The following is a 285,043-nucleotide window of genomic DNA, read 5'->3' on the forward strand; positions in this document are numbered from 1 at the left end:
TCCTTTCAGGGAGCTGTAGAGAGCAATGAGGTCTCCCCTCAGCCTCCTTTTCTTCAAGCTGAATAACCCCAGTTCCCTCAGCTGTTCCTCACCAGCCCTGTTCTCCAGACCCTTCAGCAGCTTTGCTGAAGTCTGTCATGCTGCAATGTAACCATGAGCACTTCAGCCCATTGCTTACTCAGCATCCTTCAGGTCAGGAAGGCTGCAGCCACATGAGCTGTCTGCTGCTGAAGGGATTTAATTATTATGGTGTTTCTTGAGTGCACTCATTGAGCTTTGATCTAAATCTCACCCTTTGCATAGCAGCTTTTGTGACTTTGCCTTAGATGGCTCTTTTAGAAGCCCACATCTCACCTGAGCTGCAGGTTTGGTTTTCCATTTGCTATGGGAGCTAGTCTGGGAGTCAGAGGGCTTCAGAGAGAGAGAAATCAGGTGGTAGTGTATGATGCTCCTTCACCAGAAGCCTTACAGGTGAACCCTGCACAAATCTGAACACCTTTAGGATGGGGAGATGCCATAAGGAAGACTGAGAGTAGCACTTCTTTTGCCCATGTAAAAAAAAAAACAAGGTAAAAGGACTTTCATGTATGTCAAACATATCTTTCTAGTCCTAGTTTGTTCCCTTCTTGGGAACATGGAAGCATGTCCTTGGTGAAGAAATCTATTGAGGCCTAAGTACTAAATAGTTAAATTTTTCCTTCTGTTCTCATGTGGGTTCCAGAGGGACCTGGACAGGCTAAAGAAGTGGGCTCAGCTGAACCTCGTGAGGCTCAATAAGGCAAAGTGCTAAGTCCTGCACCTGTGTCAGGGCAATCCTTGATATAAATCCATGATGAGATTGAGAGCAGCCCTGCAGAGAAGGACTTGAGGGTGCTGGTTTGTGAGAAGCTGGACAAGAGCTAGCAATGGGCACTTGCAGCCCAGAAGGCAAACAGCAGCCTGGTCTGCAGCCAGAGAAGTGTGGCCAGCAGATGGAGAGAGGGGATTCTGCCACTCTGCTCTGCTGAGACCTCACCTGGAGTGCTGTGTCCAGCTCTGGGGCTCCCAACACAAGAGGGACATGGACCTCATTTCCTGGATGGACATTGGTCCTGTGTTATCAGTAGCCTGTCTCTAGCCCTGGATCTCCTGGATTTACCTTGGACCTGTGTTGTAGGTAGCTTGTCTCTAATCTCTGCTCTGTTTCCCACAGCTCCTAGCTGGATCCCCCTGGATGGATCTTGGCCCCGGTTCCTGGGGCAATGGTTTGAAACTGGAGCAGGGGAGATTTAGGTTGGACATTAGGAGGAAGTTCTGCACGGTGAGGGTGGTGAGATACTGGAACTGGTTGCCCAGAGAGGTGGTGGAGGCCCCATCCCTGGAGACATTCAAGGTCACACTTGATGTGGCCCTGAGCAACCTGCTCTAGTTGGAGGTGTCCCTGCTGACTGCAGGGGGGGTTGAACAAGATGACCTATTGGGCTTCCTTCCAACCTGATGCTTTCTGTGAATCCCTAAGGCGTGAACATCTTTCAGTAATATCTCAGTGCAGTAACTGTGGAATGGCAAAGGCAGCAGAGATGAGTTCAGAATTAAAGGGCTGATCACAGATGGCAAGGTGTGTGTGGAGCCCTGTCCCTTCATCCCAGGTGATTCATGACAGGGAATGCCTTTCTGTTCTGGCTGTGTTTATCCACCACTGTCTCTGTTGCTGTTGGGGTGATGTGGAAAGTTGGCAGCACTGTTCAAAGGCACATGAAAGCCTCCTGCTGCCAAGCTTGGTTGGAGAGAACAGACTCAGAGGTAAGATTTAACAAATGATCTGAATGTGGACTGGGATATAAATTAATCTGGATCAGTTTATGAGTCCTCAAGAAATGGTTTCAGTTCCATCAGAAACCACAACAACTGTGCCTCCAAATTCACTGTAAGGCTCTCAGTGAGAGGCTGGGAGAAGAGTACCTGGAGAGTAACAGGGAGCTTTGAAATGGGAAGGTTGGACTGGATGACCTTTGGAGGTCCCTTCTGGCCTGGCCCACTCTATGATTCTATAAATCAAGCTAGCAATCTTGTGTTAATACAGGAGAGAGCTGTGTGCTGTATCTAAGCTCACCCCACAAGCTCACACTGGGAAACCTGATGAATACAGTCAGAGCTGGGGTTGTGTTCTTGAAGCAGCCTTCCTTTGATCTATCTTCTTTCTGCTCAGCACTTAAGTGGAAAACCCTGCTGCTGTCTTGAGAACATTTGGAGGAGAGATAAATCTGGTGGTTTGACATCATCTTGGTGATGTTTTCTTTCAAGACTCTCAGAGGACCTAGGTCAGGAGGACTGGAGGGTGTGACAGGTGCTGTCATGCGAGGAGAACTACCCTCCAAGAGGCCTACCCTTCATGCCAATGACCAGATTCAGTTAGGAAAAAAAACCCAAACAAACCAAGGCTGCTGCTGACTTCATTTTGTATAAATATCTTATGGTGACCCACAGCATCCTTTGCACTCTGATTTTACCTCTTCAGTCTTGTTTCTTCTTTTGAATCTTACACTAATTTTAAAGTTTCTACAGCTGGTTGGAGTGTTGAGATGCATTTCTTCATCTGAGTTCTCTTTGCTGCATGATATCACCAAAAAAAAAAAACAACCAAACAAACCAAACCACAAATATTTGGCATCTTGTTCACATTCTTTTCACTTTGGGTTTGTTTGACTCTTCTCCCGCCCCCCCCTTGAATCCTCTCTTGATTCACTGTTTGAAATATCCCAGTTGGATACAGGGACCCAGGCAGGCTGGAGAAGTGGGCTCAGGAGAACATCAGGAGGCTCAGTAAGGCAAAATTCAAGCTCCTGCACCTGGGTTAGGGAAATCCTCATTTTCAGTCCAGGCTGGGGGATGATGAGATTGAGAGCAGCCCTGCAGAGAAGGATTTGGGGGTGCTGGTGGATGAGAAACTGGACATGAGCCAGCAATGGGCACTTGCAGCCCAGGAGGCCAATGGCTTCCTGGGCTGCATCAAAAGAAGTGTGGCCAGCAGATGGAGAGAGAGGATTCTGCAGCTCTGCTCTGCTCTGCTGAGACCTCAGCTGAAGGGCTGTGACCATCTAGGGGACCCCCAGCACAAGAAGGATATGGACCTGGTGAAGTGAGTCCAGAGGAGGGCCACAGAGATGATTCAGCCTCTAGGCTGAATAACTCTAGTTCCCTCAACTGCTCCTTACCAGACCCTTCACCAGCTTCATTACTCTTCTCTGGACATTCTCCAGCACTACTTCTTGTAGTGAGGGCCCCAAAACTGAACCCAGGATTTGATGTGTGGCCTTCCTAACCAAGCAATTTGATCAATGAGATGACAGTTCCTTCTCTGTCCAGAAACATCAGGAAGAATGAAATGAGTTTTGGTTTCATACCAATATTCTTTCCTTCTCTTCCAGCAAAGTCTTTTTGACTCATGGCAGTATACTAAGTGGTTGGTTTAGACAACACACAGAATCACAGGATGTTAGGGGTTGGAAGGGACCTCCAGAGATCATTGGGTCCAACTCCCCTGCCAAAGCAGGATCACCTAGGGCAGGCCACACAGGAACACATCCAGGTTGGCTTTGAAAGTCTCCAGGGAAGGAGACTCCACAGCCTCTCTGGGCAGCCTGTTCCAGTGCTCCCTCAGAGTAAAGAAGTTTCTCCTTATGTTGAAGTGGAACCTCCTGTGCTCTAGCTTATAGCCATTATTCCTTGTCCTTTTACTGGGTGCCACTGAAAAGAGCCTGGCCCCTTCCTCTTCACACCCACCCCTCCAATATTTATAGACATTAACAAGATTCCCTCTCATCATTCTCTTCTCCAGACTAAACAGCCCCAGGTCTCTCAGTCTTTCTTCATAGAAGGGATGTTCAGGTTCCTTCATCATCCTCATTTCTCTTCGATGGACCCTCTCTAGCAGATCTCTCTCTCTCTTGAACTGGGCATCCCAAAACTGGTCACCATATTCCATATCACCAGGGCAGAAGAAAGGAGGAGAAGGACCTCCCTAGACCTGCTGGACACACTTTTACTAATGCACCCCAGGATACCATTGAGTTTGTGATGCTACTTACCCTGTATTAACCTGTCAGCATCAAAAAATAAACATGAAAATAAGACACTGGAGATGATGTACTCATGACATTTCAACTGCATTGCCTCTAAGTATAGCATTTGTCATGACTTAATATTTTCTATTAATACTTTAAGAAAGAGGATAAGCAGCACCGAAGTAAAAAGTTCTTCTTGGGCTGTGTTTTATCCTTTCTTAAAACTTTCTGTGGTACTTCCATTAAAAATAAAAATGTTTTCAAATATTTGTGTATATATATATATACACAAAAATTAATACTTTTAGAAATAGTGATTCTAGCATTTCTGATTCCAGAGAACAGGAGCAAAGAAAGTTGTTTTTATCAGTTTGTTGGTTTGGGGTTTTTTTACTTTTTTATTTCCAGTTGGTTAATTATTCAGCTGTTAATGAACTTGGAAGCCATGCAACATTAGATCCTGACTTGCCTCCTGTGTTTTGGCTTGGAAGGGACCTCCAGAGGTCATCCAGCCCAGCCCCCTGTGCAGTCAGCAGGGACATCCCCAACTAGATCAGGCTGCCCAGAGCCCTGTCCAGCCTCACCTTGAATATCTCCAGGAATGGGACCTCAACCACCTCTTTGGGCAACCTGTTCCAGTGTTCCACCACCCTCATGGTGCAGAACTTGTTCCTAACATCTCATCTAAATCTGCTGTTCTCTCATTTCAAACCCTTGCCCCTCATCCTATCACTGCAGGCCTTTGTAAACAGTCCCTCTGCAGGCTCCCCTCAGGTACTTGTAGGCCGCTATTGGGTCTCCCCTCAGCCTCCTCTTCTCCAGGCTGAACACCCCCAGCTCCCTCAGCCTGTCCTTGTAGCAGAGGTGCTCCAACTCCCTGATCATCTTTGTGGCCCTTCTCTGGACCCTCTCCATCAGGTCCATGTCCTTTCCGTGCTGAGGGCTGCAGAGCTGGAGGCAGAGCTGTGGGTGAGGTCTCACCAGCACAGAGCACAGCAGCAGAATTGCCTCTCTGGATCTGCTGGCCACTTGTACTGAATGATAATTAGTAAGGAGAAAACAAGGCACATGCTGGAAAATAAAGATATTTTGGCCTAGTAGAGCTTCCTTTGCTTGTACTCTTCAGACCAGGCCTTAGTCACTGTGCTGTCACATTGCAGGGATGTCTGGCACGTGTTCAAAGTGCTGGTGCTTCTCTGCTCTGCCAGCTTAAGGGGCATACAGATTCCATACTGACTTCTGACAGTGCTTCCGTCAGCTGCTCCTAACACTGCAGCAAGTCAAAGCACATGGACCTGATGGAGTGGGTCCAGAGGAAGCCATGAAAATGATCAGAGGGCTTGGAGCACCTCTCCTACTAGGACAGGCTGAAAGAATTTGGGCTCTTCAGCCTGGAGAAGAGAAGGCTCCAGCGAGACATTATTGATGCATTTCACTATCTGAAGGGGACTTATATTGCTTGAACACCTCCAGGGAATGGTGATTCCACCATCTCCCTGGGCAACCTGTTCCAATGCCTGACCACTTTTATTGTTCCTCATGTCCAAACTAACCCTCCCCTGGCACAACTCGAGGCCATTTCCTCTCACCCTATCACCTGACACTAGGGAGCAGACACCAGTCCCCACCTGGCTCCAATCTGCTTTCAGGCAGCTGTAGAGAGCAAAGAGGTCTCCCCTCATTGGTCTCCTCTTCTCCAGACTAGACAACCCCAATTCCCTCAGCTGCTCCTCATCAGCCCTGTTCTCCACACCCTTCACCAGTTCTGTTGCCTTTCTCTGGGCATGCTGCAGGGGAGATCACAGCCTAAAGGAAAAATTTGGACAGATGATTAGCTTAGGTAAGCACTTTCTAAATGCTCAAGTACCAGAGTGGTGTTTTTTAGGGTTTTGTTGTTTTGTTTTCCAGCTTTGTGCAAAATATGGTAGGCAGAAAGGAATGGCACAAAATGGAGGAAGTAACTTCATAACATTAGTTTAAAAATAATCAGAGTGAACCAAATATGTGTTAAAATATAGCCTTTTTCAGTGACACAGTGCTTGCTCATTCGGGGTGGCCTCCTGATGACCTCAGGAGGTTAAATTTAGTCCCTGTGATGTCAGCCAGTTTATCTACACAAAGGGCAAGACACAGAGAAGCCACTGGGATCTCTGGCACAAGGTTAGGAAGGACCTGGTGGAGAGAGTCCAGAGGAGGGCCACAAAAATGATCAGGGGGTTGGAGCAGCTCTGCTATGAGGACAGGCTGAGGGAGCTGGGGGTGTTCAGACTGGAGAAGAGGAGGCTCCAGGGAGACCTAATAGCAGCCTGGCAGTCCTGAGGGGGGCTACAGGAAGGATGCAGAGAGACTGCTTGCAAGGGCCTGCAGTGACAGGATGAGGGGCAATGGCTTCAGACTAGAGAAGAGCAGATTTAGATTGGATGTTAGGAAGAAGTTCTTCTCTGTGAGGGTGGTAGAACACTGGAACAGGTTGCCCAGGGAGGTGGTTGAGGCTCCCTCCCTGGGGATATTAAGGTGAGGCTCGACGAGGCCCTGGGCAGCCTGATCTAGTTGGGGATGTCCCTGCTGACTGTGGGGAGGTCAGACTGGGTGACCTTTGGAGGTCCCTTCTGGCCTGGACCATTCTATAATTTCCTGTGTAGCTCTCAGTCAGGTGCAAGGATAGGTAGAAAGCCTCTTGAGTCTTCAAGAGGCAATTGCAGGCCTGCAGTTCAAAGATACAAACTGTTTGGTGTTTGTGGTGTGGGATCTGGCCTCGGCTTGTTAACGTCTGCACTGAGATCCAGAGAGAGAGGCATTACAACAGAAACTCAAAGGGATGAATGATCAAGACAATGCCCAGATGTCAGTAACCAGCAGGAAGGTTGTAGAAAACTGGCAGTTCTGTAGCAGGTCTGTCTTTTAGGGGTGAGGAGGCTCTGTGGCCTTTACAGACAGATCCTCTCTATTGATTGCTCCTGCCCTGTACTCAGCACTGCTGAGGCACCACCTCAGACAGTGGGTTCAGTCTGGGGCCCCTCACTACAAGAAGGACATTGAGGTGCTGGAGTGGGTCCAGAGAAGGGCAATGAAGATGGTGAAGGGTCTGGTGAGGAGCAGCTGAGGGACCTGGGATTGTTCAATCTGGACAAAAGGAGGCTGAGGAGAGACCTTCTGGCTCTCTACAAATCACCTGAAGGGAAGCTGGAGCCAGGTAGGGGTCAGTCTCTTTTCCCAAGAAGCAAGCAACAGAATGAGGGGAAATGGCCTCAAGTTCTATGGGAGGTTTAGTTCGGGCATGAGGAACAATTTCTTTTGCAAAAGGGTTGTCAAGCCCTGTCCCAGCTTGCCCAGAGCAGTGGTGGAATCCCCATCCCTGGAGGGATTGAAAAGCTGAACAGATGTGGTGCTGAGGGACGTGGTTTTGCAACAGATTGATAGTGCTAGGTTAAGGACTGGTCTTGATCTTAATCTTCTCCAGCCTAAATGAGTGTATGAAGCTGATGTCCTAGTATCCTAGGAGTTGCAGAGTTTATCCTTAAGGGACAGATTGCTTGCAAGAGCTTGCAAGAGAACTGCACAGCAAATCACATCCTGTTTGGAAGCGCTTGCTGATTTTTGTCAGTGTAGCCATCAGGACAGAGGAAGGCAAGCTTCTGTTGAGCTAGGAAAGCTGATTTTAAAGCAGGTGATTGGAATGAGGTGTGGTAATATGCAATATTGTATCAGTGACTAGGAGGGAATGTCTCTTGGAAGAAGAGCAATGTAAAGTATAACTGCTAACCAGACCATGAACCTGGACTTGTTGAAAAGAACCATGAAGGGGGATGGTGAGTCACCAGCCACGGTGCTAATTATGGCATCAATGGAGATTTGAGCTGGAAACAATAATGAATTACATGTTTAATTAAAAAAAAAAATTGGCTCTTCACTACATAAAAGCTTGTCATCACTTCTGTAGATGACACGTTATGCATCCAATCAGTGCTTCGGAGAAAAGTGACTCTGAGTTATTTCTGGAATGCACACAGAGGGGATCTGGATGGGAGGGCAGAAGGTTAAGCTGACATTGCTCTCGTGAGACTCCATCAACATGCTATAGTCATTTTTAGACGTCTTCAAAAGATGTTAAGAAAACTGAAGGGCTTTTAAATCAACAGAAATCAGGTTAAAAGGGGAAGGATTGCCTAGTAAAGCAAAATGCTAAGTAATTGACAGCTTATAGCTTGCCTAAAGGAGGAAGGGAGGGATCTGCAGCTCTCTGCAGAATATAAAATGCTTGGCAGCAATAAATGAGATATGATATTTCACATGGATATAAATATTAACCTCTGGAAAGAGTTAAGGGACAAGATGATGTCTCTCAAGGGCTCCTGACAATCATTTGTTGAATTCTGTCATATAGTATATGAGAGGAGATCACTGCTGGTATTGGTTTTTAAATGTACCTCCCTGAAGAACTAAAGCCAATCCTATAATGTGAATCAACTAGATGTCACTTCTGTTACCACCACCATGATTCTGCTGCATACATCATATAAAATGTGACTACCTAAAATATTTTGTGCATTAGAATTGCTCCTCTGTCACTCAATCTGTTTATTATGTGTTCTTAGGCCTTCTTCACCAGGCATGTTGGTTGTTAATCATGTTCCTTTTGAGTTTTTTTTTCCCTGCAAGTGCCAATTTTCACATGTTCCTGGGTCCGTGTGTTCAGCTCTGCACTGTAGGAAGTGATGGAACTATTGACCCATGATTTGTATCATGTTAAGTTGATAAAGAACTTCAAGTGGACTTGAGGGACGTACTAAAAATTTACTTGTACTAAAAATTTAATTCACGTTCTAGACTATTCTTTCTCCTGAAATTCAGAGATTCTTAAATTGGGGTAGTTTTGATTCAGGCACAACAGAGGAATTCAGTTTTCTCTCATTTCAAATTAATTGTTATTATAAGTTCAAGGCCTGCCTGGATGTGTTTCTATGTGGTCTGCTTTAGGTGTTCATGCTCTGGCAAGGGGGTTGGACTTGATGATCTTCAGAGGTCCCTTCCAACCCCTACCATTCTGTGATTCCCACCTGTGAATGAAGAAAATGTCCCTTGTTTTCCATTCTGGGGCTCCCTCTGATTTGCCTAGGGATCCATTTCAGCTGGGACCTGGTGGAGTTCAGTCAAGCTCTGCTGTGTTTTGGCTTTCCTTGGGAGCACAGAAGCACCCAGCTCCCTTCTCCTTCATGTTGCTGAGAACAGGTGGCCTCCTGTGGGGTCACCAAGTATATTTTGGGCTGAAACTCGAGCAGGCTGGAGCCAGATTGGCTGTGCTAGCCACATGAGTAATTAGGAGCTGATACACCAAGCTTGTTCTCGCCTGGTGCTGCTCAGGAGGGAAGGCTGGAGAGGCTTTGCTCCTAAGGATATTTACTGGATGTTGCTGGTAAGAACATTTACATCCCATTTCACTTCTTTTCCTTAGAATGGGGTCTTGAGCTGTTTCCTGATCCTGTAGGATTTAGGGAGTAGAAGTCAGGTTTTTCTGTCAGGATGACCGGTTGCAAATTCCAGTAAAAGAACCTGGAATTCACTTTTGGGAGCATAATTGAAAGTTATAATAGGGGCAGCTGGTAGAGATTGTATCCTTGTATTCAATCTCTGCTTCTTGATTTTTATTCATAACCTTTGGCCTACTTTTTCCACACAAGATGCTGCTTATTAATGGGAGTTATTGTAGTGATTAACATTCTGGGTTAACCAATTGATTAATTTTTTTTTTGGGGGGGGAGGGGGTAATTTCTCTCAACACATTGGAACTAAGAAGGGACAGTATTCCATGTCCCTATATTTAACCTGCAGTACTAGACTCCACTTGCCTCAGAAGGAATTGCAGCTTAGCCAGCTAAACAAAACCACCCCTGTCATTTGATAGTATTGGTTTTCATGGCAAATATCTTTGGACTCAGGAACAGCTGTTCCAAAGCCTCATCCCCTACCAACATTAGAAACAGGGCTGCAGTCTCTGGTGGAAAATTGTACCTTTGCCTCACAGCAAAATCATTGCATTAATTAATTTGTTTAAAGGTTTTGATAGCAATTTGTACTTTGTAAGTCAGCCAGCTGTATGGATTTTCATCTTTTTTTAGGTCTGAAGAAATAGGAAGCCATAAGAGCTAAAAAAAAAACCAAAACCAAACCCTCACAGAACATCTGTATAAGCTAATGCTGGGAAAACACAAATTGCTTCATTAACCTAAGGTCACTGAAACCCAAACACTTGCAATCTTTTCCTGCATATGTCTTTATCTATAAATGAACATAGAAGACAGAGAGAAAGCTCCCATTCAAACAGGAGCTTAAGTAATGTAAGGAAATAATGGAGAAAAGTTGCAAACAAATGAAAATATTCTTCCTGTCATCTTATTGTGATGAAAAAGAAATAATAATCAGACTTCAAGAAATCTCTTCCTCTGGTTTTGGAGTTGTTTGGCTTCTTTTGTTTGTTTTTAATTCCAGTATTGATGTCACAACTATTAGAATATTGTCCTAGATTGTGGTTCATATCAGCATGTTTGAAACTTAACCCAATGCTTTCCCATAATGGTCAAAATAATGCCAGACCCAAACAACTTTCTGGGGTTCAAGTTCTTTCCCTAATTAGCCAACAAGGTTGGAATAATCTGATTAGTTGCTAACCATGGCCCCAGGTGCTTTATGAACCTGAATAATAGCTTTTCACAGTCCTTTCATTCTTGGGCTAATATTGTCTTATTCATTTGCTGCTTGACCAGTGAGTAGGGGAGAGACAGAAGAATACCCTCAAAATGGAGGAAGAAGAATATGAGGAGGTTGTGGAGGTAAGAAGAAAGTCTGAGTGTAGAAATATGTTTCCTGCCTTGTGGATGAAATTTATTAATTGCTTTAATGAGATGTTGCTCATCAGCACTGATGGTTGCTTGCTGTTTGCTCTCTGAAAATCAGGGTGCTGTTAGATGCCTGTTAAATGGTTTAATCAATAAAAAACAGCAACAACAACAAAATTGCTCTCAGTGGAGCAAAGTCTCTCTGGTTCCTGTCATAGTTTCTCTGCTTAAATAAGGATTGTTACCATTCCACACTCCTGTTGCAAGGCTTTCTGATTACTCTTCTGCATAATTATAGATGCAGAGGGCCATCTCTTTTCCCTCCTGGCTTGCCCTCTGTCATCCAATCCATGCTAGAGAGGATGACTTTGGAAGCCACTTTCTAGCCTCCCCTCTGTGCCCACTGCAGTGCAGAAATGCAGCAGTTTGGTGGCACCCAGTTATCACTAACCAATTTAACCTTGAAAGTTGCAGAGATGAAGCTAGATTTAAAACTGTAGATATCCATGGAGCTGCATCAGGGATTGATCTGTTGATGGGGCATTTAAATTCACAGTTCTATGCCTCACAGTTTAGTCCTAGCAATCTGTTTTAAAAAAATCTCTGGGAACTGGAGAACCTACAACTTGATGTTATGAGTGAGTTCTATTGGAATGAGTTTGTTACTGGAACAGGTAAGAGTAATAGTGTTGTCTTACCTGTTGCTTTATTTCTATTCTGAAATGAAATTGTGTTATGAAACACATAAATGATTATAACCAATTGCTCAGTGTTTTCACAGAATCACAGAATGGTAGGGGTTGGAAGGGACCACCAGAGATCATCCAGTCCAACCCCTCCTGCCACAGCAGGACCACCTAGGGCAGGTCACACAGGAACGCACCCAGACAGATCTCGAAAGTTTCCAGAAAAGGAGACTCTACCACCTCTCTGGGCAGCATGTTCTAGGGCTCCAGCACCCTCACAGTGAAGAAGATTCCCCTCATGCTGAGGTGGAATCTTGTGTTTCAGCTAGTACCTGTTGTTCCTTGTCTTGTTACCACCAAAAAGAGCCTGGACCCTTCATTTTGATACCTACCCCTCAGATATTGATAGATATTAATAAGATTTCCCCCTTACCCTTCTCTTCTCCAGACTAAACAGCCCCAGGTCCTCAATCTTTCTTCATAGGAAAGATGTTCAAGTCCTCCCATCATCCTTGTAGCTCTCTTTTGGACTCTCTCCTGCAGATCTCTGTCTCTCTCAAACTGAGGAGCCCAAAGCTGGACACAGTATTCCAGGTGTGGTCTCACCAGGGCAGTGTGGAGGGGGAGGAGAACTTCCCTAGACTTGCTGTTTGAGGAAAAGGAGAATCTAGTACAAATGTGGACATCTCCCAGCTCTTTATCTCTGCACTACATTCAATGGACTGTTGATTTCAGACAGTGTGACAGCACTGAGCCTTGACTGGCTTCATAAATTTCAAATAGTGAATGAGAGAACATCTTGCCAGTTGAATGAGTTAAAGGTGGTTTGGGAGATAAGTGTTACTGTTCAGAAAGTCCTTTACACACCAGTTACAAACACAGCAGGCCTTCATTGCATTCCCTATTGCCATGCAATTGTGCTTCCTGAGCTTTGTGTGCTCTCTGTAACAAAATGTACCTTTATTTTTTGGTCAATGTTTGTTTGTTGCTGCTGGAATGGTTCATAGATTCACAGAATGGTTTGGGTGGAAAGGGAGCTCAAAGATCATTCACTTCCAAACCCCTGCCATGGGCAGGGACACCTTCCACTAAGTTCAGGTTGCTCAAAGCCTCATCCAACCTTGAACAGCTCCAGGGAGGAGGCATCCACAACCTCCCTGGACAACCTGTGGTATGTTGGGGTTTTGTCTAAACAGCTTTTTATGAGCTGACTGCTGCTATGGACAAAGGGAGGCCAGTCAATGTTGCAGATGGTACCAGTGAATGTTGGAGACCTTGGCTACTTTAGGATGACTTCTGAAGTAGTCTCCCACAGTCTTCTTATCACCAAAGTTATGAGATGTGGGATGGAAAAGTGGACAAAAAACATGGGTGGCAAATTGACTAGGCTGCTGAGCTTGGAGTGGTGCTCAGTAGTACACAGTCTAGCTGGCAGCAAGTAATGATTGGTGTCCTTCAAGGATCTGTAGCTAGGAAGAACTCTAAGTGCAGCCTTAGAGAGAGGAACTTACTGCAGTGCTCTCACTGTGCCAAACACTTGGAAAATGCTGGGGTTTGGAATGCTTCTTCTTTCTTTTAGAGTGGGCATCATTGTCTTTACTCTTGTGGGTAAAACTTGATAATGATCCTGCATTAATTACTTGGGGGTGTGATTATTTGAGGAATATATGGCAAAAATCCAATCATTAATGCAAAAACTGAGCAGGTGCTCAGAATTACTGAGGATGCCAATGTGGCTATGTAGGAGCTGATGAACTACAGCCCTGTTTCTCCAAGGCTTACCAGAAGATACAATTTGCTCTTCTCCATGATCTGAGCTAACAATGATTTTTTTTTTTTAATAGTACTACATTGAAGAGACAGTTATTGAAGAAGGTGAACCCCATGAGGTAAAAGTCCCTGTCATGTTGCATGTGGTGTGTGCCTGCATGTAATTGATGCATAATGCTCAATCAGTGACCTTTTGTGTTCTGAGGTCTAGTTTTTCATATAAAACACACAAACATCAACCAACACTTGATTCTTAATGCTGTATTTCCTCTTGCAAGATCCTGTTACGGAATGATCTGGAGGAATCCTGGCTTTTTCTTGAGTATCCTGTCTGCCACTCTTTGATTTCCATTGGATGGAGCCATGGATGTGTCCATCATAGAATCATAGAATCAGTCAGGGTTGGAAGGGACCACAAGGATCATCCAGTTCCAACCCCCCTGCGATGGGCAGGGACACCTCACACTAGAGCAGGCTGGCCAGAGCCTCATCCAGCCTGGCCTTAAACACCTCCAGGGATGGGGCCTCAACCACCTCCCTGGACAACCCATTCCAGGCTCTCACCACTCTCATGGGGAAGAACTTCTTCCTCATGTCCAGTCTGAATCTCCCCACTTCCAGCTTTGTTCCATTCACCCCAGCCCTATTACTACCTGACAGCCTAAAAAGTCCCTCCCCAGCTTTCTTGTTAGTCCCCCTTCAGATATTGGAAGGCCACAAGAAGGTCTCCTCAGAGCCTTCTCTTCTCCAGACTGAACAGCCCCAACTCTCTCAGTCTGTCCTCATAGGAGAGCAGCTCCAGCCCTCTGCTCATCCTCATGGCCCTTCTCTGGACACCTTCCAGCACCTCCAGATCCCTCTTGTAATAGGGGCTGGACACAGTACTCCAGGTGGGGTCTCACCAGAGCGGAGTAGAGGGCGAGAATCACCTCCCTTGACCTGCTGGCCACACTCAGAAGAGCACTGTACTAATTTCTGTCCTGCCCTGTGCCATGCTGCCAGTCTTCATGCCTGGCCAGCAGCTATGTGCACAGGAGCTGACAGAAAGAGGTTACATGAATAAAAAGAAACACAGGCAGGAAGATTACTGAAGTAACACATTGTCAGCAATCCAATTCTTAGTACAAAAGCAGATTAGAGCACAAAGGTCAGGGCTGGGCTGGCTGCCAGAGGAGTGCCAGAGGCTCTCCAGGAAGCTCTCTGCCTTCCCAAAGGGAAGAAGGGAGAGAGGCTGATGGGCTGGGAAAGAAACTCAACCAGCTGGGATGGAAAGAAGAACAATGCCATGGAAGAGAGACAAAGAGACACAAACCAACATGGAACCCAACCCCTGATGGCAATGCTGGCACCATTGGCACCACTGATGCTGGGGGCAGGCACTGGGCAAGTCCCAGCCTGGACCCAGCAGCAGATGGGAAATGGATTCAGGAGCTGGATTCTGGAACTGCATTCAGGAACACAGGGATGGGGATGGAAGGCAGAAGGGACAGAGTCCTGCTGGGACACCAGCCAGGCAAGAAGAGGCTTGGCCCTGGGCATCCCTCAGCTTGCTCCAGAAGATGCCCTCCATGGGCTGCAATCCCTTGTTGGGCACTTGAGGCTCCCCTGTCCTGGCTGCTTCTCCCCACAGCTGCCACCTCTGCCTTGCTGCCCCCCAAGCTGTGGCACAAGCTGTGGCAGTGCCCTTGGTGTGCAGAGGAGCAAGGCTCAGGCAGAGCCTTTCTGCAGCCAGCCCTTGGCAGGACCTCTCCCCATCAGCTTCTCCCTGCTAGAAGCAGCCCCTGGCTGTGCCACCCTGCCCTGAACTTCAGCAAGTGCCTCACTGAGCAGAGCCTGAGCTGGGAAGTCACAGTCTTGACCAGAATTGGTTCTGCTCTGGCTCAGACTATCAGTATATGTTGATAAACAAGTAGGTAAATGATTTAATGGATGCTTGAATGACTGATTATTGAAGCATCACAGCTATGTCTCTGCCATGACTGTGGTCTGGTCATAAGAAAATGCAGTTCAGTAGAAAAGGTGATTTTTAGGTATTTGTTCATTTGTGCATTGTGTGTCTGGGCTGTCTCTTGTGTCCAGGCCTTTTCTTTTGCAAGAGAAAAATAATCTTTTTGTATAACAGTAACCACCTTTGACCTGCCTTCACAACTTTCAGTGGCATCTTTAGAAGCCCTGGTTCTGTGTCTTCAACACAAATTGGGCACTGAGAACATTTCTATACTTGGTTGTAGTTGCCAGTGGTCCCACCTGAGAACTCCCCAGTTTCCAGTGAGAAAAGAGGCCACAGGAGCCTTCTGAATAATTATCACAGAATCACAGAATGGTCTGGGTTGGAAGGGACCTCCAAAGGTCATCCAGTCCAAACCCCTCTGCAGGAAGCAGGGATATCCTCAACTAGATCAGGCTGCCCAGAGCCCTGTTGAGCCCCCCTTTGAGTATCTCCAAGGATAGGGCCCCAACCACCTCCCTGGGCAACCTGTTCCAGTGTTCCACCACCCTCATGGTGCAGAACTTGTTCCTAACACCCAATCTAAATCTGCTCTTCTCTAATTTGAAGCCATTGCCGCTCATCCTATCACTGCAGGCCTTTGTAAACAGTTTGATATCAGCCATTCACTTCATTCCTTGGGGGAGGGTTTTAGGTTGGGTGATCCCAATAGGAAAATTGTCACTGATTTTTGGTCTGGCAGGTGGTTCCTGGATAAGCCCTGAGCATCCTTTGACTAGATAGGGGAGGTGAAAATTGCTCACTGGATGATTTATATTTATAAACCAAGTAATTCTTTTCTTCTTTATTCCCAGGTGGTCACTGAGATCACTGAGACTATTAGCACAGACTTCACAGGTCCCAAAACAACCACCTACACAGCTGAGCCTGAAAAACCTGCTGCTGCTGCTGAAGATACAGCAGCTCCAGTCAGAAAGAAGACAATACGGACAAAAGTGGACGTGTCCAAGTTTTTGACCCCTTACCTGGAACACAGCAAGAAAATGAAGGACCTGTTCAGTGAGGTAAAGTCCTTCTTGAGGAACACCAACTTTACAAGTATTTAATGGGTACCTTCATGCTGCTGTTTCATCTCCTATATTTAATTTTGTCTTGTGCATTATTATTATTACTTGCCTGAAGTAAGGAAGTTTCCTTCTTTTAATTAGCCCCTTGCTTGCCTGTTTCCTGCTGAAGTGCATGAGGCACAAAAAGTGCTTTGAGGCAGATGGCTGAGTGCTGTCAGAGATGTCAGGTAATAGGACTCCTGCACTGCCTTCAATATTAGAGTGAAGGATCATAGAATCAGAGAATTGTTTGGATTGGAAAAGACCTCCAAGATCATCAGCCACTAACCCAACATCACCATGGCCTTTAAACCATGTCCCAAAGTGCCGTGCACACGCATTTCTTGAACACCTCCAGGAATGGTGACTCCACCTCCCTGGGCAGCCTGTTCCAATGCCTGACAACTCCTGCAGCAGCAAAATTGATCCTAATCTCCAACCTAAACCTCCCCTGGCACAATTTCAGGCCATTTCCTCTCCTTCTGTCACCTGATACTAGGGAGAAGAGACCAAGCCCCCAACCTGGCTCCAACCTCCTTTCAGGGAGTTGTAGAGAGCAATGAGATCTCCTCTCAGTCTCCTCTTCTCGACATTAAACACCCCCAGTTCCCTCAGCTGCTCCTCACCAGTCCTGTTCTCCAGACCCTTCCCCAGCTTTGTTGCCCTTCTCTGGACATGCTCCAGCTCCTTAATGTCCTTCTTGTAATGAGGGGCCCAAAGCTGAACCCAGGATGATAACATAGACTAATATTTCTTAAACAGCAAACCTCAGTATTATTTCTGATAGTGTATTTCTCCATCCCTCCATGCATACTCAAGAACAATCCTTGTGTACAGTATAGAGGAACAAGCACCCACCTAAATTCCTGACATTGGATAGCAAAGTCCAGTGAACCAATACTATAGGATGTTGTGGAAAGAGGAAACCCACTCTGCTCAGAGGCTCTTTCCTACATTCTAATGTTTGTTACCCACTAGCATTCACTTTTTAAGGTTAATGTGAGATCATAGGTCTAAGAGTGCTACCCTCACCCATGTTTTCCTTATCTTTGGTCATTAAACCAAATAAGTGTGAGTTTATCAATATCAAGCTCCTAAGGAGAATATAATCAGTTGGAAGTGACCTAAAGCAGGCTAAAGGTTCATAGATTCGTTGCTAGAATGGTTTGGGTTGGAAGGGATCCTAAAGGCCATCCACTTCCAACCCCCTTGCCATGGGCAGGGACTCCTTCCACTAGACCAGGTTGCTCAGGGCATTAAACACCTCCAGGGAGGGGGCATCCACAACCTCCCTGTGCAACCTGTTCCAATGTCTCACTGCAAAGAATTTCTCCCTAGTATCTAGTCTACAACTGCACTCTTTGAGCTTCAGTCCGTTCTCTCTCCCCTATCAGCACAAGCCCTTGCAAAAAATGGATGTTTTCTACTCTGTCAGATGGAAGAAAATCAGTTGGTTGAAATAAGCAGAACCCTGTAAATACAATATAGTGATGCCAATTTCTATTATTCCAGTATCTGCCCCAAACTCCTCTACTATCCAGATAAATAAGTCAACAATTGCTACATTCATTTCTGTGGATACATTTTAATTATCTCTGTCACTGTTTTCTTCCAGAACAAGTACAAAGAAAAGTTCATAAAAGAAAAAGGCAAACCATATGCTTCCACAATTGATACCCCAGAAATCCGGAGAATCAAGAAAGTGCAAGAGCAGCTCAGTGAGGTAGGCAACAAGGGTCAGAAGGCAAAAAAAAAAAAACAACCAAATCTTTGCTGAGTGGTAAAGCAGCAAATTGAGTCACAGTTTGAAATGTTAGAGGTGAAGTGCTCATTTTGGGGTGATGTGTATGGTGCTAAGGCAATCAGGAAGTTTGGCAGGAACAAGAGTGAGGGACACAGAGCATGACTTTTGAGTTCTGTCTTGTCAGCTGGAATTGAGACCTCTCAGGAAGGTAGATGTGATGGGGTCCTTTCTAGCTGACTCACAGCACTGCTTCATTATGCCTAAAGAGGCTTGACAGTTCCTGATCAGGAGTTACAGGCACGGGAGATGATTCAGAGATTGCATTGGGTTGGAAGGGACCCTCAAAGATTACCGTGTCCAACCTCCCTGCAGTCAGCAGGGACACCTCCAACTAATTCAGGTTGCCCAGGGCCCTGTCAAGTTTGACCTTGAATGTCTCCAGGGATGGGGCCTCCATCACATCTCTGGGCAACCTGTTCTGGTATTTCACCACTCTCATCATGAAGAACTTCCTCCTAATGTCCACCCTAAATCTCCCCTGCTCCAATGTCAAACCATTGCCCTTCATTCTATCACCACAGACCTTCTGAACAGTCCTTCCTCAGCCTTCTTGCAGGGCCCTTTCAGATACTGAGATGCAGCTATAAGGTCACCCCAGAGCCTTCTCTTCTCCAGGCTGAACAGCCCAAATTCTTTCAACCTGTCCTTATAGGAGAGGTGCTTTAGCCCTCTGAACACCTTTGTAGCCCTCCGCTGGACCCACTCCAGCAGATCCATGTTGGAGCTAACCAGTGTTCAGAAGAATGTGTGTTAAATTCTGCTGCACTCCTGACTTAAGATACTTTGAGGAACATGATGCAGCAATCCATGTGCTAATGCTGCCTGAACCTGCTGTCAAGCTGGGAGTGGTATCACTGCATCAGGGTGATTTTGTGCCCAAGCTGCTGGGCACAATGGGGTAGAATAGAATCATACTGGGTGTAAAAGACCTTTAAGATCATAAAGTCCAACTGTTATCTAACTCTACCAAGTCTGGTGCTAAGGCATCACATCTCTGCATCTTTTAAACACCTCCAGGGATTCAACCACCTCCCTGAGAAGCCTGTTCCAGTGTTTGAGAGCCTTTTCAAGGAAGAAGTTTCCTCTAACATCCAACCCAAACCTCCTCCAGCGATACCTGAGGCCATTCCCTGTCAGTCTGTCACTTGTTACGAGCCAGAGGATACCGACCCCATGTCACTCCAAATTCCTTTCAGGGAGTTACAGAGATCAGGGCCTTCCTCAGCCTCCTTTTCTCCAGGCTGAACAACCCCAGGTCCCTCAGTTACTCCTCACCAGACCTGTTTTGCAGACTGTGGTGGTCATGGTTTGACACTACAGCTGGTGTTTATATGGTAATGGGCTGTGCAGTGCAGATGTACCACACAGCATGGGGATCTCTCCATCTCCTTATACAGCGTGGAAGTACTCTGCGGAAGAATTGTGATTACAGAAGGACACTACCTCCACCTTGGACTCACAGCTCTTGAATCTGTCTCCAAGCTGCATTTCTTTCTCATTTCTTTCACAAAAAGTTGGTTTCCATAGGATCCATCTCTGAGGAACAACTAGTCCTAAATACTTTATTGAATTCAGGTTCTGGGTGTTTGCTGTGTCAAGAAGTTGCTATTCTGCTTTTAAATGCCAAACTGTCAGGTTTTGCTGTAAAAATGAATGTACTTTTTGGGTGCCTGGTGTAGGTTAAATACCGCATGGCTGGGGAAGCTGCCAGAACTATCTGCCACGTTGATGAGAAGGCCAAGGACATAGAACATGCAAAGAAGGTGTCACAGCAAGTGAGCAAGGTGAGAGAGAGCTCTGACTTTCTGGCAGGGTTGGGAATGTTAGTGGATTATGATGTTGCTGGTATGAATAAAGGTTTGAGCTCAGCAAACTAAAGCTGTGTCTGTAGAATAGTTTAGAAGCACAGGGAGAGAGAGCAGAGGAGTTAGTAAGGTGAGTATAAATATAGAATGGTTTAGGATGGAAGGGACCTTCAAGATCATCTAGTTCCAATCCTGTGCCATGGGCAGGGACACCTCCTACTAGACCAGCTTGCTCAAGGCCCTGGCTTTGAACACTTCCAGGACTGGAGAACTTCCACAACTTCCCTGGGCAACCTGTTCCAGTGCCTCACCACCCTCAAGGGGAAGAATTTCTTCCTAACATCTAATCAAAATCCAGCTTCTTCCAGTTTGAAGCCTCATCATGTCACTACAGGCCTCTGTAAAAAGTCCCTCTCCAGCTCTCCTGTAGCCCCTTCGAATCCTGGAAGGCTTCTCTAAGGTCTCCCTAAAGCTTTTTCTCCTCCAGACTGAACAACCCCAGCTCTCTGAGTTTGTCCCCACAGCAGAGGTGCTCTAGCCCTTGGCTCATCTTCATGACCTCCTCTGGACCTGTTCTAACAGTTCAGTGTCCTTGTGTTGGGGGCTCTATTGCTGGACCCAGCACTGTAGGTGGGGTCTTATGAGAGTGAGGTAGAGGAGGACAATCACCTCCCATATTAAATGCTTTCAGTTGATGTTAAATGTTACTGGTTTATGGAGTTTTCCCTTGGGAGAAAAATCTTTGTAGCAGGGAGTTAGTTCACAGAAGTCAATATTTTCTAGTGATGGAGTAACAAATGTGCTGCTCTTTCTTTCCAGGTATTATATAAACAGAACTGGGAAGAGAATAAGGACAAGTACCTGCTTCCCCCTGATGCTCCGGAGCTTGTAAATGCAATAAAAAACACAGCAATGTTCAGCAAGGTAAGAGGGGGAAAAAAAATAACAGGCCTGGGCAGCTGAAGTGCAAGAGTCATCCCACATCAGAGATGAATTCATAACGAGCATTCTGGCATTTCCCTATCGTTTAGAAACTCTATACTGAAGAATGGGAAGGAGACAAAACATTGTTCTATCCCTACAACGACAGTCCAGAGCTCAGAAGGGTGGCAGAGGCTCAAAAGTCTCTGAGTGATGTAAGTATCAAAGCTGGGTTGACAGTTGGGTGGCTGTACAGTGTAACTTGGTGGTCTTCTTGGTGGACTTTGTGTAGGTAGAAAAGCTTCACAATGCAACAGAAGGTCAAAAGACAGCAATGGGCTCTGATAGTAAGAAGACCTCCAGTAGCTCTCCAAATGCCTGGAGAAACTCTCAGGCTTGGCCCTAAGCCCAGTTTTTACTGTTGTGACTCTGCAAATCTGTCTCTCTAGAGTCAAATAGAATCACAGAATATTCTGGGTTGGAAAGGACATCCAAGGCTCATCTAGCCCAAACCCCTCTGCAGTAAGTGGGGACATTCTCACCTAGATCAGGTTGCCCAAAACCTTGTTGAGCCTCACCTTGAATATCTCCAGGGATGGGGTCTCAACTATCTCCCTAGGCAACCTGTTCCAGTGTTCCACTACCCTCATGGTGCAGAACTTGTTCCTAATATCCAATCTATATCTGCTCTTCTCATTTACCCTCGTCCTATCAGTATAGGCTTGTGTAGAAGTGAGAAGAGAAGGCAGGCATTCATGAAGCTGTGTGATTTACTGATATTTAGATAGACAGTAGTTTCCTAGATGTCCAGAAGTTCACTAGACCATGTTTATCAGGAGCAGCAGAGTACTATCCATGAAAACTTTTCCAAGGAACTGAATCTTTTCCTCTGTCTCCTACCAAGAGACTTCTCAGTAGTCCTCCAGCATACATGGATTGAAAGAGCTCACACTGCAGTAGCTGTGGAAAGAACTACTTTTATTCATGGTAGTGTTAGCAGAGTTCTGTGCTCTGGTGCTTCAGTTGGGGATTCCTCTAAGTGTTGACTTCTTTGCTGTTTTCAGATTGTCTACAAAAAAGGGCACGATGAACGGAAATTGAAATTTACTTCTCTGCCAGATCCACCTGATGTGGAACAAGCCAAGAAAGTGACAAAGCAGCTGAGTGATGTGAGTAGAGTGCAGAGCTCTTCTTTCTGCAGAAATAGCACTTTTGGAGTTAGTGAGGCAAAAAGGAAGGGAAAATAAAAGAAAAGACCAGAGCTCATATGAAGAACCCTCTGGCTTTCAGTGCTGGAAGCCAGTTCCCTTCTTCCTGAAGTGGCTCAGAGAAAATACTGGCAAGACTTAGGGGAAAGGTGAAACTTTGTTCTTGCCATTGGATTCAGTTTTCACAAAACATATCTTAATTTATTGCTCAGCATGGTGAAGACTCCCTTATCAGTCTTCTCTGGGCTAAACAGCCTCTCCTCATCAAAGGACTACTCCAGAACTCTCAGAATCTTTGTAGCCTCTGCTGGACTCTCTCTGGGCACCGCTAACAAGAGCCTGGCACTATTTTCTTCTCCCCTGCCCTTTAGTTCTTGCTGAGCATTGAGAAGATCCCCTCTCATTCTGCTCTCTAGACCAAACTAGAGGATGGATTTGGCCAATGGGCACTCTTGTCAACAGCCTGCTTTAGCCTATAGAAAGCGTGAAGCTAGAATTATGCCTTTGCTTGGAAGGAGCAGGAGCATCCCATGCAGTGGGTGCATGTGTTTGTTTACCCCTTAAAAGGCAGGTTGGGGTTGTTTTGCCCTCTGGCTGGCACCTGGGCCTTTGTCCCCCACTCTGGAGAGGATGGTGGAAGAGGGAACTTGTCCACACATGTTGGGACAAGTTTTACAGTATTTGGGGGCATAATTCTGAGCATATGGTGCCTTCACCACATACCCCTCATCCTGTCACTACCTGCCTCTGTAAAACGTGTAGCAACTTAAAGATCTTTGAAACCAAATCCGTGGACTTATGTCTTAGGGACTGAATTTTATTCTTTGATTTTGTTCTAGGTTATTTACCACAAGGACTATAAAACCAATGTCAGAGGCAAGTGGAGCCAAACTCCATGCTATGATGTTGCAGTTGCAAAAATGAATGCAGAAAATCTAAGTATGGTAAGCAAATTCTTCAGAAAATCTCTAACATCTTCATCCTGTGTTTGTGTTAATGTGGAAAGTGCTGCCTGATTTTGCCTGTTTCATAGAATCCTAGAACTGCTTGGGTTGGAGAAGCCCTCTAAGATCACTGAGTCCAACCATCAACCCAGCGCCGCCATTAAACCATGTCCCAGAGTGCCATGGCCACAGGTTTCTTGAACACCTCCAGGGATTGGTGACTTCACCACCTCCCTGGGCAGCCTCTTCCAGTGGCTGACCACTCTTGCAGGAAAAAAATTGTTCCTCATGTCCAACCTAAATCTCCCCTGGCACAATTTCAGGCCATTTCCTCTCATTCTATCACCTGATACTAGGGAGAAGAGCCAAACCTCCACCTAGCTCCAACCTCTTTTCAGGGAGTTGTAGAGGGCAATGAGGTCTCTGGCCAGTCTCTTCTTCTCCAGGCTGAACAACCCCAGGTCCCTCAGCTGCTCCTCACCAGACTGTTTTCCAGATCCTTCAGCAGCTTTGTTGCCCTTCTCTGGACCTGCCTCAGTCACTCAGTGTCCTTCTTGGAGTGAGGGGCCCAAAACTGAACCCTGAATCTGAGGTGCAAGCTGACCAGTGCTGAGTACAGGGGAATAATTTACTAAATAAGCTGCTTGGTGGATGTCTGATTTATGATGCAATTGCATTTGATAGGCTGTTATCTGTTTGTCTGTCTTCCTCACAGAGAAAATACCAGGAAGACTTTGAAAACATGAAAGACCAAATCTACTTTATGCAGACTGAGACTCCAGAATATGAAGCTAGTAAGCGAGCTTCAGAGAACATCAGTAAGGTGTGTCCAGTGTGCTGCCTGTTGGCTACCTTCAGGAGAGTTCTGCCCTCACACAATTGCCTAGATTGGAAAACACCTTTAAGTTCATCCAGTCCAATCATTCCCTAACACTGACAAGTCCTCAGCTGAGCCATATCACTAAGCAAGACATCTACATGAGTCTTAGTTACCTCTAAGGTTGGGGACTCCACCACTTCCCTGGGCAAGTTTGTACTGAAACTGTTTTATCAAGTATCTAATCTGTTTTCTTACGCACAAAAGATCTATCCCAGAATCACAGAATGACTCCAAGGATCATCTGGTCCAACCTTTCTAGGTGATAGTGTAGTTGAAATGAAATGGCCCAGCACCCTGTCAAGCTGAGTCCTAAAACTGCCCAGTGTAGGAGAATCCACTGTTTCCCTTGGAGGATGAATACAATGTCCTTTTTTTCTCATGGAGAAACATTTTCTTCTGGATTCCAATGGGAATCTCCCCAGCAGTAACTTGTGCCCCTTGCCCCTTGCCTTTTCCATGGGACTCCTTGTAAAAAGGGAGCCTCCATCCTCCTGGGAGCCCTTTATGTACTGGTCTGTGGTAATAAGGTCTTCCCTAAGCTTTCTCTTCTCATGGCTGAACAAACCCAGCTCCCTCAGTCTTTCCTCTCCTCTAGGAAGCTTCTAACAACTCCTAGCCATGCTTATCACAGAATGCACTGGGTTGGAAGGGACCCTCAAAGATTATCTTGTCCAACCTTCCTGCAGTGAGCAGAGACATCTCCAACTAGATCAGGTTGCTCAGGGTCCCAGCAAATTTGACCTTGAATGTCACCTTATGACCTTCCACAATCGTACCCATCAAGTGATTTTTCTTTCAGTGAAGTAGAATTTGCTTTGTTGTTTGTTTTTGATGGTGTGTGGTTGATTTTTTTTCAGTTGGAACAAATCAATATTCTTAACCAAACAGATTTTAGCTGCTTGAATGTGGAAGAGCTTTCATATTTTTATCTCAGTAACGTTGTGCTGGACTATCTTTTGTCCAAAGTACAGAATTTCTGTACTAGTACCTGCATCAACAAAGGCAATCTTAGGTCATTAATTTTAAGAATGTGACTATTCAGGGATGTCAGCTAATATCTGACAAATCACTATGTCTGGAGAGGGACCTAGAAGTGGGGACATAACTAACTAGCTCTTGCTTATCTTGTGTCTCTGCTTCTCATCTCCTCCCCCACTCACATTTCCAATCTGAGTGCCACCATGAATCCTAAATTAAAACCCAGGAAATCTTCCTGAGAAGCTCATGATGATAAAGGTTAGGGAGCATTTGGCTTTTAATACTGATCTTTAAATCCTCACCCTTTTTATTTTCATTCTTTTAAAGAAAAAATACAAAGCAGACTATGAGAAGAACAAAGCTATTGCAGGATATAATGTGCTTCCTGCTACAGACAACCCCATGCTGAGGCAATTTAAAGCTGCAGGAAACATACTGAGTGATGTAAGTATTATCAAAGTATTATAGAATGGGTTGGGTTGGAAGGAACCCTCAAGATCATCTAGTTCCAACCCCCCCACAATGGGCAGGGACACCTCCAACTAGACCAGGTTGCTCAAGGCCTCATCCAGCCTGGTCTTGAAGTACAGCAGGATGGTTTTCAGCCAAACTCAGTTCTTCACAAGGCTTCTCCTTTAGATCTCTTGAGTTTCACAGATCAATATCTGTCATGAGATGCCACCACCCAGAACTGTGTAGATGAAGAGAGATTTCTCCACGCAGAATGCGGCAGTAGCTGTGGCACGCTTGGGGGTAGCTAATTATTGTGTAGTTCCTGTGGAAAATGGATCACAAGGTGGCAGTTCTTCCCATCCTGCTTTAAGGAAGTTCAGCTGGTGTCAATAAGGATAAGAGATGTGGCACTTTCACACACTCATGTAGTGCTCTGGTTAGTCATTGTCATGGCTCTACTTGCTGTTTTCATCTGTCTGGAAAGAGGCTGCATATTTCTCAGTTCCAAACCCATTAGTCAGATCTTCCTTTACAAACCCAAGGATCACTGCAAAGGGTTTAAATAATCACTGGAACAAAAATGCCCTCTGATTTTCAGTCTTCTGGGAAAGCGTTTCTTTGAATCACTTCAGTTTTACTCTAGTTGGATTGAAGGTGTTGTGAGTTGCAGTGAATTCTGCCTGACCTGAAGTGATTTTTCTTTTACAGAAATTGTACAAAGAAGCCTATGAGCAATCCAGAGGAAACAGAATGAATTACTGTGACACCCCAAAGTTCCAGATTGACAATGCCATGAAGAACTTCAGTGATGTGTGTATTTGAATCATGTGGTACTGTTCAGTGCTGACCTCCCTGATTTACTTGGGTTTATCAACTTGTCTTTATTTTTTTTTCCAGGTTAAATATAAAGATTCCTACCAAAAGAATATTTTGGGACACTATTTGGGCAGCTTTGAGGACCCACATCACACACACTGCATGCAAGTGGAAGCTATGAAGAGTGATGTAAGTGTGGCAAACGTTGTTTACACCATCATGCTTCCATTTCAGAGAAAGCTCAGTTGGGGCTTCTCACTGACTGATGCTCTTATTCCTAGAAAAATTACAAAGCAGATTATGAGGAGGAAAAGACAAAATGCTACTTCCCTCAGACCATAACTCAAGAGTATGAAGCCATTAAGAAGTTGGAGCAATGTAAAGATGTAAGTACAAGACACTGGTTGTTCTACATGCAGAGTATCTCCTTCTGAGGCAGGTAGACATTTACACCGTGGTTCCAGTTCACAGATTCACAGACTGCATCAGGTTGGAAGGAACCCTCAAAGGTCATCTTGTTCAACCCTCATGCAGTCAGCAGGGACTTCTCCAACTACATTCAGCTGTCCAAGGCCACATAAAGTCTGATTTTGAATGTCTTTAGGAACAGGGCTTCAAGCACATGTCTTGGCAACCTGTACCAGAGTTTTACTGCTCATTGTGAAGAACTTCCTCCTACTGTCCAGCCTAAATCTCCCCTGCTCCAGTTCCAAACCATTGTCCCTCATCCTATCCCCACAGGCTTTTCTAAACAGTCACTCCCAGCCTTCCTGTAGGTCTCCTTCAGATATCGAAATGCAGCTCTAAGGTCTCCCTGCAACCTTCTCTTCTCCAGCCTGAACAGCTCCAATTCTTTCAATCTGTCCTCATAGCAGAGGTGCTCCAGCCCTCTGATTATCTTTGTTGCCCTCCTCTGGTCCCACTCAAGCAGGTCCATGTCCTTCCTGTGTTGAGGGCCCCATAGCTGGACACAGTCCTCCAGGTGAGGTCTCACCAAAGCAGAAGGGCAAAATCCCCTTTTTCCATCTGCTGGCCACACTTCTTTGGATGCAGCCCAGGATGCCGTTGGCCTTATGGGCTGCAAGTGCCCACTGCTGGCTCATGTCCAGCTTCTCATCCACCAAGTCCTTCAAGTTAACTTCTAGGAGTTTACGTTTGGCCTTCTTAACAAACGGAACTTCAAAGCACCACATTCATCTGTACTTTAGAGCCTTTTGTGACATCTAGTGATCAATTCAGATATAGCACCATCTGGTTTTTAACTAGTAAAAGCCATACAATTAGAGGAAGAGTACCAAAATGAAGAGTGAACCTCAGACATTTACTTGCTTAAGCCAACCTATTTTTATAGTCATAGAATTACAGAATGGTAGGGGTTGGAAGGGACTCTGAAGGTCATCAAGTCCAAACCCTCTGCTAAAAGAGGATCACCTAGATCAGGTCACAGTGGAACACATCCAGATGGATTTCTGTATTTCAACAGTATTTTAGTTGCTTTATTAATAATAATTTTATTTATCTATCAATAGTTGGAGAGTACTTGAAATAAATATCTGTATATAACATACTAACATTTATGTAGTCTCAGGTATAGGTTTCAATGTATCCCATGCTTTAAAATATTGGTATCCAAAATGTTACATTAATGGTTTAAAAATACTTCTAAAATTTTTCTTTTCTCTCTGATGATGTTAAAAAAGGACTTACCTTCACACATGGCATAACTGCTGACGAGCATAGGATGATCTGGGTTGGAAGGGACCTCCAAAGCTTATCTAGTCCAAACCCCTCTGCAGGAAGCAGGGAATCCTCCACTAGATGAGGTTGCCCAGAGCCCTGTTGAGCTTCACCTTGAATATCCTCAGATGTGGGGCCTCAACCACCTCCTTGGGCAACCTGTTCCAGCATTCCACTACCCTCATGGTGCAGAACTTGTTCCTAACATCCAGTCTAAATCTACTCTTCTCTAGTTTGAAACTGTTGCGCCTCATTTTATCACTGCAAGTCTTTGTAATCCCAGTTGTTTGCCTTATGAAATGCTCACAGGAATTTTCTGTAAAGATATTTATTCTCTTCCTTCAGCACACCTACAAAAAGCACCCTGATCAAACCAAATTTACTCAAGTGACCGACTCTCCAGTACAGAAACAAGCAGAGATCAACACCAAACAGCTGAGTGATGTAAGTAAACTTGTTGCTACACTCTGACCTGATCAAGTTCTGCCCTGTGGCCAACTGCTTCATCATCCAGGTTTGAGAGAGCTTACACACGCAAGCACAAAAAGCATATGTGGGTATTCAAAGGCTTCCTTGCCTCTGCTAGTCAGGGGGATTCCATCCCCTCCCTAACAGGTTGGTAGTCATCAAAAAATGTCCCATTGTCAAAAAATCCCAAACTCTTGCAATGGCAACAGCAAAGTAGCAAGAAGCTGAATCATAGAATCATAGGTTGGAAAAGACCTTTAAAGTCATCAACCATTAATCCAGCACTGCCAGGTCACCATTAAACCATCACCCTCTGCACCGTATCTACATGGCTTTGAAACCTGTCTAGGGATGGGAACTCCACCCCTGCCCTTGGTGTCTGTTCAGAGTTTAGACCACCCACTGGGCAAGAACTTAGTCTCCTACTAGGTAACAGGAAAGCTTCAAGTTGTGTCACTCAGCACTATCAAGCATTTACAATCTGTAAACATCGGGCTGCTAAATTTCTTTCTTTTTTTTTCTTTTCTCTTTCTTTCCCCTTCTTTCTGTTCTCTTTCTTTTCCCTTCTTGCTCTGCTCTTTTACCTTCTTGCTCTTTTCCCTTTGTTTTCTGTTCTCTTTCTTTTCCCTTCTTTGTCTTTGCAGATACTGTATAAAGCCAAAGGTGAAGAAGTTATTCACAAGTATCACCTCCCTCCAGATGTGCCCCAGTTCATACAGGCTAAAGTCAATGCCTACAATATCAGTGATGTAAGTACAATTGGAGTCTTTACAACACAACGTTTTTGTTAGCTAGAAAATGTTTGCTCAGAATTCACCTTTTCTTCCAGAACTATTACAAGGCTGGATTGGAAGAATTAAAATCAAAAGGATATGATCTAAAAATTGATGCTATTCCCATCCAAGCTGCCAAGGCTGCTAGACAGGCTGCAAGTGATGTGAGTATCCTCTTCCTAAAGGAACTGCTTAATCTGAAAGAGTTCAGATTAAGTGCACATGTCTCTCCAGAGTCAGCATTATGAGAGATTAGAATCACAGAATGGTTTGGGTTGGAAGGGATCTCCACAGGTCATCTAATCCAACGCCCTCTGCAGTAAGCAGGGCCATCCTGAACTAGATCAGGTTGCCCAGAGCCTGGTTGGGCCTCACCTTGAATACCTCCAGGGATGGGGCCTCAACTACCTCCCTGGGCAATCTGTTCCAGTGTTCACTATGCTACAAGTGCAGAACTTGTTCCTGACATCCAATCTAAATCTGCTCTTCTGTAGTTTGAAGCCATTTGTCCTTGTCCTATCACTATAGGCCTTTGGAAACAGTCCCTCTCCATCCTTCTTGTAGATTCTTAGTCTTTCCTAGAGGCTTAGTTTGTGTGGAACTTACTTTGTGCACGTCTTAGAATCACAGAATCATTTTGTTTGGAGGAGACCTGTAAGATCATAAAGTCTAACCACTAACCCAGCACTGCTAGCTCAGCACTAAACCATGGCCCTAAGCACCACGTCTCCATGGCTTTGAAAACCCTCCAGGTTTCAAAGAGTTTGCTTTAGAGAGGCCAATGCTTCCACACTGTGATTTTTAACCCACTTTTCAGAGGAGAAATGACATCAGCAGTTCTTGCAATCATTCTGTGATACTTTCCTTTCTGTTTTTGTTCACTCTCCATCTGTGGTTGGGTTTTTTTTTGTTTTTGATGTTTCTTTATTTCTGGTTTTGTTTCTCTCTGTCTTCTCATCTTCTTTCTTATTTTTTTCCCTTCTCCCCCTCCTCCCTATTAGTGTGTCTTTCAATAGCCACAGCACACTTGATCTCTCTTCTCCCTTTGCAGTATAAATACAAACAAGCCTATGAAAAGGCTCGAGGGAAGCAGGTTGGGTTCAGAAGCCTGCAAGATGACCCTAAGCTTGTCCACTACATGAACGTAGCCAAGATTCAGTCTGATCGTGAGTACAAGAAAGACTATGAGAAGACCAAGACTAACTACCATACACCTCCAGACACATACAGTGTCCAGGCTGCTAAACATGCTCAGGATGTGGCTTCCAACACCCACTATAAAAACCTGATCCATCACTACACTTACCTGCCAGATGCCATGGCTGTGGAGCTTGCAAAGAAGACGATGGAACTTCAGAGTGATGTAAGTATTTCCACAATTCCAATTTCATGGAGGTTTTCCTGCATGCTGTGACAAATAAAAGACAGGTTTCTATGCAATGAAAATGGCCATCCCTGGCTGGGGGTGGTCTGAGTTTCTTATGTCTTAGAGAAGATCATTAGAAGTTTGTCAGCTGATATTTTGCTTTATTCTCTAAGGCTTCTTTTAAGTTGTCTTGGTTTATATTCATGTGAGATAGGTATGATGGTGTAGCTGGACTACTATTAACTACTTAGGACAAAGGAGTGAACAAAATCTAACTGTTGATATTATTAGTGATAGTTCTTGAGACCTCTGGCATAGGAGATCTCTCCTAGGACTTTCTAGATCCTTCTGCTGGATACAGAGTTTCAAATAGTTGTCAGGGCACACTGCACTCTTAGTGCAGATGGAATTCGACGCGGGACAGATCCCTGTGGAGGTCCACTCATTTCATAGATTCATAGAATGATATGAGTTGGAAGGGACCTTAAACCTGGCTTTGAATGTTTCCAGGGGAGGGGCATACACAACCTCCCTGGGCAGCCTATGCCAGGGTCTCACCACTCTCATACTGAAGAACTTCTTCCTCACATCCGCTCTAACCCTGCTCTCCCTCAGCTTCAAACCATTCCCCCTTGTCCTGTCTCTAGACATCCTTATGAAAAGTCCCTCTCCAGCCTTCCTGTAGGCTCCCTTCAGGTACTGGAAGGCAGCTCTCAGGTCCCCCTGGAGTCTTCTGCAGGCTGAACACCCCAGCCCCTTCAGCCTGTCCTCATAGCAGAAGGGCTGCAGCCCTTGGATCGTCTTTGTGGCCTTCCTGTGTATTGTCTGAGTCACTTGCTTTGTTGAACAGACTGGCTAGACTGTGATCATTCTTTTGAACAGAGTTATCAGAGCTCTGAAGGGAAAATTTTACTGCATGTTGGCTTTCTCTCCTCCAGAATGCCTACAAACAGGATTACAACGGTTGGTTAAAGGGTATTGGATGGAGTCCCCTGGGTTCTCTGGATGTTGAAAAAGCCAAAAAGGCTGGAGAAGCACTAAATGAAAAGAAATATCGACAGCACCCTGCCACCCTGAAATTTACAAGCTTATGTGATTCCATGGCAATGCTTCTAGCTCAGGACAACACCAAGAAACTGAACGATGTAAGATATCTCTTGTTACTCACTTATGCTTTATGTTACTGGCTGATATTCCAGCTAAGAACCCTTTAGATTTTGAAACCGTAAAAACAGAAAAACTGCAATTTGTTGGTAAGAATGAAGCAAAGTCAGAACGGTTTGGATTGGAAGGGACCTTAAGACCATCCAGTTCCAACCCCCCTGCCATGGGCAAGGAAGCTTCCTACGAGACTAGGTTGCTCAAGGCCCCATCCAAAATCTCGCTTTGAACACTTCCAGGCTTGGAGCCTCCATGGCTTCTCTGGGCAACATGTTTCAGCGCTTCAGCACTGGAAGAATTTCCTCCTAATGACTAATCTAAATTGAGCTTCTTCCAATTTGAAGCCATTACCCTTTGTCCTGTCACTCTATGTCTTTGTAAAAAGTCCCTCTCCAGCTCTGCCATAGCCACTTCAAATCCTGGAAGGCTGATGCAAGGTCTCCTTGAAGTCTTCTCTTCCCCAGGCTGAACAAGCCTCTCAGCCTGGCCTCATAAAAGAGGCCTTCCAGCCCTCCCAGTATTGCTGTGGCCTCTGGCCCTGCTCCAACAGGTCCCTGTCTGTGCTGTGCTGAGGACTCCAGAGCTGGCCCCAGCACTGCAGGTGGGGTCTCAGCAGAGGGGCAGAATCCCCTCCCTGCCCCTGCTGCCCACACTGCTGGGGACCAGCCCAAGACATGGCTGGGGCCGTGCTGGCAGCGCATGTTGATAGCTCGTGTTGGACTTCTCATCAACCAGCACCCTCAAGTATTTGTTGCAATGTCTCTATTTGTTGTTATTACCAACCCTGTGCTTGTCAACAAATATTTGTTTCTTTTCCCTTGCAGATAGCATATAAGAAAGAGGGTGAAAAATTAAAGCACAAATACACCCTGGATCCTGATGTTCCTCAGTTTATTCAAGCCAAAGTCAACGCCTTCAATCTGAGTGATGTGAGCACAGAATCAACAATTTGTTCAATAATATCTTTCTTTGTAACTTCCCTCACAGAAAAATTAACTTCTGTTTCTTCATGCTGTGGTACTGAATTTAGAAATGCACAAACTCTGAATTCAGCTAAATTTTTACTCCTAGTAGTCAGTGAGTTTGGTGTTTATTAAGCACCTTTTAATGCTCTCTGATCCTTCATGACCATGAAAATGAGAAACCAGTACACTTGTAAGTCAGATTCCTCTGTGTTTGGAGACTTACATCATCCAGAACACACTGCAGAGGCAGGCAGTTCAAGCTCTCTGTATGTTGCTTCCTGCTGCTGGGCTCTCAAAGGATATTAACTCACCCAGTGAAACTTTGATGCCTTTTCCTGCTATTCCACCACTACTCTGCTTCCTTTCCATCACTTCTTGCACCCATCCAACACCTTGAATATCTGCACTGATAGTATCAATTTTATTCCCTCTGTGATACTAATATTTTGGTGGCATTATCAGCCCTCCAGGAGCCAAATAAAAGATGCCACCTCCTTTAACAGCCTTGAAATGCTATCAGTCTGGCCAGACACTAACTGCTGATAAAAAAACCCCAACCACCAAACAAACAAAAAAACCCAACAACAACAAAAAACCCAAAAAACCCCAAACCAAACCAGTCAGACTAATTTATTCAGTCACTTCATAGAATCATAGCATTTTTTTTGGTTGGAAAAACCCTCTAAGATAGAGTCCAACCTTCAAGCTAACGCCTCCATGTCCATTAAACCATGTCCCAATGTGTCATGTCCACACATTTCTTGAATACCTCCAGGAATGCTGACTCCACTACCTCCCTGAGTGGCCTCAGACCACACAAGGCGTGATTTTGATGCCAACAGGCAAAAAGTTCTGAAAGTTCAGTCAAATGACAAAAGGTGGTTCAGGGAGGGGAAAAATGCCTCTGAGTGAGGTATTCCGCATAAAAATTGCAAAATGTGGATGGGGTGTTAATGGTTTAGCTAGATGAGTTGAACTGACTGTCTTGATGGACTTTCCTGCCTTGCTAGTAATTTTATTTATTGTAACATCACTGGTTTGTGTGCAGGTTAATATTTTTGCCTTGCATTTCCACAAGTCGAGTATTTTTATTCCTAAAACTATAATAAAAGGAATATCTTGAACCTGTTTGTTGAAGTTGCTGCTGGTAGCACTGCTAACTCAGACCTTTCTGCCTTTACAAGGCTAACTACAAAGCTGACTGGAAAAAAACCATTGCCAAAGGCTACAACCTGAAGCCGGATGCCATTCCCATTATTGCTGCAAAAGCTTCTCGAAATATAGCAAGTGATGTAAGTATGATTTCCATCAAGTGGGCTACACACATCTAACAGCTCTCTACATGCTCTGTATAGTTCCTCCTCATGTTTAGATGGAACTTCATATTTTCATTGCTTATAGTTAAAAACTTCTTATGTTAACTTCTTATATTCAAAAACTTCTTATGTTAACTTCTTATAGTCAAACCATTGAGCTTCAAAGGATTTAATTATCCCAAGTCTGCTTTCTTTCCTGTGGGTAAGACTTTCTTTTCTTTCTTTTTCTATGTCTCTAGTACAAGTACAAGGAATCTTATGAGAAAGATAAAGGCAAGCAGGTTGGGTACCGCAGCCTGCAGGATGATCCCAAACTTGTGCATTACATGCACGTGGCCAAGATGCAGTCAGATCGGGAGTACAAGAAGGGTTATGAAGTCAGCAAGACCAAATATCACACTCCTTTGGATATGATCAGCGTGACAGCTGCCAAGAAAGCCCAGGAAGCAGTGACCAACACTGGCTATAAGCAGCTAATTCACAACTACACACTCCTGCCTGATTCTGTGAACCTGGAGCTATCAAGAAATGTGATGCAGCTTCAGAGTGATGTATGTGATGAATGTCTGGGAGAAGGTTTAAGGCCTTACCTGGTTTTATGCATGCAGCCTTTCTAATTTTCCTCATGTTTTTCCTTCTTTATTTGTTCAAAGAATGTGTACAAAGCAGATTTCAATAACTGGTTGAAAGGAGTTGGCTGGATACCACTTCAGTCACTGGATGTAGAAAAGGTCAAGAAAGCCACACAGATCCTCAGTGAGAAGAATTATCGCCAGCACCCAGACCAGCTGAAGTTCTCTATCCCAACAGATGCAATGGAGCAAGTGCTGGCCAAGCAAAATGCCCAGACCATGAACAAGGTGAGAATCTGTGCAGATGATAGTAACTGGGACAGAGATTGGATCTTTGTCTGACAAAATCATAGAATCACAGAATGTTAAGGTCTTGGGAAGGACCTCCAGAGATCATCCAGGATCACCTAGGTCAGGTCACACAGGAACATGTCCAGACAGCTTTTGAAAGTCTCCAGAGAAGTAGACTCCACAACCTCTCTGGGCAGCCTGCCCCACAGCTCCAGCACCCTTATACTAAACAAGTTTCTCCTTATCTTTGGGTGGAAACTCCTGGGTTCCGCTTTGTGCCCATTGCCCCTTCTTCTATCACTGGGCACCACTGACAAGAGTCTGGCCCCAGCTTCTTGCCCCCCCCATGTCCTTATCTCTTGCTGAGCATTGAGAAGATCCTCTCTGGGACTGCTCTTCTCCAGGCACAATAGCCCCAGACTTTCCTCATCACAGAGATGCTCAGTCCCTTTTGGAGCTGCTTTGTAGCCTCCACTGCACTCCCTTCAATAGTTCCCTGTGTTCCCTGACTCTCTGGAATGGGGGAGCCCATTTAGTGCCTTGTCTATTTCTGCAGGAAGTACCTTTAATCAATAAACTGAAAACCCCCTGAAATTCTGCCAGTTTTGTAGAAGCTTCCTTGAAAAGAAAATTTAAATTAAGATTTCTTTGAAATTTGACTTTCCTTCCTTGAAAGGAAATCTTTCAGTTAGTCTGGAGATGTCTGGGACACCACTGATCCCTATTCCATATTTGCCACGGAAAGAGGGTGTGTGAGATAAAAAGAATTTCTGCTTCGCATTAAAGCAGAGAAGAAAGCAGACTGCAAATTCTCAGCTATCAAAATGTACTCTGCATATTCCTCAAAGCTGTAAAGAAAGAGAAGGAATTTAATACTGCCTCTCAGCAGTGATCTTTGTGAAGGTTATGCGAAGTCATCTTTTGTGAAGGTTATTTCTAGTGCTTATGGAATCATATTAAGATATGATTTACTACTAATGAACAAACCAAAATCAAGGTCTTCAGGGGAAGTTTAGGTTGGAGATGAGGAACAATTTCTTTGCTGCAAGAGTGGTCAGGCTTTGGATCAGGCTGCCCAGGGAGGTGATGTAATCACCATCCTTGGAGGTGTTCAAGAAAAGTGTGGACATGGCACTTCGGGACATGGTTTAATAGCTGTGGTGGTCTTGGATTGAAGGTCGGACTTGATGATCTCAGAGGTCTTTTCCAACCTTAAAGATTCTATGATTCTCTTCATTTCTGACTGCAAAGCCTTTTCAATGCTATTACTTTGTAACTGCAGAGACTCTACACTGATAAATGGGACAAGGAGAAGACCAAGATCCATGTTATGCCAGATACTCCAGAAATTCTGCAGTCTAGAGTGAACCAGATCACCATGAGTAACGTGAGTTACATTCAGTGGCTGCTGCACAAAAGAAAAATTTGTGTCATTTCTGTGTCTTTTTGGAAAGCATTTACATTTCAGCTGTAGAATAAATTTCAGCTGTTGTTCTTCTCTTTTACATTAGAAACTTTACAAAGCAGCATGGGAGGAAGACAAGAAGAAAGGTTATGACTTGAAGCCAGATGCTCTTCCAATAAAAGCAGCCAAAGCCTCCAGAGATATTGCAAGTGATGTAAGTTTGATTTGATGATTCCACTCAGAGTAGCCACAAAGGCAGTCAGGACGTTTTCAGGGTGCTTTTATGAACAAATGTGGTCTCAGTTTTATGTATGGTGGGACAAAACTTTGCTCTCCAGTGGAGTAATTCTCAGTTGTGCTGTTTTACTCTTGGCAAACTGCCAAGCTTTGTGTGCCTGCGTTCAACAGGCTAATTGGTGAGATTATTTATTCATAGAGTGGTTTTGGAAGGGACCTTAAAGATCATCTGGTTCCAATGCCCTTGTCATGGGTAGGGACAGCTTCCACTACAGCAGGTTACTCAAGGCCTCGTCCAACCTGGCCTTGAACATCTACAGGGAAGGGAAGCATCCGTGGCCTCCCTGGGCAACCTGTTCTAGTGTCTCACCACCCTCACTGCAAAGAATTTCTTCCTAATACCCAGTCGAAGTCTGGCCTCCTCAAGCTTAAATCCATTCCCTCCTGTGCTATTATATTTAACTACAGCTGAGCTCTTGTGATGAAACAGAACTGACATTTTCTGTGTTTTCAGAGGTGAAGTTGAGCTTCATAAGGCAGGGGGTTTTGACTGAAATTTTACTGTTGTTCTTCTTTCTTGACAGTATAAATACAAACTAGCTTACGAAAAAGCGAAAGGGAAGCACATTGGGTTCCGCAGCCTTGAAGATGACCCCAAGCTGGTGCACTTCATGCAGGTGGCTAAGATGCAATCTGATCGTGAATACAAAAAAGATTATGAGAAGGCAAAGACCAATTTCCACACTCCAGTGGACATGTTCAGTGTTGTGGCAGCCAAGAAAGCACAGGAAGTGGCTACGAATGCCAACTACAAGAATTTGATCCATACCTACAACGTTTTGCCAGATGCTATGAGTCTTGAGTTAGCCAAGAACATGATGCAGTTGCAAAGCGATGTAAGTGAGCTGCTCTCCAACCTTTGCTTTGTGAATACAGTGATGCTCAGCTTATGAAAGCATGCTGCAAGATACAGAGTTCCATTTTCTTAGTGAAATTAGTTCAGTTATGTACTAAAATGTAACAAATTAAAGGAGACCTTCAGCAGTGATAGCTGTTGTGTTCCACTAAGACTGAAATATTTGGGCTCAGAAAGGAGTAATTTATATGTGATGTAAAATGGATTATTTACACACCCCATCAGGCTCTTCAGGAGCAACAGTTGTTTGCAGGCCAAGAGAGGAAAGGCTTCACCTTTCACTAATAGCTTCATCTTGTACTTCCAAAAAGATCTTCTTTTGGAAGGGGAACCCATCTACATAGGGTTATTCACAGACTGTCTGAAAGGCTTTTTGTCTCAGTATAGTGATTCAAGATGATCCTCTTCTTCAGGAAGGCCTTGGTTTGTAATCTTACCTGTCAAACTATACCCATCATAAGGAGGATCTGAATATTGTGTGAAAGGTGGAGTAATAAAGGCCCCACTGTAATAAATATGTGTCCAAATAAACCTTGAATGCACCTTGATGCTGTTTGCTTCTTTTCAGAGCCAAATGCATTCCAAATCTAATATTAAACACAGTTGTCATGGGTTAGAGACTTTTTTTCATGCATCTGATTTTTTTTTTTTCTTTCTGCCTCCAGAATCAGTACAAAGCAGAATATGCTGAAACCATGAAAGGTGTTGGATGGATGCCACTGGGCTCCCTAGAAGCTGAGAAGAATAAAAAGGCAATGGAGATTGTTAGTGAGAAGAAGTATCGCCAGCATCCAGACAAGCTGAAGTTTTCTGTTCCTATGGATTCCATGAACATGGTCTTAGCTTTAAACAATGCTAAAATCATGGATGAGGTAAGGAAGTGATCACTAAAATTCATTCCAGCTTGCAGAAGTAAGACACAAATGACACCTGATGGTATAGTCGTTGCTCTTGTAGGCATAGCTTTGGAAATCATCCATTTTGGCAGCTCATGAACATGCCTGGCTAATTGTGGTTCACCTTAACAGACCTTCAATATAGCTGAATACCCTGATGTCTCCAAGAAAAAACAAAAAAAAAAAAAAACAAAAACAGACATAAAAAGACAAACCTAAAGGTTACATTTTATTAATAAAGTTGACCCAAGATAACTGATTTTAGACTTTAGCAGTTTAGGGGCTAAAAACACTGAAGTAATCCCTTTAGGAAGCAGAATTTCAGCTTTTGAAGCAATATCTGTTTTGTCTAATGCCTGTTGCAGTAATATTGCTACCTGATATGAAAGTTTTTATCATGAGGTGTTTATTTACTGATTCTCCTCCTGAACTGATGTAATCTACTGGTGTTCTTTGAAAATATCTAGGCCTCCTGTGCTTTGTAGTTCACAAGATGTTAAGGGTTGGAAGGGACCTCTGGAGATCTTTGGGTCCAACTCGCCTGCCAGAGCAGGATCATAGAATCCAGCACAGGTCACACAGAAACACATCCAGATGGGGCTTGAAAGTCTCCAGAGAAGGAGACTCCACAACCTCTCTGGGGAGCCTGTTCCAGTGCTCTGTGATCCTTACAGTAAAGTTCTTCCTCATGTTGAGGTGGAACTTCTTGTGCTGTAGTTTACATCCATTGCCCCTTGTCCTATCAGAGGGTGCAAGTGAGCAGAGGCTGTTCCTTTCTTCCTGAAACCCAGCCCTCAGATATTTATAGACATTTATTAGATCCCCTATCAAACTTTTCCTCTCCAGACTAAACAGCCCCATATCCCAGATCTCTCAGCCTCTCCTCATAAGGCAGTGCTCCAGTCCCTTAATCATCCTTGTAGCCCTCCACTGGATTCTCTCAAGTAGATCCCTGTCCCTCTTGAGGTGGGGAGTCCAGAACTGGATGCAATATTCTAGGGCAGAGTAGAGGGGGAGGAGAACCTCCCTTGCTGCTGGACACATTCCTCTTAATGCACCCAAGGATCCATTGGCCTTCTTGGCCAGAAGGGCATGTTGCTGTCTCATGGATAGCTTCTTGTCTACCAGGACTCCCAGGTCCTTCTCCATGGGGCTACTCTCTAGCAGATCACCTCCTAACCTGTGCTGGTGCAGTTTATTTTTCTTCCCCCGGTGGAGTTTCATGGACATCAGAATCTTGCACACACTTTCCTTAGTTCTGTTTCCTCTAAGCAAGGCTCTATTGCCTCTCTCAACTGATACATATTTCCCAGGAGATAAACCAATAATCTTCTACCTCTAACAATTATTTCTGGTTTGGTTTTTACTTGTGGGTTAATCTTGGTAAACAGCTAAGCACCACACAGCCACTCCCTCCTCTTCCCCACAGTGGGATGGGGGAAGAAAAGCAGATTAAAAGTAAAAAAGAACATGTGGGTCAAAATAAAAAATGTTTAATAAGCAAAGGAAAAGGAAAGAAAACAAAACAAGTGACACAAAAGCAATCACTTGCCACCTCCCATGCCCAGCCAGTTCCCAAACAAAAGATGTCTAACCTCTCTGAGCCTTGTCTTCTCCCTTTAATCTTGCTGATGTTGCATGACATAGAATATTTCTCTGATTATTTGGCTTCATCTGCCTGTTTATGTACCCTCCCAACTCCTTGCACACCCCCCTAAGTCTGTGGGAGCAGAGAGAAACAGAGAAGGGTTTGATACTGTGCAAACACTGTTCAGCAAGAGCTGAAAGATTTTAGTGTGCTAACAGCAGTGTTTTAGTCACAGCTGTAAACCACAGCACTGTTGGAGCTGCTCTGAACAGGATTAACTCCATCCCAGCCAGACATAGTACATTTTGAAACCTATTGTTCACTGCTGTTCAATGTGCTGCTGGGCAAGAGAGAAGCACTGAAATACTCCAGCCAGATTGGGATTTTTTCCACTTTTATTTCAGCCTCACAAAATTAACTTCCTAAGAGCTTTTCCTCATTCACATTGCTTTTAAGTGCCAAAATAAAATGGCAGATGCTCCTACCATGTTAGTAACTGCATCATTCTAGAGAAGATTTATATTTCAGATAGGAATTATTCTTAATTTCTTCGTTATGGTTATCCTGGTTTTACTGGGACAGAACCACAGGCCAGCCGTGGGCTGCAGGCTGTTAGCAATCTGGAGTCAGCCATGGCAGCTGATCTAAGTTGGCTACTGATGTATCCCAGACCATAAACTTCATTCTGAGGACAAAGGGGGAAGGTTGCTGAGTATGAGGGAGTCTCTTGCTCTTGCCTGCATTCCCATTTATTCTGACCATTGTGTGTTGACTGGGCTGAGTATAACTTTTTACCCTTGATATCAGTATTGGGATTATTTTGGCTGTTTTATTAAATCCATTTTCATTTCAACCCACTGGTTTTCTTTTCCTGATTCCCCTCCTCTAATGGGGAGGGCTAATCAAGTGCTGGAGTTTAACCTCAGACATGGGCACAGACAGTTGACATCTCTGTTTTTCTTTTATCCTTCCAGCACAAGTACAAACAAGCCTGGGAAGAAGACAAGAAGAAAGTTCACATCACCCCAGATATTCCACAGATTGTTTTAGCAAAAGCAAATGCATTTAATCTGAGTGATGTAAGTACTGTTTGTAAGGCTGGGATGTAGCTCTTAGGGTTTTTATTAGGGAAACAACAGATGATGAAACTCTCTAATTCTCAGTTTGTTACTTCACAAAAAGCTACAAATTTTCCTTTTCCCCACTTCCTTCCCCAAAATTGCATACAAAAAGCTGCCAAGAAAAAAAATTGACTGTAAATATATAGTCAGTTATGACATAGAATCAGAATTTGTGCATGTGGGAAAGAAATTATCATGCCCTTTTGTTTCAGGTTGTTATCATAGAATGGCTTAGGTTGGAAGGGACCTTAGAGATCACCTACTCCAACCTCCCTGCCGTGGGCAGGAACACCTCCCTGCTAGACTTGGCTGCTCAAGGCCTCATCCAACCTGACCTTGAACACCCCCAGGGAGGAGGCATCCACAACATCCCTGGGCAACCTGCTCCAGAGTCTCACCACCCTTGTACTGAAGAACTTCTCCCTAAGCTCCAGTTTAACCCTGCTCTCCCTCAGCTTGAAACCCTTCCCCCTTGTCCTGTCTCTAGATACCCTTATGAAAAGTCCTTCTGCAGCCTTTCTGCAGGATCTCTTGAGCTCTAAGGTCGCCCTAGAGCCTTCTCTTCTCCAGGCTGAACACCCCCAGCTCCCTCAGCCTATCCTCATAGAAGAGGTGTTCCAGCCCTTGGATCATCTTTGTGGCCCTCTTCTGGACTCGCAGTCCAGCTGCACTGGTGTCTGAATGCTAGAATTTGAGTTAAATTAAAGAATGCTTAGTTAAAAAAACAAACAATCAACTCTCTGTGTGCCTGAGTGCCTTAAACAACTGCTCAAGGACTATTAAACATACCTGATTCAAGTTATCATATAAAATTCATCAGATTTTCTTTAAGTGCCTGTAGTTTGCTTGGCTGCTTTTTTAAAAATTATTATTTTTAAGACGTTTCTTTTGTTTCTTTTCACAGAAAATGTACAGGCTGTCATTTGAAGAATCTAGGAAGAAAGGCTATGACCTCAGAGTTGATGCTATCCCTATTAAAGCTGCCAAAGCTTCTAGGGACATTGCTAGTGATGTAAGTGCTTGAAAGATGAAATGATCATCAGTTCAGATACTGAAACATGAATTTCTTGGCATGATTCAATTTTATCTACCAACTATATGAAGTCTCTTCGTTCTCTTGTTTGTAAATAATTCTGACATATTGATATATGTTCTAACTCATTTTCTAGCAGGTTTAAAGAGCAATTTCTCCTTTGGAAAGGTTAAGGAGATAGATGAGGGGCTCAGAAGAACCCAAAAGGCAGCTGATTCCGTGCTGTGATGGTGCTTGGGCACTGTATAAATGTATTTTGTGTCTTTCTAGTTTAGACAAAGTGGTCAGAGATCAGCCTCAGAAGTGTCTGAGAAGAACAGATAAGGACTTAACTGTACCACTGCAGTAAAAAGAATTTATTCCTTTGAGTTTCTTGATGCTGAGAGCCTCTGGAACCAGTACCATTCTGAACTCCTTTGTGTACCAGTGATGAGGGGTTTGCTGTGGTAGAGGCAAAGCCAGCCTGAGAGGGGGATGAAGTTAAGGCTCATCATTTATTAACAGAGGATGTTGCAGCCACTGCAAGGTCAGTTTGGTGTGTCAGTCTGAGGGGAGGATACTTCCATTGTCAGTTCCTTCCAAGCAGTGAAGGAAAAAGGAATTGATTCTTGGTATGTGAAGTTCATTGTCCAGGGAGGATAAGAAATTGAGGAAAGGGTTAAGAATTTGGATTATTTGCTTTATTAAATGAAAAAAGGCAAAAGGTCTTGGAATGTATCTTGAGTTTTTTAATCATCTGAGCAAGTGAACCTAAAGGAAATGTTGATTAGATCTTTATTTGATGATTAGTCTTTAGATACAGACTCAAGTGTTCTGAATATGATGCAGACTAACCCCAAAATAGTTATCTAAGCCAAATACTGGAAGGAGGACAGCAATAGCAAGAGAGAACTAACTGTGTGGGCTAATATACCTTGGTTCTAGTGGTTGTGATAGCTCACAGAATCACAGAATGGCTTAGGTTGGAAGGGACCTTAGAGATCATCTACTTCAACCTCCCTGTTATGGGCAGGGATGCCTCTCAGCTAGACTTGGTTGCTCAAGACCTCATCCAACCTGGCCTTGAAGACCCCCAGGGAGGAGGCAGCCACAACCTCCCTGAGCAGCCTATTCCAGAGTCTCACCACCCTTGTACTGAAGAACTTCTTCATTTTAGAGCTGAGTATCTCTAAACTACAGTGTCAAAAGAACTCCCTTCAGCAAATCAGATCTTGGGTGTTCCTTTGCCTTTTGTTTTCCATCAGTATGTCTCATGTTTTCATTGTGTCATTTATAACAAGATTAGAAAGTGATTGAACCTCAGGGTACGTTGAACCTTGTGCAGGAGCAGAATAAACTGTCATAAGGAAATTTCATTTATCAAGAAAGTGTTTAAATGTACTTTTAAAAGGGCCACGAGACATTAGTTTTGCTCTGGAGTGCACCCTAAGAGTACATGGACAAAGCCATCACTGTGATGTTTTCTTAAGAACGTAAAAATGTTATTTGAATCTAATTTTTTATGGGATTATTTTTTCCTTACAAGATAGATGCTGCTTATTAAAGTCTCTCTCTCTCTCTTCTCTTTGTAGTATAAATACAAATTAGGCTATGAACAAGACAAAGGGAAACTTGTAGGCTTCCGTAGCCTTCAGGATGACCCCAAACTTGTCCATTACATGCAAGTGGCCAAGATGCAGTCTGATAGGGAATACAAGAAAGCCTATGAGATGGGCAAGACACATTACCAAACGCCTTCCGACGCACTCAGCATCGTGGCAGCCAAGGAGGCACAAGACCGCGTAACCAATACCAACTACAAGAGGCTGATCCACCAATATATGCTGCTCCCAGATGCCATGAACTTAGAACTCTACAGAAACATGAATCAGATACAAAGTGATGTAAGTTGCTCTTTTCTTTCTGTCACATTCACAGCTGTGACTTTTTTCCCCCCTGTGTTTTTGTTATGGTTTTGTATTGGAAACAACGGAAATATATTATATTGTAGAATCATAGAATGGCTTGGGTTGGAAGGGACCTTAAAGATCATCTAGTTCCAACCCCCCTGCTGTGGGAAGGGACAATTTTCACTAGACCAACTTTCTCAAGGTCCTATCCAACTTGGCTTGAAACAATTCCAGGCTTGGAGCCTTCACAGCTTCTCTAGACAGCCTGTTTCAGTGCCTCACCACCCTCATGAAGAAGAATTTCTTCTTAATGTCTCGTCTAAATCCAGATTCTTTCAGTTTGAAGGTAACAAAGCTGGGGAAGTGTCTAGAGAACAAGTGTTATGAGGAGCAGCTGAGGTGATTGAGGTTGTTTAGTCTGGAGAAGTGAAGACCATTGAGGGTAGACCTCATTGCTCTCTACAGCTCCCTGAAAGGAGGTTGCAGTAAGGTGGGGGCTGGTCTCTTCTCCTTACTGTCAGGTGATAGAATGAGAGGAAATGGTCTGAAATTGTGCCAGGGGAGGTTTAGGTTGGAGATGAGGAACAATTTCTTTGCTGCAAGAGTGGTCAGGCATTGGAAAAGGTTGCCCAAGGAGATGAAGTCATCATCCCTGGAGGTGTTCAAGGAATGTGTGGCCATGGCACTTGGGGGCATGGTTCGGTGGACATGGTGGTGTTGGGTTGAGAGTTGGACTTGATCTTAGAAGTCTCTTCCTACTCAAACAGTTCTGTGATTCCCCCTCCTTCCCATTGCCTAAGCCATTAGTAACCTGCAAGCTTTCCTGTTGTGTTCTGGTTGGCAGAATGAGTACAAGCAGGATTACAACGAGTGGTTCAAGGGGATCGGTTGGAGTCCTATTGGGTCTCTGGAGGTGGAGAAATCCAAGAAAGCCACAGAGATAGCAAGTGACCGGAAGTACCGCCAGCATCCCAGCCTCTTCCCCTTCACCAAACAGACCGATGCCATGGACCTGGTCCTTGCCAAGCAGAATGCAAATATCATGAACAAAGTGAGTATTTGTGGGGGAGATGAGGCAAATCTTCACATGTAACCCATTTCAGTCAACAGCGTCTCAGCCTCTGTCACCACTTTTACCCTGGGTAAAACAACTTTCCCTTGCAGTTTCTTCTTTACCCCTTTTTTTTTCTTAATGAAACACTTGGTTACTGGTAAATACTTTTAGTTAAATAAATCTTTTCACATTCTTTTCATTGCTGCCTCTCCAACCTCTGTTCTTCCCATTCTTGTATAGAAATTACTGGCCCTGAAAGTCGTCATAGCAGGGTTTCATTAGAAGTAAGACTGGATCCTAATTCAACAGATTCTGGATTAAGGCATAGAATCACAGAATGGTTTGGGTTGGAAAGGATCTTCAAGATCATCCAGTTCCATCCACCCAAACATGGGCAGGGGCACCTCCTACTAGACCAGCTTGCTCAAGACACCATCCAACCTGGCTTTGAACACTTCCAGGCTTGGAGCCTCCACGACTTCTCTGGGCAGCCTGTGTCAGTGCCTCACCACCTTCATGTGGAAGAATTTCTTCTTAATGTCTAATCTAAATCCAGCTTCTTCCAGCCTGAAGCCATTACCCCCTGTCCTGTGACTCCATGCCTTTGTAAAAAATCCCTCTCCATCTCTCCTGGAAAGCTGCTCTAAAGTCTCCTTGGATCCTTCCCTTCTCCAGGTTAAACAACCCCAATTTTCTCAGCCTGTTTTCCTAGGAGAGGTGCTCCAGCCCTCTGATCATCTTTTTGGCCTTCTATGGACCCACTCTAACAGTAAACTACATTTAAATCTTTGTCTTTTCACCCTTCCTTATCCAAAGTGTGCAAATGCAGAGTTGAATACCTCTCAAGATCCATCCTTTGTCATTGATATTAACACATCTGGCGTTACTTTTCTCAACAGCACGCTTATACTCAAGCTTGGGAGAAGGATAAAACTCAGGTTCACGTAATGCCTGATACACCAGACATTCTACAGGCCAAACAGAACAAGACAAACTACAGTCAGGTAGAGTTTTTAATACTCCCTATGACAATTTGACTTTCTTCATGTATCTGCAATATCTATTTTCTTCAGATTCATTTCAAAACAATTAATTGGTGTAAGTTAGAAGGGATGGGATGGGGGATTTAGAACAGAGGTAAGAATTTGTGACTAATATTTTTTTCAGAGTAGCAGCAGTTATCATCTTTGGATTAACAAAGTAACAGTCAAAATGACATTATAATGTGTTTGAAATCTGAGTGCAGGTGCATAGTCCATACCCTTACCACAGAAATCAATCATGTTTAAAGATTCCTTGATGTAAAATCACCAGTTCATGCTGTATATTTTTAACTTAACATATGGGAAAAGAAACATGTGCAATGATTCTAATTTCTCTGCCAGCTTTCAGATCTGAGAAGGTGACAGTTGTGACAGTATAAAATACAGGTTTTGCTTTACATCATTCCTCAGAGGCCAATCTAGGACTCATTGCTTAAAATAGCTATTCAATGACTACATTACAGCCTTATTAATTCCATTTTTAACCCAGTTGGAAAGTTCTCAGTTCTCCCAGACAGATCTATTGCAAATTCCCCAGATAGGTTTGAAATCCCCAAGATATTTTATAATAGGATGCTGCTGTAAATTAAAACGCTTTAACCAGCAGCCTAAGGTTTGGAAAACCCATGTTCCATGCTTCCCAGGTTCCCATTCTAGTAGCTTTTCTCTTACAACTGAAGCCAGTTCTCCTGTAACTGTCCACTGAAGTGGCCAGAATTTGGTTAAATGGATCATTGACATATCTAAAGAGATGTATTAAGGCTTTAAAATTTATGCTGTCTTTTGTTTTAGAAACTATACAAGCTTGGCTGGGAAGAAATGATCAAGAAAGGCTATGACCTCACACCTGAAGCCATGTCAGTGAAAGCTGCCAAAGCTTCAAGGGACATTGCAAGTGATGTAAGCAACCTTTCTAGTTCATAACCTAGTTACCATAACCAGTAGTCCCACCAGATTGAGATGCACCTCTCTGCTAAGGTGTGGCTTGGAGTAAGGAACAAACCTGCTGACAGAATTCCTTCCTGTTCTCCCGTTCTGATCTCTTCTTGTCAGTGAGGACAATTTAAAAAGGGTTGCTCTGACATCTTGACAGCTCCAAAGATTATGTGTGGTTTATTGTTAGAAGTTGTCTTCTCTTTTGGGTGTTGCATTTCCAGAGCAGCAGTAAATTTGGTCTGATCAGCTGATGCCAGTGTCTGTACTGAGAAATCCTCTTTACAGCTCTGAAATAGCCACACTGCTGTTATCATCACTTGGCATGAATGCAACTCCTCCATTTATGGAAGAGATTTTATTCATCACAGCATCACAGAATGCATTGGATTAGAAGGGACCCTCAAAGGTCATCTTGTCCAACCCCACTGTAAGTCAGCAGGGAGACCTCAAACTAGAGCTCAAGGCCCTGTCAAGTCTGTCCTTGAATGTCTCCAGGGATGGGGCCTCCACCACATCCCTAAGCAACCTGTTCCAGGGATTCACCATTCTCCTGGTAAAGAACTTCCTCCTAACATCCAGCCTAAATCTACCCTGCTCCAGTTTCAAACCATTGCCCCTTGTCCTATTACCACAAGGCCTTCTAAACAGCTCCTCCCCAGTCTTCCTGTAGGTTCCCTGCAGATACTGAAATGCTGTTCTGAGGTCTCCCTGGAGCCTTCTCTTCTCTAGTCTGAACAAGCCCAACTCTCTCAGCCTGTCCTCACAGGAGAGGTGCTCCAGCCCTCTGATCATCTTCATGGCTTTAACATGGGGAAATATTTCCAGTGTTTAAGCATCTACATTTTTCATTGATGATTATTTTATTCATCAATGTGCCAAAATTTGGGAGCTCTAAAGATTCTGATTGTGTCAGTCAGATGTCAGAGGGACCCATCCTTAGACCTATGCACTCTTCCTCTCCAGGGACTCTTTTCATTCCCAGGGAGAATGTGATGCACATTAATCAAGGGGTTACTAAGACTTTACACAAGGTTCCAGAACAAGTTGCTGTCATTTAATGTGAAGAAACATGAAACTGAGAAATCATCTTGATTATTTTGCTTATCTATTTTACCACTGTCTGTTTCTTCCTCTAATTTCACCTTTGCAACCTTCATCCTTCCAGTACAAGTACAAAGAAGGTTACCGCAAGCAGCAGGGACACCACATTGGGTTCCGCAGCTTGCAGGATGACCCAAAGATGTTGTGGTCTATGCAAGTAGCGAAGATGCAGAGCGAGAGGGAGTACAAGAAAGACTTTGAGAAGTGGAAGACAAAGTTTAACATGCCTGTGGACATGTTGGGCTTCCTTCTGGCTAAGAAGTGCCAGGAACTGGTTAGTGATGTAGACTACAAACAGATACTCCACCGCTGGACTTGTCTGCCAGACCAGGTTGATATCACCGAGGCAAAGAGGGTCTACGACCAACAGAGTGATGTAAGCTTCCTCTGCATTTAATGAACTTCATTTTTGTCCTGCTCCTTGAAAAAGTGTCTTTAATTACTGTCCTGTGATGTTGGTACAGATCAGACTGAAGCCAGTTAGCCTTTTAATATGGTTTAATAAATGAACAGGGGAAATAATCTACTAATTTTGATAATTCTTTTTTTTTTCCTTCAACAGAATTTGTATAAGTCAGATCTACAATGGCTCAAAGGCATTGGATGGAGTCCTTTGGGATCTTTGGAATCTGAAAAGAACAAGAAAGCTTCTGAAATACTGAGTGAAAGGAAGTACAGGCAACACCCTGATACTATTAAGTTTACGAGTATTCCAGATGCCATGGATATTGTCTTGGCAAAATCTAATGCCAAAAACAGAAGTGATGTAAGTTGCCTCTAGCAACAGAACGTGTGATTCCAGAAATTAATCTATTTTTTAAGTCTCCATATCAGAATATATGCTTAAGATGCACAAACAGGTGTTTATAGTCAGTGCCTTAATGCTCAGCTGTCAAGATGTTATTCAGAAGATTCAGGTCTCCAGTGCTGTAGAACTTACTCAGTTATAACAGCAGATAAGACTTGTACTACTTAGGGTATAATAATTCTGTTTCCTTGACATTTCATGGATATAAAGAGGAAAAAAAAAGTGGTAATGCAATTTCCTTGACATTAGATGGATATGACGAAAACTAGGTAGTATGTCAGTAGAAAGTCATTGTATTATTTGGCTTTAATAGCTCATGTTGCTTACGTAGCTCATGCTTTCACAGTATGTCTTTTGCTTTGTTATCATAGAATAAAAGTAAGCTGAATTTACTGCTATGCAATGAGCCTTTCATCAGACAAAGGATTTTTGTGTCTCTTTGCAGATACTCTATAAAGAAGCTTGGAACAAGGACAAGACTAAGATTCATATCATGCCTGATACTCCTGAAATTTTGCTGGCTAAATCAAACTTGATTAACACAAGTGATGTAAGTGTGTCTCTAGGACCTTTCTTTGATGAAATTTGGATGACTCATTGTACCTTGAGTGTAAAAGCAGTGGAGTAGTTCTACAATTCTAACACCTCCAAGCACACTTGGGATCTTCGCCTGTGAAAATTGTGGTGCACTGGGAAGCCCAAATGGAATTGCTAAAACATGAAGTGGGATTTGCTAGGATATAAAAAAATGCCTAGAAAATATTCAGCAAAAGTTAGCAGTTTTCTCTTTCATCCATCCTGATCATATTGTTATTACCATGTGGTCAGTGCTTTTTAGTAAGCCTGTTGTTGCTAAAATGTCTCATTATATCCAATGAACTCTTTAGAATTACAAAGAATTATTTAATTTAGATCAAATTCCTGCTTATAGTGGAACAAGTATGGACTGCGTAGAAAGGTAAAGAAACGTTAGCAGCTCTATCATAAGAACTGAAGAAGACAAAAATGATGACAGTCAAAATTGAGGGTACAGAATCATGGGCCTGTATATTTTGTCTCTGTAGAGGACTCTCCGAATCATCCAGATTCTCAAATGAGTTAAACAGAAAACATAGAGGTTGTCACTTCTAAATAGTTTAGATTATCAGATACAAAATACACATTACAGAATCCTCACACCCCAGCATGTTGGAGGTTGGAACGGACCCCTGTAGATCACCCAGTCCAACGCCCCTGCTGAAGCAGGAGCACCCACAGCAGCTTGCCCAGGATCACAATGGCCAGCTGGGTTTGGAAGCTCTTCAGAGAAGTAAACTCCACAACCTCTTTGGGCAGCCTGCTCCAGGGCTTCAGCACCCTCACACCAAAAAATGTTCTCCTCATCTTCAGATGGAACTTCCTGGGTTCCAGTTTGTGCCTGTTGCTCCTTGCTGGGCACCACTGAGCAGAATCTGGCCCCATCCTCTTTCTCCCTCACCCTTTAGGTATTGATCAGCCTTGAAAAGATCCCAATAAAAAGCAAAGTATGAAGTTTAATTTGATGAATGAGACTGTTTGCAATCTTCTGATTTATTTTCAGTATTCAGGGGAAGAAAGCTGTAGTGTTGAAAACCTCTCTAATGACTTTTATTTGCAATGATTGCTTTGAATCCTTCTTCAACAGAAACGTTACAAGTTGGGCTATGAAGAACTAAAGAAGAAGGGCTATGATCTTCCTCCTGATGCTATACCCCTCCAGTCAGCAAAGGCATCCAGAGACATAGCTAGTGAAGTAAGTCTTGCAGGGTGAAGATAACACTGGGGAATAGAGCTGGTACACACTTGGGATAAAGGGGCTTTATTTAAAAGGAAGAGGAGAGGTCTAAACTTTCAGCAGTATGTTGCTGCTCTCTCCAGAGGTTGTTTAATTCTTAATGATGTAAATTTAATTAAATACAATAATTTCTAACAAGTTAGTATATTGCTACTAAAAATATATGTTGATGTATTCTGGACGTGGAAGAAAAACACTAAAAGTATTGGAGAAATGTAAAGGAAAAAAGATGTGATGGGAAAAACTGAAGAAAAAAATTGATAGGAGAATATGAATGGCCATATTAACAAAGAAATTAAAGTGAGAGCCTGAAAAGAGCTTGATAATTATTGTTTCTCTATTCAATTAGTACAAATACAAAACTGCATACAGAAAGCAGCTTGGCCACCACATTGGAGCCCGCAACATCGAGGACGATCCCAAGATGATGTGGTCAATGCACGTAGCCAAGATCCAGAGTGACAGGGAGTACAAGAAAGCCTTTGAGAAATCCAAGACCCACTTCAGTAGCCCAGTGGACATGCTGGGAATTGTGTTGGCCAAGAAATGTCAGGAGCTGGTCAGTGATGTTGATTACAAGCACCCTCTGCATCGCTGGACCTGCCTGCCGGACCAGAACGATGTTATCCACGCTAAGACAGCCTATGACCTCCAGAGTGATGTAAGTTGCTCTTTCTGGAAGAGTGAAAACCACAAGTGTTCTCTTGTGCCCTGTTGGTTTGTTGGGGAAGATCCATGTGTGGAGCTTAAATGTAGGCTGATTCTATGTGACTAAGACTGTGTTGTGGCCATTCTGTCCTGCTGAGAGTTGATGTGGCAAAGGGTCAGGGGTGACACTTGTGTAGGGTTCTGCTTTATGATGACAGAGTATTGTAGTCTTGCCTGGAGCATTTGGGAGGTAGAGTTGCACCAGGTGACTGGAGATTGCCAAATGGGGCCAGTGTTTCCTTGAGAGATGAAGAAGAGAGAAAGGGAAAGTCCCTAGGTTGCTTGGCACTGTCTTGTCCTGTTGTAGGCATGGAGAAGGAGGTTGTGAGAGCTGAGTCTAATGGGGGTTGCTTCATGGTGGCTGACGGATTGACCTAGGGGAATGTTTTCTGGTAGGTAAAGCTTCTGTAGGTAGGAGGAGTGGTTACTTGAAGTGAGGATATTGCTGAGCTGTTTTATGTTCTTGCCTGTCCTTTCAGAATGTCTACAAGTCTGACCTTATGTGGCTGAGGGGCATTGGCTGGTCCCCAATTGGTTCCCTGGATGCTGAGAAGAACAAGAGGGCGAGCGAGATCCTGAGTGACAAGAAGTACCGGCAGCACCCAGACACCATCCGATTCACCAGCCTGCCTGACTCCATGCCCATGGTTCTGGCAAAGCACAACTCTGCAATTATGGACCAGGTCAGATTTCTCCTGCTGTGTGCAACCAGCAGGAAGTAAGGACCTTCCTTTCCCAGGATGTCGGTGTCTCTCCTTCCAGGCGTGGGTTTTGCAAGGGGAAAACTGCATCCTCTTGCATCAGGGATTTGTGATCCTTGTTTTCATTCAAATTCTGTCTTGTGTGGTTGAAGCAGTGATATGGGTGGGGTGTGGGATGAAAAGAGAGAAGAGATGGAAGGATCTGAGACCAATAATGGTGTCCCCGAGTCAGTGAACAGCAGAGGCCCCCAGCTTCTCTTTGTTGATGTAATTTTCTCTCTGAGTTTGCTGCCCTGCTCTTGCGTGATCTCCTGTCCCCTCATGCTCTTCTGTGCAGCGTGCATACACCTCAGCCTGGGAGAAAGACAAGACCAAGGTCCACATCATGCCAGACACACCAGGGATTTTGCTAGCCCAGCAGAACAAAGTGAACTACAGTGAGGTAGGTGCTTGAGGTGGGGTTAAATGTGCATTCTTGTCCCTTGTTGTGTCCCAGGAAGGAGAGGTGTTTGAGGGGAATGTTTGTTTCTGTTTCAGAAACTGTACAAGCTTGCGATGGAGGAGGAGAAGAAAAAGGGCTACGACTTGCGGGCAGATGCCATTCCTATCAAGTCTGCTAAAGCCTCCAGAGACATTGCAAGTGATGTAAGTACCCAGCAGCCCTTGGCCACACACCCTACTAAGCATTTTAAAGGTCCTTCTATTGACACCTATGGTGTCTTAGTTAAAATGAGACCACATAGCTCTTAGCTGTAGTTACCATTCAGCTAATCTGGAAATGTGTTGTTTCTGGAGGGTCTACCTGTGACTGTCCCTGCATGTTATGGGTGGCCTGAGGGGTCTTTTTGATGTTATGGAGAGTGTAGTTGTGGAGCTGGCTGATGGACAGAATCCAAAGCATCATCCCTCCTGATCCTGTGGCAGCATTTCCTCATGCAAAAGTAGGGACTTTGGAGGTGATGTACAGCCCTTGGTACTGCCAATCTCCCCTCCCCTGATTCTTGCAGCTACACAATTGACCCAGTTATTAGGAACGAAACCCCAAATCAAGTTTTGCTTTCATCAGGGCACTTCCAGGTTCTCTCTGGACTGAGGGCAGGTCAACTAACTATAGCCCAGTCATTACTGTGTCCCAGAGCATCTTTTTCAGGCTCAGCACTGCAGGAGCTGAATTTTGTCTCCCAGAAGACATTCTGTCGTTCAGGGTTTTTATTCCTTACAGAGATGAGTTGAATCTTTCCTCACTCTCACACAACATTTCAATAAGAGACCCATCACTGTTGTAGTGTACTGCTCAGTAACTACCCTGAAGCTGAGGACACACGCTGGGACTCCTGAGCACTGTGCAGGAGATCCTGGTGCAGTGGAGTGTAACAGCTGCTGTGGGCTCTGTGGGTGAGTGCAGACAAGACTGCACAAGACAAAGCCCAGCTTTTCTGCTGGAGAAGTCTGGTGGGTTTCCCCCGATTTGGCATCCCAGCCAATGACCTGTCTTCTCAGTGGGGGTGCTCAGGATGTGTGGAGACCTCCTCTGCTTGCAGGAATTGCTCCTGGTTCCTGTGTTAGGTTGGTTAGAGGTGACCTCTGGGCCCCTGTGTGCCTCTCATTCATCCATGTGGCAGTGGGGTGGGATGCAAGTGTGTGGGGCACAGTTGGAATACACTGTGCTTAGAAAACCTCTTCATATGGTGACCTTGCCAAGCTCCACTAGCAAAGCATTTGCTGACAGAAGAGTGTCAGAAGGGACACCAAGTGGGCTGACACTGAGCTGCTTTACTCTCACAGTACAAGTACAAGGAAGGCTACCGCAAGCAGCTTGGCCACCACATCGGAGCCCGGAACATCGAGGACGATCCCAAGATGATGTGGTCAATGCACGTAGCCAAGATCCAGAGTGACAGGGAGTACAAGAAAGCTTTTGAGAAGACCAAGACTCACTTCAGTAGCCCAGTGGACATGCTGGGAATTGTGTTGGCCAAGAAATGTCAGGAGCTGGTCAGTGATATTGATTATAAGCACCCTCTACGTCGGTGGACCTGCCTGCCAGACCAGAATGACATAGTCCAAGCCAGGAAAGTGTATGACCTTCAGAGTGATGTAAGTTGTTCTTTCCTGATTGTGGGGAAACCAGAAGTGTCTCTTGTGTTCTGCTGCTTTGTTGGAGAAAGTCCATGTGGGAGGCATAAGCACAGGCTTGAATCTGTGTGACTGAGACTATTGTAGCTGTACTGTCCTGCTGAATCTTAGACTGGTTTGGGTTGGAAGGATCATTAACGGTCATCAAGTTCCAACCCCATTGCTCTAGGCAAGGATATATTCCTCTAGACCAGGTTGGTCCAAGCCTCATTCAACTGCCCTTAAACACTTTCTGAAATAGGTCATTCACAAGTTTCTTGGGCAATCTGTTCCATTGTCTCACCACCATCATAATAGAGAAAATCCTCCTAATACCTGATCTAAATCTACTCTTTTCCAGTTTAAAACAATTACTGCTGTGTTTCTGTATTTTCAGTTTCTACATTTCTTGTCCACATCTCTTTACTCTTTCAGTTTACATTTCCTGAGAAATCTCAGCTGTTCATTTTTCTACTTGCTGAGATTTTGTCAATAATGAGTAGGAGTGAACTTTGTGTAGGGCCATATTTTATGGTCAAATAGGAGCACTTTGTGGTGGGAAATTGTGGCAGGTGGCTTGAGTTCTCTACGACACCAGAAGGGCAGTAAACTCAGTTTCTTTTGGAGGGTGAAGAGTTGAGCAAAACCAAGTTGTGTACAGTGGCAAATGGTTTGAAGACCCTTAGGTGGTGACTTTTAAGACTCCTCCTATACAGCTAGAGATTGCCACATGGGACAGATCTTTTGACAGAGAGACTAAGGAGATGAAGAGGGAGCGTTTCTGAATTACTTGGTACCTGCTTGTACTGTTGCAGTTGTGGAGAGAGGTTGTGGGGACCTGAGCTTGATCAGGATCCCTTTGTGGTGGTTGGTGGTTGAATGAGGGAAGCGTGGTTTGGTAGTCTGAGTTTCCCAGGGTAGGAGGAGTGGTTACCTGGAGTGAGGATATTGCTGAGCTGTTTTATGTTCTTGCCTGTCCTTTCAGAATGTCTACAAGTCTGACCTTATGTGGCTGAGGGGCATTGGCTGGTCCCCAATTGGTTCCCTGGATGCTGAGAAGAACAAGAGGGCGAGCGAGATCCTGAGTGACAAGAAGTACCGGCAGCACCCAGACACCATCCGATTCACCAGCCTGCCTGACTCCATGCCCATGGTTCTGGCAAAGCACAACTCTGCAATTATGGACCAGGTCAGATTTCTCCTGCTGTGTGCAACCAGCAGGAAGTAAGGACCTTCCTTTCCCAGGATGTCGGTGTCTCTCCTTCCAGGCGTGGGTTTTGCAAGGGGAAAACTGCATCCTCTTGCATCAGGGATTTGTGATCCTTGTTTTCATTCAAATTCTGTCTTGTGTGGTTGAAGCAGTGATATGGGTGGGGTGTGGGATGAAAAGAGAGAAGAGATGGAAGGATCTGAGACCAATAATGGTGTCCCCGAGTCAGTGAACAGCAGAGGCCCCCAGCTTCTCTTTGTTGATGTAATTTTCTCTCTGAGTTTGCTGCCCTGCTCTTGCGTGATCTCCTGTCCCCTCATGCTCTTCTGTGCAGCGTGCATACACCTCAGCCTGGGAGAAAGACAAGACCAAGGTCCACATCATGCCAGACACACCAGGGATTTTGCTAGCCCAGCAGAACAAAGTGAACTACAGTGAGGTAGGTGCTTGAGGTGGGGTTAAATGTGCATTCTTGTCCCTTGTTGTGTCCCAGGAAGGAGAGGTGTTTGAGGGGAATGTTTGTTTCTGTTTCAGAAACTGTACAAGCTTGCGATGGAGGAGGAGAAGAAAAAGGGCTACGACTTGCGGGCAGATGCCATTCCTATCAAGTCTGCTAAAGCCTCCAGAGACATTGCAAGTGATGTAAGTACCCAGCAGCCCTTGGCCACACACCCTACTAAGCATTTTAAAGGTCCTTCTATTGACACCTATGGTGTCTTAGTTAAAATGAGACCACATAGCTCTTAGCTGTAGTTACCATTCAGCTAATCTGGAAATGTGTTGTTTCTGGAGGGTCTACCTGTGACTGTCCCTGCGTGTTGCGAGTGGGCTGACGGTCTGTGTATATGTTGTGGAGAGAGTAATTGTGGAGCTGGGTAATGGACAGAGTCCAAAGCAGTGTTCGTCATGGGCATGTGGTAGCATCTCCTTGTGCAAAAGTAGGGACTTTGGAGGTGATGTGCTACCCTCTGCACTGCCAGTCTCTACACCACTGATGTTCCAGCTACAAAACACAGCTGGACAATAACAAGGAGAACTCCAAACCAAATTTTTGTTTAAAAATAAAGGCAGTATAAAAGTAAATTAAAAAAATACTATTAAATATTAATGTAAAAATGTATTGCACATCTCTTTGGTGCCTTTGTTTAAAATTCTAGGTTGGTCACATTGTCCATTCAGTCTTTGTCTCCTTAAGAGATTGAAAAAGAGTTTACTTGAATCTTGTGCTTGAAAGTTGCTCACTGATTCTTCATGTAGGGTATGGACCTTTCATATTGCTGCCGTCATGTGGAGACCTTTCTTACTCTCAATTGCTCAGTGACTCTAAGAATGTAGACCAGGGAGTGTCTTCAAAAATGTGAAGTCCTATCAGACAGGAAGTGTTCCATGAATACTTTTGTAGCTGTACATTGCAGTTCATCAGCTGAATACTTTCTCACTCTGAAGTCTCTGTGTTTGCATATACTGAGCTGTCTGGAGGTTCTGCCACAGGGGAGGCTGCTGGGAATGTAAAGAAAACTAAATTAAAATTCACTAACAATTTTTTTGCCTGTAGTACAAGTACAAGGAAGGCTACCGCAAGCAGCTTGGCCACCACATTGGAGCCCGGAACATTGAGGACGATCCCAAGATGATGTGGTCAATGCACGTAGCCAAGATCCAGAGTGACAGGGAGTACAAGAAAGCTTTTGAGAAGACCAAGACTCACTTCAGTAGCCCAGTGGACATGCTGGGAATTGTGTTGGCCAAGAAATGTCAGGAGCTGGTCAGTGATGTTGATTACAAGCACCCTCTGCATCGCTGGACCTGCCTGCCAGACCAGAACGATGTTATCCATGCTAAGACAGCCTATGACCTCCAGAGTGATGTAAGTTGCTCTTCCTGGTAGTGTGAAAAACACAAGTGTCTCTTATGCTGAAGGGTCAGGGATGACATCTATGTGGGGTTCAACTTTATGATGACAGAATAATCCTGTCTTGTCTGGAGTGTTTTCTAGGGAGTGTTGCAGCAGGTGACTGGATATTGCCAAATGGGGCAGGTGTTTCCCAGGGAGAAAAAGAACAATGAGGGAGAGGGAAAGTTTGTGGATTTCCTCTAACATGCTTGTGCTGTTGTAGGCATGTAGAGTCAGATTGATGTACAAATTGCTTGATTAGGGACCTGAACTTGATCAGGGTCACTTCATGGAGGCTTGCACGTTGACCTGGAGGAACATATTTTTGTTGGCCAAGCTTCCCTAGGTAGGAGAAGTGGTTACCTGGAGTGAGGATATTGCTGAGCTGTTTTATGTTCTTGCCTGTCCTTTCAGAATGTCTACAAGTCTGACCTTATGTGGCTGAGGGGCATTGGCTGGTCCCCAATTGGTTCCCTGGATGCTGAGAAGAACAAGAGGGCGAGCGAGATCCTGAGTGACAAGAAGTACCGGCAGCACCCAGACACCATCCGATTCACCAGCCTGCCTGACTCCATGCCCATGGTTCTGGCAAAGCACAACTCTGCAATTATGGACCAGGTCAGATTTCTCCTGCTGTGTGCAACCAGCAGGAAGTAAGGACCTTCCTTTCCCAGGATGTCGGTGTCTCTCCTTCCAGGCGTGGGTTTTGCAAGGGGAAAACTGCATCCTCTTGCATCAGGGATTTGTGATCCTTGTTTTCATTCAAATTCTGTCTTGTGTGGTTGAAGCAGTGATATGGGTGGGGTGTGGGATGAAAAGAGAGAAGAGATGGAAGGATCTGAGACCAATAATGGTGTCCTCGAGTCAGTGAACAGCAGAGGCCCCCAGCTTCTCTTTGTTGATGTAATTTTCTCTCTGAGTTTGCTGCCCTGCTCTTGCGTGATCTCCTGTCCCCTCATGCTCTTCTGTGCAGCGTGCATACACCTCAGCCTGGGAGAAAGACAAGACCAAGGTCCACATCATGCCAGACACACCAGGGATTTTGCTAGCCCAGCAGAACAAAGTGAACTACAGTGAGGTAGGTGCTTGAGGTGGGGTTAAATGTGCATTCTTGTCCTTTGTTGTGTCCCAGGAAGGAGAGGTGTTTGAGGGGAATGTTTGTTTCTGTTTCAGAAACTGTACAAGCTTGCGATGGAGGAGGAGAAGAAAAAGGGCTACGACTTGCGGGCAGATGCCATTCCTATCAAGTCTGCTAAAGCCTCCAGAGACATTGCAAGTGATGTAAGTACCCAGCAGCCCTTGGCTACATGCCCCATCAGCTAGATTCCAGGAGCTTTTGTGTAGAAATGAAGACAGTTTAAAAGTAGGCATTAACATAAAAACATATTCCCTGCTTGTGTTTGATGTATCTGTTTAAAGTTTCACATCTGTCTCTGTGTTGTTCACATTTTTACTCCTGAATAGATTGAATAGGAGTGGTCTTGGTACTCACGCTTAAATGTCACTCCTTCTTTACTGGGTACTTAGTGAAATTTAGTTTTTTTAGTATTGCTGTGATAATTTTGGAGACCTTTTGTTCTCCCAGTTACTGAGAGTATGTTGTGGGACTTGGAATATCTTCATATATGGTCCAGAAGTGGTCCAGCTGCTCTAGAGTAATATTTATCAGCTGAATACTTTCTCACTCTGAATCTCTGTGGTTTCAGAAGCAAAGTTGTCTGAAGGTTGTGCCTCAGAGGCTTCTGAGGGCATAAATAAAACTAAGCTGAAACTCACTGAGCACCTTTCTTATTGCTATTTCAGTACAAGTACAAGGAAGGCTACCGCAAGCAGCTTGGCCACCACATTGGAGCCCGGAACATCGAGGACGATCCCAAGATGATGTGGTCAATGCACGTAGCCAAGATCCAGAGTGACAGGGAGTACAAGAAAGCTTTTGAGAAGACCAAGACTCACTTCAGTAGCCCAGTGGACATGCTGGGAATTGTGTTGGCCAAGAAATGTCAGGAGCTGGTCAGTGATGTTGATTACCGTCATTATCTGCACCAATGGACCTGCCTGCCAGACCAGAATGATGTTATCCATGCTAAGACAGCCTATGACCTGCAGAGTGACGTGAGTACTGGCTGATAAGTGTGGGAGCTTCAAAGTGTGTGTAATTTCCTTCCACTGTAAGCACTAGAAGCTGCACTCTCACAGAACTCTCTTATGCAGTGATTTTTCAATCTTGGTTTTCCTTACCTGTTCCAAGCAAGGTCATCAGATCTTTAAGAGTGAATGAATCTCGTCTAGGAAGGTTGAGTTCATATGCAGCTAATCAGTCAACCAAACAGTAGAATTAGCTGCATATCATCCTTGATAACAGAGAATTTAATAACTTTAACTTGATAGAAACAGAAAGTTGCTTATTTTGGCTTTTTGGTTGCAAGACTTTGGACAGGATTCCTTTCTCTTGTGTTGGGGAAAATGGTTTCAGTTAAGACCTGCTCTTCTTAATAAGTGACCATTTATTTGTTGTGAATAAAGGTCACAGGAAAAGTTTACATTTTCTTTCAAGACTATGTTTTAATCCTGTTGCTCTTGAACCATTTTCCAACATGCCTCTTAAAGACAGATAGAGGGTCAGAGCCTAGGTTGCTAACAGTTTCTTGCAGATTGCACTAGGAGGATGACAATTTGTGAAAGTAAGCATTGGTTGCCTGGTATATTTGAAACATTAATTTAATGTTAATGAGAGGTCAGTCTTAACAAGACTGCTGTCTTTTTATTTTATACTTAGAACTGCTACAAGTCTGACCTTGAATGGTTACGGGGCATTGGTTGGGTCCCAATTGGGTCCTTGGAAGTTGAAAAAGCCAAGAAAGCAGGAGAGATCCTGAGTGATAAAATATACCGTCAGCCTCCAGACACCATCAAATTCACCAGTGTCCCTGATTCTCTAGAGATGGTCTTGGCCAAGCAGAATGCACAGACCATGAATAAGGTGAGTCTAGATTTGGCTAGGGTAACGTGTCAGCAGTCTGCACCTCAGGCTTGGAGACAGGACTAGAGCTACAGATGTGTGGTTTGCTGTGTGAGATTTCAGTATGATGAGGCTTTCAAAGTGTGGGTTACCTTCTTGGTAATCAACAGGTGAAGTTATTTTCAGCAAGTGCTAATTTAATTATAATACCTCAAGGAGCATTCTGTCCCTTTTTTCTAAACATTACTTTTTGACAGAATTGTTTCTTGTTTACTAATTCCTAACTTGGACATGAAGAGGAGTGAAAATAAATTCTTATGGCTACATAAAGAATAAGGATATTTTAGATTTGCAGTACAGATCTGTAATTGTTCTTATCATAAAATGGCTTGAATTGGAAGGGACTTCAAAGAACATCTAGTTCCAACCCTTCTGCCATGAGCAGTGATACCTTCCACTAGACCAGGTTGCTCAAAGCCTCATCCAGCCTGGTCTTAAACACTTCCAGGGATGAGATGTCAACAACTTCTCTGGGCAACCCATTCCATTATCTTACCACTCTCACAGTGAAGAACTTAAGTTTTAGATGATCTCCAAGTAGTCACTGTTGTTTTTTTTCCACTTCTAACATTCATTATTTCTGCTGCAGCGTTTGTATACTGAGGCCTGGGATAAAGACAAGACCCAGATCCACGTAATGCCTGACACACCTGAAATCACTCTGGCCAAACAGAACAAGCAGAACTACAGTGTGGTGAGTGTGGTGGTTCTCCAAACGTAATTGCTCTGTTTCATGACTGCATCATCATCAGTCTCATAAATGTGGGTGATCATAACCTTGTACAATGCCTTAGATTGGAAGAAACCTTAGAGATCATCTACTACAACCTCCCTGTCACAGGCAGGGATGCCTCTGAACTAGACTTGGCTGCTTCAAGGCCCCATCCAACCTGGCCTTGAACACCCCCAGGGAGGAGGTATCTACAGCCTCCCTGAGCAGCCTATTACGGAGTCTCACCACCCTCGTACTGAAGAACTTCTTCCTAAGATCCAGTCTAATCCTATTCTCCCTCAGCTTCAAACCATTCCCTGTTGTCCTGTTGATAGACACCATGATGATAAGTCCCTCCCAGCCTTCCTGTAGGATCCTTTCAGGTATTGGAAGGCAGCTCTAAGGTCCCCCTGGAGTCTTCTCCAGACTGAACAACCGCAGCTCACTCAGCCTACCCTCAAAGCAGGTGTTCCAGCCCTCTTGTTTGTGTACAGCACTGCATAGATACAACAGTGAGAACTACTGAAAATAAATTACAGGAGAATTTGTGTCACATGAATTTTGGAAGTCCTTTCTGCCACTGTGCATATTGTTGGGTAGGGACAAAACTAATTCAAACACTGGAAATACCACAAAGTCAGTCTCTAGTGTTGGATGTTGGTTTAAGGGACCAATTTCACATGAGAAAGAGGTGGGTTTAAAAAATAAGTTTTACTCCACTTGTAAAGAAGAATGGCTTATCTCTAATAAATGTCAGTGCTGTTTATAGAATAGAAAGTAAAATAATTGTTAGCTGATGCATTTATGAAAGATCTTCTGTTGATATGAATTTGTATCAGCTGCTGATCTGGGGTTTTGAGTTAGACAAAGTTGGGTTGGAATAAATCTAAACACAGGGTTTTAAATCTACTCCAAAGCACTTTGTTTTGCATAAAATGGAATACATAGAACTTACTTATGAACCCTCTTGTTTAATTCCCCAACTAGAAACTCTACAAACAGGCAATGGAGGAAGACAAGAAGAAAGGCTATGATCTCAGAATTGATGCAATCCCCATCCAAGCTGCCAAAGCATCCAGGCAAATTGCCAGTGATGTAAGAAACTACTGCTTTTCTTCTTTGTGTGGTGATAAACTGACAGTTACCAACTGGATTCCATGAAAAGCATTTCAATTCAAGTGTGATCTTAAATAATAGATTTTTGGAAGCAAGTTATTAGATATGGTTAAAGACTTAGGTGTATAAATTAAATATTGAGAAGTATAAGGACAACATAATGTTAAATTTGTAGCTCATAAGCCTGTATCTTGAATTAAATCTTAACACTGTATAATTACATTCAATAAAGATGAAATATATTGAATAAGGAGAAGGATTACTTCTCACTAATATTAATGGAGATTGTTTTTTCAAAAAGCTTACTTCACAGGTACTTATTTGGGATTCTAACAGAAATCTCAAAAACTGAATATGAAAAGCCGTGTCATTAGCCCCTGAATGGCCTAGATAGTTTGGTTTCTTTCTACTCTAGGTTGTAGAGAAATTCAGAAACTTTGTTATTGAAACTGTTTAACCTGAATAACTGTTTTTTAAAGGTGATGTAGAACTCTAACACCTTGATTGTTATTTCAGTACAAGTACAAGGAAGGCTACCGCAAGCAGCTTGGCCACCACATTGGAGCCCGGAACATCGAGGACGATCCCAAGATGATGTGGTCAATGCACGTAGCCAAGATCCAGAGTGACAGGGAGTACAAGAAAGCTTTTGAGAAGACCAAGACTCACTTCAGTAGCCCAGTGGACATGCTGGGAATTGTGTTGGCCAAGAAATGTCAAAGCTTGGTCAGTGACGTCGATTATCGCCACTATCTGCACCAATGGATCTGCCTGCCAGACCAGAACGATGTTATCCATGCCAGGAAAGCCTATGACCTGCAGAGTGATGTAAGCTCTTTGTGATTTAGTGTTGGATGAGGAATGTATTTGATGTTTTACAGAAGTGGGTCAGGCCATCTCATACCAAAGTGATAAAACCAAATTTTCATAGCTTATTTATAGTTTTATGGCTAACAGTAATGCAGGTCTCTAACAGGACATGCTAATTAATTAGTATTTAAATTGATTTCTGTAATTTCAGAATTTAGGTTATTTATCATTTGCCTTTCTATGCCTAGTGATTCCACTCTCAGTGTTGGTGAAATGGAGTTATTTTTTCCTAAGACTTTCTCTAGGTTTCGTCTTCATTTGAATTTAATATTGATAGTCATTTTAATTAACTGTGAGAACTTCTCAGAACCATGTGAGCTTCGTTATTTTTATAACTAGAATAACTTCTGTCATGGTTTTGGTACTAGAATTAGGTGGAATTGAGTTATTTTTTTCTAAGACTTTCTCTGGGGTTTTGTATTAAATTAAATATTGATAATGAAAACTTCTCAGAACCATGTGAACTTAATTATTTTTATAACTAGAATAACCTTTGTCATGTTTTTTATACCAGAACTGCTACAAATCTGACCTTGAATGGTTGAGAGGTATTGGTTGGGTCCCAATTGGGTCCTTGGAAGTTGAAAAAGCCAAGAAGGCAGGAGAGATCCTGAGTGATAAAATATACCGTCAGCCTCCAGACACCATCAAATTCACCAGTGTCCCTGATTCTCTAGAGATGGTCTTGGCCAAGCAGAATGCAGAGACCATGAATAAGGTGAGGCTAGATTTGACTAGGTAACACGTCAGCAGTCTGCACCTCAGCCTTGGAGATAGGTTTAGAGCTACAGATGTGTGGTGGGACTTCATTACAACAAGGCTGTGTGAGATTTTAGCATGATGAGGCTCTAATAGTGTGAGTTACCTTCTTGGTAATCAACAGGGTAAATTACTTTCAGCAATTGCTAATTTTAATATCTTCCAAGTTGAATTTGGATTGTCAATGTGAAGATTAGAGTATTTCTGTATACTCTATCTAGTGATGTGTTTCCTAACTTTCATCTCATTTTTAATGTAGAAATTTTCTACAATTAAGCTTATCTCACAATCTGTTATTAAACTAAACAATTTTAGGGCACTTTTTGAATTATTCATACTTTCAATAGTTCAGCATGGTATTTAAAATGTGTTTTTCTCAATCTATGGCCATGATCTGAGTTTCATTTCTGTCACTAAACCCATGTCCTCTTTCAAACAGACCTTGTTGATGGAGCTTAGCTCTCTGTGTGTCTGTGTTGAGCATTCTGTGCATTTTTTCTAAACCTATCTTGTAACAGAATTCTTTGCAGGTCACTAATTCCTAAGCTGGACATGAAGTATCTAGGGGAGTGAATATAAAATCTCATTGCTCTGTAAGGAATAAAGATATTTCAGATTTGGAAGACAAATTTATAATTCTTGTGTTTTAGGAGGTCTCCAAGTAGTCCACTTTCTTTTCCACTTTAAACATTCATTATTTCTGCTGCAGCGTTTGTATACTGAGGCCTGGGATAAAGACAAGACCCAGATCCACGTAATGCCTGACACACCTGAAATCACTCTGGCCAAACAGAACAAGCAGAACTACAGTGTGGTGAGTGTGGTGGTTCTCCAAATGTAACTGCTCTGTCTCATGGCTAGATCATCAACAGTCTCATGAACCTTACCTAGATGATACCATCCTGTTCTTTAAGTAACCCCCAATATTTATCCTCAAAACTGTGGCTTTAAAACCATCTTTGCATATTGGTACAGTAGTACACAGATACAACAGTGAGAACAATTAAAAGGAAATTCCATGAGAGGGTGTGTGTTTATAGTGGATTGTTGAAGTCCTTTCTACCATTGAGCATTCTGTCGGGAATTGCAATACTGGAAATACCACAGACTTAATTTCCAGGACGTATCTGAAGACACTGACCCCAGTGTTGGATGTCGGTTTAGGGGAACAAATTCACCTCAGTAAGAGGTGAGTCTAAAAAGTAAGTTTTACTCCGCTTGTGTTGAAGAATAGTGTAGCTCCAAAACCAAACCAGCAGTCACTGTTATGCTAATTAAAGTCTTGAAAGAATCACAGAAAGAGAGAATGCCAGGTTGGAAGCACCCCAAGGATCATCTGGTCCAACTTTTCTAGGTGGTATGTAGTTGAAATGAAACGGCCCAGCACCCTGTCAAGCTGAGTCCTGAAACTGCCCACTGTTGCTGAATCCACTGCTTCCCTTGTGAGATTGTTCCAATGTCTTAACTGTTCATGTGGTAAAACATTTTCTTCTGGATCACAATCATTTTGGCTGGCAGAGACCTTTGAGGCCATCAATTCCAGCCATGAAGCCAGCACTGTGAGGTCACCAATAAAGCATGTCCCTCAGTACCACATCACATTTTGCTGATATGAATTTTATATTAACTGCTACTCTGGGGCTTTGAGTTCAGATTGTTAATTAGAATAACTCTTAAAGCAAATTTTTAAGTCTATGTAAAATGGCTTTGCTTGGCATGGAGTCTATTACATGTGACTTATGAATCCCCTTGTTCACCTTTTCCCCAACTAGAAACTCTACAAGCAGGCCATGGAGGAAGACAAGAAGAAAGGCTATGATCTCAGAATTGATGCAATCCCCATCCAAGCTGCCAAAGCATCAAGGCAAATTGCCAGTGATGTAAGAAACTTCTTAGTTTCTTTGTGTGGTGACTTCTGAACTGTGCAACCTGACAGTTATCAACAGGATTCCATAAAAAGCATTTCAATTAAAATGTGATCTCAAGTAATAGATTTTTGGAAGCAAGTTATCAGATGTTTAAACACTTACTCAGAAAATGAAATGTTGAGAAGTTATAAGGACAATATAATGCTGCTATCATGTTAATATTATAGCTTATAAACCTTTATCTTTAATTAAATCAGTATGTATATTATTATATTTGATAAGGATTCGGATTCAGTATATTGAATAGAATTATAGAATCATAGAATGGTCTGGGTTGGAAGGGACCTCCAAAGGCCATCTAGTCCAACCCCCTCTGCAGTAAGCAGGGACATCCTCAACTAGATCAGGTTGTCCAGAACCCTGTTGAGCCTCACCTTGAATATCTCCAGGGATGGGGCCCCAACTACCTCCTTGGGCAACCTGTTCCGGTGTTTCACCACACTTATAGTAAAGAACTTGTTTCCAACATGCAATCTAAATCTGCCCTTCTCTAGTTTGAAGCAATTGCCCCTTATCCTATCACCACAGGCCTTTGTAAACAGTCTCTCTCCATCCTTCTTTTAGGCCCCATTCAGGTACTGGAAGGCTGCTATTAGATCTCCCCAGAGCCTTGTGTTTTCCAGGCTGAACACCCCTAGCTCCCTCAGCCTGTCTTTGTAGTAGAGGTGCTCCAATAATAGAGGATTATTTATCACTAATATTTGTAGAGGTTGTTTTTTTTAGAAAGCTTACTTCAAAAATCTCTGTTTAAGATCAAAACACAAATCTCAAAAGTGAAATGTGAGGATCCATGTTGTTAGCCCCAGAGTGGCCTAGATAGTTTGGTTTCTTTCTATTCTAGGTTGTAGAGAAATTCAGAAACTTTGTTATTGAAACTATTTAACCTGAATAACTGTTTTTTAAAGGTGATGTAGAACTCTAACACCTTGATTGCTATTTCAGTACAAGTACAAGGAAGGCTACCGCAAGCAGCTTGGCCACCACATCGGAGCCCGCAACATCGAGGACGATCCCAAGATGATGTGGTCAATGCACGTAGCCAAGATCCAGAGTGACAGGGAGTACAAGAAAGCTTTTGAGAAGACCAAGACTCACTTCAGTAGCCCAGTGGACATGCTGGGAATTGTGTTGGCCAAGAAATGTCAAAGCTTGGTCAGTGACATCGATTATCGCCACTATCTGCACCAATGGATCTGCCTGCCAGACCAGAACGATGTTATCCATGCCAGGAAAGCCTATGACCTGCAGAGTGATGTAAGCTCTTTGTGATTTAGTGTTGGATGAGGAATGTATTTGATGTTTTACAGAAGTGGGTCAGGCCATCTCATACCAAAGTGCTAAAACCAAATTTTCATGGCTTATTTATAGTTTTATGGCTAACAGTAATGCAGGTCTCTAACAGGACATGTTAATTAATTAGTATTTAAACTGATTTCTTTAATTCCAGAATTTAGGTTATTTATCATTTGCCTTTCTATGCCTAGTGATTCCACTCTCAGTGTTGGTGAAATGGAGTTATTTTTTTCTAAGACTTTCTCTAGGTTTTGTCTTTATTTCAATTAAATATTGATAATCATTTTAGTTAACTGTGAGAACTTCTCAGAACCATGTGAACTTAATTATTTTTATAACTAGAATAACCTTTGTCATGTTTTTTATACCAGAACTGCTACAAATCTGACCTTGAATGGTTGAGAGGTATTGGTTGGGTCCCAATTGGGTCCTTGGAAGTTGAAAAAGCCAAGAAGGCAGGAGAGATCCTGAGTGATAAAATATACCGTCAGCCTCCAGACACCATCAAGTTCACCAGTGTCCCTGATTCTCTAGAGATGGTCTTGGCCAAGCAGAATGCAGAGACCATGAATAAGGTGAGTCTTGATTCCATTCCTTTCTGCCCTGTTTTGGGTGATTAATGAGAAATCAACTTGTTTTGGAGTCCAATATTTATCCCTTTCTGTGTCCTTTCCTAGCGATTATACACTGAAGCATGGAATAAAGATAAGACCACCATTCACGTCATGCCTGACACACCAGAAATCCTGCTAGCCAAACAAAACCAAGTAATCTACAGTCAGGTGGGTAAAACTGAAGAGTTGAGGAAATTAAAGTGCAAGTACAGTTTTGTCATCTCTGACTTTTAATTAGTGTGATAATATCATTGAGCTCTTTAGTGTCACAAATTGCCAGCTCCAGTGCTAAAAATCAGAGTTGTTATTTCACTACATTTTTCCTCCTGGGTATGAAATTGGGTTTTTAAATGGATTATCTCCCATAAATGAGCAATCATTTCTATATCAAGATAGAGAAAGAGATAATTTAACTTTTAGAACATACCTTTCCTTGTCTTCTCTAAATGATTTCCAGTTTCAAAATATCTACAATACAATAACAAGCCCCTTGAAACCTGCATTTTATTTCTCTTTTTCTAGAGAAGACAGAGCTGTGTTCAGTTACTTAAGTTGTCTGTGTATTAACAATATTATTTAGGTACTTATTTTTGTTACCCCGATGTACGTAACTGAAGTGCAATTCTATTTTTGAAATAAAAATTGTCTTTTTCTTACAGAAAATGTACAAACTAGCTTTGGAGGAATCGAAGAAGAAGGGTCATGATCTGCGTTTTGATGCCATTCCTATTCAATCTGCCAAAGCCTCCAGAGAGATTGCCAGTGATGTAAGTAGGAATTTTTATCATATTTGTGTGGATTTGGCAACAGAAGAGAGTCAGAATGTTATTTCTGTTGTTTGTGTCTTGGGTTTATAGGGAGCGAGACAGATGCTCTTTTACACATCCCAAAAAGGGTAAAAGAAAACGCTCCGTGCAGAATTGGAAAGAGTTGGAAATTTAAAAGGCAGTACTAGTCACAATTAGATATCACAGGACAAAGGCATAAACAATATACAAATCCATAGTCCACCTCATTAAGTCTAAAGCTTTCCACAACCTTCCTCCAAACCAGGTCAAAACCCAGGCCTCAGATGCCTGCCACCATACCTACCTATGCTTCCCTACCCAGGCTTGAATGATGCAGCTAAAAATTCAGCTTGCCAGGACCAGGGCCCGCTCCCCCAAAAACCTGAGATAAGGGAGCCTGCACCAGGAAGGGAGCAGGGAGAGAAGAAAGGGCAGACAGCTGGTGCTGTTCATTTATAAAGGGGAGATGCAGGCATTCTGGGAATGAAATAGCAAAAGATTACACTTTCTGGTCCACCCCTGGACCTAACTTCTGGAAGTCTGTACTTTATGGTTTAAGACATCCCAGTTTCTTAAACCCAGACCAATTTGTTAATGTAATACCCTATGTTTATAGAATAGGTAATACTGAAATCCAGAACATGAAAAGAACAAGGTTTGTGTGAGAGGAATAAATAAACCAAGAATGAATATTATTCCTATAGAATCATAGAATGCTAGGGGCTGGAAGGGGACCTTCAGAGATCAAGTCCAACCCCCCTACAAAGCAGGATCACCTATGTTGCCTGTAATAGTTCCATTGATGTCCATCAGTGTTCAAGTAGGATAATCAATAAGACAAATGAGTCTATGCTAGAGTTGGCCAAATGAATTTGATTCAAAATAAGAAACATTCTTAAATCTCTCCCCAAAATAGATTCATTGGTAACAAATAAATTCTAAACAGCTGTTTTCCTCAGGAAAAAAGGAAAAGTAGTTCTGTTTAATTACTGAAATTCCAGATGTCTGAATACAAAAACAGGGAAAAAATTCTGCAATGACTGTGACAGGTTTTGCCTTCTGTGGTGAGGAAACATCACTAACACACAGACGATATGAATCCTTTATGCTCCTTAGTATTTAAACTGTCTGTATTAAGACTGACTCAGACTATCTTCATCAAGGTGTTTTGCAATAAGCTTTTGAAATAAGTTGATCTTTACATTTTAATCTTAATAGGAAAAGAATGTGGAGTATCAAACTTGTTGGTAAGTAGGTGACACGAAGTGTTCAGTGATGATATAAAGTAAAATACAGAATGATGGAACAAAACCGATGGTAATAAAACAGGAAAAAGTCAGAAATTATCTAATCAGAATATTAATGATTTTGTAAAACTGTGTGAATTGTTTATTTAGTTATTATTTGAAGTGTTTATTGTATTTATTAATATACTATATGAATATGAATCTATTTTATTTCAGTACAAGTACAAGGAAGGCTACCGCAAGCAGCTTGGCCACCACATCGGAGCCCGCAACATCGAGGACGATCCCAAGATGATGTGGTCAATGCACGTAGCCAAGATCCAGAGTGACAGGGAGTACAAGAAAGCTTTTGAGAAGACCAAGACTCACTTCAGTAGCCCAGTGGACATGCTGGGAATTGTGCTGGCCAAGAAATGTCAGGAGCTGGTCAGTGACATCGATTATCGCCACTATCTGCACCAATGGATCTGCCTGCCAGACCAGAACGATGTTATCCATGCCAGGAAAGCCTATGACCTGCAGAGTGATGTGAGTAAATTGTTAAATTATAATAAGTAATTTAAAATACTGGGTCTTTCAGCCAAGGAATTATGGAATCATTTTGGTTGGAAAAGACCTTTAAGATCATCAAGTCCAACCATTAACCCAGCACTGCCAGATCACCAGTAAACCATGACCCTCAGCACCATATCATCTACACCTCTTTTAAATCCCTCCAGGGATATGCATTCCATCACTGCCCTGGGCAGCTGGTTACAGGTCTTGACAACCCTTTTGCAGAAGAAGTATTTCCCACCTAAACCTCCCCTGGCATAACATGCTTAGTTACTTGTGTCAGTCATGTTGCTAGAGGTGAAATATTTAGTAATCTATCATCAAATTTATGTTTAATTCTATTTTCTTCATCCTTAGCCTCAGGTATAAAATGTCTGTAAATTTATTTGTGGTGTTCTTTGGTAACTCTAGTCTGTTTATTATTTAATAATTCTTTTACTCTTCAAACATAGCAATTGTTTTCAAAACTATACCATCCCACTATGCAGAAAGATGTACAGTTGTCAGTGTAGCCTAAGATATGCTTGTTTAGAATTATAATTATCTTAATCTTTGATCACACTTGCACATGTACCTTTCATATTCTTTCAGGCTGTTTACAAAGCAGACCTGGAATGGCTGAAAGGTATTGGATGGGTTCCTATTGGCTCCATGGAAGTTGAGAAAGCCAAGAGAGCTGGAGAAATCCTGAGTGAAAGGAAGTATCGTCAACCAGCAGACCAAATTAAATTTACTAGTGTGACAGATTCTTTGGCCATGGTCTTAGCCAAGCAAAATGCTGAGACTATGAACAAGGTGAGAGTTTGTTTTGTCAGTATTATTGCTAGCTAATAAAACTTGTTCGTGGGGTGAAAAATACAAAATAAGAGTAAGACTAAGCCCTTTCAGTAAGACTAAACTCTTTAATTGTAGACTTAGAGAAAATGAAAGCCCAAATGCAGCCTTTGATCAGGAAGCTCTGTGTGATCTAAAGAAAAACACCAAGAAAAAATTTACCTGATTCACATGTTTTTTCAATAGTAATACTAAAAATTGTGATGATTTCCCCTCTTCCTCAAATCTCAGCTGAAATCCTATTTTAAAATGTTTGTTCAGTGTATTCTTCTGTTTTCTTAATGTTACTTCACTATATGAAGCTCATCTCTGCCAGAACAGGCTACGTATTTCTGTGGTCCTTAGACAATCCTGTGAAATCATCAGAAATGGTGTTCCAGAGAGGTGCTAAGGGTATCTCCAGAGGTGGTGGTGCCTTAAACATGTTACAGTGTAGGATGTAGCAGAACGTTGAGGCTTTTCCTGCAGCTGCTGCAATGCTGTACTCTTGACTGAATGTCATGCTACATGATGAACAAGTTATGAGGAAAGAGCTTATGCTCTCTTGAAGTGAAGCTTCTGCAATTTATCTCAGACATGGAGGATGAAAGTCACAAAGAACCTACTCCCTTAATAAGAAATATCAATGAAAGGTCTTGTAGAGACAGAACAGAATAATTACAGAAGCAGAATGACAGAATGTTGGGGGTTGGAAGGGACCTCTATGTATCATCCAGTCCAAACCCCCTGCAAAAGCAGGATCACCTAGGGCAGGCTGCAGAGGAACATGTCCAAGCAGGATTGAAAGCTTCTAGAGAGGGAGACTCCACAACCTCTCTGGGCAGCCTGCTCCACGGCTCCAGCACCCTTATACAAACAAGTTTCTTATCATGTTCAGGTGGAATGGAACCTCCTGTATTCCAGCTTGTACCCATTGTTCCTTGTCCTGTCACTGGGCACCACTGAAAAGAGACTGGCAGCTTCATCCTGACACCCACCTCTCATCTATTTTATAAGATCCCCTCTCAGCCTTCTCCTCTCAAGACTAAACACCCCCATTTGTCTCAGTCTTTCCTCGTAAGAGAGATGTTCAAGGCCCAAAATCATCCTTGTCACTCTCTGTTGAACTCTCTCTAGTAGATCCTTGTCTCTCTCCTATAGCAGCTTCCCAGCAGTCCTATACCAATGTATTGCTGTGCCAAGGTAGCCTGGTGATGAAGGACAAAATTTCCTTCTTGAGCTGTTCCATGAGAAGGTTTGTTCTGTCAGGGTGATTAAAGCTTGCTTGAACAACCCCTCACAGACCGTAAAATACTTTCTTTGGACAAATGCATTACAATATCACAGTACATTAGAGGTTGGAAGGGACCTCCAGAGATCATTGAGTCCAACCGCCCTGCCAGAGCAGCATCACCTAGGCTAGTACACACAGGAATGCATCCAGGTGGGTTTGGAAAGTCTCCAAAGAAGGAGACTCCACAACCCCCCTGGGCAGCCTGCTCCAGGGCTCTGTCACCCTCACTGTAAAGAAGTTTCTCCTCATGTTGAGCTGAAATCTTCTATGTTCAAGCTTGTACCTGTTGTTTCTTGTCTTATTGCACACCACCAAAAAGAGCTTGGCCCCCTCCACTGGCACCCCTCAGATATTTATAGACATTGATCAGATCCCCTCTCAATCTTCTAAAGACTAAACAGCCCTAGGGCTCTCAGTCTCTCTTCCCAGGGGAGATGCTCAAGTCCCCTAAGCATCCTCAGGGCTCTCTGTTGGATTCTCTCCAGCAGGTCTCTGTCTCTCTTGAACTGGGGAGCCCCAAACTGGACACAGGATTGCAGCTGTGGTCTCACCAGGGCAGAGTAGAGTGCTCTCCTTTTGAGGATATATTTTTGATAATTACTGCTTTCAGCTTTGAAGTCTTTCCATCATGAGGGCATTGAAGGACCTTGCTGAAGGAATTTGTTTTCCTCTCTCCTAGCGTTTGTACACCGAAGCCTGGGATGCAGACAAAACGTCGATCCACGTCATGCCTGACACGCCAGCCATCCTGTTAGCCAAGGCCAACGCAGCCAACATCAGCAACGTAAGGACACTGAAACAGAGGCTAAAGTCATGGCAACTCAGAAATGAAGTATCATTTCGTTAACCAAAATATAATCTTCCCAAATAATCATTCATGAAAGTTGTAAGAAAAAGAACCTCTGAGATTTAGAAATTCTTTCAGATTATTGAGAAGCTGTTTTCTGTCTCCTTTTGCATAGAAACTCTATGTACAAGCCTGGGAAGAGGCCAAGAAGAAGGGTTATGACATGAGAGCTGATGCAATTCCGATCCAAAGTGCAAAGGCATCAAGAGATATTGCAAGTGATGTATGTTCTTCCTTTACATTTCTTTTCAGTTAACTTGAGAATCAAGAATGAACTAATAAGCTAGGTACAACTTAACAAGTCATGATGTATCAGAATCACTTTGCAAGCCTACTAACAAAGGATTCACTGCAGAGAGAAAATGGGCAACAGGTTCCAAAAGGAATATTGAATTCCAAATCCTGACATTAAGCAAATACTAAAAAAAGCAACCTACAACAAGCTAGAATGAAAATGAACAAAAACAGGGGAACAAAAATGTGTTAAGCATTTCTAAACTCTAGATATTTCATAGCATATAAAACAAATTTGTGATCAGCAGCAATACGAAATTCTGGGAAATTCATCCCAGAGTCACATTTGTGATCAGTAGCAAGATGAAATGATGGAAAATTCATCCCTCAGTCACTACTTCTCCTAATATTTCTTTCTTTGTTTCTAGTACAAGTACAAACTGACCCACGAGAAGGAGAAAGGCCACTACGTTGGGTGCAAAACTGCCCAGGAGGACCCCAAGCTGGCACTGGCAGCACGTGCCATGATGCTGCAGAACGACCGACTCTACAAGAAGGCCTACAATGACTCCAAGACCCAGATCCACTTGCCAGTGGACATGCTGGCAGTGCAGGCAGCCAAGGAGTGCCAGACACTGGTCAGTGACATTGACTACCGCCAGTACCTTCACCAGTGGACCTGTCTGCCTGACCAGAACGATGTGATCCATGCGAGGCAGGCCTATGACCTACAGAGTGATGTGAGTGAGAGTAACTATTGGAAAGCTTTATGGCAGCTGTGTCACTGGCCAAAAATCCTTTCAAATGCACATTCCTGAGCCTGCAGCTAGTCTTGATGTGTTATTTTAATCCAAATTGGAAGAAGCTAGATTTAGACTAGACATTAAGAAGAAATTCTTCACCACAAGGGTAGTGAGGCACTGGAACAGGTTGCCCAGAGAAGTTATGGAGGCTCCAAGCCTGAAATGCTCAAAGCTGGTTGGATGAGGCCTTGAGCAACCTGGTCTAGTAGGAGGTGTCCCTGCCTATGGCAGGTGGATTGGAACAAGATGATCTTTAAATTCCCTTCCAACCCAAACCATTCTGTGATCTGTAATCCTTTCCAGATCTGTAATGTTTTCAGCTTAGGGGCCAGAAATATTCTGGGCAGTTCACATGGAAGGGAAGCATGTTTCCGACAGATTTTTGGTCTGCTGCAGAATGTTTGGTTGCAGATGGCACCACTGATACGCATGGAGCAAGTATCTTTAAAAGACAAATAATGCAAATAATGTCCTTGCTCTGCACATCAAGGGCTTAGCCGTGTGTGGGAAGGACCTGGTACAGCACAGACTCATTGACTGCTTGCTGTGTAGCTGTGGGAGAAGGAGCCTGGGGAAAGCCTTGTGTGAAACATCTCTGCACTCGGAGTTCTCCCTGCAGTGTCACTAACCCTTGGTTTATTTACAGAACGTGTACAAGGCAGACCTGGAATGGTTGCGAGGCATCGGCTGGTTGACAGAAGGTTCTGTTGACGTGGTCAAAGCAAAGAAAGCCCAGGAGCTCCTGAATGAGAGGCTGTACCGCACGCGGCCGGAGGAGCTGAAATTCACCAGCATCACCGACACGCCAGACGTTGTCCGGGCGAAGATCAACGCTGCACAGATCAGTGATGTGAGCTCAGCTTGCAGTTGCCTTTCACAGGATCACAGGATGTTGGAAGGGACCTCTGAAGATCAAGGCCGACCCCCCTGCCAGAGCAGGACCATAGAATCTAGCACAGGTCACACAGGAACACATCCAGATGGGGCTTGAAAGTCTCCAGAGAAGGAGACTCCACCCCTCTAGGGAGCCTGTTCCAGTGCTCTGTGACCCTCACACTGAAGAAGATCCTCCTCATGTTGAGGTGGAACCTCCTATGCTGTAGTCTGTATCCACTGCCTCTTGTCCTATCCCAGGGTGTAAGTGAGCAGAGCCTGTCCCCTCCCTCTTGATCCCCAGCCCTCAGATATTTAGATACATTGATTAAATCCCCTCTCTGTCTTCTCCTCTCCAAACTAAACAGCCTGAGGGCTCTCAGCCTCTCCTCACAGGGCAGTGCTCCAGTCCTTTAATCATCCTGGTAGCTCTCTTTTGGACTCTCTCCAGCAGATCCCTCTCCCTCTTGAACTGGGGAGCCCCCAACTGGTCACAATATTCCAGGTGTGGCCTCACCAGAGCAGAGGGGGAGGAGAACCTCCCTTGATCTGCTGGACACACTTCTCTTAATTCTCCCCAGGATCCCATTGACCTTCTTGGCCACAAGGGCACATTGCTGACCATAGATAACTTGTTATCCACCAGGACTCCCAGGTCCTTCTCCATGGGGCATTTATTTTTCTTTGTAGTGGAGAGTACAGCTTCTGCTTTGGAAATGACTAATTAGGAACTAACTCAAACCAGTATTAACAAATTATTCCTCTTGGTGGATTCTTTTCTTTGACCAAACCATAGTGAAATGTCATTGTGCTTCCTTTCTCCTCAGCGTCTGTATCGTGAAGCCTGGGATAAAGACAAGACACAGATTTCTGTGCCCTCTGATACCCCTGTAATGCTGCAGTCCAAAGTCAACGCTCTCAACATCAGCAATGTAAGAGAAAAAAATCTTTTTGTGTGTGAAGCATTATTAGATCAAGAGTAAGAAAAGTGCTCTTCCAGAGCAGGCTTTAAGAAAAGGTATTGGTACCAGTAAGTCTTGACTGCATCTAACGAGCATGATTGATTTTCTTTTCAGAAACATTATCAGAAGGCCTGGGATGAGGCCAAGGCCAAAAGCTATGACATCAGAGCTGATGCCATTCCCATCAAACATGCCAAGGCTTCCAGAGACATTTGTAGTGAGGTACAGTCTTCTCTTAATGTGCTTCCTGTGTCCAGCTGAAGATCAAAGAATTGACAGCTTAGTAAGCTGGAAGCCTTTTCTTAGTTGTATCCAGGTGAGCGATATGTGGCTGCTGACACTGTTTCTGTGTTTCTAGTACAAGTACAAACTGACCCACGAGAAGGAGAAAGGCCACTACGTTGGGTGCAAAACTGCCCAGGAGGATCCCAAACTGGCACTGGCAGCACGTGCCATGATGCTGCAGAACGACCGACTCTACAAGAAGGCCTACAATGACTCCAAGACCCAGATCCACTTGCCAGTGGACATGTTGGCAGTGCAGGCAGCCAAGGAGTGCCAGACACTGGTCAGTGACATTGACTACCGCCAGTACTTTCACCAGTGGACCTGTCTGCCTGACCAGAACGATGTGATCCATGCGAGGCAGGCCTATGACCTACAGAGTGATGTGAGTATGTGCAGGGATGTGGTGGTTGCTATTTGTGCTATTTCATAGAATCATAGAATCAACCAGGTTGGAAGAGACCTCCAAGCTCATCCAGTCCAACCTACCACCCAGCCCTAAGTAATCAACCAGACCATGGCACTAAGTGCCTCATCCAGCCTCCTCTTGAACGTCTCCAGCGATGGCGACTCCACCACCTCCCTGGGCAGCACATTCCAATGGGCAATCACCCTCTCTGTGAAGAACTTCCTCCTAATATCCAGCTTATATTTAATGTATGGCAGCCTGAGTTTGATGGTTTCATGAATTATAGAATGGTTTGGGTTGGAAGGAACCTTAAAGATCATCTAGCTCCAACCCCCTGCCATGGGCAGGGACAATTCCTACTAGACCAGGTTGCTCAAGGCCTTTTCAAGCCTAGTCTTAAACGCTTGCTTTTTTTTTTCTGCTTGAACTTGTAAACCGAAGTGACTAGAGGAATATATATTGTGAAGGGGGCAGGAAGACTCTTTTAAGATCTTAGCACTCATCATTAATGGCAATTTGGTTCACTTGTTTCCCCTCTATTTAACTTCACAAGGTTTAGAATCAGAGAATTATTTTGGTTGGAAAAGACCTCTAAGATCATCAAGTCCAACCATCAAGCTAACACCACCATGGCCTTTAAACTGTGTCCCAAAGTTCCATGTCCACACATTTCCAAATGTCTGTTGTTTGAGAAATCATAGAATCATAGAATTGTCAGGGTTGGAAGGGACCTCAAGGATCATCTAGTTCCAACCCCCCTGCCATGGGCAGGGACACCTCACACTACATCAGGTTGTTCAGAGCCACATCCAGCCTGGCCTTAAAAACCTTCAGGGATGAGGCTTCTACCACCTCTCTGGGCAATCTGTTCCAGTGTCTCACCACCCTCATGGTAGTAGAAACTTGTGAAGTCTGAGAAAATCTTGGTGGTGCATTAACGACTTAAAACCTAGTTCCCAGATTGTATTTTACTTATGACTCTGAACATCCTCTTGATTATGAAAAGGATTCATCTAAATGTGTACTGGATGACATTTTAATCAGACATTTCCTAAGACCCCTGCTGCTTTATATAGTTTCAAATAATGAAGGTGGTCATTTTAAACATCAAGTTTTCCTTTTCTTCTTTTCTGACTGTGTCTGTAGGCTGTCTACAAGTCAGACTTGGAATGGCTCCGTGGAATTGGCTGGCTGCCTAATGATTCCCCAGAGATTAAGAGAGTGAAGCAGGCCCAGGATCTCCTGAGTGACAATGTGTATCGCACGCCGATTGACAGCCTGAAGTACACCAGTGTGGTTGATTCTCCAGATGTTCTTCTAGCCAAAACCAACGCTGAGCAAGTCAGCATTGTACGTTGCACTCTTCTTCAAGTTGTTTTGAGGTTATAAACAGCATCCCAGAATATATCTGGTTGGAAGAGACCTCAAAGATCACCCAGTCCAACCTTCAACCCAGGACTGAAGGGTCAAGCTAAACCATGTCCCTAAGCACCAGGTCCGCATGCTGTGTGAATACCCCCAGGGATGGTGACTCCACCACGGCTAGAGAGATATTTCACTGTGAAAATATCAAATTGTTTGGTGGTATTTTAAGTCAAGTTCAACACTTTTCCAGTAATTTTATTTTTTAGAGATAATCTGGGAGAGATTTATGGGATTTTATGTTATTGACAAGTGAGATTCCATATAGAAAATATCATAAAATGCTCTGTTTTCACAGCAAAAATACAAAGAAGCCTGGGAGAAGGACAAGACTATGATCCATATTATGCCAGACACACCTGAAATCAACCTAGCCAGGAGTAATGCTGTTAACTGCAGCAAGGTATACTTATCATTTTTTTTTTCACATTTCTGTAAAACAATGTTGTGTATCCTGTAAACTGCATAGAATCACAGAATTCCAAGTTGGAAGTGGCCCCATGGATCATCTGGTCCAACCTCTCTAGGTGATGGTGTAGCTCACAGGATCACAGGATGTTAGGGTGTGGTAGGGACCTCCAAAGATCATTGAGTCCAACCCGCCTGCCAGAGCAGGACCATAGAATCCAGCACAGGTCACACAGGAACACATCCAGATGGGTCTGGAAAATCTCCAGAGAAGGAGACTCCACAACCCCTCTGGGCAGCCTGTTCCAGTGCTCTGTGAGCCTCCCAGTGAAGAAGTTCTTCCTCATGTTGAGGTGGAACCTCTTGTGTTGTAGTTTATACCCATTACCACTAGTCCTATAACAGGGTGCAGTGGAGAAGAGGCTGTCCTTTCCCTCTTGTCGTCCAGCCCTCAGATATTTATAGACATTTATTAAATCCCCTCTCAGTCTTCTCTTCTCCAGACTAAGAAGTCCCCTCACCTGTCAAACCAAGTTCTAAAACTGTCCAATGTAGGGGAAATCGCCGCTTCCCTTGGGAGATGTGAACATTCTAAGATCTTACAAAGCTGAAGATTAAGTCATGTGAATCTCACAGAATCATAGAATGGTTTGGGTTGGAAGGGACCTTAAAGACCATCAAATTCCAACTCCCATACCATGGGCAGGGATACTTTCTGCTCAATCAGGTTGCTCATGCAACTGGCCTCATGCAAACTGGCCTTGAACACCTCCAGGCAGGAAGTATCCATGCCCTCCCTGGGCAATCTGTTCCAGGGTCTCACCACTTTCACTATCCATATTTGAGAGGCAGGATGATTTTCAGCAGTATTTCTGGCTAGGAGCAGGAGTAATGCTCAAAAATTCTCACGGTATTTCAGCCAACATGGCTGTGAAATGTGTGTTTCCTGAATAGCAAGTTCCAGAGCATTTAGCATATGTGTGACATTCTGCTGTCTTTTCAGAAAATGTATATAAAAGATTGGGATGAGCTGAAGACCAGCTATGATTTGAGGGCAGATGCAATCCCCATCAAGACAGCCAAAGCATCTCGAGAAATCGCTAGTGACGTAAGTGCCAGGAGGTCCTTCTAGCTCCTCACAGGCTTTAGGAGCTGTTGCATGAGGACTGGGTAGTGATGGTGCTCTTTGCTCTTTCCCCAGTACAAATACAAACTGGATCACGAGAAGCAGAAAGGACATTACGTTGGAGTTCCAAACGCAAAGGAAGACGCCAAAATGCAGTTTGCCCTCGGCATAGGCAAAGTTCAGAGCGATCTGGAGTACAAGAAGCACTTTGCCAAATGGAAGACACAGTGTCACCTGCCAGTAGACATGCTGTCCATCGTTCAGGCCAAGCAGGGTCAGGCTTTGGTCAGTGACATCGACTACCGGCATTACTTGCGTCAGTGGATCTGCCTCCCGGATCAGAACGATGTCATACATGCTAGGAAAGCCTACGACCTCCAGAGCGATGTGAGTCGATGTGAAGGTTCACCTTAATGGCTACACTGGCTCTTCTTGGCATCACAGAAGTGTTTCAGTTGGAAAAGATCTTTAAGAGCATCAGCTCCCACCATTATCTAGCTACCAAATCTCAGTACCACATCTCTGTGTCTTTGAAACACCTGCAGAGATAAGGATTCAATCACTTCCCTGAGCCTTCTGTTCCAGTCTTTGAGAACCCTTTCAGTGAAGAAGTTTCTTCTAATATCCAACCTAAACCTCCCCTGATGCAACTTGAGGCCCTTTCCTCTTGTTCTGTCACTTAGAATCATAGAGTCATAGAACTGTCAAGGTTGCAAGAGGCCTTTTGAGATCATCAAGTCCAACTGCTTGCTTAGAGTTCAAAATCTCATGCTTACTGCTAAGCCACTACCACTAAACCATTTCCCTAAACACCACATCTGTGTGTCTTTTAAATACCTCCAGGGATGGTGACTCCACCAACTTCCTGGGCAGTCTGTCCAATGCCTGATAACCACTTTGGTGAAGAAATTTTTCCTAATATCCAACCTGAACCTCCCCTGGCACAACTTAAGTCCCTTTCTTCTTGTCCTTGTTACTAGGGAGCAGAGACCAATCCCAACCTGGCTCCAACCTCCTTTCAGGGAGTAGAGAGCAATGAGGTCTCCCCTTAGCCTTCTTTTCTCCGGGCTAAACACCCCCAGTTCCCTCAGCTGCTCCTCACCAGGCCTGTTCTTCAGAACCCTTCATCAGCTTTGTTGCTTTTAGTCAGCTCCAGCCCCAAGTAGTGGAATTCTGCTGAATCCAGTGCACTGGCTTTGCTGTTTATTAGGAATACAAAGTTATGTGCCACTGTTATCCATTGCCAGGCTTGAAGTGTGATCAATATAGAAGTAGAGCTCATGTTGGAATTCCTGCTCCTTTCTTAACCAGTGGAAGTAAATACCATTAGTTATGAATCTTACTGGGTTGTACAGGGAACTGTAGCTCACAGCATGGCCCCCATTTTGTTTTCCCAGGCTGTTTACAAATCTGATTTAGAATGGCTGCGGGGTATTGGATGGCTGCCCAATGATTCAGTTGGAATCAACCATGTCAAATATGCTGGAGATCTCTTGAATGAGGTAACAAAACGTTTTTCCAGACTCACATTTTCTTAAGACTATTTGCAATCTGAAGTATTTTTGGTGATTAAACACAGCTGCATTTTCCAAACAAGAAAATAGAACTGGACTATTTCCACAGCATTCATTCTGTGTATGGAGAGTTTTCTTTTCCATGTCATCTTTCTGGTCTGTGTTTTCAGGATTTCTGTGTTAGCTAGGGAATAGTCCAACATAATCTTGCCTGTTCTTTTCTCTTGTGTAGAGAAAGTATCGTACCAAAGCTGAAACCCTTCCGTTTACTCCAGTGGCAGACAGAGTTGATTATATCACAGCAAAGAATAGTGGTGAAATTCTTAGTCAGGTGAGTTTGCTGGGGCTTTTCTGGACTGTTAAACTGACCTGTAAATTTACATGATAGGATTTTAACTTTAAAAGGGTATTTGTTTGATTTTTTTTTCCATAAGTTACACACAAGAATTCTCAATCAGTCTCTGTGAATTCCATGAATCTATGGCATAAAGGTGGACAAGACTTAGCTCATCTCAATCACTTATAAGGCAATAAGTTCCTCAAGCAGAATCACTGTCAACATGAACATAAATAGCCACTTGCACTCTAGAAACCATAATGTTTAAACCTTCTCATTTACACCAGCATAATTTTACACTTTTTACCGTGTAACAATAAAGATGAGCAAAGTTGCTGTGCTGTCAGCTTGCTGTTCTTTACATTTTTCAAGACTGAGATCATGCTGAGCAAAGAGATTTTTTTCTTAAAAAGCCCAAAATCTTGTGCCCTTGTTCAAATGTTTTTGCCTGCAGTTTGCTGTACCTCCCTGCAGACCAAATGCTGACTTCTGAAGATTCTTCCCTGTCCACTTAGAACAAGTTTTTAAAATTGCCTCTGAGCAATGTTGTGATTTCTTGTCTTGTATAATTTTCTTTTTTTAAAAAAACCCACATATTTGGATGTGTATTTTGTGCATCACACCTAACAACCTTCCAAATTGAGGGTTATGCATTATTTCATGCATAAAATATGGGTCTTGATAGTCTGTCTTCCTAATTTTATGGTGGTGCTGCAAAGTAGTCATCTCTTTCTCTGTTCTAGATTAAATACCACAAAGCATGGAACGAGGCCAAGTCACATTATACTCTGACAGATACACCACAGCTGGATATGGCTCGAGAGGCAGCCAGAATTCTTAATCAGGTATGTGGCCTCTCCTTGACAGCAGAGATAATAACTCACATGAAAAACTCTTTGGAGGAGTGTAGAAAACTTGCCTTATTAAGAAGATCCTAAAGGAAGGATTTGTTATTCTTACACTTTCATATAGATCACTTCAGTATGATAATCATTATCATACTTCTCCTCTCTTTTGTTTTCCACAGAATTTATACAAGGAAAACTGGGAGAAAGAAAAAGCCACTGGTTACCTCTTACCTCCTGACAGTGTGCAGATCTCTCATGCCAAACGCTCAAATGAGGTCCAAAGTGAGGTAATAATTCTTCTCATTAGCAAAGCAAGTGCCTGGGAACCTGGAAATGTTAAAAGCCCTGCAAGTTCAACAACAGACAGAGAAAGCTTTCCATTAGGGGTAACACCCAGTAGTCTTTTCATGACCCATGAAGTCCACTGTCCTGCAAAAAATCCAGACATCTTTGTAATTGTGAGGCTTAACAGATCCAGATTCTCCTTTCTACCTTCATTTTCTCTAGAAACTGTCCTTTCAAAACCTTATTTTATAAATGTTAAATAACTGATGTTATGATAAAAGTATTTAGCTCTGATTTCACTTTCAGGCACATTATGTAGGCTTTCTCCTTGAGAAACTGTAAGCTAGCATGCACATTACATTTTAAACTTCTTCACATGAATGTTGAAATGATTCTAGTTTGAGTATACAATTTATCACACCAGTGTGATGTAAATACCTTAAGCAAACATCCACTCTTCAGACAGTCTCCATTTCTTACAACATTTGTTACAAAACTGAGGCTAAATGCACTAATTTCAGAATACTAGAATGGAAGGGGTTGGAAGGGACCTCTGGAATTCATTGAGTCCAACCCCCTGCCAAGGCAGAGAGAGCTAGAGAGGGTCACACAGGAACATATCTGGGTGGGTTTTGAATGTCTCCAGAGATGGAGACTCACTACCTCTCTGGGCAGCCTGCTTCAGGGCTCTGTCACCTTTAAATTCAAGAAGTTCCTCCTCATGTCTAGATGGAACTTGTTATGGTCAAGTTTGTGTCCATTACCTCTTGTCCTGTCACTGGGCACCACCGAGTAAAGACTGGTCCCATCCTCCTGACACCCTCCCTTTAAGTATTTATAAGTATTGATGAGATTGCCCCCTCAGTCTTCTCTTTTTCAGACTGAAAAGCCCCAATTCTCTCAGTCTTTCCTCATAAGAGAGATGTTGCAGTCCCCTCAACATCTTTGTAGCTCTTGAAGAAGCACTGGGAATCATAGAATGGCTTAGGTTGGAAGGGACCTTAGAGATCACCTACTCCAACTCCAACCATGAGCAGGAACACCTTTCAGCTAGACTCAGCTGCTCAAGGCCTCAAGGTGCTGCCTACAACCTCCAGCCAAACCTGGGCTCTGGGGACTAGTCACAGTCTCCTACCAAGCTTAAAATCAAGCTGGAAAACAGCTTTTGTTAAGAAGCATTTTCTAACAAGTCTTTCCTCTTGTGTGGAAAATAATATTTACTGGAAAATGGTAGCATATTAGTCTAGAAATTTGCCTTTTTTTTGGAGTGGGAGGACTATGCAAAGTAACACTGCTGTTTGTGTCATGCTTTTATCTTGTAGTGAAAACTTGAAGATGAGAGTTGAGCTCCCTCTAGCACCTTTTTTTTTTTTTTTTTTTTTTGTCTTAACAAAACCATAGCTCTTCACAGGCTAAACCCAGAGCAGATACAACCAGTGCTGATTTCATCCCTATTCCTTCCCTTTCCCACCAGCTTAAATACAAAGCTGAGTACGTCAAACAGAGAGGGCACTACGTCGGAGTTCCCAGTATGAGAGATGATCCCAAGCTGGTGTGGTTTGAGCACGCAGGCGAGATCCAGAATGACAGGTTGTACAAGGCAGACTATCAGAAAACAAAGTCCAAAATCCACATCCCAGCAGACATGGTGTCAGTTGTAGCAGCAAAGGAAGGTCAGAACCTGGTGAGCGACATTGAGTACCGCCAGTACCTGCGTGAATGGACTTGCCACCCTGACCAGAACGACTGCATCCAGGCGAGGAAGGCCTATGACCTGCAAAGTGATGTAAGTGCTGTTACAGACTTACTGTGTCATTTCCACTTAGAATCACAGAATAGTAGAATCGTTAAGGTTGGAAAGACTTTCAAGATCACCAAGTCCAACCGCAACCCAGCTACCATGACCACTAAACTATATCCTGAAGATATAGTGCTTCTTGAACACCTCCAGGGATGGTGACTCCACCACCTCCCTGAGCAGCCTGTTCTAACTCCTCACCACCCTTTCAAGTAATTTGTCCTAATATCCAGCCTAAACCTCCCCTGGCACAACTTAAGTCCATTTAGCTTGTTCCAAGTGTATTGTCAATATTAGGTAAGGCTGAAAAAATGTCATCCTGAATTGAAGAATTTATTTCCTTTTTGATTTGTCTTTTATGATTTAGAATGTTTATAAATCTGATTTGGAATGGCTTCGTGGCATTGGCTGGATTCCTCTGGATTCGGTGGAACATAAGAAAGTTAAGAATGCACAAGAGCTGATAAATAAGGTAAGAGAAAATATTCAAGCAGTTTTGCAATTAGTTTTTTTGTTTTATGCACAGTGTGTACAAAATATCTTTCATTTCTTTGCAGAGATCATACACAAAAGAAGCCCTTGAGAACTTCTCCAAATATACCAGTGTGGTTGACACTCCTGACATTGTTTTGGCAAAGATGAACTCTGTCAATCAAAGCGATGTATGTACTCCTTAAGCTATTCTATTGCTTGCTTAGAATCAGTAATGACTTAATTGCTTTTACTAAGCTCTGCTCTGCTTAACCTTCTTGGTTCTTCTTCTTAACCTTATGTGTGTGTGTCCATGTGCATGCTTCATAAGTAACAGACTTACTGGGCTAAATAAGGTTAGTAAAAAGTGATATAAATTAACAACACAATAATGTTCTTTTTTTTTTTTTTTTGATAGAATAAAGCATGTCCCTTACTTAGAGTTTCTCTAGATTTTTGCTCATAATACCTTCAAATTGAGTCCTGTTTGTGTTGAACCAGCAGTTAGTTGTATAGTGGTGGAGTTCCTGGTGTTGCTACTAACCTGTATTTGTTAATTAGTACATTTCATTTCACCAGAGTTCTCTGCAGATTTTGTGCTATGGTATTTGCCTGTGTGTTACAGTGGTTGGAATGTACTGCACAACATGATCAGAGAATCACAGAATGGGTAGGGGTTGGAAGGGACCTCCAGAGAACATCCAACACCCCTTGCCAAAGCAGGGTCACCTAGGGTATGCCATACAGAAACAAATCCAGGTGGATCTTGAAAGTCTCCAGAGAAGGAGACTCCACAACCACCCTGGGCAGCCTGCTCCAGGGCTCCACCACCCTCAAGAAGTGTTTCCTTGTGTTGAGGTGGAACATCCTGTGTTCTAGCTTGTACACATTGTCCCTTGTCCTGTCACTGAACAGCACTGAAAAGAGACTGGCACCTTCATCTTGACAACTACCCCTCAGATATTCATAGACATTCATAAAATCCCCCATCAGCCTTTTCTTCTCCAGGCTGAACAGCCCCAAACTCTTTCTTCATAGCAGTCCTCCAGTCACACTCATAGCCTCTGTTGGACTCTCTCCAGCAGGTCCCTGTTTCTCTTGAATTAGGCAGCCCAAAACTGAACACAGTATTCCAGGTGTGGTCTCACCAGGGCAGAGTAGAGGAGGAGAACTTCCCTAGACCTGCTGAACATATTTTTGATGCACACCCCAGGATGCCATTGGCTTTCTTGGCCACAAGGGTATATTGTTGTCCCATGGAGAACTTGCTGTCCTCTAAGACGCCAAGGTCTTTCTCCATGGAGCTTCTTTCCAGCAGGATGACCCCTACTCTGTACTGGTGCCTTGGATTACACCTGCCCAGGTGCAGGGCTCTGCACTTGTCCTTATTAACTTCATGAAGTTCACCTGCACCCAGCTCTTCACCCTGTCCAGATCTTACTGGATGGCAGCACAGCCTGGTAGGGTGTCAGCCACCTCCCCTAGTTTTGTATCAGTGAGCCTGCTGAGGGTACACTCAATCCACTCATCCAGGTCATTGATGAAGGTATTGAGCAAAACTGGACCTAGTACTGGGGAACACCACTGGCTACAGGCTTCCAAGTGGACTCTGCCTTTGGTCGTATCATGAAGATATAATAACAACAGCAAATTAATGTTTATTTCTAATGGATGGGGCTAGTTGGGATAATTAATTCCTCTTGAGGCTAGTTGGGATAATGGATTCCTCCTGTGGAATTAACATTGTGTGTGTTTTCTTTTGTAGCTAAAATACAAAGAGACATTTAACCTTGAGAAAGGTCAATATATTGGGTCTGATGATACTCCTGCACTGAACCATGCCAAGGACATGGCCTTACTCTACAGTGATGTAAGATTTCATCTAACTCAGCTTGAAGCTGTTTCTTTTGAAAGGAGCAGAATGTGGAGTGGACCTCAGGGAACTGTCCTATTTCTGTCATTAGTCTAGGAAAGTGATTTAATCTCTTTATTCTTCAGTCACTCTCAGTTTGGATCATTTAGATAATTTCTTTCCTTATTGAACTGATCTTAAAGCATTGCTGTGTGGTGTTTGGAAGTAGTGGTAGTAGTAGCAGTAAAGGAGGTAGTGGTAGTAGTAAAGTTTGTGTGACAAACTCTCTTTATAATTCCATGTAATGATATCTTCCAAGACTACTCATGACTTTTTAATTTATTTTTTAATAAGAGAGAAAAAATGTAGATTATTTACATTGTTAAGCAGTTACTTTTCAGTAGTTTTAATAATTATAATTGAAAACCTCTAATTTTGGAGAAAGTAACCCTCATTTATATGAGTAGCTGCTTCATGATTTAGTCTGAGGGGCAAGATATTTAATATTTAATAAAACACATATTAAAAAACTGCCCCTGACACAGTTAATGCTCTTATAAGAAACAATAATATTGGAGATTTTTCACAGTTTGAGCATGTAGCTATAAAATGATTGATGTCAGTTCTAGACTACACTTCTAAGCAATAGTTCATACCTATGTTTGGGAGATTTTTATTACTCTTCTGGATGAGAAATGTTCAATTCCAAATATAATTTAGCAAGCAGAGATCAGCTCAGGTTTTGTGCTCGGGTACTTTCCTGAACTGGAACACTTACTCTGTGTTATTCATTCTGCTTTACACACAATGAGTAAGTGCCCAGAATAAATATTCTTCATCTGCTTTACTGAGACAATTCATGGAATAAGGACTTACTCTATTAGTATGCTACTAATTTAGTATCACAAAATAATTTTTGGTTGGGAAAGACCTTTAAGATCATTGAGTCCAACCAGTATCTAAGTCTACCAAGCCTGGTGCTAAGCAGTGTCCCAATCTAGCATACTCCATGTGCATATAAATGGCAGAGTCAGTTTTCTTGAAAAGTATAATGGATTTTTTTTAATCAAAAGCTGTATGTGCTTTGTCTAGAAACTCTACAAAAAAGCTTGGGAAGTCAGCAAGCCCATTGGATATACCCTGGATGAGAAATACATTCCAGTGGTAGGAGCCAAGCATGCAAACTACATCAACAGTGAGGTCAGTGTTACTGTTCCATTCTGTCCCTTCTTTCCCCTCTGTGTTATTAGAATGAACTTTAACATTGCCTCATGAATACTTTTGCAGCGTCAGTATAAGGCCATATATGAGAAGCTGAAAGGCCATTACCTGGCTGGGAAGGAGATTGGTGATTTCCCCAGCGTGGTTCACTCCCTGGAATTCCAGAAAATAAGGAGCGCGGTAAGCAGAGACTTAGTTTTGTTGGAGCTTTTTCCTTCCTCTTTGTTTTTGTGTGGTATATTTAAATATAAATAATGCAGTGGTTAACAGAATCACTTAAAGTCTTGCTAATTTTCCCACCAGCTATTATTAGAAGGTCATTCTTGTCCTGCTGGAACCTCATCAGAGTAAATGATGGTTAATATCAAAGTTATGATTTCATCCTGTTGAATCCCATGGAAGTTTAACCACTAAATCATAGAATTGTTTTGGTTAAAAAAGACCTCTAAGATCATCAGGTCCATCAACCCAACACCACCATGGCCATTAAAATCTGTCCCAAAGTGCCATGCCCACAGGTTTCTTGAACACCTCCAGGCATGGTGATGCCATCACCTCCCTGGGCAGCCTGTTCCAAAGCCTGACCACTCTTTGTAAAGATTATTTTTTTTCCCTAATATCCATCCTAAAACTTCCTTGTCACAATTTCAGGCCCTTCCCTGGTAGCACTGAGCCAGGATTCCAAAAATGTGCCTCAGATGTTCCAAAACCACGCCTCGGATGTTCTAAATCTATGCCTTAGATGTTCCAAAAACACACCTCAGCTTGTGCTATAACCTGTAGCCTGTTTAGAGTCAAAATGACTCAGCCAACCACTATTCTGTCTTCTCTTTTCCCCAATCTTTCCATTTCAGTTGGCATACAGGAAGAATTATGAGGACACCAAGACAAATGTCCATATTCCAAGTGACATGATGAACCACGTGCTAGCCAAGAAGTGCCAGTACATCCTCAGTGACCTTGAATACCGACATTACTTCCATCAGTGGAGCTGTTCACCTGAAGAGAATGATGTTATCCAAGCCAGAAAAGCCCAGGAAATTTTGAGTGATGTATGTGTTTCATTTAGTTGTTTGACATTTTAGTTGCCTTCCATGTAATTGGTTGGGTTTGATTTTTTTTTTTTTTTAATATAAAACGCTTTCCTATGTTTTCCATAGTATTTAAATAGTAAATGAATAATCAAGTCTTTAAGCTTCCAAATAGTTTGGAGTTACTGAATGAGCCTGGTTCAGATTCAGGAGTAACCTTCTCCACTGAGTTTTGCACAAGTGGAAGATACTAAATGTAGAGAAGAAAGAAATACTGCTTTCTCCGAGCAGAAGGTAAATGCCTTCCTGACTTAATAGTCTGTTTTCTTCCATATAGGTGGTGTATAAAGATGATTTGAACTGGCTGAAAGGAATTGGATGTTATGTCTGGGATACTCCACAAATCGTGCAGGCAAAGAAATCCTATGATCTCCAGAGCCAAGTAAGCATGGATTCCCAGATTGCATCAGGTTGGAAGGGACCTTCAAAGGTCATCTTGTCCAACCCCACTGCAGTGAGCAGGAACACATCAAGTCTGATCTTGAATGTCTCCAGGGACGGGGCCTCTACCATATCCCTGGGCAACGTGTTCCAGTATTTCACCACCCTCACTGTGAAGAACTTCCTAAATCTCCCCTGCTCCAATTTCAAAGCATTGCCCCTCGTCCTATTACCACAGTCCCTCCACAGCCTTCCTGTAGGTCCCCTTCAGATACTGAAATGTAGCTCTAAGGTCTCCCTAGAGCCTTCTCTTCTCCAGTCAGTTCTTCCAGCCTGCCTTTGTAGGAGAAGTGCTCCAGCACTCTGATCATCTTTGAGGCCCTCCTCTGGACCTGCTTCAGCATCACAGATGAGGTCTCACCAAGGCAGAGTAGCAGAATCCCCTTTCTCCATCTGCTGGCCATACTTCTTTTGATATAGCCCAGGCTGCCGCTGGCCTTCTGGGCTGCAAGTGCCCATTGCTGGCCTCATGTCCATTCCCCCAAAAAGTACATATTTTCTATGTTAAAGACTTTTTTTCTTATATTTATGACTCTCTGGGACTGACCAAGCAGAACAAAGTCATTCCTATGACATCAGAAGTATTTTGTTCACTGTTCCACTTTTGCTTGTAGAGGCATGATTGCTTTTCTTATTGAAAGAGCAGAAAGCTTAGAGGTATGGACAGTGGAGCTGTGGCTTCTAACAGTGAGAAGAAGACTTTGCCTTCCTGTATGCCACCCTGTGCACAAGATAGCTCAGTGAGGAGGCATTTATGGAGGGGAAACAATGTCTCTTGCCTTGCTGCCTGTACTCCTGGCCTACTAGCTGCTCCAAAGTGATATGCAGTTTTCTTTATCCCTTAGTTCCTTGGCTATATATTAAGTATTTCTCTTCTATGTTCTGTCACTTTTATAGCTGATCTTAACAGGGCTGTAATCCTGGGCTTCAGCTATCCAGAGCTGATTCTAAGGGAAACTGGCAGGGAATTTCTAGCTCATTTTCACAGATTGATTTGGGTTGGAAGGGACCCTCAAAGGTCATCTTGTCCAACCCCCCCACTCTGCAGTCAGCAGGAACAACTTCAACTAGCTCAGGCTGTCCGGGACCACATCAAGTCTGATCTTAAATGTCTAATCTGATCTTCAATGTTTTTAATTTTCAGCATTAACCTTTTGGTTTTGTTTTGTGTCCTTAGATAAAATACACAGCTGCAGGAAAAGAGAATCTTCAGAACTTTGGTGTTGTTACTGACACCCCTGTCTATGTGACTGCAGTGCAGAGTGCTATCAATGCCAGTGATGTGAGTCTCCCCACTTCTTGCTTCCACTCAGGCTTTTGCTCCTGCTCCTCCTAAGAACTGAAGCAAGTTAACTAAATCTAATTTTTTCCTTTCCCAGGTGAAATACAAGGAGGATTATCACAAAAATAAAGACAAGTACACACCTGTGGCTGAAACAGTGGAGTCTGAAAGAGTTCAAAGTTTGAAACATCTTTTCAGCAGTGTAAGTGTTTCTATAATGATTTTTTTTTCCTTCCTTTCCAGGTGTTATGGTGTCAGTTTTTTGGTTGATTTTGTTTGATCACTGTTTGATGATAAACATCCAAATGTAGAACTTAACAAAGGCAGTGATATCCACCTTGATTATGGAGGAGATGCCTTGTCCAACTACATGCATTAATAAATGGATTCCTTGAAGAAAAATTGCACCTGAACAAAATTGGGACCTTGCATGAGAATGGACAGGAGGAGTTAGAAAGCATTTTTGTCACTCTTTGTGTGCACTGTAGTACAGGCTCTTGGTATTAGTAAAAGTTCCAGTGTATAATAGAATTATGGAAAGTTAGGGGTTAGAAGGGACATCCAGAGATCATTGAGTCCAACCCCACTGCCCAAGCAGGATCACCTAGGGCAGGTCCCACAGGAACACATCCAAATGGGTCTTGAAAGTACCCAAGGAGACTCCACAACCTGTCTGGACAGCCTGATCGAGGGCTCCAGAACCTTCACAACAAAGAATTTTCTCCATCTGTTGAAGCAGAAAATTTCTGTGTTCCACTTTGTATCCATTGCCCCTTGTCCTATCACAGGACACCATTGAAAAGAGCCTGGCCCCTTCTTCTTGACACCCACCCTTCACATATTTATAGACATTAATATGATCCCTTCTCAGTTTTCTCTTCTCCAGACTAAACAGCCCCAGGTCTCTCAGCCTTTCCTCATCAGACAGATGTTCCAGTCCCTTCATCATCCTCGCAGCCTCCATTGGACCCCCTAGTGTGTATCCCTGTCCCTTTTGAACTGGGGAGCACAGAACTGTCCACAGTTCTTCAGATGTGGTCTCACCATGCCAGAGTAAAGGAGGAGGAGAACCTCCCTTGAGCTGCTGGCCACTCTCTTCTGAATGCATCTCATATGTTTAAATACTTGTCTTCTCAGAGAAGCACTTCAAGGGGTCTGAGAGAAGAATTATTTTAAGTAAAGCAGAAATGATGCAGAGTTCACATCAAAAAATACTTTAATGTTGATGTTATGATTTCTTTTTTTCTACTCTGAAGATCTTATGGCACATCCTTAGTTTGGGGTAAGGGAATTAAGATAGGACAGTATCCACCCTGGGGTGGCCCCAAAGGTACATTGCTGGCTCATGGATAACTTGTATAAAACCAAAAGGGCTTTTGATTTCTGTTGATGTTTGGTCATGACCTGGGAGAAGAGTTTTCCCACTCACAGAGACTTTTTATTTCCCCACAGAACCTGTACAAAAAAGCCTGGGACAAAGTGAAAGCCACTGGCTATGTATTGCCCTCTGATGCTGTACCCCTGGCACGTGCAAAAGAACTGAAGCACAATGCTAGCATTGTAAGTGAATGAAATACTTTATTGGTTCTTTAAACCACATCATCAATTCTAGCAAGGGAATCCATCATGCCTTGCATATACTGTAGGAACAGTAAAGTTTTTTAAATCATCTTCTATTTTAACTTCGATTAAGTGTACATGTGGATGATCAGTATTCTGTGGTAATCTGTTGGATAACAGCCCCTTTGCTACTGCTTGTCATTAAAAAAAAAACATGTTTCATATTTGTAGAAACTGTCTTCAAAATGTCCATTTAGTGATTTTTTTTTTTTTTGAGTCTAATATGCATAAGTATCCAGGTCAGAAAAAACACTGAATGGCTTTAAATGATGTTTTACTGAGTACAGAAATACATGATCTTATGCTTGACTGAACTGAGGCTTGTGAGAGGTCACTCTCTTCATGGATAGCTTTAAATGGCTTTGCTGGTACAATAAATAACTTCTACGTCTATTTAATTCTGAAGCCTTTTGGTCAGCTGTTGTTATTTTGATAACATGATAGTTAAGATTTTCTTTACCATTTAAAATAAAATGGAAAACCAAGATACTGCTTCAAAGTCTTTCTCTGCTGTTTGACTCAACTAAATATTTTGCTTACTGATTAAGTTTTGATCCAAAATTTACAGTTGACTCATTGATGTCAGTTATTTCTTGATTTTCTTTGCACCTGCTTAGGTAAAATACAGAGAAGAATATGACAAGTTTAAAGCACTCTACACGCTGCCCAGAGGTGTTGAGGATGACCCCAACACAGCAAGGTGCCTTCAAGTTGGAAAGCTTAATATTGATGTAAGTGTTTTCTGATCTGTGTCTCCTGATAAAGCCAGGTCTCTTATCTCAGGAGAATCCACATCCTTCATCCAGATTCCACACTTCCACATCCATTCGATGGTGCTCAGCATTTTGCTGAATTCTATAGCACACTTACAAATGCTTTTTCAAGCTCAGCTGTTAAATCCCTGTGTGGCTAAAACCTTAGTGTCACATCTTTCTGTCTAAAATGGAGCACTACAGAGTCTACCTCTTTCTAACACAGCAGTGCAATGAAAATGTCACAAGTCAGACTTTATCACCCTAGGTAACCTAGGTAAGGTTCTGCAAATTGTTTTTAGAGCAGGCGAGATGTCAATTTTGACACATTCACAGATTGCATAGGGTTGGAAGGGACCCTCAAAGGTTATCTTGTTCAAACCCCTGCAGCCAGCGGGACACCTCCAGCTAGATCAGGCTGCCCACAGCCACATTGAGTCTGATCTTGAATGTCTCCAAGGATGGGGCCTCAACCACATCCCTGGGCAACCTGCTTCAGTGTCTCACCACCCTTATTGTGAAGAACTTCCTCCTGACATCCATCTTAAATCTACCTTGATCTAGTTTCAAACCACTGCCCCTTATCCTATCGCCACAGTCCCTTCTAAACAGTCCATCCCCAGCCCTCCTGTAGGTCCCTTCAGACACTGAAACATGTCCCTACAGCCTTCCCTCTTCCAGGCTGATCATAGCCAAAGTGATTGCTCTCCCACTACCACCCCATGAAAATAATCAATCCTTTTGCTTCCAATTGATCTGCTTCAGACTCTTTGTCAGCATTATTAACCTACTGCTTGAACTCTGCAGCGTCTCTACAAGGAAGCCTACGAAAAGAGCAAGGCCAAAGTCCACATCATTCCAGACATGGTGGACATCATATCTGCTAAGGATGCGCAGAAGAAGATCAGTGAAATTGACTACCGCACACATCTCCATGAGTGGATCTGTCTGCCAGATCTCCAGGTCAATGCCCATGTCAGGAAAGTGACGGATCAGCTCAGTGATGTAAGTGCCTAAATCCTGTGGCCTTGGCTCGCTTAGAAAGATCCTGGCTCCTATGACCTGTTAGAAGAAGTAGTTTAGCAAACACTTAGTTGGAGCTCTCTGAAGCTGCCACTTGGATCTGTTGCGTTACACACTGCTAAGCAGCCTCTGGAGCTTGTTTTCTTAACACTTGTGTGTGGAGATGTGGCTTGGTGTGAGGGCACTGGGTCACAATGTTACAGTTCTACCAGTTCAGCCACTCCCATCTGAAAGTTGTCCTTGTTTTGTTGACTAAGATGTAGAATCATAGAATTGTCAGGGCTGGAAGGGACCTCAAGGATCATCTAGTTCCAGCCCCCTTGCCATAGGCAGGGACACCTCACTCTAGAACCAGGTTGCTCAGAGCCACATCCAACCTGGCCTTAAAAACTTCCAGGGATGAGGCTTCTGCCACCTCCCTGGGCAACCTCTGCCAGTGTCTCACCACCCTCATGGTAGTAGAAACTTGTGAAGTCTGAGAAAATCCTGTTGGTGTAAAGGTTCTGCACACTTGCCCTGCATAAGTCATCCCAGGAGAATCATAGGATCACAGGATGTTAGGGGTTGGAAGGGACCCTCAAAGATCAAGTCCACCCCCTGCTAGAGCAGGACTATAGAATCTAGCACAGGTCACACAGAAGTCCATCAATAAATCATTGCCCAGCAGGATATGCAAAGAGTATTCTGACAAATCATGGCTTTATTGGGCACACTGAATACTTTTGATTTTCTTAAGGAAATAAAAAGTTAAAATACTGCTAACCTTGCTTGCCCTCACTTGACCATTGCATTTTAGACTGAATTTAGCAAGAAGAGATTACAGATTACTGTAGTTAGCAATAAGAGATTAGCAATAAATCTTACAGTTTGCTTCTTTGCTCTGATCCTTTAGGTGATATACAAGGATGATCTGAACTGGCTGAAAGGCATTGGCTGCTTTGTTTGGGACACTCCAGAGATTCTCCATGCCAAACAGGCCTACGATCTGCGCAGTGACGTGAGTGCATGCACTGGGTTCACTTCTTAGCTGTATTCACTCCACTGTAGGAAAAGGATGGAGGAGCTTTGTCCTAAACCAGGTGTAATCTGGGAAATGTTATGTATCCTGCTCTGCTGAAGTTTTCCTATATCAGTGTTTAAACATCCTTTTCTGGAAAGTATTAAGCATATCATAGAACAGTAGGGATTAGACTGGACCTCCAGAGATCATTGAGTCCAACCCCCTGCCCAAGCAGGATCACCTAGGGTGGGTCACACAGGAATACATCCAGATGAGTCTTGAAAATCTCAGGAGATGGAGACTCCACAGCCTGTCCAGGCAGCCTGCTCCAGGGCTCTAGCACCTTCACAGCAAAGAAGTTTTTCCTCATGTTGAGGTGGAACTTCCTGGGTTCCAGCTTGTGCCCGTTGCCCTTTGTCCTATCACAGGACACCATAAAAAAAAATCCTGGCCCCTCCTTCTTGACACCCACCCCTCAGATATTTATAAATATTTACAAGATCTCCTCTCAAGCTGCTCTTCTCCAGGTTAAAGAGCCCCAGATCTCTCAGCCTTTCCTCATCAGACAGCTATTCCAGTCCCTTCATCATCCTCACAGCCTCCTTTGGACACTCTAGTCTATTCTGGTCCCTCTTGAACCGAGAAGCCCAGAAGTGGCCACAATACACTTGATGTGATCTCTCCATGGCAGATTAGAGGGTTGTCCTCCCCTGAGCTGCTGGCCACACTCTTCTGAATGCATCTCATATGTTTAAATACTTGTCTTCTCAGAGAAGCACTTCAAGGGTCTGAGAGAAGAATTATTTTAAGTAAAGCAGAAATGATGCAGAGTTCACATCAAAAAATACTTTAATGTTGATGTTATGATTTCTTTTTTTCTACTCTGAAGATCTTATGGCACATCCTTAGTTTGGGGTTAGGGAATTAAGATAGGACAGTATCCACCCTGGGGGTTGAGAATGTGTGTTCCCTCATTGAACATTCATTCTGTGGTTGCTATGTCTGTTCTGTGAATGAGTGATGACATTTCCTAGCAGTCCTTGCTCAAACTTATCAGCTCTTCTTACCTAATAAGAGAGATAAGTAATAGCAGACAATAGGTAATAGATAGAAAGCAATGCCATGTGCATTTATCTAGCCAGAATTTCAACACATTTTCTGTTTAAATGCTGCTTCGCTAATAGAATGGTTCAGTAATAAAATAAACAGTAAATAGGTTAATTGAATGTATTATATTATTAATGACTGGCCTGACTAATTAAAACTCTTCAATTTCTCTCTACAGATTAAGTACAAATCCAAGGCAGAAAAAATGAAGAGTAAATTCACTGTGGTCGTGGACACTCCTGTCTATGTCCAGAATGTCCTCAGTGGCTTGAATTTAAGTGAAGTAAGTGTCTGTATCACCTTTCACCCTCAGTATTGCATGTGCCATTACTTCACAAGTTCTAGAAATATGACTTTTAAAAATAATTTCAATTTAGTAATTATATCTGGTTATCTGTAACACATTGCCTATGCCTTCGCTAAGATATCAGTGAAGTATATCTCTTTATATACGATCTATATCTTTACAGGCTTAGAGCTATCTAAAAAGATAAGTTTATACAGAATTACAGAATGTTAGGGTTTGGAATGGACCTCAAAAGATCATCCAGTCCAACCTCCTGCCAGAGCAGCATCACCTGGGGCAGGTCACACAGGAACACATCCAGGCAGGTTTTGAATGTCTCCAGTGAAGGAGGCTCCAAAACCTCTTTGGGCAGCCTGCTCCAGAGCTCTGTCACCCTCACAGTGACAAAGTTTTTCCTTATGTTCCCATGGAACCTCCTCTGCTCCAGCTTGCACCCATTGCCCCTTGTCCTATTATTGGACTGAGTGGAACCTGGCTCCGTCCTCCCACCACTGCCCTTCACATCTGTAAACATGAATGAGGTCACCCCTCAGGCTCCTCTGCTCCAAGCTAGAGTCCCAGCTCCCTCAGCCTTTCCTCACAGGGAGATGTTCCACTCCCTTCAACATCTTTGTGGCTCTGCACTGCACTCTTTCAAGCAGTTCCCTGAGGTCCTTCTTGAAGTGAGGGGCCCAGAACTGGACACAATATTCCAGATGCAGCCTCAGCAGGGCACAGTAGGAGGGGAGGAGAACCTTTCTTGACTTACCAACTACTCCCCTTCTGATACACTCCAGAATGCCATTAGCCTTCTTGGCCACAAGGGCACATTTCTGGCTCATGGTCATCCTGTTGTCCCCCAGGAGTCCCAAGTCCTTTTCCCTAGAGCTGCTCTCCAGCAGATCAGCGCCCAACCTATCATTAAAATCATTAATTGCCTGAATCAAAAAAAAATTTGATCCCCAGGAGAAATTCCTGTGTGTAAGCAAAGAATAGACCCTGTGAGAGAACAGCACAGCTGTGACTCTCCTCTCATGGCTCCTTCTTTTCCTCTCCTCAGGCTGTCTACCGTAGTGAATATCAGCACAACGTTAAAGGCAAAATGATTCCCACAGATAAAACAGTGGATTTGGAGCGGGCATATAATGCAAACAAAATACAGAGTGAGGTAAGTACAACACTTTTGGGGTCACAGAGGTTCTGATGGTCAAAGAACAGATGCACTTCAAGTTCATGTCTGTCTATAACTCTCCAGATAAAGAAGGTAGATGTCCCTGATCCAAAACAAAAGTGGGAAAAGTCCTCATTTCATCTACACTCTGCATTAAAATGCAGACAGGGGGAAATCTTTTGCCAGTTGCCATGAAGATGTTCCTGATGCAGCTAGTTAAAGCTCTCAAATGTCATCCCCGGTTGTCACATGCTCTCTCTTTCTCTCTTCTCTTGCAGAATTTGTATCGCTGGGCTGGTATAAATGCTCTCCCCACTGGATACAGCCTTCCCACAGACACCCCCAGCTTCCAGCATGCTAAACATGTCCAGTACATAGGCAGTGATGTGAGTAACGTGCTATGTCCTTCTACAACCTGAGCAGCAAAGAAATATTTGATGCCCATCCTGTATGAGCACACAAGTGTTTGATGTAGTTATTGCTCAGATGTGAGATCGCTTGTCAGAGAGCAACAAGCACTGAGATAGTTCCATGTGGATGCCTCAGCCAGGAGCTGAGGGTGACCACAACATAGGCAGTGACCTCATCATCATCCAGGGTGAAGTCCCACTCTACTTGAATGGGGATGGGCAGAGCAGGGTGCTGAGGACAGGTTGCATCAACAATTGTAGGCAAGGTGAAGAGTAACAGAATCACAGAATGCATGGGTTTGGAAGGGACCCTCAAAGGTCATCTTGTACAACCCCCTTACAGTGAGCAGGGACATCTCCAACTAGATCAGGTTGCTCAGGATCCCATCAAATTTACCATGCAGGTCTTCAGAAATGGGGCCTCCACCACCTCTCTGGGCAACCTGTTGTAGCATTTCACCACCCTCACTGTGAAGAACTTCCTCCTAATGTCCAACCTAAATCTACCCTGCTCTGGTTTAAAACCATTGACCCAGGAACTAGGGCCAAGATCCAGGGGGATCCAACTAAGAGCTGTGGAAAACAATAAAGATTAGAGACAAGCTACCTACACACAGGTCCAAGGTAAATCCAGGAGAACCAGAGCTAGAGACAAGCTACTGATAACACAGGACCAATGTCCATCCAGGTAATAAGGACAGAGACAGGGATGCAAGGACATTTGATTTCCTTGCCATACACTCCTCAGGTGTTGCACTGCTGCTATGCTGGGGACATCATCAGTGATGTAAGCATCTTCTGGTTTAGGTTGGGAGGGACCTTGAAGATCACCTAGTTCCAACCGCCCTGCCGTGGGCAAGGACACCTTCCACTAGCCCAGGTTGCTCTGCTTACTACATAGCTCAGGCAAGGCCTGATGTTCCATGGGTGTCTGGTCAGGGCAATTACGTCTCATTCCTGCACTCAAGCTCCTCCATTGATAATGTTTGCCTTTACAGAATTGAAATGTTACCAACCCCAAGAATTATCTGAATAAATTCCTATCAAAAAGCTAAATTTCCTCAGACAGTCTGAATATTTTATTAAATGCAAAAGGAATTTAAAGCATTGTTAATCTTGAGTTACTTTATAAAGGTAAAAATAACAATGATGGAATTACTTAACTCTTGATATAGCCACATCTTAGTCGTTTATCTCTAAAAACCTGTCTCTCTGTACAGCAGAAATTACTGTCAGACCTGCAAGGTAAATAGAGTCACAAACAAATTAAGTTTCTATATGGTTTTGTTCCTTTTATAGCTGAAGTATAAAGAAGCCTATGAACACATGAAAGCTAAAGGCTATACTCTGGGACCTAAAGATGTTGGGTTTGAAAATGTGAAGAAAGTGAATCAAGTCATTAATGAGGTACAGTAAAGAATTGTGTTTGCTTTCAGTTGTATTTGTAGTGTCCAAAATATGAGAGATGAGAGAAGGATCATCTGCTAAGGCTGTAGGATCTCTGTTCTTGGAGGCTTTGATGGGCAATTTAAACAAATATCCATCAAGAATGGCAAGGGATCATTGATCCCATCTTGGAGTTGAGCTGTTTAGTTGTTTAAGGTTTTTGACAGCTCTTAACTTTCTGTAATCCTGCAAAAATGTTACTGTAACAAGATAAATTGCAGCCAAATTTAATTACTGATCTGCTGCTATTTGATCAATGATGGACAGAAATTATCTTACCTGTGTAACATTGGGTCTAAATATTTTTAGGTTTCATGTTTATGTGCTCATTTCTTTGATGATAGAATCACAGAATGGCTTAGGTTGGAAGGGACCTCAGAGATCATCTAGTCCAACCTCCGTGCCAAGGGCAGGGATACCTCTCAACTAGACATGGCTGCTCAAGGCCTCATCCAACCTGGCCTTGAACACCCCCAGGGAGGAGGCATCCACAGCCTCTCTGGGCAACCTGTTCTGGAGTCTCACCACCCTCATATTGAAGAACTTCTTTCTGAGATCCAGTCTAAATCTACTTTCCCTTAGCTTCAGACCCTCCCCCCTTGTCCGGCCTCTATACATCCTCATGAAAAGTCCTCCTCCAGCCTTCCTGTAGGATCCCTTCAGGTACTGGAAGGCATTGTCTTTAACAGGACTAAAGCAAACACACACACTTACATGCTTGTAGAAGCAGCATCTCAGATTCTTCATCTATTAGAGGTGCTGCTGTCAAAACAATTGTGGAAGATCTTTAGCTGGTTAGACAACAGTATGTTTGTTCCCTTTTCCTGCTAGTTCTACAATACCTAGCATACAGCCTTCTCTTCAAGGAGAGAGAAGCTCTCACACTCTGCCAAACTGCTTCTTGTGTTGATTTTTTAACATGTGGAATGCTATCTCCTCTTCTCCTACAGAGGTTGTATCGGGCAACGTACCACAAGAACAAGGACAAGATCCACACCACGCCAGACACCCCAGAAATCCGTCAAGTCAGAGCAACCCAGGAAGCTGTCAGCGATGTATGTGTCTTTCTAACAGGCAAACCAGAAGAGACTTAGAACAATTCAGCATGAACAAACATGTGAAATGCTGCTTTTATTTTGTCTTCCAGCTGATCTACAAGTCAGACTTCTTTAGGATGCAAGGACATTTGATTTCCTTGCCATACACTCCTCAGGTGTTGCACTGCCGCTATGCTGGGGACATCATAAGTGATGTAAGCATCTTCTGGTTTAGGTTGGGAGGGACCTTGAAGATCACCTAGTTCCAACTGCCCTGCCATGGGCAAGGACACCTTCCACTAGCCCAGGTTGCTCGAGGCCCTGTCCAGCCTAGCCTTGAACACCTCCAGGGAAGGAGCATCCACAACCTCCCTGGGCAACCTGTTCCAATGTCTCACCACCCTCACTGGAAAGAATTTCTTCTTACTCTCCAGTCTCAATCTCCCCTCTTCCAGCTCAAAGCCATTGCCCCTCGTCCTATCACTACAAGCCCCTGTAAAAAGTCCCTCCCCAGCTCTCCTGTAGCCTCCTTCAGGTAATGGAAGGCTGCTCCATGGTCTCCCTGGGTTCTTCTCTTCTTCAGCCTGAACAGCCCCAACTTTCTAAGCCTTTCCCCATAGGGGAGGTTCTCCAGCCCTCTGAGTATCTTTGTGGCCTCTGGTCCTGCTCCAACATTTCCATGTCTTTCTTGTGCTGGGGAGTCACCAGAACTGAACACAGTGGTGCAAGTGGGGCCTCATAAGAGCAGAGTAGAGGAACAGAATCACCTCCCCAACCCTGCTGGTCACACTTCTTTTGATGCAGCTCAGAACATGGTTGGCTTCTGGGCTGTGAGCTACCATTGCTGGCTCATGTTGAGTTTCTCATCAGCTGGCACCCCCAAGTCCTTCTCCTCAAGACTTCTATCATTTGCTTTGTATTTTGAAATAGGTAAATGCTTTGGAACTGTGCTTAGGGACTGATAAATGAAATTATCCCCAAAGTTAACTGTTTCTAATTGTCTCATAGATTAAATACAAAGAGGACCTGACGTGGTTGAAGGGCTTGGGTTGCTTCCTGTATGATACTCCTGATATGGTTCGTGCTCGCCACCTGCGTAAGCTTTGGGTAAGATTTTTCTTCTAAGAACCACATTTAGCTACAATTGAGTTATTTATTTACACACTCTGGACTTAAAAGTACTTTACTTCTGCTCTTTATATACACACTACTTCCAGAAGTTAAATGCATGAAACAGTGAATCATTAAGGTTGGAAAAGACCTCTAAGTTCATCAAGTCCAACCTTCTACCCAGTGCCTCCATGAACACTAGGCCATGTCCTGAAGTGCAACATCTACTTGTCTCTTGAACATCTCCAGGGATAGTGACTCCATCACCTCCCTGAGCATCCTGTTCCAATGCTTGACCCAGAACTCGTGAAAATGAGTAAAAACTTCAGCCTGAATTTCTTGCCATGCAGCTAGTTAGTTGTTTCAAAGCACTGTTACATTTCACTCTAAAATCTTCTTTACTACCAAGAGTAAAAGCTCCCTAAGTAATCTGTTTTTTCCTTTTTCCAGTCTAATTACATATACACTGACACTGCCAAGAAGATGTGGCCTAAATACAAAGTGGTGTTGGATACTCCTGGATACAGAGCAGTTCAGGAACTAAAAACTCACTTGAGTGAAGTAAGTTCCATATTACCCTTGCACATCTTTGTTAGCTACAATTAAGCTCAGACCCTCCCAGTGTTTTGTGTTGTGGGTTTTTTTTCTGCAATACATGAGGTGTTCGAATAGCAAAGCTGTGATTGTTCAGCTGTTCAATGAATGTATGCAACAGAGGAAATAATTCATGGACTTGTCTTTTTCAGCTGGTTTACAGAGCTGCAGGCAACGAGGTGAAGACAAAGTACACTTCCATCCTTGATACACCTGACCTCTTAAGAGCCAAGGAAGGACAAAAGATACAGAGCCAGGTGAAAAACTTGTCCTGATAACAAGCCCATCCAAGGAATCCCTCTTAATGTACAGCAAAATCTTGGCAGGCCATTTCAAACCAGTGTCAAATTCCTAGAGAGGATGTTTAAGTGATTGCTGCTCGTTTTGAAGTGGCTTTAACCTTTCATGTTGGCCATGTCTGTGAAATGGACATGGTCAGCTTTGTCCATCTGAAACAGAGCATCAAACCCTGCTATGGTTCAGTTCAAATTCTCTGAAACTGCCATTATCAGAGGAATAAATATATAGATCCATCTACCTTTATTCACTGTCATTTCATTACACACATTGTAGTTCATTATCTGAGTTATTAGCTACACATTTTGTGGGTTTTTTACATTTGTAGAACAAAATGAAGATATTCACCAGAGAAAAACAGACCTTCAGGATGCCTTTATCTAAAGCTAGGCCTGGATGTAGGGCAGGCACATCATTAGTATCCCAAATATTTGACTTCTTGGTTTGTGAGGATGTTAGTGGCAGTTAGAGAATATCAAGAGTACAAAGTGACATGGTATGGAAGAGGAAAGGGCACTTTATTTTTTCCTTAGGGTAAAGTCTGTGGTTCTGTATAGCCTGGGAATTATTTACAGTCATTTTTAGGGAGACAAATTAAAACTTAAATGTATGGGGTTTTCTCTTTTTTTCTTCTTGCTGCAGTACTTGTATGTGGAACTTGCCACAAAAGAGAGACCCCACCACCATGCTGGTAATCAGACTCAAGCCTTAACACACGCCAGGCATGTCAAGGACATGATCAGTGAGGTAAGGTATTGGGGTTTTTGTTTGGTGCCACCATGCTGAGCAGTTTAGAAATGCTGCTGAGCAGTTTAGAAATCAAACTGTTTACAAGTTTGATTTCTAACTCTAGTGAGAGTTTCAAGGCTCAGATCTGTTCACCCTTCATTTAGCTTTGTATCTCTTATGCTCTTATCACATTTCCTGTAGAAGTTTTGGTAAAAGAGTACAGTTTATTAATACCTTGTAGCATTTTATAAGGTACCTATTTCTAAGTGCTTGTTTGCAGACTCCAAGCTATTGCTGGCTGCGAGACCAGGTCTCTCTAGGTCTGAAGAAACTGAACTTGCTTCTCAAAGTTTTGACAGAATCATAGAATGGCTTAGGTTGGAAGGGACCTTAGAGTTCATCTACTCCAATCTCCCCACCAAGGGCAGGGATGCCTCTCAACTAGACTCAGCTGTTCAAGGCCTCATCCAACTGCCAACAATCCCAGGGATGAAGCAAAACTGAGTCCAATGTATTCAAACTGCATGGAAAGCTAATTTCCATATACAAAATCTGAAAGAAACAGTAGCTAGAACAGATATCCAGTACCAAATAATATCACAGAAATCACAGAAACATTCAGGTTGGAAAAGACCCTCAGGATCACTAAGTCCAACCAATAACCCTACTCTACAAAGTTCACCCCCTAAACTATATCCCCAAGCACCACATCCATTCCAGTACCTCAAATTTCAAGGCAAACAAAGGCTGCACACTGACCACTTGATTATAGTAGGTATATTTTGGCAGAAGTCAGAAAGGGATGACCTGGACAGGCATGAAAGGTGGTCCCTAGCCAACCTCAGAAAGTTCAACAAAGAAGCTCTTTGCAGGAATGACTTTATTCACTGGGTGTAGCACCTCTGGGTGTTACCATAATACCAGATTAGGAAATGCTTCTAAGATTGGAAAGATAATTTCCCCCTTTCTCTCTCTCTCTCTCTTAGAAAAAGTACAAAATCCAGTATGAGAAGATGAAGGACAGATACACACCTGTCCCTGACACACCAGTCTTGATCAGAGCCAAGAGAGCCTACCTGAATGCCAGTGATGTATGTAGCCCATGAATGCTTTCACTGCTGCTTTTTCTTGCTTTCCTTATGAAAAGAGGAGGGAAAAGGACTCATGGGGAATATCCTGCTTCTCCAAGAGCCCATATCTCAGTGTGGGTCATCAACTGGGTCACCCCATTTCCATTTGATATTATGGAGATCATTAAGTTTTACTTGATGTCATTGCAATGCTTTTTCATTTATTGTAATTAATTTTTGTTTTTCATTCGTAGAATCATAGAATGGCTTAGGTTGGAAGGGACCTTACAGAGGTCATCTAGTCCAACCTCCCTGCCATGGACTGGAGGAAATGAACAACAAGATTTAAAGTCATTTGCTGACACATGAAATCTCCATTTAGTGGAGACTAGGGTGAAATGACTGATGCTGGAGCCAGGCTAGAATAAATTTTATCAAATGTTATCATCTTAGCTTTGTGTTAGAAGTAAACTTGCCTCTCACTGAGAATGGGCTCCTTGTTTCAGTTCACAGTAGCTCGGGGAGGAAAATTGTCTGAGCTGCTGCACATAAGGTTGCTAAAGTGAAATTTGTTTTTCCATCAAGCATTTAATAGTGATTTGTGACTTAAGGTAAAGGCTAAGAGTACTCTACCCACTCAGGAGGTCTTTGCTGAAAGGATATGTGCTGGGATGCTGTTTTCTTCTAGTCATTTACTGCTCTCTTAGTGACTTTTAAATACTCCAAAGCATCATCCCAGTTCTTTTGCAGAGCTGAATTTGTCCTCTTGGGAATATCTTTCTCCAAAGGCTGGAATGATCTTCCTGCTTTCTTGTAGATCAAGAAATTGAAGAAAGATAAATATTATTTTTTTTTATGCCCAAAGTGTAATTTTCAGTATTTTAGGGTAATCCTGTGATAGAGAGATGTTTTTCCCTCAGTCTTCAGTTTGAAAGTAAATAGGATGAAATAGCATTTTAAATGTACCAACTCCTTTTCTGTCCGTTTTTCCCCAGAAGCCTTGGTCAAGTTGCAGTTGGTTGCAGGCAATTGCAACTCCTTAAAATTTCTCAGGGCTTACATTCAGGTGTTGGGCAGCCACATATCCCTGGATGTCATTGCTAAGGGGTAGGAAATTTATTCTCCTGGCAGATCAATGTAAATATTGTTTTGTTTTCCTTACCAGCTGCGCTACAAAGAAACCTTTGAGAACACAAAGGGCAAATACCACACAGTGAAAGATGCTTTGGACATTGTCTACCATCGGAAGGTCACCGATGACATCAGCAGTGTATGTATACACCATTGGCATTCCTGAGGAGAGTTTCTCATTTACTCACAGAGCTATTGCTTTGCTTGGAAAAGACTTCTAAGATCATCAAGTCCAACCATCAACCCAACACCACCATGGCTATTAAACCATGTCCCACAGTGCCATGTCCACACCTTTCCTGAACACCTCCAGGGATAGTGACCCCACCACCTCCCTGGGCAGCCTGTTCCAATGCCTGACCACTCTTTCAGCAAATAAACTGTTCTTCATGTCCAGCCTAAACCTCCTTGGGCACAATTTCAGCCTGATAAAAGGGAGAAGAGACCAACCCCAACCTCACTCCAACTTTTCAGTGAGTTGTAGAGACCAGTGAGGTCTCCCCTCAGCCTCCTCTTCCCCAGACTAAACAATCCCAATTCCCTCAGCAGCTCCTTACCAGCCCTGTTCTCCAGACCCTTCATCAGCTTTGTTGCCCTTCTCTGGCTCTGCTCCAGCCCCTCAAAGTCCTTCTTGGAGTGAGGAGCCCAAAAGCATAAACGCCGGATTCAAGGTGCAGCCTCACCAGTGCCAAGTACAGGGGGGACGATCCCTGCCCTGATCCTGCTGGCCACACTCTTGCTGATCCAAGCCAGGATGCTGGTGGCCTTCTTGACCACCTGGGCACACTGCTCGCTCATGTTCAGCTGCTGTCAACCAGCACCCCCAGGTCCTTTTCTGCTGGGCAGTTTCCAGCCACTCCGGCCCAAGCCTGGAGCCTTCATGGGATTGTTGTGACCCAAGTGCTGGACCCAGCACTTGACCTTACTGACCCTCATAGAATTGACCTCAGCCCACTGATCCAGCCTGCATGACCTAGGACATGTCATTCCTGCTATTGTTCTATTTAAATGTGTCCTATAATTAGATCAATATTAACAGTGTTGATCATGTTAATTTCTTTCCTTCTCTGGAACATTGCACACTTGGTTGCCTTTGATGTTACAAAGGTGGAATGTAAATTAGTCTCATTTCCATTGTTTTGCCCTGATGTTCCAGAGAAAGGAATGTCTTGAAACTGAATGGTCTAGAGTGCTGTGTCCTTTGATTGCTTCAATTCATGCTTCCATTTTCTTTGTAGGTGAAATATAAAGAAAATTACATGAGCCAGTTAGGAATCTGGAGATCAATCCCAGACCGTCCGGAACATTTCCATCATCGCGCAGTCACAGATGCTATTAGTGATGTGAGTTCCAATAATTCCTGGATGTCAGATGTTGGGAGTTGGAATTAGGTTTCCAAAGTGGGAAAAGAAAAGAGGAAAAAAAAAAAAACAACCAAAAAAAACCCCAAAACACCAACCAAACAAAAAATCCACAAAACCCCAAAACCAAACCAAAACAAACCCAACCAAAACAAACCCAAGCTTTATTTCCTGAGAAATGGAAGGCAGCTGAAATTTTTAAGGTGATTCACCTGGCAGATCTGGGAAGTAACAGAGCAAAAATAGCTAAAATTGTTGCCCACCTCCTTTGGAAATTATCAGAGCAGTCTTAATACATTGCAGTTGCATTTACTTACGTTTCTTTGTTAACCCTGTAACAACCTTTAACTGTACATGTCTGTACATATACAGCCACCCATTTATTGTGCAAGAATCAGTGTTCTTAAAATTCATAGACTGATGGAATGGTTTGGATTGGAAGACAACTTAAAGATATCTAGTTCCAAATCCCCTGCCATAGGCAGGGACACCTTCTACAAGAGTAGGTTGCTCAAGGCCCCATCCAACCTGGCTTCGAACACAGGAACATTGCTTAATTCACACAGGAAGCACAGGAAATCCAGCAGCTAGGGATAGATTAGATATGAGAATAAACTGAATCCATCAGAAAGTATGTGTAGCTGTAACTTCTTTTATATGGGATGATAATGGATGCATCTCTGTCTGCTACACCTTGTGTGGAGGTCTCATTTCAGCACTGATCAGCTCCCACTTGTTGCTGCTTTAAAGTGAATCCTACTTCTTTTCTAAAGGTTAAATACAAAGAAGACTTAGAATGGCTCAGGGGCACTGGCTGTTATGCATGGGACACTCCAAGTTTTGTTCTGGCAGAAAAGAATAAGGTGCTCTACAGTGGGGTAAGTAAAACAATCTAAATTTTGGTGACTAAAAGTCTAAATTACTGTGATTTTTTAAAATTTTGTTTAATGATTGCTTAGATTATAGATAACTTTTCATGGATTAATCCATTGGTAAGAAGATATGAAAAACTCATGGTAGAAATTCATATATAGCACTTAAAAATCTCAGTTCTTGCTATAAAACAAGGAGGCAAAATGATCTTTGACTTCTCCTGTTTGGTCCTTCCAAAGATATCAGCTCCATAATATTTTTTCTGGTGATTCTAAGTTTAGCTTTTCATTTCCATATCCTTCTTTGGATTAACATGGATTTTTATTTTTGTGTGTGTGTGTCTTTGCTTGTTTGTTTGGGTTTTTTTCTCTTCTCCAGTGTAAGTACAAGGAGCTGTTTGAGAAGACCAAGTCAAATTTTAAGTATGTTGCTGACTGTCCAATTAATGAGCATGTTAAATATGCAACTCAGCTGATGGATGGGGTAAGTGAATGGTTCTGCAGAGTCACATATTGAAGTAGTAAGCACATTAAAACTGAGCTGAAGAGTGATCTTCCTCATGGAAATTGGAAATAAAATATATTCAGGGCTTAAAGGTATCTTAAGGTCAGACTAAAAGAATGAAAGATAAGGTTGTTCTTATTGTCTACCTGAGTATTAGGGCAGGGCAGGTATACAGTCTAAAAAGTGAAATCTTGAGCCCTGTTCCATTGCTTTGTCATCACAAGGAAATTTCTCCTTTGACTAATAAATATATTATGATATTATCTGTTCTAGGTAAGAAAAACTGTTTCAAACAGATACCATTGCTATCGTTTCATACTCAGTTTGATACGCAATGGACCAAGAGTTGTTATGGAAGCTTATGAGTGTTCACTAAAGAAGGAAAAAATTGATATGAAAACCATAAATGAGTAAAATTCTAGCAGCAGGGCCTCCTCCATACGTTGAAATGAACTTACTTAAATGTCTTCTGTTATCTAAGTATCAAAATGAACTTGCCAGAATGTCTTGTGTTATCTAAGTGATGATTTTTATGATGAGAGATTATAGGTTTTTCCTTTAAAAATATGATAATGTAATCTTGTAGTTCAGCTTTGCATCTCATTGTATTTTCATTGTACTCAAATCAAGAACCTAGTTCCATACAGAGTTGCTTCTGCAGTCATTTTTCATGAGGAAAGCAAGTGATAAAATGGGATGAGGAGTGGCAAGGAAAGAATGCAGGCATCCTTAAAGTGCTGGTTAGGATTTCCAGTGGGAATTCAAACATGCATATAGACTATTTTCTCTCTGATTTGTTTTAATATATTCTTTTTTTTTTTTTTTCTCTTTTGGACATGAACTTCAAGCCCAGCCTTTAACTAGTCCATATAAAGAGGTTTTTTTCTTTTTGTTTCAATGGTCAACACTATGATCTCTTTGTGTCTTCACTCTTAATTTGTTACACTGTATTATGCTATTCTGAGCAGAAATTGTATAAAGCTGCCTATGAGAAGCTCAAAGATAGGTACAGCGTTATTGTGGATGATCCTAGGAATCTCCTGGCCAAGTGGGGGACCAGACTGAGCAGTCAGGTACTGTAGGAGCACTGATCAGTGCTGCCAGAAAGTGCCTGGTTCATTCACAGCTACTCTGCCTGCCTGAAGTGTCTCCAGCTGGGCAATATCCCAGGGCTCCCCTGGGATGTTGTGATGTTTCAGTTCAGTGGATCAGACACTCTTTGTATTGCCACCCAAAAAGAGCTCTTGCTTTTTGAGTGAGCCAATCTCTACTGTGTGTACTGTATGAAAGTACAGACACCTTCATACATTGTGCATCAACTGACATCAGAAACATAGTGTCTCCTGGGGTCATTGGAGAGGTGTGAAACAAATACATGCTGCAGCATGCATTTGGGGTTTCTGACCTCTCTTCTAATGACCTCTAAAATGATATCTTCTTGCTCATTACTCAAGCAACAGTGACTGATTTGGCTTTTGAATTCCCCCACCACAAACTATCATTTCAATCTCACCTCCCAAAAACTATTTTTCTGTTTTCCTTAATGGGACAGTAAGCAAATCTTTTCCTAGAATCATGGAATAGTTTGGGTTGGAAAAGACTTCTAAGATCATTGAGTCCAACCATCTACCTAAGACCACCATGGCCATTAAACCATGGCCCAAAGTGCCATGGCCACGTTTCTTGAGCACCTCCAGGGATGGTGACTCCACCACCACCTTGGGCATCGTATTCCGATGCCTGACCACTCTCACAGGAAAGAAACTTTTCTTGCACGCTCCTGACATTTATAATTCTATAGATGTAAGCTGGATGCACATCAGAATGAATACATGTAATACCTTGCCTACATCTCTCCACTCTCCAAGTGTCTGGGATCTAGAGCTGTGCTGTTGTTTATGTTGTTTACAAGTCTCTTTTGTGCTTCGTTGCCGTTTGCATGAACAGAGAAAGTATAAATCCTTTGCCAAGATGCTCCAGCAACAAGGATGTAATGAAATTCTGAGGCCAGATATGCTGACAGCACTCTACAATACTTACTTATGGAGCCAGGTAAAATGAAGAGCTGCTGCTATAGGGCACATCTACATTTTAGCTGCTTCGACTTCTAATATTTAACGCTTGGGACTTCTACTTTTCTGTGGATATCAGACTCCAGGCTTTTGCTGATGTGGTTAATATTGGCTGTGATAAAACATTGTTGAGAACAAAATCTCTGAAACCTTATTGGCTGTAACGTGGATTTCACTCAGCTCTGACTGATTTTTGCCTCCATTTTCTCCTTTCATAATAAATAATTGTGATATTTACCTCTATGTAATTTCACATAATCACGTAAAGATCAACTTGCCATACATTAGCTGTTCTGGATATTTTCCTCACCCAAATTCTCGTTCTGCCACCATTTCATGGACTGCCCACTCCTTGTAGCACAGTGCCTTAATTCAGTATGAAGTAATTTGGTGAACAGATTACAACATTTATCTACCTGAGAATGGTGCCAGAATGTGCCTGGACACTGAACAGAGCCAGGCCTCACTTCTGAGTGCTCTTAGACATGGTATAGGTGCACAGGTCTAAGGTAAATAAGGTTTTCATCAATGTCTTTGCTTACTGCTAGCAAAGCAGTCCTCAGGCAGTCACATAATACAGTATGTAAAATAAAATACTCTCATTTTGCCCCTTTTTGTCAGTTCTAATAAGAATCAGAAGGTAAACAGTGAGTTCAATTGATCTATTTGTTCATCCAGAACAAAGAGCCTAACATTTCTATGTCTGATGAAGTAAAAGCAAGTCTGGCATGGCTCTGCTATTATTATGAAGAATTAACATTCCATATATTCTACCTTTATTTAATTGGGATTCCAGGAAATACATTTTGCTTGTGCCAGCTGGATAAAAATGTGGCTCATGAAATAGCTGATGCATATTTATTTCAGATCTGAAATCACAGCTGCTAGCAGTAACCTTACTCTTTCCAATGGCAGAAATGATTCCTGACTGGGCTAGATGAATCCTGCAAATAGAAATGCAACAATAGAAACCAATTCCATGAGAGGGAGAGGGGTGGTGTTCTTTGTTAATGTTAGCACAGCTCATGAAATTCTTCAGTACTAAGGGACTGAAGGTCTTTACTTGACATTTGTGTTCAATTTATCCACATTATCTCATTAAAAAACTCCTTGCAGGTAAGTTTGTGTGTGTATGAGTGAAGCAAATAAGAAACCACTCTGCCTGACATGCATGTTCATCTGAGTTGACTTCATGTTTTGGTTTGTTGTCTGTATATCATTTTTTTATATCAGATCTGTTGCAGTCCTTTTTCAAAAGCATGGGTTTATTTTTCTGAGGCAAGATTAAGAGCATGAAAGTTCCTTTTTAAAATGTGTTCCCACATCTTCCCCCTGCCCTCAGGCTGCCTACAACAAGTTATCAGTCCTGGTGTGCAGTGTTCTCAATGATTTCTATGAGAATAAGGTTAGAACCCTGACTAGGGTAGGAAGATCTCTAAGAAGAATATTATCAAGATAAAAATTCTGCTGTCAAAGCCTTTAGAATAGCCTGGGATTATGATATATTCAGTGGATGTTTTTATCTTCTACTGTGTAAGATGTTTTACATTTCCCTTCATTTGATGAATATTTAAACATGAGAATTGTCTAGTTATGAATTTTAAAAGTCATTTATTGGCCAGTTTTTAGACTGGAATAGAGTAGAATTGTTTTGGCTGGAAAAGACCTCTAAGATTATTGAGTCCAACCATTGACCCAACACCACCATGGCCATTAAACCATGTCCCAGAGTGCCATGGCCACACGTTTCTTGAACACTTCCAGGGATGGTGACTCCACCACCTCCCTGGGCAGCCTGTTCCAATGCCTGCACACTCTTGCAGCAAAGAAACTGTCCCTAGTATCCAATCCGATGTAGGGAAGGTTTAGTCTTGGAGCTTTAGGATAGGAGTGAAGCTTTTCCATGTAAAATTAATGACACAAATATGTAGGCAGCCTCTTGGGCACATAAGGGGTTTGCAAAGCGTAGCCCATTGTGCATGTTCAGCTTCTGTTGTCTTTGGTGGTGGAAGGATTTTGCAGTTTTATGTGTGAATGTAAAGACATCTCCTGAAGAGGCTTTGTCTTGGGTTGTGTGGTTAACACATGCTCTTCCCCAATCACCAGGTCCAATACAAAAAGGACTATGAAAAGAAGAAAGACAAATATACAACAGTTGTGGATACTCCAGAATACCTAAGGACTACAAAAGTCAACAAACAGATTAGTGATGTAAGTGTGGCCATTCCCTTTCAAGCCTACTTCCTTCTCTGAATGCTGACCTTCCAGATGGGATTAATTCAGAAGATGACATTTTCACTACTCCATTATTCAGCTTTTCTCATCTTGATTTTTTTGTTTGTTTGTTTGTTTACAGCTGGCACCAATGATGTCAAGAAATAATCTAGAATTTATTTTTATTTCTTTTTTCATCTTCAGATTATTTACAAGCTGGAATATAACAAAGCAAAACCCAGAGGCTATACCACCATCCAGGACACCCCCATGTTACTGCATGTACGCAAGGTCAAGGACAGAATAAGTGATGTAAGTAAATCACCCAAAAGACACTTCATGAACTTTTCACTTGCATCTGTCATTAAAAATTTGCTCCTTGCTTGAGGCTGTGGGGTTTGTTTGCATGTCAAACTCCATATGTGCTTAATGCTTTTTCAAAACCCACAAGAGAGATGGAAGTATTCCTCCATGTAACATCCTTCTGTAGCTCCCGGAACAATTTTTGCTGGGTTAGAGAAGCCCTCACTAGCAATAAAAGCTGTGAGATGACACTGGGATCTACTTGAAGCATGGATTTGGGAGAGTTTGTTTCTGGGGTTTCTTCCTCTGCTTTTGCCAATGGGGTTTGTAGAGCCTTGAATAATGTTCTTAATACATTGCTGGGGTTTGTGGAGCCTTGAATAAGGTTCTTAATAGATTGTTGGGGTTTGTAGAGCCTTGAATAAGGTTCTTAATAGATTGTTGGGGCTTGTAGAGCCTTGAATAAGGTTCTTAATAGATTGTTGGGGCTTGTAGAGCCTTGAATAAGGTTCCTAATAGATTGTTGGGGCTTGTAGAGCCTTGAATAAGGTTCTTAATAGATTGTTGGGGCTTGTAGAGCCTTGAATAAGGTTCTTAATAGATTGTTGGGGTTTGTAGAGCCTTGAATAAGGTTCCTAATAGATTGTTGGTGTTTGTAGAGCCTTGAATAAGGTTCCTAATAGATTGTTGGTGTTTGTAGAGCCTTGAATAAGGTTCCTAATAGATTGTTGGTGTTTGTAGAGCCTTGAATAAGGTTCCTAATAGATTGTTGGTGTTTGTAGAGCCTTGAATAAGGTTCCTAATAGATTGTTGGGGTTTGTAGAGCCTTGAATAAGGTTCTTAATAGATTGTTGGGGCTTGTAGAGCCTTGAATAAGGTTCTTAATAGATTGTTGGGGTTTGTAGAGCCTTGAATAAGGTTCTTAATAGATTGTTGGGGTTTGTAGAGCCTTGAATAAGGTTCTTAATAGATTGTTGGGGCTTGTAGAGCCTTGAATAAGGTTCCTAATAGATTGTTGGGGTTTGTAGAGCCTTGAATAAGGTTCTTAATAGATTGTTGGGGTTTGTAGAGCCTTGAATAAGGTTCTTAATAGATTGTTGGGGCTTGTAGAGCCTTGAATAAGGTTCTTAATAGATTGTTGGGGTTTGTAGAGCCTTGAATAAGGCTCTTAACACATTGCTGTGTGTATTAATTTCTTCTATAGGTGTTGCGAATATGTAAGGTAAATATTCTTATGTAAAATAAATATGCCTTTTGGTTATGGAGAAATAGGTTAAGTAGAAGAGAGAAAGGAAGATGAAGTGGATAGAATAGGAATTGGGAGTCCTGGTCCTAATTCCTCCTCTTCTCCTAGGCTTTCTCTCTGACCTTTATTTTTCTCTAGACATATCCATAAATAAAATGAGGAGACTTCTGTAACTCATAGAATTGTTTTGATTGGAAAAGTCCTCTAACATCATCAAGTCCAACCATTGACCCAACACCACCATGGCCACTAATCCATGTCCCAGAGTGCCACATCCACGTTTAGTACTGTGAGAATAAGTAGCATGAAAGTCACCCAGATGCTACATGGGTGATCTGTCTAATGATTACATCTAGGAGGAAAAAATAACCATATTGTCTCTTAATGATCTGTGTCAGTATCTAGATAAAGATGTTGAAAAGCCATCTGTGAACTGAAGTGCATTGTTCCAGTCCCAAACTGACTGCTGGGTTGAGGATTCTAGAAAGGAATTTTCATGAAGCATTGAATGTGCCCTTCATAAGATAAAATGTCTTTAAAACAGTTCTATTAGGTACAAACACCTAGAAACAGGCAGAATTCCTGTTCTTGTGTAGGTTTTGTTATATCTTGGCCTGTGCTTCACAGTGAGTCCTACCTGCTGCATTTCCTACCTTAGAGAACTGCTGCTGGGGAAGACCTTTCTTTGGGAGGGTTGATTGATACCAAGTTATGGTAACAGAATTCTTTTTTCTTCTGTTAAGATTCATCCTGGAGAGAAGCCATTTTTAATATTAGGTTTTTCATATGTGGATGCTTTCCTTGTTGGTGATGCTGTTGTCTTTTGTAAATATTTTGGGGTTTGTCTTTCTGCAGCTGAAATACAAAGAAGTGTATGAGAGGAATAAATCTCACTGCAATGTCAAAATCGATTCGGTTCATATTGAGACCCCAAGGCACAGTTACAAGCTGAACAGCAATGTGAGTCTGGTCTTGCTAACACTTTAATTTTATCATGGATAATGTTTGGGGCTGGCAATCATGAAATCATAGCATGGTGGGGGTTGGAAGGGACCTCTAGAGATTGAGTCCAACACCCCTGCCAAAGAAGGATCGCCTATGGCAGGTCACACAGGAACACATCCAGGTGGGTTTTGAAAGTCTTCAGAGAAGGAGACTCCACAGCCTCTCTGGGCAGCCTGCTCCAGGGCTCCAGCACCCTCACAATAAAGAAGATTCTCCTCATGTTGAGGTGAAACTTCCTGTGTTTCAGCTTATACCTGTTTTTCTTGTTCTATCACTGGGCACAACCAAAAAGAGACTGGCACCTTCATCCTGGCACCCACCCCTCAGATATTTATAGACATTAATAAGATTCCCTCTCAGTTTCCTCTTCTCCAGACTAAACACCCCCAGGTCTCTCAGTCTTCAGAGACCATCAGAAATTATTTTTAATTCCACTGAAAATTCTGAACTTAGACTCTGCTTCTAATTCTTATAGTGCTTGAACAAAATATATTTTATTTACTTCAAAATAGTCACTCTTGCAAGTTGTCCTTGAGCTCATTTGAGGTCCTTGTATGTCATGGAATCACAGAATGGTAGTGGTTGAAAGGGACCTCTGGAGAGTATCAAGTCCAGCCCCTATGCCAAGGCAGGGTCACCTGGAGAAGGTCACACAGGAACGTGCCCAGGCAGGTTTGGAATGACTCCAGAGATGGAGACTCCACCAACTCTTTGGGCAGTCTACTGTGTTGCACACTTACTGCTCCTCTAGATCCTCTGTTTTTCTGAAAGACACATGCTGCCCCAGAAACTCCCTGTGGTGATGTTCTTGTAAACAAAGCATGGAAAACTTTGTCCCAGCCCACTCTAGAAGGCTTGGTCTAGGTAACCTTTAAATGTCCTTTCCAACCCAAAGCATTCTAAGAAGTTTTCTCTTCTTGGTTGCCCAATATCCACTTCAGTTGGCAAGGAACTGAGAGCACTCAACCTTCTTCAAAGTCATGGTATCTTCCCAATCATTCATACTCCTTTCTCCACCTAGCAGTGGAAAAACTAGTGTGAATGGACTCAGTACACGATTCAGAGGACAGCTCTAGTCTGATGTAGATGCAGTTTCTTAGAATCATCAAAGGACAGAACTGTTGAGGTTGAAGAGACCTTTGAGATGATCAAGTTGTACCCCTCACCTAGAGCTCACAATCCCACCACTCATCTCTCTTCACCTAGCACAGACCAAAGAGAATTTGGACCTGTATGAATGTCAGGTGTAAAATACACAACTTCCATTTAACCCCTGGTTGGTTTTTCTTCTTGTTTCACTATCAACAGTTGGATTATAAGAAGAAATATGAAGCAGCCAAGGCCCACTGGCACTGGATTGCTGACAGGCCTGACTTTGTTCAAGCAGCCAAGTCATCTCTGCAGCAAAGTGATGTAAGAAAATCACAACCAACTGAACATTCCCTTTCCCCACAGCTGTTTTCAAAAGGTGGAAGACTTGAGCACTCTCTTTTATCTTTTCTTCCTGCAGTATGAATACAAACTGGACCGGGAATTCCTAAAGGGATGCAAGCTCTCTGTCACGGATGATAAAAACACAGTGTTGGCCTTAAATAATGCCATCCTGGCCAGTGATGTAAGGACTTGAGCACTCTTTATTTGTTCTACTAGGACTTTACCTACTAAATAAACTACTTGATTGGAAATAGGATTGGACTGAGAAAAGCTCTCCTCAGTCTCACTTTGTTATTGGGTTTATTTCATTGACAAACTGGCAAAATCTGAATAGATTCAGTCTTACAATGTCACTGGGTTGGGTCATGGATTAAATAGACATTCAAACTTAACATTCCTGAAAATCCTAGACCTTTGGTGTGTCTCTCCATTCCTGAAAGGGAAATACCTGGGGAAAAACAACAAAAAAGCTGCAGGCATAACAGAAAGTATCTTCAATAATCACTAATACTGTATTAATATCCAAGATATTACTTCATACCCAAGATATTACTAAATAACCAACATATTAATAAAATCCCCAGTGCAAGCTATAGGAATATATAGACTAGAATAAATTTATCAGAAATAGGTCAGAATATAGGATTTCTGCAAATTTTTTTTTGCACTAACAAAGCAAGCACAGCTCTAATAATGTCATTTAAGATTGATATTGCTTAAAATTATCTTTTCTTTCTGATAGATAAAATACAAAGAGAAGCACAACAAAGCTCGAGGAACCTACCACGTTGTTCCAGACACACCTCAGATCCTCCTGGCTAAGAATGTCAGCTCTCTGGTATCTGAGGTAAAACACTGGGGAGTTGTTTCATAGAATCATTAAGGTTGGAAAAGACCTCTAAGATCATCAAGCCCAACCATCAATCCAACACCTCCATGACCACCAGGCCATATGGAGGGAAGGGCTGGGGCTTGCATTGCTGTATTTTACCTGTTTCTTATTGTCTGCTTTCAGAACAAATACAAAGAACATAGCAAGAAGCAGCTTCCACATGGGTCTTTCACAACCCTGCCAGAGACAAGAGACACTGTTCATGTGAAAGAAGTGACCAAGAATGTCAGTGAGGTAGGAAACCCATCTACTATCTATGCTGAGATTGTCACCTGCTCCACGCTTTAGTTTGCATGCAACACATTCAGAATCTCATCATGAAATGTCCAATTATTTAAGATTAATTCCTCCCAGAATGAGGCTTTAACAGAGAACTAAACATGTTTTGTTGGGAATCTGTTGAAATATCCTGGAGAAAAGTGATAGATTGGAGTGTTAAGAGGTGCCCTTAATTCATTTTTTTTTCATAGAACACCATTTAAACACAAATCAAATAGCAAACTTTTGTAATCTAAAGTACATGTTATGACAAACAATGCATTTTTGAGACTGCCATGGGCAGGGACACCTCTCAACTAGATTCAGCTGCTCAAGGCATCATCCAACCCAGCCTTGAACACCCCCAGGGAGGAAGCATCGACAACCTCCCTGGGCCACCTGTTCCAGAGTCTCACCACCCTCCTACTGAAGAACTTCTTCCTAAGCTCCAGTCTAACCCTGCTCTCCCTCAGTTTCAAACCATTCCCCCTTGTCCTGTCTCTAGACACCCTTATGAAAAGTCCCTCTGCAGCCTCTCTGTGGGATCCCTTCAGGTATTGGATGGCAGCTCTAAGGTCACCCTGGTCTTCTCCAGGCTGAACAACCCCAGCACCCTCACCCTATCCTCATAGCAGAGGTTCTCCAGCCCTTGGATCATCTTTGTGGCTTCCTCTGGACTCACTCCAACAGCTCTGTGTCCTTCTTATGCTGGGGACACCAGAACTGGCTGCACTATTTGAGGTGGGATCTCACCAGAGCAGAGTAAAGGGGGAGAATCCCCTCTCTTGCCCTGCTGGCCACAGTCCTCTTGATGCATTCAGCACATGATTTGCCTTCTGGGGTGCAGGAGCCCACTGCTGGCTCATTGTGAGCTTCTTATCAATCAATACACCAAAGTCACTTTCTTCAGAGCCACTCTCAACCCACTCTGCACTCAGCCTGGATTTTAGTCTGGGATTGGCCAGACTCAGATGCATGTACCTTGATGTGAAATGAAACCATCACAAGTTACCCTTTTTGTTCTTAACAGACAAACTATAAGAAGAAGTTTGTGAAGGAGAAGGGCAAGTCTAATTACTCTGTCATGCTGGAGCCTCCTGAGGTGAAGCATGCCATGGAAGTTGCTAAAAACCAGAGTACAGTAAGTTTGTATTGTCTTTTTGTGAAGTAAGTAGCTTTGTGTTAGCAAATTCCTTCAGACTTACAGAATCCCAGCATCCCATGGGGCTTGGAAGGGACCCCTGGAGATCATCCAGTCCAATCCCTCTGCCTAGGCAGGGTCACCTAGAGAAGGTTGCACAGGAACATGTCCAGGTGGGTTTGGAATATCTCCAGAGATGGAGACTCCACCACCTCTTTGGGCACCCTACGCCAGTGCTCTGTCACCCTTAAATTAAGGAAGTTTAGAGGAAACTTCTTATGTTCCAGTTTGTGCCCATTACCCCTTGTCCTGTCACTGGGCAGCACTGAAAAAACCTTGGTCCCACCCTCCTGACCCCCAGCCTTTAAATACTGATCAGCACTGAGGAGCTCTCCCCTCAGTCTGCTCTTTCCCAGACTAATAGGACCAAATTTTTCAGTCGTTCCTCATAAGAGGGATGCTCCAGTCCCCTCAGCATCTTTGTAGCCTCCACTGGACTCTCTCCCAAGATTCTCTGATTCTCTTAAACTGAGGAGCCCAGAACTGGACCCAGTACTCCAGATGTGGCCTCACCAGGGCAGAGTAGAGGGGGAGGAGAACCTCCCTCAACCTGCTGCCAACACTGCTCTTGATGCACCCCAGGTGACCATTATTCTTCTTGGCCACAGCAGCACATTGCTGGTTACCTGCCATAAATCAAAACTCACATATTTCTGGGCTTCCTCCCAGCTTCCATGTTCAGAAAGATAAAGCTGCAAATATTTACAACTGTAAAATTGCCCTAAAATAAGAATTTCATCCAAATCCTATTTCTGCTTAATCACACGAATGGTTTAAACTATTCTGGTGTCAATCACATCTAATAGTTTTTTTTCCCATTCCTCCAAATACAGACAGAATTGCACATGCTTATTGCATCATTTCTAGCCAAACTAGACTCCTAAATCCATTCTTTGTGAAGTTATTGTAAAAATCACAGAATTATCACAGAAGGTTGGAGGGAACCTTCAAAGCTCATCTTGTCCACCTCCTCCTGCAGTCAGCAGGGACATCTCCATCTAGAGCAGGTTGTTCCTTGTGCATTTTCCCAGCAACATCACTGTGCCCTTGGGTACATTCCTCAGGAACAATCCTCAATCATTTTCTTTCCTCTGTCTGTCATCATGGATTAGGTTGAATACAAGAAAGATGCCAAGTCAAAGCTCCACTACACACCTATTGCAGATCGACCAGACATTAAGAAAGCAACTCAAGCTGCCAAGTTAATTAGTGACGTAAGTGAGTCTTATGTCTTCTGTGTCATTCCTTAGTGGTAATTTTACATTTAGATGCAACATAAGTAAAATAATTAAAGGGAATATCCTCCCTACTAAACTATATATTTTTTTTTTCTTATTAGATTGAGTATAAGAAACGTGGAGGAGCTGGCATTGGTGTAAGCATGCTGGGACGTCCAGATATTGAACTGGCAAAAGAGGTGTCCAAGCTAACAAGCCAGGTAATGACAAACTTGTGGTGACACTTGGAAGCAGGGAGAGAAGTGAGAGATCATGTAAATTTAGGGAGAAATCCTATTATTGGAATTGAAATGGTTACCCAGGGGATAAGAGTCTGTCTTGAAGTAAAAATTGAATCTCGATGCAAAGTGTTTTGTTGTTAAATAAACATTTCTGCTGACTTACTAAATGGCAGTCATGGAGGTATGGAATCTCCTTCAGCTGATGCCATGATGAGGTCTTTTCAATACTGAGGCTGAAGTGTTCACTGTGTTCTCTATTTTTAGCTTTCCTGGGTGTTGGCTTTAAAAGAAACAGCCTTTTACCTAACTCTTCTTACCCATCCTTTATAGAATCATTTTGGTTGGCAATGACCTTTAAGATCATCCAGTCCAACCATTCTCTAACTCTCCCCTGGCTGGTGCTAAACCATGGCCCTCAGCACCACATCTCTGCCTCATTTAAAAACCTCCAGGGCTGGGGATTCAACCACCTCCCTGAGGAGCCTGTTTCAGTGTTTGAGAACCCTTTTGAGTGTTTTTCTCATCTCCCCTGGTGCAACTTGAGGCCATTTCCTCTCTTATGAGGTGGATATTCTGAGGTGGGTTTTTTCCAGCCACTTTTTCTCCTTTGTACCTTTAAAAGACTCTTGTTTTGACATGAATATATCCATAGAAGCTTACTGACTTTTACACAACAATCATATTCTCCTCTGTGACCATTTTTCCCACCAGCACCTCAGTTTAACTTGGTTGTTTCTCAGCACTTGGTGCTTTAAACCCTGGGCTTGTTTCATTTCTGACCTTGCTTTCTTGGTACACATTATAGGCTGAATACATCAAACAACATATGAAAGGGCATGGAGCTGCATCTTATGATACCCCCTGGATGAGAACCTTTAAGAAAGCTAATATGCTAAGTAGTCATGTAAGATCATTTTAAGTGTCTCTTGCTTGCTTATTATCTTGTAATTCCAAGCTGTTAAAGGGTTTCTGTTGCAACAGTTGCACTGGATCTTGTTGTGTCCAAGGTGTTGATTGTGGAAAAACTTGTTAGATGTGACCTTTTTTGATGTTTGGGTTTTTTTTTTTTCCCTGATGGGCATTCTGTGGATGGAGAGGTTGTTTCAGACACACAAATGAAGCTTGAAATCTTACTATGCCCATCATAACGGTTTTGGAGCTCCCAGTCTTTGGAACTGAAGCTTGAAATGTTACTGTGCCCTTCATAATGGTTTTGGAGTTCCCAGTCTTTTGAATTGAAGCTTGAAATCTTACTATGCTTTTCATAATGCTTTTGGAGCTCCCAGTCTTTGGAATTGAAGCTTGGAATGCTGTTATGCCCTTCGTAATGCTTTTGGAGCTCCCAGTCTTTGGAATTGAAGCTTGGAATGTTGTTATGCCCTTCATAATGCTTTTGGAGCTCCCAGTCTTTGGAATTGAAGCTTGGAATGCTGTTATGCCCTTCATAATGCTTTTGGAGCTCCCAGTCTTTGGAATTGAAGCTTGGAATGTTGTTATGCCCTTCATAATGCTTTTGGAGCTCCCAGTCTTTGGAATTGAAGCTTGGAATGTTGTTATGCCCTTCATAAAGGTTTTGAAGCTTCAGTGTTTTTAATTGAAGTTTCCAATGCATTTATGAAACATCAAAACTCACCTTTTTCACCTCAAAAAAGTAAAACCAGACATAAAACTTGAGTTGGTGTTCCTGAAACTGCAAACATAGAAATTTCTGTTTCTGACAAACCTGGTGCTGGTATTTTCCAGTGCCCACTCATATCTTATGCATAACATTCACGTCCAAAGTTCATTCAACCTTCTGTTGAAAGTTCCTTTTAACTCTCCTGTTTCCATTGTGCTGGAGTGACAGCACAGAAGCATAGTGTGTGACTGAATCAGCCCCCAGAGCCTCTGAGAAGTGCACCTAGTGGTGATGTGAGGGGCACATAGCTGCTTCTATTTTTTTTCCATCTCTCCTGGTTTTTCCACATCTAGCCATGATTACTGCATGGAAGTGTTGCATGTCTGAATGTCAACCACTGTGGAAAACGAAGAATCTTTTTGGCAGAACCAAGGATTTTTATACTGAATTACTGAACTACAAGAAAAAGAAGAAACTAACGTTTATTCCTCTTGAGTGATGAGAACTTCCTTCTCCATGCTTTTGCTCCAGTGCTACCCACTTCTCCTTTTATAAACAGACTTCAAGATTGTGTTAATTCTGAGAGAAAATTAACCATTGTAGAGGCAGTAAGGGAGCAAAGAATAATTGTCATAATCTTTAGCTCTCTTTTTCTCTTCAATATTTCTGCTCTTCAAACTCTTTATAAAGCTTCTTTATGTCCGTTTTGTCCACGTGCCTTTTTGTCATTTGGATTTCACCTACCTGTCTGGCATGCTGGCTTTTGTTTTTGCATAGATGTTCCAATAAATTTTCTTCTAGGCTTAAAAAAAAAAAAGTGAACTCTTTGGCATGATGGGTTGATCTTGCTCCTATGCTGCATTGCTTGCAAAACTGAGGAGATTCCAGTATAGTCATGCTTGATTTTTAACTGGTGGGAGGTCAGAACCAATACTGAATCCTTATGTCAAAACAAAATGTGAATATCCTTTGTTTTGCAGCTGCTCTGACTTGGGGATTTGCTTGTTTCACTGTGTGCTTGATCTGAATGTTGCTGTGTTATGCAAAGCAAAAGAGCAGCAGTGGCAACAGCATGAGCCATGTGGTGCTGGATGGGCAAGAATGAGACAATGGATTTGAAGTGCAAAATGTGATGTAATTCAGCATTCAGTCATCTTTCTGCCTTTACTAATACAAAATGATCTGTTTGTGCCTATAATTGTCATCAAACCCTTTATCATGACTATCCTGTTCTTCACCTTAGTTATCAGTTCTCCAGTATCTTATTTCATTTCAGTTTTCACATGAATGATGCGTGGGAGCTCAGGTTTTTCTCTGAAGACCCATTCATTCTTTTTACTCATCAGCCACAGTACTATGTATTTCCTACATGCTTTTTAGAAGCATGATTTTGGTGCTGAACAAGATTAAATCCTTTCACAAAGACTGATGAGGTTGTTCAGTGCCTGTCCTTTAGAGCAGGGCTGGGGGTTGCCAGCTTATTTAGTACCAAATATGGGTTGGACTCAGTGATCTCTGAAGCTCCCTTCCAACCCCTAATGTACTGTGATACTGTGAAATATCTCTAAGGAAATGTGGATTGGTAAACAGAAAATGTTGCCTCACTTGTTTCCAGTCAAGGCAGAGAAAATACTGCAGAGAAAACATCACAACATCACAGGATGTTAGGGGTTGGAAGGGACCTTCGAAGATCATCCACTCCAAGCCCCCTGCCAGAGCAGGACCATAGAATCCAGCACAGGTCACACAGGAACACATCCAGATGGGGCTTGAAAGTCTCCAGAGAAGGAGACTCCACAACCTCTCTGGGCAGCCTGTTCCAGTGCTCTGTGAGCCTCACACTGAAGAAGTTCCTCCTCATGTTGAGGTGGAACCTCCTGTGCTGGAGTTTCTATCCATTGCCCCTTGTCCTATCCCAGGGTGCAAGTGAGTAGAGCCTGTCCCCTCCTTCTTGACCCCCAGCCCTCAGATATTTAGAAACATTTAAATCACCTCTCATGATAAATCCTCACCATTTTTATATTGATGTTTACTCTAATGGTGATGAGCATGATGCTAACTATGGAATCCATTTAGGTAAACCAGAACTTCACATTTAATACTTTGAGTTTCTCTTGCACTCCTCAGTAACTCCTCTGAAATAGTTTTATGCATCTCTGTTAACAGAAAATAATAACTCCAAAACATTCTCAGTGGAGCTATCCCCTTTGCAGGCTTACAAGAAATAGTGAGACATCAGCCTCTAGCTGCACTTGCAGCAGTTGGGATATGACAAGTCATGATGGATGAAGGACTTGCCCTCATTTAAGTCATTAACAAAACTAATTCCCCATCAATATTTCAGTGCCTCCAGCCTAGGACTACAGAATTATTGTGGCTTGCAGTGCTGTGGTTTACCCTGCTGCTGCTGCTGCTGCTGTGGTTTGGAAGTGTCACTAAGCCTCTAGTGTGATCTAACTGATAGTAATTAATTGTATCACTCTTCTGTTTGTCATCAGTAGCATCCTTCTTCCTCTCTGATGCATGCAGCACATGGGATATGTTTAACAGGATATATAAAAGTGTTTGATACATTACCATCTTCTGCTGCTCTGATGTCTTGAAGTAGTTTGGGAAGCTCTTATTTCTCCAACAACTATACCAAAAAAGTTCTTTTAAATACTCTTTGTCAGGTGTTTTTGGTAGGGTTTTGTTTGTTTGTTTGTTGTTTGTTTTTTTTCCCCTCTTTGAAATAGGGAATCTGTTATCTATGTGCAATTCCCAATAACAAAATTCCTCATCTCTCAGGGTCAGGATTTAGCTGTCTTTTGTCAACATCATTCACTTGACTTTATGTCAGTTGCTTTTCACCATGAGGAGATGTAACTTGAATGCAAAATTGCAGGTGGTGTTTTATAAATACAAATGTAGGTTCTCTTTTCACATCAGGTCACCCTAAAATTGCTTTTATTCCAGCAGATGCCTTCAAGTTGCTACAAGATTTGTTCTTCTGCTTCACATCAGCATTGCAGTAGGGTCTCTACCTTTTGCAGTCAAAAAAAAAGGAGTACTCAAGATCAAGAAGAGTTGTAACCCCTGGTTGCTTTTTTTTTTTTTTTTTCCTTAATTTAGGTGAAATACAAGGAGAACTTTGCCAAAGAGCTGGGTAAAAAGCCCAAATATGATTTGAAAGAGGCTAAAATCTACAAGACCATGAAAGATGCTCACAACATGGCTAGTGAGGTATGTTTAACTTCTGCTTTTCCCTAAGCAAAATTACAAATTTTCACATAAAGGAGGTCTTTTTTGTTAAAGGAATTTATGGATGCATTCAATGTGACAAGCTTTTCACAGCCTCTTTTTCTGAGGCTGTTTGTCACAGGATCACAGGATCACAGGATGTTAGGGGTTGGAAGGGACCTCCAGAGATCATCCAGTCCAACCCCCCTGCCAGAGCAGGACCATAGAATCCAGCATAGGTCACACAGGAACACATCCAGATGGGGCTGGAAAGTCTCCAGAGAAGGAGACTCCACAACCTCTCTGGGCAGCCTGTTCCAGTGCTCTGTGAGCCTCACACTGAAGAAGTTCCTCCTCATGTTGAGGTGGAACCTCCTGTGCTGGAGTTTCTCTCCATTGCCCCTTGTCCTATGCCAGGGTGCAAGTGAGCAGAGCCTGTCCCCTCCCTCTTGACCCCCAGCCCTCAGCTATTTATAGACATTGATTAAATCCCCTCTCAGGCTTCTCCTCTCCAGACTGAACAGCCCCAGGGCTCTCAGCCTCTCCTCACAGGGCAGTGCTCCAGTCCCTTCCTCATCCTGGTAGCTCTCTGTTGGACTCTCTCCAGCAGATCCCTGTCCTTCTTGAACTGGGCAGCCCAGAACTGGATGCAATATTCCAGGTGTGTTCTTTCTCCCCTGCAGGTGAAATACAAGGCAGATTTGAAGAAGCTTCATAAGCCTGTCACAGACATGTCTGGGTCCCTGATCATGAACCACGTCCTGAGCACGAGCCAGCTGGCCAGTACCGTAAGCTCACTCAGCCCAGCTCCAACTGCTTTTCCTATTACTATTGATCCCATTCCAAATTGATCTCTCCTAACTACTTCTGTAACACCTCCTCCCTCCCTTATTCCTGGGCCATCACCTGGTAGTGATCTCTTCCTCTACTTTCTAATGAGTCTTTCCTAGTTAACAGCCACTTTGCCACATTTATCCTCTGGGAAGTGAAATCTTTATTAGCTGTCAGACTGCTAATATTTTAAATCCTCTAATAATTTTTGATGAACTGATTCTTTATTACATTTTAACTGATTGTTTTACACTAACAAACCTCATTTTCTTCTTTCTACTTTTTTTTTTTCCTTGCTTACTACGCTTAAAATGACTTTTTTTTTGGTCTGTTTTTTTTTTTCCCACATTTATGTTTAACTTCCCCTTGTTGTAGATGTACAGACTCATGCTTAACAAATTACCTGATAATTTTACTGAGAAAAGACAAAAATCAATATTGCCTGGTACAGCCTTTTGATGTATTCATTGTTTTCTTTTTTTTTTCTTTTTTTCTTTTTTTTTTTTCAATCCTGGCTTTGAAAAAAGTCTCCTTTGCATTCAAAATGGTCAGAAAAAAAAAATACAACTTCACCCACCTCTTGAGAAGTGCTGTCTGATATTGGGTGTTAAACTTCTTGGTTTTGTTTTGCTTTTTCTCTTTCTAATTTCTCTTTGATATTCCATTGAAGTGTTGGCATTGATTGGACCCACGAAGTAAATTTGCTGAGGGATTATTTCTTTAATTTTAATTTTTTTTTTTGGATTGAGATGATTTTTGACACCTTCCCTTCAGTACCAGTACAAGAAGCAGTATGAGAAGAGTAAGGGTCACTACCATGTGGTGCCAGATAATCTTGAGCAGGTTCATCTAAGGGAGGCATCAGAACTACAGAGCCACGTAAGTTGGTTGTGTGTTTCTCCTCATCCCACTCACCCAGTCCCACTCTCCAGCACTGGAGTCACCCTAGCAAATTCTCCAGGATTTAACAGTCTCTCTGCCCATCTGCTTTATAAACACCTGAATCAAGCAGAAATATTTGCACCTCTGCAGGTTTAGAACACACATAAAACACCTGTAGGACTCCTTCATTCCAGAGCAGATCCCAAAGAGAGTTATGTCTGCTGTATGTGGATCTCTTTACACAATATAACACATTTACCAAGGTGACTTCCTCTAGAGCTTGGAATCACAGGAACTGAAAATTGAAAGAAGTCATTGCTGACATTATATTTTCAACTGCTTTATCCATTCTAACCTCAAGGAGACCTCTTGTCACCCTTATTCTGCAATCCAAAATGGTTTTAACCAAAACAATGCCGACTGCTGCTATTAAAAGTGCCTGGTATTTTAACCCTCTGGAATACAGCAAATGGTGAATCATTCCAGGGAAACTCATACTCTGATTTGGTCTCTAATTCTTCTTGTTCCTGGTTCTATTCCAAGAATTTTTTAGCAGTAAACAAGGAAAAAATACTGCCAGAACACAAAGTTACTGCTCTGCTGCCTGGCGCAGAGAGCAAAAAGGTTTCCCAGGAAGGAAAATGGTTGTTAAGCAGTTTATAGTTCAAGTCACTCCTTGTTGCCCCACTTTGAGATCAGGATCTGTCTCAGCCAAAGACATGCAGCAGGCTGGAAATGGATGCCTTAAAGGCTGGATACTGTAACTTAAAGCACAAATATCTTCCTTGTGGACATTTAACTTAAAGCAAGAATGTCTTCTTCCATGTGGACATTTAACTTCCTGGACACTCTTGCACAGAATTAGATAGATTTAGCAAGTGGCTGAATTCTATCTTTTCAATCCCTGCTGGTAACACTCCGGTGATCCATTAACATGTAACTGGTCATGAGCAGCCTGAGTCCCTTCAAGTTAGATTTCTACAGCTACCTATCTTCCTCCTTGTGCTCAGTAAATTCCTCACATGTGAGCTGACACTGCAACAGGAAATTAATCCATGGAATTTTAGGTAACGCACATTTTGCTACAAGCCTGACCTTTGATTTTGCATTTTATGGTCAATAATATGGATCTGAGGAAGGTAAACACTATTAGATGCTCACTTTTTTTACCACAGATCATAGAATCATAGAATGGTTTGGGTTGGAGAGGACCTCCAAAGGTCATCTAGTCCAACCCCCAACCCCTCCAACTGTTAAGCAAAGTAGGCACACAGAGTTGGTTCTTTGATTATTTAGGAGAGTAACCTTTTTGATAGTTAAGGAGTTGGTTCTTTGATTATTTAGGAGGGTCATCTTTTTGATAGTTAAGGAGTTGGTTCTTTGATTATTTAGGAGGGTAACTTTTTTTTTTTTGTCCTTCTCAGGTGAAATACAAAGAAAAGTATGAGAAGGAAAAAGGAAAACCTATGCTGGACTTCGAAACTCCAACATACCTTACTGCAAAGGAATCTCAACTCATGCAGAGTGAGGTATGGATAAAATCAATACTAAAGAGACAAAAATACCCTTTAGATTTATGCTTTGATAGTTAAGCTTCCACAGTGATTGAGTTAAGCAATTCTACTTGCATCTCATGCATGCTGACAGACTGGGAAAATGATAGCTGTATCACATTTGTTTCTGTTGGTCATGAAATACTATGTTTAAAATTCAAAAAGCTTTCTTGTGTCACAACCAAGTGTGTATTATCTGTCAGTTTTCATCAGGAAGCTATAACTAAAGGAAGCTGAAGCAAATCTTGGTGTCTTCAGAAGAAATATTATATGAGATATACCTCACTTCAAACTTTTGCACATGAGCGTAGCATGTGTCTTATCACAGTCCACCAAAAGTTATTCTTTTCACCTCAGAAAGCTCTTTTTGAGAAATCCATTTATTTCCTGTTTGTCTCTATTGTCATATCATTCTTCACTGACCTGTCATTCTATTTTCTCCAGCAGTTGGGATTTTTTTTTTGTTGTTTCTGTTTATTTGAAGCATAATCTTGTTCTGTCCCAGATGAAAGCTTATAGAGGCTGAAAAACAGTTGTATAGAGACATTAATCATCGTGAGTCCACTGAAAGTTTTCTCTGCATAAAAGAAAATAAGTAGAAAAAAAATATTTAAAATAAGGCAGCATCAGGTTCTATTTCCATTGAATGTAATGAGCTTATTCATGGCCCTCAGTAGAAACAGGATTTATTGCCTTAGGTGCCTAAGGCACTGACTGCAGCAGGTTGTCAATGTGACATTAATGCCAAACCACTGCTCCATCCTCCCAGCAGTTTTCCACATCATGAATGTAATAAACATTTTGCTATTTTGCTTTTTTGTCTTCTTACTCTCATTAGAAAGAATATAAGAAGGACTTTGAAGAGTCCATTAAGGGCAGGAACCTTACTGGCTTGGAGATTACACCATCCTTATTACATGTCAAATATGCAACCAAAATAGCAAGCGAGGTAGCAGTTATTCTGTGCTTATTGCCTCTCTCAAGTGAAATAATTCCACTAAGTATCCTCAGCAGCATTTCTTTTTCACTCCTTCCCTTTTCCTAACCATTCCCATCAAGCATGCTTACATCCTTTCTGTGTTGTGCTCTGATTTGTCGTGTTCATTATTTCATTGTCTGTTAACTGTGTTCATATTGACTCTGACATCCATCAGCCTAACTGTTCCATAGCAGGGTGTGTGTGCCTTTGGAATTTCTCTTGAACAATAATTGTTCTCTGGCAGTTCTTCTATAACCCTGGATGACATTCTTTGGTGTTTGGGAAAAAAAAATTCCTTTTTCTTCTGGAATTTTTTTTTCTTTCTCTCTTTCTTCTTTGCAACAAAACTGCAGAGTGCAGAACTTTCTTTAGTCTGGCTTTGCAGCTTTCGTGTTCTTTCTTCTGCAGAAAGAGTACAGGAAGGATCTGGAGGAAGGTGTCAAAGGTAAAGGACTAACAGCTTTAGAGGAGACTCCAGACATGTTAAGAGCGAAGAATGCAACTCAAATCCTGAATGAGGTATGTCACACAATCACAGTATGGTAGGGGTTGGAAGGGACCTGTGGAGATCATTGAGTCTAACCCCTCTGTCAAGGCAGGGTCACCTAGAGAGAGTCACACAGGAACACATCCAGGAGGCTTTTGAAGGTCTCCAGAGATGGAGACTCCACCACCCCTCTGGCCAGCCTGTTCCAGGGCTCTGTCACCCTCAAATTCAAAAAGTTCCTCCTCATGTTTAGATGGAACTTCTTATGGTCAAGTTTGTGCCCATTACCCCTTGTCCTGTCACTGGGCACCACTGGTCGCATCCTCCTGACTCCCACCCTTTCAGTATTGATCAGCATTGATGAGATTCCCTCCTCAGTCTTCTCTTTCCCAGACTAAAAAGCCCCAATTCTCTCAGTCTTCCCTCATCAGAGACATGTTGCAGTGCCCTCAGCATCTTTGTAGCCCTTTTTCTGTACCCTCACCAGCAAGTTCCTGACCTTGTTGAACTGTGGAGTCTAGAACTGGACCCAGAACTCCAAATCAGACCTCACCAGGGAAGAGTAGAGGAAGAGAACCTCCCTTGACCTGATGGCCACACTTCTCTTCATGTACCCCAAGATGCCTTCTTGGCCACAAGGGCACATTGATGGCTCATGGTCATCCTGTTGGCCACCAGGATTCCCAGGTCCTTTTCCCCAGTGCTACTCTCCAACCCATCAGCCTCCAGCTTGTTTGGATCCATGGAGTTGTATCAAAAGCTATTTGGGAAATACCTGAGAGGACGTAAAAGCCTCCAGCTGTTAGAAGCTGTGTAACACCCATGGGAGCTTTGTCATTCCCTGAATCAGGCTGAAAGCTGAAAAAAAAATGAACTTTTTAATGTCACTTAATGATTTGGCTTCCTAACAAAATACTCTTGAGATAAACACTCTTACTGACAACAGCATTTTGTACTCAGAGATTTTTGAGTTCTTCACCAAGCCTGGATTTTATTACCAGGCCAAATTCAGCAGAGTGGGCATAGAGGAATATGAATTCTATTGATTTACAGAAGATAAACATTTTAGCCTTGGTGGAAGATCTCTTTGGGAAGAGTGGCTGCTGCTGATATTAAGGATGGTATTAAACCCAAAATGACATAATTTGTGTGATTACTTGTGAGCTAATGTTAGTATTCCTATTTTCTGTGTGGTCCTGAAACAATCTGAAGCTGGTGTTAGATTCCCTTTGTCAAAGTATCTATTTGCTGTCTTCATCTGCAGAAAGAGTACAAAAAAGCCTTGGAATTAGAAATCAAAGGCAAAGGGCTGACAGAACTGGCTTTGGAGACACCAGATTTTGTGAGAGCAAAGAATGCCACTGACATTGCCAGCCAGGTCTGTATGAATATCATCATCTGATGTCCTCTTTAAAGGGACATTTATTAATGTGTTTTTTTCTATTTACATGAAATGAAAATTGATGTCCACCTAAGATTTAGGCATCTAAATGTGAACTTTCCCCAACAGATCAAATACAAACAGCTGGCAGAAATGGAGAAAGCCAACTTCACCAGTGTGGTTGATACTCCAGAGATTGTTCATGCCCAGCAGGTCAAGGACCTCTCCAGCCAGGTATCTTGAGTAAAGCAATTGAATCATTATTCATGTGGCAACCTTGAGGGGATCACAGAATCCCAGCATGCTGGAGGTTGGAAGGGACATCTGGAGATCATCCAGTCAAACCCTCCTGCTAAAGCAGGAATACCCACAGCAGCTTGCCCAGGATCACAATGGCTAGGTGGCTTTGGAAGGTCTCCAGAGAAGGAGACTCCACAACCTCTCTGGGCAGCCTGCTCCAGGCTCCACCACCCTCACACCAAGGAATTTTCTTCTCACCTTCAGATGGAACCTCCTGGGTTCCAGTTTGTGCCCATTGCTCCTTGTCTTTTCACTGGGCACCACTGACAAGAGTTGGGATACTAACTTGGAGCACCTGAAAAACTGCCTGTCCCAACATTCAGGTGTCAGACCAGAAAACCAAATCTTTCTAGAGCTGTAATGTGTCATCTCTTACTCTGAAATTCCATTTCAATATAGAAAGGAGTTAATTTTTAGACTGGATCAATAATTCCTATTGCTTTTGCAGTATCGATTTTGTTCTAAGCAGATTTAGCTTAATTTTCCTACTGCTTAATAACTTTAATGTTTAAAAGAAACCTTACACAGAGAGGTATCATCTGAATTTATAACCAAGGAGTACTCACATTTCATAAAATCACAGAATGGATTGGGTTGGAAAGGACTTTGAAGATCATCCAGTTCCAAACCCCTGCCATGGGCAGGGACATCTTCCTCTACATCAGATTGCTCAAGGCCTCATCCAGCCTGGCCTTGAACACCTCTAGGGAAGGGGCATCCACAACCTCCTTGGGCAGTTTCCATAAGGATGGGCATCATGCAACAAGGGGCAACGTCAGAATATTTTGTATTAATTGATTGTATTTTGTATTTTCCATCAGAAAAAGTATAAGGAAGATGCAGAAAAGACTATGCCATATTATGTGCCTGTGGCAGACACTCCAGAAATGCAGAGAGTCCGTGAGAATCAGAAGAACTTCAGCACAGTAAGTAGAGAAATAATAACCATCATCAGTATCCAGAAAACAAAAAAAAAGAAAAATATTCAGCTTTTTTTCATTTCATAAGATCTCTATAGCAGACTCTGATCCCATCCAGGCTGCCTTTATATCCTCAGGGAGCTTCAGTTACAGGTTTTGCTATGTCTGCTGCAGCCCACTTAGGCATTATTCACAGATTTAGGTTGCATCAGGGATCCTCAAAGCTCATCTTGCCCAACTGCCCTGAAGTCAGCAGGGACACCTCCAACTACATCAGGCTGGGCAACCTCTTCCAGTGTTTCACCACCCTCATTGTAAAGAACTTCTTCCTAAATCTCCCCTGCTCCAGTTACAAACTGTTGGACCTCATCCTATCACCACAGGCCCTTCCAAACAGTCCCTCCCCAGCCTTCCTGTAGGTCCTCTTCAGATACTGAAATGTAGTTCTAAGGTCTCTCTGGAGGTCTCTGTTCTCCAGGCTGAACAGCCTCAACTCTTTCAGCCTGTCCCCAGAGCAGAGGTGCTCCAGCCCTCTGATCATCTCTGTAGCCTCCTCTGGACCTGCTCCAGCAGGTTCATGTCCTTGTGTTGGTGGCCCCATAGCTGGACATGGTAGTCTAGGTGAGGTCTGAGCAGAGCAGAGCTGCAGAATCCCCTCTCTCCATCTGCTGGCCACACTGCTTTTGGTGCAGCCCAGAATGCCATTGGCCTTCTGGACTGCAAGTGCTCACTGCTGGCTCATGTCCAGCTTCTCACCCACCAGCACCCCCAAGTCCTTCTCTGCAGGGTTGCTCTCAATCTCATCACACTGGATTGATATTGAGAATCGCCCCAACCTATGTGCAGGACCTTGCCTTTTGTTTTATAGAACCTTATGAACTTCTCCTGAGTCCACTTCTCCAGCTTGCCCAGGTCCCTCTGAATGGCAGATATCATGCAGGGATCCAAAAACATTCTAAAATTTTCTTGAGGACAAACCTTTCTGCGGCAGTATTTTAACAATTCCTTTGCCAAGTGATAGAGAATCATAGGGATGGTCTGGGTTGGAAGAACCTCTGAAGGTCATCTATTCCAACCCCCTCTGCACTCAGCAGGGACATCCTCAACTAGATCAGGTTGCCCAGAGCCCTCACCTTGAGTTTCTCCAGGGATGGGACCTCAACTACGTCCCTGGGCAACTTGTTCCAGTGTTCCACTACCCTCATGGTAAAGAACTTGATCCTTACAGAAGTTGGTTGTGGGACTACCTGCAAGCCTGTATGGTCAGTGACAACTCCAATCTGACCTGAAATCCTTAACTTTCATTATTGAGACTGAAGTGATTTAGGATACAACCTGGCAGGATATTGTAATGAATCTAGCTAAGGCCCTCCTATTACTAATTTAAATGAGAATATTTAATGGCACCTCTTGCTATCACTAACAGTGCTGTTAAAAATCACCTCCTCGTGAGATCTGCTTGAAAAGAATCGATTTTTTTTGACTCATCTTGCCAGAGAACTGAGTTCACGATTTGACTTTTAACTTTTCCAACAGCTTCAGTACCAGTGGGACCTCCAGAACAGTAAAGGCAAAGTCACAGTTGTACAAGACACCCCAGAAATGCTGCGTGTGAAGGAAAACCAGAAGAATTTCAGCTCGGTAGGAGTCATTTTCTAGTTTCTCAGTAAAAGAAACTCAAAATAATTACAGTTTAACATGTTGAACAGACAAAAATATTTCTCTTATTGCAGGTACTTATGTTCTTGATCTACCTAATGTACTTTTTCAAGCAAAATTAATTTTATTCTAAATAGATTTAGTTGGGTTTTGCTACCCCTTTTTATCTGCTGTTTTTTCCTACCCCTTTTTATCTGCTGGTTTTTGCTACCCCTTTTTATCTGCTGGTTTTTGCTACCCCTTTTTTATCTGCTGGTTTTTCCTACCCCTTTTTATCTGCTGCTTTTTTGCTACCCCTTTTCATCTGCTGCTTTTTGCTACCCTTTTTTATCTGCCGTATTTTTGCTACCCCATTTTGTATCTGCTCATTTTTGCTGTCTCTTTTCCTCTGCTGTTTTTTTGCTACCCCTGTTTCTCTGCTGATTTTTGCTACCCATTTTTCTCTGCTGGGTTTTGCTACCCCTTTTTCTCTGCTGGGTTTTGCTACCCCTTTTTCTCTGCTGGGTTTTTGCTACCCCTTTTTCTCTGCTGGGTTTTTGCTACCCCTTTTTCTCTGCTGCTTTTGCTAACCCCTTTCTCTAGTGGTTTTTGCTACCCATTTTTACCTGCTGGATTTTGCTACCCCTTTCTCTCTGATGGGTTTTGCTACCCCTTTCTCTCTGCTGGTTTTCCCTACCCCTTTTTATCTGCTGGGTTTTTTTTGTCCAGTGCTCTGATTGTGCTCTCTCATGTATACATAGCTGGAATGTAGTTTAAAACAATCAATCCTGTCCGTAAATTGCTATTCCTGGTATGTTATTTTATTTTTGTCCTGTTTCCATGCAAGTTGTGTATTATTGTTGTGTTGCAACTGTTGTCTTACAGTGAAATGTGAAGTGTCTGCTTGAGTTGCTTCACCTTCTATATGTCAGGATGAAGTGCCTCAAGTCTGCTCTATCATTTGGCCACTAACATCATTAGCATAAAGAGTAACTGAGTGGAAACCATTTGTGTAAAACACAAGCACAGAATCATTAAGGTTGGAGAAGATCTCTAGGATCACCAAGTCCAACCTTCTACCCAGCACCTCCATGACTGTCATGGGTTGAGTTGAATCTGCTGCTGCTGCTATTCAGTAGCATTCTGCTGTCAGGCCAGCTTCAAAGTGACAGCAGCAGATTCAACTCAACCCATGGCAAGAAGCATTAGAAAGAAATAAATATAATAGTAAATATGATAATAAATATAATTTAAACAAATTAGAACAAGAGTAGCACATAAAACCAAGCACTTTTGATATTCCACTTACAAATTATTCCTGCAAATACCAATGGTCAGCCCTTGTTTGCACAAATGGACACACCTCTGACAGGCGACAAGGCAGTGACTGGAGATGATCCTCTGAGCTTCGCTGCTCAGTACAGATCACTGTCAGGAGCCTGTATTTGCTCTCTAGAAGAAATAATGCTGTGTTCTGTATGCTTAACCTTGTTGTCTTCATTCTAAATATTAAGATTTTATATAAAGAAGATACTGGACCTGGAACTACTATTGAAAAGACCCCAGAGATGCAGAGAGTTAAACGAACCCAGGATGCAATCAGCTCGGTACAAAACAATTGACTTTTAATACTCTACCAGTGCTAATTCAACATGAAATAGTTTTTGGTGTTGGTTTTTTTTTCCTCCCCCCTTCTCTTCTTTCTTTACATGCTGCTAACAGTAGTTTGGCAATAATCCATCCAACTAAGTGTTACCTTCTAAACCTTTCTGCCTCTTCTTGTACTTAAACAGTAATCTTTCTAATGATTCACATCCAATTTATTACTTACAATCCATTTCTAAAACATGAAAGCTCTTGCCAGCATTTTAACCTCACCCCAAACACAGTTTATTAAGGGCAGGATCAAAGAATCATTTAGATTGGAAGGAACCTCTAGAGATATCTTCTTCAAATAGAATCAGCTAGAATAGTTTGCCCAAGACCATGTCCAGCTGAGTTTCGAATATCTCAAAGGATGAAGACTCCACAATCTCTCCAGGCAGCTTGCTCCACTGTCTGGCCACCTCCACAGCTCAGGAGTGTTTTCCTGTGTTCAGATTTGAATCTTCTGTGTTTTGATTCGTGCTCATCACCTATTGTCCAGCCAACTGAGCACTGCTAGCAGTGGCTCCCTCTTTGTTCCTCTGTGCAGCATAATGCTCGGGTCTATCAGCCACTCTTTCTAGTTTAGTGTCACCTGAAGGCTTGCTGAGGGTATGCTCTGTCCCTTCATCCAGGTCACTAATAAGGATGTTAAACACTATTGGCCCCATTATTGACCTGGGGTGGGTACAGCACTGGTGACTTGCTTCCAAGCAGCCCTCGTGCCACTGATCACAATGCTCTGGGCCTGATTGTTCAGCTGGTTTTCAGTCTGTCTCACTGTGCACTTACCTAACCCTCCTCTGTTAGCTTGTCTGTGAGGATGCCAAGGCGGACAGTGTCCAAAGCCTTACTAAAGCATGTCTCAGAAAGATTTTCTATCCTACCAAAAAAGCTCTAACACTCTAAAATTGGAATAACTGTATGTATCCCTTTTGAAATGGAAGTATTTTTTCATGCTTCTTTTGATTACTGACATAATTTTAGTCCTGGAAGTCACCAATAGTTCAGCTTTTTGTTTCACAGAATGTTAAATATGTTCTTCTGAGGTACTGTTTTTGTTGTTGTGATGCTAAAGTAGAAATGCAAATAACACTTGAATTGTTCAAATGATGTATGACACCCTCCCACCTCTGAGTATGATGGATTTTCACAAATACAACCTCTTCTTTCATGGATAGAAGGACCAAATGTAATCAAGCTCAAAGGTATTTACACCTGGTTTTAGGAAACCCTTTGAGGGAAGTGCTGTTCATCTCATCACCAGCTAAGTTTGACTTCTAACAGACTGCTTGTAAAGATAATGAGCTCTTTGCTCCTGGTGAAGCCAATGAGATCTTCTACATTTTCAGTCTCCATGAGACCTTCTGTATTTTCAGTCTCCACGAGAGACCTTCTACATTTTCAGTCTCCACGAGATCAGGATCACAGAATCACAGAATTGTCAGGGTTGGAAGGGACCTCAAAGATCACCCAGTTCCAACCCCCCTGCCTCACACTAGATCAGGTTGCTCAGAGCCACATCCAGCCTGGCCTTAAAAACTTCTAGAGATGAGGCTTCCGCCACCTCCCTGGGCAACCTGTGCCAGTGTCTCACCACCTGCATGGTGAAGAACTTCTTCCTAACATCCAGTCTGAACCTACCCACTTCTAGTTTTGCTCCATTCCCCCTAGTGTCCTATCACTACCTGACACCCTAAAAAGTCCCTCACCTTCTTGTAGCCCCCTTCAGATGCTGGAAGGCCACAATAAGGTCTCCTCGGAGCCTTCTTTTCTCCAGACTGAATAACCCCAACTCTCTCAGTCTGTCTCCATGGGAGAGGTGCTCCAGCCCTCTGATCATCTGATATTGCTCTACACCTAGCCACAAATTAATCAAGGTTATTTCGGTGCCCTTATGCTAAGATTTCCAAAAATTACTTCAAATTTTTATATCCCCCTTTTTTACCCCCCAACTCAGTACAAGAAAACTTGAAATGGTTCAGTTATTTTAAATCAAGAGGTTTGCTCTTGCTGGAATTAAGCTCTTGGGAGACATCAGATACTCAAATGTTAAGTTTCAGTTGAAAAATTCTGCTCAAAACCCCCCTGTTTTTTGGTTGTTTTTTTTTTTTACCTGAAGATGAGTTCTTCTTAGTGCTTTGTAGAAATGTGGAAGAGTTGTCTATTAGATAATTCTGTGAGAAAGTTACTGGAGGATTTCCTTTGACCAGAATAAGTCTGAATGAGCGTGTGAAGGATCTTTGTTTCTTTGTTCCTGTAACTGGTTGCTCACACCTGCCTCAGCTGAGCTTTAACCTCAACCCATTGACTTTTTCCTACCATCTGTGCCTTTGCAGATTAAGTACAAGGAGAGTATTGGAAAAGGAACTCCCATTCCTGACCTTCCAGAGGTGAAGCGTGTCAAGGAGACCCAGAAGCACATCAGCTCGGTAATGACCACTGTTTTCTCTTCCCCTTTACACTCATGGACCCTCTCATGAATATCTTAGAGTTCTCCAGTCCTCATTTTGTAAGCACTGTTTCCTTCTGAGCTGTTTATGACACTGTTGTGTTTTACAGCTCACCCCTGCACAACTGGGTTGCTTTTTTCAAATGATTCTTCATTTTTTCCAAACCTTTTGCTTATTATTTTTTCCTCCTTCCTTTTATTGCTTTATTTTGCCTTTTTTTTGTTCTTTCACTGTGAATTTTTTTTATCTTGTTTTATTGCAAAAAGAGGAATCACAGATGTATTTGTAATGCATTTCTGCATCCTTTAGGCTTCAAACCAATCCAGGCATCTCCTATGCAATTCCTTCCATGCATTCTTTAAATCAAACATAAGTTAAACCTTATAAAATGAGAGCTAAAGCCCAATTATTTTCCTTACTAGAGACCTAAAATAAATTAAAACAGAACATATAGTCAGAGATCAAAATGAAATGGAGCCCACAACTAATTGTTGTTTGTTTTAAACCTATCTGTAAAAGGTTCAGCTGTTTGTTAACACCAAAAAAACAAAAAAGCCCTCCAGAAACACTGGCTGCCTGAAAAGTGATGCCATTGAATTTCCTGAAGTAAAATGAAACCAAAACCTCTCTCTCACTCCAGGGCAGCAGAATATTTAAGCTTGCCCTCCTCTAATGAGCACTCCACTGCCTTCAGCATGTTCAAGTTACCTCAGCACAGGCAGAAAGTGCTTTGAGCTGGCTTCTAAAGGTTACACAAGGAGCAAAAGAACTCATTCACAGATAATCCCAGCTGAAATTTACCCGTGAGGCAGGGAAATGATCTCTCCAGAAGCACTGTGGCTGCTGTGGAAGGGCAATGATCATCTCACCTCGCTGGGTGCTTGTGTTCTGCAGGTGTTGTACAAAGAAGACCTAGGGACAGGTACCCCCACGCCTGTCACTCCCGAAATAGAGCGAGTCAGACGCAATCAAGAACACATTAGCTCGGTATTTAAACATGAACCCGACTGCAACAACTCAGTTTTGCCTAACATCCTAACAGAAACAGCTGGTTTTCTTCAGTGCTTTGAAGAAAATCTTCCTCCTGCCTTTTCCCTGGCAATATTTTAACTCATTTATGTTCCATCTGTGGGTGCTTTTAGCTTCCTTTTGTTTTCCCTTTTGGGGTGGTTTCCAGCTTTACAAGCATTTAAGAACCAAAACTAGAAGTAAGCTGTGACATTCAGGTGGTGTTTCTCCCCATCTTTGTTTTACCTTGATCCTCTGGTACCTGCAGTCCCATATTTACAAAATAATCAACCTTCAGCCTCTTCTTTAATATTTGCCTCTAGAATGAGTGTGAAATTAATTGCAAAGTGTTCCTAACGAAGGATAACTCACCAAGTGGTCAGATTTCATAGTCTGAATGGGCACAAAGTGGGCAGATTTTCATGGGTTCGGTCTGGGTTGAGTGTTTGTTTTTTTAGGGGGATGTTGGGGTTTCTTTTGGTTTTGTTTTGGTTTTTTTTGGTGGAAACCTTCTTGTACCTCACAGGTGTTATACAAAGAGGGCCTGGGGACTGGCACCCCAACACCGATCACTCCAGAGATGGAGAGAGTCAAACGTAATCAAGAGAACATAAGCTCGGTACTGCCAAATAAGCCAGCTCCTACTGCTTCAAATGCAAACCCAACCCCTTTAACTCTTCCCATAGTACATTTTCCTTCCACTTCTTTGTTGAGCTTTGAACAGCCTTTTCTTTAAACCACTAAAAGCCTCTCAGTATCCATATAGCTTTGTTTTTCACTCCGTCTAACTTTAGTGGTCATGAAATATTCCCAGCCGTGAGATTTTAACCACGATTCCCTTCAAGCAGTTAAGCAGCACCTTTTTTCCCTTCTCATAGTTGTAGTATCTGGGTGATGTGACTTTCCTCCTCAGTAACAAAGTGGATCCTTCCAGCAGCCTTCAGACTCACCACAGTGGTTGCACTGCAAATGAGAAATGAAATCTTTAACGCTTACTGAGGCCAAGCGAGCTAATGCAGCGAGCCTGTGCTGTCTCTTCTCCTGTTCCTGCTGGGTTGGGTCCTTTCTGATGTCCTGCAGGTCTTGTGGGTGGCACTTCTGCATCATTTCAATCTGAAAACGTGATGAAATTTAAGAAAAAAATAGTAATGAGTTTCTGTCAGGACTGTTTCTACTCATTCTCTTCATTGTTTCTAAATGTTCCGGTCAAACAACCATGATGGGATAAATTTGTCCTCTATTTCTGTTTTAACTAGAGCAGATGAGGACTAGTTTGGGCTCATTCTGACCCAATTCAGACATGTCAGAGAAGAAATTCAGTCCTGACTTGAGAGTAATGGCATAGTTCAGAAAAGTCACTGCTGTTAAATGTTTAGCTCCATTTAATTGTTCCTGGGCTCACCACAGCTCTCTTCTGCTGGTGAGCCTGGTTGGAATTTTTAGAAGCAAATAATCTGCTGGTTTGAGGAAACAAAAAGAATCATAGAATGGCTTAGGTTGGAAGGAACATAAGAGATCATCTACTCAAACCTCCCCAACACAAAGCTGGGACACCTCTCAACCAGACTTGGCTGCTCAAGGCCTCATCCAGCCTGGCCTTGAACACCCCTAGGGAGGAGGCATCCACAGCCTCCTTGGGCAACCTGTTCCAGAGTCTCACCACCCTCATACTGAAGAACTTCTTCCTAAGATCCATTCTAAAGCTGCTCTCCCTCAGCTTCAAACCATTCCCCCTTGTCCTGTCTCTAGATACCCTTATGAAAAGTCCCTCTCCAGCCTTCCTGTCAGGGTCCCTTGAGGTATTGGAAGGCAGCTCTAAGGTCACCCCAAGTCTTCTCTTCTCCAGGCTGAGCAACCCCAGCTCCCTCAGCCTATCCTCATAGCAGAGCTGCTCCAGCCAGTTTCAGACAAATAGAAAACTCTTGCAAGGAGCTTTCAGGTGATTTGGCCCAAGCTATGCTTTGCACCCAACACTCCTGCAATCATCATAGGATGGCTTAGGTTGGAAGGGACTTTAGACATCATCTACTTCAGCCTCCCTGCCAGGTGATTAAGCCCAAGCTATGCCTTGCACCAAACATTGAATGAATCACAGAGTCAGCATGGCTTAGGTTGGAAGGGACCTTAGAGATCATCTACTCCAACCTCCCTGCCATGGGCAGGGACACCTCCCGCTAGACCAGGTTGCTCAAGGCCTCATCCAGCCTGGCCTTGAGCACCTCCAGGGAGAGGCAAGGTCTTCTGCCATGATTTTTGTGCACCCAGGTGAAGTGACAGCAAATCTCCTAAGGAATGTTAGCTGATGATTTTCAGGAGGGTTGGACTAGATGACCTTTGCAGGTCCCTTCCAACCCAAGTTTTTGCAGCCAGGCTGGATGTGGCTGTGAGCAACCTGCTCTAGTGTGAGGTGTCCCTGCCCATGGCAGGGGGGTTGGCACTTGATGATCCTTGAGGTTCCTTCCAACCTTGACAATTCTATGATTCACATTTTTTTTTTTTTGCTAGCCTTAGAACAAGGCTGACAAATCTGTTTGTCATACTCTGACCTTTCACTGTGCTGTTGTATCACTTGTCCTGTGTGTGTGTCTCTCTCTCTCTCCTCCCTGCCCTCCTCTTCCCATTCCTTTCCTTTTTTTTTTTTTTTCTCTGTTTTCCCTGTCTCAACACTTCCCTGTTGCCACACAGGTGTTGTACAAAGAGGGGCTGGGCATTGGCACCCCAGTGCCTGTCACTCCTGAGATGGAGAGGGTCAAACGCAACCAAGAGAACTTTAGCTCGGTATTTTTCTTTGGTTATTTAAGAAATAATTAATAATAATAATAATAAAAAACCAAGATCCCTTTAACTATTTAACACCTGCAAATTTTCTTCTGTAATTAACTTATCAGCCTAGAAACATTCCCCTTTCTGCTGTTAAAACTTTTGTGGTCATTGATAATTATATTTTTACAGATTAATTTTTCCCATGATGTTTTTTTTCATCCTAACATTTTGTGTCTTGTGTCCTTTAATTTTTAAACCTTTTTTTGTGTGAGTATGTGTGTGAAGGTGAAGATGATGATATTTTTTAGTCTTAAAAAAACACTGGGGGGGGGGGAATTGGGTTAATTTCATTCCTCTCATGCTCAATTAGTCTGTTGAAGCATATCCAAGAAATATTTCTAGCTAGCAGAAGACTTCTCTCAATTTATCACCATTGGTAACTGGTTTATACTTCACTTTTTTCATTTTGTTTTTCCTGCTTTCTAGTATATATAATGGGCATAAAAATTCTGTGTGTTACCAGCAAATCCAGTGGGATTTTTGAGTTCTTAACTGGTTTTAAACTCCTATGTTACCATTTCTCTATGTCCTTAACTGGTTTTAAACTCCTCTGTTACCATAGAGATTTCTTTTTCTTTTTGTTCTCAGCTGGTTTTAAAATCTTTTATTACCATACAGATTTCTTTTTGTTCTTAACTGGTTTTAAATTCCTATGCTACTATTTCTATTTGTTCTTAACTGGTTTAAAACCCCCATGTTACCATTTCTTTTTGTTCTTAACTGGTTTTAAACTCATATTACCATATAGACTTATTTCTGTTCTTAACTGGCTTTAAGCCCCCATGCTACAATTTCTTTTTGTCCTTAACTGGTTTTAAACTCCTATGTTACCATATAGGTGTTTTGGGTTTTGTTGGATTTTGTTTTTTTTCTTTTTGTCCTTAACTGGTTTTAAACTCCTATGTTACCCTTTTTTTTTTTTTTTTCTCTTAACTGTTTTTGAACTCCCACATAGGTGTTGTACAAAGAGGATCTAGGGACAGGCACCCCAACCCCTGTCACTCCTGAGATTGAAAGAGTCAAACGCAATCAAGAAATCTTTAGCTCGGTATTATTTTGTTGTCGGTGGTGTTGACCCTTCCCAAAGCAGCAATTTCCCCTTTTAATCCCTTTCAAAATCGATTTTAACACCAACCAAATGCTCCTGGATTTCCCTGTAATCAATTTACACCAAAAAAGAACATCCTCTTCCCTGTGTTTTGACTTCCCCCCCCCCCCCCCCCATAAGTGTTACTCACTTTGGCTTGATTTAGATCATCCTGCTAATGATGAATTTTAGATTCTGTGTTTCCATCTTTCTTGTGACTCTGACCATATTTATTTTTTTTCTCCTTTAATAGCTGATTATTCCTTTTGATAATCACTTCAATCCTTGGTTGTTGTGGGTTATTTATTCCCTGGGTTTACCACATATAATTAAATATTGTAACATTCATTGCCTGATCCCTGCCTGTGGAAATGACCCTGATGTAAGAGTGCTGTGATATGTGCCAGTGTGACCTGCTGTGATGTTTATGGGATGGGTGAACAGAACAGGATTGATTTCTTTTTTTCCTTTTTGTGCTGTATTTGATGCTTTCTTCCTTCAGGAATTCTTTATGTTGTTGCACAGAAACAGTGGTCTGAAACTCCAGCTGTGTGAACTGCTCTAGATGTGTTGGTTGGTAGCACAGGTTTGCAGGGTAAAAATTGAGTAGCATGAAGATGTTTCTCAGGGTGAGGAAAAGATTGGAGAGCACTGCTCATAATGTCTCAAGTACCATTTTCACACTCAGGTCTTTAGTATGATTGTGCCACTGTGTCCTTCCTGAAACCAGCCAGCTGGACTCATGGATGAGAAACTTTTCATACAATGGCTTAGGTTGGAAGGGACTTTAGAGATCTACTCCAACCTCCCTGTCATGGACAGGGATTCCTTTCAACCAGACTTGGCTGCTCAAGGCCTCATCCAACTTGGCTTTGAAGACTTCCAGGGAGTAAGCATCCACAACCTAGTCCAGAGTCTCACCACCCTCATATTGAAGAAATTCTTCCTAAAATCCCATCTAAACCTACTCTCACTCAGCTTAAAATCATTCCCCCTTGTCCTAGTTTTGGTAGTGTTTTACTCAGGGAATGGATGACTTGGGGAAGAGGGCCTACAAGAAAGATGGGAAAAGACTTTTTACAAGAGCTTGTAGTGATAGGATGAGAGGGAATGGATTGAAGATTGAGGAGAGCAGATTTAGAGTGGAGATTAGGAAGAAATTTTTTCCAGTGAGGGTGGTGAGACCCTGGAACAGGCTGCTCAGGGAGGTTGTGGATGCCTCCTCCCTGGAGGTGCTCGAGGCCAGGTTGGATGTGGCTTGAGCAACCTGGGCTGGTGGCCATGGCAAGGGGGTTTGGAACTGGATGATCTTTAATGTCCCTTCCAACTCAAACCATTCTATGAATCTATGACTTTGTGAGGTGTGTGCATACAGAAAAACTGCCAGAAAGGTGCATTAGGAGCCTGATCCTCCAATGACTTAGGTGTGGTCAGGAAAATTTTACCTTGCTACTGGTGAGGTGACAACAATGTAATTTGTTAAAATTTACAGAAGCCTTTACTTTTCTAAATACCAGTTTTAAATACCCACTTTGAGAAGCACTTCAGCAAGTCAGGAAGGCATTCTGGTCAAAGCCATACTGCTCTACCAGTGGCTGATATCCTCAGAGTTTCAAACTCATGTTTTACTTGTACGGATATTTTAATCCCTGGGTTTATTCAGGGCATTTTAGCAAACCACCTCACACTCTTCCATGTTCTCTCAGCAGAGTGTTGCTGTTGTGTGCTTGTCCTTTCTTCCCTTCTTTTAACACAGCCATATCACTCCACAGGTGTTGTACAAAGAGGATGTGGGGATAGGCACCCCAACCCCTGTCACTCCTGAGATTGAAAGAGCCAAACGCAATCAAGAACAGATTAGCTCGGTATCTTTTCCTTTGGAAAGCAGAAAGCTCCCTGGTTTAATCTCTTTTAAAATGCTTCTAATACACCTGCACACACAGACACAAAATATTCTTGCTCCCCTGTAATCAACTTACACAAAAAATGTAATCCCTTTGAGGTTTGGTTGGGTTTTTTTCCTTCCATAATTGTTGCTTGCATCATTTTTGTTCCTTACATCGTTCTTGTTCCTCTTTTTTATTTTTATTACATCCTCTTAATAATAACAACTTTTAATTCCACTTTTCTTTGGAGCCTGATTACCTTTTGATGTTTTTCTCCTAAACCCACCCTGTTTCCCTTTCCTTATCACAAAACAAGCCTTAGTTTTGTGTTGTGCAGTGAGGTTGTTTTTCCCTTTGATTTTGCTTAAAAGGTAAGAACTAAACTCTGGAGTGCCTGACAGAAACCTGTGGCAATGCCCTCGTGTAACACTGATGTTTATGGGGTGGCTAAAGGCAACAGAGCTGATTCCTTTGTTCCTTTTGTGTTGTGTTTGATGCTTGGTGCCTTGAGGGTGGTGTTCAATGATCTCCTGTGGCAAGTTTCTTCCCTCTAGCTCCCGAGAAGCACACAGAAGGTGTTGGTTGCAGCTTGCTGCCAAGAGGCGCTGCAGTGTTGGTGTTCAGCTGAGGAGCAGCTGAGCAGTCCTGAGGAGAATTTTAATTTCTCCCTTCTCTTCCAAGCTTAGGCCCAGGACACCTCTGATAAACCACTCAGTCTTTTTTCTCACCTGCTGTTGTGTTCTTGTGCCTTTTGTCGTCTTGTAACGTGGCTGTGTCACCCCACAGGTGTTGTACAAGGAGGATCTGGGGACAGGCACCCCGGTACCTGTCACTCCTGAGGTTGAGAGAGTCAAACGCAATCAGGAGCAGCTTAGCTCGGTATTGTGTGGAGGCCAAGCAGTGTTCCCTTTAACTCCACTCAAACACTTCTTAACCTGTGTTCAAAATGGGCAACCCCACTCCTTCCTTCCATGTAATCAACTTATACAAACATCCCTCCTCCTTCACTCTGCTCAATTTACCAGTCTTCCTGGCCTAACCATTCTTCCTATTTGACATCATTTACGATCCTAAATACTTTTTTTAACCATTTTGTTCCCTCTTCCAACTTCCTTTTCCTTTTCTGTGTGCTGTTTTCTTTTTCAAACTTGATCTGTTCCCTGTTGTGATGTTTTATGGTAAGAGGGAGGGTCTGACTTTTCTAGCAGGCTCCAGTGGTAATCCAAAAGCTCTTCTCCACCATGACAGTGGATCTGGGTTGGCTTTGTGGCACCTGCTGTGATAAACCATTAAACCTCTTTGCCTTCAGACCCTTGTGGGTGCAAATCCCATCTTCCTTGATTTTGCAGGGCTAGCTTTGAGGGCAGGTTAGGGCAGGCTGAGCTCCATCAACTCAAATACTTCACATTGGATGTAATTCTGACTGAGTTTGTGACTCTGTTTTCTTGCCCTTTTTTTTTTTTTTGGCTGCTTCTTGTTGCTGCACAGGTGTTGTACAAAGAGAGCGTGGGGACTGGGACCCCCACTCCTGTCACCCCAGAGATGGAGAGGGTCAAACGCAATCAAGAAATCTGTAGCTCGGTACTTTGACAAGAAAAAAAACCAAAAACAAAGCCCCCAAAGTTCCCTTTTTAACTCTATTTAAAAGAACATTTTAACAGTTTTTTAATAAAGGGATGTTGTAACCCCAAATAATTCTGCTGTGGAGCTAGGGCTGGAAGTGATAACTCCTTACGTGCTGTAGTGGTGACTTTAACCTGTTAAGAGGTTTTTATTCTTGAAGAGTGATTTTACTGCTCTATTCTAATCCTAAAAACACTTACCAAACTCCACTCAACTTTCTCTGCACTGCTGACTTTTTGCCTTTTTTTTTTTTTAAGTGTAGTTAACTTATAACTGCCCTCATCCCCTCCACTGCGTATTTTTGTGGTCTCATTCCTGTTGTACTCACTCTATTTCTTACCCAGTTAAAAGGCCAAACCCTCCTCCTCTAATAAACCATTGCTGAGCACCTGCTTTGAGAAATAAAACCAAATCCCCGAATTAAAAATGCCCTTGGGCTGTAAGTTTGCCTGTGGAGAAAACTGTTGATTTCTTATTGTTGCTTTCTTTGGCACCTTTGTTGTCTCTCCTAGGTGTTGTATAAAGAAAACATAGGGAAAGCCACCCCAACCCCTGTCACTCCTGAGATGGAAAGAGTCAAACGCAATCAAGAGATCATTAGCTCGGTATTTTCAACAGGAAACCAGTTGCTAAAGAGCTGACTGAAGCCTTTAACATAACTGCAGCAGTTCCCTGGAACTGGGCTTCCTAACTTTCACCAAACCTCCTCCCTCTTTGCTTGCCAACAGCTCCTAATGTCTTCTCCTTAACAGTGCCTGAGGCAGGACTTGGCTAGCCCTAGGTCTGACCTGGTGTGGGTGGATAATTGTTTCTCTGCAGTTGTAATTTTAACCCTTTGTTGTTTTTTTTTTCACTCCAAGTGTGTGTCAGGCAGAGTTGATTCCATCCAGAGTCCACCTCTGCCATTTGCCATTCATCGAGCAGATCAATGGCAAAGTCACAGTTGCTTCCCCTGGGGACAGCCTCCTCTAACCCTTTCTAAGTGTAATGATTCAAAGCTACATTGTCTGTTGGGTTGGGGCTTGGGGTTTGTGTGGTGGTGGTGGTGGTGGTGCCTTTTTGTAATGACATTTGGACACTCCCTTGTATCCTGTAGGTTTTGTACAAAGAAAATGTGGGGAAGGTGACCCCGACCCCAATGACTCCAGAGATGGAGAGAGTCAAACGCAATCAAGAAATCATTAGCTCGGTACCTTCCAAGAGATCTCTTTGGTTTTTTGCCTTTGTGCTTCTTACTAAAGTAACATTCTAACTACCTACTGGGAGTGGGTTTTCATGGGGAAAAAAAGGACCTTTGTTTCTGCAAATTAATTGCTTCTCTTCTAAAATAAAACTACTTCAGTGTTAACAGCCTGAGCCAGACACTTAGGCCTTTTCTACAACCTGGTCTGTGTACCTGTGGGCTCTGTCCAGACAATAGGAAGAGCTTAGTGTCCTCTGGTGAAGCTATTTAGGTTCATCTCTCTAGTGTTTAAGCTTTGGGTGGCTTTTCAGGGGTATTTGACTTTAGTGGAAAACACAAAACCCACCCTCCCCATCCCCAAAGCATCCCACCTGTAACCCAGGTGAGATCATATTGCTGTGACAGCTGACTCGGGAGGCATTACATGGAATGAGCCAACAGTCTCTGAAAGGGCTGTCAAGCCCTGGACCAGGCTGCCCAGGGAAATGGTGGAGTCCTCATTCCTAGAAGGATTGAAAAGCCATGGAGCTGTGATGCTGAGGGGACATGGTTTATTGCTGAGCTTGGTAGTGCTGGGTTAGTGGTTGGACTCCATGATCTTAAAGGTCTTTTCCAGCCTAAACCGTTCTGTGATTCTATGAAAAGGAACAAGACTATTCCTGTTCTGGGTGGTGTATCTGAGAGAGCTTTTAGGTGGCCTCATGGGCTGGGCAGATGTGTAGGTGCAGTGGTGCAGTGATACCAGACCCCTATCCCCAATGCCCTTCTTCATTTGGCTGCTCAATTGTTGGCACACCAAGAAAACTCCTTCCAAAAAAGGAAGATAGCAGATAGCTAAACGACTCCTTAAGGAGCTCTCCAGGGCCACAGGCAGCTTCCCCAAGCTTATGGAGCCTTCCAAGCTTATGTGGCCTTCCAGTATCTGAAGGGGGCCTACAAGAAAGCTGGGGAGGGACTTTTTAGGGTGTCAGGTAATAACAGGAAATCATTTGTCCACTCACAGTATTAATCAGCAGTGGAATGGAACAAAACTAGAAATGGGCAGATTCAAGTTGGATGTTAGGAAGAAATTCTTCCCCACGAGGGTGGTGAGATGCCGGCACAGGTTGCCCAGGGAGGTGGTGGAAGCCTCATCCCTGAAGGTTTTTCAGGCCAGGCTGGATGTGGCTCTGGGCAGCCTAATCTAGGGGGAGGTGTCCCTGCCCATGGCAGGGGGGTTGGAACTGGATGATCCTTGAGTCCCTTCCAACCCTGACAATTCTGTGATTCTATGGAGCCCCCAGCACAGCTGCAGCTGGACAGACCCCACCTTGGTTAAGCAGAACAATAACAAAGCTTCTCTTTTGTCTCGGCCTGGCATCAGTAGGTGTTTGGCTTTTGTGTAGTGCTGCCCATCATAATCAGCAGTGATTTTTCTGAGGTTTGATAACAACAATAATCTCTGTTCAAATCCTTGTGGGGGTTTGGGGAGGGGGTTTTAAGATCCTGGATACATCTTCTGCATCCCACAGGTGTTGTACAAAGAGAACTTGGGGCGAGCAACCCCCACACCTGTCACTCCAGAGATGGAGAGAGTCAAACGCAACCAGGAACACATTAGCTCGGTATTGTGTGGTGGAAGGAAAGGGGACAGAGAGAGCACTTTGGTTTAACAGCTTAAAGCCTGCCTGGTTTTATTTAACCCTCTGTTTGGTTTTGATCAGACTTGGAAACCTCTTACAATTTGAGTGTTTACAAGAAGCTTCTTTTCTTTCGAATTTTCAATTAACTTTTTAACACTTCTTTTTTTTTTTTCTGACCCTTTTGGTTTTCTCTTTTTGTTTTCTCTGACATTTTTTCTCTTTTTATCCTCAGAACTTTTTTCCATTTTTTCCCTCTGAGCTTTCTTTTTTCTCTGAGCTTTTTCCCTCTCACCATTCCCTCAACCCTTTTTCCCTCTCCCTTCTCTTTCCCCCCTCCCTTTCTCTTTTCTCCCCCTCCCTTTCTCTTCCCCCCCTTCTCTTTCCCCCCTCCCTTTCTCTTTTCCCCCCCTCCCTTTCTCTTTTCCCCCTCTCCCTTTCTCTTTTCCCCCCCTCCCTTTCTCTTTTCCCCCCCTCCCTTTCTCTTTTCCCCCCCTCCCTTTCTCTTTTTCCCCCCTCCCTTTCTCTTTTTCCCCCCTCCCTTTCTCTTTTTCCCCCCTCCCTTTCTCTTTTTCCCCCCTCCCTTTCTCTTTTTCCCCCCTCCCTTTCTCTTTTTCCCCCCTCCCTTTCTCTTTTTCCCCCCTCCCTTTCTCTTTTTCCCCCCTCCCTTTCTCTTTTTCCCCCCTCCCTTTCTCTTTTTCCCCCCTCCCTTTCTCTTTTCCCCCCCTCCCTTTCTCTTTCCCCCCCTCTCCCTTTCTCTTCCCCCCCCTCTCCCTTTCTCTTCCCCCCCCTCCCTTTCTCTTTCCCCCCCTCCCTTTCTGTTCCCCCCCCCCTTTCTCTTCCCCCCCTCCCTTTCTCTTCCCCCCCCCCTTTCTCTTTCCCCCCCTCCCTTTCTCTTCCCCCCCCTCCCTTTCTCTTTCCCCCCCTCCCTTTCTCTTTCCCCCCCTCCCTTTCTCTTTCCCCCCCTCCCTTTCTCTTTCCCCCCCTCCCTTTCTCTTTTTCCCCCCTCCCTTTCTCTTTTCCCCCCTCCCTTTCTCTTTTCCCCCCCTCCCTTTCTCTTTTCCCCCCCTCCCTTTCTCTTTTCCCCCCCTCCCTTTCTCTTCCCCCCCTCCCTTTCTCTTCCCCCCTCCCTTTCTCTTCCCCCCTCCCTTTCTCTTCCCCCCTCCCTTTCTCTTCCCCCCTCCCTTTCTCTTCCCCCCTCCCTTTCTCTTCCCCCCTCCCTTTCTCTTCCCCCCTCCCTTACTCTTCCCCCCTCCCTTTCTCTTCCCCCTCCCTTTTCTCTTCCCCCCCTCCCTTTCTCTTTCCCCCCCTCCCTTTCTCTTTCCCCCCTCCCTTTCTCTTTTCACCCCCCTCCCTTTCTCTTTTCCCCCCCTCCCTTTCTCTTCCCCTCCTTTCTCTTTTCCCCCCCTCCCTTTCTCTTTCCCCCCCTCCCTTTCTGTTCCCCCCCCCCTTTCTGTTCCCCCCCTCCCTTTCTCTTTCCCCCCCCCCTTTCTCTTTCCCCCCCCCCCTTTCTCTTTCCCCCCCCCCCTTTCTCTTTCCCCCCCTCCCTTTCTCTTTCCCCCCCTCCCTTTCTCTTTCCCCCCCTCCCTTTCTCTTTTTCCCCCCTCCCTTTCTCTTTTCCCCCCTCCCTTTCTCTTTTCCCCCCTCCCTTTCTCTTTTCCCCCCCTCCCTTTCTCTTTTCCCCCCCTCCCTTTCTCTTTTCCCCCCCTCCCTTTCTCTTTTCCCCCCCTCCCTTTCTCTTCCCCCCTCCCTTTCTCTTCCCCCCTCCCTTTCTCTTCCCCCCTCCCTTTCTCTTCCCCCCTCCCTTTCTCTTCCCCCCTCCCTTTCTCTTCCCCCCTCCCTTTCTCTTCCCCCCTCCCTTTCTCTTCCCCCCTCCCTTTCTCTTCCCCCCTCCCTTTCTCTTTCCCCCCTCTCCCTTTCTCTTCCCCCCCCTCCCTTTCTCTTCCCCCCCCTCCCTTTCTCTTCCCCCCCCCTTTCTCTTTTCCCCCCCTCCCTTTCTCTTTTCCCCCCCTCCCTTTCTCTTTTCCCCCCCTCCCTTTCTCTTTTTCCCCCCTCTGCCCCTCCTCCCCCTGCCAGTGGCTGGTGCTGACCCTAAGCCCAGTCACAGGATGGTGTTTGGTTTGTCCATCTGTGACTCTCAGCTCCTCTGTGGTCTGTAGGTTGTGTACAAAGAAGGCTTAGGGAAGGCAACCCCCACAGCGGTGACTCCAGAGATGGAGCGAGTCAAACGCAACCAGGAACACATCAGCTCGGTACTGACCCAAGACAGCCAACCACCTTGTACTAAAAGTAACCACTCTGGACAGCACCTCCTTTCTAACTGACCTCCAGTTTCTCACTTTTCCTTCATTTTGCCTATTTTTCCTTTGATTTATATATATATAGTTTTACCTTTTGCGGTAGCAAATAACTTTCAAGGTGCTTTATTTACTGCCCAAGGTGTCTCTTCCTGCTGCAGTGCTGAGTGTGCTAAACAGTAACAGCAGGCAGAGCAGAGCTGGGGGCTGCTCCAGGCTGACCTGTGGGCACCTCTTTGTGTGCTGCAGGTTTTGTACAAGGAGCAGATGGCCAAAGGGACCCCAACCCCGCTGACTCCAGAGATGGAGAGAGCTAAACGCAACCAGGAGAACATCAGCTCGGTGAGTTCTGCTCTGCCAAGAAAGCAAAGGGCACTCAAAGGCCACGCTGCAGCCCCGGGAATCCTGACTCAGGTCAGCAGTGCAGGTGGTCATGGAACTGCTCCCTTTGGAAGCATGGAAAAACCCCAGAGCCTTTAACATACGGCCCTGGGCAGCCTGATCTAGCTGGAGGTGTCCCTGCTGACTGCACAGGGCTTGCACAAGATGACCTTTGAGGGGCCCTTCCAACCTGATGCAAAGAGGGACAATGGTGTCCTGGGATGCATTGAGTAGTGTGTCCTGCAGATTCAGGGAGATTCTCCTCTCCCTCTACTCTGCCCTGGTGAGGCCACACCTGGAATATTGCATCCAGTTCAAGAGGGACAGGGATCTGCTGGAGAGAGTCCAACAGAGGATGATTAGGGGACTGGAGCACTGCCCTATGAGGAGAGGCTGAAAGCCCTGGGGCTGTTCAGTCTGGAGAAGACTGAGAGGGGATTTAATATCTATAAATATCTGAGGGCTGGGGGTCAAGAGGCAGGGGACAGGCTCTGCTCACTTGCACTGGAACAGGCTCCCCAGAGAGGTTGTGGAGTCTCCTTCTCTGGAGACTTTCCAGACCCATCTGGATGTGTTCCTGTGTGACCTGTGCTGGATTCTATGGTCCTGCTCTGGCAGGGGGGTTGGCCTTGATGATCTCCTGAGGTTCCTTCCACCCCCTAACATCCTGTGATCTGTGAATCCCTGCTTTCTACTTTCTGCTGAAGTGTTTCTATGATCAACTGCTTTAGTTTGCAGCTTTAATCTGTAATTTCAGTTAATATGTTTCCTTCAAGGCTCTTGAAAATCTCTTCCATTTTTACTGGTCTTAACCTGTGTGAGTGTGTGCATCTTCTGCTGTAGGACTGAGGGGCTCCAGGGAAGGGCAACAGAGCTGGTGAAGGGTCTGTAGAACAGGGTTGGTGAGGAGCAGCTGAGGGAACTGGGGGTGTTGGGCCTGGAGGAGGCTGAGGGGAGACCTCATTGCTCTCTGCTGCTCCCTGAAAGGAGGTTAGAGTGAGGTGGGGGTTGGTCTCCCAAGGAAGAAGCAATAGGAGAAGAGGAAATAGCCTCAAGTTGCATCAGGGAAGGTTTAGGTTGGATATTAGGAGAAATGTCTTCACAGAAAGGGTTGTCAAGGCCTGGTCCAGGCTGCCCAGGCCAGTGATGGAGTCCCCATCCCTGGAGGGGTTTCAAAGCCTTGTAGATGTGGTGCTGAGGGCCCTGGTTTAGTGGTGACCTGGGAGTGCTGAGATAATGGTTGGCCTTGATGATCTGAAAGGTCTTTTCCAACCAAAGCAACCCTCTGAGCTATGAACTGATCCTTCCTCAGTAACACTGCCATTGCTGTTAGATTTCTGTTCACTCCATAAAAACCTGACATCTGGAAATGGCTACGTCTGGGCCATCCTGTTCCTATGATGGAATGGGTCGTCCTGGGAGGCTGTGGATGCCCCCTCCCTGCAGGTGTTTATGGGCAGGTTGGATGAGGCCTTGAGCAACCTGGGCTAGTGGGAGGTGTCCCTGCCCATGGCAGGGGGGTTGGAACTGGATGATCTTTAAGTTTGCTTCCAACGCAACCCATTCTATGATGACCACAATTGCTGCATTACCTCTGCCTGCTGTTAGGAGGTTAACAAAGACAAGCAGCTTTCAGTTAAAACCAGACTGTTTGGGATCAGGTCCAGAGCTCTCCATGCCTCATGGCTATGAAAAAGAACTTTTGCTTTCCCCCCTGATGTTTCTCACCAGCACAGCTCCTGTTGCTTTGTTCCCCACCCTGTCCTTTGCCAGGCTGCTGCAGTGCAGCTCATTCCCCAGGCCGCAGGAGCAGCTTGGTGCCCTCTGCTCACTCCCTTTTCCTCCTCTGGCAGGTTCTTTACTCAGATAGCTTCCGAAAACAAGTCCAAGGCAAAGCTGCCTACGTGCTGGACACACCTGAAATGCGGCGTGTGCGGGAGACCCAGAAGCACATCTCCACAGTAAGAGCCTTGCTAGTTCTGTACGGAGCTTGGCAGGTGGAGTTCCCTTCTAAAAACCTCACCTTGCTCCTCAGCCATTTTTGGGTGGGCAGCTGAAGGCTACAAGAGCCAGGGCTCTTCAGCCTGGAGAGGAGAAGGCTCCTGTGAGACCTTAGAGAAGCCTTCAGGTACCTGAAGAGGGCTACAGGAGAGCTGGGGAGGGACTTTTGACAAGGGCTTGTAGTGATAGGACAAGGGGTGATGGCTTTGAGCTGGAAGAGGGGAGACTGAGACTGGAGATTAGGAAGAAATTCTTTCCAGTGAGGGTGGTGAGATACTGGAATAAGTTGCCCAGGGAGGTTGTGGATGTCCCTCCCTGGACGTGTTCAAGGTTAGCTTGGATGGGGCCTTCAGCAACCTGGGCTAGTGGAAGGTGTTCCTGCCCATGGCAGGGGGGTTGGAACTGGATGATTTTGAAGGTCCCTTCCCACTCAAACCCTTCTGTGAATCTATGAATGTAGGTATACCTGAGGTGAGCAGGAATCCAAACTGTGATGACCTTAGAGGTCTTTTCCAGCCAAAAGAAGTCTATGGTTTCAGCCATGGAGAGCAGAGCTTCCCTTCCAACTTTCAGGTGAAATACCATGAAGACTTTGAGAAGAGCAAAGGCAGCTTCACCCCTGTGGTGACCGATCCCATCACGGAGCGGGTGAAGAAGAACATGCAGGACTTCAGCGACATCAGCTACAGAGGCATCCAGCGGCGCGTGGTGGAGATGGAGCGCAAGCGCGTGGACCAGGACCAGGAGAACCTCACAGGTCAGCACCTCCTCACATCTGCTCTGCAGCAGCCTGACCACTGCCTGCACACAGCTGCCCGGCAAGAGCTGTTCGATTTCAGCTCGCTGGTACCAACTCCAAGCCATCCTCACCTAGAGATGGTTTGCTGCAGAGCTGGTGCCAACTCCAAGCCATCCTCACCTAGAGATGGTTTGCTGCAGAGTTGATGCCAACTCCAAGCCATCCTCACCTCTGGAAGGTGTTTGCAGCAAAGCCCATGTTGAAGATATTCTTTTCAGCTGACCTGAGGTCTGCCTGTCTGGTTCTGCTCAGCCCTACAGTGCAGTGCTGGATTTCCACCTTGGCTTTCTGTTTTGAGTCCAATCTCTCTGCATATTAGAGAAATTACAGAACAGCCCAGGCTGGGTGGACCTCAGAAGACCACATGCTCCAGCACTTGCTGGGAAAGGCAGCCTAGATAAGATTACCCAGCACCATCGCCGGCCACTCACATCCCCAACCCCTCCACTATAAGAGTTCTTTGCTCTAGGAGACATCACAAGTGTGAGATGATGCACTGGGAAGGGTCCCTCTAAACACTTCCTAGGCAGGTGGAGGACCAGCATGGACACAAGGCTCTGCACAGGGCAGGATGAGAAGGTCCTGAGGACACTTCCCACATCCTCCACCCAACTCTGGACCCTCTGGATGTGAGGCAGCTTCACTCCCCAAACAAGCCCCAACCCCACCTTCCCCAGCCCTGCACCTCTGGGGCTGTTCTTTCTGGCAGCCTCAGAAGCAGAACACAACAGGCAGGACCGATCCCTGAGGCTCTCCAGAGGGCTCCATCCTCATCAAGAGCTCTGCTGTAGCTCTGAACTACTGCTGCTCTTCTGTGTTTCACTTTTCCCCTACTCAAGACAGATGTGTGCTCCTCAACCTTCCCAGAAGACACCTGAGCTACAGATCTCCTCAGAAATGTCACTTCTCTCTTGCAGGCCTTCGTGTGTGGCGCACCAATCCTGGCTCAGTCTTTGACTATGACCCAGCAGAAGACAACATTCAGTCCAGAAGCTTACACATGATCTCTGGTAGGTTCCACAGGCTCTGCTGGTTGTGCAAAACAGGTGTTAGGCGTGTGTGAACCCAGTGGGAACTGACAGCCAGCATCCTGGCTTGGATCAGCAACAGTATGACCAGCAGGGCTAGGGAAGTGACCAACCCCCGGTACTGGGCACTGGTGAGGCCACACCTTGAGCCCTGGGTTCAGTTTTGGGCCCCTCACTCCAAGGACATCAAGGGGCTGGAGCAGGTCCAGTGAAGGGCAAGGAAGCTGGTGAAGGGTCTGGAGAACAGGGCCAGTGAGGAGCAGCTGAGGGAACTGGAGGAGGCTGAGGGGAGACCTCCTTGCTCTCTACAGCTCCCAGGAAGGAGGTTGGAGCCAGGTGGGGGTTGGTCTCTTCTCCGTAATATCAAGTGATAGGATGTGAGGAAGTGGTTTCAAGTTGCCCCAGGGGAGGTTTAGGTTGGACACTAGAAGAAACTTCTGGATTGAAAGGGTTCTCAAACCCTGGAACAGGCTGCTCAGGGAGGTGGTTGAATCTCCATTCTTGGAGATGTTTCAAAGAGGTAGAGATGTGGTGCTGAGGGACATGGTTCAGTACCATCCTTGGGAGAGCGAGACAATGGTTGGACACCAATGTCTTTTCCAACTGAAATGATTCTGTGATGGTAATAAAACATGGAAGGAGCTGGTGCTGAAGGGAAGGAAGTTAGGGAAAAGAAAAAATATTCTGAATAATGAAGACATTAAAGATGACAGAGACATAGTAACTGTGCATTTGAGTAGAACTTTACCACTTCACTGGTGGCCATAGAACACTTTTACAAAGCACTACCACCCTCTCTGGAGTCTCATAAACATCAGCTGGGACTCTCAGGCTTTTGCCCACAACCTTTGTAAAACACAGCAACTGATTCTGCAGCCTAGGGCAGGTTTCTGCTCAGCTTTTGTTTGGTGAGGCAGTGGTAGACAGCTGGGGGTGTTCTCAGCGAGTGTGTAGCTGCAACCCCCTGCTGTGCGTGCGTGTGTGTGGGGGGGGGGGTGGGTGTGCATCTCCTCACAGCCCCCTCTCTCCCCACAGTCCAAGCCCAGCGCCGCAGCCGGGAGCACTCTCGCTCTGCCAGCGCCCTGAGCCTGAGCGGCGGCGATGAGAAGTCAGAGCCCTCGGAAGGTGTGGATCAACATCTGTCCTTCTACAGCACCGGGGGCTTCTTCACCTCCACTGCCACAGGTACCACAGGGACAGCCAGGCCCTTCCTTTCTGGGGGAGGATGAACGCTGCCCTGCTAAAGCAGGGCCACCCACAGCAGGTTGCCCAGGGTCACAAGGGCCAGGTGGGTTTGGGAAGACTGACAGCAGTGCCCAGGGAGGGGGCTAAGGACCCAGCCCTGCTGGAGATATTCAAGGTGAGGCTTAACAGGGCTCTGGACAACCTGATCTACTTGGGGATGCCTCTGCTGACTGCAGAGGGGGTTGGACTAGGTGACCTTTGGAGGTCCCTTCCAACCCAAAGCATTCTAGGATTTTAATTGGGGCTTTTTAGGCTGGAGAAGAGCAGCCTGAAGGGGGATCTCATCACTGCTGATCAGTACTTCAAGGGTTGGGGGCAGGAGGATGGGACCAGGATTTTTCCAGTGGTGCCCAAAGACAGGCCAAGGGGTAATGGGCACAAACCTGACCATAAGGAGTTGCATCTAAACATGAGGAGGAACTTCTTAAATTTAAGGGTGACAGAGCCCTGGAGCAGGCTGCCCAGAGAGGTGGCGGAGTCTCCATCGCTGGAGACATTCCAAACCCACCTGGACATGTTCCTGTGTGACCTTCTCTAGGTGACCCTGCCTTGGCAGGGTGGGGCTGGACTCAATCTCTTCCAACCCCTACCATTCTGTGAATCCCTCCAGAGATGGAGACTCCATAATCTCTCTGGGGAGCCTGTTCCAGCTTTAGGACCTATAATGCCACACTCTTCTTTGGAGCAGCTCCCTCCCTCCCTCCGACAGGGCTGCAGTAACACAGCACCTTTTCCTTTGGCAGTGGGCTACAAACATGCTAAAACCATTGAGCTACCACAGCAACGTTCCTCCTCTGTTGCCACCCAACAAACAACTGTGTCATCCGTTCCTTCCCACCCATCCACTGCTGGGGTAAGTACCACCCAGCCCTTGGGCTGAGTCCCCATCCCCTGACAGGAATTAAGGGACCAAAGGAAGGGTCCAGTAGCTGTCGGTGTGTTGTCCATCATGCTTCAGCTGATGCTCTTCCAGGACTGAAGTGGGACCATGTCTACCCCCTGGGCTGAAGCTTGGTGTAGAAAACTAGGTGAAAGTGTAACAGGGTCATTGTAGTAGGACACCCAAGAAGTTTACCACTTTGTTCCTACTCCTGAGCTTCAGGCTTAGAGAGGTGACAATGGATATGGCATCGCCTCTCCATCAGATCTGCTGGGAGGTGACATCTTCAAGTTACAGCTGGAGCCAGACTCGGATCCCATGCACTCACTTTGTTCAGCTTCAGTGTCACCAGAACACAGAGGCTGTCACCCAAGGTACTGCAGTGCCTGGGCAGCTAAGTTGCTGAGAGAAACATTCTTCCCAGTGAGGGTGGGGAGACACTGGAAAAGGTTGCCCAGGAAGTGGTGTAACCCTCCGTGGAGGTGTTCAAGGCCAGGCTGGATGAGGCCTTGAGCAACCTGGGCTAGTGGAAGGTGTCCCTGCCCATAGCAGGGGGGCTGGAACTGGATGACCTCAAAAATCTCTTCCAACCCAACCCATTCTATGACTCCATGAGATGAAAGCAGGAGCTGAAAGCCCAGCCAGCTGCTGCCAGCCCTGGTCCTTGGAGAGCAGTGAAATGAGAGCAGACCTCATGCTCTGCCTACTCTTCCCTTCTGACTCTCACTCTTGGTTTTTTTGTCCCCCCACAGAAGACCTACCGGGCCATGTATGACTACACAGCAGCTGATGCTGACGAGGTGTCCTTCAAGGATGGGGACACCATCGTGAACGTGCAGGCCATCGACGAGGGCTGGATGTATGGCACCGTGCAGAGAACCGGCAAGACGGGAATGCTGCCAGCCAACTATGTGGAGGCTGTCTGAGCCTCCCCACCTCTGCCTGCCAGCTGCCTCAGAAGCAGGCCCTGCAGAACGCTGCCTCTAACCCCACTCCTCAGAGCTGCACTTCTTCCAATGCCAAAAAAGAAAAACAAATGAAGTGGCTTTTTTTTTTATTAAAGCATTGCCTGGACTCCAGAGCATTTCACCTCCAGTGTTTAACCACTGGACTGTGAGCCAGGTCAGTGTCCAAGCCTGACACTACAATTGGTTTACTCCTCCTCCCATGAAGTATGATTTTTCTGGGCTACTTTAAAATGTTTGTATCTACTTCTTTTCCATTTAACTAACATTTAACCTTTAGTGTCTCCAATCATTTATCTAGGGGAGGGAATCCAACCAAACCCAAAACAACTTCTGCTTGCTAAGCTCTTCCTCACCTGTTGTTCTGGGGTCAAAAGCTGTTACTATGGATTAGTGACTCAATAAAGCTGATGATGTTTCTGCAGCAGGTTTGGTGTGGTCACTGCTGAAGGAATCAGCCTCACTGAGAACTGCCTTGGCTCAGGAAAGTGTCTTGATAAAGGGAATTAACTCAGGGGGTGAACCCAGAATCACAGAATTCATAGAATCACAGAATTAAACAGGTTGGAAAAGACCTCAGAGATCATCTAGTCTGACCTCTCACCCAACACCATCTAATCAACTAAACCATGGCACTAAGTGCATCATCCAGTCTTATTTTAAACACTTCCAGGGATGGTGACTCCACCAGCTCCCTGGGCAGCACATTCCAATGGCCAATCTCTTTCTGTGAAGAATTTCTTCCTAACATCCAGCCTAAATTGTCAGGGTTGGAAGGGACCCCAAGGATCACTCAGTTCCAACCCCCCCCCTGCCATGGGCAGGGACACCTCACACTAGAGCAGGTTGCTGAGAGCCACATACAGCATAGCCTTAAAAACTCCAAGGATGAGGCTTCCACCACCTCCCTGGGCAACCTGTGCCAGTGTCTCACCACCCTCATGGGGAAGAATTTCTTCCTGACGTCCAATCTGAATCTACCCATTTCTAGTTTTGTTCCATTGCATTGCCTATTAATACTTCAACACAAGAGTCAAGCTCTGCAGGGCTGTGAGTGGACAAAAAATTTCCTACCTGAACACAGGGGTTGTTGCCTCCTCATCTCCTGCAGCATCTATAGCAGCCAGGCTCCAAAGAAGATGGGTAAGAATTGCCTGTGTGCTCAGTCCAAGATAAAGGTCAAAAATGAGTTCATAGAAGTTGAACGTTAGCTCTGAGGACCTTTGTCCAAAGGGAAGCTTGGCTTGGTCTACACAACCAGCTTGAAAAGGTAACGTTCTCCTTCAGTGCTTGGTATGATCTTCTGAGGTGTGTTTAGGGACAGCTTAAGAATGTGAGAGGTGGACAAGCCCAAGGAAGCAGCTTTGGAACCAAGCAGCTTGAATAAGAGAAGAACATTTAAGAGTCTTGCTGCCACATTATCAGAACCTGTTCCTACCTTTACTCAGGACCTTCCATGGTCCCTCCCACCCTTATGACCCCACAGCAGGCCTGACCAGATCTGATGGGGCACAACCCCCCCCCCCAACCAAACCCCACCAATATTACCAAGTTTGGAAACTATCATCTGCTGTTTTATTTGCCCATGTGTAAGTTCTAAAATGTCCTGCAGCATCTCCTTTCCCTCCAAGGTCCATGTTGACAGCTACAGTACAACATATACAAATGAATGTCCAGAGTAGAAGCCAAGAGCTCCCTCTGAAGGTCTCTCAGAAGCAGCACTGCACTCCATGCAATTAAAACATCTAGAAAGTCATAAATTATTAACCAACATTTGCCACGAGTCTGTACATAATATACAAAGAGCTCCTGGGTCCAGCCATTTCCTTGAGGGGGAAAAGAAACAAACCAAAAAAACAAAGGAGTTCTTCTCTACAGAAGAAGAGACAATGTGGGGTGGGGAGAAAAGCCTGAGAGGGGTTGGAATTGGTCACCTCCAACAGGAGCAGCTTCTGAGTGTGTATCCTACAAAAATAGATCTCATCTTAATGTCACCCTGGGCTGTGAGGAGTTAAAAGGCGTTAGAAAAGAGGCTGCACTGTCAGCTTGAGGCAAGGAGCAGAGCTGTGGCATCCACCTCGTAGCAACCAAGAGTTTGCAGCAATAAGAACACTTCAGATTGGAGGAAAAAAAATAGTAACAATAATAATAATTTAGCTCCTCAGTGAGTTTGGTTTCAGAGTCTTTTTCTGCTATTGCACAACTTGATCCAAGTTTTCTTTCACCAGTTGAAAGAAATATGCATAGCAAGGCAAGACAAACTAAAAGGGAACACAGAACCCAAGAAATCAGAACACATACACCCAAAAGGAGATCAAACCAGGAAACCACAACACATTTTGCTCAAGCAGGGGCTAAAAACATCATCTCTAGTGCAAAATGCACAGGGTTCAGGAATCATTCACCCTAAGAAAAAGGGGTCTGAGGAAACATCTTGTAGCAAAAAAAATCCTCCTCACTCAGAAAGAAGGCAGGGACTAAGAACCTTCAGGAGGTGGCTGCTGCCAGCGGGCCTGCAGGTTCCTCATGATGCAGTTTGTCATGGCAAGCAGCTTTGCCTGCATCTCGAAGAGCTGGCTTGCTGAATAGCACTGGAGGAGATCTGCAGAGCTCAGCTGAGCAGAGAGCGCTTCCATTTGGCTCAGGAGATCTGCTGGGGCTGCTGCAGCTGGAGCTGGCACAACTGCTTCAACCAGAGCTGGAAGGGAAGGAAAGGAGTCAGTCACAGATTGCATCAGGTTGGAAGCGACCCTCAAAGGTCATCGTGTCCAACTCCCCTGCAGGCAGCAGGGACACCTGCAACTAGAGCAGGCTGCCCAGGGACACATCTAGGCTGATCTTGAATGTCTCCAGGGATAAGGCCTCAACCAGCTCCCTGGGCAACCTGTTTCAGTGTCTCACCACCCTCACTGTGCAGAGCTTCCTCCTGCTGTCCAGCCCCACTCTGCCCTGCTCCAGTCCCAAACCATTCCCTCACCTTATCCCCACAGGCTCTTCTGAACACTCCCTCCCCAGCATTCCTGGAAGTCCCCTGCACCAGGGACAACAGCCTGAGAGCCCTTCCTCCTGGAAGCCTGGGCACAGCCCTTGCTGCAGCTCCCTCAGCCCCAGCACTGAATGCTGTCCCTCCCCTCTTCGGTTCAAGTCCCTTTCTGCAGCAGCAGCAGCAAACATTTGTTTGCCCAACAGGTGCCATTTAGCTCCTGCCAAGCTCCAAAGCTGCTCAATTTATTTCACTTTTGAAGTGAAATGATGAATAAAGAGGAAGAAGAAAAAAGGCTTTGTTGTGCCAGTGCCCTGTGGACATTTCCCTGCCTCAGTGACCCTCTGGGGCTCTTCATGGGCCCACAGCACAACCTGCTGGAGCTGGGTTCTGTCTCAGCAGGACCAGAGCTTTGCTGCTGGGTTTAGGTGCAGGAAGGGTGGAGGGAAGTGTAAGAAGCTCTATCTGAACATGAGGAGGAGCTTCATTCTTTTAAAGGGGATGTAGCACTGGAAGAGGCTGCCCAGAGAGGTGGTAGAGCCTCCTTCTCTGGAGACATTCAAAACCTCCCTGTTCCTGTGTGACCTTCCCTAGGTGACCCTGCTTTGGCAGGGGGGTTGGACTCAATGATCTCCAGAGGTCCCTTCCAACCCCTACCATTCTGTGATTCTCTGTGGCCTGGATTGAGAGCTGAGCAGAACTGCTGTTACAGCTTAAGGCTGTACAGCAGAATGTATTCAAGCAGAAGGGTTTGCTGCTGCTGCTGCTGCTGAGAAAGGCAGTCCTCAGAACTCCATGCCACCCTTCCTAGAGACCTTCATTATGTCTGAGCATGATAAAATCATGCTGAAATAAATAAAACTAAGGTCAGAAATCACACACAAAGTGCTGGGGGTTGGAAGAGACCTCTGAAGATCATCTAGTCATAGAATCATAGAATGGTTTGACTTGGAAGGGATCTTAAAGATCATCCAGTTCCAACCCCCTGCCATGGGCAGGGACACCTTCCCCTAGCCCAGGTTGCTCAAGGCCTCATCCAGCCTGGCCTTGAACACCTTCAGGGAGGTGACATCCACAACCTCCCTGGGCAACCTGTTCCAGTGTCTCAGCACCCTCACTGCAAAGAATTTCTTCCTCATCTCCAGTCTACATCTCCCCTCTTCCAGCGCAAAGCCATTGCCCCTTGTCCTATCACTACAACCCCTCTTCAAAAGTCTCAGCTCTCCTGCAGTCTTCAGATAGTGGAAGGCCACACTAAGGTCTCTCTGGAGCCTTCTCTCCTCCAGGCTGAACCCCCACACCTTCTAGAGCAGGGTGACCTGGAGTAAGTCACACAGGAACACATCCAGGAACCAAATGAAAGCATTTGATCATGTTCCAGGTTTGTCACCTCAAAGTCCAGCTTGTAAACTGCACACAAGTTACTCCTGAATTTTGATCTCCAGTTAACCAAATGCTTCAAGGCCAGGGTGGATGAGGCCTTGAGCAACCTGCTCTAGTGGAAGGTGTCCCTGCCCATGGCATGGGGGTTGAGCTAGATGATCTTGGAAGTCCTTTCCAGCTCAAATCATTCTGTGAATCTTGTGGGAAGAACAAACCCAAATTCCTCCATCAGAGCCACCAGGCCAGACTCCAGAAGAACTCAATCTAGGCACCCAGATCCAAACTGAGCATCCAGGAATCACCCCCACTCCTGTCCCAGTCCCCTCAGGATGAAGCTCTGCTTCACCTGGCTGGTGCTGTGCACACCCAGAGCCACAGCAGTTACACAGCTGTGCAGACATCCTGGCTGAGTCCCACATGAGCTGCTTGGAGCCTGACTTAACTGGTTCTTCACATGCTTAATGCAAGCTCCTGGAGGGAAAACCAGCATCTTTCCCTCAAAACACCCAACAAGGTGCCCAAAGCCTTTGCTGCTGGGCTCCATCAAGTGGCCGACACCCACCTCACGTGCTGAGAGTGCCTCTCACTACTCCTTCCCTCAAAGGACAGTTCAGTGGTCCCCTGAGGGGAGAACAGCAGCAGCACACAGCAGGAACACCCAAATCCTAGCAAAAAAACATCAAGAGCTACCTGGGGAATGTTGTTCTTCTACAAGAAGAGGTTTCTCCTCTTCATTATCCTCAGGCTCCTCTGCATCCTCAGAGGGGTGTTCCATGCGCTCAGACATCTCCACATCCTCAGAGGGTTTCTCCATGTCCTCAGAGGGCTTGTCAAAGTCCTGAGGCTTCTCCACATTCTCAGAGGGGTTCTCAAAGTCCTGACGTGTCTCTGCATCCTCAGAGGGCTCCTCCATGTCCTCAGACTTCACTGCATCTTCAAAGGGTCTGTCAAAGTCCTGAGGCTTCTCTGCATCCTCAGAGGGCTTCTCAAAGTCCTCAGGCTTTTCCACATTCTCAGAGGGTTCTATGTCCTTGGGCTTCTCTGCATCCTCAGAAGGTTTGTCCACGTCTTCAAGCATTGCTATTTCCTCAAGTCCTCGAGATTTGACCTGAAGAGTTTTTGGGAGAGAACGAGATCTGTTTTTTGCCTCTGGAAAGGCAGAGGACTGGCTGGTGGGACATATTCTAACCTCCTAATAAGCACAACCATTACTGCAGTTAACAACACCGCAACCAGGCCACCTGTGCCTTCAATTCCAGCTAACAGGGCAAGGAAGGACCTCACTGCTCTCTGCAGCTTCCTCAAAGGAGGTTGCAGTGAGGTGGGGATTGGTCTCTTCTCCCTAGGATCAGGTGATAGAATGAGAGGAAATTGCATCAGAGGAAGTTTAGGTTGGACATGAGGAGTTTAGGTTGGACATGAGGAACAAAAGTGGTCAGGCACTGGAACAGGCTGCCCAGGGAGGTGGTGGAGTCCCCATCCCTGGAGGTGTTCCAGAAATGTGTGGCCATGGCACTTGGGGCCATGGTTTAATGGCTGTGGTGGTGCTGGGTTGATGGTAGGACTGGATGATCACAGAGGGCTTTCCCAAGCCAAACAGTCCTATGGTGCTGTGATTCTCTGAACCCCCACCCTGAGTCTCCCTCACAATGAACAGCAGCAGCCTATGAGGCCCAGACTGGGTTCTTGGGTGCCTCACCTGCTGCTCATGGTAACCTCTGAGAGCTTTCTTGACGTTGTAAACTTTGGGAGAGAGGATGGGAAGGTTCTCGATCTCTGACGCCGTCAGGTTGCTCAGGTCCCCCACAGTCCTGATGTTCCTTGCTCGAATGACCTGCACCATGCCCCTGGCACTGCAGAAAGGGAGAGGAAAAAAGGTAACAGTGGTTTATCAGGTTACAATTCATGTCCTGTCTCCCTGGCATGGAGGAGCACAACAACATCCTACAGGAATGCTGATTCATGTGCACAACGGGGAAGGGCAAAGCAAAACTCAGTAGGATTCCACCTAGCGAAACACTTCTCAAAGCAGTTTGTCCTGCAGCCATCAGGGAACAGCTTTCTAGAGCCTGTTCCTACATCATGAGTGGAAGCAAAAGGAGTTGAGTGCACCAGAAAAGGCCATTCTGAGCAGCTCCCACAAAGCTTGGGTGGGAAAGGAGCTGAGCACCTGGCCTTGGTCCATGTGAAACAGATTCCTGTCAAAATCTCACCTTGCCTCCAGGACACACAAAGCTCCAGCTGCCTGTCACAGACAGCAGAATGGTTGGAGTTGGAAGGGACCTTCAAGATCATCTAGTTCCAACCCCATGCCATGGGCAGGGAAACCTCCTCCTAGACTCAAGGCCCCATTCAACCTGACTTTAAACACTTTCAGGCTTGGAGCCTCCACAACTCTCTGGGCAACCTCTCCCAGTGTCTCCACCCTCATGGGGAAGAATTTCCTCTTAGGAAATGTCTCATCTAAATCCAGCTTCTTCCAGTTTGAAGGCATCACCCCTTGTCCTGTCACTCCATGCTTTGTACAAAGACCCTCCCCAGGTATCCTGGAAGCCCTTTCAGATACTGGAAGGTTGCTCTAAGGTCTCCCTGGAGCCTTCTCTTCTCCAGGCTGAATGACCCCAACTCTCCCAGCCTGGCCTTATGGCAGAGGGCTTCCAGCCCTCCCAGCATTGCTCTGGCTTCCTCTAGCCCTGCTCTAACAGCTCCATGTCTCTGCTGTGCTGAGGCCTCCAGAGCTGGGCCCCAAGCACTGTAGGTGGCCATTCCAGGTGAGGCTGTTTGGAGCTCTGAGCAACCTGCTCTAGTTGCAGGTGTTCCTGCTGACTGCAGGGGGTTGGACTAGATGAGCTTTAAAGGTCCCTTCCCACCCAAACCAGTCTATGTCACAGAATCACAGAGTGGTGGGGGCTGGAAAGGACCTCTGGAGATCACTGAGTCCAACCCCCCTGCCAAAGCAGGGTCACCTAGGGAAGGTCACACAGGAGCACGTGGTTCTGAATGTCCTCTCTGGGCAGCCTGCTGCAGTGCTACATCCCCCTTAAATTAAAGAAGTTCCTCCACATGTTCAGATGAGGAGAACGCAGCTTCTTATGGAGGAGATGGAGCTTCTTATGGTCAGGTTTGTGCCTGGTACCCTTTGTCCTGGGCACCACTGCGAACAGCTTGGTCTTGTCCTCCTGCCACCTACCCTTTAAGTGCTGATCATCACTGATGAGATTCCCCCCATCCCATTGTGCACGAGAACATGAGGGCTTGCAGGTTCAGCAGGAAGGTGACATTTGAACAGAGGCAAGGCCCTTACCAGAGGCTTGTTGTGATCTGAGGTAGGATGACACTGACTGGGGTCTTGCAGCCAACCAAGGCAGGGTACATACATTCCTTCTGGGAAGGCAGCGACTCCGTGGCCATTTCCCGCATCTTGAACGAGACCAGGGAATTAAAATTAACTAATCACACAGCTGAAGATGGGAAAAAACCACCAAAACAATGACAATGAGAGAGAAAAAGGAATCAAATCACTTCTTACTAAACACTTCTTGGAGCTTTTCAGTTTAGATTTAGGTGGTTCTAGGGGCAGAAATCCTTTGGTTGGAGTGGTGATACGCTGGGTAGAAAAAGAGGAGAAAAGATCTCTCAGGATCTCTTAGGGTTTAGTTAACCACAAGATTCTGCCTAGATCTCAGAGGACGTTTGTCTTCAAAGCAGGAGTCAGGCAAACAACTCTTACCTTACACTGCCCTTACAACTGCTTGCAAGTGGCTACGAACCACAGCAATGTTACCTAGGATCCAGGAGCATTTAGGACGTGCAGGAGACAGGGAACTGACCTTGGGCTGACCATTAGACAAGACTTTAAGGCTTTGTGAAGATGGTGAAGAATGGGATCTGACCACAGGGCTCCTCCTGTCGATGTCGTCTGCCAGCCCCTCCTGGTAAATGGGGTTTGCAAAGGAGACACGGCGGCTCTGGGGGGAGAGAGGAGGAGGTTCGGTAGGCTGGACCGGGATGGTTTTAAGGCTCTGCCTTTCATTTCTTTTCACAAAGCTCCAGCAGAAAAGTAAAAGAAGGTCAATGAATCACAGTTGGGTGTAGGAAAGCAAAACAGTGATTATTCTAAACACTTCCCCTGGAGAGAGAGAGAAATGTTGAAGACTCCAAACAAAGTCTCAGTCTGTCTGTCAGTCTGGTGTTTCTCTGCTGGGCAGTCTGTGTTTCTCTTCTGCACTTAGCTTCAGAGAGAACACACACCCACACACTGACCTTGAAAGCTAAGTTTCCAACAACCTCTCTGCTTCTTGGCTTTCTTCCTTCTGCCAGGGGGGTCTGGGGAAGGCAGGGAAGGGGAAGGCAGGGGAGCAGCTTTCCTGGCTTTGGCCAGGAGGGTTTTGTGCTGTTTCTGTTAATTGTACATATCTGTAAATATTATAAACCCTGCGTACATATTCACTGCATTCCATTGTAGACTGTAGTTTTTGCTTTGTAAATACAGCTACAATTGCTTCCAAACTGAGCTAGGCTGGTGGAGTTAATGTGGGAGGGGAGTTTCAGCCCACCACACTACAGCAGTGGACTCAAACCATCACCCTCTGGTGAAGTCAAGTCTGAGCAGACAAAACAGCCTGAAGCCATCAAAGCTCCTTGATGGTGTTTCATCCAAAGACAGAGCTGTGGCTTTCTCACTGCTAAAGGCACCTGTTGGAGCTGGTCCAGAGGAGGCCACAAATATACTCAGAGGGCTGGAGCACCTCTCCTGAGAGGATAGGCTGAAAGAGTTGGGGTTGTTCAGCCTGGAGAAGAGAAGGCTCCAGGGAGACCTTAGAATTGCATTTCAGTATCTGAAGGGGACCTACAGGAAGGTCTGGTGAGGGACTGTTTAGAAGGGGCTGTGGGGGTAGGATGAGGGCCAATGGCTTGAAACTGGAGCAGGGGAGATTTAGGTTGGACATCAGGAGGAAGTTCTGCACAGTAAGGGTGGTGAAATACTGAAACAGGTTGCCCAGGGGTGTGGTGGAGGCCCTATCCCTACAGACATTCAAGGTCAAACTTGGTGTGGCCCTGGACAGCCTGATCTAAGTGTAGGTGTCCCTGCTCACCTTTGAGGGTCCCTTCTAACCCAATGCAATCTGTGAAATATTCAGTGCATTTGGAAAGGAGCTGCTCAAAATCCAGTGTCAGCCCTGGGAACCCTCTTAGTGGTTCTGCAGTGGCATCTGTGGCACTGCAGCAACTGGGCAGCATGTAAGAACTTTGGTGCTGTTCTGACAACACAACTCCCCACCCCATGCACTGACACAATAAGCCTGTCAGTGCTTGTAGAGTCTGAAAAGGAACCTCCACCTTCTTGGCTCCAGCACAAGATCACTTAAAACAAAGGACAGAATTAGTAACTCAACAGATTTGGAAGCTGTCGCACTCCAGACCCTGTCAAGAACCAAGTGAGTGCCAGGTGATGAATCTCATTGCAATACCTTATTAGCAGGTGACAGGGAATCATCATCTTGGCTTCTTTTGATACCTCTCTTTAAAATGCCCGTGGAGGGAGAAGCGGAAGGAGACCACACACAGCGTGCCTGCACACCATTGGGGCTCTCACCGACTGCAGAGCTGACATCCGCTGCCTTCTGAGGGGACCCCACACCTCTGTTTTCTGCTACATTCTCTTTGTCTAAGGCCACGGATTTGGACACTGTCACTTCAGTTTCCACCAACTCCTCCACCTCTGCATCTCCAGCAACACAAGTTTCTCCTGCAACGCTCTCAGCTTTGTGATCATCATGAGGGCTTTCTGGCTCATTCAGCTGTTTGCTCTCAGGTTTGCTAACAGCCAGCTCCTCAGGGGTCTCCTCTAGTTGTCTGTTTCCATTTGTGTCTTCATTTTCTGCAGCTGCTGGTTCTTCACTTTGGTTCCCTGCTGCCAGACTGCTGTCACAAGGTTCACCTGAAGCAGGCTCAGACAGACACTGGTCAGCTTGGTCAATCTGATCAAAGGGTCCTTGTATTTCCACGAAGGAGAGAGTAATTTCACCTTCAAGGCACTCTGCATCCAGATTCTCCTCCACCACAACATTATTGCCTTGCAGGTTCTCTCCAGAGGATCCGTCTCCTTCCACATTCAACACACTGAGCTGCTTGGGAGGATGCAGTGGAGTGCTCATTGCACAAGGTGCCATGGACAAGCTCTCATCAGACTGGAAATTACCAGACAGCTCTGGTGTGCTCACAGATGTCTGAACTGGGGTGGTTTGGGGCTCATTCTCTTCAGGAGTGATCTCTTTTTGGGATCTGGTGAAGGGCACCACTTCCTCCTTTACGTTTTTAACACAGCAGCTACAGTTCTTCAATCTTTTCAGTCTTTTGCTTCTCTTGAGCTGACCATCAGGTGTTTGTGAAGAAGAAATTTCACCACTTGAAGCACAGTCTTCTGGGGGTGGTGGCTTCTCAGTGTGGCTGGTTTCCTCTGCTGCTTTCAAACCTTGATCATCAGATCCAGGTGGACCAGTGAGTAACTGCACCAGTGTGTTGCTCTTGCTTTGCTCCACACTTGTGTTCTGTATGTCAGGTGAAGTCTCAGAGCTGGCAGGTGCCATAGCTTTGCTACTGTCTGTTGGGGTGACCTGGTTTGGTTCAGCTGTTAGTGCAGCATCTCTGCTGACCTCACGGCTCGGCTCAGCTTGATTTGCTGCCTCCAGGCTCTTAGTTTCACCTCCTTGGGAGGACACCTCCTGGCTACAGCTTCCTGGCCGCAGCTCTTTCAATTTGCCTTCGGGAGGATCATCTCTGCTTTTCACTTTGGCACATTTTCTCCTCTTTGTGCTTTCTTGCTTGGTCTCAGAGCCTTCAGCCTCGGAATTTTCAATGCTGGAAAGCAATCCTTGGGAAGACCTTCTGGTGTGGTATCGTGGCCGTTTCAGCTGCATCGGACCTTCTGTGCTCTCACTGCTGTCATGACCTTCTGTGGTGTCAGCCTTCAAGTTATCTTCTGGCCTCCTTGCACTTCTGTTCACTTCCTCAAGACCCCGTGAAGCAGGAGACTCCTTGGAGCTCAAGTCCTCTGTAGCTGTTCTCTCAACCAAGTTGTTTTCTGGTTTATTATTTGTACTTTCTGTGACCTTCCCAGAAACCACCTTCTGCTTTTGGGATCCATCATCTTTAGTCTGTGGCACCTTCTTCTGCCCAGATTTTTCATTGTCTTTATGTCTGCTTCTCTTTTGGTGGCCATCTTCTGCATCCTGACTACCTGCTGTGCTTTCTGCAGCTTCTGATCGCCGTCTTAAAGAACGTCTTAGTACCTTCTGGTTAGGAGAGACAGCAGAAACCTGGCTATCCTCACCTGTCACCTGCTCAGAGGACACAGTGGTCTCTGGAGGTGTATTTTCTTTAGCATCCATATCTGCTACCCGGTCCTTTTCTTTTTCTCCTATGATGCCTTCAGCTTTTTTAATGTCCAGATCTGAAGAGTGGAGAGCTTGGGACTGAGCGAGGAGAACTTGTTCCATATCTTCTGCAGAAAGTAGTCCAGGACTATTTTCCACACTGCTGGAAGCCAAAGACTCTTGTTCTAACTTGGTTAACAACTTGGACTGCTTTTGTCCTTGTTGCTCCATCTTGCTCTGCCGCCGAGTCAGCCTCCGTATGGCAGTAAAGATCTGCTCAGGCTCCAATTTTGAAGGTGTTTTATTGTCTTCTTCAGCTTTCTCTGGCTCAGCATTGGTCTTGCAGGCTGTGTTTTTCTTGTTCCCTGCCACAGAAGCACTTGCAGACATCTCTGACAGACTGTTTAAAGGTGACAGGCTAAAAGGTCTGTTCTCTGAGCTACCAAACTTCTCCAGGGTAATGAAGGACTGCCGGCGGCTGGCAGGCTGCGGGGTGCCAGAGATGATGTCGCTGGAAGCTGAGCTGCTGCTGACATTTGAGGTGTTTTCATTCCCTTCTGAGGGCTGCTCTGGAGCTGCTTCCACACTGCTTGTCTCTAAGCCCTCTCCAGCTGATGGCTCCTCCACAACCATTTCATCTGTTTCCTGTTTGGGGTCTGTCTTACTCTTTGAACTTGAGCTCTCCTCCAGGCAAGTTACAGATGACTTGGGCAGACAGGCAGCATTCTCAGCAGGAGGCTCTGAGATTCCATCTGCTTTGTTGTTGCATTCTTCACTCTTTCCATTTTCTTCCTGTCCCAAATACATCAACAGTAAAATATTGCAGTCATACTACAAATACAATAAAAACAAACCAAAACAACCCCCCCCAAACCCTCTGGTGGAACAGAGCACAACACACCCACAAGTTTTTTGTGTAAGACCCCACCTCCAAAACTGCATCCAGCTGGGGAGTCCCTATCATAAGAAGGGCTCACAGCTGTTGGGAGAGAGTCCAGAGGAGGCCACAAAGATGATTCAAGGGTTCGAGCACCTCTGCTATGAGAATAGGCTGAGGGAGCTGGGGGTGTTCAGTCTAGAGAAGAGAAGGCTCTGGGAGGACCTTAGTACTGCCTTCCAGTACCTGAAGAAAGGCTGGAGAGGGACTTGTCATAAGGGTATCTAGAGACAGGCCAAGGGGGAATGGTTTGAAGCTGAGGGAGAGCAGCTTTAGAATGGATCTTAGGAAGAAGTTCTTCAGTACAAGGGTGGTGAGACTCTGGAACAGGTTGCCCAAGGAGGCTGTGGCTGCCTCCTCCCTGGGGGTGTTCAAGGCCAGGCTGGATGAGGCCTTGAGCAGCCAAGCCTAGTTGAGAGGTGTCCCAGCTTTGTGTTGAGGAGGTTGGAGTAGATGATCTCTCAAGTCCCTTCCAACCCAAGGCTTGCTATGAAAAATCTATTGTACTTAACCTATTATCTCTTCAACACTACAGCTGGTCAAGTGTTTAGCCAACTCCAAAAGTGAACAAATCTACCTTAAGATTTACAGCTGATTTTTTCTTACTTCCTCAAATCCCTTAACTCCTCTCAAGCTCTCAGTAGCTCCTCTCAAGCCCTCACAGCTTCACCCAGAACCAATTCAGGATGCAGACACATAACTCAAGATATTTTAAAGCCTCTATAATATATGGAAATTAACATTAAGACTTTTAAAGGTGAAAACAGCTCCAGAAAAGTCATGACATTATCTGCTAGGGAAAGCAAATGTGTTGTGGAAGAGAATTGAGTGTGGGGATTCCTGACAGAGCTCAGCAACTAAATGGTCCTTGGCACCACAAGTCACAGGAAGTTTGTTACTTCTGGGGTATTTTTAGTCAAATACAGTTCTGGGGGTAGTTAAAATAAAATACCCATCTACTAATATAAATTAGCAATAAAATATCAGTGGTCACACACAGACATGACTGATCTGTTAGTCCTTCTAATACCCAAAGATGTGTAAAACAATTTAATTTAAACATATTCAGAGGGTTTGTTTCTTTTTTGCTTTTAAGAGCTTTCAAAACAACTTTTTACATAATTTCATAGCCATAATCAAAGAGTTTTGCCATTAATCACCAGAGCTAACATGAAGGAAACATCAGTGGTTAGGATTCTGCTATCTCAATTACCACTAGATAATAAGAACTCACCTGAGGCTCATCTTTAATAACTTGTTTTGCATTTTCTATTGAAGAGGATTTCTCCCTACAACAGAAGTTAATTCAATTAGAAGTGCTGCAGAGAAAGGAAGTATCTTTAATGCATAGAGTGGCCACCTTTACTTACAAAGAATCTTCCTGGCTTTGAGTGTACTGAGAGAATAAGGTTGTGTCTTGTGAGGAGTCCAAATTGTTGTACATAGCAGGAATGCCAACCCTGAAACAAAAAATCAGGAATGGCAAGTAAGTCAGATTTACATTAAAGACAACTGAAATAAGGACAGGAGGAGTGGAATGCATTCATCACAAGAGAGCAGATACTTGGGAGAAGGGGAATGGACTTCCAAACTCTCAAAAATGCTGCAACACCCATCCAAGCAGTGACTGCTGCACAGAAGTCAGGGCAGCACATCTTAAGCATCAGGAGAAGCGGTGGCTGATCACCAGGGGCGGCTCCCCAGGGCTCAGTGCTGGGGACAGCTCTCTTTAATATCTTTATCAATGATCTGGAGGGGATCGAGGCTCTCTCTGAGTCTGCAGATGACACAAAGCTGGGAGGGAGTGTTGGATCTACTGGAGGAGAGGGAGGCTCTATAGAGGGATCTGGCCAGGCTGGACCCATGGGATGAGGCCAGTAGGATGATGTTCTACAAGGCCAAGTGCCAGCTGCTGCACTTGGGTTACAACAACCCCATGAAGGCTCCAGGCTTGGGGCAGAGTGGCTGGAAACTGCCTGGTGGAAAAGGACCTGGGGGTGCTGGTTGACAGTGGCTGAAAATGAACCAGGGTGTGCCCAGCTGGCCAAGAAGGCCACCAGCATCCTGGCTTGGATCAGCAATGGTGTGGCCAGCAGGACCAGGGCAGGGATGGTGCCCCTGTACTGGGCACTGATGAGGCTGAGGGGAAAAGGGACCTGGGGGTGATGGTTGGCAGCCAAATAGGAAATACAGATCAGACAATAACTTGGTTGCTTTACAATAGGGAAGGAAGGAGAGGTGGTCTGAGATAGAGGAACTGAAGTCATGTCAGTGTAGGGACACTGCACATCAAGTTGGAGAAAGAACAAATCACAGACCTCTTTGACCTAAGCACTTCCTTTTGATGCTCCGTCAGTACTCTTGTTTTTGTTTCTGGAGGAATGAACACGAAATCAGCAGATTCCTCCTCTTCCAGAAGTATCTCACTTTTAGGCTTTGAAGATGAAAATTCTAGTTTTAACTGCAGAAAGGAAAACCAAATTGGATTAGAAACGAAACAGAAGAATTGGAAGTGTTTTCATAGTTCAGGTGCAACTCATCCTACATGGAACACTTCTCAAACAACCACAGTTCTGCCAGCTTATTAATTGACACAAATTGGGTGCCTGCCCATGGCAGGAAGGTTGCAACTAGATGAGCTTTAAGGCCCCTTCCAGCCCAAACCATTCTGTGATTGTCTTCTATGAAATCCCTCAGCAGATGCTGACTTTCTTCATGAGATTTACTTTTCAGATGTTCAAGAAACAGGTAGATGTGGCACTCTGGGACACAGTCTAGTGGTCATGGAGGTCTTTTCTAATCTTAAGGCTTCTGTGATTTTTCCTCATCTAACACTATCACCTAGGAAAGATTCTGCAACCCCTCCTCTGTGCCCTTCTGCACCTCCTTCACCATCAGGAAGTCCCAAGGCTATAACAGCTGAAGGTATCTCACTACACACCAAGGTTATTAGTTCCTGCTGTTGACCCAAATCACCAATTCTTTAAAGAGCACAACAATATGCTTGCTTCTCTGAGGCCAGTGAAAGACTGGAGCACACAGCACCATTCTACCAAAAACTCAAGATCCACCTCAACACCACAAGCTGTTCTAACTGCATCCAGATTAAGTTGTGAATTTTCTCCCTGCTTGCCATTTCTCCCACTCATCAAGCAGCCTTCCACGATCCCTCCTTAAACTCAATCCTGACTCAGCAGGGAAGTGTCACAGGAAAACTTAAGGTGTGCTCTAGGAGCATAAAGGTTAAAGAACTTGAATACCAGAAAAGGTATTTTCCTGAGAACTTACAGCAGCACAAGAGATGTTCTGCTGCAGGGCAGAAGGGGTTGGATTCCATCACACCTTCCTTACCTTGGCAGATGTTGCTTCTGCGTTACTGGATTTGTCTTTTACTATTTCAGTAGTCTGCGCCAACATCGAGTCTCGTTTCTGGCCCAGCTTTACTTCCATTCCACTTATCTTTGCATCCAGCTGTGAGTCCTCCACCTAGCCACATTAAAAATGCTCTGTATGAAGAAACTCCACGCTCACAAACCAACCCTGAGATGTTTTTTCTACTCTTTACCCGACCCACACTCTAATTTTCCTCTGCGTTACACTGAGGAAAACTTAGAACTTAATTATTTCAGACCAACTGCTTAAATCTGAGCTTTAAAATGCATAAATTGTTAAGAACCTTCACACACTGCTCAGCCAGCAGTTTACCATGCTTCCCTCCCTGGAGGTGTTCAAGGCCAGGCTGGATGAGGCCTTGAGCAACCTGGGCTAGTGGAAGGTGTCCCTGCCCATGGCAGGGGTTTGGAACTAGATGATCTTTAATGTCCCTTACAAATCAAACCATTCCATGATTCTGTGAATCACTCCAAACAGGAAGCAAATGCCAGGCAATCACAGCAGAACTCAAAAATGGACCTTGTCATGACTTTCAGATCAATTGCCATGAGGTCATGCATAATGAAGCAACCATTGGGGTCAAGAAAGCATTTACCACATCAGAGAAAGGGCTGCTGTAGTCTTCGGCCATCTCAACGTTCTCAAACCCAGGCAGCAAGAGTGGCATTTTCTTTTTGGCTTGGCCCAACACAGCTCTGCTCAACAAAAAAGAAAGTTAAGGTTATGGAGAAGGTACACAGCAACACCAGGAGGAGGTACACAGCATCATCAGTGATCCCCCAGCTTGCACAAAAAGCAGGATATGAATTGGTATTGTTTTGATGAGCATTTCTTCGTACATAATCCAAGCTCTCTTTTAAAAGCCACAGAATCCCAGCAAGGGGATGTTGGAAAGCACCTCTGGAGATCATCCAGCCCAACCCCCCCTGCTACACCAGGGGCACCCACAGCAGCTTGCCCAGCATCACAATGGCCAGGGGGATTTGGAAGCTCTCCAGCCAAGATTCCACAACCTCTGAGCAGCCTGCTGCAAGACTCCAGCACCCTCACACCAAACAACTTTCTCCTCCTCTTCAGATGGAACCTCCTGGCTTCCAGTTTGTGCCCAGTGCCCCTTGTGCTGTCACTGGGCACCACTGGCCAATCAGCACCTTCACAGAATCCACTGGACTCTCTCCAGTAGTTCCCTGTCTCTCTTGAACTGGAGAGGCCAGAACTGGACTCAGGACTCTAGATGTGGCCTCACTAGGGAAGAATAGAGGGGGAGAGGTTTTCTTGACCTACTGGCCACACCCTTAATGCACCCCAGGTGCATTAAGGACACAGATTTTCCTTCTTGACCATGAGGGCACATTGCTGGCTCATGGGGATCTCATCCACCAGCACTCCCAGATATACATAAAATGGAAAATAAAAAAATACCAACCAAAGAAAGATATAAAAATCCCCAAACCCACACCACACCCCCCAACCCTGTATCTTACTTCAGCTCCTCAGGGTAGGTCAGTGCTGCAGCCTTGGCAAATGTGGCATTCCAGAACTGGGCTGCCTGGTTACGGATCTGTTTGCTCTTGTGCTGGAAGATGACACAGAGCAACGGGGAGAGCTGCTCCAGCAGCTCACCATCATAGGAGCCGGTGCAGTGAGACTGCAGGCACAGCATTATCTCAGCCAGCAGCTTTTCCAGCTGAGGGAGAGGAGAAGAAATGGGGCTTTTATTTGGTTCAAATATTGGAGACATTCACCATTTTAACCATCATTATCCCACAGAATGATTTGAATAAACAGGCTGAAACACACAAGCACACAGAATGCATCAGCTTGGAAGGGATCCTCAAAGGTCATCTTGGCCAAGCCCCCTGCAGTCAGCAGAGACACCTCCAACTAGAGCAGGCTGCACAGGGCCACATCAAGTTTGACCTTTAGTGTCTCCAGGGATGGGACCTCCATCACGTTTCTGGGCAACCTGTTCCAGTATTTCACCACCCTCATTGTGCAGAACTTCCTCCTGATGTCCAGCCTAAATCTCCCCTGCTCCAGTTTCAAACCACTGCCCCTTACCCATCCCCACAGGCCCTTCTAAACAGCCCCCCCCAGCCATCCTGTAGCTTCCCTTTCAGATATCGAAATGTAGCTCTAAGTCTCCCTGGAGCTTCTCTTCTCCAGGCTAAGCAGCCCCAACTCTCCCAGCCTGTCCCCACAGCAGAGATGCTCCAGCCCTGTGGTGATCTTCGTGGCTGCTCCAGCAGGTCCATGACCTTCTTGGGTTGGGGGCCCCATAGCTGGACACAGTACTCCACGTGAGGTCTCAGCAGGGCAGAGTGGTAGAATCACCTCTCTTGTTCTGCTGACCACACTTCTTTTGGCACCAACAAGACCATGACACATAAATCAACTAAGCTTAGTGTTCCTGCCCTCAGTTACTTTCTAGTCAAAAATAACCAATTTACAAATTCAATCTCTTCTTTCATTACAATTTTTTTTAGAGTACAGGATGGATGGTAAACCTTCTCTCACACATCTTCCCCAACCCCAGCATGCTCACCTTGTTGTTAAGATGACCATAGATTTTAGAGACATCAGGAAGCCTGCCAAAACAAAACCAAAAAAAAAGGCAATGTTTTATTTGCCGTCTCCTTTATCTCCTGCATAAGAATAAAAGACAACTCACTCAAGCACTGCACCTTAGTGATAATGCTGTGAAACAAGCCTCCTGTCGAGTGATTAAAAGACTTCCTGATCTAACTAGTTTGAAGTAAGTCTAATCCTTTAAACCCCACTGAAACTCAAATGCTAACTCTAAAACTAATTAAGAATGGGTAGTAATTAGCACTAACTTAAAATGAAAGTGGTTTTTATGAAATAATTTCTGTCTGCCTTACTTGTGTCACTTTTAACCTTCACCCCAAACAGATTTTCTATGTCCCAAAAATATTTGCAAGAAAAACATGAAGTGTGACCTAATTTAAGTTACTTCAGGTAAATAAATCCCTAGGTGCAGCCTGACAAATGTGAGGAAATGGCATTTAATAATTCATCTTATAAACCTGAGACCTCCAACCTGAAGAAGTTCTCTAACTTCTACTTCCTTGCATACCATTTCCTTGAAAAACAGACATCCAACACTCAGTGCTCCCTTATAATAATTAGTCATAGAATTGTTTAAGCTGAAAAAGATCTTTAAGCTCATCAAGTCCAGCCATCAACCCAGTACTGCCAGGTCACCACTAAACCATGGCCCTCAGCACCACACCTCCACGGCTTCAAAGCCCCTCCAGGAAGGGGACTCTACTACTGCCCTGGGCAGCCTGGTCCAGGGCTTGACAATCCATTTGGGAAAGAAATGGTTCCCCATGTTCAGCCTAAACCTCCCCTGATGCAACTTGAGGCCATCTCCTCTCATCCTGTTGCTTGTGCCTTGAGAGAAGAGACCAACCCCCACCTCACTTACACCTCCTTTCAGAGAGCTGTAGAGTCAGAAGGTCTCCCCTCAGCCTCCTTTTTTCCAGGCTGAAGACCCCCAGTTCCCTCAGCTGCTCCTCAAAGGTCCTCTCCTCCAGACCCTTCACCATCTTTGTGGCCCTTAATTCTAGGAAAGGCAATGCTAACATAAAATCAGATGAGATGGGAGATGCAGAGGTGGTGTTCAGCTCAACCTTAGGAAGGTACAAGTGGATTCTTGCCTCCAAGACAGGGATCCCAGCACCTGTTTTTATGCAGCTACATTAGATTAGCTCTCACCTTGTAAACCTGTTCTTTCTGTAGTGTCTGGGTGCATTACCAAAGTATTAACTTAAAATACATGGTGCTGTCCCAGGTGAGACTTGGCAGGAGGTGAAACTCCTCAGCCAAAGCTCTGAAACCCCCTGGGCTAATATTCAGGTACTGCTACTGAGCACACAAAACATCACCAATGCACAGCAATGCAATGGCTCCAATCTTCCATCTGCTCTGAAGATACTCACGTTGTCTTCTCATAAAAGACTGCCAGGGGTTTGGATAAGACTGCAAACATACTCCCAATCACTGAAGGCAATGAAATGTGGCTGATGATGTTGTGAAGAAGGGCAAGAATTGAAGGACCAACAGAAACCAATGTTTCTGAGCAGGTTTCTTTGGAGCTGAGCACGTGGAAAGAGTTTAGCAACATCACCAGGAGTTTAAATAGAGATGCAAGCTTGCCAAGGGGCTCCTTCTTCTTCTTGGCCCAATCTGCAGAGGTCTGTGGAGCTAATAAAAAACTTCAATGAATTTTTTTTCTTAACCAACATGTATTAAATTAAAGCATATTTGGTCTACATTGAGAAGTAAGACCTAGGATTCCTAAACTATCCACAATGAGAACCTGGGATTCCTAAACTCTATCTACATACAATTTAAACCCAGATCTAACAGAAAACATTCTTTTTTTAATGCATAATTTTATCATGTCACTACAAATTTGATTTCTATTCATCCTTTTTTATATTTACACTTGGTCAGAGGGAAAATCTTTAATGCCCACTTGCAAAGAGTCAGCAACCACTCTACAAATACCAACTGACATGCATGAACTCTGGGACAGGTGAGGAAAAAGGAGGAGGAACTATTAAGTTTGGTTAGTTCATTTATATAAAAAGTGAAGTTTCCTTTTTGTCCTCATCAACACTTGTGATTCAAGCATTTCACTCTTCCAGCTGTCCAACACAGTACCTTAATACTTTAATATATTATGAAGATAAGTTATAAAAACTTCAAGTTTTAGACTTTATTATGTTATTTTGTGAATGCTTTAGCAGCTGTAAATCAGTAGGAAACAAAACAAATGTCCAAAATAAATTTTTTTTGTCTTCTGTTAAACCTACTCTCAATTATTTTACACAAAGCAGATTAAAGAACAGTATCCTCTTTCCAATGCTGTGTTAACAGCTCATCATCAGTTTTAGTAAGGTATCATCTAATCAGACCTCTAATTAGTCTCCAGGGAGACCTCAGAGCAGCCTTCCAGGATCTGAAAGAGGCTACAGGAGAGTTGGAGAGGGGCTCAGTAAAAAGGCATGGGGTGACAGGATGAGGGTTAATGACTTTAAACTAATTAGGACGGTAGATGATGATCCACAATCATACAGATCTGCTTCAGATTACATCTGAACCAAGTAAAAGCAGGTTTCACATGCAAAAAAATCAGTACACAGCCAAAATATCCAGTAACACTTCAGAACCCAGCAGTGCTTAAGAGTGAACTGAAAAGTAGCCTCAACAATCACATCAATTTCAGATGTATTTTGTCATTAACTACTCAGCTGCTCAAACAGAAGAGCTCTGACCCTCAAATATGCACATGGGATGGCATTTTTAGTTTTTCTGACAGTCCCTTCAGTGCTTAGTATCTGCAGCACATACAGATCATTTGATAGCCTACAGTCATCACTTCATTAACTCTAATTGTCAACCAGCTCTGGAAGATAAGACATAGAAAAGCCCAGTATTCAAGGATTTTCTTACATCTGTTTTTTGGCTGATATTTAGTAGCATATGGTGCAAAGTTGATGCAGTCAACCATAACTGACAGAATATGGGTGATTCCATCCATCATTGAACACATCTGAGGAGGAAACAGAAGTTATCAAAGCCCAAAAGAACAACAGTGATAGAAAAACAACCCTGCTGGCCATTCAGAAAAGCACTTTGAAATACCAAAGTGAATTAAATTTCCTGAATTATTAGCAAGTAAGACTCAGAGATCAGACTTTAAAACACAAGCTGAAGAGTCTTTCCATTCTATACACCTTATATACTATTTAAAGATGCAAAACAGGAAGAGGCAGCAGTAAGATGCTAGATTTAAGATGCATTAAAATGTCAAGGTAGCAGCAAAACATCTCACTTCCAACCCAGACCATTCTGTGATTCTATGAATGGAGCAAGTCATGCCCTCTGCATGCTACCCCCTGATTTTTGTGGTATTTATTAATTCAACTTGAAGTTACTTAGTATATCCACACACATTTCAACTGGACAGATCATATTTCCCATAATGTGACATTCATTAAACCATGATTACATCAATAGAAGTCAAATCCAAAGGCTGCTTAACTGCAATTTTAATATTTACACTTTAGAATTATTTTTGCTCTTTCAGTCCACTTCTAACTCAACTCCCAAGTCCTGTTAGAAAATAGATTTTTCTTACAGCTCTAAACACTAAGTTAGACAAAAAGCCCTATATTTGAAGAACCTGTCCCTTTGTCCAAAATGGGGATCATTAACTTTTAGATTGGTTTCTATTTTCCTCCTAAAGTCTAGTGGAAGGTACCCCTGCCCACAGCAGGGGGTTGGAACTGGATGATCTTGAAGCTCCTTTCCATTTCAAACCATTCTCTGAGTCGGAGTCTATGAACCTGTTGTAAATTCGATTTAATTTAAAACATATCTGTTAGAGTATTTTATAAAGTTCAGGATCACTGGTTTATACTCACTACTGGAGTTTCACCTTCTAGCCCAGCTATTATTTTGGCACAGAGCTCTTCACAGCAGAGGTTTTCTTCTGCTGTTGCAACTAAAGCAGCACAGCGAGCAAAGGCTCTGTACAAGTCCGACCATGAGCGCAGCAAGGACTTCATCGTTGGCTTGTTGAACAGCAGGAAGAAAAAAAAAGTGATAAATATCAGTGCCTGGCCATAAAGAGAACAACTTTAAAGTTTTTTTCTCCTGTCAAAACCCATGTAGCTTGAGAAATCCAAGCTGGAGTAGTGGTGCAATGTATGGGCATAGGGTAGGCAGCAGGGATGGATGATTTTCAAGGTTCCTTCTGGCTCAAACCACTCTAGTAAATAAATCTATGAATTATCAAAGAGCTCTTCAGAGTTTCTACAGAGTTTTTAATCAACATTATGCAATGGAGACCCCAAGCCTAGAAGTGTTCAAAGCCAGGCTGGATGGAGCCTCAAGCAACCTGCTCAACTTGCCATTTGAATTTGTTTCTTATCAGGTCATTTGTTCTGATGACTGCAAAAAGTGAACGCTGCAGGGAAAACTTAGAGCAGCCTTCCAGGATTCAAAGAGGCCACCAGAGCTGGAAAGGGACTTTTTACAAAGGCATCTAGTGACAGGATGAGGGGCAATGGCTTCAGACTGGAAGAAGCTTGATTTGAATGAGACATTAGGAGGAAGCTCTTTCCCATGAAAGTGGTGAGGCACTGAACAGGCTGTCCAGGGAAGCCATAGAGCCTCCAAGCATGGAAGTGTTCCAAAGCCAGGTTGGATGGTGCCTTGAACAATCTGGTCTAGGAGACATGTGTCCCTGCCCATGCAGGGGGGTTGAAACTAGATGATATTTAAGGTCCCTTCCAACCCAACCCATTCTGTGATCGTATGATTCACTGTTACCTGTGCAAATCCCTGAACGGGGAAGATGTGCGACACTGGTAGCAACAAGGCACTATAAACAGCACTGAAGTTGTGCTCCAGTGCATCACCCTGGTTTACTTCATTAGTCTGCAATGAGAAAACAAGTTTCTGATTAACAAAGATACAAGATTTAATGACAGAAGGCTGTTCTATGCACATTTACTTCATACATAAGATCTGTGCAAGCTCAAGTGCCAGTAGCATTCAGAACTCAGCCATTTTGAAAGCTCAAAGAGATAAAAAGCACCGTTTCTAAATTCCAAAATAACTTCATTCCAAGAATAAAATCAGCCAGGAAGTGTTTTGTGTGGGTTTTAATTATTTCAGTTGTAATAAGTAGCAGCAACAAAGATAATCAGAGGGCTGGAACACCTCTCCTATGAGGAGAGTCTGAGAGAGTGGGTTTTCCAGCCTGGAGAAGAGAAGGCTCCAGGGAGACCTTAAAGCAGCCTTCCAGGATTTGAAAGGGGCTACAGGAGAGCTGGGGAGGGACTTTTGACAAGGGCTTGTAGTGATAGGACAAGGGGTGATGGCTTCAGACTGGAAGAAACTGGATTTAGATGAGAGTTCAGGAAGAAATTCCTCCCTATAAGGGAGGATGAGGCATTGGCACAGGTTGCCTGGATAAGCTGTGGAGTCTCCAAGCCTGCAAATGCTCAAAGCCATGTTGGATGGGACCTTGAGCAACCTGGTCTAGCAAAAGATGTCCCTGCCTAGGGCAAGGGGTTGGAACTAGATAATCTTAGAAGGTCCCTTCCAACCCAAACCATTCTATAAAAATTTTCCTTAAATTCTAGGATGGTCTAATGACATGAGCTCAACAGCTCCTACCTTACAGTTTGAGCTTCTAACATTTGATCTGAGGAACCTCCTGAATATTAGTTACACTTTACATGGCTTTCATCAAGGCTTCTATCAACAAGTCCAAGAGCAGTAAGGAACACTCTCCTGATTACACCTTAGGAGTCACAAATTGGTATTTGTTTTCACATAAAGCAAACAAGCCTCTTAGGATTTAAAAGGTCCTGGAGGACAGGTTTCCACCCTTTGTAGCAGCAAGGCTATGCCAGGGAGGGAAGGCTTGAAGCACATATATGGTTACAATCTTAAAGGAGAACATCCCCAACACTAGATTGACACTGTACTTCAGTGATGACCCTTGGTGAGTGGAAATCACACTCTGGATCACCTCTCCACTACTGCCCTTCATCCTACCTCACTGCCAATGTTCATACTCCAGTCAGGGACTCTAAAAAACACTGCACACATTCCAGTTTCACAAACACTACCAAAGCTTATTTAACTTTACCATCCCTTCAGGAGGTGTCATTCCTAGAAAAAAATTAGAAAATCCAGTCAAATTTCCCTTTGTTTCCCCCCCGCCTCCCCCCGGAGGTGTAGGGAAGAGAAGAAAAAAGCCACCATACCCGATTGATCCATTCAGTGAGAGGATTAACAACAATACTCCACATTCTCCAGAGATGCTCCTTATTTTCCACTTCCTTTGCACTCTGGTTAATAATGCAGTTCACAGACTCACTGAAAGCCAGGGGAGATGTAGGCCCAGACAGAACATAACCCACAAGTGTTTCCAGAATGACAAAGAACCTGGGGAAGAAAATAAAGGTTAGGGTTTTTGTGACTTCAGCTGGGGAAAAAAAGTTCTGTGAAGGCTTGGAAACACCACCACATACCTCTCTTCTGTGACACAGCATTCCAAGAGGTTATTATGGAATGGCAGCTGGAGTAAGAACAAAGCTGGTGTTCCCTTGGAAGAGAAATTGAAGAAGTCAAAACAACATAAACATTGATAAAGTGAAATACTTTTAACTCTAAGCCAGCAATTTGCAGTCATTAAAAGTGCTACAAAACGGTCAACTTCTAAGACTCCACAAGAAAAATGAGGGAAAGATGGAAGCCTAAGCTTCTGCTGAGCCTGGTGCTTCAGCAGACTATCAATTAGAGCTGAAGCAAAACACTTTTCAGTTTAAAAGGCTGTGAGATTTATAGTATTTAGTCATCACTGCCTCAACATTAATATACCTTACATGCATATTATGACACCAAGAACAACCTGAGATGTGCTCATTTCAAGGTTTCAGCACAACATCTTAAAAGAGTAGTCTAAATCACAGGTAGTTCAGATTCACCAATATTAAAGTGTTTAAATAAATGCATTTGCTATCTGACAATGAAAACATCAACCACCCTAATGAAGTTGACTGCTATAGCCACGCCAGAAAATTACTCAAAATGTAAACAAAACACCCAAAGGATAAAAGTTGGGAGAGATTTTGAGAACTGAACTCTTCAGCCAGTTCCAGTAGACAAAGTTTTATACTACTGACATAAGCACTCATTCTTGCTACTCTTTGGTTTCCCCTCACAGGTGCCTTTCTGCTTTTAAGAGAGTCCAGTGTCTCCTGGGGTACATGAAGAAGATTGTGACCAGTGGATCAAGAGAGGTTTTTCTCCCTCTCTACTCTGCCATAGTAAGGCCACAGTTAGAGTCCTGGGTTCAGTTCTGGGCTCCCCAGTTTAAAAGAGACAGGTGGCTACTGGAGAGAGTCCAGGGGAAGCTCCAAAGATGCTGAGGGGCCTGGAGCATCTCTGTGAGGAGGAAAGGCTGAGAGCCCTGGGGCTGTTTAGTCTGGAGAAGAGAAGCCTGAGAGGGGATCTGATCAATGGCTCTCAATAGCTGAGGGGTGGGTGTCAAGGGGAGGGGGCCAGGCTCTTTTGGGTGGTTCACAGTGATCAGACAAGGACCAATGGGGTCAAACTTGAGCAGAGAAGATTTCAGCTCAGCATGAGGAGAAACTTCTTTACAGTGAGGGTGACAGAGCCCTGGAACAGGCTGCCCAGGGGGGTTGTGGAGTCTCCTTCTCTGGAGCCTTTCCAACCCCACCTGGATGCATTCCTGTGCAGACTCCCCTAAGTGATGCTGCTCTGGCAGGGGGGTTGGAGCTGATGATCTCTGGAGGTCCCTTCCAACCTCTGATATACTGTGATACTGTGAAAAGCACAAGATTCTCTATTTTACTTGTGTTGATACACTTTTTCCTGAGGAGCAGCACTTTCTACTTTTATCTACCTCACTCTCAACTTCAGAACATTTCCCCAAAACATCATTTTTCAGATTAAAAGCAGCACTACACAGTTTGGCTCTTCAGCCTCCTTGCAAAGTATCTACAACTGTATTTTAAATCATAACGTGAACAGGAGAAAATCTCTTTCAATTACAGGACTTTCAGCTTATTTTGTTAGTTATAGGCAGTTCCATTACTCATCAGAAGAGAGGGCTGGAAACAAGTCTTCAGTCTGGAACCCAGAATAAGATGATTTCCTGAGAGATCTGGACCTCACGATGTATGAAGTGCTCTGTACAAATATGACCTCCTAATACCTTGCTGCAGAGATGAAGATGAATCTCTGGAATGAAGTCAGACTTACATTTAAAAGATCCATATCAGCAATCTGGTAAGCTGGTGATCCCAACACTTTTGGTGGCAGTTCCTTAACAGTAATATCAATGAGGGACTGAAATAGAAGAAAAGAACATAAATATTTTATTCCTGATGAGAATTGCACAAGTCAGTTCTTACACCAAAAAGGGTGGATTTTAGATGCAAAAGACTGCTCCCAATCAGAGTCCAAACTATCAAACAGAAACGAGACTCAAAAACCAGACAAAGCTACCCAACTTACCAATATTTTCTGCACAGGAAGAGCATTGGATCTAACAATGTTTTTTAAGGCCTGGAGCAGCAAAGTCAGTACTTCTGAGCCTTGCTTTTCTTTCTTATTTCCTAGAAGAAATTATATTAAATTTACAGTTATAGCAGAATTAAGCAATGGTCACATTTCCCATAATTTAGAACTTTGAAAAACTACAGGATCAAAAGGTTCTGTATTTATATACACACACCAAATAATTAATCAATTTGGATAACAAGTCTCCAAGAAAAGTATAACTGAAATTCCAAATTTAAATAAAAATGGAAACAGGATTCACAGGTTCATTCATTTTGGTTGGAAAAGATCTTTCAGATGAAGTCCAAGCATTCTCTAATTCTACCAAGGTTAGTGCTAAGCCATGATCCTCAGCACCGCATCTCTGCCTCACTGAAACGCCTCCAGGGATGGGGATTCAACCACTTCCCTGGGCAGCCTGTTCCAGGGTTTGAAAACCCTTTCAGTAAAGCTGAGTAATGTCCAACCCTAAACCTCCCCTGGTGCAACTTGAGGACATCTCCTCTTGTTCCATCATTTGTTCTAGAAGAAACCAACACCCATGACAGTATCATTAACAACTTTCACTTTTGTCATGCTGAAATGTGACATTCTGCCACCTTCCAGGCAAAACACTTCGTTTCTCTTCATCATCTCTTTTTCAGTTAGATCTTTTAATATCAAACTAAGCATATTCTGGACTTTCAAAGCCTCTACAGAATAATGAACATGGTTTTAAATAGAAAACGAATTCTGTACACCTGTAAAAACATTTCAACTAAATCTTATTTCATACTGTAGAAGAATAGTATCCCTAAGTCCCATAACAAAGATTTTAACACTAGTTTTACACTGAATGTCTCAATTTCTCAATACCAAAGACCCGGAGTGGGGTTATTTCTTTTGGAAATGGAAAGATTTCTTGAGCAGAAAAAGCAGTCAATGTGCTTCAAAGTCTTTCTTAATGACACCTGCAGTCATATGGTACTCTTGCCTTCCCTAATAAGCCTCACTGGCTCACTAGGATTTTGTATTAGCCACAGAAAAATGCAGGTATGAACATTACCAGTTGTTGCCTCAAAAAGAACTACTGAAAATGCCTAAAATCAAGCTTTACCAGGAATGAAGCAAATACTACCCAAGGTCTAGATAAAAAGGTGGTTTGAGACTAGTCAGTAGTGACAAATAAAGACAACACCCTGGGTTACCTGATTCAATAGCTGTCTTTACATAGCCATTGATGTCCTTCCATATAACATTCAGCATACAATCTACAAGACAGCAAAATGTTTGTCATTAAAAAAAAATTAAAACAAAATTGCAGTTAAAACACACAAAATGTATTAACAACAGACTTTGAAGGAACCCAAACGTGACAGAAGATTTTTAAACCAAGTCAGAGCAGTTCCATTTAATGTAACACAGGAATAGGACAGGAAGTGGTTGGGGTTTTTTTTAGTGTTTCTCACACCTAGTTTATTTTCCAAAGAAATCAAACTGCAGCAAAAAAATTCTTACCAGGAACTTCTTTTCCAATGGCAATAAACCCATCCTGAACTGCATTTATAAAGGTGCTGGCGTGCTTACAAAAAAAAGAAGGGGTACTGATCAGAGGATTCTGGAGAGGCTCTAGGAGAAAAAGGAAAACATGTGCCATAAATCTGTTATTTTTCAGTTTACTGGCAAGATAACCCTTAAAAATAATCAAGAACGTGTTTACTTACAGTATCTAACATAAAACCAGTTTCTAATATTAAAGAAGACAACTAGCAGATTGAGGAGGGAAGATTGATACTGGATATTAGGAAGAAATTCTTTACAGTGAAGGTGGGGAGACACTGGAACAGGGAGGCTGTGGATGCTCCCTCCCTGGAGGTGTTCAAGGCCAGGTTGGATGAGGCCTTGAGCAACCTGGGCTAGTGGGAAGTGTCCCTGTCCATGGCCAGGGAGTTGGAACTAGATGATCTGTAAGGTCCTTTCCGACCCAAACCATTCTATGAATCTATGAAAAGTATAAAGCCTTTCACTCTTAAAATCTAACAAAATTGGTAATTACATATTATGTGAAAGGAGACCAAGAAAACACGTACCTAAACTAAGCACAACTTTGTTTTGCTTAGCAAAATCTAAAACTTCTGGTCCCATCAAGAAGTGAAGCAGCATTTCAATTCCCAGCAGCTGGATGGAAGGAATGGCCACCAGTCCTGCTGTATTAGAATTCAAGTTCATCCTTGGTGTGGCAGGGCTTGCAAATGGGTAAGGACCTAAGTGAGGGGACAAAAAAAAAAAAAAAAAAAAAATCTCTTATCACACCTGCAATCAAGTGAGAGGAAAGATCCAACAGACCAAAAGTTAGGATGAAGGAACAAGGCCTAGCACAGCACTGACTATAAAAAGGACCTCTAACAGCCAGGCTGTGCTCCTAATTCAGGAAGGTTTAACACCACAGACATACCCAACTACTCTGAAAGGATAAATATCTCCCAAAGACTGCAAAGTCTCAGACACCAGACCTTATTTTGGCAATTAAAGTCTTCACAACAATGAGGCTAGCAGTCTAGAATTAACACAGCTTGTGAAGCTTCCCATAGAGAGAAGAAAGAGACAGTTCCTAGGTCAGGCATTTATAGATATGAAATCCCACCTACAGGAGCTGTATAAGCATTTGAAGTACCAAAGCTGTTGATGTGATATGATCAGTGGCTTACTGTTCAGGCAGAAACTGAAAAGGCTTAACAACTAAAAATGACATGCATAAATAGCACAGACAGGAACACACTCCAGAAAAACCCAGCAGGGTGCCCTCATGGCCAAGAAGGCCAGTGGCCTCCTGGGGTGCATGAAGACTGTGGCCAGCAGGTCAAGGGAAGTTCTCCTCTCCTGCTACTCTGCCATAGTCAGGCCACACCTGAAGCCCTGGGTCCAGTTCTGGGCTCCCCAGCTCAAGTGAGACAGGGATCTACTGGAGAGAGTCCAGTGAAGGCTACAAAGATGCTGAGGGATCTTGGGAATCTCTATGGGGAGGAAAGGCTGAGAGCCCTGGGGCTGTGGAGCCTGAATCTAGAACAGTTGGAAATAGGCTCATGTTTTTTTTAATACCTGATTTCTGTGCAGGGGTTGCTGAAGCTAAACTTTGGTTGGCTGGTACACGTGAGGGAGTTCCTTGCAGTGCAGTAGAAGAAGAATCTAGACTTAGAGTACTTTGGATTAATGGTACACAAACCTGCAAAGACACCAAACCTCAGTGAGAACAGGTATGACAAGCCATAAGCCACAGAGGAAAGTATGTTTCAAATATCAGGGAGACTGTGATGCTGCTCACAGCATCAGTGATTCAGCTTCTGGGTATTTCTAGTTCATATTTTTAAGATGCTGTGTTAAAATATCCATCTTGATACATTAACTGGAAACAGGTAAACAAAAACTCATCTTAGAATGACCCAACTATACTAAAAAGGTAATTTTCTTTACTCCTCATCCTGAAGTTTAATGAAATTAAGCAGCCTAACAGAAACATTGTTTGTTACAGTTATGAGTAGTACTGAAATACTTGAAACATTTTTCTCTCTGTGCATCTCAGCATTTTCTCATCTTTTCAGTGTATTTTCCTACCCCTGACCTCCCAAAGCAGACACTTGCACAGTGAAAGTTGCTCCATTTCCAGCTGTGTTACCTGTTCAAAGTTGGCAGGCAGCTGAGGACCCAGTCTCATGAGTAAATACCACCAGACCTCCAGCTTGGTCAGTGCCAATGCCTCTGTTCTCACATGGATGGAACTCAGTGGTTGCATGAGCAGTTTCAGCCTTTTAGCACTGCACAGGATATCTTGAAGATCAAAAAAACAAAAACCAAAAAGCAGGTATTTTAAGCAACATGATTATTTAATCACAGAGCAACGATCACAAAAAGTTTTTAAACAATTTGGTTTCTTCATTAAATATTTTAGCTTAAAATTCAATTTGCAAACCTAAAATCTATAGTAAACCAACCTTTAAGCTATTTTACTGTTCTAACTGCTATCTAAAGCCCTGGAAACACCAAGTATTTCTTTCCAGTACCAAAACTGAAATGAAATCTCCAGAATACTAACAAAAAAAAGCAGGAAATTCACTCTTGCTATGTTAAGAGTCCTATTTGCCACAGGGAAAGAAAACCCAACATTTCACATCTCTGTGCATTAGCACTGGATGAGAATGACTGATCTTAAATAACAGCATTTTGAGACCACAAACAATCATTTCCTGTCTCACTGAGGTAAAAGTTGCATGGCATGTCTGGACAGAAGTTTGTCCAAGCCTATGCAAGTGTTCAAAGAGAAAAAAGCTTTGAGCCAGCTCAGCAGCATCAGAACCTGTCCACTTAAGATTGGTAAGGGATAGCTGACAGCTGCTTTGGTAGCCACGCTGGAACACGCACAGTTTCAATCAACATTGCAATCCTGGTGCAATTCTGGTCAGAGAGAGTTTTATCTCCTGATTAAATTCATTAACTATTCTAAGGAACAATCATAGAATGGTTGGGGTTAGAAGGAACCTTCCAGCTCACCTTGTTCCAACCCCTTGCTATGTGCAGGGAAATCTGCTAGACCAGGTTGCTCAATGCCTCATCCTACTTGGCCATTAACGCTTGCAGGCTCAGAGCCTCCACAACTTCTCTGGACAACCTGTTCCAGGGCCTCACCACCCTCATGGGGAAGAATTTCCAACTAATGTCTCATCTAAATCCAGCTTCATTCACTTTGAAGCCATCACCCCTTGTTCTGTCTCTCCATGCCTGTGGAAAAAGTCTCTTTCCAGATCTCCTGGTGACCTCTTCAAATTCTGCAAGGCTGCTCTAAGGTCTTCCCAGAGCCTTCTGTTCTTTAATGATCAGAACAAATGACCAGATAGGAACCAAATTCAAATGACAAATTCAACTAAACTAAGAAACATCCACATTTAGCTTTCTCTTCAGTAAGTATACTTACACTTAAGCAACTCTAAAGCAAAACTGTTTTTTTAAACACCTCTGGAATCCTGAAACACTGCTCATCTCCAGTTGATCCACAGAGTCAATACCAAGATCAACAGAATGTTTTAGTCTCTATTTCCTTGCTGTGAATCAACTAAAGCATCACAAAGCAAAGTTTTCTTCATTTTAATGAAGCGATTTCTCTGAGCAGAGGAATTAAGATAGAATTACTGATCAAACTGTGACTTTTCCTTAGAAAGTCAACCCAAAAGACTCAGTATCTTGAATTTTACTGCTGTATATGCACACAGCATATACCACTATATATACATAGATATGCACTACTATGGATATACCAGAGGTATGCTTTGTGTGTATCAGTGGTATGTACCCTAACATTGAGCACTAGACAGAGTATTCTCTTCCAGTTATGTAACAGGACAACAGTCAGAACAATTCAGGTTTAACTTTTTTGATCTACCTGGATTTAGAGCAAAATTATCTATTAGACTCTTCCATGCAATGAAGGCTATTTTCTTTACCACTGGTGAACCACTACGAAACCCCAGCTCCTCCAGCTGCAGCAAGGAGTTGATAAAACTGCCACTACGATGCAGAGCCTGAAGATGAAGACATTCAGAATGAAGATATGTATGTTAATCAGAAATCCCCTCCTGAAAATCCCCTCTTTCCTGCTTTTCCTGCTTACCTTTCCAAGTAGTTTGACAAACAGTGGCCACAATTTCAACACGTAAGTTTCATTTTTTGTAGAGAACAATTTCTGAAGTTCTGAAATTAATTTCTGCAGATAGAAAGAAACATAATTTCTACAGGAAACATATTCAAAGTATTCTACATACTGGTATCTGGAGACACAACCAGCCTGCAACTATGCTACCTTTCTGTACCTTAGCATATCTGCTGGTATATCAGTTGACTGTTGCTACCATTTGATTAAATTAGTCAAGTTTATGGTTGGTTTTCACTAATAGTAGCAACCAACAAACCCAATTCTGTGTCCTCAAATACCTCTAGCATCTCTAACTCAATACAAACCACACTGTGGCCCTGAAAAAACACCTTGTTTGAGATTTGTTTGTAAACAACAACAGTGAATAAGGAAAAATAAACGAGCTCACAGTGCTGGAAGTGAAGTAGAACACGAAAGTTTCATCAGGAGGGACTCCTGCTGAATAGGGTGAGCAAACTTAATAGTCATGGAAAATGCTAAGGTACTCAAATGAACTTTCCTGTCTCCATCTTTACTCTCAGGCCTGTGACATCCATTTCCATTTCTGCTGATTCTAGTTCAGTGTCCTGCTTTCAGCTAGGATAAAGTTAACTTCTCCCTAGCAGCTGGCACAGCACTGTGCTTTGGTTTTAGCAGGAGGATGATGTTGATAATATGCTGATGTTTTAGTTGTTGCTAAGCAGTCCTTATCCGAAGTCAAGGTTTGTTCAGTTCCCTGTGCTCTGCCAGCAAAGAGGTCCACAAAAAAGCTGGAAGCCACGAACTAGCCAAAGGGATATTCCATACCATAGGATGTCATGCATATAAGCTGGGAGGTAGCTGGCCAGGGGAGCTGATTGCTGCTTGGGGACAGGTGAGCAACTACACTGTGCAACACTTGCTGGGTTTTATTTCTTTTTGTTATTTTTCTTTTTATTAGTATTATTGGATTTTATTTCAGTTATGAAACTTGTTCTTACTGGTTTTCCCCACAATTCTCCTCCTTATCCCACTGAGCAGGGGGCATGAGTGAGCAAGTGGCTACGTGGTGCTTATTGTCAGCTGGGGTTAAACCTTGACATTCAGTGAGTAAATCATCTCCAAGAGACAATAGAAGTTTAATGATGTGGATTAATCCTATCAAGACAGGTCACTTAGAAGGACAAGTTATTTTCCTAACCACTGCTTGTCAAGAATCAACTGGCCCTGTATTTATGTTGCAGTTCCATTAATTTTGCTGTCCAAACTGCTGTCAAGTTGTTGTCAATTCACTACCTATGCTGAGAATAAAATGTAAAACCTCTCCAAGCAACCAGCAATTCACTAGAAGGCAGCATTTCCACTTACTGTGGTCATCAGGTGCTCAGTGACAGCAGCCACCTCCTGCTGTTTCTGGAGCAGCAGTGGCATGCCCATCTCCAGGGCAGTGGCACCTCGTAACTGCACTTTGTGAGTGGAATGGACAACCAGAGGAATGATCAGTTTTGCCCACCTCACAGCTTCTTCTCCCATCTGGGCTGGAGTTTGCTCCACTAAGCTAGATAAGAGAAAAAAAAATGTAGGTGTTACAAATCTCAATTATAATCTTGGTATCGTTAATAAATGCTCTAAAATCAACACATTTACAGGAAACCATTCTAAGCAACTTTATTTCTTATTTTTCTAATTAATTTTGACAGTTCACTTAAAGCTGCAATGCTGAAATGTTATTTCAGATAAACTTAAAATCACAGAACGCTTTTGGTTGGAAAAGATCTTTAAGACCATGAAGTCCAACCAATTGCTAACTCTACCAAGTCCAGTGCTCAACCATGACCACATCTCTGCCTCTTTTAAGCACCTCCAGAGGTGGGGATTCCACCAACTCCCCAAGAAGTCTGTTCCAGTTTGAGAACCCTTTAGTGAAGATGCTTCTTCTATTGTCAACCCTAAAACTCTCCTGGTGCAACTTGAGGTGGATTCCTCTCATCCTATCACTTTTTACTAGGAAGACCAACCTCCATCTGGCTCCAGCCTCCTTTCAGGGAGTTGTAGAGAGCAATGAGGTCCCCCTCAGCCTCCTCTTCTCCACACTAAACAACCCCAATTCCCTCAGCTGCTCCTCACCAGCCGTGTTCTCCAGACCCTTCAGCAGCTCTGTTGTCCTTCTCTGGACACACTGCAGGCCCTCAATATCCTTCTTGGAGTGAGTGGCCCAAAACTGAACCCAGCACTCAAGGTGCCTACATAAGCACTCACCTCATCAGTGCTGAGTGGAGGGGTACAATCACTTCCCTGGTCCTGCTTCTCCAGAAGCAGAGCAGACTGACACTTCTAGCTGCCCTCTCTACCACAAGTTTTTGGTCAAAAGAGCTGAACTGAGAGCCTGCACAAACTATTACTTCCTTACAAGTGACCAAGTACAAAGTTTGGTCATCAAGCTGCCCTGATGTGTTCTTAGCAGCCCAGAGCAGCTCTCACAGGTTCTGTGGGCCAGAAACAATAAATGTCTGCTTCTGAAGAACCCAAACCCTGAAGCAGAATTGCAGAGATTCACAGGATTGCACAGATTCAACATACATTAGGCCAGTTGAGCATTCTTATCTTATCCCTCTCTCACCAAGCTGTTGGAAAATTTGTCACACTGTGCACTATGTTTATACCATCCCACACAGAAGACAAAAAGGCTTTCAGAAATGGGAGCACCCAGCAGATATTCAAATCAGCCTGGAGGAACCAGAAGGGTTTGCTATATTGAGGAAAACTGCTGTTTTTCAAGTGATTCTATGAAAACCAGAGGACAAGCAATACTTAAAAGATTTTCCATTCCATCTGTCAACAGCCAGACTTCTCAACAAGTTTTGTCTTACTACTGCCATCAATCATCCTGAGACCCTCCTGTTTAAAGATTCTGTTCAGGTACAACTCTTGCTCTTGGTACATCCTTTTCCAGAAACAAAGTCTAGTGAAGCTCAGACTTGTGAGAGGAATTACTGTGAAAGAAGTTGCTAAAGTAAATTTTAACATTCAACTTCTCTGCTTCAAAAAATAGATGTACTAGAGAAAATGAAGAACTAATTACTGCTTTAGCTATCTCACTTTAAAAGGGATTTGCAGTTCAAACCAGATGCAAAACTTAAAGTAAAGAAGATATATATCAACTCCTGGACATGTTTCTGCGTGACCTTCTCTAGATGAACCTGCCTTGGCAGGGGGATGGGACTGGATCATCTCCAGAAGACCTTTCCAATCCCTACCATTCTATGATTCAATATATTGGCTAAGAAATTCAATTGGTACTAAGTTAAGATACAATTTGACTATTCTAGCACTGACAAAACCAAACCAAAACAAATAAATCAATCAATCACACTCTTATTATTGGCCCTGAAAAGCTCCCTTTGTAATTACACAGAAGCCTGAGAAAAACACTGCAGTAAAATTTGTAAAGCACCACAGAGAGGCTTTAAGATAAACCCCAAATATCTGAGCTTCTCAGCCAGGTAGGTCATGAAAACAAATGCTAGAATGTAAGAACATGACTTGAAGTGCCCAAGACTCTGGAACTAATTCCTACCCAGGCATTAAAAATGAAAGCAATAAAGGTTTAGCTGAATATTGACCACTTTGTGCCAAAATTAATTGGTTTATTATCATTATTTCGAGAGAACCACTTGCAAAGAGAAAGTTATCAGCTCACACAATTTCACTCTGTTCTACTGTCTGTAAAGCAAAACACTGTAGGAAAAGTCTTCAAGGTATTCAACACTTCAAAGAGCACTCATTGTTTTTGTTTACTATATTTAGTGCTACAAAGATTTTGTTTCAAGTGTTGTCCCAAAACACCAAGCAACTGTTTTAACAGCTTAATCTTGCAGTGAACATACCGTATAATAACATTTAGTGCTTCATATTCAACCACTGAAGACTGTAAATCCCCTTTAGTAAAGATTGTTTCCAAGGTAGAAATAATATTGGACACCTGAAGAGAGAACAACATCAGAGTGAGCACCTAAAGAGAAGTATTTCTGTAAGGAATTAGAAGATTTTATTTCCCAAGAATGTGTTTGGATTGTGCTCGGTTTAGTTTTAAGGTTAGAGCTCTGATAAAACTGGAGCACTATCTAAAGGGTGAGGAGCAAGAGGACAGGGCCAGACTCTTGTCAGTAATGCCCAGAGACAGGACAATGGGCACAAACTGGAACACAGGAGGTTCCATCTGAAGATGAGGAGAAACTTGTTCGGTGAGGGTGCTGGAACCCTGGAGCAGGCTGCCCAGAGAGGTTGTGAAGTCTCCTTCTCTGGAGAGATCACACCTGGACATTGTGATGCTGGGCAAGCTCCTGTGGGTGCCTCTGCTTCAGCAGAGGGGTTGAATTGACTGATCTCCAGAAGTCCCTTCCAATGCCTATGCCTACCATGCTGGGATTCTGGGATTTTTGCCCTATGGTGCTTTACAGAGAAGCAATACTTTCTTAGCTCTTTTTCCTGTAGCTGTCCTTCAAAGTATTTCCCACAACCTCGGTCCTAAACTTGGCTGTCAAGCTAGCGGAAAACAACCTTTGGATTGAAAAGCTACTGAGTAGGGAGTGAGAAAGATCAGACAAGCCTTGTTTGCCTTGTGAAATCAGGTCACCCAAAGAAAGAAGTGAAGAAACCTACCTCCTTTTGAACAATTTCAGAAGGAAACGTCTGCTTAGAGATCACCCAAAGTGCCCGAGTGCGAGTGTTTTTGTCTGAAGCTTTGACAGCAACACTGGTCACCTCTGACAGCAGGTCTCGGATTTCAGTTGCTGCAAGCAGAACATGCAGGGTTCAAATCTGTTTCAACATACCCTTCCTTCTCTCCAGTCTGAATCTCCCTTTTTTAGTATGAACTATTACCCCTCATCCTGTCACAACAGGCCCTGCTCAAAAGTCTGTCCCCAGCTTTCTCATCAGCGCTTTAAGCACTGAAAGGCCACCAGAAGGTCTCCCTGGAACCTTCTCTTTTCAGGCTGAACAAGCCCAACTCTCTCAGCCTGGTCTCACAGCAGAGGTTTCCCATGTTGTGTCCTCCTCCAGACTTGCTCCTTTAGTCTAATGTCCCAAAGAACAAGATAAAGACAACTTTTTTGGCAAAAAAGCTCAAACTGTATCCATACAGTTCACCTACAGTACTTTTAAATGAAACCATTAAACTAGAAGACAATTTTACCAAAAATAACTAATATTAAACATTTAATCATTCAAAACTTCTTGGATTTCAAGTAAGTTTAGCAGCACTTTGGTCAACTTCCCTGCTGTGCTGCCATCCATAAATTCATCTTAGGGTCTACAAGAAGCTTTATTAAAGCTGTAACTGAGGCAACAAGAAGCTTAATACTGAAGAAAAAAAATAATTAGGCCAACAGATCACTTGCATGCAACTGGGAAGACAGATGGAGAAATCCTGTATTCCTTTACAATTCAAAGCTAATGAAGCCTGCTTTCTTAAAGGATCTCATTATCTAGGAAACAAACTCACTTACACTCTTTTCCTCAACCAAGAGTACATGGTTTTTGTGCTCCCTCCTTAACTCTCCACTGCTTTCATTTCTGAAACCTGACATTCTCTAACAAAATTGTCTGTAATTTATCAAATGGTTTAAAAAAAAAATACAGGGGAAAGGAAAGAGACCACATAGACATTATTATAGATGTGTAAAGCAAGCTGAGTTTGGCATCTAGGAAAGCAGACGCTGAAAAATTGAGCATAAGAACATATATATACACACACACACACACATTATCAGCATCCACACTGAGGTTGGTTTTCTTACCTGATAATTCAGATACAATGCTTGAATTAAAAACACAGAATCCCAATGCCTGCAATGCTGCATTATTCAGCTCTGAGTTTTGATTAGAAATATGTGCCTGAAAGGAAAAAAACCCAATACAAATACATTGTCAGTTGACAGGAGTAGTTGTGAAGTGTTGTCTTCATATAAACACTCCTGCTTCATGAAGAGAGCTCTCAAAAGAAAACACTTGATGACAAATCAACCCTTGTAGGAAACCCTTCCTGATTACACACACTTCAAATCAATCTGAGCTTCTCAAGACATTTTCACTCTCTAATTTAGACATCTCTACTGCATTAAGATCTAAACATGTAAGGTTCTTTATTTCTTTGCTTATGTGCTGTCGCTTGACTCGCCAATTGTTTTCAAACACCTGAAGCAAAGAGAAAAAGGAATGGTCTCTACACTAATCTTCAAAAGAATTTTATAGTTGCTGCATATTCCAAATCCCCAAACTGTTTTTCTAAAGGCAAAAGCAACACACTGTATCTTTTCTGGCTGGAAGATCAGCTTCGGCTGCATAACACTGCCTGAATACATCCAAGACCCTGTATTTTATTTTTTCTGTAGCAATTCTGAGATGTATTTTAACAACAAACACTGACTGCCACATCACCAGCTTGAATTCAGAGAATGGCTTAGGTTGGAAGGAACCTTGGAGATCATCTACTCCAACCTCCCTGACATGGGGAGGAATGCCTCTTAATTAGACTCGGCCTGGCCTTGAACACCTCCAGGGAGGAGGCATTCACAACCTCCCTGGGAAACCCATTCCAGAGTCTCACCACCCTAGTACTGAAGAGCTTCTTCCTAAGATCCAGTCTAACCCTACCCTGCCTCAGCTTAAAAGCATTCCCCCTTGTCCTGCTGCTAGACACACTGAAGAGAAGTCCCTCTCCAGACTTTCTGTAGGATCCATTCAGGTACTGGAAGGTAGCTATAAGGTCACAGAATCACAGAACAGTCTGGGTTGGAAGGGACCTCCAAAGATCATCTAATCCAACCCCCTCTGCAGTCAGCAGGGACATCCTCAACTAGATCAGGTTGCCCAGAGCCCTGTCAAGCCTCACCTTGAATATCTCCAGGGACGAGGCCCCAGCCATCTTCCTGGGCAACCTGTTCCTGCGTTCCACTACCCTTATGGTAACGAACTTGTTCCTAATATCCAATCTAAATCTACTCTTTAGTTTGAAGCCATTGCTCCTTGTCCTATCACTGCAGGCCTTTGCAAACAGTCTCCTTCCATCCTTCATATAGGCCCCCTTCAGGTATTAGAAGCCTGATATTCGGTCTCCCCAGAGCCTTCCCTTCTGCAGGCTGAACACCCCCAGCTCCCTCAGCCTGTCCTCGTAGCAGAGGTGCTCCACCCCTTGGATAATCTTTGTGGCCCTCCTCTGGACTCGCTCCAACAGCTCTCATTAAATAAACTCAAACTCAAGTCCTACAGTGGCCACCGTAACTCTGGCCATCTCAACTCATCTTTGTTCACCGAAGTGTAGAAAATCAAACCAAAAAGACATACCTTGAACACTTTGCAAAGCCGAGGAAAGTGTTTTCTGACATTTGCAGTGAATTGTTTGCTTTCCTCACCAGTCAAGCGACTTGAAGCAGCAGAAAGGAAACCAAGCAAAATCCACAGGTTAAACATGTTGTGACTGACATAACTTTAAATTTCTAAGCGTAACTCACTTGCTAACATAGAAGCACTTCTTTCCCTAGCTAGCTAAAACATGGTAACAAGTCATAACACAACACTAACTGAGGAAGTTACAGGGCAAAGCCACCGCTCAGCAGTTACCTGACACATCAGCAAAACATTATGTTATAAAGCACGCAGGTCCTATTATAGTAGGAAAAAAATAAGTGATTAATGACTCCTTTTGTGCTTATGGAGGATAAAAAGAACCCTGAAAGGCTTTAATTTGTTTTGTCAATTCAGAATCACAGACTTCCACAGAAATCACAGAATCAATTACACAAACTTCAAATGACTAAAAAAAAAAAAAAAAATCAGATTAGCTCCTCTAGTTCTCTGGAAAGTTTAAAAAGTACATTCCTCTGAAGCAGTTGTGGAATGCAGGCTCCCCATACCAGGAAAATTCTGGTTTGACATCTAGCAGTGATGACTTTGCACGTTTCTGAATATCCATGCAGAAAAAACCCTGCACTTCTCCCATAAAACGTTAACCATCAGTTTCACACAGCACAACCCCACCATATAAAGTGCAACCATCCAGAAGAAAACCTCGTGAAACGTCTTCTTAATGCTACCTTCAAGTTAGGACTTTCTGTCAGTTATTACCAGAAATCTGCAAAACCTTACGGTGTATGCTCAGTATCGTTGGTTATCAAAGCAGTTATAGCTTTAAAGTTACCACAAAACGGAGAGGCAGGAACTCGAGGAGGTACTGATGAAAAGAGATCGTGCATATGCTAACAAATTCGAAAGATCCAGGTAAAAGCAGAACTTTAAATAGCCCCTTTCAGAAACTAATGCAATTAAGAGAAGACACCATCATTCCAAAAAAACCCCAAAACGCAACAAACCTAAGCTTGCCAATCATGAAGCTGAAATGCAAGTCGAAAAAAAAGTTACGATTTCCCCACTATTCCTGCATCTACCTCTGCCGTTGCCCCAAGAAATGCACAGGGAGAGATTGCTGGATGAGCAGACACCGAAAAGCCTCCCTCCGTCCCGGCTGGCACATTCCCCGCGGCCAGGCAGCCCCCCGCAAGCGCCCCAACTCCAGCCCGGGCAGAAGCTTCCCTTCCCCCGGGGCTCACCCTTCCCTGACCACGCGGGCCGAGCCCAGCGGGCCTGGCCTGCATAGAGCGTACCCCTGCACCCCCACCAAACTCCCGGGGAGCCACATGGTCCGAGGGCGGCCGCAACTCCCTCGGCCACCGCAGGCCTCCCCCATCCCCACACGTTGCCCCAGAGGAGGTGATCGCGGCCGGCGCTCACTTGACGATCGTGAGGTGCGCGTCGGTAAGATCCGCCGGCGGAGCGGATAAGTCCTCCAGGGTTTCCAGCAGAGGCTGCAGGCTGGAAGCGGCGGCGGAAGCGCTCATGGTAGCGGGCGAGCGGGCAGCCCACCGCCGCCAGCCCAGGCGCCGCTCACCCCTCACCGTGTTCCCGGGCTAAGATGGCGACGGGCGGGACTGGCGGCGCTCGAGCCCGGGCTGCGGCCAGCCCAGCCAATGGCAGCGCGAGGCAGGCGGTGCCCGGAGGCCGAGCCGCAGAACGTCGCGCGGTAGAGCGCCGAGCGATGGATGGATTCCCGCGCCCGCTGCGCACCGCCCCGTGCGGCGGATTGGTGGAGGCGGCGGCGGGCGGGCGGCAGGCGCGCGCGAAGAGGCGTTCGTCGCCGCCGGTGGGAGCTGAGCGGTGCTCATGGCTGGGGCTGTGGGTCCTGCCGGCAGCCCTCTTCGGTTTACAGGTCCTTTGTTGGTCGTTGGAAGATAATCTCTAGGCCTCCCGGAGCTGGGCAGTTGAACTCCAGCTCTGCAGAAACCTACCGGCATAAACCTGACGTTCCTTAAGACCTGAGTGTAGGCGTCTGTGCTGTGACATTGTACCGTCACAGAATCGGTTTGGTTGGAAAAGGCTTTTAAGGTCATCCAGTCCAACCATTAACCTAGCACTGCCAGGTCACCGTTAAACCAGGGCCCTCAGCACCACGTCTGCATGGCTTTGAAGCCCCTCCAGGGATAGGGACTGCACCACTGCCCTGGGCAGCCTGGGCCAGGGCTTGACAACCCTTTGGAGGAAGAAATTGTTCCTCATGTCCAACCTGTGGCACAACCTGAGGTTCCTTGGGAGAAGGGGACAACCACCACCTGGCTCCAGCCTCCTTTCAGGCTGTTGTAGAGAGCCATGAGGTCTCCCCTCAGCCTTCTCTTAGAGTTGAACAACCATCAGCTGCTCCTCACCAGACCTGTCCTCCAGACCCTTCACCAGCTTCATTGCCCTTCCTGGGACATGCTCCAGTAGCTCAATGTCCTCAGAGTGATGTTTTCCCAAATCTGGGCTCTTTACCTAGTGTGCAAAGAGGAATTAACACTTAGAGTCTTTTGGTTTATTCCAATTCTGCAGAGAAATGGGTGGTAGGCAATAATTTACAAAGCTAGCATGAGTATTTACAGGTAAATACTATATTTATGCTCTTAGGGACACACAAACACCCCTACTTAGAATATAAGCTCCTACTTGATAACCATTGGGCAGGTCTTTGTTTGCCTTGATTTAAAAGTGCAGTGTATTTTGAATGCACTGCTCCTACTCAGTGAGTAGGGGTCTTTACTCAGAGGTGGGTAACTTAAGTCCTGGAGGTGTGTTTTGCACATTTAAAGGACACAATCTGAGCAGTTCTTGTGGGCTCAGGGTCAGGGGAATCTCCTTGTTCCTTCCTTAAAGGTCCCCTTGTTTCTTTTTCCTTCTCTGTTTTGGAACAGAGCAGCGTTGTCTTCCACAGGGCACTTCAGCCTATTGTCTCTTCCCAAAGCTTGGTCTGGTGAGATACATTTTTGCTTGTTTGTTTTAATTTTTAACCTTTCATCAGTGAGGGGCCCAAAACTGAACCCAGTAGTCAAAATGTGGCCCAAAACTGAACTTAGAATTCAAGGTGTGACCTCACCGCTGCCCAATACAGGAGGTGAATCTCTACTTTGGTCCTGCTGGCCACACTATTGCTGACCCAAGCCAGGATGCTGTTAACCTTCTTGACCACAAACTGGCTCATCTTTAGCCAGGTGTTGACCAACATTCCCATGTGTATAGGAAATATGTAGCTCTGCAGCCATTTCCAGTTGGTTGTTTTTTTTTTTTTTTAATGGCCATTTAATGGAAGCTCCCCAAGTATGTGTGGGGTTCCTTGAATGGTGGGGAAAATTAAGTGCAACAGAAAATGCTCAGTGTCTTCACTTCCCATCCTGGCTGCACCACCAAGCGCTGCTCAACATTCACCACCATCATCTGTGGGTGGGAAATGTCAATATTTAGCTGTACATGGGATATCCTACCTCGTGGTAAAGCCCCTAAGTGAGGATGAGTGATGGATGTGGGGATGAGTGATGGATGTGTGGATCACCTCAGAGCGTTTATGGCTGCAACATGAAATGACAGAGGTGACAGCAAATCTGAAGGGTGGAGAAACTCAATTTCTGAGGGGTAAAAGGAGGTCTGAGCAGACTTCCTTAAATGGCTGAGGCTTTCTTTCTCAGTCACCCACACTGAGGATGCTTAGCAGGAGTGTCTGTTCTGAGAGGGGATCTTATCAATGTTTAGATTTATATCTGAAGGGTGGGTGTCCAGATGAAGGGGCCAGGCTCTTTTTGGTGGTACTCAGTGACAGGACAAGGAATAACAGGTACAACCTGGAACCCAGGAAGTTCCACCTCAACATGAGGAGAAACTTCTTAGTTGTGATGGTGCTGGAGCCCTAGAGCAGGCTGCCCAAAGAGGTTGTGGAGTCTCCTTCTCTGGAGACTTTCAAAACCCACATGGATGCATTCCTGTGTGACCTGTCCTAGGTGATCCTGCTTTGGCAGGGGTATTGGACTGGATGATCTCCAGAGGTCCCTTGCAATCCCTACCATTCTATGCTTCCATGATTCTGGAAATTCTTCCCCGCACGGCATCAGCCCTCTGGCTCCATGGGAATTTCCAGGCAGGCAGATATTTCCTGTACGCCCTTTAGTTCTGATCCAACAATCTCCCTCCCAGACTGCTCCTGGAGAACTGGGATGACATTTTATATCAGGAGGACATGAAGAGCTTTATTCAGCCCACGAGGTGGCAGGATTAAAAAGCAGATTTGAGCTGCAGCTTGATCCCATTAAAGCAGCGATAGGAACTTTGTTTCCTGGTGCTCCCATGAAGTGTGAACAAAGTGATGGGAACAGAGAAGCTGCGGTGCTAGCTGCAATATTGATCTCCAACACAACCAGGAAGCAGGATTATAGAGATTCATAGATTCAGGGAATGGTTTGAATTAGAAAGGACCTTCAAGATCATCTAGTTCCAAACCCCTTGCTATGGGCAGGGACACCTTCCACCAGCCCAGGTTGCTCAAGGCGTCATCCAGCCTGGCCTTGAACACCTCCAGGGAGGGGGCATCTACATGTTCCCTGGGCAACCTGTTCCAGTGTCTCACCACCCTTCATTGGAAATAATTTCTTCCACATGTCCAGCCTAAATCTCCCTCCTTCCAGCTTCAATCCATTCCCTCTTGTCCTATCTCCACAAGCCCTTGTAAAACAGTGAAATGATACAACAACAAAAGATCAAAGAATATATAGAACTGATGATTAGAATAAAGCAAAGGTGGGTCTGATTAGCTTAAGTTCCTCCTCCTCATGTACAAAACTATTTCTGAGAACCTCACAGTCATAGAACCAGAGAGTTAGGTTGGAAAGGACATGGTGTTTGGGGATATGGCTTAGTGGTGGACTTGATAGAGCAGAGTTAATGGTTGGACTCGATGATCTTGAAGGTCTTTTCCAGCCTAAATGATTCTATGACCATGTACTTTAACCTTCTTGCCATGGACAGGAACAGCTTCCACTAGACCAGATTGCTCAAAGCCTTGTCCAACGTGGCTTTAAATGCTCCAAAGAGAAAATAATTCAGAGTAAGATTCTCAGTGAGCTGATCAGAGGTCAGGAAAACATTCAGAGCAAAAAGAAAAAAGAAACTCTTCCAACTTATTTACTGCTTTAAAGCAAGAAAAATCTTTCAAAGTCCCAAATGTTGCCAAGTAACAAAAAGAATCCACTGGAAACTCGACACATTATTAAAACAGAGGTAGCTTTAATGCTGCTTCAAACTGAGGAGTTTAAACTGTGGTTAAGACACATGGAGAATGATTTCTGTTCATCAACTCAAATGGTAGTCTTCTTAAAACCCGTGTAAACAGCATACAGCACCTTGACAGGATCTTCTGAAGGGAGTTGCTGGTAGATCCCACTGCTTCAGCCCACCTGCTTTACTATCATTACAAAGTCTTTTGTTTGATTCTTTGCTAAGTGAAATCACAGAAATTAAAGGACATGAACATCTCAGTTATGAACATCTCAATGACCAGCAATGTGGCCTTGTGGCCAGGAGGGCCAATGGTGTCCTGGGGTGCATCAGGAGCAGTGCGTCCTGCAGGTCTAGGGAGGTTCTCCTCCCCCTCTGCTCTGGCCTGCTGAGAACACACCTGGGATACTCTGTCCAGTTTTGGGCTCCCTGATTTCAGACAGGGATCTGCTGGAGAGTCAGTGGAGAGTTAGGAGGATGATGAAGGGACTTGAACACCTCTCCTGTGAAGAAAAACTGAGACACCTGGGGCTGTTCAGTCTGGAGGAAAGAAAGCTGAGAGGGGATCTTATCAATGTCTATAAATATCTGAAGGGTGGGGGTGAAGATGAAGGTGCCAGGCTCTTTTCAGTGGTTCCCAGTAACAGGACAAGGAACAACAGTTACAACCTGGAACCCAGGAGAAACCTCTTTATTGTGGGGGTGCTGGAGCCCTGGAGCAGGCTGCCCAGAGAGGTTGTGGAGTCTCCTTCTCTGGAGACTTTCAAAACCCATCTGGATGCATTCCTGTGTGACCTGCCTTAGGTGATCCTGCTTTGGCAGGGGAGTTGGACTGGATGATCTCCAGAGGTCCCTTGCAACCCCTAACATTCCATGATTCTATGATCTTTAGATGAGGAAACCCTGACAAAATTGTTTGTGCAGTTTCTGCCTCATCTGACAATGAAATTATGATGATGGTCTCATTGATTCTGTGCTGTTTATGTTGCTCCCCAGCTTTTGACTTTGGACAATTACATGGGCCAGCCACAGGATGAATTTATGTATCTTAAAAATAAGATTACTGGAAAAGCCTTTTGAGTTCAGGAAAATGAGTTAGTAAAAAAAAAAAAAAATTAGTAATGGGTAAAGAACTGGAAAAACCACAGCAACAATCTCAAAAAATAGATCTGTGGGAATCAAGGAAAATGAGAAGAGATTAAAAAAAACTAAAAATAATGGAAACAGTCACCCCAAAAAGTTTGTGTCAAATGCTGCAAGGAATGAGGAGAAAGAGCAGTTTATATAGAAAAATAATTTAAAAGTCTTTGGTAACAATGAATTCTTTGGATCTTTACAGTACTTGTAATCTAAAAATACTCTTCTATTATTCACCTAAGTATATTTTATAACTTACTTCCTAGTAATACTTTATTAACAACACTTACATAAAGGCAGGGAATCAGAAAGAGATGAAGAAAATGTCTGATCTGAAGAACCAGATATCTCACCTGGGTTCTAACCCAAGTTTCTTAACAAGTCTGTCTCCTTCCTCTGCTCACATAATACCAAATTTTCCAGATAAGAAGTTGTGTTTCCCTTGGGATGTTGTGTTCTTCCCATCACTTGGCTTTGAAGGTGTGTCCATGGTCGTATACCTAATCTGAAACCCACCAGCAGTCACTGAGGCATCTGTCAAAAACTTCAAGGTCATAACATTGCCTGGGACAAGAAAAAGAAAAGCAAAAGTTACATTTTTTAAAATCATTTTGAAAGTGCTCTTTCATTTGAGATCTTTCAAGTGAGGGTGGTGAGACACTGGAACAGGTTTTGCCCAGGAGGTTGTGGATGCCCTCTCCCTGGAGGTGTTCAAGGCCAGGTGGGATGGGACCATGACCAACCTGGGCTAGCAGGAGGTATCCCTGCCCATGGCAGGGGGGGTGGAACTGGATGATCTTGAAGGTCCCTTCCAAACCAAAGCATTCTAGGAATCTTTAGAGAATCTATCTAGTCTGTCCACTTCCAAGCTGTGGCCTGGGAAGATTCTTAGCCCTGCAGAAAATCAGGCAGATTTCACAGGCTCACAGGATGTTAGGGGTTGGAAGGGACCTCTGGAGATCTTTGAGTCCAAAGAGCCAGAGCAGGTCCTGCCAGAGCAGGACCATAGAATCTAGTGCAAGTCACACAGGAATGCATCCAGGTGGGTCTTGAAAGTCTCCAGAGAAGGAGACTCCACAACCTCTCTGGGCAGCCTGCTCCAGGGCTCCTGTCCCTCCGTTTTGTTTGCAGAGCCCAGAGGCTTTGCTGCACCCTCTGCTTTCTGCAAAGCTGTTGTTGAAAATGCTCCTCAGCTTCACTCTGCCTGTGAAATGTTAACACTTCATGTGTGAGACATCTGGCACAGAGCCTCATGTGGACCTGACACAGGGATGAGGCTGCTGTATCACTCAGTGTCATTTGCTGATCTCTACCATGCCTCTGTAAATTGGGAGGTCAGTGATGGCACAAATTTTTTACTCTTTCTCTACTGATGACAGATGTGAGCTTTTGGACTATTCCTAGACAGGGAACATGACATCAGAAGGCCAAGAAAGTTGCTGAGGGGTCTAGAGAACAAGTCTGATGAAGAGAAGCTGAGGGAACTGGGGCTGTTTAGTCTGGAGAAGAGGAGGCTGAGGGGAGACCTCATTGCTCTCTACAACTATGTAAAAGGAGGTTGCAGTGAGGTGGGGTGTGGTTTCCTCTCCCTAGTATCAGGTGATATAACAAGAGGAAATGGCCTGAAATTTTGCCAGGGGAGGTTTAGGTTGGAGATTAGGAACGATTTCTTTGCTGCAGGAGTGGTCTGCCCAGGGAGGTGGTGGAATCACCATGCCTGGAGGTGTTCAAGAAACCTGTGGCCATGGCACGTTGGGACATGGTTTAATAGCCATGGTGGTGTTGGGTTGAAGGTTGAACTCAATGATCTTAACCAACCAAAACAATTCTGTGATTCTCTGACTATGATTCTCTGAGTAGTCTGTGTGACATTGGTGCTACAGCAATTTTGTGACACCTTGTGGCAGTTTAGGCTGGGTGCCCCCTGCCACTGCTACATGAGATACACCTCTGGTGTCCTGGGTGCCCACCCACAGGGGTGGACACAGGAAATGGCGTATTTCTACCCATAAATCCTGCGCCCTATAAAGCCATCTGCAGAGTCATTCTCTTCCTCTTTCTTCCCTCTCTGCTCCCATGGGAGATGTCCTCTCTTATCAGGTAATGCCGGGGGAGTATCCTCAAGGCCTCTCAGGCCTGACTAGGCCTAATGCCAGGAGGAGAATGGAGGGGGGGGCAGTCTCAGACCTGGCCAGCCTGAGACTTGCCTAGCAGTAGGGGGGGGGAAGGAAGAGCCCTGAGGGATTGGGTAGACCCTCAGGTGGGAGGAAGGGAGGACTGGGAAGCTTTTGGGAATTCTGTGAGGGGATTCTGTATGCTTTAGGATGTTCTTTTCCACTATGCTTTGTAGTTTGTAGTTTTCTGTAGCTTCACCAATTCGCTTTTCCATTTAAACTTTCCATCACTCTCCAATCCGTTTGCGAGTGTCATTCTTTTGTCCCTTTCGGGGCAAGAGATGTTCTGGCTGGCCTCAAACCAGCACACACCTGAGCAAAAAGTAACTTTGATTTAGATGCAATCAGACCTTGACCTGCTGTTTGAACATAGAGAACAAAGTCTGTCACTGGCTTTGGAAGTGTTCCTGGGATCCTTGCTCTTGAAATGGGCCAAACTGGTGCATGAAGATGATGTGTGTAGGTTAGGCTGGGCTACTGGTGACAGATCTGCTGTGTAAAAAGACATCTTTGTGGAAACTTCCTTCTTGTTCATGGGTGTGCTACCACCTAAAGGCCAGCAGGCTGCACTCTGGTCATCTTCTAGCTAGATCTTTCTTCTTTTAGGTTTATTTAGAAGTAATTAGATGACAGAATGTGCTGGCACTTCTGAGCAGCAGTTTAGGATATGAAGCAGAGGCTGTCTCTTTGGACATTTTAACCATATATTATTAGGGACCAAAAAAAAAAAAAAAAAAAGGGATTTTGGCTGATTTTGGTCTTAACAAGTGCAAATACATTACCTGTGCTAATGATGTCATCTGGCAGCTCATCTCCACAAAACCTGGAAGAAAAATGCAAATGGTTATGACCAAAACATGCAGAAAGTATGCCACAGGCTCACAAACTGAGGACCTGCAATGAGTGGTGGCTCCTGTCCTGTGCTCTCCTCTGGAGCTGTGGTTGGTGGAGCTCAACTGGTTCTAAGTATTCAGTTAAAGCAGGTGCTAAAGGAGTTTTGTTCTTATCCTATACTGAGGCTTAGGGGAGGGGAAAAAGGAAACATTTGTCAGTATTAGCAGGAAGTAAATGAAGCAAAACAAGAAAAGGAGAAATTTAATGAGGTGTGCAGGGAAAGAGCAATGACCCAAGGCTAAGGAAGAACCTTGTCAAGATAAGCATTTAGAATAATCTGTAAAGGCAAAATTATTTGTAAAGGCAAAACTATGTCCTTCCTTTGCTACACACCATTTGGAAAGAGGATGTGAAAAGAGGCAGGAATTGGGAAGTGGTTTTTATCACTTTTTCTGGTTTATTTTCACTTTGGGGCAGGGACTGTCCCTCTGCACTGGGCACTGGTGAGGCCAAACCTCAAATGCTGGGTTCAGTTTTGGGCTCCTCACTCCAAGAAGGACATTGAGGGGCTGGAGTGTGTCCAGAGAAGGAAGCTGGTGAAGGGTCTGGAGAACAGGGCTGGTGAGAAGCAGCTGAGGGAACTGGGGGTGTTCAGCCTGGAGAAGAGAAGGCTGAAGGGAGACCTCATTGCTCTCTACAACTCCCTGAAAGGAGGCTGGGGCCAAGTGGGGGGTTGGCCTCTTATCCCTAATATTAGGTGATAGAACAAGAGGAAATGGCCTGAAATTGTGCCAGGGGAGGTTTAGGTTGGACATGAGGAACAAGAGTGGTCAGGGATTGGAACAGGCTGCCCAGGGAGGAGGTGGAGTCCCCATCCCTGGAGGTGTTCAAGAAACCTGTGGCCATGGCACTGTGGGACATGGTTTAATGGCCATGGTGGTGTTGGGTCAATGGTTGGACTCCATCTTAGAGGTCTTTTCCAACCCAAACAGTTCTATGATTCCGTATCAAAGCTGGACTTGCTTTACCTGCCCACGAAGCCATTGACATCATCATAGCTGTCATAGATCTCCAGGAAATCAGCCATGCAAGCAGTGTCATCTTCAACATCAAACTCCAGGAACTGCAGGTGAATGCGTTGTCCATACTTCACTCTGATATGCCAGTAGCAAATTTGGTCATTTTCATACTCATTTGGGTAGCCTGGTGACTTAAAGATGTGTTTGGAATCTGTGAAGACTCCACCACATTCTTTTCCTAGGAGGAAGATAAAACCATCAGGGTTGAAGCATTCCTTCTGGACACGGTTGTGGTTCAAACTTTGATGCACTTTGACCCTGGCAGAAAAATCACATTGGAACACCCAGTGGGGCAGGACTTGCCATCTGTCCTAGCACTTCAGAAGTGTCAGACATTCTGAGCTTGTGGGAGCAGATATTTGGGAAACAAGGGGTTTGATCCAAAACTCCTGACTGACTGGAAAAGCTTTCACTGAGTGCAGTGGACTCTGGGGCCAGAGTGAAGTGTTTGATGTAAAAGCACTTGGAGTTTCTGGCTATATCACACTGGCAGCTTTGCAGCTGTCACCTGGCATTCACTTTTGTCCTTTCTTCCTCAAAAAGCTCTTGCAAAAGTGCCTTCTGCAAGAAAGCTATTAAAGGCTGGTGGTCACATGCACTGCATTTTGCTCCTGCTGTGGGATGTCTCCTCGGGGAGAAAAACCACATATTTTGGTTTGATTCAGTCAGATTTGAACTCTGCCACCTCCCTGACTGTGGGACTCAACCAACCAACCAACCTGGGGACTTCACACTGCCTGGCTTTAGGATTCATAATAGTTCTTTGAGTTTATGTGTGGGGGATGAGTTAAGGGAGTTTCTTTCTAAGAGTGCTTCAGGTGAATTAGGAGCTGAATTAACCCTCTGAGCCTGTACATTAGAATCAGAATCACAGAATTGTTTCAGCTGGAAGAGACTTCTAAGATCAAGTCCAACCATCAACCAGCACCACCATGACCATTAAACCATGTCCCAGAGTCCCATAGAAACCACAGGTTTCAAGAACACTTCCAGGCATGGTGACTCCACCACCTCCCTGGGCAGCCTGTTCCAGTGCCTGACCACTCCTGCAGCAAAGAAATTTTTCCTAATCTCCAACCTAAACCTCCCCTGGCACAATTTCAGGCCATTTGAGCTCATTCAGTCACCTGATAGTAGGGAGAAGGACCAACCCCCACCTGACTCTCAGCCTCCTTTCAGGGAGTTGTAGAGAGCAATGAGGTTTGTCCTCAGCCTCCTCTTCTTACTAAACACCCCCAGCTCCCTCAGCTGCTCCTCACCAGCCCTGTTCTCCAGACCCTTCCCCAGCTTCATTGCCCTTCTCTGGACATGCTCCAGCCCCTCAATGTCCTTCTTGGAGTGAGGTTCCTAAACTGAACCCAGAACTCAAGGTGTGGCCTCACCAGTGCCCAGTACGGGGGCAGGATCCCTTCCCTGCTCCTGCTGGCCACACCATTGCTGATCCAAGCCAGGATGCTGGTGGCCTTCTTGGCCATGTGGACAGTTTCCCCAGGACTTACACTTTGGGCTTCTGTCCAGGTGAGAAGAGCATCAAAATGTTCAGGCTGTGGCTGTGCCACCTGCACACAGGCTTTGCAGCAGAGTGTCCATATACAAATAAAATACAAATCCTTTTAGGAGGAGAGACTGACATCATCTGCTGCTTGTGGGCTGTTCTGCACTCTGTTTGTCCTCTGCCCCAACCCTGCCCTTGGACAGCAACCACCTCTCAGCCCAGAGGAGAAGGCTGACAAGGAGAACATCGGGCTGACACGCAGCAATACCGAGTGCAGTAGCTCCCTCTTGCAGCTTTCTTTGCTGAACATCTGTGAGTGTCCCCCACCCCGCAGAGCTATTTGATTTACAACTGCCCAGCTCACACAAACAACCTCAGGCCCTCTGAGCACAAACAGAATGGCCACAGCTGGACAGACGTCATGGGCAGCTCCAGCTCTGGGCTCTGCCAGGCAGGGGAGGACACAAGGAGGAGCAGGAGAGCCAAGCTGTGCACAAAGCTTCGCTTTTCTCGTTGGTGCCCACTTTTCTGTTCTCCCTGCTGTAGGAGGTGGTACCAAGCAGTGTGCTCAGGTGGCCAAGAAAGCCAACAGCATTCTGGCTTGGATCAGCAATAGTGTAGCCAGCAGGACTAGGGCAGGAATCAACCCCTTGTACTCAGCCCCTGTGAGGGCACAACTTGAGTACTGGGTTCAGTTTTGTGCCCCTCACTACAAGGACATTGAGGTGCTGGAGTGTGGCCAGAGAAGGGCAAAGAAGCTGCTGAAGGGTCTGGAGAACAGGGCTGGTGAGGAGCAGCTGAGGGAACTGGGGGTGTTCAGTCTGGAGAAGAGGCTGAGGGGAGACCTCATTGCTCTCTACAAATCCCTGAAAGGAGGTTAGAGTGAGGTGGAGGTTGGTCTTTTGTGCCAAGTAACAAGGGAGAAGAGGAGATGAGGACAAGACCTCCTGCAAGGACAAGAGGAAATGGCCTCAAGTTGCCCCAGGGAAGGTTTAGGTTGGGCATGAGGAACAATTTCTTTCCTAGAAGGCTTATCATGGCCTGGACCAGACTGCTCAGGACAGCAGCAGAGTCCCCATCTCTGAAGGGGTTTCAGAGCTGTGGAGATGTGGTGCTGATGGCTTAGTGGTGACCTGGCAGTGCTGGGTTAATGGTTGGACTCAAGGGTCCGTTCCAACCACAATGATTCTGTGATTCACTAAACTGCAAGAGCAGCCATGTCAATAATTCACTCATCAGCAGTGTGCTGAATGGAGGAGGATTGGAGAGATGTCCCACATCTGGGAAGGTCTTGTCAGTTATGTTTGAACTTTGTCTCCATATCTGCTTTGGAGATAACACTTTTGTCCATCTAGTCACACTTATGAGGCTCTGCTGGGAGCTGGATCTCTCAGGTGTTTCAGTCCTAGACATGGCTCTGAGCTCCACGACACCGAGCTCTGACCAAGCCGGATCAGCTGTAGGTAACAGCAGAGTCTCCCAATAAAGGTCTATCAACACCCCCCTTGCAGGCAGCACATCGATGGTACTGAAGCTGACTGGTCCAGAGCCTGGGTGCCTGTGGCAGGCAGGAAGCATGGTGTGCAGTCAGAGGGTTGGAGCTGAGGAGCAGTGTGTTGGGCTGGAACCCACCGTTGGGGTTGTAGCAGTAGGCATCCCATCGCTCGCTCCGGTTGAGGCGAATCCCGTAGTCGACGATCCCGGTTCTCCCGAAGCCACAGTTGGCTCCAGCTTTTACTATGGGATAGCCAACTCTGCCCTTTGCCATCCAGCCAGCAGCACACACGTGGAAACCTGCAACAGGCAGGCAGGGAGGGTTGGATGTGGTAAAGCAATCCTAGGGAAGAACCTCTGCTTTATAGTCAAAGAAATCAACTCTTACTCAAGCTTATGGTCACAGAATCATAGAATGGTTTGAGTTGGAAGGGACCTTCAAGATCATCCAGTTCCAAACCCCCTACCATGGGCAGGGACACCTTCCACTAGCCCAGGTTGCTGAAGGCCTCATCCAGCCTGGCCTTGAACACCTCCAGGGAGGTGGCATCCACAACCTCCCTGGGCAACCTGTTCCAGTGTCTCACCACCCTCACTGCAAGGAATTTCTTCTTAATCTCCAGTCTAAATCTCTCCTCCTTCAGCATCAATCCATTCCTACTTGTCTTATCATTACAAGCCCTTGTAATAAGTCCCCCCCAGCTCTCCTGTAGCCCTCTTCAGGTATTGGAAGGCTGCTCTAAGGTCTCCTTGAAGCCTTCTCTTCTCCAGACTGAGCAGCCCCAACTCAATGACTTGGGTGTACTTGGCCTAACAGAACTTGAGCTACAGGTTGGAACAGGAACAGGTTGCCCTGAGAAGTTGTGGAGGCTCCAAGCCTCCAGCTTGCCTACTTTGTAGGACAAGTCACTGCCCATGGCAGGGAGGTTGGAACTAGATGATCTTGAAGGTCCTTTCCAACCCAACCCATTCTATGATTCTGTGGCACAGGAAAGAACAGGACTTTGTGAGGATGGTTTTAAACACAGATTATAAAATTGATTTGTGTCACAGATTCATAGACTGCATTGGTTTGGAAGGGTGCCTCAAAGGTCATCTTGTCCAACCCCCCTGTAATCAGCAGGCATACCTCCAACTAGATCAGGCTGCCCAGGGTAATGTCAAGTTTGATCTTGAATGTCTCCAGGGATGGGGCCTCAACCACACTCTTGGGCAACCTGTTCCAGCATTTCACCACCCTCACTGCGCAGAGCTTCCTCCTAATGTCCAACCTAAATCTCCCCTGCTGCAGTTTCAAACCATTGCTCCTCATCCTGTCCCCACAGGCCCTTCCCAGCCTTCCTGTAGGTCCCCTTCAGATACTGATTTGTCTTCTCCACAACATAATTATTAGTTCTTCATTGGAACCCAAATGGCCTTGATGGTTTCCTGGGTGGTGGGTTTTTAAGTGCTGTGCTGCCAGCATTTCTAACTGAGTTTTATCTTGGATGAGCTATAAAAGTCTGGGCTCTGGTTCCCCTTGTTCACATCTCAAGAGTTTGCAGCCTTAATGGAGAGAATGAATAAAATATCACCTACAGAAGACAGCTCAGAAAACAAAGTCTCCACAGAGTTTCATTTTCACTTCAAATACCTGGAATACCTCAAGTATTTCTCACTCCACCACCAACTCCTCTCTGTGCATCTGGTGGCTGAGAATTGAAAAACAGTAGCCTCAGCATTGTGCTCTGTCTGCTAGAGACCAACTCAGTGTTTTCACCCAGAGGAAGTGGAACATATTTATGGCATCCCAGGACTGTGAGCTCCTCAGAGGAGGCAAAAGTACCCTTTTGACACGTGCTGGTGCTGGGAGCCAGCTTCTGACTCAGCGGTGGGGGAGATTTTCCATTGTTTTCCTAGGGCTCTGCATGAATCGATCATTTCTGACTGGAGATCAAACAAATACTGCAGAGCCCATGCTCAGCTCTGGTTTGCACTCCAAGCACACCACTCAAGTATGGCTGGAGTACACAAGAAGGACATGGAACTGCTGAAGCAGGTCCAAAGGAGGCCACAAAGATGATCAGAAGGCTGGAGAATCTCTCCTATGAGGACAAACTGGGAGAGTTGGGGTTGTTCAGCCTGGAGAAGAGAAGGCTCTGGAGAGACTTTAGAGCTGCATTTCAGTATCTGAAGGGGAGCTACAGGAAGGTTGGGGAAGGACTGTTTAGAAGAGCCTGGGGTGACAGGACAAGGGGCAATGGTTTAAAACTGGAGCAGGGCAGATTTAGGTTGGACATCAGGAGAAAGCTCTGCACAATGAGGGTGGTGAGATACTGGAACAGGTTGTCCAGGGACGTGCTTGAGGCCCCATCCCTGGAGACATTCAAGGTCAGACCTGATGTGGCCCTGGGCAGCCTGCTCTAGCTGGAGGTGTCCCTGCTGAGTGCATGGGGGTTGGACAAGATGAGCTTTGAGGGTCCCTCCCAACCTGATGCACTCTGTGAATCTGTGACTCTGAGACTGAGAGGCTTTTTGCCCAGGTTGCAAACCATCTTCCCCCTCAGTGACAGAACACGACTGTGCTACCTGCAGAGCTGTCAGGGATGACATCTGCACATAATCTCCCCAAGCTCTGGGTGCAGCACGGTCCTGGAACCAGCAACATCCATTTGGGAGCTGTCTGGCCAAGCTGGGAAGCAGCAGGACCTCCTGCACCTGAGGGCTACAGAGAAATGTATTTCTCCCTAGGGAGCTTCTCTAGGAGATGTGCATTGCTGCTTTTCATATCATCAGTCAAGGTGTTTTCATCCAGTTTATTCATAAGAATGGTTGGGGTTGGAAGGGACCTTCAAGATCATCGAGCTCCAACCCCCATTCCACAGGCAGGGACATCTTCCACTGGATCAAGCTGTTCAAGGCTCCATCCTTGAGCCTTCTCTTCTCCAGGATGAACAGCCCCAATTCTTTCAGCCTGTCTTTGTAGGAGAGGTGCTCCAGCTCTCTGATCATCCTCATGGCCACCTCTGGACCCTCTCCAGCAGGTCCATGTCTCTTATATTGGGAGCCCCATAGCTGGACACAGCCCTTTCAGGTGAGGTCTCAGCAGAGCAGAGCAGAGCTGCAGAATCCTCTCTCTCCATCTGCTGGCCACACTGCTTTTGACACAGCCCAGGCTGCCATTGGCCTTCTGGGCTGCAAGTGCCCACTGCTGGCTCATGTCCAGCTTCTCACCCACCAGCACCCCCAAGTCCTTCTCTGCAGGGTTGCTCTCAGTCTCCTCATCCCCCAGCCTGGATTGATATCGAGGGTCAGCCCCGACCTAGGTGCAGGACCTTGCGCTTGGCCTTATTGAACCTCCCTCTGCCATCCAGAGGGACCTTGACAGGCTGGAGAGCTGGGCCCATGACAACTTCATGAGGTTCAACAAGACAAGTGCAAGGTCCTGCATCTGGGTCAGGGCAATCCCAAGCACTGATATAGGCTGGGCAGGGACTGGCTTGAGAGCAGTCCCGAAGTAAAGGACTTGGGGGTGCTGGTGGATGAGAAGCTCAACATGAGGCAGCAGTGAGCACTTGCAGCCCAGAAAGCCAACCAGAGCCTGGGCTGCATCAGGAGAAACGTGGCCAGCAGGTCAATGAAGGTGATTCTTCCCCTCTGCTCCACTCTGGTGATACCCCAGCTGGAGTACTGCATCCAGTTCTGGAGCCCCTATTACAAGAGGGATCCGGAGGTGCTGGAATGTGTCCAGAGAAGGGCCATGAGGATGAGCAGAGGGCTGGAGCTGCTCTGCTATGAGTACAGACTGAGAGAGTTGGGGCTGTTCAGTCTGGAGAAGAGAAGCCTCCCAGGAGACCCTCTTGTGGCCTTCCAGTATCTTAAGGGGACAAAAAGAAAGCTGGGGAGCAACTTTTTAGGGTGTCAGGGAGTGATAGGACTGGGGGGAAGGGAGAAATGGGTAGATTCAGATTGTATGTCAGAAAGAAGTTCTTAACCATGAGGGTGGTGAGACACTGGCACAGATTGCCCAGGGAGGTGGTGGAAGCCTCATCCCTGGAGGTTTTCAAAGCCAGGCTGGATGTGGCTCTGGGCAGTGTGCTCTAGTGTGAGGTGTCCTTGTCCAAGTCAGGGGGGTTGGAACCGGATGGTCCTTGAGGTCCCTTCCAACCCTGACAATGCTATGATTCTAGGATTCTATGGTTCCTGAGTCCACAACATACAAGACTGGCAACAACATGAAGGAGCAAGACAGAAAGCACAGAGCCATGATGTTGTCCAAACCTATTTTCCTGGCTGCCTCCAGCTGCTGGTAGGTGGCCAGGTGTCCTCCCTCGTACTCGCAGACCGCTTTTGCCTCGTTGTAGGTGAGCTGGTACTTGCCCGAGCGTGACTCCCTGTGGTACACTCCAGCTGCTCGTTCTGTGGGACCAAAGCAATCCATTATTGCAGCAACCACAGCACAGCTGAGCCACACCTGGGCTGCTCTCAGAGAACTCTTTGGCTTGGAAAAGGCCTTTAAGATCATGGAGTCCAACCATTCTCTAACTCTACCAAGGATGGTGCTAAACTGTGTCCCTCAGCATCGCATCTACAAGTCTTCATAGGATGTTAGGGGTTGGAAGGGACCTTTGAAGATCATCAAGTCCAACCCCAAGTCTTCTAAACACCTCCAGGGATGGGGATTCAACCACCTCCCTGGGGAGCCTGTTCCAGTGGTTGAGAACCCTTTCAGAGAAGATTTTTCTTCTAATGTGCAGCCTAAACCTCCTCTGGTGCGACTTGAGGCCATTTCCTCTTACCCTGTCATTTGCTACTAGGGAGAAGAGCCCAACCCCCACCTCACTCCAACCTCCTTTCAGGGAGTTGTAGAAAGCAATGAGGTCTCCCCTCAGCTTCTTCTCCTCCAGAAGAAACAACCCCAAGTTCCTTCAGCTGCTGCTCACAAGACTTGTGATCTAGACCCTTCATCAACTTTGTTGCCCTCCTCTGGACCCTCTCTAGCACCTCAGTGTCTTGTAGTGAGGGGCCCAAAACTGAACCCAGGACTCAAGATGTGGCCTCACCAGTTCCCAGTACAGGGCCACAACCACTTTGGTCCTGCTGGTCACACTATTGCTGATCCAAGCCAGGATGCTGTTGGCCTTCTGGGCCACCTGGGCAGTTTCCCCAAGACCTGCATTTTGGGCTACTGTCCAGGTGAGAAGACCATCAAAATATTCAGGTTGTAGCTGAGCCACTGGGAAAGCGGCAGGAAAACATGTCCCTCCCTGCCCAGAGGCATGTTCTTGCAACCCAAAGACATGATGTTTTTGTTTGGGAGAAGTTTAGAGCAACAGAGCTCGCCAGAATCTGGTCAGTTGTTGAACAACAGAAGATCAACAAACACAGGGAAGGACTCTCCTAGGACCACTCTTGAGGCAGTAGCCATGGGAACGCTGAGCTGGTGACAGCATCACTGGTTCTGTGTATCTTCTGTGACTCAGGGGAAGCTCCTTCTGGATTGCTATCACAGCATCCTTTTGGATGTAACTCAAAGTGCCTTTGTAAGATGAATCAGAGCTTTGTTTTGAATCTCCAGAGAAGTTATATCAGAGCTACTTGGATAGAGGAGAGGCAGAAATTAAAGGGAATGGAAATGTGAAATAAAAATATCTGAGCCTGTGTCACAAAGGGCAGCACCAGAACAATTGCTGGCTGACATTTCTGCTGCACAGAAAATGAATGCACTCTCTTCTTCATTTATTTTTTTTCCTCCTCCTTCTCTGTTACAAGTACAACATAAAGCAGCTTTCCAGGGAAACCTAGAAACTGTCACTACTGCTACAAGCTTTAGAAGCTTTTCACAGCTTGCTTGTCTGCTGCCATATGCATGGAAATCTGTCCCAGGACCAATCTAATCTGAGCATGGGGTTTGCATAGGTCTGCCTTATAGTGAGGGTAATCTGAGAGAGACAGATCTGCAAAACAGGAATGATTTTGTACAGTACTTATTTAACCATGGGGAAAACCAGAACCTTTTCTAGGGACATAATTAGAGTCAGCAGTTTGGCAAAATGTAGCCATGGTCACCACTGAATTGTGCTGAGATCCCTTCTTAGGTCATAGATTCATGGCATCATGGAATGGTTTGGGTTGGAAGTGACCTTCAAGATCATCCAGTTCCAGCCCTCTGCCATGGGCAGGGACACCTCCCACTAGCCCAGGTTGCTCAGAGCCTCATCCAGCCTGGTCTTAAACACTCCCAGGGAGGGGGCATCCACAACCTCCCTGGGCAACCTGTTCCAGTGTCTCACCACCCTCATGGGGAAGAATTTCTTCCTAATGTCCAATCTAAATCTCCCCTTCTCTAGTTTCAAACCATTAGTCCTCATCCTGTTACTACAGAAATCCCTTCCCAGCTCTCCTGTAGCTCTTTCAGGTATTGGAAGGCTGTTCTAAGGCCTCTCTGGAGCTTTCTCTTTTCCAGACTGAACAACCCCAACTTGCTCAGCCTGATGAGAATGATGCAGATCACAGAATGATGGTTGCTGGTGTAGTTTTGGACCCAGAGACAGACTTTGTAATCCAGTGAAGTAATTTGTATGATTGGCACCTTTCAGAGGGCTGAGAGCCACTTTCTGGAGTTGTCATTAGCATAGTCCCCATCACTGGAGACATTCTAGGGCAAACCTGATGGGGCCCTGATCAACCTGATCTCATTGGAGGCATCCCTGCTGACTGCAGGGGGCTTGGACAAGGTGACCTTTGAGGGTCCCTTTCAGCCTGGTGCATTCTGTGACTCTGTGGTCTTCTCTGTTAGAGGATTCTATTTGGAGGCTGTTCTCTTTATCTGACTCCCTGAAACTTCCTCTCCCTGGAGAACAGTGAGAACTTGCAGCAAAGTTCTTTCTTTCTTTCTTTGCCTGAAAGCCTGCATATTGGGACTATTCCCCCAGGAATTTCCCCACCCTCTGATCTTCTTTTGTTCTTCCTCAAAAGGTCATGGGTTACATGACAGGACATGTTTCTTCCAACTCACATTCCCTGATGTCTCCCCTTAAAGTCCAAAGACAGCAAAATCCTGCAAGGACAGTGACCCTCTACTCACCCACAGCAGTAGGAGATGGTGAAATGTAACCAAATTTCTTCTGCACAAACACAACAAGCATCAGATTTGGCCTCATAAAGCACTCTCAATATGCACAACACAAATACTGAATGCTAAAGAAAAAGAAATAGTTGGCTTCCAAGCAGAGGATGGCCACATAGAACTCCTGGCATGGGCCTCTGCAGGAGTTCAAGATTTTATATTTGGGCACTGGGCACAAACTGTAACCCAGGAGGTTCCATCTGAAGATGAGAAGAAACTTGTCTGGTGTGAGGGTGCTGGAGCCCTGGAACAGGCTACTCAGAGAGGTTGTGTAGTCTCCTCTGGAGAGCCTCCAAAGCCACCTGGCCATTGTGATGCCGGGCAAGCTGCTGTGGGTGCCCCTGCAGAGGGGATGGACTGGATGATCTCCTGAGGTCCCTTCCAGCCCCCACCATGCTGGGATGCTGGGGTTCTGTAATGCCATGATTACTTTGTTTACTCTCCAGGTAAAAGCTGAATGTGTAGCAAAAGATGATTTAATGACCTTCCACTCTGCATCTTCTTTATAAAGAATTGGAAAATTATTCTTCAAATTGGCCTCAATTAGTAAAACAGCTTCCATGATCCCTCTCATCACCAATTCACAGCTACATCCAAGGTGGCTGGTTGCAGCAGTCATGGAATCATAGAATCAGAGAATTGTTTGGGTTGGAAAAGCCCTCTAAGATCATTGAGTTCAACCACCAACCCAACACCACCATGGCCATTAAACCCTGTCCCAAAGTGCCATGGCCACAGGTTTCTTGAACACCTCCAGGGATGGGGACTCCACCACCTCCCTGGGCAGCCTGTTCCAATGCCTGACCACTCTTGTAGCAAAGAAATTGTTCCTCATCTCCAACCTAAACCTCCCCTGGCACAATTTCAGACCATTTCCTCTGCTTCTATCACCTGATACTAGGGAGAAGAGACCAACCCTCACCTCACTGCAACCTCCTTTGAGGGAGTTGTAGAGAGCAATGGGGCTCTGAGCAGCCTGCTCTGTTTGAAGATGTCCCTGCTCAGTGCAGAGTAGTTGGACTAGATAGCCCTCAAAGGTCCTTTCCAACCAAACCATTCTATGATCATCTGTTCCTACTTCTCCTGTGTGTCTCCTTACAGTCACAAGCTGGATTCCATGACTCATGAGGTGGTTGCTGCACCAGCTCATAGAGTGTGGCTCCAACCAGCTGAGCACAACAGAAATATGTAGCAGCTCCAGGAATTCCTTAAAATCCTTAAGGAAAAACACAATGTTCTGAGAGGATGCTTGTAAGTGTTTGTCTCTAAACCAGAGCAGTTAGCTCATGGCTTTGCTTTGGTGTGCTTTGTCAATCAGAGAATCATAGATTCACAGAATAGTTTGGGTTTTAAAGGACCTTAAAGGTTCCATCCATCCAGTTCCAACCTTCCTGCCATGGGCAGGGCCACCTCCCACTAGCCCAGGTTGCTCAAGGCTTCATCCAAGCTGGCCTTCAACACTCCCAGGGAGGGAGCATCCACAACCTCCCTGGGCAACCTCTTCCAGTGTCTCACCACCCTACCTGCAAAGAATTTCTTCCTCTTCCAGCTCAGAGCCATTGCCCCTTGTCCTATCACTACAAGACCTTGTAGAAAGTCCTTCCCAAACTCTCTTGCAGCCCCCTTCAGGTACGGGAAGGCTGTTCTAAGGTCTCCTTGGAGCCTTCTCTTTTCCAGGCTGAACAGCTCCAACTCTCTCAGCCTGTCCCCACAGGGGAGGTTCTCCAGCCCTCTGATTATCTTTGTGGCCTCCTCTGGACCCTCTCCAACAGCTCCATGTCCTTCTTGTGCTGGGGGCACCAGACCTGGACACAGATGGGGTCTCAGCAGAACAGAGGGGCAGAATCCCTTCCCTGTCCTGCTGGTCACACTTCTTTTGCTGCAGCACACTTCATGTCACTACATCCCAAACCTGTCTTGTACTGGATAATTATAAAGATCTCTGAGAAGAACTCTAAGAACTCTTTAAACCCACTTGAGATACATATTAAAAAAAAATTCCCACAGCATTTTACATCCATTTGAGGTATGAAACCCCTGTTCCCACAGAATTTAAACTCATCTGAGATATGAAAACCCTATTCCCACAGCATTTTACACCCATTTGAGGTATAAAAAACCTATTCCCACAGAATTAAAACTTATCTGAGACAAGGAAACCTTATTCCCACAGCGTTTTGCACCCATTTGAGGTATGAAACCCCTATTCCCACAGAATTTAAACTCATCTGAGATATGGAAACCCTATTCCCACAGCATTTTACACCCATTTGAGGTATAAAAACCCTATTCCCACAGCATTTAAAACCTATCTGAGCTATAGAAACCCTATCCCCACATTATTTTAAACCTGCCTGAGATGTAAAAACCCTATTCCCATAGAATTTAAACCCCTCTGAGATAAAAAACCTCTCTTCCCACAGCATTTTAAACCTATGTGAGCTATAAAAACCCTATCCCCACATTATTTTAAACCTGCCTGAGATGTAAAAACCCTATTCCCATAGAATTTAAACCCCTCTGAGATAAAAAAAACTCTCTTCCCACAGCATTTTAAACCTATCTGAGCTCTAAAGAAACGCTATTCCCACATTTTCTATAGCCCTTTTGAAAGCTTCTTTCCACTCTTTCGTGATGTGAGCAAACCCACAGCCAAAACAGAGCCATTTCTGTGCTTTCCTAGAAAGCCAGGAAACATTCTCACTATTATTTCCAGATCATTTAGTTTCATCTGTGGGACCCCAGGCATTCAAAGTATGCTCATGCAGAAAGTCAGTCATTCCTTTGGCAAATGTTTCTCTTCATACTCATTTTCCTTCATTAGAAGCAACTGTTGGTTAATGCTGTTTTCACTGCCTCATGCTGCTGGAAAATACATTCAAGGGAAATATTCCAGCTATTTTTTTTCCCCCACCTCCCCAACTCTTCAGAGAAATAGTAAAGACAGAAATGAAGTCATGAGGATAAAATACAGGGAAAATGATCACATGAAATGATGAAAAGCTGATTAAATGATCTGAAGATGATTAAACGGTCAAATAAATTGATCAAAAAATGACACAGAGAGCAAATAAAATGATCAAAAATGATAAAATGAGCAAAGAAAGTGATCAAAAGGTGATTAAATGATCCTAAAATGATTAAATGGTCAAATCGATTGATCAAAAAATGACACAGTGAGCAAAGAAAATCATCAAAAATGATAAAATGAACAAAGAAAATGATCAAAATATGATAAATGATTTTAAAAAATTATAAAATGTCAAATAAATTGATCAAAAAAATGACACAGTGAGCAAAGAAAATGATCCAGAATGATAAAATGAGCAAAGAAAATGATCAAAAGGTGATTAAATGAGCCAAAAAATGATGAAATGGTCAAATAAATTGATCAAAAAAATGATATAGTGAGCAAAGAAAATGATTAAAAATGATAAAATGAGCAAAAATATTATAAGAAAAATACATTATAAAAAAGGATGAAGTGGTCAAATGAAATTATTAAGAAATTAAATTATCAAATACAATGATAAAAAATTATTAAATGGTCAAAAATGATAAAATTATCAAAGAAAATGATCAAAATTGATAAAATGATCAAATAAAATGATCAAAAATGAGTGAGTGCTAAAAAAAGGTAAAATGGTCAAATAACATGACAAAAACTAATAAGATTATCAAATTTAATCATCAAAAATGATGAAATGATCAAATAAAGTGATTTTTCAAAAGATTAAATCATAGAATCATAGAATCAAGAAGGCTGGAAGAGACCTCAAAGATCATCGAGTCCAACTTGTCATGATCCAAAATGATCAAAAGAGCAAATATAATGAGGTTTAAAATGATTAAATGGTTTAAAAAATGATTTAATGGTAAAAAAATTATTAAATGGTCAAAGAAGATGACTTTTAAATGATAAAATTATCAAAGAAAATTATTTTTAAATGATAAAAGGATCAAAGAAAATGATCAAAGCAATTATTAAATGATTTTAAAATTATTCTAAGAAATTATTAAATGATCAAAATATGATCAAATGGTCCAAAAAAAGTAACGCAGCTATAATGCTTCAGCACAGCACTGTGGAGCCCAGAGCTCAACTTTCTCACTGCTGGCTGCTGCTCCTGCCAGACCAGCCCAGCCAGTTCTGCAGCAAAGCACCCAGGGCCGAAATCATTCCTTACCTAACCAAATCGAGTTGTGCAGCACTCCATCCTTGAACCCCCACGCTCCAGCCTTCTCCCACAGCAGGGCAGAGAAGAAGAGGAGGGCAATCATCTCTTCCCAGTCTATTAGGGCTGGGAAAAACCACTCAGGGTAAGTTCTGCTAGCAGCTGGCTAGATCCTAGTGGAACATCTGGTAGCCAGATCTTAAATAGTGCTTTCAGCTGTGAGGTCAGCAAGGCTGCTCCAATTGTGCTCACTGCAGGCTTCTTACACAATTCACTGTGGTGTCTGCAGTCACCCATGTGACTCACTTTTGGCTCTCTCCATCCCCAGCCTGTCCAAGAATCCATCCTGTCTCTCACTCCTGCATGCACATGAATGCTTCCCCCCAGCCAAAAGCTCCTCATTCTTCAGCACTTGCAGTCCTCAGATTCCATAAAACATTAAAACTAACCAGCAGCCTATGTACTGCTGAGTGCTGGTTGGACTTGATCTTCAAGGTCCCAGAATCACAATATCCAGGTGGGGCTGGATGCTCTCCAGAGGAGGAAACTCCACAACCTCTCTGGGCAGCCTGCTCCAGGCCTCCAGCACCCTCACACCAAACAACTTTCTTCTCACCTTCAGATGGAACCTCCTGGCTTCCAGTTTGTGCCCATTGCTCCTTGTCCTGTCCCTGGGCACCACTGAGCAGAGTCTGGCCCCAGCCTCTTGCCCCCCACAGCTCCTTTAGCTCTTGCTGAGCATTGCTCAGCTCCCCTCTGGGGCTGCTCTTCTGCAGGCTCCACAGCCCCAGGGCTCTCAGCCTTTCCTCCTCACAGAGATGCTCCAGGCCCCTCAGCATCTTTGGAGTCTCAACTGGACTCTCGCCACTAGGTCCCTGTCTCTCTTGAACTGGGGAGCCCAGAACTGGACACTGGCCCTTGTCCTGTTGCTGGGCACCAGTGAGAAGATTCTGGCCCCATCCACTTGGCCCCCACCCTTTATCTATTTATAAAGACCAAGGAGATCCCCTCCCAGGCTGCCCTCTCACACACACTACCCCTCACTCTCCTTTCAACCTTCTCTTCTTTCATATTTAATTTGGATTTAATTTCCCAGCCACCCCAATCAAGGAAAAGCTGCAAGGAGAATATTTCACGTTGCCTGCTTGAATTCACTTTCCCCACACAGATTCTGTTCTCGTGAGTCAAGCTCCCAGATCAGCATAAAACTGCAAGTGTCAAAAACAGATGCTCTTTGTTCTGGAAAGTGGGAAATGAAGCTGCAACCTTCCCCTCCAAACCACAGTTTAATTCATAGTGTGACAGCTGTCTGCTTGTCTTCCCTTCTGGCTGCAAGTGTATTCTGCAGCTGCTCCTCATGCTGAGTGGGAGAGCAGAAAGGAGGGGAAAGATGAGAGGATGGAAATTGGTCTGGAGCTCCACGCTCCTCAGCAGCCCTTGGAAGAGTTTGCTCTCCACATCTGATAACATTCTGATAGCTTCTGAGTCAGGAGATATTCAAAAAGCTGTGCTCATGGGCATGAAGACAATGGAGTTAAAAGGAAAGAAAAGGAAAGGGTGGAGGTCTCTGTGTCTGCTCTAAATTATTTCAGATAGATGACTTATACCAGGGAGGAAGACACTCTTCATCACCCCAGTCCCACCACCAAGTGAGGAATGCCTAGCTACATTGGACACACACAGGGAGTCCTCCCTCCTCCAGCACAGGCAGAAGATGAAGGGGAGAGTTGTGGGGAAATGGAGCTGGGAGTGAGGCTTTCCCCTGCACCACAGCTGCAAAGCACCTTTCACCAACACAAAGAATCACAGAACTGTTTTGGTTGGAAAAGACCTCTGAGACCATCCAGTCCAACCATCAACCCAACACCACTGTGGCCGTTAAACCATGTCCCAGAGTGCCATGGCCACAGCTTTCTTGATCACCCCTAGGAAACTGTGACTCTACCACCCCCCTGGGAAGCCTATTGCAAAGTCTTCTCACTCCTGACAAAGTTCCTGTGCACTCTGCTGGCAAGGCCTGGCACTGGGAATTTCCACTCAAGTAGCTCAAAAAGCTGATAGCAGCTCCCTGAACAGCCTGGGATGTTGAGGGCTCAGTGGCTTATCACGGAAGCACAGAATCCCAGCGTGGTTGGGGTTGGGAGGGACATCTGGAGATCCCCCCCTTCCTTTTGCAGAGACAAGAAATGCATTTGTTAGGGTTGTCCTTCACTGCAGGACCCCCACAGAGACCTTAAGAACCATCAAATTCCAACCATATGCCACATGGTAGAAGTAATTACACTAGAATTATTCCTAGCAGACACTTAGAATCATAGAATGGTCTGGGTTGGAAGGGACCTCCAAAGGTCATCCAGTCCAACCCCCTCTGCAGTCAGCAGGGACATCCTCAACTAGATCAGGTTGCCCACAGCCCTGTCCAGTATCACTTTGAATCTCTCCAGGGATAGGGCCTCAGCCATCTCCTTGGGCAACCTGTTCCAGTGTTCCACCACCCTCATGGTGTTCCTAACATCCAATCTAAATCTGCTCTTCACTAGTTTGAAGCCATTGCCCCTTGTCCTGTCACTGCAGGCCTTTGGAAACAGTCTCTCTGCAGCCTTCTTGTAGTCCCCTTCAGGTACTGGCAGGCTGCTATTAGGTCTCCCAGGAGCTATTAGGTCTTCTCCAGTCTGAACACCCCCAGCTCCCTCAGCCTGTCCTCATAGCAGAGGAGCTCCAACCCCCTGATCATTTTTGTGGCCCTGCTCTGGACCCTCTCCATCAGGTCCAAGTCCTGAGAGCTGGATGCAGCACTCCAGGTGAGGTCCCACCAGAGCAGAGTGGCAGAATCATCTCTCTGCATCTGCTGGCCACACTGCTTTTGATGCAGCCCAGGATGCAATTGTGTAGCTTATGGTTATGAACCTGCAGTGGTGGCAATTCCAGAGCCTCCAGGTGCTTATCTGTTCCTAGCATTTCAAAGACCTTCCTTTACCAAAACATCTTCACAGAATCACAGAAGCACTGTGGTTGGAAAAGACAGATTCAAAGACTGCATCAGGGACCTCAAAGGTCATCTTGTCCAACCTCCCTGCAGTCAGCAGAGATAGCTCCAACTAGGTCAGGCTGCCAAAGGGGCCACAAGAAGTCTGATCTTCTATGTTTCCAGGGAGAGGGACTCAACCACATCCCTGGGCAACCTCTAAGATCATCTAAGCCTAGCCATCATCAAACTCTATCAGGGTCACTACCACACCATATCCTTCAGTATTAACTAAAATCTTTCTTGTTGGACCTTCAGCCCTGTTTCTTCTTTTTGCTTCAGCAGACAAATCCTTTAGGAGGTCTTTGCAGCAGGAAAGTTGTGCTACAACCATTATTGTCTCTCACTTCAGGGTTCTCCTCAACAACAAACAAGCTGCTCCTTTCATCTTTCCTGTAGGTCATATTTTCTAGACTCTTAATCGTTCTCCTTCCTCTCCCCTGCACTCCTCCCAGGTGGCCTCCATCCTTCTTGAAGTGTGATGCCAAAAGCAAACACAGAGCTCCAACAAAAGGCTCTGCAGTGTCAGAGAGCACAGGACTGTGTCCTGTATTTCCCACACAATGTTAGGTTCATGCAAAACCCGAGATGGACATTGGGTCTTGGGGAGATTTCATAGAATCCTAGAATCAGTCAGGGTTGGAAGGGACCACAAGGATCATCTAGTTCCAACCCCCCTCCCATGGGCAGGGACACCTCACACTAAAGATTTCCCTTCAAAATCACAAGTTAGGTGCTTAAAATACCCATTTAATCCAAAATACCTTTGACAAGAAGATGCTTGGTGGAAGAAATGTTCCTAAATACAGCCAAAGTGAAGGAAAGCAATGAGATTCAATAGGCTGACCTGGAGATATCAACCTGATTCTCCAGGATTGCTTTTCCTTTTGGAGAAAGCTGGGAAGTGCAGCAGAAATGGCTCTCCTCCCCCTCTACTCTGCCCTGGTGAAGACACAGCTGGAGTCCTGGGACCAGATCTGGGCTCCCCAGTTCAAGAGAGACAGGGACCTAGTGGCGAGAGTCCAGTTGAGACTCCAAAGCTGCTGAGGGGCCTGGAGCATCTCTGTGAGGAGGAAAGGCTGAGAGCCCTGGGGCTGTGGAGCCTGCAGAAGAGCAGCCCCAGAGGGGAGCTGAGCAATGCTCAGCAAGAGCTAAAGGAGCTGTGGGGGGCAAGAGGCTGGGGCCAGACTCTGCTCAGTGGTGCCCAGGGACAGCACAAGGAGCAATGGGCACAAACTGGAAGCCAGGAGGTTCCATCTGAAGATGAGGAGAAAGTTGTTTGGTGTGAGGGTGCTGGAGGCCTGGAGCAGGCTGCCCAGGGAGGTTGTGGAGTCTCCTTCTCTGGAGAGCTTCCAAAGCCACCTGGCCATGGTGCTGCTGGGCAAGCTGCTGTGGGTGCCCTGCTTTAGCAGGATGGTTGGATTGGATGATCTCCAGAGGTGCCTTCCAACTTTCACCATGATGGGATTCTGGGATTCTGTGAAAATAGTTGCACTTTGGGACATGGTTTATTGGCCATGGTGGTCTTAGGTTCAAGGTTGGACTCAAGGACCTTAGAGATCTTTTCCAACCAAAACAATTCTATGGTTGATGTTTTGGCCTAGTGAGAAAGTCACTTCCTGATGAATTTACCAAGCAGCTTTGTAAGCTGTCAGACATTTGTTGTATTTAAAGGAGAGCAGAAGGACTTTCTAACCTTTTTCTGTGCCCTCTATACCTTTGATGATGCAATTTCAGAAGAATTTTCTAATGTGAGGATTTATGTAGCCAACTGTCTGGAGAACAAGTCTTAGAAGGAGTGGCTGAGGGGACTGGGGGTGTTTAGTCTGAAGAAGAGAAGGCTGAGGGGAGACCTCATTGCTCTCTACAACTCCCTGAAAGGAGCTTGGAGCCTAGTGGGGGTTGGTCTCTTCTCCCTTGTATCAGGTGACAGAATGAGCTCAAATGGCCTGAAATTGTGCCAGGGGAGGGTTAGGTTGGATTTGGAAAAAATTCTTTGCTGCAAGAGTGGTCAGGCATTGGCACAGGCTGCCCAGGGAGGTGGTGGAGTCTCCATCCATGGAGATGTTCCAGAAACCTGTGGCCATGGCACTCTGGGACATGGTTTAATGGCCATGGTGGTGTTGGGTTGATGGTTGGACTTGATCTTAGAGGTCTCTTCCAGCTGAAATAATTCTGTGATTTTGATCCTAATGTACAGGCTCAGAGGGTAAATCATGTTCTGCAGCTCCTAATTCACCTCAATCACCCTTAGAAATAAACTCCCTCAACTCACCCCCCCCCAGGTCCAAACTCAAAGACCTATCATGAATCCTGAAGTCAGGCAGTGTGAGCTTGGCTTGGAGGTTGGACTTGCTGATCTTGGAGGTCTTTTCCAACTGAAGCAATTCTCTGATTCTGTGATAATCTTTCAGAGAGCATTTTTCCTTACAACTGAATGTTTTCAAACTTACTCTCCTTTGTCTTAGAGTTTCATTCTCATGGAAGTCAATGCCCATTTTTATCAGCAGCAGCATCAACAAGACAAGTATGAAGCATTCTGTGCACTGGTGTTTTACTTAAAGGAAAGGGGAAAAAAAAACCCACTCCCTGTGAAAGCACAGCAAACCAAACCCATTTGGGATTATTAAGAGCAGATGTTAGAAGAGTTATAATGGACTTGCTTCTTAAAAAAATTCTGAAGATTTGCCAAGGTGAAATATCTCTCAGTTGAAGCCCTACAGTGACAGTAATGCTAAATGAAAGAGATGAACCTATCCAAGTTAAAAATATCTACAGAGAGAAAAGCTGCAATGTCTCAGGGATGTTCCTCTATGGAGATGTTTTTAAATTATATAAACAGGTATTAAATGGAAAAAAAAATCATCCACTGTTGTAAGCACAGTTGGACCTTAGGAACAATTTATTTTCCTAAAAGGTTGGCAATTCCTGGCTGAGGCTGTCCCGTTCAGGAGGGACAGGGATCTGCTGGAGAGAGTCCAACAGAGAGCTACCAGGATGAGGAAGGGACTGGAGCACTGCCCTGTGAGGAGAGGCTGAGAGCCCTGGGGCTGTTCAGTCTGGAGAGGAGAAGGCTGAGAGGGGATTTAATCAATGTCTATAAATATCTGAGGGCTGGGGGTCAAGAGGAAGGGACAGGCTCTGCTCACTTGCACCCTGGCATAGGACAAGGGGCAATGGAGAGAAACTCCAGCACAGGAGGTTCCACCTCAACATGAGGAGGAACTTCCTCAGTGTGAGGCTCACAGAGCACTGGAACAGGCTGCCCAGAGAGGTTGTGGAGTCTCCTTCTCTGCAGACTTTCAACCTCCATCTGGATGTGCTCCTGTGTGACCTGTGCTGGATTCTATGGTCCTGCTTTTGGACTTGAAGATCTTTGTAGGTCACTTCCAGCCCCTAACATCCTGTGATGGTGTGATGCTGTGCTCAGGGCACTGGTGGAGTCTCCATCCCTGGAGGGGTTTCAGAGCTGTGTAGATGTGGTGCTGAGGGTAATGAATGGTTTAGCAGTGCACTTGGCAGTGCTGGGTTAGTGGTTGGACTCAAGGATCTTAAAAGTCTAAATGATTCTCTAATTGTATGAAAACATTGGTGTCTGTCAAACTTCTATGGTTCTGCTCTGTCAGGGGGGTTGGACTTGATGACCTTTAGAGGTCCCTTCCAAGTCCTGCCATTCTGTGATTCTGTGAGCTTGTATTTACACTGTAATAATTCTTACAAACATCCTATTTTAGTTATTTTTCATGGGTGAAAGGAAGACTGGAGTCGAATCACCAGTGTGCAGTCAACCACCTGGAGGCAATTCTTTGCAAGGCAGACTTTGTGTTGGGGAAGCAAACATTCCTCCAGGCTTCTGTGCTTTAAAAAAGAGGCAATTCTAACCAATCCTCCCACATGTGAAATAAGAGAGATCATCATTCCTGGCTACAAAGGACATTTAATCACCAGCAGTGAATAATCTTAGGATAATTTTAGGATCTCAGGTAGTGACAGGACTAGGGAGGATGGAACAAAGCTGGAAGTGGGGAGATTCAGGCTGGATGTGAGGAAGAAGTTCTTCCCCATGAGAGTGGTGAGAGCCTGGAATGGGTTGCCCAGGGAGGTGGTTGAGGCCCCATCCCTGGAGGTGTTTAAGGCCAGGCTGGATGAGGCTCTGGCCAGCCTGCTCTAGTGTGAGGTGTCCCTGCCCATGGCAGGGGGTTGGAACTGGATGATCCTTGTGGTCCCTTCCAACCCTGACTGATTCTGTGATTCTATGAATTACATCTGCAAAAAGGAAAAAGAAAAAAATTCCTTCTCTGATTCTTTATGTAGCTACAATAATTCTGTGACTGCTCAGTTTTGGGGCACTGTGAGAATGAGCTTTCTCCTGGCAACACTTAAAATACCCAAAGTGGAGATAATTAACTAAATTAAAGAATTAACCAAATTTAATTGCACACTAAAACTTCACATTGCTCACATTTTCAGTCAAATATTGCCTAAGTTGTTGCAAAATGAACAGAGGTTTGCCCCAAGAGTCAATACTTAGAGTATTTTTTCTTTATAAAGTATCCAAGCATTCAAAGGAGCTCAGTTTAATCTCCTGTGTTTGTAATTATTTCATTGGCATACAGAACCACAGAATCCCAGCATGGTGGGGTTGGAAGGCACCTCTGGAGATCATCCAGTCCAAACCACCTGCTAAAGCAGGGCACCCACAGCAGCTTGCTCAGCATCACAATGGCCAGGTAGGGTTGGTAGCTCTCCAGAGAAGGAGACTCCACAACCTCTCTGGGCAGCCTGCTCCAGGGCTCCAGCACCCTCACACCAAACAACTTTCTCCTCATCTTCAGATGGAACCTCCTGGCTTCCAGTTTGTGCCCTTTGCCCCTTGTGCTGTCCCTGGGCACCACTGAGCAGAGTCTGGCCCCAGCCTCTTGCCCCCCCACAGCTCCTTTAGCTCTTGCTGAGCATTGCTCAGCTCCCCTCTGGGGCTGCTCTTCTGCAGGCTCCACAGCCCCAGGGCTCTCAGCCTTTCCTCCTCACAGAGATGCTCCAGGCCCCTCAGCAGCTTTGGAGCCTCCTCTGGACTCTCTCCAGTAGTTCTTTGTCTCTCTTGAACTGGGGAGCCCAGAACTGGACCTAGGATTCCAGATCTGGCCTCAATGGGGAGGAGTAGAGGGGGAGGAAAACCTCCCTCGACCTGCTGGCCACAGTCTTCTTAATGTACCCCAGGAGACCTTTGGCCTCTCAGCTCTACTGGTGCAGTGAGGTTATTCCTCCCCAGGGGCAGGACTCTACACTTGCCTTTCTTGAACTTCCCTTCCACCCAACTCTCCAGCATGTCCAGGTCTGGCTGGGTGGCAGCACAGCCTGATGGGGTGTCAGCCACTCCTCCCAGTTCTGAATATCAACAGACTGGCTCATTGTCCACCATGTTTCTTCATCCAGCAGTTGATGAAGATGGTCATAGAACATAGGATCATAGAATCATAGAATTGTTTGGGTTGGAAAAGACCTCTAAGTTCATCCAGTCCAACCATCAACCCAACACCACCATGGCCATTAAACCATGGCCCAAAGTGCCATAGCCACACATTTCTTGAACACCTCCAGGGATGGTGACTCCACCACCTTCCTGGGCAGCCTGTTCCAGTGCCTGACCACCCTTGCAGCAAAGAAATTGTTCCTCATCTCCAACCTAATAATGATGAACATCACTGCACAGGTTTTCACACTACCTAACTCTAAGCATGTAATTAAAGGGTGTGATTTAAGAGCTTTACCATGAAAAGAGCCTCCAGTAGGCTTTGAAAGCATCTACATGGTGGCTGTGTGACCACTGTTTTTCACCTGTTTTAATTTGAATCCCATTAAATTTGTCCATCTCATAAAGCTGTAGATCTTAAAGATTATTTTCAGAGCCTGAGATGTAACCAGGCAGGTAGAGAATTTGCAGGAGCTAAATAGGGAGCATAAATAAATGTGAATGCTTGAGCAACTCGACCCTGCTCAGTGCAGGGAGGTTGTTCTAGGTGGCCTTTAAATGTCCCAACCCAACCCATTCTAGCATTCCATCAAAATCTTGCCAGATACTAAAATTCTTGGGAAAATTTTGCCTTCTAAGTGGTCATCAAAATGTCTTCTGCTCTGTGTTCCTGACACATAGTTTCTGATCAATATTCCTGGTGGAGAGATTGAACAAGGAATTTACTGGGCTCAGGGTGGAAGTGAAAGGGATAGTCCAGCATTGTACCACTGCTTCCTAAATCCAGCACTTTGGAAAACCTGGAGGCCACTCAACTCATCATGGGTTCTATCCAGTGGCTACAGAAATCATGGAATTGTGGAATGGTTTGGGTTGGAGGGACCTTAAAAGGTCATTTAATTCAGACTCCCTGCACTCAGCAGAGACCTCTGCAACTAGAGCAGGTTGCTCAGAGTCCCCTTAGACAATGGGACTGCAATGGTTCTGGGGATGGGGCCTCTACCACCTCTGGGAAACCTGGGACAGGGTCAAAAATTCCTTCCTTCTCTCTAGTCTTAATCTCTTTCTTTTAGCTCAAACCATCACCCCTTGTCCTGTCACAGCAGGCCCTGCTCAAAAGTCTGTCCCCAGCTTTCTGCTCAGCCCTTGAAGCACTGCAAGGCCACCAGAAGGTCTCCCTGGAGCCTTCTCTTCTCCAGGCTGAACAAGCCCAACTCTCTCAGCCTGGCCTCACAGCAGAGGGCTTCCAGCCCTGCCAGCATTGCTGTGGCCTCCTCTGGCCCTGCTCCATCAGGTCCCTGTCTGTGCTGTGCTGAGGACTCCAGAGCTGCCCCAGCACTGCAGGTGGGGTCTCAGCAGAGCACAGCAGGGGAGCAGAATCCCCTCCCTGCCCCTGCTGCCCACACTGCTGGGGATCAGCCCAGGACACAGCTGGGGCTGTGCTGGCAGCACTCGGTGCTGGCTCATCTCCAGCTTTGCACCCAGCAAATGCAGTGATGTGAAAAGCAAGAAGACTGCAGGGCAGGTCCTAGAAACCCTGTCCAGGCTCTTTCTTCCTCTGTTTCCTTCTGATTGCACAAGTCAAATGCCGTCTCTGGAGACATTCCAAACCCACCTGGATGTGCTCCTGTGTGACCTGTCCTAGGTGATCCTGCTCTGTCAGGGGAGTTGGACTGGGTGATCTTTTGGGGTCTATTCCAACCCCTAACATTCTGTGATTCTTGCTAGCCTGGGTTGCAGCCTTACCACACAGCCAGCAGCTCGTTCTACAAAACCATGCTGAAGGTCTCCTTTCCTCTTCAGGAGCACAGAGCCCTGTGCCTGCTCTGTGGTGAGATGCCCAGCAGTACCTCCAGTCCCATGAACAGACCATACACATTAATCTGCCTTTTGCTGAATTCCTCCCTCAAACCCAGGCAGATGAGGATGATGATAACACACTGGGTGGGTTAGTCTCAGCAGTCATTGCTTTAGACATCCCTTTATGTCTGCTACACTCATTTCCTACCCCACTGCACATTCATCTGCTCTCCTCCCTCCTGCTGTCTGCTCCAGCTTCTGAGAAATTCAGTTCTCTGCCTTTTCCTAAGGCCAAGGTGACTCAATATTTTGGAGGCTTTTTTCCCCTCTGTTTTATTTCATTTAGTATGGTGTATCACAGGTTGCATTGGGTTGGAAGGGACCTTGTCCGACCTCCCTACAAGGAGGGACACCTCCAGCTAGATCAGGCTGCCCAGGGCCACATCAACTCTGATCTTGAATGCCTCCAGGGATGGGGCCTCAACCACACCCCTGGGCAACCTGTTCCAGCATTTCACCACCCTCATTGTGAAGAACTTCCTCCTAAAGTCCAACCTAAATCTCCCCTGCTCCAGTTTCAAACCATTGCCCCTCATCCTATCCCCACAGGCCCTTCTAAACAGTCCCTCCCCAGCCTTCCTGTAGGTCCCCTTCAGATGCTAAAATGCAGCTCTGAGGTCTCCCTTGAGCCTTCTCCAGGCTGAACAACCCAATGCCCCCAGCCTGTCTTCATAGGGGAGGTGCTCCAGCCCAGCTGATCAGAGATTCATCTTTGTGGCCCTCCTATAGAGCTGCTCCAGCAGGTCTATGTCCTTGTGTTGGGGGCTGAAGAGCTGGACACAGTACTGCAGACAGCCCTTCAGGTGAGGTCTGAGCAGAGCAGAGCTGCAGAATCCTCTCTCTCCATCTGCTGGCCACGCTTCCTTTGATGCAGCCCAGGCTGCCATTGGCCTTCTGGGCTGCAAGTGCCCACTGCTGGCTCATGTCCAGCTTCTCACCCACCAGCACCCCCAAGTCCTTCTCTGCAGGGCTGCTCTCAGTCTCCTCATCCCCCAGCCTGGACTGCTATCAAGGGTTACCCCAACCTTGGTGCAGGACCTTGCACTTTGTCTTACTGAACCTCATGAGATTCTCCTCAAACCACCTCTCCAGCCTGTCCATGTCCTTCTGGGTGGATCCTGTCCTTCAGTCTTACCATGGTGTCATCTGCACACTTGCTGAGGGTGTCACAATCCTGGACTGTCTGTATCAGTGATGAAGCAGTGATTGAACAGCAGTGGTCCCCATACAGAGCCCTCAGGGCCACCACCACCCACCCATCTCCATCTGGACATCGAGCTGTTGACTGCTATCCTTAGTTTGCTCTCTCAGCCATTGTCTAACCTTCTGTGAAGAGTTAGGCTATGGATTTCACAGAATCACAGGATTAACCAGGTTGGAAAAGACCTCAGAGATCATCAAGTCCAATCTACCACCCAACACCATCTGATCAACTAAACCATGGCACTGAGTGACTCATCCAGTCTGATTTTAAACACTTCCAGGGATGATGACTCTACCACCTCCCTGGGCAGCACATTCCAAGGGCCAATCTCTCTTTCTGTCAAGAATTTCTTCCTAACATCCAGTCTAAACCTCCCCTGGCACAGCTTGAGACTGTGTCCTCTTGTTCTGGTGCTGGTTGCCTGGGAGAAGAGACCAACCCCCACCTGGCTACAGCCTCCCTTCAGGTAGTTGTAGACAGCAATGAGGTCTCCCCTGAGCCTCCTCTTCTCCAGGCTGAACACCCCCAGCTCCCTCAGCCTCTCCTCACAGGGCTTGTGCTCAAGACCCCTCCCCAGCCTTGTTGCCCTTCTGCCTTTCCTTACAGCCCCTGGCAGGGAGGTTAGAACTAGATGATACTGAAGGTCCCCCCCAACTCCAACTGTTCTCTGAATCCATGACTCAGTGATTTGTGTGGGCACTGTGCACATCCTGTGAGCTCAAGAGGGCCTGGTGTCTTTGGTCATTACCTCGCACATGCAATACTGCCGTTACAACATTCATTGAGAGTGGTGTTAACTTGCCTGGCATTTGTCACAACCCTGGAAATGCCCAGTTGCACAAGCTGTCTGGAAATGGTTTTTATAATGGTATGGATTATTCCTACTGCTTCTGGGATGACAACCCCTGGGGTATCACAGTACAGTGGAAGGGACCTCCAGAGATCATCAGGTCCAACCCCCCTGCCAGAGCAGCAGCACTTAGGGGAGTCTGCACAGGAATGCATCCAGGTGGGGTTGGAAAGGCTCCAGAGAAGGAGACTCCACAACCCCCCTGGGCAGCCTGCTCCAGGGCTCTGTCACCCTCACTCTAAAGAAGTTTCTCCTCATGCTGAGCTGAAATCTTCTCTTAACCCATTGGTCCTTGTCTGATCACTGTGAACCACCCAAAAGAGCCTGGCCCCCTCCCCTTGACACCCACCCCTCAGCTATTGATAGACATTGATCAGATCCCTCTCAGGCTTCTCTTCTCCAGACTAAACAGCCCCAGGGCTCTCAGGCTCTCTTCCCAGGGGAGATGCTCAAGTCCCCTAAGCATCCTCAGGGCTCTCTGTTGGATTCTCTCCAGCAGGTCTCTGTCTCTCTTGACCTGGGGAGCCCCAAACTGGACACAGGATTGCAGCTGTGGTCTCAGCAGGGCAGAGTAGAGAGGTAGAAGAACTTCCCTAGCCCTGCTGGACACCTTTCTTGATGCACCCCAGTGTTGGCAGTCTGAAGCACATCACCACCAAGTGAGATATTCACTGGGGACAACATCACACTTTCCTCTTCTAATCATTCTGGATTAACTCAGGACAAACTCTTCTAATCAGTCTAATCATGAGATCATCCACTCCAACCCCTCTGATAAAGCAGTATAGAGGGCACAGAAAAAGGTTAGAAAGTCCTTCTGCTCTCCTTTAAATACAACAAATATCTGACAGCTTACAAAGCTGCTTGGTAAATTCATCAGGAAGTGACTTTCTCACTAGGCCAAAACATCAACCATAGAATTGTTTTGGTTGGAAAAGATCTCTAAGGTCCTTGAGTCCAACCTTGAACCTAAGACCACCATGGCCAATAAACCATGTCCCAAAGTGCAACTATTTTCACAGAATCCCAGAATCCCAGCATGGTGAAAGTTGGAAGGCACCTCTGGAGATCATCCAATCCAACCATCCTGCTAAAGCAGGGCACCCACAGCAGCTTGCCCAGCAGCACCATGGCCAGGTGGCTTTGGAAGCTCTCCAGAGAAGGAGACTCCACAACCTCTCTGGGCAGCCTGCTCCAGGCCTCCAGCACCCTCACACCAAACAACTTTCTCCTCATCTTCAGATGGAACCTCCTGGCTTCCAGTTTGTTCCCATTGCCCCTTGTCCTGTCCCTGGGCACCACTGAGCAGAGTCTGGCCCCAGCCTCTTGCCCCCCACAGCTCCTTTAGCTCTTGCTGAGCATTGCTCAGCTCCCCTCTGGGGCTGCTCTTCTGCAGGCTCCACAGCCCCAGGGCTCTCAGCCTTTCCTCCTCACAGAGATGCTCCTAGATGGGGGTCAGCAGGGGTTTGGACTAGATGATCTCCAGAGGACTCTTCCAACCCCCACCATGCAGGGATTCTGGAATTTTGTGATTTTTAGTCTTGATTTAACATGCAGCTAGGATGACTTGTGAGATATAAAACAGAGCATCAGGAAGTATGAGTCATTTATTTCAGAGCTGGACACAGCAAAGTACCTTTAGTCAGAATCAGTGGCACCAAACTCCAGTGAGAGGAAAACAAACCTGTAAAAACTAAAAGCAGCTTTTAAGAGTAAATAACTCCTCCTTTGGAAAGGAGCTTGGGCTAGCAGCTGCTGTGTCTTTATCTTCTAAAGAGTGCTTCATGTGCATGAGCACAGGGAGAAACTGAACTGAAAGCTAATCCAAAACTAGTAAACCCCTGGGTATTTGGGGGAAAAAATGGGAAAGAAAAAGAAAACATCCACAAGCCATGAAATCTTCCATCTATACCCTGGAGGCAGTGCCTGTGGGGATATCTCTGGGGAGAAGGAGGTGGAGGTACCACAGAAGAGTAAGAGACAGCCATTAGTCAGCCCTTGGCTTCACATTGGGTATTTCAAAGGGTGAAAAACATCTGCAGGCAGGATTTTGAGGGTTCTGCAGCTTGGGCTCTGCCAAGGGGCCTAAGGATGGAGAATCTAGCACAGAATGACACAACTCTCTCTCTGGAAAGGACCTTTAAGATCATTGAGTCCAACCTTCAACCTAAGACCACCGTGGCCATGGAATATGAACATTCAATTTGTATCCACTCATTGAACAACACTAGTTTGCAAGGAAAAATTAAAAAGACAGTTTCAAACCATCACAGCCCTCATAGCCAAGGAGACAAACGATATTCTGGGATGCATTAAGAAGAGTGTGATCAGCAGGTCCAGGAAGGTTCTCCTCCCTCTCTACTCTGCCCTAGTCCAGCCATATCTGGAGTATTTGCTCTAGTTCTGGGCTCACCAGTTCAAGAGAGACAGGAAACTGCTGTACAGAGCCCAACAGAGGCTACAAAGATGCTGAGGGGCCTGGAGCATCTGGTTCTGGGACCAGATCTGGGCTCCCCAGTTCAAGAGAGACAGGGACCTAATGGAGAGAGTCCAGCTGAGACTCCAAAGATGCTGAGGGGCCTGGAGCATCTCTGTGAGGAGGAAAGGCTGAGAGCCCTGGGGCTGTGGAGCCTGCAGAAGAGCAGCCCCAGAGGGGAGCTGAGCAATGCTCAGCAAGAGCTAAAGGAGCTGTGGGGGGCAAGAGGCTGGGGCCAGACTCTGCTCAGTGGTGCCCAGGGGACATCCAGGACAAGGGGCACTGGGCACAAACTGGAAGCCAGGAGGTTCCATCTGAGGATGAGGAGAAAGTTGTTTGGTGTGAGGGTGCTGGAGGCCTGGAGCAGGCTGTCCAGAGAGGTTGTGGAGTCTCCTTCTCTGGAGAGCTTCCAACCCCAGCTGGGCATTGTGATGCTGGGCAAGCTGCTGTGGGTGCCCCTGGTATAGCAGAGGGGTTGGGGTGGATGACGTCCAGAGGTGCCTTCCAACCCCTGCCATGCTGGGATTCATAATATTGACAGGCTGATCTCTCCCTCTCCTACTCTCCTTTACGTCTCCCCAGAGTAAATCACCCCCTCCACACACACACAGTGCCATTTGTTTTGCCTCTCTAACCCAATCAGCCTCAGTGAAACACACACAATCTTATTTGAGAGAGGCATTTCATTAGCAGGCAGTGATTTAGAGCCAGAGCAGTGCAGTGTGATTCAAGCCTAACAACGTGGCTCTCAGATGACTTCTCCTTCATTGTTTGCTTCCTAGTGGGTGTGCTGGGACTATTTACTGAACCACTGCATTGCCTCATAGTGCTGTCTGCTGAGACACACATCTCAGGGAAGCTGAAACCTTCCCAAGTGCTGCTGGATACAGTTCAGAACCCTTCCTGTGAGGAATGTAGATCAGTATAATTCTGCTTGTGTTGGAAGTGGGCTTCTGCATTCCTAAGAAGCAGATAGTTGACATCTAAAGGTGCTGGATGTTCACTGTATATTTTTCCTCTCTTGCTTTGCTGGAAGAAAGGTCTAAAACAGGACTTAGTTTGGTGATGTAGACCACATGAAACAAAACCTGGAGCCTCCTCTGGTGCTGAGGCATCCTCTACGCCACCCTCAGTCAATGAGGCTTTGTCTTGTTGAGTGCTTTCATAGATTCATAGAGTGGTTTGGGGTGGAAGGGACCTTGAAGATCATCTAGTTCCACCCCCTCTGCCATGGGAAGGGACATCTTCTACCAAACCAGGTTGCTCAAGGCCTCATCCAGCCTGGCCTCTAACACCTCCAGAGAGGGTCATCCACAACCTCCCTTTAAGCCATGGCAGCACCACTGAAAGAAGTTGTTTGTCACCCCTGCTGAGCCTCCTGACCCCTCCTGGGGTGCCACACTGTTTTTTGACCACAGGATGAACTGGATTGGTAAAAGGAGCCAGTTAAAACCAACTTTGTTCAGAGTTAGGTTTTTAAAGCTGGTTCATGTCCCAGTCTAGATTGCCATGTGGATGCACAAACACTCAGGATATGGGAGGAAAAAAGTAGGGAATAAAGGATAGATAGCATCAGAATCATGGAATCATTTAGGTTGGAAGAGGCCTTTAAAATCACTGAGTCCAACTGGTAACCCAGCACTGCCAGGTCACCACTAACCCATGGCCCTCAGCACCACATTTACACAGCTTTTAAATCCCTCCAGGGATGGGGACTCCACCACTGCCCTTGGCAGTCTGTTCCAGGGCTTGGCAACCCTTCTGGGGAAGAAATCGTTCCTCGTGTCCAATCTAAACCTCTCCTGGTGCAACTTGATGCTGTTTCTTCTTGTCCTGTCACTTGTTCCTTGGGAGAAGAGACCAGCCTCCACCTCTCTCCAACCTCCTTTCAGGGAGTTCTAGAGAGCAAGGAGGTCTCCCCTCAGCCTCCTTTTCTCCAGGCTAAACAGCCCCAGTTCCCTCAGCTGCTCCTCACCAGCCCTGTTCTCCAGACCCCTCACTAGGTTCATTGCCCTTCTCTAGACCTGCTTCAGCCCCTCAATGTCCTTCTTGGAGTGAGGGGCCCAAAACTGAACCCAGTATTCAAGGTGTGTCCTCAGCAGTGCCCAGTACAGCTGCTTTAGAGACACCACCCTCTGTGTGTTCTTGCTGTAGCTCACCAGGCTCTGATGAAGTACAGACTATGCTGTCTCAGCACTGAGATGGAGAACTATCAGCACAGTGATTTTCAAGGCTACTTAGAAACCACTGCACTCAGAAGACTTCACCTACAGTTAGTAAGAACACAATGAAGGTGAGATGCAAATCTGCACCTTTCCAGGGCCTAGTGCTGCACCAAAGAGAGAAAGAAGAAATTGGTCTTTGCCTGGGTTTGCAGGGTGGTATCTTTTCCAATAACTGAGTAGGGATGACTAAGCATGGGAGGTGCTTCACAGAATCAGAGAATTGTTTTGATTGAAAGACCTTTAAGATCATCCAGTCCATCCATTACCTAACTCTACCAAGCCTGGGGCTAAACCATGTCTCTCAGCACCACATCTCTGCATCTTTCAGACACCTCCACGGTTGATGATTCAGCCACCTCCTTTTGGGGACCCTATTCCAGCTTTTGACAAAGCTTTCAGTGAAGAAGTTTCATTTTCCAGGCTCTGCAAACCTTGAAGGCATCACTGGTCTCTGTTGGCCAGGTTTGAAAGAAAGCACAAACTAAACTGGGCAGCCATGGAACATGAATCTGTTGGAGTGTGAAAGTACCACACATGCCAATAGAGCACCTCAGTGGCTTCTAAGCATCACCAAGCCAAAGCACTGAGAACTGCCAGCATGCAGATGCTGCTAGACCTGCCTGGAGAACAAGGCTCCTTTGCAGCTGGAGTTCCTCCAGGATCAGGTGGGCTTTCCTTATGGCAGTCATGATCTAAGCACCTAAATTCCATTTTCTTCCTTCTTTGGACCTGTTCTAAGTCTACACAGAACCAAACCCCTCTCCCTCTGATCCCATCTAATTCTTAAGAGTTACTGTCCAGAAGCTGAGGTGTGCTAAAATTGTTTTGGCACTAATAAAAGGTAAGGTCCTGGCTGTAAACCTTCTTCCATCTTAATCAAAGTATTGTGGATGAGTCCTAATCCTAGGCTGCTAGAAGGGTCTTGGCTTTCTTTTGAAGTTCCCAGATCAGATTTCTAGGCCTATCAAGAGTTTTTAGGCTCCTGAAGAACAAATCTTGGAATCAATGTGGACTGCTCAGAAAAATCCTGAGAGTTTTAAAGCTTCTTGTACCTTGTATCATCACAGAATCATTGAATCATTTAGTTATATCCCCCCGCCAAGGGCAGACACCTCCCACCAGCCCAGGTTGCTCAAGGCCCTGTCCAGCCTGGCCTTGAACACCTCTAGGGAGGGGCATCCACAACCTCTCTGGGCAACCTGTTCCAGTGTCTCACCACCCTCACTGTACAAAAAAATCTTTCTAATCTCCTAATTTCTTCCTTCTTCCATGTCAAAGCCACTGCCCCTCATCCTGCCACTACAACCCCTAGTAAAAATCTCTCCCCAGCTTTCTCGTAGCCCCCTTCAGGTACTGGAAGGCTGTTCTAAGGTCTCCCCGGAGCCTTCTCTTCTCCAGGCTGAACAGCCCCAGCTCTCTCAGCCTGTCCCCACAGGGAAGATGCTGCAGCCCTGTGATCATCATGACCTCCTCTGGACCTGCTCCAGCAGTTCCATGTCCTTCTTGTGTTGGGGGCACCAGAAGTGGATGCAGTACATGAAATGGGGTCTCACCAGAGCAGAGCAGAGGGGCAGAATGACCTCCCTCATCCTGCTGGTCACATTTCTTTTCATAGAGCCCAGGATACAGCTGCTTTCTAGGCTGCTAGTGACTTTTGCTGGCTCATGTTGAGTTTTTTATTGACTGTACCCCCAAGGCCTTCTCCTCAAGACTGCTCTCAAGCCACTCTTCACCCAAACTATATTTGTGCTATATTTTCCTCCTTGATTTTCTCCTTTAGCTAGACACTTCAGAGTTGTGAAATCAACACTCTTCCCTTTATTTTGATTCATATGTGGTTAACACTATAAGTTCATCACACAGAAATCAATTAACCTATCAACTCCAAGTCAGCTCCATTTCAGTGATGGAACCTGGCCCAGTTTAGTATCTCAGATAGATTTCCTTCACCAAACAAGCACAAACACACTGCTGAGCTCAAATCCCAAAGGCAGGTTGTGTAAACAGCTCAGCGTGGTTGCATTCCCTGGGGTTCAGAGCAACAAAGCTCTTGCAGATCAGCAGTGGCTTCCCAAGACGACCACTGGAGAAAAAGCCTGCCACTCTGACATTTAAATCTGAAATCTGATGTACTTAGGTCATAACATAATCACCTCCTCCTCCCTGGCTACTCCAGCCTAACCTCTCCCTTTTACTCATCTCATTAGTAACCAGCTTTGTGTTTATAAAGCAATAGTAAACATAGTTATCCATTGTCAAGGCAGAAAGTCAGCAATGAAACAGCTCAGATCCAGGGGCAGAGTTTCATCCCTGCTATCTTGACAAACAGATAAGGACATTTGAAACTGCCCTAATAACAACCTGATGGGTAAGTGTCCTGCTGAAGTCAGTGGCACAAGGTGAGTGCTGTCCAAGCAGGGTGCAATCCAAGATTTGTACAGCCAAAGAAAACCAAACCAAGCCAAGCCAAACCTTCATCTGGCTGCTTTTGTGCAGACCTCTTCAAGTGTGCATGCAAAGCTCAAAGTCAGCTTTTGCTCTTTCTCCAGCTCTTTGGCATATTTGCATTTCAAAGCCCAACCAAATTCGCTGTGACTTCGCTGCTATACAGCTCACAGATTGCATTGGGTTGGAAGGGACCCTCAAAGGTCATCTTGTCTAACCTTCCTGCAAGGACACCTCCAACTAGAGCAGGCTGCCCAGTCTGATCTTGAATGTCTCCAGGGATGGGGCCTCAACCACATCCCTGGGCAATCTGTTCCAGCATTTCAACATTGTAAAGAACTTCCTCCTAAAGTCCAACCTAAATCTGCCCTGCTCCAGTTTCAAACCATTGCCCCTCATCCTATCACTACAAGTCCTTCTAAACAGTCCTTCCCCAGCCCTCTTGGAGATCCCCTTCAGATGATGAAATGCAGCTCTAAGGTCTCCCCAGAGCCTTCTCCAGGCTGAACAACTCCAACTCTCAGCCTGTCTTCATAGGGGAGGTTCTCCAGCCTGCTCCAGCAGGTCCATGTCTCTCTTGTGTTGGGGGCCCCATAGCTGAACACAGTACTGCAGGTGAGGTCTCACCAGAGCAAAGCACTGAGAGTTTGCTCCAAAAGTGGGAGTCCACATCTGCTAAGTGACAAAGTCACCTTTGTGATGATTTTCTCCAACTGTTTGGCATATTTGGAATTTTTGAGGCTTAATTTCTTTAACAGTCGGTGCTGGCTGACTGCTAACCACACACAAAGCCTTCAGCCAAGGGTCCAAGTCTGTTTGCAATTTTCAGGGTGACATTGCAAAATTACTCAGCTTTAGGAAAACCTGAAAGCAAGATGATTCCTTTTTTCCCTTTGTCTAGGACACAGACACTGCCCAATATTTGTGTGTGACTGCAATGCATCTATTATGAGTACCAAAAGAGTCTTGATTCCAGTCAGCTGTGTTCAGCTGCTTGGCTACAGTCTTGGATGGGTTGTGTGCTCCTGGATCCAAGAGCAAGATGTGTGTGCTGCTTTCCTTTCACCACCCCATGCTGCACACATTTTGTACCTGCCACCTGACAGCTCCCATCACAAGAAGCCTACCCTGTCCTTTACAACAAAGTGAGTCATACCAGTTCTTTCAAGATCCATAAGAGGCTCCACTCCTCTTTTCCTTTAGTCATCTACATGAAAAAAGATCATTCAGTAGCCAAACCCTTTTATTCTCCCCTTCCAGAAGGAGCCAGTGCGTCCTCTTCCTCAAAGTGCTTCTCTCTTCCTGAATGAGGACACAGCTTGAATAGTGATTCCAGTTTAGGGCCTCTCACTCCAGGGGCATTGAGGTTATGGACTGGGTCTAGAGGAGGGCAACAAAGCTGGTGAAGGGTCTGGAGAACAGGGCTGGTGAGGAGCAGCTGAGGGAACTGGGGGTGTTCAGAAAAGGAAGCTGAGGAGAGACCTCATTACTCTCTAACCTGAGAATTTACTTGGCCAGTTGTCTGGAGAACAAGTCTTATGAGGAACATATGAGAGAACTGGGGTTGTTTAGTCTGAAGAAGAGGAGGCTGTCTACAACTCCCTGAAAGGAGGCTGGAGTGAGGTGGGGGTTGGTCTCTTCTCCCTAGTGTCAGGTGATAGAATGAGAGGAAATGGCATGAAATTCCGCCAGGGGAGGTTTAGGTTGGAGATGAGGAACAATTTCTTTGCTGCAAGAGTGGTCAGGGGTTGAAACAGGCTGCCCAGGGAGGTGGTGGAGTCAGTGTTCCCGGGGGTGTTGAAGAAATGTGTGGCCATGGCACTGTGGGACATGGTTTAATAGCCCTGGTGGTCGTAGGCTGACAGTTGGACTTGATGATCTTAGGGGTCTTTTCTAACTGAAACAATTCTGTTATTCTATGAATGCTCCTGCAGATCAAGTTGGCATTGCCTATAGGCTGTCCATCAATTACTTTGCTGCCCAGTTCTAGGTGTGCCTGCCATGGCTCATTTTTATGAATCTATAGAGCGAAGGGTTTATAAATCAACCATGCACCTCTAGGACGGAGGATGAAGCCCTCTGCTTGATGAGAGATGGCTTCCACCCTCTGACCCATGATCTCACCTCATTCCCCTAACCCAAAGATGTCAAGCTCCTTCCAAGATGCTGAGCTCCTTTTGAGATGGTGATCTCCTTCTGAGGTGGTGAGATCCTTCCAAGACAGTGGGCTCCCTCCAGGGTGGAGGACTGCTGCTGACCCAGGGTAAGTTTTTTCCAGAGCTTTTCCAGATACTATTTTTTTGAATGTGTCTTCTCCATCAGCCAAGGGTCTTTCTATCACCGGATGTTTCATGCCTTCTGCCACCACCCAGCAAAGAAGGATGACCTGTTCCTTCCGATATAAGCACACAGTCCCAGAAGAATGTGGTTTAAAACAAACCAAACAAATAAATAAATAAAATTCACAAGAATTAGTGTGAGGGTGCCAAGACTTAGTCATTTCACAGGAAAATCCTGACGCCAAACAAAAGGATTCCAGCCAAGATAAGAGATGGGTGACAAAGAGGAGAAATGGAAGGGAGATGATGACTGTTTTGAAGCATTCATGCCCTCCCTGGAGGTGTAGCACAAGCAGCCCTCCCCAGCTCAGCCATTCCATAATCTTTTCTGGGATTTTCCCATTTTCTGTAGGACACTGTACATGAGTGCTGCCCATGGGCTATTTATTACTGATGCCTCAGGTCTCTGCAGCCAAGGCCCTGTTACCTGAGGGGTGGTGGAGCCTCCTTGCTCATAGATGAAAAGCTGGACATAAGCTGGCAATGTGTGCTAGCAGCCCAGAATCCCTGAATCCCAGCATGGTCAGGGATGGAAGGAACCTCTGGAGATCACCCAGTCCAATCCCCCTGCTTTAGTAGGAGCACCCACGGCAGCCTGCCCAGGATCACAGTGGCCAGGTGGGTTTGGAATCTCTCCAGAGAGGGAGACTCCACAACTTTTCCAGCAGCCTGGTCCAACCATAGATCAGCCATGCCCTTAGCTGATCCCCAGTAGAGTGGGCAGCAGGGGCAGGGAGGGGATTCTGCCCCTTTGCTGTGCTCTGCTGAGACCCCACCTGCAGTGCTGGGGCCAGCTCTGGAGTCCTCAGCACAGGCAGGGACTTGATGGAACAGGGCCAGAGGAGGCCACAGCAATGCTGGGAGGGCTGGAAGCCCTCTGCTGTGAGGCCAGGCTGAGAGAGTTGGGCTTGTTCAGCCTGGAGAAGAGAAGGCTGCAGGGAGACCTTCTGGTGGCCTTGCAGTGCTTCAAGGGCTGAGCAGAAAGCTGGGGACAGAGTTTTGAGCAGGGGTGAAGGTTTGAGCTAAAAGAGGGAGATTCAGAATGGAGAGAAGGGAGAAAATTTTGACAGTGAGGGTGGTGAGACCCTGTCCCAGGTTTCCCAGAGAGGTGGTAGATGCCCCATCCCTGGAACCATAGCAGGTCAGGTTGTTTGGAGCTCTGAGCAACCTGCTCTAGTTGCAGGTGTCCCTGCTGACTGCAGCAGAGTTGGACTAGATGACCTTTGACGGTCCCTTCCCCCCCAAACCAGTCCGCGGTGCGATGCGCTCCGGGCTGGGGGTAGACTCGGCAGCGTACAGCAGTCGGCGCTGCGGGAAGCGGCGGCGGCCGGCACCACCTTCCCCGCGTCATTTCGAGGAAGAGCAGCGGCGTGCCCCGCGGAACACAGACACACACACCCCGGCCCCGCTGGCTCCTCCTCCGCCAGCGGGAAAGGGAAAGCGAAAGCGAAAGCGGCGACCCGGGCAGGAAGGTGGCTGTACGGGGCCCGGCGGGGCTGCTCGGGGAGTTGGGCTGCGGGCTGAGACCCCCGGGCAGCGCAGGACCTGTCGCCCTGCGGAGACCGCGGATGCTGTGAGTTGTGTGAGCACCCTGCCGAGCCCAGCCCGGTGTCTCGGGGTGTCAGTGGGTGCCCGGCCTCGCCAGGCAGGGACCTTCGGGCTCGCCGTGGACCTCGGGTCGGTGCGACCTTTCCAGCCGGGCCGGAGTGACAGGAGCCTCCCCGCACGGGAAAGGCCTCCCCGGGGAGGTGAGGGGTTGGGGCGGGCGGCAGGGCTGTCAGAGCTTCGAGTGCGGCCTAGAGCCGTGGCTTTGGTCCCCTCCGAGCGCAAGGGAAAACATGGGAGTGCGGACAGGACACTTCTTACCGACTGAGCAGGCTGGCCTACCGTAGAGGAGCCAGAGTGCTTCTCAGCTGTGCTCCTTTCTCTTCGCTGTATCAGGAGGAGCTAGAGAAGTGGAAAATTTTTGTTACGTAAGGCAAACCAGAAAGGGATTCCTGGATCATTAACCAAGAATGGCCTCAATTTCAAGTTAACTGTTGCTGAATGCAACAGTATCGTAGAATCACAGAATGGTTTGGGCTGGAAGGGACCTTCAAGATCATCCAGTTCCAACCCCCTGCCTTGGGCAGGGACACCTCCTTACTAGACCAGGTTGCTGAAGGCTCCATTCAGCTTCCCTTTGAACACTTCCAGGACGTGGTAGTGTTGGGTAAAAACCAAACTAAGAATTTTCAGGAGAGGGTATCACAAATGTCCAGCTGGGTCATGATGCAACTCAGGTCCTGACAGGTGTTAAACAGCGCTCTTTAGAGAGTGTCTAACCCTTAGTGTGAACCCCTTGTGCAGCCCAGCAGCATTTACTTGGGCACCTTAGCATCTGTTTTCTGGATCAGTGGCCTATAGACTTGGCTAAATTCCTTTTTATCTGCCTCCACAAAATGCTGTGGCAACAGATTCTGCATTTAACGTTATCTGCTGTAGAAAGGAAGTGTTTTTGTTTGTGCTCAGCAGGCTCAGGGGTTATATCTCTTAAAGCACAGAGCATGCAGGATGTTGAGGGTTTGTGTAACAGCACAAAAATATTGTAAGGATAAGCAGAGAAGTTTCAGGACAGTAACATTAAATTGTGCAATGCAGAATTCACAGAATCACAGAGTCAGCCAGGTTGGAAAAGACCTCAGAGATCATTAAGTCCAACCTAATACCTAATACCTAACACCTCCTGACAACTAAACCATGGCTCCAAGTGCCACATCCAATCTTTTTTTGAACACCTCCAGGGATGGGGACTCCACTACCTCCCTGGGCAGCACATTCCAAGGACCAATTACTCTTTTTGTAAAGAACTTTCTCCTCACCTCCAGCCTAAACTTCCCCTGCACAGCTTGAGACTGTGTCCTCTTGTTCTGGTGCTGGTTGCCTGGGAGAAGAGCTCAACCCCCACCTGGCTACAACCTCCCTTCAGGTAGTTGTAGAGAGCAATGAGGTCTCCCTGAGCCTCCTCTTCTCCAGGCTAAACACCCCCAGCTCCCTCAGCCTCTCCTCACAGGGCTGTGCTCCAGACCTCCCCCCAGCCTCCTTGCCCTTCTCTGGACATGTTCAAGTATCTCAATGTCCTTCTTAAACTGAGGAGCCCAGAACTGGACACAGTACTCAAGGTGTGGTCTAACCAGTGCTGAGCACAGCGCACAATGACTTCCCTGCTCCTGCTGGCCACACAATTCCTGATGCAGGCCAGGATGCCATTGGCCTTCTTGGCCACCTGGGCACACTGCTGGCTCCTGTTCAGCTGCTGCCAACCAGTACCCCCAGGTCCCTTTCCACCTGGCTGCTCTCATCCACTCTGTCCCCAGCCTGTAGTACTGCATGGGGTTGTTGTGGCCGAAGTGCAGAACTGGGCACTTGGACTTGTCAAATGCCATCATGTTGGACTCTGCCCATCCTGGCAAGGTCCCTCTGCAGAGCTCTTCTTCCCTCCAACAGTTTGACTCCTGCCCCCAGCTTGGTGTCATCTGCTAACTTACTAATGGTGGACTCTATCTCCTCATCCAGATCATCAATAAAGATACTAAACAGGATGGAGCCCAACACTGATACCTGGGGGACACCACGGGTGACTGGCTGCCAGCTTCCTCACGTATGTTCTTAGTTCTTAAACTTAGTAAGGAAGGAGGCTTCAGATACCCAAAATACATCACTTTTGCCTATAAAATGATAGAGCATTTACATGTAAAAATTGTTTTAGCTCAACACAGCTTCTGCTATTCTACTGCTGCTGCAAAAAAGAAGCCAATGCACACAATGTTGTAATTTTTTTCCCCCCCACTTGTTCTCCCAGGTTGCAATGGGTGTAATGAGTCCCCCACTGTCTTTAGAAGATAATGGGTTTGTAAGTATCTCCTGATGTGCTGCTTGGAAAGAAAATCTGCCTTTGCCAGTATCTCTCAGGGTTTGTGCTGCTAGGACAGTGCTTCTGAAATTTCTCATCTCACTTTCTTCCAGCCTTCAATACTTTGGGAATTCCTCATTCCCACCTCCTGTTTCCACAGGGAAAGTCCCAGTCCAAAGTGTCTGCATTACAGATTCTGTCAGAATTTTTCCTGTCCTACCTCGCTTGCTCATCTGTCTCTTTGGAGGTTTCTTTGGAATTTCCTTTTTCCTGGTGCCTCCCTTGATTCGGTTCCCGGGTGGGAATTTCCCTGTGATTTCTTGTGTTTTCCTTCTTATTTTTAAGTTCTTTCAAGTTGAAAAAGCTTGGTTTAGATGATTTTCCAGTAAAAAAAAAAACCAAAAAAACCAAACCACACATCCTTTCTTAACACTCCAGCTGTGGTACATGCATCCTTTTGCTTCCCTGCTCTCAACCCCCTAAGCAAAGGAATTTTTTTATCCACTTTTAAGTTATAAGCAGATGGGGATTTCCCTTTTGCTTAACAAGGCATTTGTAACTGGCGAAAGTAGTGGAAAAAAACTCCTTTATTTTTTGTTGGTTTTAAGAAATACCCAGCATTAGCAGGAGAATTGACAAGATTACCTAATTTAGATCTTTTGCATGCCTAAAATTCATCGGTCACATTCAAGTTTTATGTAATCTTAAGTAGAACGGAGGGATTGTTTCAACAGATCTCTTTGGATTTTTCTTTTCTTTTCCTTTCTTTTTCTTTTCTTTTTTCTTTTTTCTTTTTTCTTTTTTCTTTTTTCTTTTTTATCTTTTCTCTTTTCTCTTTCCTCTTTCCCCTTTCCTTTCCTTTCCTTTCCTTTCCTTTCCTTTCCTTTCCTTTCCTTTCCTTTCCTTTCCTTTCCTTTCCTTTCCTTTCCTTTCCTTTCCTTTCCTTTCCTTTCCTTTCCTTTCCTTTCCTTTCCTTTCCTTTCCTTTCCTTTCCTTTCCTTTCCTTTCCTTTCCTTTCCTTTCCTTTCCTTTCCTTTCCTTTCCTTTCCTTTCCTTTCCTTTTCTTTCTTTTCTTTTCTTTTCTTTTCTTTTTCTTTTCTTTTCTTTTCTTTTCTTTTCTTTTCTTTTCTTTTCTTTTCTTTGCTTTTCTTTTCTTTTCTTTTCTTTTCTTTTCTTTTCTTTTCTTTTCTTTTCTTTTTCTTTTCTTTTCTTTTCTTTTCTTTTCTTTTCTTTTCTTTTTTCTTTTCTGCAGAATACTGAAGCCATAGAAACAAAACAGAACAGAGAAGATTTTTCTCTCTTCTTGGGCTTTATGCAGTTGTAGTTGTCCAGAGTTCGTGAACTTCTGCCCTGAAGTACTTACATTCTGAAATGCTTCTTTTATCACTTTTCTCCTGCTTGATGTTAAATGTCATTGTCCAATCTCCCTGAGCTTGGAAGCATCCCATTGTGGAAGGTTTATTTTACTCATTAGGCCTGGATATTTTTTATACATTCTCTTAGAGGAACTGCTGAGAAAGCAAATAAACATTTGTGGGTATGAGGGGCTGAGTTTCATGTGGAGGAACACAGAGCAAACTTACTTCTACTATTTGTCACAGAATCCCAGAGTGGTGAACGTTGGAAGGGACCTTAGGGAATCATCCAGTCCAACCCCACTGCCAGAGCAGGGACATCCACTGCTAGAGCAGGGACACCCACAGCAGCTTGCCCAGGATCACAATCGCCAGGTGGGCTTGAAAGCTCTCCAGAGAGAGAGTCCACTACCTCTTTGGGCAGCCTGCTCCAGGCCTCCAGCACCCTCACACCAAACAACTTTCTCCTCACCTTCAGATGGAACCTCCTGGCTTCCAGTTTGTGCCCATTGCCCCTTGTCCTGTCCCTGGGCACCACTGACAAGAGTCCGGCTTCATACTCTTGCCCCCCAACCTTTATTATCTCTTGCTGAGCATTGCTCAAATCCCCTCTAGGGCTCCACAGCCCCAGGGCTCTCAGCCTTTTCTCCTCACAGAGATGCTCCAGGCCCTTCAGCATCTTTGTAGCCACTGGACTCTCTCCTGTAGCTCCCTGTCTGTCTTGAACTGGGGAGTCCAAAACTGGACCCAGTGGCCTGACTAATGCAGAGTAAAGGGGAAGGAGAACTTTTCTTGTCCTGGTGGCCACACTCTTCTTAGGCATCCCAGGACACCGCTGGCCTTCTTGGCCACGAGGGCACATTGCTCGCTCATGGGGAGCTTGTCCACCAGCACTCCCAGGTCGTTCTCCATGGAGCTGCTTTCCAGCAGGCCAACCCCTCACCTATCCTGGTGCAAGGGTTTACTCCTCCCCTGGAGCAGGACTCTACACTTGTTTGTGCTGAACTTCATGAGGTTCCCCTCTGCCCAGCTCTCCAGCCTGTCCATGTCTGGCTGAATGGCAGCACAGCCTGCTGGGGTGTCAGCCACTCCTCCCAGTTTGGTACCATCAGCAAACTGGCTGAGGGTTCACTGCTTCCCTTCATACAGCTCTTTGATGCAGGTGTTGAGTAAGACTAGATCCAGTTCTCACCCCTGGAGAAGACCACTAGCCACAGACCTCCAACTACACTCTGCACTGTTGATCACAACCCTCTGTCCTTCAGCCAGTTCTCAGCGCACCTCACTGCCCACTCCTCTAACCCACACTTCCTAAGCTTCCCTGTGAGAATGTTACAGGAGAGACAAAACCTTGCTGTAGTGGAGGTAGACAGCATCCATTGCTCTGCCCTCATCTGTCCATCCTGTCACACCATCAAGAAGGCTATCAAAATATTACCCTGTGGCTATTTCCAGTTGAGTAGATAGCAAATAATGATTGCTGTCCAGGATTGATTTGCTTAGATTTTTGTCCTCTGGCCATTAAAATAGTTCACTGATTTGGCCTGAGTGTCTGAATGGATTTGGAAATGATTCTGTGGCACGCTCTATGCTCTGACATGGAGGTTCTAGGAGGATTTAATTACAAAACATAATTGATCTCTCAAAATGTTTGACTTGCCACATATTGTGCCTGCATAACTGAAGGAAAACAGCTACAGAGGATACACAGCAAACTACTTTGGGCTTTGTTTGAGGAACACACATTGAAAATTACTATGGCAAAGTGCTTCATCCAGCTGCAGAGGGTTTGGGATTTTATTCTGACACTCATTGGATGTTGGGAGTGTTCTGCTTACTGCCTAAGAGGGTGTAAAACCTCTGTCTGCCTTTTCTTTCCAGAATGTGACACCCCCTCATCCTTCTGACACGTCAGAAGATGAGATGGAAAAACTTAAAGAAGAACTGAAGAAATGGAAGGCAAGTTCTGTAAAGCATGTAGCAATCATAGAACCATTAAGGTTGGAAAAGGCCTCTAAGATCATCAAGTCCAACCTTCTACCCAACACCTCCATGACCACCAGACCATGTCACATCTTTGAACACCTCCAGGGATGGTGACTCCACCACTTCCCTGGGCAGAAATGAGCTGAAAGATACTCATCTTTCTGAAACCAAATCAAGTCTCCCCCAGTTAGAACACGTTTAACTTGTTCTCTGGTCCTTGATTGTACATGCTTCTGTTGGTCTCAGGGATAACTACACTTGTAAGACTAACAAGAATATTTATCCAAGGTGTTCAATATAAAGGACTTAAAGTTTTGTTTGTTCGTGTGAAAGAAAAAAAAAAACAACCCACCTAAAAATCTTTCCCTTTTACTCTCCAGGAAAGAGTTGAAGAAGCTGAGAAAGCCAAAGCTGACCTTATTCTCTCTAAAATGAGTGCTGATGAAGAGTATGCTAAGGAGCTGACCAAGCTGAAGGACTTGAAAGAGAAAAAGCATAAGGAGATCATTATGTCTAGGGACACCCAGGAGGTATGGAGAAGGCTTGCTCATAGCTGTTAGTGTTTTGGGAGTTAAGGAGGTGCTGATGAGAGAAAAGAAGAGTAGTATTGCCTTTCCACTTTACACAGCTCTCTTGGTTGGCAGACTGTGTGGCTACACATCTCTCTTGGTTGGCAGACTGTGTGGCTAGAATGTTCTACACATAGTTCTTCGGTAGCAGATGAAGAACCAGTGCAATAAAATAAGGCTTATGGTGATGTTGGAAGAGTGAAGGCAACACTGAGACCTCTTTTCTATGGAAGATGAAGACAGACAAAACCAGTCTTCCAAGATTTTCCACTAACAGATGATGTTCAGCTTTGTGTGATTCAGCTAAAACTGACACTGCTGTGTCAGCTCCCAGATGTTAGAGCACCCAGGTCATTAACATTTCTTAGGTGACAATGAGCTGGGCAAGAGCCAGACGCTCTTTGAAGAAGGCTTTTCTTTTTAGAACTAATTGGTTCTAGAATTAGCTGGTTAATGACCTTTATGTGTCATGTGCAGTCAATGGTACCACACCAGGGAAAGTTTCTAGAGGTTGTTGAGGTGTTTTTGGTGAGGTTTGGTGTGGCCTATAAGTCACTGATGAGAAATTACAGCTTCACTCTTGCAAGCTATGAAAATATAATCAGTAAGTTAACTGCCTTCAAGTTGGGCATGAGTTTGTTTGGTTCTCCAATCATAAATGTTTGGATTTTATACCCAGAATTGATCATCATCTGGCTTTTGTTGTATTTTACCTTCGCCAGCTCATGGGAACTGGTCTAAACGTGTCATGTGGTTAATGACTGTAACAGAGCCATCTTCTCACAAAATCCTAGCATGGTGGGGGCTGGAAGGCACCTCTGGAGATCACCCAGTCCAACCCCCCTGCTAAAGCAGGGCACCCACAGCAGCTTGCCCAGGATCACAATAGCCAGCTGGGGTTGGAAGCTCTCCAGACAAGGAGACTCCACAACCTCTCTGGGCAGCCTGCTCCAGGGCTCCAGCATCCTCACAACAAAGAAGTTTCTCCTCATCTTCAGGTGGAACCTCCTGGCTTCCAGTTTGTGCCCATTGCCCTTTGTCCTGTCCCTGGGCACCACTGACAAGAGTCTGGCCACATCCCCTTGACTCCTGTCATTTAGATATTGCTCAGCATTGATCAGATCCCCTTCTAGTTGTGGATGGCTGGAGCTGGCTACACCTTAAGTGTTTCCTTCTCATTCTGTAGTGCTCCCTCTCCAGGAAATACTGGATTTAGTATTTATGGGCTTTGTGTCCTTTGAGGATTCACTGGTGTGGAGGAAGTATGGAGCAGAGAGGAGGTGGAAGAGGTTCTCCTCCTTGCCTAAGTGTAAAGAGGGAAGAGAAGTGTGTCAGAAACTGTCCTCACCTGGTCACCTAAAAGGACATAAGGGTTACTAAGATGGCACCTGGTACAGCAGAATGTGTGTTATTGTAGGCTCTGACCTTGCAAAAGAACTATGAATTTTATGTGCTTGGAAACACCAACTCCCCTTTTCTAACCCCCTCCTAACTGCAGTTACTTTGAAACTGCTCCTCAGTGAATGAATTTTCTTGGGGACAGTTAAAGCTATGTGAAAAATGCATCCCATGTGGCTGCCATGTAGAATAATTCAAGGCTGAAACAGTTTCTAATGCCAGCAGGTTTTGATGAAAGTTATTTTTGTGTTCTCTGCACTTCATTTTGCCTTTCATACTTTTGGGGGCTGTAGCAACAACTCAGAGTAACCAACCAAGAGAATGCTGGCCTGAAGAGAGAGATTGAGCAGCTCCAAAAAGACTTTGTGAAACACTGTTCATTGCTGCCACAGACTAGTCAGGTAAAGGTGGAAATGTTTTGCAGTTTGTCTTTTGGAAGGGGTGGGGCAGATGCTCAGCATTTGAAACTTCACTGATTTCTGTATAAAATACAGCTTGAAGTTTTTCTTGTTTACCTGGTGAAGGATATGGAAACAAATGCAGGTAGGTGAGATACTGAAAACATGAGAGGAAGGCAGGCAAGCAGAAAATTATTAGCTGGAATTAAAAATACACATATTAGTGATTTTTCAAATGCTCTCACTTTATATTCTTGAGCAAGCAAATGGAGGGAAGGGAGTAAATCCATTGTACAGGACATGGAGGATTTATTTCAGCCTCTATCCAGCTTCTCATGTTTATAGTCTCTTTCATGTTACTCCACATCAGAAATCAGTTCCAGCCAGATAAATATTAGTGATACCAAATAGGGTCCAAAGTGGTGGAACTGCTGCAGATTGAGAGATTCAGAAATGAGAGCTTGGGGAAATTTCAGCTTTTGAAAACTTGATTTCATTCCAAATTGGAACAAGCCCAAATATTTGGGGGAACTTACAGTGAAATGAAAACACTGATCATTTTCTGTTTGTACAGAGATGAAACACTATCCATGTGTTCCCTTCTTTAATGTTCATAATATTAGCTTTAGCTTTCTAAATGACATTGCTAAGTGCAGGAGATGTCAATTAAGTCCAACTTCCTAAATCTCCTGTGCAGTCATTGGAGGGGGGCTGGCTTCACTGGAAGGAGAGTCAGTGTGACCAGGAGCCTCTACCCAAGGTTTGAGTTATCTTCAGGAAGAGTCTCTCTCTTTCCATTGGGAGCAGAGGGCATGGAAAGACAGCAGGCTCCTAGATAAGATGCTAGTTTTGAGGGTAGGTGTAATTACTCTAGTTATTTTATCTTGACATAAGCTATTTTTCTTCCACACAGGGTTTTATTTTGAAATAGTTACGTTAAGGGAAAACAAAGAGTTATCTGAAACTTCCTCAAGTCCATCAAAGTAGCCTTTCTCAACCAGCTTCTCCATGAACAGTTTTAATCTATCCTAGCAATAAAATCCTTGGATATTCTTCCCTATTTTACTAAGATGCCAACATACAAGGCTGTTGAGTAGCAGCATTCCCCTTCTGGTAGAGCTGAGATGCAATTAGGGAAAAATAAACGGCAACAAAAATGACTCTGATCCTTGTGTTTGGCAAATTTGGGATCCCAAAAGTGTTCTGCTTCCGCAGGTGGAAAGCCCTGTGGACTTCAGTTGAAGTGAACTCAATGTATTAAGGTCAAGTTGAAATTCAAAGTTAATGAGAAAAACCCCAAAAAACCCAAAACAATCAAACCCCCAAACCTCATGGGCAAATATCCCAGGAATAGACAAGTACAGCTAGTTAGTTGAGTTAGAAAGGTTGTAGCTGTTCTACCAGCCATGACTTCAACCTGCCTGAGTGCCAAACTTTCAAACCCCCAAACCTCAATGGAAAACAACAATTCATTCTACTCTTCTGCAAAAACAAGACCATCCCAAAATTACCTTCTTTTATTTATCTTTTTTTTCTGTCTTTTGATCCTAAAAACGTTAAGATTAAGAAGAAGGTGGCAGAAATACAGATGAAATTCAGTCACATGGATGACAAGAAGGATGATTGTCTGGACATGAACACTCACTGTCATTTTACTGTAATGACAAAAATCCCCTTCAAACTGAATCAAAACCAAGCACTGATCACTTTTGAGGATGAAGAAGGTATGATGTGTATTTTAAGTACCAAATTAACTACAAGAAGGACATTGAGGGGCTGGAGCAGGTCCAGAGAAGGGCAGCAAAGCTGGGGAAGGGTCTGGAGAACAGGGCTGGTGAGGAGCAGCTGAGGGAACTGGGATTGTTCAACCTGGAGAAGAGGAGGCTGAGGGGAAACCTCATTGCTCTCTACAACTCACTGAAAGGAGGTTGGAGTGAGGGGGGGGTTGGTCTCTTCTCCCAAGGAACAAGTGACAGGACAAGATGGGGTACTAAGGGTTGTGGTGTAGCACCAGACTTTATCAAGTTAGATGATGGTTGGAGTCATTGACCTTAGAGGTCTTCTCAACCAAAACAATTCTATAATTGTATGAGAAAAGGAAACAGCCTCAAGTTGTGCCAAGGGTGGCTCAAGTTGGACATGAGGAACAATTTCTGCCCTGAAAAGGTTGTCAAGGTCTGGACCAGGCTGCCCAGGACAGTGGTGGAGTCCCTATCCCTGGAAGGATTGAAAGGCCATGTAGATGTGGTGCTGAGGGTCATGATTTAGTGCCAGTGCTGGGTTAAGAGTTGGACTCAATGAAAGATCTCTTCCAACCAAAGTGGTTCTATTAATGTCTGATCCATTTCATTGCCAAAGGGCAAAGACTTACTTAAACATTTGGAGGGAAAAAATGTCAACAACAGCCAAACAAAGAATACACAGAGAACCTTCACTGTTATGATACCAATCAGCAGAAAAAAAACTCTTGCAGGCACTGCAGGTTTGTGTTGGATCCCCAGACTTCTGCTGTTGACTAACAGAAACAGTGCTTAGTGTTGGGACTGTGTTTCTACCTCCCAGAGTATTGTCAAGAATGACTCAAGATGTTTTGATGAATTTGATTGTTTTCTTTACTCTGGGCAGCACCTTATTCTGACAGCAGTTAGAGAATCCCAGAATCCCAGCATGGTGGGGGTTGGAAAAGACCCCAGGAGATCACCCAGTCTAACCCCCCTGCTACACCAGGGGCACCCACAGCAGCTTGCCCAGCATCACAATGGCCAGGTGGGGTTGGAAGCTCTCCAAAGAGACTCTACAACCTCTCTGGGCAGCCTGCTCCAGGGCTCCAGCACCTTCATAGCAAAGAATTTTCTCCCTGTGTTCAGCTGGAATCTCCTGGCTTCTGGTTTGTGCCCATTGCCCCTTGTCCTGTGTCTGGGCACCACTGACAAGAGTCTGGCCCCAGCCGCTTGCTCCCTACAGATCCTTTATCCCTTGCTGAGCATTGATCGGATTCCTTCTGGTGCTGCTCTTCTCCAGGCTCAAGAGCCCCAAGTTGCTCAGCCTTTCCTCCTCACAGAGAGCCCCTCAGGACCTTTGTAGCCTCCTTGGACTCTGCACAGCAGTTCCCTGTCTCCCTAAGGGTACATGTCCCATGATGGGTCTGTCTAAGGCAGCAGAGGGATGGTGCAGTCTGTAACTTGCCAGCTCTAGAGATACAGTGGATTTTACCTGATGCCTCTGACCAGTGGGATTTTATGGTGTTAGACATGCCTGAAGACATGGAGAGTGGGGTCTGGTTGCCTAACTCTTACTTAGAGAATTTCTCTTACCTTGGTGCAAAAGGAGATTCTGCTTAAGAGACTGGGGAATAGTTTTGGTTTTGTAGTGATTAAACCAAGCTTTAAACATCTGAAAACTTGTGATTTTCCTTAGTTGCCCAGAGGCTGATGAAAACAGGTAAGCACACTCTGATCCTGAACAACAAACCAGTAGATGTGAGAGTGATCCCTGTCACACTCGAAATGGGAATCAGACTTGAGGTAATCAACTGAAGTATGGAACTATAAAGATACACACTGTGGTGGTTTGAAACTGTCTTTTTAATTTTTCCTTGCAAAGTTCAGAACAGAGAAAGTGAAAGAATGTAAATAAGTCACTATTGGGTGTAAGAAAGCAAAATAACCATTGTTCTAAACACTTCCATTGGATAGATAGAAATGTTTAAGAACTATTACCCAAAACAAAGTAGGCATTCGGCACATTCTGCGTTCTGCAGTGGGGGCAGTTGCTGGGCTGTCTGGCTGCTGTTTCTTCTTCTCTTCTGGCTGAAGATAACACACTGACCTTGGCAGCTAAGTTAACAACTTTCTGCTTAACTAACTCTGCTTCTCTGTCCAGGGGGGTCTGGGGGGGAAGCTCCTGGGAGAGAGAGAGGCCCCTTTGGGAGGGTCCCCTTGGGGGGAAGCAAAGGGAGATTGGTTGTGCTTTTCTGTTGATTGTATAGATTTGTGAATGTTGTGAATTTTGTATATTTGTACATATTCATTGCATTTCATTGTAGATTTTAGACTCTGCTTGTAAATACAGCTTTTCATTTGCTTCCAGACTGAGCTAGCCTGGTTATTGTTGGTGGGGGGGGAATTTCAGCTCACACCGACACACACACTTGCAGTATTTAAAGAGCCTCAAGCTCAGTGTTTTGGGTGTTTTCAGTGCACACCAAAAAAAAAATGTCTGCTTTTCAGCTCCATCTCACTATTTCTGGGAAGAAGATCAATGTTTCAGAAATACCTGAGCTATCCATCCCTGACGACTGGATGAGAGATAAATTAGAGCTGAATTTCTACAAGGCTGAGAAAGGAGGAGGGGAAGTAGAAGATGTGAAATATGACAGGGAATCTAGAACAGCTGTTATTACATTCCTCAAACCTGGAGGTAATGTGTAAAATATTTTGTTAGCTAGGTGGACAGACCAGCATGTCCTCTCCATTCCATGTCACATCCTGTGTTAACCACTGAATGCTGCCCACAAGCAGTGCATTAGATGAGGAAAAGCTGTGGGTTCACCCATGCAGCTGTAAGGAAGTAAAGCAGGCACAGAATCACACAGAATCCAAACATGGTGGGAGCTGGAAGCAACTTCTGGAGATTATCCAGTCTACTCCCCCCTGGTAAAGCAGGGCACCCACAGCAGCTTGCCCAGGATCACAATGTCCAGCTGGGTTTAGAAGCTCTCCAGAGAAGGAGACTCCACAACCTCTCTGGGCAGCCTGCCCCAGGGCTCCAGCATCCTCACACCAAACAAGTTTCTCCTCACCTTCAGGATGAACCTCCTGGCTTCCAGTTTGTGCTCATTGCCCCTTGTGCTGTCCCTGGGCATAACTGTCATCCTCTCACCCCCCACAGCTCCTTTAGCTCTTGCTGAGCATTGCTCAGCTCCCCTCTGGGGCTGCTCTTCTGCAGGCTCCACAGCCCCAGGGCTCTCAGCCTTTCCTCCTCACAGAGATGCTCCAGGCCCCTCAGCATCTTTGGAGCCTCTGCTGGACTCTCTACAGCAGTTCCCTGTCTCTCTTGAACTGGGGAGCTCAAGTATAGACCCAGTACTCCAGATACAGTCTCTCTAGGGCACAGTAGATGGCGAGGAGAACCTCCCTTGACCTGCTGGTCACACTCTTCTTAATGCACCTCAGGTGACCACTGATTGGCCTTCTTGGCCATGATGGCATATTGGGTCTTATGGTGAACTTGTCCATCTAATTTTCTGCAGTATTTCATCGTTTTCCTTTCTGATCAGACATGGTATGCAGTTTGTGAGCTTTATTTCTGTCTTAACTTTGTCAAACCCCCATTTTTTCCGTGCATTTCTAAGCACTTGCACAGCAAAAAAGAAAATGAGGGGAATGTGTTTGATTTTAGCTCTTGTTTCATGTCAAAGAAATTGGACAGGCTTTTAGACTGCCCAACTGTGTGCAATGCTGTGAAGATTGCTGGAGCCACAGCCATTTAGAGCAGCTGCTTTAGATTTATTTCAGAAGCTTTTGTGGGTATTTAATGATTTTGCTTGTTTGGAAATGCCAGACAAACTTGTTTGCTGAATGCATGTGAAGGATCTACAAGTGTGCTATCATATCTAAATCCCTGTAAGAAAGAGAAATCTGTTCCTTGATACACTTAAAAGAGCATCTTGGATTGTATTGCTCTGACTCCTCTTTTATTCTCCATTACAGCAGCTCAAAGCTTTGTGAGATGCACTGAATTCCCCTTCCTTGTAAATGGAAGGTGCTTCTGGCTCTCTGTGTCCCCAGGCACCAACAAGCACTTGGAGAAATGTCAGGTAAGAGAATCTAGTCGAGGCTAACCCCCTAAAACAGAAGAGAGAGGTGGGAAATGGGAGATGTGGGCAGAATTTTCAGGTTTTAGGATTGCAGAAGCTTTTGTCATGGACTTTAGGAAACTTAGTGGCAAGCATGAGTCTGCAGTCTGCTGCTCTGCTGATAATCTTGTGTTTTGCCATCTGAAATACATAATTTAATTGAAAAGGAGGGTAGGAGTGTGTGTCTTTCCCTGATTAAATTATCTCATTACTTAGCATAATGGCTGTGTCAGACAGGAATCAGATGCTGCACTGCTTGTGAAGTAGGTCAGTTGTAGACACAACATCTTTGGAGTCACAAAGCACTGTCCTGCTCATCCCTGATGTGATGTGTGTGATGGTCTCAGCAGAGCCCCTTGTTCTAGGAAAGAGTTGCCCATTTTTTCGTTCATTCACCCCAAATAATGATTTTTTTCCCAGCAACACCAGTCTGCTTGCTCACTGAAGTCTCCTTTGCCTTTGTGTGAATAGATTGTGATCACCTCAGCACTGTGTATATAATCAGGGCTGTGTAATTAATGCATCAGAGTGTGTCTATTCATGAGATGGATACGAGTGTCCTTTGCAGCCATGTGTCTGGATTGGTGTGGATGGTTGTGAGATGATGCTGTCTGGAGTCAGCAGAGATCCCCAGATGTAGCATGTGTGTGAGTGGAGGAGTGTAGGGCTGGCTGCTTATAGTTTGGATGGGTTTGCTGGTTTAAAACCTGGCCCAGAGTGGTAGGGAATGGAGTTAACTCCAGTTGGTGGCTCCAGTGGTGTTCTCCAGGACAGTGCTGGAGAAAGTTCTCTTTTAATGTCTTTATCAATGATCTGGATGAGGGGATTGAGGCTTCCTCAGTTTGCAGATGACACTAAATTGGGTGGCAGTGTTGATCTGATGGAGGGTAGGAAGGCTTTGCAAAGAGACCTGGCCAGGCTGAATAAATGGGTTGAGGCTCAACAAGGCCAAGCGTTGGGTCCTGGACGTGGGTCACAACAACCCCATGAATGCTCTAGGCTTGGGGCAGAGTGGCTGGAAACTGGTTGGTTGACAGTGGCTGAAGATGAGCCAGCAGTGTGCCCAGGTGGCCAAGAAGGCCAACAGCATCCTGGCTTGGATCAGCAGTAGTGTGGCCAGCAGGACCAGGGCGGGAATCCACCCCCTGTACTCAGCACTTCTGAGGGCACACCTTGAGTACTGGGTTCCTCACTACATGGATATTCAGGTCTGGAATGTGTCCAGAGAAGGGCAGCAAAGCTGCTGAGGGGTCTGGAGGACAGGGCTGGCGAGGAGCAGCTGAGGTTGTTTAGTCTGGAAAAGAGGAAGCTGAAGGGAGACCTCATTGCTCTCTACAAGACCCTGAAAGGAGGTTGGAGTGAGGTGGGGGTTGGTCACCTCTCACAAGTTACAAGTGACAGGACAAGAGGAAATTGCCTCAAGTTGTGCCTCGGAAGGTTTAGGCTGGACATGAGGAACAATTTCTTCCCTAAAAGTGTTGTCAAGCCCTGGCACAGACTGCCCATGGTAGTGGTGGCATCACCATTCCTGGAGAGATTTAAAAGCCATGTAATGCGCTGAGGGCCATGGTTTAGTGGTGACCTGGCAGTGCTGGGTTAGTGTTTGGACTCAATGATCTTAAAGGTGTTTTCCAACCAAAACTGCCCTGACACCCCAGTGAAGGAGGCTAGAACTTGGTGGTGTATGATAAGAGTATGGAAGTCCAGCTATTTGTAGTGACAGAAACATACCACACTGTTTGAAAATGGAATCTAAGATCCTAGCCATGTCTGATGAAAGCCATATCTGATCAAAGCCATAATCTGATCCAAACCATACCTGATCCAGGAATGATCGAGGATATGTTTATTCCCAGTACCTGCCAGTTCCTTTAGCTGTACTTTCAACACCTGGTGTGTAATACTAGTTTGGTTTCTTTCCTCAACAGGTCTACCATGGGGTTTCCAAGAAGACCCTTCTGTTGCAAGGAATTCAAGGGATAGATGATGATGATGAAGAAAGTATCCAGGACATGATTGAAATTCATTTCCAAAGGCCTAGTAACGGTGGTGGGGAAATAGAAACAATCAAATATGTATCAAATAGAGCAACGTGGGTTTGTTTTGAGGAGGATAATTCCACAAAAGGAATTGTAAGCTGAATTCAGAAAATTCTACCTTTTTTTGCTTCATCAGAGGCAGAGGACATTCTGCAGACATTGCTCTTTCAAGTTCTGAAGTTTATACATGAAAAAGAACCACTTGTCCTTTGGATCTGTGGAACAGCAAAGGCTTTCCCTGGAAATTCAGTCAGAATCACTGCTTGCTGTTCCACAGGTTCCTGATTAAAGCTTTTGCCAGTACTTGACACTTTTAAGACCTTGTAAACTTTGGTCAGATCTCCTTCTTCTTACTCTTTGGTTCCAAAAGCCATATGTAATCTCTCTCAAAAAGTGTCCTCACAGACCTGCTTTTATCAAGTGCCATAACTTCAGGAAGTGGCTCTGAAAGAACTCCAGCCCTGCTGAGGTTGCTGTGTGCTGCCATACCTTGAAGACAATTTTCCTGTCATTTCCTAAAATCTGCATTCTCAAAAGTAGAAGAGAAAGTGGAGAATGCAAAACCACCTCAGATTTACTCCAGAAACTGCACCTTAGAGTAAAGGTTATAGCAGAAATACTGCTTTTAGCTGTCAAAAATCTGTTTCCTTCTCCTCGGGTCAGAGTCTTTGATAACTTAATAGCCAGCAAGTTAATATAAAGTCCCCAAGTTCCCCTTTGGTTTCCAGTTTAGCCTTCCATTTCTCCTTCTAAAACAGGTTTGCAATAAAACAGAAATGCCACATTATGAAGATTTGTTGTCCAAGGTGGAATGTTCTTCCCTTTCTGCTGTCATCCTCTTTATTTGCTGCCCTGTTGGGGGCTGAAATGGTTTGGCAATAGTCATCTTAACTTGAAAGCAACGTGAGTCTAACCTTGAAAATAAATTATTTTCATAGTATTTGCCAGCTTAGTATGCAGGAAAAGGACAGTGGACCAAACTGGCAGAAGAAGAGCACTACCAATATCCCTTAGGTGTATGTTATTAATGGGGCCTGTTCTCTCTAAACAGCTTTATCAGTGATCCAGGTGAGGGGATTGAGGCTCCTTCAGTAAATTTGTGGATGACATGAAATTGAGTGGATCTGTTGGTCTGCTTGGAGGCTCTGCAGAGGGTCTGCCCAGGCTGGATCAATGGGCCAAGGCCAACAGGATGAGGTTCAACAACGCCAAGTGCTGGGTCCTGCACTTGGGTCACAACAACCCCATGAAGGCTCCAGGTTTGGGGCAGAACAGCTGGAAACTGCTCAGCAGAGAAAGTCCTGGGGGTGCTGCCAGCTGAAGATGAGCCAGTGTGTGCCCAGGTGGCCAAGAAGGCCAACAGCATCCTGGTTTGGATCAGCCAGGGCCAGGGCAAGTATCATACTCCTGTAGTGGCACTGGTGAGGCCACACTGTGAGTATGGTGCTCAGTTTTGGGCCAAGAAGGACATTGAGGTGCTGGAGTGTGCCCAGAGAAGGGCAACAAAGCTGTTGAAGGGTCTGGAGAACAAAGTCCTTTGAGGAGCAGCTGAGGGAACTGGGGTTGTTCAGCCCAGAGAAGATGAGGCTGAGGGGAGACCTTCTGGCTCTCTACAACTCCCTGAAAAGAGGCTGAAGCCAGGTGGGCTCAAGTCTCTTCTCCCATAGGACAAGAGGAAATGGCCTCCAGCTGCACGAGCTGTCAAGCCCTGGAACAGGCAGCCCAGGATAGTGGTGGAGTCCCCATCCCTGGAGGGGTTTCAAAGCCATGTAGACGTGGTGCTGAGGGCCATGGGTTAGTGGTGGCCTGGCAGTGCTGGTTAATGATTGGACTCCATGATTTTCAGTGTCCTTTCCAACCAAAACGATTCTGTGATCCTATTTGAGAGCAGCTGTTAGCATGCAATAGATGGAGCTGGGTATGGGACACTAGGAGGCTGTCAGCACCACAGCTCAATTGGAATTTACTGCTGGGGGAGATACATGTGGCTGCAGCACCTCTTACTGTTGAGAGCATGCAAAGGCCTGAAATTGATTACCTGACAGTTATGAAATGATTATCATTTAAAAAGTTGTAGTACTGGAGTATTTATGGAGATTGTGTGTGTAAGAGTCCTAAAATATTGATAAGATGCCTTAAAATGGAGGGAAAAAAACTGATACAGGTTTTTAACCTGATAAAGGTTAAAAATGTCACAAATTATAAATGCACCTCACTGATAAATGCTAATGAATAAATCCTTTAAAAAAGGAAGGAGTTAGTTTAGTCTTCTAAAGAATCACAGCATGTGGGAGAAGTGAGAGAACCCAGGTTTTATGTACCTAAACCAAAAATGAGCTCTGAAATAACATTCCAAAGTAATGTTTGTAAACATCTAGGTTTCCTCACTGCTGAACAGATTAAAAATTTAAAGCAACAGTGGTGCCACATAAAGGCTGGGAAAGAATGACAGGAAAAAAGAGAAAAGCACTCCAAGAATAACAGCATCTACCTGATGTTTCTCTAAAGGGCAGTATCTTTTCACCTACCTAATGGAGTGAAGTTATCTGGAGCTGGAAGTTTGACGAAGAGCCAGAGGTTACTTGTCCTTGTGAGGCAGCGTCGCTGGATACTGCTGGTTAACAGATTACCAAGGGCTAGCTGGTTACCAAGGGTTAGCTGGTTACCAGGGGGTGCCTGGTTACCAGGGGTTGGCTGGTTACCAGGGGTTAGCTGGTTACCAGGGGGTGCCTGGTTACCAGGGGTTGGCTGGTTACCAGGGGTTAGCTAGTTACCAGGGGTTGGCTGGTTACCACGGGGTAGCTGGTTACCAGGGGATCGCGGGATACCCAGGGTCTGTGTGATACCAGGGGTTAGCTGGTTACCAGGGGTTGGCTGGTTACCAGGGATTAGCTGGTTACCAGGGGGTAGCTGGTTACCAGGGGGTAGCTGGTTACGAGGGGTTGGCTGGTTACCAGGGATTGGCTGGTTACCAGGGATTAGCTGGTTACCAGGGGTTGGCTGGTTACCAGGGGGTGCCTGGTTACCAGAGGGTGCCTGGTTACCAGGGGTTGGCTGGTTACCAGGGGGTAGCTGGTTACCAGGGGGTGCCTGGTTACCAGAGGGTGCCTGGTTACCAGGGATTAGCTGGTTACCAGGGGTTGGTTGGTTACCAGGGGTTGGCTGGTTACCAGGGGTTGGCTGGTTACCAGGGGGTAGCTGGTTACCAGGGGGTGCCTGGTTACCAGGGATTAGCTGGTTACCAGGGGGTGCCTGGTTACCAGGGCATGGCGGCATACCCAGGGTCTGTGTGATAGCAGGGGCTCGCTGGGCAGAGGAGTCTGGAAGGCAGCGGGGTCCCTGCACCAAGCCTGGCAGTCGGGTTCGGCTCCTTCCCGCGCTTCCCCGCGATGCGGCCGCGGGAGGCAGTCCGGAGGAGGGCCCCCTCCGCCCTTTCTCTTTCGGTTTCACTACCGGGCCCGGGCCAGGCAGAGTCCTCCCGCTCGTCAGCGAGTGCCTGCCAGGTCGGGCAGTGCCTGCAGGACGCCGGCCGACCGCCATGGCAAGTGTCCGGGTGCGGGAAGGGCCGTGCGGGAGCGCTGGGGCGCGCCGGGAGGCTGCGGGGCATGGCAGGGGGAGCTCGCGCGGCCCCGCTCGCCTTTGGGCCTGCTCCCGGCGGCGCTGCCCGCTCCCGCCGGCCGGGGCGCCGAGACGGACTCCTGCGCCGCTGGTACCAGCCTCGGGAGCGACTAACCTACCAGGCAGGGGACGCCAGCCCGTGTGAGCCTCGTGGGGGTCTACGAAGACAAGGGAAGGGCCTGCACCTGGGTCAAGGCAACCCCCGGTGTCCGTCCAGGCAGGGGATGAAGAGCTGGAGAGCAGCCCTGTGGAGGAGGACTTGGGGGTGCTGGGGGGTGCAAAGCTGGACATGAGCTGACACTGAGTGCTGCCAGCACAGCCCCAGCTGGGTCCTGGGCTGATCCCCAGCAGTGTGGGCAGCAGGGGCAGGGAGGGGATTCTGCCCCTCTGATCCCTCTGCTGAGACCCCACCTGCAGTGCTGGGGCAGCTCTGGAGTCCTCAGCACAGACAGGGACCTGATGGAGCAGGGCCAGAGGAGGCCACAGCAATGCTGGCAGGGCTGGAAGCCCTCTGCTGTGAGGCCAGGCTGTGAGAGTTGAGCTTGTTCAGCCTGGAGAAGAGAAGGCTGCAGGGAGACCTTCTGGTGGCCTTGCAGTGCTTAAAGGGCAGATCAGAAAGCTGGTGACAGAGTTTTTACACTGAAGGTTTGCCAGATTGCCCAGAGGGGTGGCAGAAGGGCTTGTAGCAGTAGGACGAGGGGCAGTGATTTTAAGCTAGAGCAGGGATGATTTAGGTCAGACATGAGGAGGAAGTTCTCCATAATGAGGGTGGTGAAATACTGGAACTGGTTGCCCAGAGAGGTGGTTGAGGCACCATCCCTGGAGATATTCAAAGTCAAGCTTGATGTGGCTCTGAACAACCTGATATAGTTGGAGATGTCCCCCATGACTGCAGGGGGGTTGGACAGAAAGACCTTTGAGGGTCCCTTCCAGCTCAATGCATTCTGTGTGATTCTGTGGTAGAATCATTCCAAGTCAGGTGGTTTGGGGCTGAGAGGTACCTGAGCAACCCAGTTGCAGATGTCGTTGCTGACTGCCGAGATGTTGGACTAAATTACCTTTAAAAGTTCCTTCCAACACAAACCATTCCATGATTCTTCCTGAAAGGAGGTTGTAGCCAGGTGGGGGTTGGTCTCTTCTCCCAGGCAAGCAGTGGCAGAACAAGAGGACACAGTCTCAAGCTGTGCAGGGGAAGTTTAGGCTGGAGGTGAGGAGAAAGTTCTTCAGAGGAAGAGTAATTGGCCCTTGGAATGTGCTGCCCAGGGAAGTGGTGGAGTCCCCATCCCTGGAGGTGTTCAAAAAAAGCTTGGATGTGGCACTTGGAGCCATGGTTTAGTTGTCAGGAGGGGTTAGGTATTAGGTATTAGGTTGGACTTGATGATCTCTGAGGTCTTTTCCAACCTGGCTGACTCTGTGATTCTGTGAATTCTGCATTGCACAATTTAATGTTACTGTCCTGAAACTTCTCTGCTTATCCTTACACTATTTTTGTGCTGTTACACAAACCCTCAACATCCTGCATGCTCTGTGCTTTAAGAGATATAACCCCTGAGCCTGCTGAGCACAAACAAAAACACTTCCTTGGATGTGGCACTTGGAGCCATGGTTGAGTTGTCAGGAGGGGTTAGGTATTAGGTAATAGCTTGGACTTGATGATCTCTGAGGTCTTTTCCAAGCTGGTTGATTCTGTTTCTGTGATTGTATGATTTCTGTCTTGTAACAGCCACCTAACACAGACCACTCTTAGAAGTGATTCAGCGTTCATGGGATGGGGTTTTTTGGGTTTGTTGTGTTTTTTTTAACTCTAACCCCAATAGCAGGCACTGGAGTGTTGTTCCCAAATACCAGCTGGCAAGGTGTGAGATGCTGTCTGGCAGCTGAGTGCTCCCCTTGTGCAGGGGCTGCAGGGGCTGTGTGAGGTGTGAGGAAGCCCTGAATAAAGCCCTGCCAATCATGGAAGCCCCCTGTTTACATTCTCTTCATGTTGTCTCATTACTGCAGACACTTGCTTTCACATCAAGCTTACCACCAAAATGATTGCCTAATAGAATTACAGCTCCTGGCTCTTTTAAAGTTTGATGGCTGATAAAATAAGGCCTCATGTCTCTATGAATCAAAAGCCTGCATGGTTGCACAGTCTCATTGAATCTCTCTCCTTGCTGCCTTCAGAAGCACAGTGGTGGTGGTCCACACACATCGATGAAGCATTTGCTCCCCCAGCAGCATGTCCTGCAGGCTTTGTAACTGCTGTGCTGGTCCTAATCAGCCCAGGACCAGAAGAAACTTCGTGAGAGAAGTCTAAGGAATTTAGGGTGAATTTAGATGGAAGTCTAAAGAATTTAGATGGCATGACTCCCCACCTGGAGCACTGCCTCCAGTTCTGGTCCCCCAAACACAAGAATGACATTGAATTGTCAGAGCAGGTCCAGAGGAGGCCACAAAGATGATCAGAGGGCTGGAGAACCTCCTGTATGGGGACAGGCTCAGAGAGCTGGGGCTGTTCAGCCTGGAGAAGAGAAGGCTCCAGGGAGACCTTAGAGCAGCCTTCCAGTACCTCAAGGGGGCTACAAGAAAGTTAGGAAGAGACTTTTTATGAAGGCTTGTAGTGATGGAATGAGGGGCAATGGCTTTGAGCTGGAAGAGGAGAGATTTAGACTGGAGATTAGGAAGAAATTCTTTCCAGTGAGGGTAGTGAGACCCTGGAGCAGGCTGCCCAGTGAGGCTGTGGATGTCCCCTTCCTGGAGGTGTTCAAGGCCAGGTTGCATGAGGCCTTGAGCAATCTGGGCTGGTGGAAGGGGTCCCTGCCTGTGGCAGGGGGGTTGGAACTTGATGATCTTTAAGCTCCCTTCCAATCCAAACCATTGTGTGCTTCTGTGCTTGACCTCAAGTGCAGTCTCTCTGAACTGACTGACAGTTGGTTCCCATGAATGCTGCCATGCAGACGTACTGAATTCTTCTCTTCATTCCAAAAACTCAGTGAACTGTTACAAAATTTACTTGGCATTCCACCACTTGCAGTGATTTTTGCAGTGATGTTTCTGGTGAAATATTCTTGTTTATGTCTGTGTAGCAAGAATGGGAAGGAAAGATCCTTTTCCTACCAAGAGACATGGATGCAAATCCTGTTGAGGATAGGTTTCATGTCTGCAGCACTGGGAGGTTTGGCTCTGATGAAAATCATGTGTGTAGTTAGTTGTTTGGCACACTGTGAGTCTCAGATGACCAGGATTATGTTCTCCTAGCTTAACGAGGTTGTCCATTTAATAAGTGGAGGTAGCTGAGTCAGAGCACAACCCCAGATCCCAGCTCTCATGAATTCCACAAGTATCATAGAGTCACAGAATGGCTTAGGTTGGAAGCGACCTTAGAGAGCATCTACTCCAACACCCCTGCCATGTGTTCATGGACACCTCTCAACTGGACTCAGCTGCTCAAGGCCTCATCCCACCTGTCCTGGAACACCTCCAGGTAGGAGGCATCCACAACCTCCCTGGGCAGCTGTTCCACAGTCTCACCACCCTTGTTCTGAAGAACTTCTTCCTAAGATCCAGTCTAAACCAGTCTTTTAATAAACCTCGTAAATGCGTTTGTTGTCTCTGCAAAAGGAAGTGGGGTTCACCTCAGTGGTGGGGGTCACCTCAGTAGTGGGGATCACCTGAGTGGTGGGGATCACTCAGTAGTGGGGGGTCACCTGAGTGATGGGGGTCACCTGAGTGGTGGGCGTCACCTCAGTGATGAGGGTCACCTGAGTGGTGGGGGTCACCTGAGTGGTGGGGGTCACCTCAGTACTGGGGGTCACCTCAGTGATGAGGGTCACCTGAGTGATGGGGGTCACCTGAGTGGTGGGGGTCACCTGAGTGGTGGGGGTCACCTCAGTACTGGGGGTCACCTCAGTGATGAGGGTCACCTGAGTGATGGGGGTCACCTGAGTGGTGGGGGTCACCTGAGTGGTGGGGGTCACCTCAGTGGTGGAGGTCACCTCAGTAGTAGGGGTCACCAGTGTGGTGGGGATCACCGGAGTGATGGGGGTCACCTGAGTGGTGGGGGTCACCTGAGCGGTGGGGGTCACCTGAGTGATGGGGGTCACCTCAGTGGTGGGGGTCACCTCAGTAGCAGGGGTCACCTCAGTAGTAGGGGTCACCGGTGTGGTGGGGATCACCTCAGTGGCTAGGGTCACCTCAGTGATGGGGATCACCTCAGTGGTGGGGGTCACCTGAGCGGTGGGGGTCACCTGAGTGGTGGGGGTCACCTGAGCGGTGGGGGTCACCTGAGCGGTGGGGGTCACCTCAGTAGTAGGGGTCACCGGTGTGGTGGGGATCACCTGAGTGATGGGGGTCACCTCAGTGGTGGGGGTCACCTCAGTAGTAGGGGTCACCGGTGTGGTGGGGGTCACCTGAGCGGTGGGGGTCACCTGAGTGATGGGGGTCACCTCAGTGGTGGGGGTCACCTGAGTGGTGGGGGTCACCTCAGTGGTGGGGGTCACCTGAGTGGTGGGGGTCACCTGAGCGGTGGGGGTCACCTGAGTGATGGGGGTCACCTCAGTGGTGGGGGTCACCTGAGTGGTGGGGGTCACCTGAGCGGTGGGGGTCACCTGAGCGGTGGGGGTCACCTGAGTGGTGGGGGTCACCTGAGCGGTGGGGGTCACCTGAGTGGTGGGGGTCACCTGAGCGGTGGGGGTCACCTGAGCGGTGGGGGCCGCCACTGCTACTGACATTTACAGCGTGCCTTGTCTCTGTTGCAGGCCACAGCAAGAGAAGCTCCTAAGTCAGCCAGGAGGGTTGTCATTGCTGGTGTTCCCGATGGCGTTCTGCAGGAGGATGTCATGGCAGACATACTGATAATTCATTTCCAAAAGGCAAAGAACAATGGTGGAGATGTGGAAGATGTGGAGTATCCAACAAGGCTGAAAGGAGTTGCATACATCACTTTTGAAGATCTAGAAGGTATTTAGATTGATGTTTTGTAGCCGGTAGAACCATCCCCAGAAGAGCTAGAATCATAGTCACAGACTGGTTTGGGTTCATGGGACCTGGAAGATCACCTAATTCCAAGCCCACTACCATGGGCAGGGACACCTTGCACTATACCAGGTTGCTCCATTCAACCCATGAACATGCTTGGAGCCTCCATGACTTCTCTGGGCAACCTGTTCCAGTGCCTTACCCACCCAAGTGGTAAAGAATTTCTTCCTAATGTCTCATCTAAATCCAGCTTCTTCCAGTTTGAAGCCATTAACCCCTTGTTCTGTCACTCCATACCTTTGTACAGAAAGTCACAAGTCACAGAATTGTCAGGGTTGGAAGGGACCCCAAGGATCATCTAGTTCCAACTCCCCTGCCATGGCCAAGGACACTTTCCACCAGATCAGGTTGCCCAGAGCCTCATCCAGCCTGGCCTTAAGACCTCCAGGGATGAGGCTTCCACCACCTCCCTGGGCAACCTGTGCCAGCATCTTACCCACCCTTATGGTGGAGAACTTCTTCCTGATGTCTAATCTAAATTTCCCCTCCTCTAGCTTGGATCCATTCCCTCTAGTCCTATCACTACCTGACACCCTAAAACGTCCCCCCCAGCTTTCTTGTAGGCCCCTTCAGATACTGGAAGGCCACAATGAGGTCTATCACTACCCAACACTCTAAAACGTCCCTCTCCAGCTTTCCTGTAGGCCCCTTCAGATACTGGAAGGCCACAAAGAGGTCTATCACTACCCAACACTCTAAAATGTCCCTCTCCAGCTTTCTTGTAGGCCCCTTCAGATACTGGAAGGCCACAATGAGGTCTATCACTACCCAACGCTCTAAAATGTCCCTCTCCAGCTTTCCTGTAGCCCCTTTCAAATAGTGGAGCTGAATTGATCCTCCAGACTGAACAACCCCAACTCTCTCAGCCTGTCCCCATAGCTGAGGTGCTCCAGCCCTCAATCATCTTGGTGGCTTCCTCTGGACTTGCTCCAACAGTTCCTTGTCCTTATGTTAAGCCTAAACCTAACAATTTAAAAATGTTTACTGCTAGGAGGATTTTAGAGAGCTGGGAGACTAACACCTCTCTTCTAGTTAAAGTTTAGGGATTTTCTGTTTATTGAAGCCATGACTCTGAACATGCTTTGTGCAAAGTGTTGTGTTTGGGGTGAGGAATAAATTTACACCCTGCACAACATGAATTTTCAGTAAGGCCTTTGAAAATGAATCCCTGCTAATTAAGAAGACTGGCTTTCTCTCCCTCTCTGAACAGTCACAGAATCACTGAATGGTAAGGGTTAGAAGGGACCTCTGGAGATCATTGAGTCCAACCCCCCTGCCAAAGCAGGGTCACCTAGGGAAGGTCACTCAGAACCAGGTGGGCTTCAAATGTCTCCAGAGGTGGAGACTCCACCACCTCTTTGGGCATCCTGCTCCAGGGCTCTGTCGCCCTTAAATTAAAGAAGCTCCTCCTCATGTTTAGATGGAACTTCTTATGTTCCAGTTTGTTCCTGTTACCACTTGTCCTGTTCTGGACACCACTGAAAACAGACTGGTCCCATCCTCTTGCCACCCAACCTTGTAGGTATTGAACAGCATTGATCACTCCTCAGTCTTCTCCAGACTAAGCAGCCCAAATTCTCTCAGTCTTCCCTCATCAGAGAGATGTTCCAGTGCCCTCAGCATCTCTGTAGCCCTTTCCTGTACCCCTCTCCACAAGCCCCCATCCTTCTTGAACTAGGAAGCCCAGAACTGGACCAAGTACTCCAGCTGTGGCCTCAACAGGGTAGAGTAGAGGGGGAGGAGAACCTCCCTCAACCTGCTGGCCGCACTCTTCTTGATGCACCTCCCTAATACCAGGTGAAAGAATGAAAGGAGATGGCCTGAAGTTGCACCAGGGCAGGTTTAGGTTGGAGATGAGGAGCAATTTCTTTGCTGCAAGAGTAGTCAGGGATTGCAACAGGCTGCCCAGGGAGGTGGTGGAGTCACCATGCCTGGAGGCGTTCAAGAAACCTGTGGCCATGGCACTTTGGGCCATGGTTTCATGGTGACCAACGACTTGATGATCGTAGAGGTCTTTTCCAACCTTAATGGTTCTGTGATGATTCTGTGAAAAGTGCTGTGCCATCAGGCTGTGCAATGAGTGCTTCTGCCTTTGTCTTCAGTTGCAGAGAGTGTTCTGAAGAAGGATGACCATCAACTGGAAGACAAGAGGCTCTCCAGACCCTACCCCCTGAGAGTAACCCGTTACTGTGAAAATGTAAGCATGTTATTCCTTCCTCCCCTTGGACTTCCATTGCTCTGTTAACCCATCACCCAACTTCTCCACTTCACATTTCCAGGTCTTCAGCTCCATCACTTCTGTCCTCAATATGTCTGTTTTCAAAGAGCAGTTTGTGTTGGAAGATCTGCTGCAGGAAGTTAAAAGAAAGAGCACAGCTTTGAGCTTTGGTCCTTTGCAAGCCAATGGACACATTTCAGTCCAAGGGTCATTTCCAGAGATCAAATTGCTGAGAGACTTTCTCCTACTCAAAGCAAAATGTCTTTCAGAGAAGGACAGAAGAGGAGAAAGTAAGTCCCACCAGAGTGCAAGGAGGATGCTGCACCACCAGCAGGCTAACAGAGAGCTGAGTAGCTCTGTGCATGATGCAGATGAGGAAACCCAAATGGTTGTCCTTGACAGAGATGTGTATCTCTTCATGAAGTCCTTTTTCCCCAGGACACTCCAAGGAAGTGCTGATGTTGTCATTTCTGACATCACTGATGGTGATACCACTACACTCTACATTAAGAGTGCTGGCCATGGGTCTGATGTAGGGGAGGTCTCAAGAATCAAAGAGCAGATCAAAGAGCTGTCTGTAAAACTTTACCGTGCTTTACGTAAAGAAAGGATCTCCTTGAAGCAGTACACCAGAGATGAAAAGGAGAGGTACCAAAGGCTGTGTGGATGTCTAAAACTCCATTTCCCTCAGGTTTTGGTGATTCAGTATGATACTCACATGGATCTTATAGGAAAACCTTCTGAGATACTGCAGTTTACGAAGGAGCTGAGCAGTAAGATTCAAAGCTGGTAGGAAGTCAGTGTTGATGCTCTTAGTGTGATGCTTCTCATAGAGACTGTAGTGGTGCAGCCTGCACTCCTCTCTGTCTGTCTCTCCCACTTGCAGGCTGGGAAGGCTGCATGTGAGGGTGGACAAGTCCATTCCCCCCAGATATCAAGTAAAGCTCAGAACAAGAAACAAAGATCTCATGAGCTTGGAGTCTGATGAAATTACACAATCACAGAATCACAGAATGGTCTGGGCTGGAAAGGACCTCCAAAGGTCATCCAGTCTGACCTCCCTGCTGGCAGCAGGGACATCCTCAATTAGATCAGGTTGCCCAGGGCCTTGTCGAGTCTCACCTTGAATACCTCCAGGGAGGGGCCTCAACTACCTCCTTGGGCAACCTGTTCTGGGCCCCTTCTATCTAGGTGCAGCCACCTTTTCCCTGTTGTTAGCTGTATTTTGAGCAGATTGACAGGATCCCAGGATGTTAGGGGTTGGAAAGGACCTCTGGAAATCGTTGAGTCCAACCCCCCTGCCAGAGCAGGACCATAGAATCCAGCACAGGTCACACAGGAACACATCCAGATGGGGATTGAAAGTCTCCAGAGAAGGAGACTCCACAACCTCTCTGGGCAGCCTGTTCCAGTGCTCTGTGACCCTCACACTGAAGAAGTTCCTCCTCATGTTGAGGTGGAACCTCCTGTGCTGGAGTTTATATCCATTATCCCTTGTCCTGTCACAGGATGCAACTGATTCACTCTCCTTTTGCTGCCAGGGAGCATATGATGAGAAAACAGAAGGTTTTTAAGAGTTCTCATTAACAGAGGGAGTCAGATTGACAAAGCCTGGCCAGCCAACCTGATGTGAAACACCCTGTGGAGGTTTGTACAAGGAGATGACCACAGCAACCAGGACTGATAGCCTTTTCCTGTGGCCTTCCTGAGGAAGTCCTCATTATTGAGATGCATGGAGGAGGTAGAGCTTTGACACCTGAGCAGATGGCCTGATTCTTAAATTGATTCTTACATTTACAGGCTTGTCATGTCCTGAGGAAGAGCTTAGAACATGGCACTGGAAGTTCAAATCAGCAAGTTTGTTTTCACAGTTTGCTTTTTCCCAGCTGTTAACAGCATCTGCAGCATCCCTTGGCCATGTTATTTATCCTTGGTCTTTCTAGGGTGTCAGGTAGTGACAGGACTACAGGGAATGGATCCAAGCTAGAGGAGGGGAAATTTAGATTAGACATCAGGAAGTTCTTCACCATAAGGGTGGGTGAGACAATGGCACAGGTTGCCCAGGGAGGTGGTGGAAGCCTCATCCCTGGAGGTGTTTAAGGCCAGGCTGGATGTGGCTGTGAGCAACCTGCTGTAGTGTGAGGTGTCCCTGCCCATGGCAGGGGGGTTGGAACTGGATGAGCCTTGGGATCTCTCTGACAGTTCTGTGATTCTGTGGTACCAACACATTCAGACTACTTTGTCTAAGCATGCACAGCCCCAGCTGATTTCTCTTATGTGCAGCAGCAGTTTTATGCCATTAAAGAAATCAGTTACACAAAATACTGTGTCAGTGTTCTTTTAACCAAGCTTCAGGCATTTTCTTGTCATGACTGCAGCTGTACTAAGGGGAGTGGAGGTTGTTCAGCCAGTGCCTCTGCTGTGTTTGAAAATGCAGTCAGAGTGGGAAGATGATGGGCTTAAGTACTTTGCTGAACTGGAAGCTCATGGGGGAGTAGTATTGGAGAATCATAGAATTGTTTTGGTTAGAAAAACCCTCTAAGATCATCCAGTCCAGCCATCCACCCAACACCACCAAGGCCACAGGTTTCTTGGAACACCTCCAGGGATGGTGACTCCACCACCTCCCTGGGCAGCCTGTTAACGCCTGAGCACTCTTGCAGCAAAGAAATTGTTCCTCGTGTCCAACCTAAACCTCCCCTGGCACAATTTCAGGCCATTTCCTCACCTATCACCTGATACTAGGGAGAAGAGACCAACCCTCTCCTGGCTCCAAGCTCCTTTCAGGGAGTTGTAGAGAGCAGTGAGGTCTCCCCTCAGCCACTCTTCTGCTCCCTGTGGATCTGAGACAGCTCCTCAGGGCTGTTTTGAGTACTACCCACAGAGCTTAAGCAAAGATGGGAAGTTTTTCAACCTTAGAAAAGAGAAAATCCTCTCTGGAGGATAATCCCTTAATGAAATTAGTGCTTTTTTTCTGGTGTCTGGATTGGCCTTCCCTTCACTTTAGACTGGAGATTGGGAAGAAATTCTTTTCAGTTAGGGTAGGTAGACCCTGGAACAGGTTGCCCAGGGAGGTTGTGGGTGCCCCCTCCCTGGAGGTGTTTAGTGCCCTGAGCAACCTGGTCTAGCGTGAGGTGTCCCTGCCCATGGCAGGGGGGCTGGAACTGATTGATCTCTGAGGTCACTTCCAACCCAAACCATTCTATTCTCTTTCCTGAATTGCCTCATTTTTTTTTTCCTGATTCTCAGCCATGAATATTTCTCCTTCACCTCAAGACAGTTTGAGGGCTAGGCTGATAAACCACTGGCACTGGTGCCGGGTTAAATCCTGACTGGCTTACTCCTGTCCGAGTTGCTTTTTGAGTTGGGTTTGACTCCTCAACAGCTTGCAGCACTGCTTCAGGTGTCACCCAGGTCTCAGCTGCCTGGCAAGCAAGTCGTTTTCCCTGGCACGATTTTCCTCAAAGCCCTGCAACTCCTGAAAGCTTCCCAGCTGAACCACACCGTTTGCTTGTTGAATCCTGGCTCGGCTGTAACAGCTCCTCTTCAGATTCACTCCCCGAGCTCCCCTTTGCCCCCACGTCCTTGGCAGCAGCTCTGCAGCCATTCTCCCTTGCTTTGTCTCATTGTTTGCCTGGTGCTTCCCCATCTGCTGTCCCCTGGTTTCACACCCAGGATGTCATTTCTGTAGACAAAAAGAGCTTTGCCTTGCTTGTTTTGCTTATGGAGTGCTCAGTAAATAGGGAGCTGGCTCCGGGGTGGATTAGTTGAAGGGGAGCTGTTGTTATGCTCCAGGCTTTCTCTTCCTTTTCATTGTCAAGCTGCTTTTTCAGCTGAGATTTGCAGCAGCAGCAACAGCAGCAGCCAGAAACATCCCAGCTTTACAGAGTCACAGAATTGTTAGGGTTGGAAAAAACCTCCAACATCATCAAGTCCAACCATGAATCTAAGACCGCGGTGGCCATGAAACCCTGGCCCAAAGTGCCATGGCCGCAGCTTTCTTGAACACCTCCAGGGATGGGGACTCCACCACCTCCCTGGGCAGCCTGTTCCATTCCCTGACCACTCTTGCAGCAAAGAAATTGTTCCTCATCTCCAACCTAAACCTCTCCTGGTACAATTTCAGGCCATTTCCTCTCATTCTATTACCTGATACTAGGGAGAAGAGACCAACCCCCATCTGGTTCCAGCCTCCTTTCAGGTTTTTGTAGAGAGGTCCTTGAGGTCCCTTCCAACCCTGACAATTCTATGATTCTATGGTACCAACACATTCAGACTGCTTTGTGCAAGCATGCAGAGCACCAGCTGATTTCTCTTATGTTTCCTGGCAAGCTGACAGGTACCACAATCTGGAGATGGTCCATATCGGGTCAGGTTTTCATTGACAGCTACTGATGTCATCTGCTTCCCGGGCTGGCCTCGAGGGGATGAGCAGGGACCACCTTTCCCAGTAGTTTCCAGCAGCCAGACTGTCCCATCTGACTTCTCCTGCCATAAACACGGGGAGCACAAGAGGGAGCCAGATGCTTTGGAGCTGGAATGCCAAAGGCTGCTGGGGTCCTGCCGGGATGCACCGGGCAGAGGGCTGCCAGGAGCAGGTCCTGCTCTGTCCCTTAGCTGATGAAAGTGGAGCTCAGGTCACGTTTGCCTGGAGCAGATGTGAGCGGTGAAATGCTGGAACAGGTTGCCCAGAGATGTGGTTGAGGTCCCATCCCTGGGGACTTTCAAGATCAGACTTGATGTGGCCCTGGGCAGCCTGATCTAGTTGGGAGGTGTCCCTGCTGACTGCAAGATGACTGTTGGGGGTCCCTTCCAACCCAGTGCAATCTGTGAATGTTGAGAGTGGTCTCTTCCACTTTCATCACTTTCTTCCAAGGCTCTATCAAAACAGGTAAGGAAACTAAGCCCTTACTGATTTCACACTTTCGTTATGGGTGGCCAAGATGACCAGAACCCTGAGCACTTCTTCATCACTTGTTCAAAACCATTCTTTCAGTCCACAGAGCTCTGAACCAGAAGAGCACCAGGCAGGGCAGATCCCCTCGGTGTGCACCTGAGCTGTGGGAGTCACCACCCTGGTACCACTGCGTGGTCCCCTCCAGGTCTCCCCAAGTGAGATGGCAAACGAAAGACATCTTGGTGCTGAACTGGGTCCAGAGAAAGGCAACAAAGCTGGAGAAGAGTCTGGAGAACAGGGCTGGTGAGGAGCAGCTGAGGGAACTGAGGGTGTTTGGCCTGCAGAAAAGGAAGCTGAGGGAGACCTCATTGTTGTCCAGCTCCCTGAAAGGAGGCTGCAGCCAGGTGGGGGTTGGTCTCTTCTCCCAAGCAGCAAATGAAAGGACAAGAGGAAACAGCCTGAAGCTGCATCAGGGGAGGTTTAGGTTGGGCATTAGGAGCAATTTCTTCCCCAAAAGAGTTGCCAAGGCCTGTAAGAGGCTGCCCAGGGCAGCAGTGGAGTCCCCATCCCTGGAGGGATGGAAAAGCTGTGGAGATGTGGTGCTGAGGGTCGTGGTTTAGTGGTGACCTGGCAGTGCTGGGGTAACGGTTGGACCTGATGATCTTAAAGGTATTTGCCAGCCTAAACCACTCTGTGATTCTAAGTACAGAGGCTTTGGAGGAGAGACACCACCAGCGTGAGGCCACCACTGCACTGAGGAATTTAATGCTGTCTGCACATAAGGATGACCCATCCCATATCCTCTTGGCATGGCTGGGACTGCAGTCAGTGGGCAGTGCTGGTAACCACCATGGCTTGGATTTTCAGTTAAGACACATTAAGAAAAACCCAACCCAAACCAAATCAAACATTAAAAAATCATCACTTCCATTTTATGAATTGTGACAATTTTCCCCTACCATTATAACAAACCCAACATCTCTCCTTGATGCTGCAAACCACACAGAATCCCCAGGATGCTGGCAGGGACCTCTGGAGATCACTGAGTCCAACCTCCCTGCCAAGTCAGGGTGACTTCAAGAGAGTTACACAGGACCATGTCCAGGACAGTTTTGGATGTCTCCACAGATGGACACTCTGCCACCTCTCTGGGCATCCTTGCTCCAGGGTTCTGTCACCCTTAAATTCAAGAAGCTCCTCCTCATGTTTAGATGCAACTTCTTATGTTCAATTTTGTGCCCCTTACCCCTTGTCCTGTCACTGGGCACCACTGAAAAAAGCCTGGCCCCATCCTCCTGCCACCCACCATTTAAATATTGATCAGCATTGATGAGATCCTTCCTCAGTCTGCTTTCTTCCAGACTTTTAACCCCCAATTCTCTCAGCCTTCCCTCATCACAGAGGTGTTTCAGTCCCCTCAGCATCTTCGTAGCCCTTTGCTGTGTCCCTCTCCAGCCAGCCCCTTGTCCTTGATCTGGGAAGCCCAGAGCTGGACACAGTACTCCAGCTGTGGCCTCACCAATGCAGAGTAGAGAGCAGATGTGTCCTGTCTGACCTGTGTGTGGGGACTTACTTTGTAGAAAGTCACCGTTTTGACCATCATAGAATGGTCCAGGCCAGAAGGGACCTCCAAAGGTCACCCAGTCTGACCTCCCCACAGCCAGCAGGGACATCCCCAACTAGATCAGGCTGCCCAGGGCCTCGTCGAGCCTCACCTTGAATATCCCCAGGGAAGGGGCCTCAACCACCTCCCTGGGCAACCTGTTCCAGTTTTCCACCATCTGGGTGCTTCTGTTTATTAGCAGATAGCTCTGGTGCAGACAGTGTTTCACTACTGGAAGGGTTTAGTGCACACAGTAAACATGGTGGCAATGGCTTTGAGCTGGAGAAAGGGAGATTTAGACTGGAGATTAGGAAGAAATCCCTTCCAGTGAGGGTGGTGAGACACTGGAACAGGTTGCCCAGGGAGGTGGTGGATGTTCCCTCCCTGGAGGTGGTGGATGTTCCCTCCCTGGAGGTGGTTAACACCCTGAGCAACCTGGTCTGGTGGAAGGTGTCCCTGTCCATGGCAGGGGGGTTGGAACTGGATGATCTTGTAGGTCCCTTCCTACCCAAACTATTATGTGATTCTAAGCTGTAGGAATGCTTCTGGTTGACAGTGGGCTGAACAGGAGCCAGTAGTGTGCCCAGGTGGCCAAGAAGGCCAATGGCATCCTGGCCTGGATCAGGAATTGTGTGGCCAGCAGGAGCAGGGAAGTCATCCTGCCCTGTGCTCAGCACTGGTTAGGCCACACCTTGAGTCCTGTGTCCATGTCTGGGCTCCTCAGTTCAAGAAAGAGGTTGAGATTCTGGAACATGTCCAGAGAAGGGCAACAAAGCTGGGGAGGGGTCTGGAGCACAAACCCTATGAGGAGAGGCTGAGGGAGCTGGGGGTGTTCAGCCTGGAGAAGAGGAGGCTCAGGGGAGACCTCATTGCTCTCTACAACTACCTGAAGGGAGGTTGTAGCCAGGTGGGGGTTGGGCTCTTCTCCCAGGCAACCAGCAGCAGAACAAGAGGACACAGTCTCAAGCTGTGCCAGGGGAGGTTCAGGCTGGATGATAGGAAGAAATTCTCCACAGAAAGAGAAATTGGCCCTTGGAATGTGCTGCCCAGGGAGGTGGTGGAGTCACCTCCACCGCGCACGGCAAGCACATCCCTGGAAGTGCTTAAAATCAGACTGGATGAGGCACTCAGTGCCGTGGTTTAGTTGATTAGATGATGTTGGGTGATAGGCTGGACTTGATGATCTCTGAGTTCTTTTCCAAGCTGGTTAATTCTGTGAGATTCCCCCCCTGAGTTCAGGGGGGCTGACATTTCACTCAGGCTCGCTTTCCCTATCCCAAACTTCCTGAATAACACATTGAGAGGCTTCAGCATCCTCCCTCCCTGCCAAACCAAATGAGAGAGAAGCAATAGTTCTGCAGGCTCATTAATGCTGAGCACTGACAGGCCTGGAGGGGCTGGGATGTTATTTACATAGGGTAGAGCCAGGTCTTTAGGGAAGCAGGGTGATATTTACATAAAGAAGTGATGTTCATTCAGGAGTCTGGCAGGGGGGTGGGGAGGGAGGCTCTCATTTAGATGCAAAAGGGACAGAAAGTGGGAGCAGAGACTGACATAGACAGGTTTTCACCTGTGCTTCCAAAAACACACTTGAAAACACAATCAGAAATGCTGGGTTTGGTAGCAGCTGGGGTATTTTACACTAAAATGAGGTAGATTGAGAGTAGATATAAGGAAGAAACTTTTTTACCATGAGGGTGGTGGAAAGCTTAGACAGGTTGCCCAGAGAGGCAGTAGAAACTCCATCCCTGCAAGCATTCAAGGTCAGGTTGGACTGAGATTGAGCAGAGGACTGGAGCACCTCTCCTACAAGGACAGGCTTGAGAGTGCTGGGGCTGTTCAGCCTGGAGGGCAGAAGGCTCTGGGGACACCTTAGAGCTGCATTTCAATATCTAAAGGGGAAGGCTGGGGAGGGGCTGTTTCCAAGGGCTTGCAGTGATAGGACAAAGGGCAAGTGCTAGAGCAGGGTAGATTTAGGCTGAACATTGGGAGGAAGTTCTGCACAATGCAAGTGGTGAAATACTGGAACAGGTTCCCCAGAGAGGTGGCAGAGGCCCCATCCCTGGAGACATTCAAGGTCAAACTTGATGTGGTCCTGAGCAGCCTGGTCTAGTTGGAGATGACCCTGCTGCTTCAGGGCAGTTGGAGTAGAGGACCTCAAAAGGTCCCTTCCAACCTATACAATTCTCTAATTCTGTATTTTTCCCACATCTGGAGCTGTTAGGAGTTCAGCTCCATCAGCATCTCGCTGCTAGCGAGCGAGAGCAAACCAGGATGAATCAGCTACAGAGCACAGAAAGAAGAGAACTTGAAGAGGGAAGGATTAAGAAACCCCACAAAATAGCAGTATTTGTAACAACCACACTTGCCAGCCCTCCCCCCCAAATCCTGAAGTCAACCCCCAGAGGACTGTGTTTATCTCATTGTTGGCTCAATGCTGCTTGCAGAGCTATCCCCCCCATCCTCCCATCACTGCTCCTCAATATTCCAAACCACCCCATCCCAGCCTGCCCACACCACCCACCTCCCCTCAGTCCCTCTCCCCAGCCAATAAGGTCTGGGCTCCACCACCCCAGAGTCATCCTCCCATCCTCCAAGGGAGCTGATGATTAATGGAAGCCAGCTGCTTGGCTCCCTCTCCTCCTTCCCACACCACTTTGCATTCCTGTTACAGCGCTCGCACCGCCCCAGAGCCATGCTTGGCTGTCTCCAGCACTGCAGTGATGCTGCAGAACCCAGGCCAGTGTTCACACCACTTCCTGGGCTGCAGCTCTCTGGGTACCAAACATTCATGGGGGGGGTGTCAGAGCCACAGAAGAATCACAGAATGGGTTGGGTTGGAAGGGACCTCAGAGATCACCTAGTTGCAAATCACTGCCGTGGGAAGGGACACCTCCTGCTAGACCAAAGAGTAATGGCTTCAAACTGGAAGAAGCTCCATTTAGGTTAAACATTAGGAAGAAATTCTTCCCCAGGAGGGTGGTGAGGCACTGGAACAGGCTGCCCAGGGAGGTGGTGGAGTCTTTGTCTCTGGAGGTTTTCAAAACTGGCCTGAATGCATTCCTGTGCAGACTACCCTAAGTGATGCTGCTCTGGCAGGGGGGTTGGACCTGATGATCTCTGGAGGGCCCTTCCAGCCCCTGATGTGCTGTGATACTGTGTGACCAGGTTGCTGAAGGCCTCGTCAACCCACGATCACTTTCCAGGGCTGAAGCCTCCACAACTTCTCTGGGCAACCTGTTCCAGTGCCTCACCACCCTCCTGGGGAAGAATTTCTTCCTAGTGTTTAATCTAAATGGAGCTTCTCCCAGTTTGAGGCCACTAACCCTTGGCCTGTCCCTCCATGCCTTTGTCAAAAGTCCCTCTCCAGCTCTCCTGTAGTCCCCTTAGAACCTTGGCATCATCTTCTAGGGTCTCCCCTGAGCCTTCTCTTCTCCAGGCTGAATTGCCCCACCTCTCTCAGCCTATCTTCATAGGAGAGGTGCTCCACCTCTAAGTCATCTTTGTGGCCTCCTCTGGACCTGCTCCAACAGTTCCATACCCTTCTCGTGCTGGGGACAGCAGGACTGGACACAGTGCTGCAGGTGGGGAGCAGAGCAGAGGGGCAGAATCACCTCCCCCATCCTGCTGGTCCCACTTCTTTTGATGCAGCCCAGGATCCACCAGCACTGCCAGACAAACAGAACTCAATAAATACCTGGGTTGCAGCAGCAGCAGCAGCAGCAGAGTTAAGCTCTGTGCTCTTCCCCAGGGGAGAGCCTATTGTAGCATGTAAACGCTTGCTGTCTAATTCCAGGTGGTGATTAAACCAGCTTCTCCCCCACAAGCCACTGTGACATGGAGAGGCTGACAATTTCCTGGAGAAAACAGCTGTGTTTTCACTAATGAGCCTCAAGATCAGCAAAACTCAGATGCCTGAGCCCAGCTGTAGCCCCAGCTCTGGCACGTGAGCCCTGAAGTCCCTTTGATAGCTCTCACTGGTGCTTCTCATAGGTTCTTGTTTCTCCTACTCTTATCATGCTTAACATGCAAAGAGACTGCTCATCAGGTTGGGAAATTCTTCCTTTCAGGTATTTTTCATGTGGGTTGGTGCTAATTCAATCAGGTAAGGCTGACCCTGGGCTCTGGGCAACCTGATCTGGTGGAGGATGTCCCTGC

General features: G+C 45.2%; 6 protein-coding genes across 6 annotated transcripts; 3 read left to right on the forward strand and 3 right to left on the reverse strand.

Moving 5' to 3' along the window:
• The first annotated feature begins 9,384 nt into the window (after positions 1-9,384).
• On the forward strand, positions 9,385-159,252 carry NEB (nebulin). Its single transcript, XM_054380962.1, has 149 exons — positions 9,385-9,456; positions 10,805-10,870; positions 13,407-13,451; positions 16,135-16,344; positions 18,002-18,109; positions 19,870-19,974; positions 20,815-20,919; positions 21,027-21,131; positions 21,981-22,085; positions 22,964-23,068; positions 23,784-23,891; positions 25,254-25,370; positions 26,088-26,189; positions 26,277-26,384; positions 26,477-26,581; positions 28,278-28,376; positions 29,045-29,149; positions 29,230-29,337; positions 30,225-30,536; positions 31,478-31,684; positions 32,525-32,629; positions 33,850-33,957; positions 34,221-34,532; positions 34,635-34,841; positions 36,127-36,231; positions 36,356-36,463; positions 37,071-37,382; positions 38,068-38,274; positions 40,861-40,965; positions 41,912-42,019; positions 43,612-43,923; positions 44,774-44,980; positions 45,883-45,987; positions 46,819-46,926; positions 48,128-48,439; positions 48,626-48,829; positions 49,317-49,421; positions 50,535-50,642; positions 51,034-51,345; positions 51,872-52,075; positions 52,431-52,535; positions 52,631-52,738; positions 53,879-54,190; positions 55,194-55,397; positions 55,753-55,857; positions 55,953-56,060; positions 56,974-57,285; positions 57,727-57,930; positions 58,286-58,390; positions 58,486-58,593; positions 59,116-59,427; positions 60,092-60,295; positions 60,924-61,028; positions 62,034-62,141; positions 62,679-62,990; positions 63,547-63,750; positions 64,501-64,605; positions 65,564-65,671; positions 66,662-66,973; positions 67,384-67,587; positions 67,690-67,794; positions 68,286-68,393; positions 69,878-70,189; positions 70,808-71,011; positions 73,003-73,107; positions 73,286-73,393; positions 73,833-74,144; positions 74,854-75,057; positions 75,908-76,012; positions 76,157-76,264; positions 76,401-76,712; positions 77,883-78,086; positions 78,457-78,561; positions 79,570-79,674; positions 79,768-80,079; positions 81,090-81,194; positions 81,439-81,537; positions 82,287-82,388; positions 82,571-82,678; positions 84,151-84,462; positions 84,842-84,946; positions 85,032-85,136; positions 86,711-86,815; positions 87,890-88,003; positions 88,091-88,198; positions 88,873-89,070; positions 89,387-89,491; positions 90,728-90,832; positions 90,930-91,034; positions 92,285-92,392; positions 93,070-93,183; positions 94,012-94,209; positions 95,120-95,224; positions 96,513-96,617; positions 97,681-97,788; positions 98,070-98,177; positions 99,501-99,608; positions 100,598-100,702; positions 100,795-100,899; positions 101,693-101,791; positions 102,245-102,355; positions 102,541-102,645; positions 103,328-103,432; positions 104,401-104,505; positions 105,650-105,754; positions 106,854-106,958; positions 107,750-107,854; positions 108,228-108,332; positions 109,322-109,426; positions 110,301-110,405; positions 112,532-112,636; positions 112,844-112,951; positions 115,044-115,148; positions 116,502-116,606; positions 116,704-116,808; positions 117,370-117,474; positions 117,643-117,753; positions 118,808-118,918; positions 120,091-120,192; positions 120,318-120,416; positions 125,167-125,277; positions 125,958-126,062; positions 126,880-126,984; positions 128,412-128,516; positions 129,379-129,489; positions 129,928-130,038; positions 131,271-131,384; positions 131,517-131,621; positions 132,509-132,613; positions 134,144-134,248; positions 135,760-135,852; positions 138,229-138,321; positions 139,237-139,329; positions 139,877-139,969; positions 142,036-142,128; positions 143,129-143,221; positions 145,933-146,025; positions 146,635-146,727; positions 147,282-147,374; positions 147,866-147,958; positions 149,464-149,556; positions 151,731-151,823; positions 152,118-152,210; positions 154,103-154,210; positions 154,824-155,007; positions 155,967-156,059; positions 157,113-157,262; positions 158,066-158,175; positions 158,955-159,252. Exons 2-149 carry the CDS (start codon positions 10,838-10,840, stop codon positions 159,126-159,128), a joined length of 20,556 nt encoding a protein of 6,851 aa, XP_054236937.1. The 5' UTR covers positions 9,385-9,456; positions 10,805-10,837; the 3' UTR covers positions 159,129-159,252.
• A 2,392-nt stretch (positions 159,253-161,644) lies between these two features.
• On the reverse strand, positions 161,645-200,913 carry RIF1 (replication timing regulatory factor 1). Its single transcript, XM_054381267.1, has 37 exons — positions 200,807-200,913; positions 199,364-199,442; positions 197,818-197,914; positions 196,679-196,809; positions 195,904-195,998; positions 193,385-193,574; positions 192,017-192,109; positions 191,789-191,927; positions 190,031-190,182; positions 189,457-189,580; positions 188,448-188,621; positions 187,876-187,986; positions 187,566-187,628; positions 186,334-186,434; positions 186,079-186,165; positions 184,323-184,396; positions 184,056-184,236; positions 182,608-182,715; positions 181,698-181,847; positions 180,724-180,823; positions 179,205-179,469; positions 177,785-177,827; positions 176,724-176,926; positions 175,835-175,934; positions 175,198-175,332; positions 174,165-174,307; positions 173,217-173,306; positions 173,081-173,135; positions 169,005-171,701; positions 167,364-167,501; positions 167,063-167,140; positions 166,838-166,953; positions 165,233-165,386; positions 164,571-164,641; positions 163,406-163,415; positions 163,269-163,296; positions 161,645-161,865 (listed from the first exon to the last, which is right to left on the reverse strand). The coding sequence occupies exons 1-37, from the start codon at positions 200,911-200,913 to the stop codon at positions 161,645-161,647; spliced, it is 6,903 nt and encodes a 2,300-aa protein (XP_054237242.1).
• Positions 200,914-206,180: 5,267 nt separating this feature from the next.
• TNFAIP6 (TNF alpha induced protein 6) lies at positions 206,181-224,245 on the reverse strand. The gene is made up of 6 exons (XM_054381334.1): positions 224,152-224,245; positions 217,117-217,254; positions 212,995-213,156; positions 209,817-210,045; positions 208,737-208,777; positions 206,181-206,344 (listed from the first exon to the last, which is right to left on the reverse strand). Exons 1-6 carry the CDS (start codon positions 224,243-224,245, stop codon positions 206,181-206,183), a joined length of 828 nt encoding a protein of 275 aa, XP_054237309.1.
• A 23,331-nt stretch (positions 224,246-247,576) lies between these two features.
• On the forward strand, positions 247,577-263,870 carry NMI (N-myc and STAT interactor). The gene is made up of 11 exons (XM_054380995.1): positions 247,577-247,606; positions 249,589-249,673; positions 249,875-249,925; positions 253,162-253,239; positions 253,647-253,796; positions 255,527-255,634; positions 257,193-257,355; positions 259,049-259,155; positions 259,861-260,050; positions 261,343-261,449; positions 263,417-263,870. Exons 1-11 carry the CDS (start codon positions 247,602-247,604, stop codon positions 263,627-263,629), a joined length of 1,257 nt encoding a protein of 418 aa, XP_054236970.1. The 5' UTR covers positions 247,577-247,601; the 3' UTR covers positions 263,630-263,870.
• A 2,423-nt stretch (positions 263,871-266,293) lies between these two features.
• On the reverse strand, positions 266,294-266,803 carry LOC128967224 (cuticle collagen 2C-like). The gene has a single exon (XM_054381269.1). It carries the CDS (start codon positions 266,801-266,803, stop codon positions 266,294-266,296), a length of 510 nt encoding a protein of 169 aa, XP_054237244.1.
• Positions 266,804-271,905: 5,102 nt separating this feature from the next.
• RBM43 (RNA binding motif protein 43) lies at positions 271,906-275,959 on the forward strand (the record flags this gene model as incomplete). Its single annotated transcript, XM_054381270.1, has 5 exons — positions 271,906-272,089; positions 274,270-274,364; positions 274,447-275,174; positions 275,272-275,323; positions 275,927-275,959. Coding segments are annotated over 5 exons (1,092 nt in total), but the record flags the coding sequence as incomplete, so codon positions are not given.
• Positions 275,960-285,043: the final 9,084 nt, after the last annotated feature.

This window comes from Indicator indicator, chromosome 5, assembly GCF_027791375.1.
Source record: "Indicator indicator isolate 239-I01 chromosome 5, UM_Iind_1.1, whole genome shotgun sequence".
Taxonomy (NCBI): Eukaryota; Metazoa; Chordata; class Aves; order Piciformes; family Indicatoridae; genus Indicator; species Indicator indicator.

Bases quoted from the DNA above. Each gene is read 5' to 3' on its own strand.
- NEB (XM_054380962.1), top strand. From the start codon at position 10,838: ATGGAGGAAGAAGAATATGAGGAGGTTGTGGAG. The intron at 94,210-95,119 runs GTAAGTGCCTAA...CTGATCCTTTAG, and splicing joins TGACGGATCAGCTCAGTGAT to GTGATATACAAGGATGATCT. The intron at 158,176-158,954 runs GTAAGTACCACC...GTCCCCCCACAG, and splicing joins CCCACCCATCCACTGCTGGG to AAGACCTACCGGGCCATGTA.
- RIF1 (XM_054381267.1), bottom strand. From the start codon at position 200,913: ATGAGCGCTTCCGCCGCCGCTTCCAGCCTGCAGCCTCTGCTGGAAACC. The intron at 175,333-175,834 runs GTAAATGCTTTC...TAATGTGGCTAG, and splicing joins GCAGCCCTTTCTCTGATGTG to GTGGAGGACTCACAGCTGGA. The intron at 171,702-173,080 runs GTGAGTTCTTAT...TATTTGGGACAG, and splicing joins TTATTAAAGATGAGCCTCAG to GAAGAAAATGGAAAGAGTGA.
- TNFAIP6 (XM_054381334.1), bottom strand. From the start codon at position 224,245: ATGATTGCCCTCCTCTTCTTCTCTGCCCTGCTGTGGGAGAAGGCTGGA. The intron at 210,046-212,994 runs GTGGGTTCCAGC...TCTTCCTCCTAG, and splicing joins CTACTGCTACAACCCCAACG to GAAAAGAATGTGGTGGAGTC. The intron at 208,778-209,816 runs GTAAAGCAAGTC...TTTTTCTTCCAG, and splicing joins GTCAATGGCTTCGTGGGCAG to GTTTTGTGGAGATGAGCTGC.
- NMI (XM_054380995.1), top strand. The intron at 253,797-255,526 runs GTATGGAGAAGG...TGGGGGCTGTAG, and splicing joins TGTCTAGGGACACCCAGGAG to CAACAACTCAGAGTAACCAA. The intron at 261,450-263,416 runs GTAAGAGAATCT...TTTCCTCAACAG, and splicing joins AGCACTTGGAGAAATGTCAG to GTCTACCATGGGGTTTCCAA.
- LOC128967224 (XM_054381269.1), bottom strand. From the start codon at position 266,803: ATGCCGCCATGCCCTGGTAACCAGGCACCCCCTGGTAACCAGCTAATC.